General features: G+C 38.5%; 10 protein-coding genes and 2 long non-coding RNA genes across 22 annotated transcripts in view; 4 read left to right on the forward strand and 8 right to left on the reverse strand.

Moving 5' to 3' along the window:
• Positions 1–26,589: 26,589 nt before the first annotated feature.
• svep1 (sushi, von Willebrand factor type A, EGF and pentraxin domain containing 1) lies at positions 26,590–117,523 on the forward strand. Of its 3 annotated transcripts, XM_023948970.1 has the most exons (49): positions 26,591–27,608; positions 54,750–55,005; positions 58,515–58,691; positions 73,254–73,412; positions 73,846–74,025; positions 76,213–76,392; positions 78,899–79,093; positions 82,275–82,393; positions 82,514–82,643; positions 83,562–83,669; positions 87,023–87,154; positions 87,313–87,504; positions 87,647–87,768; positions 87,850–87,955; positions 88,060–88,275; positions 89,482–89,715; positions 89,904–90,065; positions 90,184–90,345; positions 91,075–91,236; positions 91,792–91,880; positions 93,853–93,949; positions 94,099–94,212; positions 94,393–94,506; positions 94,590–94,791; positions 94,943–95,100; positions 95,351–95,549; positions 95,629–95,804; positions 95,967–96,091; positions 96,348–96,477; positions 97,238–97,408; positions 97,846–98,019; positions 98,121–98,240; positions 98,356–98,532; positions 100,298–100,382; positions 100,487–100,678; positions 100,883–101,050; positions 101,540–102,212; positions 102,311–105,015; positions 105,751–105,985; positions 106,102–106,257; positions 106,950–107,013; positions 107,382–107,564; positions 107,645–107,821; positions 108,893–109,078; positions 111,798–111,968; positions 113,807–113,902; positions 114,326–114,421; positions 116,296–116,389; positions 117,117–117,523. In XM_023948970.1, the coding sequence occupies exons 1-49, from the start codon at positions 27,078–27,080 to the stop codon at positions 117,145–117,147; spliced, it is 10,881 nt and encodes a 3,626-aa protein (XP_023804738.1). In that variant the 5' UTR covers positions 26,591–27,077; the 3' UTR covers positions 117,148–117,523. The 3 variants fall into 3 exon arrangements, with proteins under 3 accessions (XP_023804739.1, XP_023804738.1, XP_023804740.1); XM_023948971.1 differs by lacking the exon at positions 111,798–111,968 and having other exon boundaries at positions 26,590–27,608; XM_023948972.1 differs by lacking the exon at positions 78,899–79,093.
• On the reverse strand, positions 117,438–120,880 carry txn (thioredoxin). The gene is made up of 5 exons (XM_004079841.3): positions 120,660–120,880; positions 119,357–119,461; positions 118,621–118,686; positions 118,353–118,418; positions 117,438–117,801 (listed from the first exon to the last, which is right to left on the reverse strand). The coding sequence occupies exons 1-5, from the start codon at positions 120,681–120,683 to the stop codon at positions 117,739–117,741; spliced, it is 324 nt and encodes a 107-aa protein (XP_004079889.1). The 5' UTR covers positions 120,684–120,880; the 3' UTR covers positions 117,438–117,738.
• A 1,275-nt stretch (positions 120,881–122,155) lies between these two features.
• On the reverse strand, positions 122,156–123,025 carry LOC105356431. The gene is made up of 2 exons (XR_910585.3): positions 122,379–123,025; positions 122,156–122,298 (listed from the first exon to the last, which is right to left on the reverse strand). It is a non-coding gene; the product is annotated as an uncharacterized LOC105356431 (long non-coding RNA).
• A 16,501-nt stretch (positions 123,026–139,526) lies between these two features.
• On the forward strand, positions 139,527–149,677 carry LOC101171947 (prostaglandin reductase 1). Its single transcript, XM_023948865.1, has 9 exons — positions 139,527–139,675; positions 140,150–140,280; positions 140,357–140,402; positions 140,487–140,546; positions 144,016–144,183; positions 145,599–145,872; positions 146,921–147,026; positions 149,336–149,454; positions 149,535–149,677. The coding sequence occupies exons 2-9, from the start codon at positions 140,175–140,177 to the stop codon at positions 149,643–149,645; spliced, it is 990 nt and encodes a 329-aa protein (XP_023804633.1). The 5' UTR covers positions 139,527–139,675; positions 140,150–140,174; the 3' UTR covers positions 149,646–149,677.
• A 12,731-nt stretch (positions 149,678–162,408) lies between these two features.
• Positions 162,409–164,642, reverse strand: LOC111949317. The gene is made up of 3 exons (XM_023966375.1): positions 163,923–164,642; positions 163,609–163,726; positions 162,409–163,337 (listed from the first exon to the last, which is right to left on the reverse strand). The coding sequence occupies exons 1-3, from the start codon at positions 164,147–164,149 to the stop codon at positions 162,576–162,578; spliced, it is 1,107 nt and encodes a 368-aa protein (XP_023822143.1). The 5' UTR covers positions 164,150–164,642; the 3' UTR covers positions 162,409–162,575.
• Positions 164,643–166,647: 2,005 nt separating this feature from the next.
• LOC101172198 lies at positions 166,648–170,538 on the reverse strand. The gene is made up of 3 exons (XM_020711701.2): positions 170,303–170,538; positions 168,754–169,709; positions 166,648–167,361 (listed from the first exon to the last, which is right to left on the reverse strand). Exons 1-3 carry the CDS (start codon positions 170,421–170,423, stop codon positions 166,798–166,800), a joined length of 1,641 nt encoding a protein of 546 aa, XP_020567360.1. The 5' UTR covers positions 170,424–170,538; the 3' UTR covers positions 166,648–166,797.
• A 1,323-nt stretch (positions 170,539–171,861) lies between these two features.
• Positions 171,862–178,727, forward strand: haus3 (HAUS augmin like complex subunit 3). 3 transcript variants are annotated; one of them, XM_004079918.4, is made up of 6 exons: positions 171,862–171,973; positions 172,956–173,971; positions 174,082–174,291; positions 175,651–175,883; positions 176,112–176,397; positions 177,773–178,727. In XM_004079918.4, exons 2-6 carry the CDS (start codon positions 172,973–172,975, stop codon positions 178,022–178,024), a joined length of 1,980 nt encoding a protein of 659 aa, XP_004079966.1. In that variant the 5' UTR covers positions 171,862–171,973; positions 172,956–172,972; the 3' UTR covers positions 178,025–178,727. The 3 variants fall into 3 exon arrangements, with proteins under 3 accessions (XP_004079966.1, XP_020567358.1, XP_011485879.1); XM_020711699.2 differs by having other exon boundaries at positions 176,112–176,346; XM_011487577.3 differs by having other exon boundaries at positions 171,874–172,113.
• A 2,853-nt stretch (positions 178,728–181,580) lies between these two features.
• LOC111946321 (prostaglandin reductase 1-like) lies at positions 181,581–183,897 on the reverse strand. 2 transcript variants are annotated; one of them, XM_023948894.1, is made up of 9 exons: positions 183,802–183,897; positions 183,286–183,399; positions 183,155–183,200; positions 183,004–183,063; positions 182,711–182,878; positions 182,315–182,588; positions 182,141–182,246; positions 181,870–181,988; positions 181,581–181,790 (listed from the first exon to the last, which is right to left on the reverse strand). In XM_023948894.1, the coding sequence occupies exons 2-9, from the start codon at positions 183,389–183,391 to the stop codon at positions 181,680–181,682; spliced, it is 990 nt and encodes a 329-aa protein (XP_023804662.1). In that variant the 5' UTR covers positions 183,392–183,399; positions 183,802–183,897; the 3' UTR covers positions 181,581–181,679. The 2 variants fall into 2 exon arrangements, with proteins under 2 accessions (XP_023804662.1, XP_023804661.1); XM_023948893.1 differs by having other exon boundaries at positions 183,760–183,857.
• A 2,828-nt stretch (positions 183,898–186,725) lies between these two features.
• Positions 186,726–190,193, reverse strand: LOC101158478 (prostaglandin reductase 1). Of its 2 annotated transcripts, none has more exons than XM_020710484.2 (9): positions 190,101–190,193; positions 189,129–189,295; positions 188,982–189,027; positions 188,833–188,892; positions 188,523–188,690; positions 188,150–188,423; positions 187,427–187,532; positions 187,153–187,271; positions 186,726–187,073 (listed from the first exon to the last, which is right to left on the reverse strand). In XM_020710484.2, exons 2-9 carry the CDS (start codon positions 189,232–189,234, stop codon positions 186,963–186,965), a joined length of 990 nt encoding a protein of 329 aa, XP_020566143.1. In that variant the 5' UTR covers positions 189,235–189,295; positions 190,101–190,193; the 3' UTR covers positions 186,726–186,962. The 2 variants fall into 2 exon arrangements, with proteins under 2 accessions (XP_020566143.1, XP_023804660.1); XM_023948892.1 differs by having other exon boundaries at positions 189,129–189,249; positions 190,101–190,192.
• Positions 190,194–193,564: 3,371 nt separating this feature from the next.
• poln (DNA polymerase nu) lies at positions 193,565–272,668 on the forward strand. Of its 5 annotated transcripts, XM_023965834.1 has the most exons (29): positions 193,624–193,768; positions 194,488–194,682; positions 204,631–204,706; positions 206,055–206,402; positions 206,535–206,569; positions 206,645–207,160; positions 208,359–208,477; positions 211,491–212,267; positions 213,095–213,264; positions 213,407–213,516; positions 213,996–214,132; positions 216,808–216,876; positions 216,954–217,014; positions 218,017–218,081; positions 221,263–221,346; positions 221,548–221,640; positions 221,730–221,786; positions 222,002–222,058; positions 223,264–223,329; positions 233,387–233,444; positions 240,926–241,003; positions 251,746–251,857; positions 260,905–260,987; positions 264,024–264,155; positions 268,901–269,011; positions 270,235–270,313; positions 270,619–270,686; positions 270,850–270,911; positions 271,606–272,668. In XM_023965834.1, the coding sequence occupies exons 2-29, from the start codon at positions 194,541–194,543 to the stop codon at positions 271,690–271,692; spliced, it is 3,852 nt and encodes a 1,283-aa protein (XP_023821602.1). In that variant the 5' UTR covers positions 193,624–193,768; positions 194,488–194,540; the 3' UTR covers positions 271,693–272,668. The 5 variants fall into 5 exon arrangements, 3 of the variants coding, with proteins under 3 accessions (XP_023821603.1, XP_023821602.1, XP_023821601.1); XM_023965833.1 differs by having other exon boundaries at positions 206,535–207,160; XR_002875244.1 differs by lacking the exon at positions 251,746–251,857 and having other exon boundaries at positions 193,565–193,768; positions 206,535–207,160.
• LOC111949225 lies at positions 238,617–240,210 on the reverse strand. The gene is made up of 3 exons (XR_002875245.1): positions 239,946–240,210; positions 239,163–239,265; positions 238,617–238,806 (listed from the first exon to the last, which is right to left on the reverse strand). It is a non-coding gene; the product is annotated as an uncharacterized LOC111949225 (long non-coding RNA).
• Positions 272,669–273,268: 600 nt separating the features above from the next.
• nat8l (N-acetyltransferase 8 like) overlaps positions 273,269–288,358 on the reverse strand; it is an 18,805-nt gene continuing 3,715 nt past the window's right edge. Inside the window, exon 3 of the mRNA XM_004079842.4 lies at positions 273,269–279,944. Within this exon, the coding sequence (XP_004079890.1) occupies positions 279,577–279,944 (368 nt within the window). The 3' untranslated portion in view covers positions 273,269–279,576. The remainder of the gene's footprint in view (positions 279,945–288,358) is intronic.

The raw sequence follows: 288,358 nt of genomic DNA on the forward strand, positions 1-288,358 counted from the left end.
AAATTTTAAAACGATTGTATTGGTGTCATAGAAAATATACTGGGTGGGGCAACAGCTTTCTGCTCCTCACCATTCTGATGCGTCCACTTGAAGACAACTAGATCCATGTACGTATTTGTTTTCTTCGTCTGAGCTGGAATCTGGCTCAAAACTTTACAGCCGGATAGCTTTGGTATTGCTCACCATTTTTGTTGCACCCCTAATGTTAGGTTGGGGGTGAGAAGGGCTGTAAGATAGCAGGGGAGCATGTAAACAGATGGATTATGGGAAGTGGATGGGATTACTCTGCACCAACAGTCCCACCAACTACTGAATTTCAGAAATTCAGTGGTGAAGTTCATTAGAAATTCACTTCATTTCTAATGAACTGTTGCTACTTTGCAGAAACTATGAAAACGACAGGTTATTGATTTGACCTCAGGCAAGACCCTTAACGCTACCGCCTCCCGAGCGCGGTTCGGCTGCAGCTCACCGCTCCCCCAGGGGATGGGTCAAATGTGGAGAAGAATTTCCCCATTGTGGGATCAATAAAGTATCAATTCTTTAAAACAGCTTAATCATAATTTAAAGAACACTGGGAACAAATTTACAATAAATCAAAAGATGATCAGAGATGGACTTTAATAGGAATGCTTTGATGTCCCTATTGTTTCTTTATGTTAAGTGTTGAAATTGTGCACAAACTGAGGCCTAGATCCTAGATTGACAGGAGACTTATAGGGTTGGGTCTTACCAAATTTGCCAATAACTCCTTTTTTGGGTTATGTTTGTTCCAGTTTTCCAGTGTAGTGATGGCTTAAAAGCTAATAAACTGTCTTCAACTAGGCTCAATCTAAACCAATGATTGTGTCTAAGATGGAGGAACTTCATTCTTGTTTTATAAAGTTTTTGTCTCTTTGTGAACAGTTGCACAGAGAGTTCCTGGTAAAGTTTTTTTTTTTTTTTAGAAAAACACCAACCTTTTACAAACACTGTCTCCTGCACATTTTCTGACAAGTTATTTGTTTTACAAAATCAAATCAAACTCATTTAGAACCCTTGTCCCTATTTCTTTTTAGGAGGTTTTTATGCAAAAAGTGCCAGTGAAGCAGGAAGGTGTACGAGTTGTGCTGACTCTGCTCAGTCACAGTAAATGCTTGAGGAAGCTGGTCACTCTGTGTTGACGTTTTGTTGGCAGTGTCCCTGAGTACCCTTACGAGGTCAAAAAGAACATCCATGTTTGGCTCATGTGGCAGATTTGAGGGGGGGAGTTCCTGAAAAATGTGTGGTCTTCACTGCCAACTTGTAAAAATGACATAACTGCAGCAGCTGTCCTTCCAGCTACTCCCTTCAGAGGTCAACACAGTGATGCTCCTCACAATTTGCACATTTAGATCCAAAAAAATGACATAAAAAATAAATAGAAATTTCCCTGAATTTGGCAGCAACAACAGCAAAAAACAGAAATTAACCTTAAATGTAGTGTTACCTTAGTTTTGAAATGGAGTTGTTTCAGTTCTTTCATTCAAACTAGTGTGAAAAGAATACTCTCAAATAAATCTCCAAATTATGACTAATTTCTATATTTTTCTTGGTCTTAGGACACACATTTTTACACTCAAACACAAACAAACAAAAGGTACTAAGGTATCAATGCATTCCTGTTTGTGTAAACAACACCGTTTTGAATGCAAATATCAATATATGACAAAAATAAAATGGAAAACTTGTGACAAAAAACAACAAAAAAGATATGCATCAATAGGATAGCAACTTCCATAAGGTAAAATGTCAAGGTGAAATACAGATGTGAAAAATAACTGCATGTCAAAGGCATAGAAATTGCAAAAATACTACTAACAATATCAGAAAACCTATGGATCATGAAATCGCATAAACCAAACAGATGAATGAAAGTTGAAGCAAAAAAACACCACACAAAGTATTTTCTGCTTTTGTTTTTTAAATCACATTCAGACAGGTTTCTGCTGTTTTCTATGTTCATCTGGGCACCTTTTAGTCTTCTGTCTGATCAAATTGACCCATACAATGACTCTTGCTGTATGTGTCAAAGACAACCCTGATTATCTTTTTTACTCCTTGATTAATCTGCTCCAACTAATCTTGATAAACCATCGATAAAGCAGTTTGAGTTAATGGGTTGGGAACTGTCAGGTGATTAGATGAGGAAAACAAAGATTTAGGAGAAACTGAAGTAAGTCCATGTTTTTCATATGTACTTTAAACATTCAGCATCAATACAGTACATATCTAATTATTAATGTAATCATTTTAAAGTCATTTAAAGATGTTTAATGCCAAATTAAAATGTTTGTTAATTTTGAAACGACAAAAACAAATGAGGATTTTGCTAAATTTCTGTTAAATCTTCTTGTCTTTTAATCTACCCCCTTTAAATTCAACTTATTTACTTGCTGTGCTGACTTTGACCGTGGTGCAGTGGTTAGCGTTCTTGCCTCATAGTGAAAATGCCCTGCTTCAAAACCCTGCTGGTATATATATGATTGGTGTGTATGTGGGAGTACATGTGTGTGCCGCAACATACCAGTGACCTGTCCAGGCCAATACAGGCTCCTGTGACCCTGAAAAAAAAATGGATTTATGTTTTTAAATAAAAAGAAAACTGTCTGCTTTCACATGGCATACACTCACATGGTCATGACTCAGAGCTTTTGTAGTCATTAACATTCCTATCAGGGAATAGCTTATGTGGGGTTTAAATGTGTGTGCCTTTTTGATTAGCTTACTGAACCATTTGAGCAAAAAGATAAGGGTAAAAAGAGCCATCTGTTGCAACATGATGGACAGAAGAGGGGGGGGGGACAGAAGAAGAGTACCAAAAGACAAAACATGAATCATGTTGGGGTCCAGTGTTTGCAATTTTAGAGCTCAGACAGCAGGTTTTCTTTCTGTTCTTCTATTGTGTGAAGGAAAGCGCTGAAACAGCCCATTGGTTTATGGATGCAGACCAAGCAAATAAAAAAAATGATCGTCTTTTCTAACCAAAAAGTCTTTTTTGTTCACTTTTTGTAAATTACATTTCCAAGAACTGATTATAATACATGGAGGGCAAAATAAATTGTTTTTAGCAACTTTTGGAGTCTGCAAGGTCACATCACGATACACAAAAACAGTTTCCTAATAAAATCCATGTTTTCTCAGTTTTTAGTTTTTTTCATTTCAAAAGGTTGCAAAAATGTTACACATTTTGATTCTACTGAAACAAACCAAACCTTATCTAATAGGAAATTTGTTGAAGAAACACACCCACATATTTTGGGGGATATAAAGTCAACATGCCTAATATAAGTTATGATGGTGGTCAAAAGCTTCAGGGTTTGAACTTTAGCAGCACGACCTGAGTCAGCTGCAAGTGGGGGTTTATCATAAAGCTGACAGTGGGCCTTTTTCAGATTGCATCAGTCATTTCTGCACAGCCCCAAGAAGAACATGCACAAATAAGAAAACACGTTTTCTCTTTACTATAAACTAAAATAGTTGCTGGTTTCAGTTTTTCTGAACAAATGAGAAAATCTGATTTTTAAAGCTTGTTATTGAGGCTGATTCTATCACAACAATCCCTGTCATCATCGATCTCCAAGGCCCTTAATCGTCATCCACACTCAGTCTGCCTTTTCCTGTGCTGCAAAGACTGACACAACAATGTGTGACACATCAAAGCATCCCTTTATGAGGACACACTCAGCCTCAGGGTCTGACAGGTAACAACAGATCACGCACCCGAATAAAGCAGAGATTCTCCAGCTTTCAATGATTAATCCCACCGTTTCTGGTTATTTGCTGCTCAGTAGCTGGAAAACGGGAACAAAAACACACACATGGGGATAATGGTCATGGTGAAGAGCAGAGCCAGGACCCAGAGATGTTGATTTGATCCCAAGACAGAAAAAAGCAGAGGTTTAGTAGCTTCAAGACCCCAAAAGCTTAATTAAATATAACATACAGATATTTAAGAAATATAATAAATATAAAGAAGATCCTAGAGTCAACTGTTTGGATTCAATCCCCAAACGTTTCTAAAGTAGTCAATAATACCTGAAAGCACTTTATTGAATAAAAGTTTCAGATGTAACTTGGAAGTTTGCCAGCAGATCTCAAATTTACTTTTTGCAATGTGATCATGAGAACTGAGGTCAAGTGAGAAACATTTAAGCATAACTGAATTGTCAGAATCTCACTCAAATCAGGTGTAGAAAAAGCCAATTATCAGAAAGATGAAAGGAGCTGGATTATGGCAGGTTAATTTAAAAAAATGACATCCCTGGATATATTCAGAGGAAGCTTCAAGGAAAAATCACATTGGATTTTTCAACTTGTTGAGCTGGGTTAGATCATGGATTTACACCAGAGGTTTGAAGCTTAATTGGATTAATGCTTGAATTATAGCTGAGCTCTTTTGATTTTTGGTTAATTTTCATGTTTGGATGTTGAATGCCTCTTTATGCACCACCAGCACTTTGCAAATTACCTCCAAACTGCAATACATTTCAGATTACTTATGTCATGTATAAATAATCTCAGAATTGTAATTCTTGATATAATGCTGAAAATTCATTCTTAAGGCCATACACCACACTGTTACAGCAAAAACTGGCATGTTATTATAATGTATTCCTTCTGCAATGGATTGCTGCCAACGCTGTAATCTCAGACAGCCTCTAAGATGTGAAGGTGGGAATCATTGCATTAAAAAAATCACACATGAAAAAATACACACACACTCACACACACACATATATATTATATATATATTTGAAAGAATAGTAATAATGGCCAAGGTAACAACTAGAAGTGGTTGTTTTTTATTTAAATTTTGTACATATATTTCATGTATTTTGACATCCCAAGTCAGAATGTGATATCACCATGAATAGTTAAAATTTAAAGGAACAACTTGTATCTAAAAAAGGTAATTAAATGAAAAACAAACCATCAATTAAACATAAAACCACAGAATTTGTGAGAATTGCGCACTTCAGGTTGGTTTTGATCATGTTCTGTTTTGAGTTGTGCCAGTGTTACAAGCACACCTGGTTCTAGTTGATAATCCCCCACAGCTGTTTTCAGGTAATTACCTTCAGTGTATTTGAGTGTTTGCTTTTCTGCCCGTCATTGTCACATCAAAACTTAAAACAGTTTACGTTTTTGTTTTGTATAACTCAATCATTATTGATTAATTTAGAAGAATTAAATTCTGAATGAAAGAAAAAGCAGAAGTCAACAAACACACAGAACATTTTTATTAGAATTAGCTGCTGACTGAAATGACCTGCACATAAAACCACAGAATTTGTGAGGGTTGCGCACTTCACAGGGGTAGCCAGAAAGCATGTTTAAACTACGCTGACTTTAACCCTGAACTCTGGCTGAAGTCCGCCTGAAGTTGCTTACTCTGGGTATGTCGGTTCCAAAAGACCGGATATGAGTTAGCGTAATTACGCTCGACTTTGTAACCCTGGCTTAATGCACGTGCACAGCAAGTACATAAAGACATTCTCAATGGATCGCCGATTTCCGGAGTCACCATGGAAACGCGTGGAGAACAAAATAGAGCTTTATACTCCAGTAAGAAGGAGTCAGAGATTTTAATGACGGCGTATGAAGATTATACGTGTCATGGTGCCTCTGGCAATCTCTTCCCCCCTCCCCTCTCTGCTCTGCTTCCTGATGGGTACCAGCTATGAACACTCACCTCATCAACTACCAGCCCTTCTTAAGGAGATCCAGCTCCAGCATTCATCGCCAGTTCGTTGCCCCTGATAGTCTGGTCACTAGTTTTACCTTCTTGGCCATGTATCCGTGCTCCACGCTAATTCTGCTCTTACACCTCATCAACAGGAATTCTTACCACGAGTGATTAACCTGAGTTACTTCTCCAGAGCAGCCCCATCCTCGCCGACCAACCTGAGACTCCTAGCCCCGCCAAAACCTCCAGTCAAGCCACGACTCCGAGCCAAGACTCCCGTTTACCACGTCGCCAGAGCTCCGCCTCCATACTCACCATCGGATCTCCATACAGGAAAATAAACTCTTTAACTTACCTGATCACTCTCCTGTGTTTCCTTTCGGGTTCCAGCGTCTGGGTCTGTTTCGCTTAGTGATCATGACAATACACCCATCAAAAAAGTAATACGGCTGCATCAGCAAAAGAGTTTATGCTTGGAGAAAAAGAATGGACAAAGTAAACAGTTTCTATCTCATTTCCAATTACATTACTCTCTCTCTCTATATATATAAATATATATATATATATATATATATATATATATATATATATATATACACACACATACACACAACTTATAAAACTTTAATGAATTGATTCAATTGGTAACAAGTAATTGAGTTAAATTTATTCAACCTAATTTCTTATGTCTATCCAACTCAATAATTTTTTATACAACTCAAATTTAAATATTTCTCTAACTAAATGTTATTTTACTCCAATTAAATGTTTTTCCATCTTAATTTATTGTATGTCTTGAACTCTTTATGTCTAAGTTTGAGGCCGCAGATGAACTCATTTTTATATCGTTAAAATGATTGACAAGGTGTGGATTTGCCATATATAACATGTAGTTGGTTATCATGACTCTGATTCTGACTTCAGTTCTTGTGGCACAAGGGGTGCTAAATAAATGTATCACCCTCTCCTTCCTTCTCACTCATTGTGCAGAAAGAATTAAACAAATCCGTCCAGACAGGCAAAAGGAATGTTATCCCACAATTCCTTGCGCTGCCAATCTAACAGCAGCACCAAAGTTACACCTAGTTAATTGAATTAATTTGAATGAAAGTAAAATAACTGTCTGATAACTATGTGTTATTTTTAGGTTGAATAAACTAAAAAAAAAAAATTATCTTAACTGAAGCAAATAATTAAGTTAGATCAATGTAAAAAGGTTTATCTTTCCAATATCCACACGTGGTCTTATCACCCTCTCATGGTGAAAAAAGTATTATCTGAGCTTCTTCATCCACTAAATCATCTTCAAATCGACACACCATGCTCCTTCACCTCTCTGAAAACTAACCTTTAACTAAACTTGCTCCAGGTTATGTTCAGAGCATGAGTTGCTATGGCAACTTAACATTACCCTGAAACATACCTCCATTTTTGGAACTGAAAGCTGAGGTCATCCACTTCCTCAGCCTCAAACTTACCGTGGTAACTAGCATAACCTGCTTTTTGTAACACCCCCAGGAGTCAAGGGGGTTAAATCATAAATAAACAAAGTTTAAATGCAAAATTTTGCATTTCCAGATATTTTAATACAATTTTGGTTAAACGAATCAGAAGGAGATTTCTGTTTGGTCACTTTGTAATCACAAAATAAAAATCATCACTAAGCAACTCTTGCTGTGCAATGGGATCTTCAAACCGTTTTATCATCAGGGACCAGCATGAGCATCATGAAATAGTTGGAGCTTTTGGTAGATTATGATGCTTTTAAGGAAATTGGATTATTAAACTGGGTCAGTCTGCTGCATCCTGCATGTTTGCATGTTCTGTTGTTTACTGACTCTGGTTTCCCCAGAAATTTTTAACTTTCCAACTGCACCGTTCTTCTTGAATTTGCATAACACGTTGCAGAACAATAATCGCGTACACTTTTAGGTGATAGCAGGTCATCGAAGGCATTGAGGCTTTTGTGATGGCATCATCAGCCAGAGGCAGAAGTAAGAACTGCCTCCACTAAAGGGTAGAACAAGAAAGATGAGTACGGGGGGGGAGGGGGCAAATACTATTCACAGTCTAGGAACAGAATGTAATGCTGTTGATAAGACCCAACATCACAACAGCTGGCTGTAAAAACCCCTAAGAACTTAGCAAAACAGACAAAAAAGTCTCTAATTCAACTCTTTGTGCCACTGCTAAACTTAAAACTATACACAAAATAACTGCTTTGGACCTGTTCTCCATTTCATTCGAGGTCAGCAGTGGAGCAGATTGATTGACTGGCTTCGCTGTCTGTTTTCTAAGAAACCACCTGGTGTTCCAGCCCTGGCGGAGACTGAGCACATGCTGGTTTAGAAACACGTGCTGTAGTCATGTGACATAGGACTTCTTCTCAGCCACGCCCCCACAAATGTATATGACAAAATGTCAGATGGATTTACTTATCACATGGCAGTGAAAGGTTGAGAAATACATGAAGGTGTATTTGAGGAGGAGGTCAGGATGAGGTAAACATGCTTCGAAAGCAGAGACGCTTGGTGGTTTCTGCACGAAGAAGAGGAATGTGTGAGCGTTCAGCCAAAGTAAAGGAAAGAAGGAGGAGTAAGGAGGTGGGGTAGGAGGTGTGTGAACATGGGAGTGGAAGATGGTAATTTGAGCCGTGTGTTTACCATATCCACAGAAACACATGAGTTACTGGGACAGCGTGTTCGAAAAGCACATCGAGAGCTGACAATACAAAGAGATTCACTTTGGTGTCTGGTTTCCTTCTGAGAAGAGAAGACGTAAACATGGAAAAGTGGATGTTATTCTTTGTCATATTTTTCAGTTTAAAATTAATCTAGGAAGTGAGATTACATTAATGTGAAAGCTTCTTGCTTGGAGTTTTGGTCTTTTTTTTACTTTTTTAATTTGACAGCTAAACAGCAGAAAAGAGACACTCCATATATATTTTTTCAAATTCATAATAATGTGATCCATTTGCATCCATACAAAAATGCACCATGACAAAAAAAATATAGCTTTATTTATCTAAGTCAGTTTTCACACAATTTAACCCCTTTTTCATAACCCTAAGCCTAAAAAAGTTCTAAACTTGAAAGAAATTCTTTTACTTTTTTTTGCAGAGGTATTAGGATTTTTGTCACATGGGACAACACGTTTCCTTGGACTGTGAAAATTCAAGGTCTAGTTAGAAGGAAGAACACTCCAGTTTAAAATTATTTGAAACATTTGTAAACAGTGTCTGCAAATTTCTGAGAAATTGTTGTGTTATTCCATTCTTTCTCTGAATTTAATACAAGGCATCTTTATTTTTGTGCTACCTGCCATGCAAGAAAAGTAAACCTGTTGTAGGAATACAAAAACCTTTTGCAGCCTTAAAAAAACAAAAAAAAACAAAAAACAGGAAAACACAGAGCAGCATTTTTGAAAGGGGACCAGTAAAGAGAAATGTTTCATTTTGGACTTTATATGGAAAGATCTGAGCTTGTCAGAAAGCTGCTTCCATCTGTGAGCAGTAAAACAGCTGAGAGCAGCTTCACCTTTTTTGGTTCTGGTCTCGTTTTATCAGCTGATTGCTTCCTGCAGATCTCAGAGCTCAGCTGGTGTTTGAACCACACACACACTACAAACTTGAATGAAGAGTTGTAGAGAGAATACAAAGTCAAGATTACCTGTGATGTTCAAACCAAACATCCTGCTTTGGGCAGGATTGAAAAACTGTTTCTGAAGAACTTTTTTACTAAGTACCCATGAACACACAATGTACACAATCCTTAGTAATTCCAATGAGAAAAAGACCTAACTTTAGAGCCAAAACTATCATGCTCACAGCCTGGTTCAAAGACTGTTTTACTTCTATGGTTAGAAAAGAAAAACATTTGACATTGATAACAATCATTCAGGGTTGGTATTTTTGCACCTTACCATTTTATTTTAATATTTGAGATTGCAGTTGGGCTCAAACTGGTTAAAAATAGCCTCACTTTTCTAAAATGACGACGGCATTGCCAGACCAGATGCCAACAACCACAGATCTGACAAACTGGTTTCAAGGTGAAAGGCTTCCACTTCTGGGAATAAAAACATTGCCTATTAGAAATTATTACACATTACACATGCAGCTGTACACTCCCAGCAAGTCCCTGAGGTCATGTGACCAGGGTCTGCTGGTTGTTAAGAGAACCCGGTTAAAGACGAAAGGTGACAGAACCTTTGCAGCAGTGGCTCCATCCCTTTGGAACTCCCTTCCACTCAGCCTCAGATCAGAAGACTCAGTGTTTTCTTTTAAAAAGCAGCTAAAAACCTATTTTTCTTAATTCTTTTTTATATTCTGTGTTTTACTGTGTTTTACTGTGAAGCACTTTGTGATTTTTATCTCAAAAGGTGCTATACAAATAAAGTTTATTATTATTATTATGCAGGGTATTCGCTTGCACCTCTGGTGAAGGGACGGTGAAATGCTTTCACAGTATTTTTGTTTTAATCAAATTCAGGTCCAACCATGAAGTACTAGGGCAATGATTCACCAGAACAGCAGAAAATGAAGAAATGTATGCAAATTGCTGGAAACAATCCCAAAAGCCTTTTTTCCTCCACTTTAATTCCTTCTTGGAGATTATTTGATCTTATTCTTGAACAATTTCAGAAGCGTTGATGCTTTGCTAAGCGCAGTGGGGCAAAAATCAATTTGTCGCTCACAGATTCTGAAGTTTGTCCACCTAAAATGATAAGAAGTCTGAAATGTTGATTATAGATAAACTTCTAGACAGCATGTGAAAAATGAATCCATTGTAATCGCATTGTATGAGAATTTATATAGTGCAACTTGCTGAGTCAGATATTTCTGTTATTTTTGTTTGTAAGCAAATTACACAATTTGAATGCAACAAATCTGGGTTAATACATGTGAACTGAAATATATATTTGCATATTCTGTGTTTGAAAAACTACGCAATTTAGAGATAAAAAAACAAGAATTGAAAAAGTTTAAAAAGGACATCAGCAATACAAATTCAATGTTCACTTTGTAAGGATTACAAATCACAGGTATAAAAAGAGTTTTGCTTCTTCAATGTCACACAAAAAATGTGACTAATATCCAGAAAATATGAACTTCAAATGTTCAAAGAACTTGAACTTGTTTAGTTTCTCTTTACGTAAATTAGCAAACCCTGGGATGTTGTGAGCTTAGAGTATTTATCACTGATTCAAACTGACGCTTTCATGACACACACACACACACACACGCAGGCACACCCACACACACACACACACCCACGCACACACGCACACATACACACACACAAAATGCTATACTATTTTTACGAGATATAAATATTATCAATTATGTTATGTTTGGTGGTTGGGTTAGTTTTTGCTCTTGTATATATAAAATGCAAAAATACTGACATGAGCATTCAGGAAAATGAACCTTATTTATCTACTGTCTCAAATTTGATCCACACATTTTTAACATGGTGTGTTTTGTAATTAATTGATTATTAACACATTTCACATTCCTTCAATACAGCAAGTAGTCATTTATAAAAAAGAATAAAAATAGATTAGTTATTTCTTAACAGAAAGTTTTGAAAATTAGCAAAACTTTTCCCAACAAAAGTATTTTTGCCATTTCATGGAAGCAGGGAAAGCTGTTCTCCTCCCTGGTGGAATGATGATGAACTACAGGGCAGAAAACATGGACCATGGATTTTTGTATAAAACACACACAAGGGCTTTTAAGGACTTTTTTTGATATTGCTAATGAGATTTGGGTCTTAGAAATGCATGCATCAATGTTATACATCTTAGCAACTCTTACCATCATGATAGATTCAGTTTCTACATTCAAAGTTAGACTTAAAACATTCCTCTTTGGACAGGCTTATTGTCAGACTAGTTAGTATTCAGATATTATTTATCTTAATGTTAATTTGTTTAAATTAAACTTAATAATAACTATTTCTTTTAAAAGGCTGCTAGAAGTTGAAGCTGGGGTAACTATGGTGCACTGGGGTTCTGTCCTCTGTCCTCTTTCCTTTTTTACTTCTACCCTTCCTCTCCTCTATTTTTAATCATCATTTATCATTTAGTTCTCCATGCCTCTGTTTGGTGCAGTGCGATTCATGTATTGTCCCTCTTTTCCTCTCCCCTCCTGGGGAGTGGGAGTGCTTCCAGACTCCAGTTGGCTCATCCGTGCTCCAGTTCCTGACCGTTTACCTCGCCTTTGCTCGCGCTCCTACACCTGACTGTGGATCCTGCCTCTGGCTCGTCTCTGGATCGTCTCTGCTCTGTACCTGACCGAGTACCTCGTCTCTGCTCCTGCTCCTACACCTGGCTGTGGTTCCTGTCTCCGGCTCGACTCGCGCCTTTTACTGTCCCCACAACCACGGCTGGATGAAGCTCGTCTGCTGGACTTTTATATATGTAGTTGTAGATTTAGATAAGTTAATTCTTCTCTAAGATTTCTGGTAAATCGCCTGTCCGTCCTGGGGGAGGATCCCTCCTTTATGTGGGCACCCCTGAGGTTTCTTCTTTTTTTCCGGAATCCGGTTTTTTGGGAGTTTTTCCTTACCGCGAAGGGGGGTCTAAGGGCAGGGATGCCAGTATAGCTTAGTCAGTTTGTTAGTTCATTTTAGTATTTTTCTATTGAACTCTTTGTATTCGTGATCCTTTTGATTTCATGTTTTACTTCGAAGCCCATCGAGACGACTGTTGTTGTGATTTTGGGCTATACAAATAAAATTGAATTGAATTGAAATTGAATAGAGTCCTACCTCTTCAAAAAATTCTAACAGCTTCACCTGCATGTGTTTTAAGCAGATCCTGTGATAGATTTGTGGAGTAATGTGTAATAAACAAGGCACAGATTTCCAAAACAACAGCAGAAATGTACAGGGGTTCTGAACAATTGATTCAGCAGCTGGGTCTACAGAACAAACTGTTTCATTCATGCAGATTATGTGAAATAATTTTCTGGAAACAACTTCCTGTTTCAGAGTGTGGGTCAGAGAGTGACTTACAGAGATTAAAAAAACTTGAATTGGGTTGTTTTTCTCTGGAGGAGTATCTTCTTCTTCGGTTTCCGTCTATGTGCTCATATTAATTTCCCCGCAGCCCCTCCCAGATAGTCAGCACTGCCTGCACGAGGCTGTTTTTATGGAAGTCTGGCTGGATCCAGTTTAGTCTGCCTCAAAACTCAACCCCTTTCCTCACTTCTCTAACCAGCTTATACATTCTTTTTTTTTCCTCTCAGATGTTTCTGCTCCTGACCTTCCTACTTTTTATTCCAAAACAAATTTGAAAAAAGTTAAAAGCTAAAATTGTGATGTTTGCAAAAATCTGCCAAAAGTAACTTACATTCCCAAAAAATTTTTGTAATGTAAAACGCTAAAACCTAATCAATGTACTCCACCCTGATGCTGGATCTTCATAATTTGCTACATATAAAATTAAAGACATTGTGACGGGGAAAAAACTTGAAATCTTTAACATTCACTTTTTTTGGAAATTGTATTTTTTTTTTTTAGAACAAATAACTTCAAATGCCAATGATAACATAAGTCACTAAGAAGGAAGAACTATATAAAGGGCAGAAGCACATGGGATCTTAGAACAAAGTATACACTTTTAAGACCCATTCTGATGAGAATAGTATTTTTAACATGTAATTGTGGTATTTTTCTCATGATAAAGGACGTATATAAAGAAAATTAAGCTTAAATGAGCATTTCTGAGTATTTCTTTATTCAAATCCTTGGGAATCAGTAGCAGTGAAAAAAAAGATGTATAAAAAAACAGTAAATGGTGAACAACTTATCTAGCACTTTTCTACCTTCCTTGAAGGCCCAAAGCGCTTTATGGTCAGTATATAACCCATTCACATACCCAATCACACACAGATGGCAGCTCGCAGCCAAACACTGGCGCCAACCTTCCACCAGAGGCAAGGTGGGGTGCAGTGTCTTGCCCAAGGACACTTTGACACATGAGCAGGTAAGGCAGGAATTGAACCTGCAATCTTCTGATCAGAGATCGGCCGCTTTATCACTGTACCACGGATGCCCAAAAAAGTAAAGTCGTATTTGTGACCCAGAAGACATGCCAAGCAGGCCATAAGCCCCCTGCTCTGCCTCAATCCACAAGTAGATGACGAGATCCGTGTATGTCATTGTTTTCCTTGTCCAAACAGGAATCTCGCTCAAAACTGTCCTACTGGATGGCTCCACTATTTCTTGCCATTTTTGTTGCACCACTAATGTTAGGTTGGGGGTGTGACGGGGTGTTAGCAAGTACAAAAGCATGTAATCTTGGGTGACGAGGGGTGGGGGGGCTCCGTGCCAACAGTATCGCCTACAAACTCAGAGGTCAAATTCTGATGAACTACTATTGCAGAGAAATTATTTTTTTTTTTTTAAATTATGGCTAAAAGCAGGATAATCATAATTAAAAGACCACTTTGAACACCTAAAATAGATTAAAAATGAAAATATTCAAACATTTCTTTAGTAGCTGTGTGTATTATATTATATATTATGTATTATATTAGGGAAGGTCAAAGACCCAAAACATCTGCCAAATTATATTTAGGTCGCATAAAACCCCCCACAGAATATACGCAAAAATAACATGATGATGAGACAAAAGAGAAGTTTATTGTTTGAAATGTTTCAACTATTGAAACAATAAAATCTGCCATCCATCCATCCATCCATCCATCCATCCATCCATCCATCCATCCATCCATCCATCCATCCATCCATCCATCCATTTTTTAGCAATGGTAACTGGGACACAACTGTGAAGTACTGAGCCCGTGTCCTGACATTAAGATATAAAAATATATCTTGTTCTTGTCAGGAGCCGGAGCCAGGGCGGGTTTGGTGGGTGTTTTCTCACTTCCGGGCTTTTATTTTGTTACTTCCGTTCAGCGCCCATTTGTTTCACTAGGTAACTTCACCAGTCATCACCGGCACCTGTCTGCTCACCTGTTTGTCATTTCCTTTTGTGTATTTAAACCCTAGTCTGTTTGTTTCTTGTCACTGGGTCGTTCTGTAAGTTCGCTTCAGTAATTACGAGTACTAATAGTGATTAAACCTTGTTTGCTTTTGAAGTTCTTTTGCTGTCCTGCATTTGTGTCCCGTCTCAACCTTGACAGTTCCCACAGATTAATATCTTGTTCCCACAGATTATTATGTCGTTCACACGAAATACTATTCCGTTCCCACAAGATACTATTGCGTTCCCACAAGATACTATTGCGTTCCCTCAAAATACTATCCCGTTCCCTCGAAATGATTAACTCGTGCGAACGCAATAATTATGTCGTTCGAGAGCAATAATTCATCCGTTTGAACGCAATAATTATTCACGTCATAAGTCATTCACGCGGATATGCTCTCTGTACGCCGGCAAAAGCCGCTTTCAGCGGTAACTTCCGTGTCTCTGTGACCCATATTCGTTCAAAAAAGGAACATGAAAAACAAAAATGATCACTTTATTACTGTCTCAATGAATATAAGAAAAATATCAAAAGATTTATGATAACTAGGCTGCTTTGTCATACGATAGCTCCTGCTAGGCTACTACTAGCTCCGCCGCAGATCTGTTTGATGTATGCCGGCATTTGGGCAACTGGCTGGTCGGTTGACAGACAGCTGATATTGTAGTTTAGGGTCGAATAGGAATAATAATATTCAGGACTTGTCTTTTATTAACTTTAGCAGTCAGTCGCTTTACATTCGAAGGCTATTAGGCTACATGCTAACTGACTAGCCGATCATTTATCCTGTTATTAATTTACGTCATAGATTTACAGCAGATACCTTCACATTTCTGTCTGTGTGTGTCTCATTACATTGCATTGAAGGCACGAAGGATGTTTAGAGAACAGATTTATTTATTTTAAAAAGCACAAAAGCATCCATCGTATTCACGTTCATTCACATCATCATCTGGTACGCCCTCAGTCATCTTGCTGCAACGTTTCCCAGCATGTCACGTTTCCCAGCATGCTTTGCTGCCAATCATTGGTCTTGTTGTTGCAAAGCATGCTGGGAAACGTGACGTACTGCTTTTGTTGTTATGCTACGAGCTAAAGCTAAGTGCTTTAGGCGAAGCAGCCAGCTTAATATGATATTTTTCAGATTTTCATCGAGACAATAACAGATCGACCATTCTTGCTTTTATTTTTTACCCCTATTGAATGCTCACAGAGACACGGAAGTAGCGGCAGGCAGCGGCTTTTGCAGCAAGATGACTGAGGGCGTACCAGATCATCATCATGTGAATGAACGTGAATACGATGGATGCTTTTGTGCTTTTTAAAATAAATAAATCTGTTCTCTAAACAGCCTCCGTGTCTTCAATGCAATGTAATGAGACACACAGACAGAAATGTGAAGGTATCTGCTGTAAATCTATGACGTAAATTAATAACAGGAAATGATCGGATAGTCAGTTAGCATGTAGCCTAATATTTAATAGCCTTCGAATGTAAAGCAACTGACTGCTAAAGTTAATAAAAGGCAATTCCTGAATATTATTATTCCTATTCGACCCTAAACTACAATATCAGCTGTCTGTCAACCGACCAGCCAGTTGCCCAAATGCCGGCATACATCAAAGAGCTCTGCGGGGGAGCTAGTAGTAGCCTAGCAAGAGCTATCGTATGACAACGCAGCCTAGTTATCATAAATCTTTCGATATTTTTCTTATATTCATTGAGACAGTAATAAAGTGATCATTTTTGTTTTTCATGTTCCTTTTTTGAACGAATATGGGTCACAGAGACACGGAAGTTACCGCTGAAAGCGACTTTTGCCGGCGTACAGAGAGCATATCCGCGTGAATGACTTATGACGTGAATAATTATTGCGTTCAAACGGATGAATTATTGCTTTCGAACGACATAATTATTGCGTTCGCACGAGTTAATCATTTCGAGGGAACGGGATAGTATTTTGAGGGAACGCAATAATATCTTGTGGTAACGGAATAGTATTTCGTGGGAACGGAATAGTATTTTGAGGGAACGCAATAATATCTTGTGGTAACGGAATAGTATTTCGTGGGAACGGAATAGTATTTTGAGGGAACGCAATAATATCTTGTGGTAACGGAATAGTATTTCGTGGGAACGGAATAGTATTTTGAGGGAACGCAATAATATCTTGTGGGAACGGAATAGTATTTCGTGCGAACGACATATTAACCTGTTGGAACAAGATATTAATCTGTGGGAACAAGATATATTTTTATATCTTAATGTCAGGACACGGGCTCCGTAGTGAAGCCCTGCTGCAAGCCAGTGTTTCTGTTTGTTTTTTTTACATTGTGCTGAATGATTTTAGATTCTAGGACAATTTTATAGTAAGTAAGCCAACAATTCTTCTTTCATCATAGGAATCAGCAAGAAATATTTTCAGTCACAATTTTTTTGGTCATAAGATTGGTTCTGCAAGAAAGCAGTGAAATGTTAATAGGCTTTTTATCCTCAGAAAAATATTCATAATTGTTTGATAAGGAATTATTAAAGACTGACAAAATATACAAAAAAATGTGGAAAAAGAAATTGAGAAAGGATGTCCAGAGTTTATTGAAATCCTAGAAACAGCTCAAGAAGATCTCGGTTTTGCCAGTGTTGTATGTCTGCATCCTTGTGTCAGTGTGTGTACAGACTTTATGATCTATTGCTCTGGTGAAGGTGTAGAATCTAACACTTTGTGTTTGTGGATCTTTCCCACGAAGTAGATGCCATTTCTTCTTTTTTTAAATTCTGCTCCATGATTTTTTTTGTGGTTTTAGCATAGATCACCCTCTCTGATGGGAGGCTAAGAGTGAATAGTTGCATTTTTTTATGCTCTCTTGTTTCTTTGAAAAAGTGTTTCTGTTTGAAATTGAAATTTTACTGGTTTGTTTGGGGGGTTTGCATATTGTTTGTCTGGTTGAAACAGGAATAAGATTCAGCCAGAGTAATGGTAATGACTAGTTTTTAAAAATGTCCTAACATGTTTAGAGTTTCAGCCTTGACTTTAAATGAAAGCAATATCTTGCAAGAGTTTCATATGAAGTCTACGTTTTTTGCGATTGTTATTATCACAACTTCTTTTTCTTTCTCTGATGTTGTTGATGGTTGACATCATGACTTATGGTTTACATTTATACTATAAATCCTTTAGAGTGCACAGTCTAGGTAAAACACATGCACTAAAAAGGTTTTTCTAAGTTCTCTGTTGCAATATTTGTTTCTTGTGTGTTTTTTCCTGTTCAAAAATCTTATGAAATGAATATATTTTCAATTTAGAAATCTCCCCAAAATGCCCCTTGGCATGCGGGACAAAATCCTAAATAAATGTAAAATGCAAGAAATAGTTGAAAGGACACAAAAGCAACAGCGCAGAATAACAAGAAAACATCAGGCAAGAGAATGAAAACAAAAACTGTAGGAAACGTTGCAGCAGAACAAGGACTAGTGTCCAAAAGACAGTTTTGAACATTTGTAAATACTGCACGGTTTATACCTCACTCCAAATGTCCTCTGAGGATATATTCAGCAACAGTCAACGTACATCAGAACAACTGAAAGCCCATTTGAATCGATTAGTTCAAAAGGGGCCCAAGTCCAAAAGTTTTTTTTTCCCAGGAAAGGAGTTTATAATTGTATAGCTTAAAGGGAGGCTACACCAAATGATTAATACTTTACCCAGATTTAGCACCAGTTCATAGCTTACAAATGCAATAATATGAAACACCTCACTTTTATAATTTCAGAGGACTAGCAAACTGAAGTCTCTGGACTTGAGCACTTAAACAGGGGCGCTGCCATATTGGATAACTAGTGCTTTCATCTATGGGATAAAGCAAAACCCATGCAAGAGAGGCCCAAGTCCAGGAATTTTGCACTTAATGCATTTTAAATGTCAAGCATAGTCAATACATTACAACGGGCTTGGGACTTTTTTGCACATAATCAGATAGCTTTTCCCTTGAAGACCATGGAACATATAATTTCTCTATTTTGAAAAATTGTGGACTTGGGCCCCTTTTGAGCTAACCAATTCAAATGAGAATCGGTTAGGCCGCACACAGCACAGAAATATTTGCAGAAAACGTATCATTTGACTTAAAAATCACAATGACCTTTTTAATTCTACCTCTTAATTTTCTGATTGATTGCAAATGATTTGATGTTTTTCAAAGCCAAAGTGTTTTGTGATTTTTGCAAATTATTCAGCAGATGTCGATAAAAAACAAAAACAAATGGTTGCTCTTGGTTGAAAAGTGAGGCAGTATCTTTGAAGTTTACTTTTGATATATTATTTATAAATTGTAAGATTAAAACATTCTAATTTAGTCTGAAGAAGTATTCAATTAGTATACTTCCTACGCTGCACATATATAGTATAGTACTTTTATACTGAGACATACTGAAAAAAAAAAACTTCAAGTGTACTAATTTTTTGCTGTGCGTCTCATAAACATGTAAGAATGTAACTATGGTTATAAATAAGCACCACTAGATAGCAAGTGTCAGTGCGACAAACATGCTCCACATCTTTCTATCAGACCCAGAGAGTTGCACCTTTACCTCCGCATTCTAATCACACAGATATATTGATTTTAACGATCGCAGATTTAAGTCATTCAGGATGCAGGAACATGAGGGATAATGAAGGATACATTTAAAATGATTGCACATGGTAGTGAAAACTTGTCTTTTTTCTTATCGTTTTTGCTTTCCCAATCAAATGTGATTGAAGTGATCCTATTGCATTCTTAATGGAAACTGTCCTCCTTTTCAGCCAGTCTTTTTCTTTATTAATTCCAATAGGAAACTGAGGAAATTATGAATCTACTGATAAATTTACATTTGAGCTCCATGTTTTTTCTTCCATATAATCAATATTTTCAGCCTTCAGCCAAAGATCTCCTGTAAGTTCTCCTATTTTTTATGATCACAAAGTTACCCAAAACCAGGTGGACGATTGTAATCCAAGTGTTTTCTTTAAGATATTGTACTCTATTCTTAGCCTCACCATAATGACTTCCTCTCTCCTGTTACACCTCTTTTCACTATTTCGTTCAGTCTTAAGGTAAAGGTAGATATCAGCCTTCAGCTTCACCCAATTAAAATGGTCCAGCAGTCCCGTGACCCTGAAAGGGATATAGCGGTTTGACAAAAATGGATGGAACCCATATCTTTTGGAATACACCAACCCCTCTGTTTAGGACTTTAAGTGAGTGAAGTGATATTATTGATCCTTGACCCTTTTAGTCAAGTTTCATTTTAAGAGGATTTGTGCCTATCCTCAATTTGAAATCATGTGTATTACAGATGTGGGATACCTGACTAAACAGCACAGTTTGCTTTTTTAAGTCTTCATTGAAAGTCAAACATTTATAAATTGTGAAATTGAATTTACAAGTTTAAGGTTATGTAACAAACTGTGAAGGCAGATCTACGGTATGTTTGTGTTATTAGTTGAGGTCTAAATAGCTCATGTTTTCCATTTGTATGTTCTCTTAATCAAATAATACTACCAAACGGCTCCCTCTAGCGGCAAAAGGCGGACACTACATTCTCTGTCCTGCACTGCGCTCCAGCCACCAGCAGGAGGCAGTGTCACACAAGTTTATCTCGATCTACCGTAGGCTTTCAGTCAACTGCAGGTACTTCAACATTTTTAATTTTACCAAAACCTTGTTTACACATGTTCAAGAGCAAAAACACAGTGAGTTTTCATATAAAACTAGTTATACGTGTCAGACAGCGTGAAAACGGTGGGGGCTTACATCAGGCAACAGCAGCTAATTAGCTAATTAGCGGTATAGAAGGAGCTAATTTTCTAAAATTAGCTCGTTTTATTGTCAAGGTTTTAGCTGTAAAGAGTCTGCGATGGTTCCTTTTGGTTGTTTGAACAAGTTTTATAGCGTTCCTAATAGATGACATTAGGCTCAAATAGTTCAAAAAGCATTTCCCTCTTGACAACATTAAAGGGTTCAAAAGCTGCTAAAGTTTTACGAGCGCGCGCGGGCTCCAAGAGTTACAGCAAAGCAGCTAATATAAACACATAGGCCCAGTGTTGTTGTGCCAGCATTTGTACTCATCAGTCACAGCGACTACTTCTGTTTTAATGTCATTTCATTAGTAAAAGTGGAAAAATTGGGACTTTATTGATTTTTAAAATCAATTAATTAAACACAGTGGAGAAAAGGAAAAATACTTTGAACACAGAAGGACTGGTGTTTATAGAAGTTTCATTTACCGGTATTTACAAAATATGCTTAAATACATACAAAGTTAGAATGTTTCATTCTAATTAAACATAGTTTATTGATAAACTATTGGTTTAAAATGTTTCAATCCACTTTACACTTGGAGTTATATAAAGAAAGATCATTCCCCCTTTGTGGGATCAATAAAATTCTATTCTATTCTGTTCTACAAGAGTTCTAGTACGCAGTGCAATCAAAGTGATACAGCTGTATTATACTGCATGAAATGAAAACAGGAAGAGAACTCTAACCTTAGGAAGAAAATCACAAGAGAGTAGTAGACTGATCTGTCCATGCAGCAAGTCATTTTGACTTAACCAGAAATCTTTCAAGATATCAAAATCTAGAAAGCAGTTCAACGCCAGCATTTAAAAAGGGAAAAATAATCTAAAAAGAGCTACCTGTCACTTAAAATTACTTTAAATTGAACATTATACAGCCCAATACATATTTTGTGCTAGTTCTAAGCAAATGGTTTGTATTTTTAGAGTTTTTTTTTTAGTTCATTATGATTACAATGACAAAAAACCAATGAAAAGAGTGGAAATGACTCACTTTAGAACAAAATGCTGTCTTGACTACGTCTTGCCACTGGACCCAGATGGATACGGACGAGAGAGTGAGGTCGACGACGCGCAACTCTTCCTCACTTAAATCAAACTCTTCGCGCAATGTCATCTGATCATCCCCTGACCCAGATGATCTTAGATGGTCCTCATCGATTACGATGGACGAACAAAAGAACAAAATGAGAAATTAATAAGTAAATGAATACATAAAACGAGAACACAATTTTAGTAAAAGTTTTAACAAAAGCTTAAATTAGCACTTGTTCGTGGTAAAGAATCTAGATTTTACTTTCCAGTGATTGCCAGTCTAACTTGTCAACATTTATTGAACTTTTTAACATCCTTTACATTGAACTAAGACTTTTAGTGAAATTAGTGAGCTTTTTGAGTCTTAAATCAAGTTTTATATTGTTCAGAATACTTGAACAACAGGATTTTGACTTATTTAATAACAGTTTCCTTATTTCTTAATGAGAAAAATAAAAATAAAAAACCTTGACTGCTGATTGGAAAGATGTAGAGAAGGCATCTTAAAAACATCCTAATAATAATGCTTGTAAATGTGTTAACTAAGTAATTTAATTAACCCTAGAAGACTTATTGTACTAATAAATGTCTTACTAACACCCTAAGAATTCTATTATAATGCTTGTTAATGCGTTAACAAAGCTTGTTAAGGAATCTTAATGTAAAGTTTTAACAAATGTTTTTTCCCCCAGAAAGATTATTTATTTTCTTGATTTATTTATGGTGTATACATATAAAATTCACAGTAATTTAGGTAAAAATGTATTTAGATGTTTCTTTGGTTTATGAGAAGAAATTAAAAGTATCCCATGGCAACCAACATTCTATAAAATAGTTCATTGGTTGGCCCTCACACATTTTCACCTCACCAAATCTGGTTCTCTTTGCAAAACGTTTGGACACCTTTGATGTTAAAGAGAAGGTAAAATAACATGAAACCTGGTAAAGTACCTTGAATGTCTAAAGTAAAGGTTGTGTTTCTTTCTTGGCATACAAAAGTTTCCGAGCTGCTTTTAGTGAAACCAAACTGAGGAGCGAAGAAGTGATCTGGTAAAGAAGCATTCCTGCATAGGTTTGTGCTTCATCCTGCAGCTAAAAAACAAACAAAATCTATATGAGCTCCAGGGATGCGTGCTGACCTAGCTGCTGAATCTGACGCTTCATGGAGCTCGGGGACATGGCCAACAGTCTGAAGGAAAAAGATCTTTTTTTTTGGTAAAGAAAATGTTGGACTAAGCATTTAAAAAAAGTCCCTTTAGCAGTCTTACTTTAGTTTTGTTTGACTTATAAGGATATTATGCCACGTTTTCTGCCACTATGTGTATTTTTATCCTAGTGTGCATGTGTTTGTGTGACTGAGGGCAGCCTCAGTATCCTGTAGCGCTCACCACGAGAAAAACTGCTCCGGTTCTGTTATCTCGCTTCTTTTTGTAAACACGTGCAATGCTGCACTCATCTCGTCTTCACATGCCTGCCACATATATACTCAAAAAGTCTTCAGTTCTGTTTTTGCCAGCCGGAGCCCAAAAATAGTTCCTAGATGGTCTGAAATTTCAACTAGGGGTAAACTTAAAATGGGATGTGTGGTGAAGGAAATGATCATGCCAGTTTGTTGTTTGGTATTTTTGTTAAATTTACTCCTGAGAAAGAAGATTTTCTAAATTTAACTCAGAAAACCCCCCAAAAAACAACATTCCAATTCTTTGAAACTTTGCTAGAATAACTGAAAAAACATGATATCTTTACGTAGGACTAAATAGAAAACTGATTAATTTGTTTGAATTAGAAATGGACCATCAACTCATCAAATCCAAAAATGTATTGTCCCTTTGAAAACAGACTATAAACGTCTTTTGATCAATCCTAAAAGCTTTCCCAGTGGTCTTTAATTAGGATCAGGACATTTATAGCCAAAATCCTAAAGCCTGTTGTTTTCTAGGACATAGTTTCTGCAGAGCGGCAGAAATTCATTAGAAATTTGCCTCTGAGTTGTAGACGGGACTGTTGGTGCAGAGTAACCCCCCCCCATTCCCATTACCCATCGGTTTATACCCTCATACCCCCAACCTAACTTTACTGGTGCAACAAAACGGTGAGCAATATTGGAGCAATTTATGAGCCAGATCCCAGCTCAGACGAGGAAAACAAACCAAAAAAAATATATAATGGGTCTCTTTTTCTACAAGTGGATGCATCAGAATAAGTGAAAACAGGGAGCTTGAGGCCCCACCAGAGTATTTTGTACCTCACAAATACAATCTTTTTTTTTTTTGTTTAAACTACATTTGTACATTAAATAAAGAAATACTCAGAAATTCTATTTTAAGCTTAATTTCCTTTACATGTTAAAAAAAAGCAAAAACACGATTTTCATCAGGGTGGACCTCTGAGGAAATTTCGTACACTTTCTGAGTAAAAAAATTGAGTTAATTTTCAGTGTTAGATTCCGAATTTTATGTGTGAAAGTTTCACTTTTGCTTGGTTTAATTTAGTGGATATTAAAAAACAGTTTTTATATCTACACAATGCTACACAATGAAATTTGAGAAGTACATAGACACTTGTTTGAATTTGAGATCTATATATTCCTAAGTATGTCCAAATAAAGCCCCCCCCCCCCCCCCCCTACTCTTAGATATTTTCTCCTTCATTCACCCCCCCCCCCCCCCCCCCCCCGACTCTCTCCTGGGACCCTCACTAGAGTCTGAAGGGTCTCCAGTGCCAAAACGCAGGAAATCACAGCTGCAGTCTTCCCCCTTTCAGCATGTTTGGGACTAAGTGTGTGTGCTAGTGTCTGTCTCCGCATGTGTGTGTGTGGATTTAGGTCAGGGTGTGTGCTTTCGTCTCTGTATGTTTGTGTCTCCGTCTCTTTACCATCCACTTTATCTGGCGGGATGACGCTACTTTCTATTCCCACTTCTTTAAAGCAGGAGTTTCCAGTGCAGTTAAAGTCTGGCTTCTACAGCCTTATAAACACCCTGTAGGCTTGAACTGTGTGTCATTGTGGTTAATACTACAGGACTGACTCCACATAACTGCTCTGGTGGAGCCACACATTCTGAGTGCACTTTTTTTTTTCTTTCTTGTCTTCATTGCTTTTTTAAAAACTTATTCTTTTCATTTATCTGTTGTTTTTTTTTATTGTTGGGGTTGCTGTAGGTTCTTGTGTTTTTAACTTAATTAGGACATGTTGTGAATAAAATATTACACAGAATAACCACTAATACAAAAGACTTTTGGTTTTTTTGGTAAGTTTAAATAACCAGTCTGATGAAAATGCTTTTGGTGTTTTTAACATGGTCTCGTGGCATTTTTCTGATGATGGCATACACATATATATATGTATATATATATATATATATATATATATATATATATATATATATATATATATATATATATATATATATATATATATATATATATATATATATATATATAATTATTTATTTTTATGTGAATTTCATGGGTATACAGCAGTATTTGTATTAATCTAGGTTGTTCATCAGATTTTTTTTTTTAATATTTCTTTTATCATTACTGATATTTAAATAACCATCTGTTTAAGCGCCATCTTCCAGAAGACACGGCTGCAGATTACCGTAGTACCTGGGGAAAGGTAGTTGTTAATTGTCCCTCTTAATCAGAAAGTGTCTCTTAGGGGTTAGGGTTAGGGGTTAGGGTTAGGGTGAGGGTGTGAGGGGCTTCCAGCTAGCGGGAGAGAGTGTAAACAGTTCACAGTTATGGGTGATGGGAAAGGGAGCAGGGTTGCTCTGCACAAACAATCCCACCAACAGCACGTAGGCAAATTTCCAATGACCTCCGGCCGCTCTGAAGAAATTAAGTCCTAGAAAACAACCCAGGTTTGTTGGTTTTGGCTAAAAACAGCATAAAAATCATAGTTAAAAGACCACTGGGAATGCTTTTACAATAGATCAAAAGATGATCAGAGTGGGAATTTAAATGTCTGCAAAGACAGCTGGACCAAAAAACAATTTACTAGTTCATCTAAAATATTTATAGATAACTGTAAATATTCTCTTATCAACTCGACATTAAAGGATTAGATCTCTGCTCTCAGACTTCTTTCAAATTTATAGAAATGCTCTGAAAGGAGAAAATTCTTCAAATCCCACAGACATTTGATCTAAATCGTGATCTTTTTTCTCTTTATCTTAAAGCCCTCTGAGTCCACTTTCGCTGCCTTTATTCTTTGTCGTGTCCAGCCTCCACCCGGCATCTTTCCTCCACACGAGCTCCATGTGTAGGCAGCTCTCTGCTCCAAGTCTAAAGCTTTTGCTTTAATAGGCGCAGTGCGCCTCTGTAACACCGGCTGCCTTTGTTTTGGTTACAGATAAAATCGCTAAAGGAAAACACAACAGTGGAACGAAGGAGAGAGGGGGAGAGCTTAAAAAGATGTAGAAACCCTTGTGGCTTTGGTAAAAAAAAATCACAAGTTCATAAAGGTTTTTGCTAGTTTTAGTTACATATCCTGAACAAGAAAGATAAAGGAACTAATAAGTAATTTGATGAGCTAGATCTCAGTTTATTATTTTCTCAAGTAGGTAATTTTGTTGTATGGATGGTTATTGTTAAAAATGTATTGATAGTTAGTTTTTATTCCCAATTCTGGGTCCGTTTGTTTTCATTTATTTAATCTTACACGCTTAACTTTATTTTGATGTGACTTTGCTTGAGCTCCGTTGTCATGTGGAGATGAGCGTTCCTGGGGAAGACCAGACTGGCTTGGAGCTCCACGTCTGGATGAGAGAGATGGTCAATGAGAGGAGATATAGGTGGAGGGGGCTGGGAAGAAAAAGATAGGGATGGGGGGGGGGGTGAGAAAAAAGAGGAGGAGAGCTAAAGGGGAGAAAAAAAATGACTTCACGCCATGACTGGACTGCCCCCTTTTTTCCCTCAACCTCTCTCTGTCTCTCAACTTTTTTCCTCCCTCCTCCTCCTCCTCCTCCTCCTCTGGATGTGTTTTTTAATGATTTGGGGAGAAGAAGGGAAGAAGCATTTGGAGCTTGGCTGTCGGCAAAGGCAGGAGTGTAGCAGCCTTGTGGGCTTCACATTGGGACTGAAGAGGACTGAAGAGGACTGAAAAGGCGTTGTGGATGTGATACTCAGACTGAATGACTGGGGAGATACCGAGCTTTACATTACAGACTCCTCAAAAGCGTACCATAGCAGGCTACAGAGAACTGGAAAAGTTTATTTTTGTTGTTAAAGTCTGGCAGGGAAGCAACATTTGCTGAGTTTTTTTAGTTGAAATAATTATGCAATGATTTTTCCATTGAACAGAACAGTTTTGAATGGATTCTTCCCCCTCAGTTAGCAATGCTTTTGAGGAACTCTGCACTGAGTTACTATAAGGACAGTGATGAAAGCTTAGAGAACATTAGTTTTTGCTAAAATTCTTGCGAAAAAAGGATCTACATTTTACTTTTAGCTCTAAATATTGAAGTTATTCAGCAGAGGTGCTTTTCTTGACTGTCACTATGTTTTCTTGGCACTATTTAATAGCATCATGGGCTAATTTTCTTCTAACCCTGTGCATTGTGGCTGCATGGACCTCAGCTTTGCCAGCAGGCCAACAGTCCCAGCTGAAGCCTCAAAGGTTCAGGCAGATGTCACCTTTGTCATCAGCTGGCAACTTGTCAGAAAGTGCTGAGAGGAAAGTGGAACGCCTCGGCCTGGCGTTCAAGCGGAACGTACGGGAGCTGCGTGAGAAAAGCCTCTGTCTGGACCTTGTCTTCCTGGTGGACGAGTCATCCAGCGTCGGGGCCAACAACTTCCAGAGTGAGCTGAGGTTTATCCGCAAGATGCTGTCTGACTTCCCCGTCGCACCGGAGAACACGCGAGTGGCACTGGTGACTTTCTCATCCAAGACCAATGTGGTGACAAGGGTGGACCACATCTCAGCGCCCAAGCCGCGCCAGCACAAGTGCTCGCTGTTCAACCAGGAGATCCCGGCCATTAACTACAGAGGAGGAGGAACTTTCACCAGAGGAGCTTTCCAGAGGGCAGCGGTGAGTAAGACTTTTGGATTTAATGTAAATATCAGAGAGAAATAAATCACATTTTGTCTGCTTGAAGTATAAGTTAATATTTAGATTACTCACTGAGTATTTTGTGCTTTAAATGCTTGAAATATTGGCTCCACGTCTAGTCGGCTTGTGTGTGTGTGTTGTTCCTTCGCCAGCTGTGTGAGTGTGCGCAGGGAGTCGTTGTGGCTCAGAGAGGTTGATGTTAATGAGGCCTTGCAAGGCTCTGCTGTTGCTGCTTCCTCCAAATTACACAGCAGCAGACAGTGAGGGGAAGCTGCTTGCTGTGTAATTGTTCAGCGATGAAAATTCCAGAAAGAGCGAGCCGGAGCATGTGCCGAGATGCACACAGACGCGCTCCAACTTTCAGAAACGGGAAAATATTGAATGTGAGCAATGTAGTTTGGGTTCCACGTCTGACTTTTTGGATCTTTCTCACAAAGTCAGTCAAGTCTGCATGGCTGAATCTGTCCAAGATTTAAGTGTTCAGGGTTATCTGGGGTAAGAGAGGGTCAAAATGTTAGCTTGTTTATAGTGTGTTGATTGGAGCTGCCTGACACTCAGAAGCACACATGAATGCTTGTGCGAGCTGGACAGATGGCACAGTTCATTTGTCAAGTCCAAACAGCCCAGCTGTAAAAGCTGTGCTGGTGGTATAGGGGCCGGTCCTGTAAAAACACACACTAAACACATCTGCTCATGCATTAGATCTTACTCCATTCAGACAACTCCTTTTTTTACTAAGAGGACACATGTGGATTTGGAGTTCAGAATAAATCCAGAAAACACACTAGTTTTTTTTTTTTAAAGTCACTGCAATTTATGAGAAAAACGTCTTAAACAGACTGACTCAAATATCTTAACACAATAAAAAAAAATGTAACTATGACCTTATAAAACCTGAAAGGATTCTTGATTTTATTCCATTTGTTTCAACCAAAGTTGAAGTTAGCATTGTTCTTTTAAAAACTTTACAGCCTGGAACCAAATCCCTCAGCTTTCTAAAGCTTGGCCCTCAGGCCAAAGTTTCATTGAAATGTAATTTGTTAAGTGCTGATAAGCAGACTACTGGTCTTATGTCAGCTACTTAAAGTCTTCATTAGAAAAACTCCTTTAAGTTAGCTTTAGCTTTTTAAAATCGTTCAAAAACCCTCACAATGTTTTTATTGATTTGTTTAATGCAGTAGAGTGTGGCATATTCTCCACTGGCACCTGGGTCTCTTGTGTACAAAAGAACTGAAATGTTTTCATTATTGACTAATTTATGACGTTGAGGATCTCTGCACTGCGGTGCCTAAGCTGACTGTCTGAATGTGAATAACAGGATAGCTCCATACTTCCTACACAGAGCAGAGGTATTTATTTCTAGTAGCAGATGGACCAAGCAGACCTGCGTGTCTCAAATCCACCAGTAGTCCTCAGTCCTTCCATCAACAAATTTGACGTTAACTGCATGATTTTAAGTGATTAAGCTTTTTTTGTGTGGAAAAAAAAACTACTGATTGTTTAATTGAGTTACTGTGCTACTTGTTCATGTATTCTGAGGATTTTGACTACAAAAAAAACCAACAATTTTTTCCTTTTCCGCAAGCTGACCTACGAGGCTAATCAACAAAGAGCATATCTGCTTGTCATTATGTAACCACTAAGCTGAAGTGCAGCAGTAAAAACATTGCTGAATTGGAAATTTGGAATTAGGAAATTGCCGGATTGACCAAACATGCTTTCATCTGACTACCGTGTATCCATTTCATGGAAAATTTGCTTGTATAAATCAATGGAACATTGTGTAAAAACAATGTTAAAATATGAGTGCAAAGATAGTTGATAATTGCACTATAATAAGAAGAATAATACCATATTTTATTCCCTTGGCTCATCTCATAAGTGCTGCAGAAAGCTGGGATCCATTAGGACACATTTTTCCACAAGCCATGCATGTAGAGACAGAGCCTTCCTCCAGCACTCTTCATTACTGTCTGTCTCTCTACAGACTGTCTATTGCACTCTATCAAATTTGTAGGAAAAAGACAGTTAAAAAAAATCAATGCAGCAAAAAAACCTTTGAGACTTTCAAAAGTTCTAAACAGTCATTGTTAGGCCTGCACAATAAATCGCACATTTATCGTTATCACGATATCAAGCTGTGCAAAAGTCAGCGAAAATTACGATAAATGGTATAAATGTGCTAAAACAATCTTATGGCAGCTTGAAGTATCTAATGAATCCAACAAATTAGTTTACATCATTGACCAATCGGATGGAACCCTTTTATGCAAGATGCCTGCCTCCTTTGTAGACGCGAGGTGTTCCCAGGCCAGCCGAGAGACGTAGTCTCTCCAGCGTGTCCCGGGTCTCCCCCAGGGCCTCCGCCCAGTGGGACATACCCAGAACACCTCTCCAGGGAGGCGTCCAGGAGGCATCCGGACTAGATGCCCGAGCCACCTCAGCTGGCTCCTTTCGATGTGGAGAAGAAGCGCTTCTACTTCGAGCTCTCCGCGGGTGACCGAGCTTCTCACCCTATCTCTAAGGGAGCGCCCAGCCACCCTGCGGAGGAAACTCATAAGTGATCATTTGTATCGCAAATAACAAGTTTTCCTCATATCGTGCAGCCCTAGTCATTGTTGATTTTGGCCTCTAATGTTTAGTTTTCATCTAACATTAAATAATGTCAAAAATATAAAAACATACTTCTTCATTCATATTTAGAATATTAACACTTTTCTGTAAGACGAACACTTAAAAGATCTATTTGAAGTGGTGACTTGAACCATGACTGAGAGTTAAAATGCAGACATTTACAAATCCTTGTGCATTTATTTCTCACTGAACAAAAAACAAACATATCCAGAAATTAGGTTTCAAAACTTTTTCAAACAATTCAATCATGGAGGTAGAGTGAACCAACAATGTTTGACATCAGCTTTAGGTTTCTAATGAAAATTTTTTTCACTTGCTTTATGAACATGGATCTTCTATGCAGACCTGATTCCTTCTCGTTATCACTGAAACTTCTCTTGATCAGATCTCACATGAAGCTTCTGAAAGGGGGAAACTACAGTTATTTAGGTTGTTTTTTTTCATTTACAGATAATCTAACTGCTCACCTTTTCAGAGGGCTACTCGATTATGATCTGGGGATCAATTATTGGTTTAAATTTAAGTAAGATGTAATGGTGTGACAGTGTCTCAGTCTGGTTAAAAACTGAAGTTGGATCTCAATATTTACCACTTACTAAAAATATCTGTGTTTACACAACAGTTTGGTTTAAAGATAGAAATCTTAGTGAGATAGAATTTCTGTTTTTTCCTCATTAAAGTTCTATGAACCCTAAGTGTGTCCATAAAGACACGAGTTCATGCTCACTGTTTACCCACAAAATTAGATTGGCGGAGGAGTTGACGGGGGAGCTGCATGTCTTGATACGGTTGTCATTGTGCATTAATCAAATAAATTATGAGGTGGACTGTACCTTCAGTGTCCATTCAGTCAAAGGCACTAATCTGGTGTTCGACCTCGACAGTCTAGTTTTTAAAACTAGCTGTGGTGACACAGAATGTCCTAGAACTTTTGGAAGAGTGTGGGTTCATTTTGAAGTTTCATGTATGTGATCCCTGTGATGCATGGCTCAGGTTCTAAATGCAGTCTACAGATGGAGGGACCAATGTTTACTCTATTCTGTAATCTACCCGAATAAAAGGCGGTAATTCTATGAACATTTAGTTTAGCTTCAAGATCATTTAGGAGTCACACAGTGTACAGTGGGGCGAAATAGTATTTAGTCAGCCACCACTTGTGTAAGTTCACCCAATTAAAAAGATGAGAGAGGCCTGTAATATTCATCATAGGTATACCTCAACTAGGAGAGATAAAATGAGAAAAAAATCCAGAAAATCACATTGTCTGTTTATTAAAGGATTTTTGTAAATTATGGTGAAAAATGAATCGTTGGTCAACAACAAAAGTTCAGCTCAATACTTTGTTATATATGTTTCTTTTATTAGATGAGTAGAACTGAAAAACAAAACAAAAAAGATTAAGAAAGGGACTTTTAAACACATAGGCTAATTTGATGCCTGATAAAGGGCTCAACTGAATTTCAAAAGTTCAGAAACCTTGATACTCTGATATCTTCAAACTGTTAAGAATAGAGAAGGACATGTGTTACGAACCCTGGTAGTTGTCTGCTTGTCTTGTGTGTGCGTGTGTGTATGCATATGTGTTCTCAGCTCCTGTGGAAGTCCAGCTCCTGCACAGCTGCTGACTCCGCCCCTCTGCAGAGTTGATTGAGGCTGCTACCTATCGCCTGGTTGGGAGGGAAGCTTAAAAGCTACGAGGATCCTCTGCTCCAGTGGCGGCAGCATTCCTGAGTGGGAATGCGTTCTTCAGCCTGCCCCTGCTGTCTGCCTGGCCTTAGCTTGTGAAAGCTTCTGGTTTCCCCCTTAGCTTTGATTCTGGTTTTGTCTTTTTGTTACATTTACTCTTGTAGTCTTTTTGTTTGCATTTTGAGTAATTCAGTGCCTTGCTATAAAGCCTGAGAATTTAAGTTATCCCATTATTTGTTGCACCTTTGGTGTTGAGTTGGTTATTTCTCTTTTAGTCCCCTATGAGTGTTATTTGTCACCGAATTAACGGCTGCGTGGCCAACTTTAACCCCGCCCGGTTATCATAATTTTCTCTATGTTACACATTTCTCCCTCCTCTCTGAAGAGGGACGTAACAACATGGAAGAAAATGGTATATGCTCGTGTCAACAAGTGGAGGGCAGGGAAAACACTGCATAGGTGCTGGTGAAGCACACTTGAGGGTTGAGGAGAGTCACCCTGAATTCCTTAAGTTCCTGGAAGTTGTTGGACTGTCATCAATGTCATTCCTGTGGATCACACTTGTCAGAGTGGCTTCAAAGATACACTGAGAGGTCTGTTCTGGAAAAGAACACTGCCAACTTTCAAGCATCATCAAAAAATAAGCAACTTTTATCCTGGTTTTGGAACATTGGACTTGTTCGTTGTATTATAAGATCTCCCAACCAGGTTTATATGATTTAGAAGTTGTTATGACTACCTGTTATTATGCGATTGTTCTCGAAAAAGGATTACAAGGTTTTTAACTGTTTAATACTATTTATCTAGTCCTATTATAAACAATATTGATGAGAGGTCGTCATTTGCAAAGTTTTTTCATGAGAAGCACTTACATCAGTGGAGGCAGCTTAAAATCATCAGTTAATTTAAGTTCTGAACTGTTAGATGATGTGAACATTTAAAACGCAAATTTACATAACTGTGTTTCAATTTTTATATAAGTTGAACGACATGCCAAATATGAACCTTTCGTACAAACTTTTATCAAATGGGTGATAAACATGTTTCACTGCACACTTTGCAGAGCAAGCTGGTAGCCCATTGGTTGTTCCTGACGATAATAGTTCATGTTGCTTTTGGATTGGGGCTGCAGATCTACCGTAGGTGGTGCTGTTAAAGAAAGGAGGCCGCTACTTTGGACCAGCGCTGTTGACTTTAATTTTGAACCAGTTTAATAAAAGCAATACAAAAAATTGCAATACATAATCAGTGAAATTAATTGACTTTTGTAGCATTATCTGGAGGTAATAGGAGATAATGAGGCCCCTCCAGCAGTTTTCTATTGGTTGCTGCTGAAAACTGCTTTACAAAAAGGGGTGATTCTGTTGTATCACATGATTGAGACGAATGTCTTGTGATTTATCTATGCGATGCACAGACTAATATGCAGGCATACTCTTTTCTGAAAAAAATAATCATTTAGACCCTTAGATTATTAAATAACATTGTTTTATTCAGTTTTTCTGTGTTGGTTTGTTGATTCTAAGACTAGCACAGTTTGAGTCAACTGCTGTAGACCACCCTTGCTGACTAATAGTCATTCATGAAAAAATGAGCCTTCATTAACATTAAGCGGGTGCCAGAATAAAACTTTTTCAGGTTTGGGTAAACAAACTTGTTCCGTGTTTCCTTTTGTGCCTCAGGTACTGACAGGTTTACTAATCTGCTTTTTTATGTCTTTGAATGATCCAATCCTTTCTCACATGGTTAACAAAGCGTGACTTAAACCAACAACACTCAGATTTGCCATATTTTTTGAACCATTACAGCTACTGTACTCAGCCTGGCAAAGATATATGTACTGTGATTCAACATAATGGACTGAAGAAGTGAGTATATTGTTTGGTATTTTATGTGTTACAACTAAATAATGTTAAGAATTTTTGTAAATACATTTAGACTTGTGTCTCATGTTGTACTCTCTGCAAAAGCTGCTTAATGCAGATAAAAAAGACAAATAGGGCTGGGCGATTAATTGATTTTATCAATTAATTCAAATGTGTTGTTTTAGATTATTTATTTTTGGGGAAATCAAGATTTTAGAGTACCCCCCACCCTTGTAACCTTTTCTAATTGTCCCTGTGTAGCCTTTAGTTTGGACTGATGAAGCAGAGGAACATGTGATGATTTTAAACAGGATCCAGAAAGAACTGGAGGACACACATGTTGGACTGACAGCAGCCGCAGAAATGTTTAATAAAAAGTCTTGATTTAGAGACTACTATGCTATGATGCTAAATGCCATGCTAACGAGCTGTATTTTATAAACATAATAACAGACACGAATTCAATTTGTATAAAACTTTATTAGTAATGCCTTTGTAGCATGACAGAGCTGGTGTTGAGCTGAAAAAAGTCACCCATTGTGAGAGCGCTGCATCTTTACTGTCAATGAAATCACGGGAAGAATCCAAAACATTATAAGGTTTTTTGGCTGTTTGTTATGATTTTATATAAAAATGACTAATCTGGAGGCAGAATTAGGAAACATTTGTTTTTTCTGTCAATCTGTTGCCCTTTAGTAAATCTGTCCTTGTTTTCTCAGCTGGTTTGAATTTGACTTTACAGTTGGTTCAGACTACAGGTAACTGAATGAAACGCCTCTCATGGCAAGAAAACAGAAACAACTCATTTGTGATTGAAAATAAAACATTTCATAGACAGTTTGAAAAAGCCAAAAGCAGAGTGCAAAGATTGATTGGAAATCAAAACAGAAGTTACTTAAAAAAAAATGTTATTATCTGATGTTTTCATTATGTTGGGACTTCCTCTCTATTTGCATTCAATATCAAATCATTTTTTAAAGTAACACCTATGTTGTTGTTGCTTTTTTTTTTTTGCAAAGTAATAGGATAATTTGGTCTGTAGATTTTTTTATCAACCAGCCAACCTGACTGGTGAGTCAAACATTAGATTTTGATCACTGGGGTTGTGACTTTAAACGAGAAGCATCAAACCACACGCAGCAGAATCTGTTTTAAGGCTTTGGCTGCCAAAAATGCTCTTCTAAGAGCGTGTAGTAGTTCTCTCTATGAGAGCTCAAGCTGGAGGTAGCTAACAAAACATCTGCTACATTGTTCTACAAAAATTTGTACAGCTGGATTTTAGTTGCACTTTGAGTTTGGGAACATTTCCAAAGGAGATTTTAAAATAAAATAGTTTTTGTCAACTATATATGCCATCAGTTGTAATTTTTGTTAAAGAAAGTGAAAGTAGTGAGAAAAATTACAATAGAAAACTGAATTTGGATTGAATTTTATGAGATTTTATTTTTTGGCCATATCACCCAGCTCTAAATACAAACAGGAAAAACAACGCAGTTCACTAAAAAAACTTCCCATTGATCCTTCTGACCAATCAGTTTCTCCCTCTAAGCCCCTTTTGGGCTTCTGGGTAGTGTAGTCTACCACATGATTTGACTGTTTTGTTTTGCTTAATGTCTTAATGCCTTATGTATAAAAAAAGGACCATTCTCAATTTATTGATATTGCATTTTATAATTCGATTCACCATATGGTACTTCGGTTCTTCTCAGCTGCTGTTTAACTTCATTCATTTCACTTTTCCATTTTTACGTTGTGTTCCAGCAACTTACTCTCACAATTGATGGAGACATAACCTACTTTCCAGAAGAAAAAAACACACTCTGACATGTTACAGCAAGTCAATTCATCTACAGATCTTTGATAAACTTAGTTTTATTACACTATCATTAATGCAGTTAATGATATTAATTTTATCGCCCCGTCCTAAAAAAACGTTTTGTTTTTATGATAAAAACCATTGGCCATTCAACCCGCATGTAAAACTTTGCTCCATCAGATAACAGGATAACATTTTGGGCTTGAATTGTGAAGCTTTCATTTCTTACTAATTAATTGTTCAATATATTTGATTTCTATGTCTCTTTTTATTTTCTTCTTTTTAATGCAGCACATTTTGCAGAGGAATTCATAACAATTAGCTTGGAATCATTACAGGAGAATATAAAGTAATTTTTCTCAAGCTTTGTTTAGTAGCCTATCTGTGCAAGATGCTAATATTTGGCTAGTATAGATGATGTTTGGGGTTTTCTTAATCCCAGCAGACTCAGAAGCACACAAACACTAGTAAGCACACTCACACACTTGGTGGAAATCTATAAAGAGCTTTTTTTTTTTTCATTTTCACTATATATTAGATGGAGCGTGCAACAAATTGATATGGGAAATGAAGATCATCCATCATCTCAAGCCTGGAAAAAAAAGGTCACATAATGGATGAGCTCTGGGGAAATTTTCATTTCTAAGGAAACATATTTGCTCATTGAAGCACAAAATGATGTATTTCTCTTGTCTAAGAAACAAAACTACAAATGTTAAGCTATTCAGTGAATTCCAATCTTTTCAAATAAATCACAAATGAATTTATCCAGGAGAACAGAGAAAAAAAGTCTTAAAGCAAAGCATAGCATTTAGCATAGCATTTTAAACAGGGCTGATGCAACAATAGAAGAACCCAGTGCAACAAATGAAAGCAAGGTGCACCTCTTTGATCCGGTTCCCCGGACTGAACCCAACCATGATAACATGATAAGAAAAGAGGTTTTCCTGTCTATGGAACCACCATTTCCCGCCATCACTCTCTTAACCATTTCCTCCCACTCAGTCTGTCGCCTTCTTTTTATCCTTTCTGTGAGTCTTTAGTGGGTCTTTGGAAAGATGAATGTGACAAAAAGTTCCTGTGAGGCAGAAAATCCCTGACAGACAAAGGCCAGAAAAGAACGTGTTTAGTTCTTGATTTATAATCTACAGTCTGCTCAGGTATGTGGACACGTTACACAGCACCTCCCAAGTAATTAATTAGAACCCTAATGTGTTTATTTAACATGGTTTCATTCTTTTTTTGACATTTGAAGCAGTAGAAATGTCACGCGCATTTAAATTTTTTTACATATTACATATTTTACATATTTCAACAGAATGGGACAGGTTAGAATATATTTACATCACACTAATTTCCTTTTGTTTTGTTCAGCTCTGTGCTACAACAAAGGTTTCATCTTAAAAACATCTTAAAGTCAATGACTTTAGGCCAGGAGCATTGACTATAAAAACCAATGGTGAACAATTTTGAATGTATTTTTTTAAATAAACAATCAACTTTTATCTTCAGAACTCGGTGGATTCATAAAATGTTGTATTAATTAGATTTTCACTTCGTGAAATCGGTGATGTCATATTTCCCATTTTAGTAGTTAGGTTGTGTCCAAATTCCTTCACTACTCTCTACATAGTGCACTATATTGTGCGTTCGCCACTTCGTAGTGCTGTCTAAATCTACAATTCAAAAATCGAGTGCCCTAAAAATCTCCCAGAAGTTTCTGCGAAAAACCAGTGTGCATCGATACTCACTAGATTGCGTTGCGTTTCATTTTCATCTTCAGAATACAGTAGATTCATAAATATTTGGTGCAAAACCACCTGAATGTTACTTATTATTCAGTATTAAAAAGAGCTAACCGTAAACTTCAAAATTGAAAGCATATAAACAGAAAAATAACAAATAGTTACCCTATTTAGAATTACAAAACACTGTGGTCTTGATCACAGGAACGAATAAACTTTATTCCTCTGTTTGGCCTTTAAAACTCTGAAGGTCTATTGGCACAAGTTGTTGCCACGGGTTTATAACTGCTTAAAATCTAGCCAGTCACAATGTAGAAATTGCAGTTTTTAAAAAGAGGTGGGGGCTCCAAATGAATTATTCTATGACAAGAATCTGCGGGCCAGTGGAAATTTGATCGAGGGCCGCACTGAGACATGCCTGGTTTAAATGGTAAATGGTGTATACTTGTATAGTGCTTTTCTACCTTCCTTGAAGGCCCAACGTGCTTCATCTTTCTGTTAGCACCACAGTCGCCCCGTGCTTTAGATGCTTGAATCCAATTTTCTTTGTCTTCTCCTTGTCTATATTGTTACAAACTGACAGTGTTATAAACAAAATTGCTGTATTAACATCATGACCTAGTAAAGATGCTCTGAGATAAAGTGTAAAAAAGACATTGGAGGCTTTATCTTAGGTAAAAAAAAAAGTCAAATTATTAAATGCTGACATGACGTCAGATAATCTGTATTTCACATTATATATTCAAATTTACCAGATCGTGTAAGCAATCTGGTTAAACTTCTACTCTTAATAAGGGGAGATCTTTAAAAAAAGAAATTCCTGTGTAGATCCCTTGATTCTGTACCAATGATAATTTTGTCTATTTTCTATTATCTTGTTATACGCTATTATTTTACCAAGATGTAACACCAGCTCTGATCAGACTTAGTGGCAGGTATCCAAGTGTTTTTTTTAATTTTTTGTTACTTGAACTTAACCTATACACCTTTTAAGATTTACTAGGGGGAAATGCATACATTTGTAGGATATCTGAAAGGAACCATTTCATCATGTTTAAATACTATTTTCCTGGCGTTGTTTGGTTGTAAACAAGTTCTGATAAGGGCGATTTTTGCTGAAAAAATAGCGAGTAATAAGAACTATATGCTGACAACTTAATGAGACTTAACATGCATGTGGGTGGGAAATTGATTAAATGTATGTTAAAAGACGAGTAATTCTGGCGTGACTGGACTCAAAAGACTTTTTTCTTGCCAATTTAAGTATCTTAGCAGTGTCGTTTGGGGAAAAAAAACCTTCCTTATGGGCTTTCTTTGACCCTGTAAATGACATGTTTTGATCAGGGAATTTTGAGCTTGACCAGGTCTAATGATGGTCACGCGAAGTGGCAATGAAAATCACTTTTTTGCCTGCATGAGTTCAGGAATTAACTCTTGTGGAGGGATTTGATGCAGTTATGGATTGTACCTTATGAGTGAGACAATTTGTTGATATTTTAGTCTTCTTGGTCAAAACTTAGTAACCCAGTATTTGTTTTCACTTTTGATTTACATATGTTTGTAAACAGCCTAGCTGTTCATAGGCTGCTGTGTTCACAGCTCTGATTACTGTTGTTGGCTGTCCTGTGTAGTAAAACGCAGTAGATCTCAAAACTCAACAGACCTATCATTATTTAATTAAAACAAATCATAGATTTTTTTTTAAATCGATGTAATTGCAGGTATTTTTTGTGCTGTAAATAAACTACTGTTTTTATAGTTCCACTGCACTGAAGAACTGCAGAGAGAGAAAAACGGTTTCATAGAAACTATTGTTATGAGTCACAGTAGTCCCATTGGCTGAGAAGTGGTGCCTGTGTTCACTTCTTTCCTCAAGACCCAGCCCAAAAGTGCCAGTTTATACATAATCTATACTGACAAACAAGGAGTAAGATCTGTTTTCACATCAACATATTTAGTAAATAAAAAAAAAAAAATGTAGAGAAAAATCTTTAGGATTTTAAATATTTTGGGAACAACCACTGCAAACGCAAAAGACAACATCATGGATGAGAAGCCATTAATTTTGTAGGTTGGAGAAGGGCTCCATTTTATAGGGGCATTTGCTTCCTTTTATAGCAAGGAATAATTCAAATTTGTAGGTAAACCATGTGTATGAAATATTGTTTTATAGTTATACAAATTATTCACCTAGTATAAAAGAACAGAGTAGCACAATGCTAATCGTTGAGTTTTTCCCAAATGCCACAGAGGTTCTGCACTTCCTAAATATTTAATAATCCCTTTAGACACAGATTTTCCCGCAGGATTGGTGACTATCTCAAAAGTGGGACAAGCTGTTGTGAAAGCAGCTCCAACTAATATGAAGCATACACAGTGGTACCCACAAAGTAATGTTTTAACAGTGATACCTCGACTTAACCTCGAAGGCGAGCCTTGGGGTGAAATCTCTAGTTGAGGTTCTTTTAATTGAGCTGATTGCGCACATTAAATAAAAGTTGGTACCACCCTTGTCTTAAATCCTTTAAGGCGCACTGCAAGATTTTGAGACCATAACATCACCAAGCCCACTGACATGACGACGCTGATGTTGGCTTCGTTTCATAGCTTCGGATTCGCGAGGGCACTAAAGAAACATTCCATTGCATTTTTCACACTTAGATCATCTAGAACCCTGTTCAAAAACCACAGGGCCTGGACTGCTCAAACCTGGATTAAATTATAATTTAGATAGTAAAGTATACATTAATACATTTCTGTTTTGTGAAACCTTTCTCTGATTTGTGAAAATGTTAAATAGAATGATTTTGATCGGATTTTATGCGCTGAGTCCACCTCAGACCACGTCCTATTGAAAAACCACACAACCTGGACTGCTCAAACCTAGTTTATATTATGCATTAGTTACTAAAGAATACATTAAACAAATCCTTTTTCACATTTTCACAAATCAGAAAAAGGTTTCACGAATGGGAAACTGTGTTTAATGTATTTACTATCTAAATCATAATTTAATCCAGGTTTAAGCAGTCCAGGCCCAGTCGTTTTTGAACAGGACCTGGTTCTAGGTGATCTGCAGCAGAATGTTCCTTTAGTGCCCTTGCGAATCGGAAGCTGTGAATCGGAAGCCAACTACAGCGTCTTACTGACATGTGTGCTGGATTGTGGTTTGAGGTGGAGGTGTTGGTGGTCCAATCTCAGCTGTTGAACACATCTTATGAGCCATAATGTAGAATGTTGTTTCAGTGGTGGTGACAGTGGCCGTTCTACCCTCCCCAGCCCCCCCCCCCCCCCCCCCCCCCCCCAGGGTCACTTTATTCACAGTATTTATTCACACATTTCCAGCAGGAGCGCGTGCAGCTGCAGCGAGGGGCGCCAATTCACTACACGAAGGCCCAGTCACAGTTTTTATTCTTATTTTTTCATCAAGCACTGAGCCGTCGCCCCCCTTGAAGATGATCCAGCCAGGTTTTGCGCATGTCCAATCGCGGCGGTGATCCGTGCACCCTTCACCCCGCCCCCCCTCCCTTTCTCCTTGTTCATACACATTTGCGTCTTTTTCTCAAAAACAGGAGAGCGCGCAGCGGCGGGGCGGGGGCACCGCCAGGTTTCAGGCTGTTACAAACTCTGTGACATAAGTAAAGCAATAGTGGATATATTTTTCTGCGGCGCCGCCCTACTTCATTTTCCGCCCTGGGCCATTGCCCGTATTGCCCATGCCTAAAAGCATTACTGGGTGATGAAGGGCCCAGGCTCATGCAGGAGGTTAAAAGACACCAGACACCAGGGTTCAGTGTTTCAAATGTCATTTGAAAAAGCTTGTTGTTGTTAAGTATAAACTACAAATAACAGGCTACAAGCGCCCTGCTCCGTTCCACTCCGACGCATCCACTTGCAGAGAAATAGATCAATGTACATCTTCATTATGCTCATCTGAGCTGCTATCTGGCTCAAAACTGTACAACCTGAGAGCTCCAATATTGGTTGTCATTTTTGTTGCACCGTTAATGTTAGTTTGGGGTTGTGAGGGGCTGTAAGCAAACAGGAGAAAGTGTAAACAAAGGGATGATAGGAAATTACTCCATGCCAACAGATCTGCCCACAATTTAGCAGTGAAATTTTGATGAACTCTTGCCACCCTGCAGAAACTGTGACGACACAGGTTTTTTGATTTTGACTAAAAACGGCATTGCCATAATTAAAAGACCACTGGGAATGCTTTTACAAAAGATGATTGGAGTGGGACTTTTGGTTTGAAATTGCTCCAAACTTTATCAAAGTCCCCAATTGGCATTTGTTTTATTTTTATAAAAGCCTTCCCAGTGGTGTTTTAATTATGATTATAAAGTTTTCACCCAAATCCCACAACCTAAATATCTTCATAAGCCATATTTCATGTTTATCTGAAGCCTCTGTTTCCAATATCTCCTCTATCTCCCTTTCTGCAAGCTGTCTCTTGCATGAGTGAAAATCTGGGGAGAGGGGGGGCACAGACTGACGGTCTCTATTTCAAAACTTTATTTTAACGAAAAAGAAACGGTGAAAAGTGACATATTTTTGTTCCAAATCGTCACTTTTTGAACAATGTGTGGAATGACAAAACGAATGTGTGTCCCAGCCCCTGACATTTAATAAAGTTACACATAAAAAAGAACTTTTATAAACCCATGAAATATGCTTTGAATTACATTGGAGTTTAGGCTACATTGCCACATCAAGCAGCACTGGCTGTGGCTCATATATGATTTGATGCTAGTACATGCAGGTTGTTGAATTCACTTGCACAGCAAATAAAATGAAATACCATAAAGAAAATGACTATTTGCACATAATTTTCCAGTGCTGAACTTTATTCTTGGGTGCACGAACCCAAAGGAAGGCTTAAGTTTAGGATTATGGGTTTGGGTTAAACTGCATTTACACCAAATGCAATTAGCGCGGCAGAGGCGGCCAGATTTAATGTTACGTCAATGGTACAGACGCTTTTTGAGCGTCGGGTGCAAAGGTCTGGCATATAAACCAAATCGGCCAACAGTACCCGTCCTGGCTACTGCTGAGTGAAGGCTAGTTCACCCTGGACAGTCTGACGCAGGACCCATGGCGGCCAGACAGAAACCCGCTGCGGGATGGGGAGCCAGCCTCCTCGGGCCTCCTGAACAATTTCTCTTATTCATTCATATATTATTTCTTAATAATAAAAAAGGTCCCCTGAATTGATTCTTGCCCCCCCCATGGTTAATGCAAGACAGCAAGCTTTCAAAATTAGTCAGAGAGAGAACCCAACCGTGGAAAACACATGTGCGTGACAGCTAATGGGACTTTAACTTTAATTTTAAATGATAACAACAATAATAATAACAACAAAATCCAGCCTTGGATGCGCTTAAAATGTGTGCGGGGACTGCAGTAATGTGTCGCAAATGAGCTGATATGCGCGCTGGAGGGGGCAGATCAGGGAGCTTGTGTAATGCACATGCAATACTGGGCCATTTGTTGTTACATATGTTCTCTTTCATTGAAAAAATGTCAACAACTCAAACTCAAAACGTGTCGAAAACTCAAAAAACATGATTTTCATCGGAGGGGGACTATTTTTTTTAATCTTAGGCACCAAACTAAGTTACGATTGTTCATTTCTATCAAGCCTTTTCTCAGATTACTACGCACTTAAGTTTAATTCAAAAAACACTTTAAAAGAAAACAATGCTTATGTAGTTTTGCAAAGGATTAAAACGCACAAAAGCACATTTTTGATTCAAACAAGCAAATACGGATAATTAAATTATTACTTTAGAAGTTGTGTGACATGTAAAGTTTTTAGGAAAAATTGTTTGGCTCTAGACAAAAAAGTCCATCCCTGGTCTACAAATATCACATGGAAGTTAGAATTATTTTGTTTACAGAACAGAACCTTTTTCTTGAGTTCGACATGTTGTCATGTCCTTACTCCCCTTGAAAAAGGCCTACAATCAAGATTTGTTCTGTTTGACTGAATTGATCAATATCCTTTTAGTCTTGTCCTTAAATAATAAGTAAGAGAGCATGGTTTTATTACTGGAAATAAATGTACTTTGCCAGCAATTCTGCCCTTAAGTACGTTTTGACAGAAACCGAAACACGAGGATGTAAAGTTCACAGAATTTTTACCTTAACCAGAATTGTTTTTTTTGGTGATGATGATGAAGTTAGGTAAGACTCAGGAAAAGTTGTATCTTGTAGCTGGTTTGAGAACAGCATTTTTGATACATTTCTTGCTGAGTTTTTGGACATCTGTTGTTCTCTTTCCACATATCAAGCTTTCATCTTTGATGTGATTTTTGTGTTGTTTTTTCTGTCTGCCATGGTTATGTGTATAAGTATCATCAAAATTCTTCAAGCACAGGGATTTACTTTGGCATCTTGACATTTCAAACCCATGGAAAGCATCATAAATTGGCACCTGAAAAAACCAAAACTATTTCAGACACCCAGTAGTGGCAAACTAAATAAGGTTTTTATGAGCTAAGGCGTTTAGGTCTATTAGTAAACCACTTGCTATGTTGAGGTTGGAGTTTGAAAGTGCCAGATTCCATTTGGTTGTTTTTTTTGGGTGAACAAGCATGTGTTTGTGTGTCTGTCTGTCTGTGTTTATGTGAAAACTGGGAGTAAACCCTTGGTTTATTTGCAACAACTCATCCAAACTCCACTCCAATAAGTTTTTTTTCCACAAATTTAGTGAAAGTTTAGGGACTTCAGCACATACAGAAATGGTTAGTTAGTTTCAGTTCTATCCAGTTCATAGTCTATAGTGTGTGTGCCAGGAAATTTGACATAGTAATCAGAGTTAATTTCTCAGGCACTATAAAACCACATTTTTTTCAGCAGCCTAGTAAGTGTTTCCATTGTACAAATCCCTGTCAACTTATCGTAAAATTTATACGATACCATTGCAGGAACACCCACACAAAGTTTACCTACCCAACAGACCTTCCAGCCTGTGCTTACTTGTTAATGTATGTGCCAGAGTGTAATTTATTGCACCAGCAAGAGCTGGGTCCAGAACAAACAAGAGAATCAATAATTCGAAACCCCTCCATAAACAGGCGCTTCATCCAGTCTTGTCTAAACTTTGCTTACAATTAAGAAGAAATCCCCAACTACTGTCCATGCCAAGATAAATACTCCCAGCAGCACCAAACACACACATAAGGGAAAAAAAGGAATTAAAGTAGAAAATAATATGAGGAATAAAGCAGCTATAAACCATGGTCAACATAAGACAGGCAAGTGCTGCATATGTCTGCACCATGTGGTCTGAGCTAACTAGGAATTTAGACATATTTCATGGATGCTTCGAGCCAGTAACTGTCCATCAAATTATTCCTTCTACATAAGCACTTTCACTATGCCAGACTGGAGTTGAGAAGAGCGTCATGCTTCACCACATTTCTGCTTTGGTTTACTTCAAAATCAAACTTTTGTCTTAGTGATGATGTGGTATCTGTACTCAAGTAGTGAAGCACTGATCTCATGCTTTCAATTGATGTAACTCGGGTTTTTTCCCACTCATAAAGTTGTATTTGCTAAAATGGTGTCAAGAAAATATAGTTTACCCTAACGTAATGGGGTTTCCCAAGTTGTTTAAAGGCATAGTGATCTTAGCAGATGTAAACTTTTGACTTTGATAAAAGTAATAAAAAAATAGTCTAAAAAAACCCTTGCCCCTATATTCTGACATTTAGCAAGTAAAAATCATTTTTTTTCATTGTAATTGACCTAAAACAAGAAAAGTTCCATTTTAATTCATGTCTGACATTGAGAAAAAAAGCAGATGTGTGTTTTTATGTGGTGTATGTAAACTTCTGGTTTCAACTGTAGGTGAAACGGTGACGAGATGTAGAAACTCTTCAAAATAATATAAAAATCAACAGAATGAAAATAATATCAACAAAGACGATAAAAACAAACATCTAATGCATATTTTCGTCTATCCTGATGAAATAACATTAATATGAATAAAAACAAAACAAAAACCTAAACGTACTATAAAGCACTGATTCATTAGGTAAGTTAAACTGTTAATTTATTCACTTCTTCCACTTTTAGCTGTCAAACGGCTAACTGCTTTCATGACTTTTGTCCTTATCCAATTCCCCACATGGGTAAGTGTGAGAAGTTCACAGTCACAGCTTTATCTGAGCACCTCTGTTTGCCACTAAAGGGATGGGATACTCACAAGAGAATTGAATAAGCTTCTCATTTGCCAGCTAAGATAGCCTTTAGCCTTGGCATCACATAGTGGAATTTGCTTATCTCTTTCTCTTTGTGTTTCTGCCTGTCTTGCTGCTCCTTGTTGAGTTGTTGAATGTGATTAATAGTGTTGTGACAGAAGCAGTCAAGGTGTAACACACACAGCTGTCCAGCCCTGTTTTTGCAGCTAATTGGCTGTCTACACTCTATGCTCCTAAGCGTTGTAGAGGATTTAGCTTTATGGTTTTTATTAAAAACATATTGCACAAGTGAATCTTGGAAAACTTTATTAACCTTTTGGGCAGCAGTTGGTATTTTATAGGTTTCCAAATTGGAAAGCTACTTCATTGGCTTATTTTTTTCTAAAAAGAGTTTTCTATTACCAATATTGGACCAAACACCACAGGCAGATTAACTTGTTGCTTTAATGACTTCAGTGTAATCTCCTGTGGTTTGGGGAATCTTCATTTTAGGCAAGATGATTGATGAGCAACAATTTCTTAAGCTAACTTGATATTAACTATTTTTTGGTGCTCCAAAAGTTTTTTTTGTACATCCCATGACGTATGTTCTTTTATTGTTGTTATTTTTTAAACTAATTCCAAACTGCCTGAAGGTGTAGTTTGGACACAAAGTAGAAAACCATTTGACTGTAAATCAGTCAATTTTTTATTAATCGTTGTTTCTCAGAAACAGATCTGAAAAAAATTTGCGGAGGTGTTTTTGGATCAAATCAATAGCAAATGCATTCAGAACTGCGTAGGTACCAAACTTTTATTATTAGTTTTCTACTACAGTAAGTATTATCTATTTTATAGCACACAAGCCATTTTTGATTCATCAAAAAGTAATGGACATTTACTCCATGTACATTATGAACAGCCAATTTTCTGTTTACCCTCAAAAACAAGAAAATATTGAAAATAAGTTTTTTTTCCACATGCCTATAATAAATAAGTAAATTGAAAAATCATAAATGGGTGATTTATTTTTAAACCCCATAACAAAAACAACAAAACTGATTTACGCCTTTTCACAGCTTCTATTGATTTTTCAGAACCCTCTGAATCCCTATTTGGATCATGGGGCTGCTGGAGTCAACCCAGCTATTGGCAGTCCCATGAGTTTACAGTAGCAGCTCGTAGGAGCACTCGATGAGGGCCGTTGACATTAGCCAGGGCCCGGTGATGACCAGACGTCAATCTGGTGATCTTGGCCACCATGGCTCCTGCATATATATGGGGAGACGGCATTGCTGCAGCATTGATGCTCTTCATTCGATAAAGACTCCTGGTGTGGTTGGACCGCTTTGACCTTTGTTTTCATTGGCGCTGAGACTTTGCCCTTGCTGGGTTTCTTGGCTGGCAAGTTGTCTTAAAATGTGTAAATTTTTAAATTGACAAGATTATAATCGGTGTTTAAAATCTGAGTTGCGAATGACCAGTGGTGCAGAATGGCCTTCTTTTTATATACTCCCCGGATACCGGCTGGTGGCACTTGATATGGATGGCCGCTGCCCAGAGAAATTTACACCTCGTCAAGTCAGAGCTGCTGCCGGCGACGATCTTGCTGCCACTGCCCTGTAGTCTCCCAGCTGTTGACCTAACTCGTAATAGTGTCATCCCCGCTTGACTGACTGATGCCTGGCGACTGCCATCTACCTCCGTGTCCACGGCATTGATTTTCAAAATAATCTGCCGGTGACATGAAATCTTATAGATTTTGCTGATGCCTTTCTGTTGCGTGGTGGCAGTTGCATTTGTGACTGTAGCATAAGTGAACTGCTGGACCAATGATATTTAAGAGCAACTTTTTACTCCTACACATTTTTTTTAATTGGTTAACACAAAGAATTGATGTCTAGACCTTGTGAAAGAGCCTATAAATGTGTGTGGTGAAGAGTAAATCTAAATTCAAGATAGAAATGGAAACATTTTAAGTCACCTGCATGACTTCTACCAGCAGGGAGGCCTTCAATGTGGAAACTAACCTGCCTACCAACACTATGTTAGTCCCATACATGCTGAACAAAGTAAGAGCATGGGAAGTTTTTTTGGATCACGCAGGTAATTCACTTAAATTTACTCAGTGTGATTGAACTGATATGGCAAGGGAGCAGGATGCAAAGAAACACAATATAGGGCTCAAAGCATAACTTTCACTCTTACAATTTATAAAAGGTAAATGCATGCACTTTTAATGCTTCATTTGTCAAAAAAGATAGTTAAAAGTGGAGTGTTTTTGCTCTAAAGCCTCATATCAGATCTAAAAAAATTGGTGTGTTTGAGTCGAGCGTGAAAAAAAAGTAAAGAACTTTTTCTTGGAATGAAATGTGGCAAGTCATCCAGGAAGCAAATGACCCTTGAAAGAGACCGTGATTATCTTAAATATTTAAAGAATGTGTCCCCAAAACTTTGCTCAATACCACAAAAGCTTAGTCATGTGTCCACAGCGTGTGTGTATGTGTGTGTTCTGCTGGGCCCCTACAGAATTGTTGTTTTTTTTACCACCCAAGCCAAGAGCAGATAGCCTGTCAAAACAAGCGGTCGAACTTCCGACCGATGGGGACTGAGCTTTCCAAACGGATGCAGTTGGATTGCTTTTTTTTTTATTCCTGTGGAATGCCTGTAAATAAAGCTTTTGTTTTTGCTAAGTGGATATCAAAGAGCTAAAAGGACGTTCACGAGTATAAAACACAGACTTGATTTTCCACAGAACGTCTGTTTTAGACACCAGAAGATGCAGTTTAAACAGGTTTGGAGACAAATCTTAATTTACAGATGGGCTTTTTTCTATTTCTTTATTATTGGAGTTTTGTAGATAAAAACATAAACATATCATAGACAAGATTTTTTCAAAGACATATGGAGTTTTGCTGAGATCAAAGTTACAGGAACAGCTGATAGGACTTCAGATGATGTGTGGTCCACACTCAGCCTGCAGGATAGTTGCCATGCATGGAGAAACATTTGATTAACAGCTGGAACACCTGGTGTAATTATGAGCTCATCAAGGTGTGTGGAAAGAATCTACTTTCTTTTGCCAAACTCAATGAGATGCAGTCTTTTCAAGTTCTTATGATACAAACATCTGTTTGGAGTTGGTCCTAGGAAGGAGCCGACTTTTTTTATTAGACTTTATGCACTGGATTCTAACAAACACAGATGAAACAGTATCCACTGATATAAAAACAAACATTAGAATACTGCACTGATACATTTACCATATATAACTCTGTTTTGTTTAAATTTAGGAAGATTGACTTTGACTTTTAAACTATATCCAGACTATTGATTAGCTCTTTTATAAATAAATTATAAAATACCTTTGAAAGCTGTTAAGAAATTAAATGCACCTCTCTGACAGAAAGGGCCTGTATGATGCTATTCTCAGGCCTTTTATAGTCAACAACATCTGTGTATTAGGCCTGCACAATATAGCGCAAATTTATCGTTATCGCAACATCAAGCTGTGCAATATCCATACCGCAAAAGATGACAAAAATAGCAATAAATGGTTACCTTAAACGTGCTAAAACAAACTCATGGCAGCTTGAAATCTTGAACAAATGAAATAAATCCCTTTGTGCATTTAACCAATCGGAAGGACCCGTTTACGTTGTTGATCAATCAGATGAGCCCTTTTATGTTTGATGTTTGCCTCCTACGTCGACAAGGGTCATTTGGAATATAATTTTTAAACTGTTACAGTGAAATGGAAATGATGTTTTTGGTTGTTTTGCTATTTGTTTATTTACCGCAAATTATATTGTTATTGCAATATTAATCACCAATATCGCATTTCGCGAGTTTTCCTCATATCGTGCAGCCCTACTGTGTATGTTATAATATATTTCCTTTGGCACACAAAAGAAGGATTTTTTTATTAAATATGAGTCCTTTTCGCGACCTATAGTCCTACTTGGAAGTAAGACGACTCGATCTCTGAGCCACCGGCTTTTGCTCCTTGTGGGTGCCGCTCATTTCGAGTTGGTATCGGCAGCGTGTTTGCATGTTGCCCAAAAAAACAAAAAATTTCCAAGATTTTGGACAGATGGATATTCATATTGTGCATATAAAAAAACAGCATTTTTGCTGATCAACGCTAGCTCCGTGGAGAAAGTGTGTGTGTGTTTTAGCCCTGGGGCTGGCAGCACTGACTGCCAGCACTGTTCTCACTTGTCCACATCACAATGTGAAAACCCGCTTGTTTTCGTGGATTGAGGGTCTGGTTCTCAGAGAGCAGTTTTTTAGAGGAATAATCATAAATGCGTGAATGGATCAAAATACAACTTTGAGATTTCTTTTTGTGAGGAATGAACATCATATAATACACTTAAAAGCTCAAAAAAGCTGATTGATTTTGTATTGTATAGGCCCTTTAATATAGCACACTAAAGCCTTGTTTCCACTGAGCGGCATGGTACGGTCCAGTCTGGTTTGATTTAGAATGCTCCATGCAATTACAACTCAAAGTTGAACCGTTATGGCTCGTGTGGACTGAAGCTAACAACAATGGAGGTCTTCCAGCAGCAAGTTTTTTTCCGCTTGGCTTTTTGTACTTCACATAAACAATCCATTAAATGTTGTTTGAGAGTTGAATGTGGGTGGCAAAGAGGAATACAGCAGCTTTCTTGGCACTTTCTTTCGTCGTATTGACCTTCAGCCAATCAAGGGGTTTCAACATTAGCTCTGCCCTAAGTGGTCTGTTCCATTTTTCTATGGACCTACAGCCAATAGGGGCCTAACAATGGTACGGTTTGGTCTGGCTTAATGGGTCCATTTTATAATGGAAACATTCAAAACACTGGACCGGACCATGTCACAAAGTCTACATTCCCAATCTTTGTCAGAACTCAAGTGGACATCAGCCTTTAAGTGGCAGGAACTCCCCAGACTTAGAGTTGATCTGTCTGTCAAACCCAAAAAAAAAAAAAACAGACAAAATAATAAACAAACAAACAAGCTTTACCAGAGGTAATTGTTGTACTCTGAATTTTATTCAAACTTTAAGTTCCTGAAGATTTACCTTTTAAAAAAATCATTTTGTCAAACTTACTCCGTCAATGAAGGTCGGTTCTTGGAAAAACAAAAATGTCCTTTAAAACTGATAGCAAAAGACCTTTTTCGAAAGTGCAGAACATCTTAAGTAAGGGCTTATGGACGACTATATGCATTATCACTGATTAACGCACGCCGTGGAAGCCTAAACCGTTCGACGTTGCTTCCACGAAGTGCGTTAAAAAGTGATAATGCATCCTTCGAAGGCCATTAACCCGCTATTACCATGGTCACTTTCAAAAGAAATAAATATTAACTAGATTGTAGTCCTTAATTCTTATTTTTTTTTTTTTTTTGGATCGATTTTTTCATAAAACTATTTGACACTAATTGATATGTGATGCGGCACCTTGTAATGGTAACTTGACAAGGTGCTGCAGTCAAGATTTGTCGATATAAAGCGATATATAAATGCTTATCGTCCCGATGGGTTGAATAAAGCAACAAATCAGAGAGAAAGTTCACCTCTTACCACTTATTTTTGTCCAGATGATGAAGCTAAAGGTTGTTTTAAAGAAGCCGGTGCAGTGATACAGAAGATTTAAGATACGTGACCAGAACTTCTTTTTGGGGCATACGGTTATCACTGTGCGTTATCACTTTTTAATGCACACCCAGCAGCCAATCAGAATCGAGTATTCACCCGGACCATGGTATAACAAAAGATTACGAAAGCTAAATTTTACAACCCTGTCTAGAGGATTGTAAAAGGCTGTAACATAAAGGTAAAAGGAAAAATTAAATACACCAACGACTCAAAAACTCTCACGAACACCCTGGCTGAAATTAAGCTGTGAATTTATTTACAGGGAAAAAACTCAAAACTACCCGAAAAGCACCAAAATACAAGGATCAAAGTCTCTAACAGTAACAATCAAAGTAAGCTCTGCTGCTGCCAGGTGTGTGTGGGGGGTGGGTGGGGTTCTATAGATATTGTGGCAGTATTTAAACCCGTGCACAAACAAATCAGGTGCTCCAGACACTTTGGGATCCAATCTGCACTCAACTATAGGAGGGGAAGAAAAAAAAAAGACAGAACCTGACACTGCAACAGAAACCAAAGGAAAACAGATGCACAAAAACACTTTAAACCTGTCTTCTGTAGTCATTGAATATTTTACTGATTTGTGTTCTATATTGCTAATCTTTGTATGCAAACCCCTTTATTCTAAAGAGAAATTATATATAAATTGTTTCACAAAGGTTTAAAAAAACATACCACCACTATTTCATGTAAACTTGAATTTACTTTATTTCCGGTTTTTTTATTGATTATATCATATTTAATAAAATACAAGACTTCATGTCTTGAGTGTTGTCTGATCTCTTTTGACCTACACTTGTTTACTTACCCTTACCTGTATCAAACCCTCAAGATGAGCTGTCAGACTTTGTCTCAGTTATTGTCTTTGAAAAAATTATCTAACCCATTGTTTTACTATAGTTCAAGAGGTAACACCATGAATTTTTCTGTTGTCGTAGGATTTACAATTTTCTCAATAAATCATTGGCGATTGCTTTTCTATTTGGTCTTTCTATTTTCTTTTTATTAAGTCAAAACCTAATTGGCTTGTTGTTCTTCAGATCAGAAACACCTGGAGGTACGATTGTTTTTAAAAGTGCATAACCAACTTCAGCTTTATTTCCTCTGCTGCAGTTTTCTCTCCTGAGATCATGTTGGTTCCTTTTGTGTGCCATCAGTGTTAATTAGCATGCTGGAAGTTACTCTAAGAGGGCAATGCCTTCCCACACACTGGCTCCAGTGGTTCCCTTTATGTTAATACAGTGACCTAAAATATGAGAGGGCTATTCAGGAAGCTGTTATTAGTGGGTATGCATGCACATGCTTCGTTTGAAGCCATCCTTGCCATGTCCATCGACTCAAGACTAACAAAAACTGTGCCCCAGCATCATTATGCAAATTCTTAACTAAATATATAGTTCTATATATCAGTAAATGAAGGGGAAAAAAACAGGACAAGCGAGTTTTACCCTCAATGTGTAACGCACACAGATAACCATTTGAACAGCTGGTATTTAGATTTAAAAAGGAGGACCGGGGAGGAAAGCAGCCTGACTGGTGTTCTGTCAGCTGGGAGTGGGTGTAGCCAGCCTCCCCAAACGGAAAACCTCAACAGCAGGCACCCTAAAACCCGAATATATAAAACTTTTCTCTATCCATCTTTCTTTTCTTATCTCTCTTCTTTTCTTTATTAGTTTTGTAGTCAAATGTTTTTTTTTTTTACAAGCTTTAGATGTTGAGCCAATTAAACAATAAAGCCCAGAGCCTTTGTGTTTGTCTCCCTTTTTCAGTCACACCCTTGCATGTCTCCTTACTCTTCTGAAAGATTTGAGCTACGATGATCTACTTGGACTAGGATTTAAAGAAAGGCTCCAAATAAAAAGCAATACCTCTGTTTCTACTTTATTCTTTATGATGCATTATAACGTTTTGGTCTCGCAGACGAAATCGTAGCCACTTGTTGATCTGTCTTTCATTTTGTTTTTTGTCAGCTCCATCTACTTCTAAACGTTTCTTCAAAATGTCATCCTATCAAAAAATATTGTTACAGCAAACTTTTTCAACTTGGCTTTTGCTTTCCAGCTAGCAAATTTTTCTTTTGAGGGCTTTTTTTAAAACTAAAAAACAGTAAAGTTATGATTTTCTGACTTATTTTGTCTTTGAGAATTGCAATACTTAGTTTAGCTGAAGATGGTCTGAAGGAGACACAGCAGCTCGGTCTGGGTGCCTCGTGTTCTTTGGATTTAGGTCACTTGCAAGCAGCTGCATAGTCTGACAAAAAATAATTATAAATTGTAAAAATGTTTGCCTTTCTTGTCCATTTTTTCGAACTATTCTGTCTTGCTCATGTGAAGTTTTGAGGAACCCTAAAACAGAGGGTTATTTGTAGTGGTTCTGCATAATCTTCTCTGTCATTTCTTTTACTCTTGAGAATAGAAATGTAATATGTTTGTAATGCAGACCAGAGTTTATTATCAAAATACTTTAAGAAATATACATAGTGGCAGAAAAATGTCAAAAATTAAAGCAGAAGTTTGGTATTCTGTTAAATTTAATTTTGCTAGTTCTTTGCAGTTTCAATATTCGTTATCTCTCTTTGTAAAGACAGTTTTATTTAATGTCCCACTCCGATCATCTTTTGATCAATTTTCAAAGGTTTTCCATTATGATTTGTGGGGGGGGGGGGGGGGGACTGTTGGCATGGAGTAAACCTGCCCCTATTTGCCATCATCCATCTGTTTACATGTTCTTCTGCTACCTTACGGCCCCTTACAACCCTAACATAACATTACGGCTGTAACAAAAATAGCAAACAGTATTGGAGCTATCCAGTCATAAAGTACTGAGCCAGATACCAGCTCAGGTGAAGAAAACAAAGACGCACATGGATCTGTTTGACTATAAGTGGATGCATCAGAATGGAGCAGAGCAGGGACCTTTAGGCCTGCCGATTGTAGCGCTTACGTCACAGCTACAAGATTTTTTAACTGACATTTTTTCCTCCCAGAACTTAGAACACAAAAAGAAAGAAACATCCCAAAAATAATTTTAGAGAGTATCACGATGAGTATCACTCCACTGCTAAAGAACTTCCACTACGTTGCGGCTAAACAGCGTTGAGGGCTGCCGTGGGCTAAGCTTCAGCTTCTTTGTCAGACGCGCGTTCCAATACAAGTCCAAACTTCTGCCTCGCTGCGAAGTATTTATTTTTACTTCTTCTGCAGGTTTTCAATCCATGCTGTCCAAAAGATTGATAAATTAAATACTCCAGCAGTGACAGACTTCCAAACGCGGTCAACAAATTATATGATCACCGCGGGCTCACCCCACTTCTCATCCATTCCTTGTGCGTCACCAGTGAGTCAGTGAGCACCTTTCAAAATTTGTGCCACACACGCCCACAGTGACACACCCACAACCTGGCTGATGACGCAGCACTTCACCATTATGGCTCCTACACACTACTATGAAGAAAAGTGACAAAAGCTCAATTTACTGATATTTCTGATGTAATAAATCTAAACTTAGACTGAGTACAATAAATGCTCTGTTTCTCTAACAGCAAATTCTTCGTCACTCCCGTCGGAATGCCACCAAGGCGATTTTCCTCATCACAGACGGTTACTCTAATGGAGGAGACCCACGGCCGGTGGCAGCTGCTCTGAGAGAACGAGGTGTGGAGATCTTCACTTTGGGCATCTGGCAGGGAAACATTAAAGAGCTTCATGACATGGCTTCACAACCCAAGGACCAGCATTGCTACCTGGTGCACAACTTTGCTGAGTTTGAAGCCCTGGCTCGTCACGCTCTGCATGAAGGTGAGAATAAAAAAAATCCCTTAATTAGTTGTTTTGTTTCTACATATAGTATTTGTGTATTGTAACTTCTAAAATCAGAATTTTAGCCATCCATGATGATAAAAAGTCTCCACAGGAGACTTTTGGATGACCTGTATCTGCCATCAAAGCAAAGTAATTGGGAAAGAGTCCCAGAACTTCCAAAATAACCTTAAGCTTTGACGTAATAAATCTGTGAGTACCCTTCTGTTTTTCAGCGTCTCCAAGCAACCTAATTCTGCCTTTCCTGTCACAGTCATATCTAGATTAATGAGTTAAGAAACAAGATATATCCTATGATGCTGAAACAGGAAAATTTAGTAGTCAGCAGTCATAAAACTTAGCAGCATTTAGTAGTCAACAAAACTAAACTGTGAATAATTTAAAAAAGAAAAAGAATGACAGATATTTTGTAAGAGGAATGTGTTTTTAAGCACAAGAAAAGCAGCCACACTTCAGTAAAATGCTGAATTTGGAGACATTCTGGCAGCCCTTTAATCCACTTCTGTCTAAAAATTAGACTGTCATGGTGTAAGGCTAAGTCCTTACTGAGCTATGACACCCTGCCAAAGGGCAAATAGACAAAAAATTCTAATTTTGGATCAAGTCATGATAAAAACTGGGGTTACTGATATAGATAATTACACATATTATGTATTTTTGAACAGAATGTCTGATTTTGTTTCCAGAGCTTTGATTTTTTCATAGTACCCAATTTTTCCAGAGTTCCAGAGACCAAGTCAGAACAGAACCTCACGTGTTATCATTCTCACTTTGATGTGTCTTGAAACTGATTTTAGAATGGTGTTAAATTCCCACGAGTTGTGCCTTTCACCAAGGGTCTCTTTATTCTGTGACCAAAACAAACATGATCCGTCTCCTTCTGTCACTGTTCTGTGTGACACAGGGGATTGATTCCAGGATGCGGTCACATCAATGACAGAAGAGACCGACTAAAGCATGTTCTTGTCTTCTGGAAACATATTCCTAGCAGCTAAAAAAGGTACACAACTAATTTAAGGAGAATAATAAATATTAAACCTCTTCTTCAATCTGAAATGAATAAATGAAATAAATAAAAGTAAACTTATCATCACAATGAAAAAGGAAATGAATAAGGAAGATACGGAACATGAAATCTCTGCAGAATTGAGTCGTGATAACTGTTTTGATGTTTACTTAAAAAAATAGAGAGAATCACTGAAGAATGTATGGATTCTTCAGTGTATGTTCACACACTTGAACTATTGGTTAGGTTTTTACATTTCTCTGTTTGGATAGCAGAGCTTTTTTACACCACTGTTACCTCACAATATTATAGCATTCTGGATGATGGAATTGGACTGTAGAGAGCCCTACATTATAGCAATCTCTTAAAATAATCTATTTTTGGAACCAATAACAAGATAGTCATAAAGAAATACAAGAACAAGGCACCATCACTGACAAAAAGAAACGTTTAATGTCAACAAACAATACATTGAAAAAAGGTCTTTCTAATTCGTAAATGTGTTTGAGACTTGGCATTCGAGTAAATTCACAATCACAATACTGCTCTAACAACATCGGGTCTCTTTCACAAATGTTTTCTTAAGAAACTATTTACATTTGTTTCTAACAAACTGATTAAAAATAAAAAAAATCAATTGAAGACTTCCTCATAAGAAGCAGAAGTGATGTTTTCTAGGTACAAAAGTGTTCGCTTGTTTCTTAATTAGTGTGAGTCCACGGCACTTACTCTTATAGGGGATGGGATCCCCTTTACAAAAAACGACATCAAGCTGCCATGTGACCCTGTAAAGATAGGAACTAATCAATAATACTATATGCTTAATTTCAGACTTTAAAGGTCTATAAAATTTGAAAAATCACAAAAAGAGTTATGTAAAATTTTGAAAAATACATTAGTTTTTGTACAGAATCTAATAAAACATTTTTGTGGATTCGCCAAAATGATGAAAATAGAATTTTTAGAGTGTTAAGCAAGTCATTAAACTACACCCAAAATCCCTTAGAACTGGTTAAAATTATGAGTACATTAGGAGTGACAAACACTGCACTTGCCCATCTGGGATACTTTAGCAGTACCCTGAAGGCATTAAAAGTAACCTGCAGCCTTTTCTTTCTAGACCTGGTGTAGCTGATCCAAAGAGGAGCAGTGTAGAGTAAAGCTCAGTAATAAAGGAGTTTTTTTTTCTCATCCACTGTGCACATATAATTACATACCAGCATATTTGACGTGGTCATACAGTTTAAAACATTAGGGCTGGGTGTTGTCATAATCACTCAGGTCATCTTTTAAAATGTGGCTCAATTATTAAAGTTGCCAACCACGATAAGCCTCTGTAGACAAACAGCCATCTACCTTTGTTTTTACAATCATAATAACACTTGTTTTTAAATTGAATTTGATTATTAAATGGCAAAATGACAAAATCACATCCTGATCCACATGTAAAACATAATTTGACTAATTTGATCCACTTTTGGGACCAAAAAAACAAATTAGAATTGCCTATAATTTCAAAAAAATTTTTGTTAAATATAATAAATAATTTTAAATGTAATAAAACATTTTCACAGGTCAAACACATGGAACTACAGTCATTTCACATCTGTTTTAAAAAGTAGTCTTTAAAAAGTATATGGGAGAATTTCTAAAACTAAATTTTAGAGGGTATAAGTTTTTCTTTAAAACACTCCTTTGCTGTTTTTTGACAGATTTTTTGTACATGTTTTGAACAAGACTATTGATTCTATTACCTTCTAAATTATTGTTGACTGCTCCTCACACAGCTTTCCAATTCAAGGAAAATTAAAATAAAACTCTGCTTTTTTAAAAAAAACCTTTAGATTCTTCACAAATCCAAATTCACATTTTGTATGATTGATCTAGGTTGAAATTAAAAAAAAAAAAGGGAACGTTAGCCTTTTTCTGTCTTTAAAGTAACTTTGGTCCCATTGATCTACAACAATATCTCATAAATTCTCAGCCATTTTAATCCTGTTACAATCCAGTTGTTGCTTAAATAGAAGCAGATCATTTTTCCCCTTTGAAGTTGAAAACGCACATGTAAAATGCTGTTTTTGTAGAAACAATAGCTATAATTTACAACTGTGCAAAAACATCCTTTTCCACGGTAGAAACGGTAGAAATCATGCAGCACTGAAAGGACAAAGCTGTTGAGGTAAAAGAAAGTTTACACCCCCATACTATCAGCTTACCATCTGTCAGTGCTCTGAAGCAGATGTTCATGTTTAAAACATGAACTATAATGACTAATGACACTTTGCCCTTAACTTGATCGTTGTTACAGGTTTTTTTTTTCCTCTTTTCTCACTGAATGATGCTGTCAGTCACAGGTGTTTTTGAACCTTGGAATATGTGCTGAGAACACTAAAGCGGTGCCATGTACGAGCAACATCAAACTGTAATATCTGAACTGGCCTTACCTGCCCCTTGTATAACTGTGTCTGTCTCCTGTGTTTAGATCTGCCAACAGGTAGTTACATCCAGGATGAAAAGTCACGCTGCTCCTCCCTTTGTGAGGCGGGTAAGGACTGCTGCGATGTGATGGCGAGCTGTAAGTGCGGCACACACACCGGACAGTATGACTGCATCTGTGAGAAAGGATACTACGGCAAAGGTCTGCAGCATGAATGTACAGGTAATGCCTATCCCTAGCATGAATGCCTATCCTCCATTCATAACATTAGCAAAGTGACTTTCCCTGAATCAATTTGTTTTTCAAAATTGCCTGTCGTCAGAATTACACTCAGATCATTTGAAAATAGGGTTTATCATAATCAATGTTCAAAAAGGAGGTTTTAAACTGCTTTAAAGTCTGTTGCAAACTGATGATCCCTAATACCTTATTTTGTCAGAGTTTGCCATGATTCAGCTTTCTTTTGAAAACTGGACAGCAGCTTATTAGCTTCCACCTGCAGACTTGCTTCACTGAAACATGAACATCTCCATTTTTTCCACTTTTCCAGGTGCTCCACTTTACAGTCTGCAGCTTTTCTATTTGCTACTCTAATCTCACTAAAGGCATGAGTTAAATTAGCATTGTGTTTATTTATATCACTTTCAAATGATCACACAACAGCTCTATGTTAAGAAATGTAATAAAAAAGAGGAGAAGAGAGTCCCTGATACAGTGCGAAAGTATTCGGAACCTATTTGTAACCTTTTGCCACATTTCAGGCTGCAAACATAAAGACATAAAACTGGAATTTTTTGTGAACAATCAACAACAAGTGGGACACAATCATGAAGTGGAACAAAATTGAATGGATATTTCAAACTTTTTTAACAAATAAAAAACGGAAAATTGGTTATGCAATACAATTTACTCCCAATTTTAAAATCCTGACTCCCAGTAGGATAGACTGCACTCCCTCTGCCTTTAAATGATGTATTACACAAGTGTACCCCCTGTCCCAAACTTAACCTAGTGTGTAAAAGGTGTAAGAATTTAAGTTAAAAAAACAAAAACTTTTCAAATCAAATCAATCTTTATATAGCGCTTTTCCAACATATGTCACTCAAAGTGCTTTGCATAGAACATAATCAAAATTTAAAAACAAAATGACAAATCAAACAATGCCGACACCCCCCCCCCCCCCACACACACACGATACATACACCATGATAAAAAGAGTGATAAAATGATTCTTCATTTAAGAATCTATGACATCAAATTTGTTGGTTCTTTCACAATAACTCTTGCAGTCTAAAAAGAAGTTAATTTTCTATTCTTCTAAAAACAAGTTTCTTTATTAAGGAGGTGTAGTCTGGTATCATGTACACTTTAGACCAATAACCTTGCTTTCTTATCTGATCTTACAGTTGAATAGCTGGGATAAATGGAGTTGTTTTTATTTTGTTTTGCTGGAGTTTATTATTTACATCCAATCCAAAACTGTCAAATTAATTGTGAAACTGTCTTCTGATAGAATGCCTTTTGAAAAAGCTTGTAGTTGTGATGTAGGCGCTACAATTGACAGGCCACAAGCTCCCTGCTCCACTCCATTCTGATGCATCCATGTACGTCTTCATTTTCCTCGTCTCAGCTGGTATCTGACTCAAAACTCTACGGCTGGATAGCTCTAATAGTGCTCACCATTTTTTTTGCACCCATAATGTTAGGGTGGCGGTGTGAGGGGTTGTAAGCTAGCAGAAGAATATGTAAACAGATGGATGATGGGAAGGGGGCGGGCTTACTCCATGCCAACAGTACTGACCACAACTCAGAGGGGAATTTCTAATGAACTCCTGCCTTTCTGCTGACACTATGTCCTAAAAAACGAGACAGTTTTTTTTTTTTATTTTAGCCAAAAACAGCATCATTATGATTAAATGACCACTGGTAACGCTTTTACAATAGATCAAAAGATGACCAGATAGGGACTTTGAGGCACTGCTCTGAGCTCTTCTCTGAGCCTTCAGAATCGAATAGAAATAATCAAAAAATGGGGCAAAGGACATATTTTACACATGTGTTGAATAATAAACACTGGATTAAAGTTAATAACCAGAGCAACAAGTGAAAGTGACTCTCCAAGTGCAAGCCAAAGGAAAGGTCATTAGGGTCGTTATGCCAAAACACACAGCTCTCTAATCTTCATCAGATGCTGTCGAGACTGGAGCCCTGCTTTCCTTATTAGTCTTCTTCAATTGTTTAATTAATAGCAGAGAATTGGCTCAACTAGAATAAGGACGGAAAGACACAGTGAAGGGCTATAACCACATCTCAGCAATGCTTCCCTTCTCTCTCTTATTTATTAGAAGGGATTTGGGTTGTTTTTGTTGTTCATACTTGATTTTCTAAAACTAATTGTCTCATCTAGTTGTGTTAAATACCAATAAACACCCACATGTATTTTCAAACCTGTCTATAAATGTTATAATAAGGCTGCACTTTAAAACACATGACATTTTCAAAGAGGAGGAGTATGTATGTGATTAGGTCTAAACTGAGGCAATTGTCAGAAAAATCCAAATGTCTCTGTTTAATTTTTGTTGCTTTAACCCTAATAGAACCTAATAGAATTGGCTCAGCGTAAGGTGTTGCATGACTTATGGTTACACCATCTGCATCAGTCATGCCAAGTCTCTTGTGTGGTAGACACAACGAAAAACCACAGATTTTCTGCTGGAGTTTGACATTTCTGTGGCTTTTTTTCCTGGTTAGTGTGGCCTCAGGTGGGTTTGGTGTCTAGACAATATTTGCAGGAGCTTAGAGCTTTGCTTTTGCTCTTTTAGTGCAACACATCTGAAAATAAAACAAAAATGTAGGGCTTGTCAGTGCATCCTTATTATCTTTGGCTGAAGAACTCTATTGGAAACACGATCTAAGTCCCTAGAGAGCAAAGCCGGGCTGTTTATGAATCTGTCGACATCCAAGGGAAACAGCCTCTTCCACAAAAGTCTGACAGGAATCCCAGCAGATAGAGGTGGAGGATGACCCCAGTTCCTGCATAGTTTGGCTTATTTTAGCCACCCCAACTGGACATTGTTTTATCTGTCTGATTAGGCCTCAGTATCTGTATCACAGGGGATCAGCGTAGGAATTCAGAAAAGAAAAAAAACTATTAGAGGGGGTGCAGAAGGGTAACATGTTTTCTTCCTGTCACACATTCTAGCTTATCAGCCTCTGCTGCAGCTTAAAGAATGACAGGAGCTCTGGTTTATGTTAGTGTGGTGTCAGCAGAGGCTTTGCGCGCTCTGGACAACCCTGCTGTTGATGAACTGAGGAGATGGAGAATAGAGAAGGGGAAGGAGATGAAAGTGTGACATAATTAAGGGAACAAAGCAAAGACTTAAAGGAAAGAAGACCATATTTCTTCCAGGCTCAATGTGCTTTTTTTTTTTTTAAAGAAAATACCAATGTTTGGATATTAAAGTCAAATATCACCATAGCTGTGGTTCTGTTTATTACTGTCGGGAACTAACTTATCACAATGAAAAGCAGCTTTGAATGCTTACAAGAGAGGGTAATATACCACTTAATGCACAAAAAAGAAGCTATGATGTTATTAATGTGTCTAAACCAGCAGCTTCTGTTCCAGAAGCTTCATCAATAGAAGGTGAGGGCTTGCAGTAATGACCTAAAGTCAACTGTAGCATAGATGTTTAGCCTTTCCATACAACTAGCACCCCACAAATAACGCCTTGAAAAAGCAAAATATAGGATTAATTTTTGTTTAATCTATTATTTTTTAAACTATTGACCTTTATTGTCTTTAATGTTAGTGTGTTTTATGATTGTCGGCAGATGGCCATCTATCTGTCTATCTGTCTGTCTGTCTGTCTTAACTGTGTGGGTTCTACTTTAAAAAAAGGCAAGTTTACTCTAGGTCATTTGGAAAATGTTAACCTTAAATAAACCTTTGCTATTTTGGTTTGGCGATCTGATTCAACATGTGCTTATGTATAAAGTTGATGTTTCTTTATATATATTGATATTGTGTTATTGTCAATACATTTGCAAAAGCTGCTTAGTTTAGGCATGGTTAATCCCACTGAAATGTTATATATTTAGGTTTAAAAACATAGCTGGTAATTTATCATCATCCAGGATTGCCCACTTAAAATGGGCCACAAATTCCTATTACCCTTTGACCATCCAACCAAGTTAAAAATCACAAAAAAATCTGCTTGCCTTGGGGAGCTAATACAAACAATCAATTTTTTTAACATGAATTTTGAATGTGCTCTACCACTTGGTTGAGCGGGCAGGTAAAGGGCTAACTACCCACTACGATGAAAATTATGTTATTTGTTTTTTTTTAAGTGTTCTTGTGGAATTCTTCTAATGTTGGAGGACATTTATTATGAAAATTAAGCTTAAAATTGCATCTCTGAGTATGTCTTTGTTCAAATCACTGGGAATCAGGAGCAGACGGAAAAACGCCATTTGAAAAAACTTGTAGTTGTGACGTAGGTGCTACAATTGGCACGCCACGAGCTCTATTCTATTTTGGTTGCCTTTTTTGTTGCACCGATAATGATAAGTTGGGTTGTGAGGGGCTGTAAGCTAGCTGAAGAGCATGTAAGCAGATGGATGATATGAAGGGGGCGTGCTTACTCCATGCCAACAATCCTGCCCACAACTCAGGTTTCTAATGAAATGTAATAAATTTCTAATGAACCAATATGTCCTAGAAAACGAGACAGATTTATTTATTTATTTTAATTTTGGCTAAAAAAAGCATGATCATGATTAAAGGACCACTAGATTCCGCTACAGAGGGAATCCTGGTTAGTTTTTTTTCCTCCGCTTAGTAACATGCTTCAATTCAGCGGGTCATCCTCCAAAAAAAAAAAAAAAAAGATTGGTGGACCTGCCAGAAAACGTGGAAATAGTCTACCATTGACTTTGAATAGACTACAAAATCAGATGAAATGTTTATTGAGAGTAAACTCACTCAGATCTTCTTAAATTGTTTTCTATAAATTCTACTTTATTAGCTGACAGTAATAATTTACTTGTGAAAAGTCATATTCTTGTTCTTCCAGCTCTGTTTGTGCAAATGTAGGACACCAGTGAGCCAGCATCTCGCCCTTTCCAAATATGGCGTCTAAATTTGGGTACGCAACAAGTTAGCATAGCATCTCCAGCTTATAAAACAATTACCTTCAGGGTCATTTAAAAAAAAGGTAGGTTTAACTTTTATTGCCATATTTGTTTTCTCAATGCATGTCATCAAAGGCACTAAAATTCACTTTTGTTTCTGTTAGACACTTTAAAAAAAGAGAGTAGGACACTTTTACATCTTTTGTGCAACATGTTTCTGTCACTTGCACATTATCTAAAAGGAAGCAAAGTTTTCCCAGTGGAATCAGTGGTTACATGATTGTATGCTTTATGGCCTTTCTTCTTTTTCAAGTCCAGCATGTTGGTTGGTGGTGATCCCTGGTTTTGTTTATCAACCCTCTTTAGTGCTCTTTTGGTTTTCAAGTACTTTCTTGCACTGCATGATGTACATGCAGATGTTTCTGCCTTTTATGTTGACTCAGTTCAGAGGATGTGATGAAGAGGAACCCACGCAAAATCAAGGATTAAAGGCTGATGATGGAGGATGTCAGCTGCCGGAAGCTTTGTGAAAAATACTATCTATCTCATTCGTTCTTATGTAATAACACCCTTTGTAGATTCATAAAATCTCTCTAAACATCTGTTGTGGAACAAGATTTTAAACACAGTCCCAATACTCTGCAGGTTTTCTTCCATCAATGTTTCTTTCATAGAACGTGTCTTTTAGCATTTATTGTCAGCAAGCACAGTAAAAAAACAACCAAAAAAGATAAAATAGTTGATTCTCTGCTCTTTAGTCACAGCATGTTTCTGAACACTGGCATATATAACGCACCCCAGACCAGGGAACAGCCTGTGTTTTTACAGTTGTTCAGCGGTTTTGCTTTTTTCTTGCCATAAAACCGAGTGCTCCTACAGCCTGTAATAAGCAAGCTGGGACAGTCCTGCTGACCCTGGGAACCAGTAAGATATGTTTTAGCAATTGCTGTGTAATCACTATCCTGTAAGAACATTTTTGAGTCCCTGACATGCTTCTAAACTATTGCAGTTAAGACTTTACATCTACACGGACCGTTTTTTCTTTAATTCTCTGATTTGTGAAGAAAAAATTACTTGGGTTGCAAATCAGACTTCTATGAGTCTCCATTTATTTTCTTGTGAAATTTACCTGAATGAGAATCTCACATCTGTTTTGATCGCAACATCTACAGTTTACATTCAAGTTAAAAAACGTTATGGTTTGCATATTATAAATACATAATCCTGGTTTTTGTCATTTTCCCACATTATAATAGTCCATCTCCTGTTAGAGCAAAATCTTGAAATAACAAGCATTCTCTGTTTAGGAGAACCTTTCTTATTTTTTGTATGCATTACTTAAAGACAGCTTTTTTATTTGAATTTATTTTTTAGAGCTGAGGGGCTTTAGTATAACTAGAAACACAGTAGCAGCACTTTTTACCTCATAGTTTTCATGTTGTTTCACTTTTATTGATGTTTAGTTTATTAAATTATGTCACAAGAGAACTTTCTAGATCCATTTTTGCTCTCTGTAATGAATGTTGAAATTGAGGCTACAATAGGGCAGTAATAATGCCTGTATGGTCTTTGATTTTTACTGTTGCTCGTCAACATTTTTTAAACTATAAGCTTTTATCTTAGTTGTATCATAATCAGTATCTGCACATGTTGATCTCCACATGTAAAGCTTCACTTGGTTTATTTGAACGTAATGTTCTGAACCAATGTTTAGACAGACTGTTTATTTGAAGTGTCACCTTTCCAAATCCTTCATATGCCTGCCAGTGTTCTGTGAAGGAAAATCTTTTATTGAGTACTATACATGTTCTACCTTTACTTTCATTTTAGTTGTTAAACTCTCAAATACAATTGAGAACTTTGTTTGCATGAAAACTTAACTTTTGTTTATTTCGAGTGAGAAAGATGTCTAATTTAATTTCCACACGAACTTTTCTCAAGTGAGAATGTGCCAACATTTTGATTCTATGAATAAATATAATTTATGTCAGTGGTCCACAACCCCCCCCCCCGCTATTGAAAAAAACACCCTTAATTTTTTCTGCTGTATCCAAACACTGATGGTGAAGGAAGTTTTATCATTAATAACGACAGGATTTTTCCCTCCACATCCGACTTGTTCTTGACGTACACTGTATGTCAAGTCACTTGGTAACCTGTCAAAGTGACATCTTCTACTTTCTTACAACAGCTTCACCAACCACAAAATTGAAACCCCCATCCCAGCAAAGTAAATTACAAAATGCAAATGTATTTTGCTAAAAGTAGCCAGTGAGGAAACAGAAGAGGAGCCTTCGACTTCAAAATAAAGGACCACATTTAACAGTCAAAAACCCAAACTCAAAATCGGGATTTATTGCGACAGCTGTTCCCACACACCGTCATAATAATGCATAATATTCAGCAACCGGCTGTCTAATATTATGAGGTTGCTGCTAATTAAGTTGCTCAAACTGTAGATTTGCGTTTATGATTGTACATTTATCAGTTGAAATACCAATTTTAGTGACCGTCTACAGAAGATGAAAATAAACTTTACCCTCAAAAGTTAAGTGAACTGAAAGTTCAATAAATAAATTGGACGCCCACTTCGCCAGCCTTCGGACAGGCTGGTCCGTTAATATTGTCATGTTAATATTGTCAACATTAAAGCGGCCCGTGGCCTGAAAAAGGTTGAGGACAGTTGTTGTTTGTTAAAACATGTACAGTACAATAAATATCTTGATGGGGTTGTTTATGGTGGGCTTTCATTAAAATGCATTTAATGTCAGCTACTTTGCTTTATACCAGTTAGATTTTCTTTACAAATGTACGTGAAGAAGTGCCTCGAAAACAGAAAATGTGTTGGTAAAAGTCATTGTTCTGTTTTTATTTTTTAAAGCAGCCATAATAAAGTCAGCTTAATCAAAATCCTTGTTGTTGCCTTGTCGACAAGATATAAAGATTCTCATACAAATACAAGTGAGATATTTTAATTTTTTATAGAAGTTTCAAGTTCATCATGTTTTGCCTTTAAACTTATAGGACAGTTTTGTTCTGAATCTAATAAAACGGGAATGTTTTTCCCAAAACACTTTTTGGATTAAATCTTTTAGTTTAAAGGTTTAGTCTAACACAGGGGTCGGGAACCTTTTTGGCCAAGAGAGCCATAAATGCCACATATTTTGAAATGTAATTTCGAAAGAGCCATACAATAATGTAGTGCAGTAGCGGTTCTAGGCACGGGCCGTCCGGGCGGTGGCCTGGGGCGGAAAACTGAAGGGGGGCGGCACCGGCGGCTCAGCCCTTGTAAAATATTATATGCACCACTATTGGTTTACTTATGTCACAGTTTGTGAGTTTGTAACAGCCTGAACCTGGCCGCGCCGCCGCCCTCGCCCCGCAGCTGCGCTCTCCTGTCTTTGAGAAGTAGACACAAATGTGTGTGAAGAAGAAGGGAGGGGGCGCGGGGGGAGCACGGAGCACCACCGCGTTTGCGCATGCGCAAAACCTGGCGGGCTCATCTTTCAGGGGAGGCGACGGTCGCGGGCTTGATGAAAAAAATAAAAGTAAAAACTGCGACTGCGCCGTCATGTAGCGAATCAGCGCCCCTGGCTATAGCTGCACGCGCTCCTGCTGGAAATGTGTGAAGAAAGGGGGGGGGGGGGGGGGGGGGGGCTGCGGGGAATCAGTTCAATTGTGGGACGCTTCCAAATTAAGTGGCTAGGTGGGGACAAGGGCGGGGGTTTGAATCTACTTCATAAAACCTTTTTATAAGTCAGTCATAAGGTGACATTCTATAACCTACACTTTAATAAAGGTATAGAAAATATATTCTGCTTTTTTTGGGTTAATTTTGTGTTAAATGCCCAAATGAAAAAATGGCAACACAAAACAATGCTGTCACTAAGGTGACAGTTGGTTCAGTCGACGGACTTGATGTCTTCTTCGTGACGTGAGGACATTTATGCCAAACAAACGCCAAAAACATCTAAAATATGGAGAAAAAAAGGTCAAAGCCATCTGGTGCCCAATTTAGAAAGAAAAGAAAAGAAGAAGAGGAGAAAAGAGATAAAGAAAAGGGGAAGTCCTCACAGCTTGATGCATGTTCTTTCTAAATTCTAATGCTACCTGCCCTACAACAACGTTGCCGATGAAAACTTTATTTTGGTCGATGACCAACACTGAAGTAGGCCCAAATGTTGCAAATAGCGTCTTTTTTTTTTTTTTTTTTTGGATTTTATTCTTAAAAATTTGCTCTGCCTTAACTTGTAACATTAGTTATGATTCGTGTGTCTGTCTGCTCTGCTGTAACACAAAGGTTTTGTTGGGTTTTGCTGTTGTATACTAGTTCATAATGTTAAAAAAGCTGTGATGGTTACACAGTATGCTGCTGCTGCCATAAGATGCTAATGGGGCAAATAATTTGAGATTGGTCTTAAATTTAATAATCGTTTGTGGCAGCCTAAACGTTTTCCCAATGTTTTTTTGACATTTAACTGGGGATTTAGGGGTTAATTTTGAGCCTGCATATGAAGTTTATTTTTTATTTGTTTTACAAATGTGGGGTTATATTTTTAGCCAATAGAATTTCCATAAATCTGTAGGTAGTTTTAAAAATGAATATTTACAATTTACTGCAAATCTATGGGGACAAAACATAATTCAACAGGTCATAACTGAAAATTTTCAAATCAAAGGATTGAAGACGGAAAACATGAGCTAATTTTTCTTCTCTGAAGTAGAGATCGATATAGAACATGACAATTTAAATTTCCAATTCATAAATGTTTTTAAAATATTTATTTTATATTATTTATTTAATATTGATTTAATATTTCTTAGCTAACTGTATTTTTGCCATGCTTATGGTCTTTTATTTTTTGTGTTCTGATAACTATTATAATGCTGTTCAGAATTCTGACATCTTTTGTATCCACTTCTTAATTTCAATGACAATATAACATGTCAGTTGACAAAGACAAACAAAGTTCTGTTGTGACTATGGGGGGGGGGGGGGGGGGGGGGGGGGGGCGCCTGGGGAGGGTCTCGCCCGGGGAGTAATTCAGGGTAGAACCGCCACTGATGTAGTGTCCCTTCCCCACACTGAGGCACGGAGACTTAACCTCTTTTAAAGTTCTTTATTCCGATTACTGCAGACCGCAACAAACGCCGTTCAATTAATTCAGCAACTCCTGAATCTCTCCCGCTGAGACGAGAGCGCTTCTCCCAACTTTATATTCCCCTGCTCCCGCTGCAGCCCTCCCATTTCCCTTATTCGGCCCATAGCTGCACCCCATTGGTCCAAACTACCTAACAACAGGCTGAGCGACAGAACTGAGGGCCAATCAGATCTCTGCTTGACGCGTTCAATGAACTCCAGAACTTTTAACGCGGCCCAACAGCCATCCAACTCAGTCCGCGACAATTTGTTTAAAACTAAATATACAAATGAATGTGTGCATTTGATTTAATTTCCACATTTTTAAAGTACAATAAGTCTGTGGATTCTTTTTTAATAACATTGTTATTCTGTTGCTAATAAATGATGAGTATTTCTCGTGGTAGTTTTGCTGATGGTCTAGTCTGATTGATACGTGGTGAGTTTCTGCTTCATGCAGGCGTTGAGACTTTAAACGTGATCGTAGGTCTGAATGTTCTTTAGATGTGAGGCAGACTGCTCACATGCAGACGGGGAGTCAAACACACACTCACACGCTGCAGTGAGTGACGGGAAGCGGGTTTTACGTTTTTACAATCCCTGCGCGATTCACCTGCTGCCTGTCCCCACAACACCTCAGCCCCCCCCCCTGCTTTCTCCCTCACACATCCCGTCCCCGCATCTGCGCGCTCTTTCTCAGAGACGGGAGCGCGTAGTTTTAGGCACGTCAATTCACAGGTTTCCAGCTGGTACAAACTCTGTGAAATAATAGATAATAGTAACTGATAGCGCTGGCGCAGATTTCTCTCTCTAAGCACCGCTACTACTGCGCGCCTCTGGCATCGCATCGCGCCCGAGAAGGACTGGTCTAATGAAAAAAAAAACTATAATTAAAGATTTGTCTGCGAGCCACATGTGACCATCAAAAGAGCCATATATGGCTCGCGAGCCATAGGTTCCCGACCCCTGGTCTAACACATCAAAACTGTGTCAGGAGTTAGGATATTTCAATCAACACCACAAAGTTTGTGGGAAACACAAAGGTTGAAAAAGTCACAAGTTAAACACTTTCAGATTCAGATTCAGATTGTAAAAAAACAGTCTGAATTGTCAGATTTTTAAGTTATCTCTCTGTACTATAAAACATCAATGATTTATGTTGGAAATAGCATGTGGGAAGTGGTGAGTGTGTTCATACTGTATGTGTGTTTCCAAACACATGTTTGTGGATTTGGTCAGACTAAGCAGAATGTGTGCTGCTCTCCCCTCTCTTCCTGCCTGTTTATGGCAGAGGAGGCAGATGTTTTTGCTCTCCCTCTGGATCTCCTTTCATCGTTTCCGTCCCGGTCTGTTTTTAGGCCCGGCTAATCGAACCCAGTCTGCCCCCCCCTCCAAAAAAACACAAGAAATTCTCGTGTGATAGTAACTTTGGCCCTTAAATCCGACATGTCTGCCAGTTCCAAGAGTTGCTTAATATTTGTGAAGGAAAAAAAGGGAGTTTAACAGAGAAACTGACCTGTGCTTGGTTCTGTCTTTTTTCTTTCTTTTTACTGTCATGTTGTCCATATTTTTTCCTGTTACAAATATTAGTGATTAAGCAAGACAGCTAATCCTCACACGAGCCGTTAGTCTTAGTGTTCAGAGTTAAGGTTGGTAATCAATTCAGCTTGAGTAATGAGGGTTAGAAGAGCAGTGATCCATAAAGGAAACATATGTCTGTGATGCGACTCAGGGAGGCTCTTTTCTCACATTATTATACTTTTGATGCTCTATTGAAGTTTGAAGGCTCAAACTTATTTAAATTATTTTCACAGTAATAAATTTAGGTAGGCAAAGACAACATATCACAAATTGCCAGTACTTTATATTTTGAAAATAATTTTTCTTCATTCTCACTTTTTTAATTAAATGTGATTCCTTTTTATTAGAGTAATAATTTTACCACAATGAAGACTGCTTTTTAACTTTTAAAACAGACATAAAAAAGCAGCCGAAGCATAAATTATATTACCTTAAATATAAATATTGAATGATTTTATTCATATTTAAGCTTATCATTCACTTATGTGGCTTTTTATGTGTTTTTTTTGTATAAACGGTGTTTCCCTTCCCTCCATTGTGCAGAGTCTGCTCCTCCTGCATATGGCTTCAGTCAGTCCAAACACAGCAGGATCCCTCTGTTTTATGGTCACCTTGCTGTTGATGGTTCACTTCCTCTTTAAATGAACGATACAGTCCAAAAGTGTGGATGTCAAAGCCATAGGCAACAATCAGATCCAAAATGAGACGTTTGGCCGCAGCTTAATTTAAAGCAAACACAGGCAAGGATGAAGAAAAGGACTGATGAAACTTCAGTTTTTTTATTGTTGTTTTCTTCAATAGCTGCGATAACCCCAGTCCCATGATTATTTCAATTCTGATTAGAGGTCAGATCATCCCCTTTATTTTCATTGTGTGTGTTTGTTTTTGTCTGTACATTCATATCTCCCTGCACAAAGCTGCCAGACACTTTTATGTATTTCGGATTCAATATTTGAAATGTTTGTCTGAGTTATTACTCACATTAAAAATGAAAACGATTCCTTAAATAAAGCTGTAAAAAAAAAAGAACATCTCAAAGGGAAGAACGTTCCGTTCTTCTGCCTTATGTAAGATTCCTCTTCCTGTGAGTTCATAGGATGTAGAATTTGCAACATGTGCTTTCAACATAAGTAGAAACGGCAGATCTAGACACAAACTGCACCAAACCAGGTAGTCGACACAGTTCTTTTTTCCCCTTTTTTCTTAGCATTTGATGTGGGTTACTGGGTCCATTTCACTGCCGGCAGCCACTGCCTACTTTAGAGTGAATTAATACCTCCTGGCTGTTTTCTGCTGCTGAGGGAGGAGACTGGCCAAGCTGGCAGGGCTCAGCAGGGGAAATTCACACCTGGCTTATGTCTTAAAGAACATTAAATGAGTTGTAAAGAATATTAGTACTGTTAATTCTCTGTTGCTCATTTGTTGCAGCTTAAATGTGAAGCCTGAATGTGTGTGATGCCGTCATTTGAGGTTATTTTGACCTCAAATGGCTCTAAGCCACATAGTTGCTGCAGTGCTTTTTGCTGACTCTTCTAAAAATATGTTTTTTAGATTTCTGTGTATAATAAAAATAATTAATTTGCAGTTGATCAAGACTTTTGATTTTATTTTGTTTTAAATGCACCTTTTCCAATTAAATTGTATAAAAGGTGATTTTGTCATAATCCTGTTTCATTTGTAAAAAACAGTAGTAATTAGTTTTGCTTTTTTTGTAAAGTGGACATCTTCTTTATATTATTAAATTCATTTTCGTTTTTTCTCCCAAATCTCTTTGAAGCTCAAATCTCCAGCAGCTGTGACATCTGAAATAAGTCAAACATTAGGAAGAGATTAAGCTTAAGTCAGAAAAGCTTGTGACAACATGTAGAAATAGTGCGAAAATTATAACTATTAATCATAATTACTGTTAAATAAGTTATAACCACCATTAAAAAAGCTGTTCTGAAGTGATGCCTCCAAGTTTTCAGTATCATGATTGATGATGTTATGCTTAAATAATTTGCGTGAGTCATGCAAATTTAGAAAATAAGCTTAGTTATAGTCATAAATCTGATGGATTCAGTCTCCATGTGTTTGTTTTCCACACCAACCTCAGGGTAATGGGGTGGCTGAGGGCTAGACTCACAAGTGCGTTGTTTGGAGACAACAAACAAACAAGACAAAAACAAAAAATAGAAAAATGGAGTTTGAGAGAACAAAAAAAAGTTTATTTTCAGTAAGTAGCGTGAAATAATATACGTTTATAGTTAAATAAACTCATTATCTCTTTTTCTTTTTAGCTATTTGATGATACATTTAATTTGATTTTGTAGATGGTCTAGACTGGATGTCTTAAAGATCTTTAAATCTCAGCTAACAAGAGGCAAATGACGCCACTGAAAAGATTACAGTGAATGACATCACTTATCAGGCTATCTGTAAACTATGAATAAACTCATGTGAAAGCGATATTTTAGCCTTGATAAGACCTTTTCCATCAAGACGTTGTCATCATAACCTTGGGGCCTATTTTGCATGTGTGACTCAGGTGATTTATTAGTTGACTGTATTAACTCAAAGAAGTGTGAGGCAAAAAAAGGCAGTTTTAGATTTTCTTTAACACTAAACTTATGGCTTCTAGGCCTTCCAAAAGCATTGGGAGCTCTTGGATTAATTAAGATGTTTTTACACAGGGCAGTGAGGTCATGTTGCCACATTTTCCCCACAGGCATGTCCAGACATGGACATAATCAAAGTCTGCCTATAAATGTGTAAAGATGTATGTCATTTTACAGCTCTGTGTGCTCATTCTCCCTTTGGCTACATTTACTTTACACATCCTTCTGTTTGTCAGCTAATTTCTCATTTATAACTCTATAAACAGAAATGTCATTTTCTAGAATTTTTTTACGACCACGGTTTCTCCTCTTTGCTTTCTGATTACCCAGCATGTCCACAGGGCACATACAAACCAGAAGGAAAGCCTGGAGGTCTGAGCACGTGTCTGCCATGTCCTGACGCACAGCACACGTCTCAGCCTGGCAGCACGTCTGTCCAGGACTGCGTCTGTAAGCCGGGCTATCAGTCAGTGGGCATGACCTGCCAGGGTGAGAAAATCATTGTGCATGGCGTTTGAAAAACACTGATAACTTCTTCAGAATACATTTTATAGATTTTTCTATTTTACCCACTGAAAATCTAATATATAGTGTTCAGTACTCAAGGGTATATATGTTTTTTCTTTATATTATTATATTTCAAATGTCAATTAACAATAAACACATTGCATTCTGAGTTATTGGGCTGCTAGTTCAGATTTTTCATTGTAGTTTGCGAGCCAGTTGTGTCCACTTTAACATTTGTTGAACCTCAGACAGCATGAAATTATGTCTTAACTTTCACATCATTCACATCCTGCAATTGTTTTTTTCCACTTTTGAAGAAAACTGTTAAACTTGCATTCAAGTCTGGCATGCAGGCAAAGAGACATTTTTTCATCAACATTCCAGTCACTATTTGTGTCTCTTTTTCTCCTCACAGTGGTTTACTGTCCAGCATTATCGCCGCCAGAAAACGGCTTTTTTGTCCAGAACGTGTGTAATAACCATTTTGACGCCGCCTGTGGTGTTCGATGCCAGCCGGGTTTTGAGCTTCAAGGAACTGGCATAAGACTGTGTCAGGCTGATGGCACCTGGTCAGGGACGCCTGCCAGCTGCAGAGGTGAGGAGCACATCCTGTTTCTGAAAGAATTCTACTCTATTTGGATCATTCTTATGCAGTTTTTAGCCATATAAAGAAAAAAGACCCTTAGTTTTTTTTTTTTTTTATCTCTCACCTGTTCTTTTACTGTTTAAACAATTTCATGTGCAGATAAAATAAAGAAAATATGACTACTTGTTTAACCAAATTAAATCCAAAACTTTATTTTTTATTTTGTGTTCTGTTCAAGAAGAAGGTTCTGGTTAAAACTGAAGGCCATGACTTTTGGTGAACACTCTTTAAAAGGGTGTTAGCAAAAATTCTCTAAACGTTTTTTCACTGATAACCTTAAAGCTAATTCAATGCTAAATAAAAGGCCCTTTTATGTGGTTAAGTCTGTAAAGGACGTAACGTTTCTAAAAAAGGGAAGCAGATTGGTGGACCTGAAAAACAATGAAACTAAATTTCCAATATAAAAATGACCACATTGTCGAGCTTTTTCATGTTCTCTGTAATGTAAGGTAAAATAATGCTTGCATTTTTGAAAGAGAGAAGTTCTTTCTCACCACAATCTTTATAGAACTTCATTAACACGACCTCCTTTATAAACTTGTTATTTGTTATTACAATGTCAGCAAACAGCCTATGCATCGCTAAAGCCTTAGACACATGCAGGTTTTTGGATTGTTCGGGCCTCTGGAGGGTCGTAGACAGGAGCAGCTGCATCTTAGGTCGAGAGCTGGTGTGTCTTGCAGTTCCCTTAAAGCTCATGTGACCACCTTAAATGACGTCATGACAATGGAACGTACCATTGTGGTGCGTGTGGTAATTGTTTCATGAAGTATTTCTAAGGATAATGGAAGTTCCACACACTTATGACGTACAGGTGATGCTGTTGTTTGGTGTCCTTACGTCATACTCCAGTCATTAATAAGGTGCGTTTATAGGTTTCTTACTGACCTTGTGCAAATGCTGCACACACGGTGTGTGCAGGTGATACCCAAGTGTTTGTAGAATGCCCACACAAACTACGCTCTGTTTATCTACCGTAATCTTTTTATTTCTAACAGCCAAGATGCACAAAAAATGTGCATAATCATTTTTGGCTCACCAAGCAGTCTAAAGCCATGTTTTTTGCCCGCAGACAGCCCGTTTCCACCCTTAAGGCCTGTTGTGAATAAGGCTTGACTTGTTAACATAAAGAAAAAGAATCGATCTGCTAATTTGCTGAAAGTTTCCCTCAAGTCTAAATGTGTGGGGGCCAGAATCTGCCAACGGTTCTTGTAATTGATTAGTGAGTAGGAAGGTGAAATGTACTCATGTGGAGACTTTTGCTTTCAGACAAGCCAGATGTTGAGAGGAGGAAAGGTTGAGAGGATTTAGTTAAGTAGATAAAGGGTTCAGAGTGAAGAGATCAACATGAGGGGGGGGGGGGGTAGGATTGTGGGAAGGGCATCACAAAGTAAAGAAAGCTACATGGAAAAAGAAAAGAACTGGGAGCTGAAGAGGTCAAGAAATTAATGAGGAAAATGCTCGTTTTAGCAGAAAAAGAGCAGCAATGTGACTCAGAAATACCAGGACACTGAATATTTAAGGGTCTGTTGAAGATTTATAGTATGTGGCTTTGAGTATATATTTCCTAAGTGTTTGTGCACATGTATGCTTGTATGTATTACTCTAGTCTTTGCCACATACTGTAGGACCTCCCAGTTAGTTAGGCCCTGAGGGAGGGGGTCTCCTCTGAACTGCCTGTCTGTCTCCGGCTGGTGATGAGAAATAGCACAACACACACCCTTGCCTAGACCTCAACATAACTCAGAGCAGACGCAAAGACACAAATGCACACACAAGATTTTTTATTTTGTTTAATAAGGACTTTCACCCAAGGATAAATGATGTGTTAGAGTTAGGTGTGATTCATTGCTGTTCTGCTACGGCTAATTATTGTTTTCTCATCTTTGAAGTACAATACCTTGGAGTAGAGGTAACCTTTTTGTAAAGCACTGAGTTTGTCATGAAATTTAATTCCTGAAGCTATTTTGAAATCCTCCATAGTTGTATTTCAAATGCTTTTTCACTCTTGGTCTGAATTAAAAATAGTTAACAAAAGGAAATAAACAAGGAAATGGATCCAGTTAGGTATAACAATAAATATAACAGCTGTTGTAGGTTTGGATTCTTGAGTTTATTGTCTTATGTCTGTTTCAGTGCGCTCCTGCCCTCCTCTGTCTCGGCCGCACCACGGTTTCCTGAAGTGCGGCGATGGAGGCACTGCTTATGGGGCCGAGTGCCAGGTGGGCTGTGCGCGAGGCTACAGATTAGAGGGAAACTCTACCCTTACCTGTCAGGCCAACTCTGAGTGGAGTGAGCCCCAACCTCGGTGTGTGGGTAAGCCAACCCTTCGGCATTAAGCAACCGTTATGTTTTCCGCATCTCTTATCAATCAGTAAACAGCCTTTCTTAGCTCAGGTCTAAGGGCAAAAGTGCTTACAGAAACATGTTAGTTGAAAAAAAATAATCTTCTAGCCCTTTTCTATATGGCTTAGGGTCAAAATTATTTAAGCATTTGTTTGGAAAATTATTATTATTAAATTATTTCACAGTGCAATAAGTAGCTTTGTACATTACATAAATGCTATCCAATTTAGAATAATACTGTTTTGAATCTATATAAACCCAATCAGATAACAAATGAGGGAAATGACTGCAGTTTCTCAGAGAATAACATTTTAAATCTGAAACCTTTTAAACCTGATTTTTTTTAAAGGGTCAAGTATACCAGGAAGTTCAGGGCATCACGCAAACAAACGGCTACAGTTGTGCTACGCTCACACCGCCCTCAGCAACGTGCATTCAAGCGGGGACTTTCAATGAAAATTCAATGTAATTGTGTGTAATGGTGCTTCTGCATTCAAAACTCTCACATTTACGCATAACAATGTGCATTTTTAAGACAGTTTTTGGGCTCTATGTTCAAAACGCGCGGCCATAGAATGTTAAACCAGGTCAAACTTTGATCAGTCAGGGACTTGGATTTGGTGTTGACATTTAGAAAGCGTCCCTTAAGTCACAGAAGTGCCAGCTGTTTGAAAATTGATTGTGGAAGAGAAATTGATCATTGGAGTTTGTGCCCCGCCGGAAATATATGACACCAAGTCTTTCATATATCTGAATAGAACTGGACAAAGATTCATGAGATTTGCACCACTTCAACAAGGCCTCTTCAAACTTTAGGTGGCGGATATGCGCTAGTAGTGCAGTAGGAGAAGTAAAATAAGAAGAAAAAGACAATGTTGTAAAAACTAGTGCATGTGAAGAAGCAACCAAACATGGGGATGGCAGCATCTTTCTGCAGGTTTGGATCGAGATTTATTCACAGTTTTAAAAATATTTAAATATGTTAAAAAAAAGTGGACTGATCTTCCCCGCAGGTTTAAAAAAATACTCCAAAAGAGTGTAAAAATACCAAATAGCTCAACATATCAACATTACTATATAAGAAAGGGTTACCATGAATACTTTGCTAATGAATGAGCTATTATATCTTTATTTACTTGATTTGAATTTAGCTGTCAAGTGTTCATACGATTCAGATTTTATTCTTTTGTCTTACACTTAAGGAACCATACTTTATCTCCTGTTTTAAAATAGTTTTGCTTTTGTGCTCTTGTGTATTTTAAGGGAATTTAGATTATATTTTCACTTTAATTTTTAACAGCTCTTACTTGTCAGTGTGCTATTTCATGTTAGTTTTTTTTTTTTAACTCCTTGAGAAAGTAAAAGCTTACAAAAATCTATCAAACAGACAACTGAAATAACATAAACAGTGTGTTTGTGCTATAATCCTGTGGTTTTTCACACATATGTAAACACACATGCCCGGTGGTTTCACAAACGGTGGATATTTGTACTGCCATCCAGTGAAAGATGCATCCACTGTCTTAAAGCACTCTCTTGACACTGTGCCTTTTTAATGTAGTGGGTCTGTGTACCGGTACTCCTTTTTACTGATTGGACCATGATTCTCGAAAAAATTACATCTATCTAAAGCAAATTTTTAAACAACCACACACGCAAATACACAGCCACACAGCTCAGACACACACAATGACTCACGCTTTTCAGAACTGATGGTGAAGTTAAAATAGTTGTGCATACTTATGCCCACCACTAAAGTATTCAAGTCATGAACACGCACACAGGCTAAGAGTGTGTAACGGTGGATAGCCACAAGCCTCCAGCCTCATTGCTCTGGCCTGCACTTACTCACTGCCAACCGACTGCCTTGACGTGCTATTTTAAAAAGCTAAAGCTGACTGTTCCCGGAAAACTCTCCTCTTATCTCTGTATACCATCTCGGCTTCTCTGCACCAGCTGAACTGGAGCTTGCTTGTTTGGCCATCTATCATTACTTCTTTAACAGATTAAGTTGACTTTGTGGGGCTCTGGTTGCCGCTGAATGCTTTGTTTTTTTGCGTTTTGTTTGCACTGCGGTGAAGCAGAAACTCCTCATTTACCCTCGGAGATGTTGCGACATTTTCATCTCATTGAAGTCTTAACTTAAAAGCGACAGAAAAAGCCTTGTGTTTAAATTCTCTGGCCACAGCTGCTTTAGGTAGGTTTGGGACTGGCTGTTTGTTGAACCACTGAAGCTGATGAAAAACCTGAGTTTGTCGCAAAGCCACCACAAAGCATGATTTTATCCCACGGGAAGCATGTCTGCTATCTGACAAGCAGCTTTTCTGCTCTTTTTCTTCCATGTTCATCTACATTTCAGCCGCTTCATCCTTCTAAGCTGAGATGTTTCTCACTTCTTTTTACAAAGTGGTGGGGACACTTGTAATCTGCAAAGTTATTTTATCAGTTACCTCTGTCTCTCGTTCTTTCTCCTCAGAGGTGCGTTGTTCGCCCATCGTGAACCAAAAGAACTTCTTGCTGTCGCCCCCTGCCTGCGGGAAAAAGGCAGTGTTGGCAGGCTTTACTTGCATTCTCTCGTGTCGAAAAGGTTACACTCTCCACGGAAACAGAAAGGCGGTTTGCCAGAGCTCTGGAAACTGGACTGCTAATGTCCATAAAGCTGTGTGTGCAGGTAATGCACTGTGCCCTAAGAAGGAAACTGAGCCTTTCCCTACTGGTGTGCTAAGGTCGGAGGTCATCACTGTTTGAGTTGTAAACGGGTTGTTCCAATGAAGGGGAAGGTGCTGAGGCCAAGCAGGTAGAAGTTTTATACTGAAGTTTCTGAAAAAATAATAACATTTAAAGCCCATTTTTTGTTATTATTTCAATAGGTTTCAGAACATTTCCTTTAAGCAATATTTCACATGTCAGAAACTTGATTGGAAATTCTTGTTATTGGCCTTAGGAACCCAAGATATGTGGACTTTCTTTATCCAGTTTACAGACCAGATGTTGGGTTTTACAGAGTTAGTATGAGTGACCCTCCTAATAACGTGGATTTATTGAAGAGGAGGTTAAAAGAAAAAGAAATGGAACAGTTGAAGAAAGGGGTAGATATAGAAAGCAAACAGCAGGAATCTTGGAGGAATCCATTTTTCTGTGTACATTTTCTTTCCTCTGCATTCTTCTTTGCTTTGTGAATGGTGGTTTTTTTCCCCCCGTTTAAAGGCAGTCCTCAGGTCCCTAACTCAAACCACACCATGTCCAAGCCCCAACTGGGCTCTCGAGATCATTATAATGGATGACTGTGCTGCAGACTCCAGATGCCTCGCAGGTGAAACAGGTGGTGCGGAGCAGCTCTGCCTGCATCCTTGTAAATGTCCCCAGTCTTCTTATTTCCTCCTGGAGCATTGCTAATGAAGGAACTGCAGTTATTAGGCAGAGGGAGAGGTGCCATAAATGTGAAAACGAACAGGAGAATTTGGCACACTTAGAAGGTGAGAAAGTTGGATGAGTCACCTGTAGATTTTTTTTAATAGGCAGAGAAGAAAAGTGGTTTCTGATCCTTACAAACAAAAATCAGGTAAAACGAGTAAAAGGAAAAATAAAAATAAAGTTAAATAAAAAGAAAATGTTTAGCAAATCAGTTAGGAACCTTAATGAAGGCACAAATGGAGCATGGAGTCAAATTAAAGATAAGAAACCAACAACATTCTCTAAGGTTTTGGTGCTTTCTTCCCTTCTGTAAATAGCTGAGAGCCAAAGTTGATTGAACTTTTCCTGTAACAACACACAGAGCCTGTTAGATGTGTGTGCAATGACGGGCAGAGATGGATGCTTTAGAACAAGGGTCATTTGATCCATATGGGGGCTGTTCTCTAACTAAGCTCCAACTTTTCCTGGTCACTCCTAGATTTGGGTTATTTGACTTAATCAACCCTTTGAACTTTTAACATTGTTTATTTGCATTTTAATTAAAGAAAATATGTGTCATGTAATTACTAATAAAGGCAAAAAATAAAATAAAATAAAAGAAGCTAAGAAATCAAAGAGTGGTAACCGAAACCTCAGTGATCTGCTCCTTTTTTGACATCAACAGCCATCTAGGTGAAGTTGGAGGTCCATAAACCTTATTTCTTTCAGATGACTAGTGACTCCATTACTATGGATAAACTACCACTGCATAGTCTATATATATTCATTGTCCAGTGTGACTCTTTTTTGGAAATCTTTGCTTCTTTCACCCCATTGACTGTATATGAGAACTGGAGTGTGATGTCACACATTAAAAATTGCTACTTCAAGCTCCGAGCTAATTCAGTCGCCATGTTGGAGCCAGACGACATCAGTAAGCAGTGATTTGTCTGAATCAGCATTTCTATGGCAATCACTCTCACCAATCAGGAGGGAGCTTGTTGGAGGGACACACCCCTTCTACTGAAAGCAGACCTAGGAGAATCTGTTAATCAAACATTTCGGACGTTTGAAATTTGGATTAACAAGACCATGTTTTAAAAATGTACCATGGTAAGAATGCTTATTCTGACAAATAGAATGACTCAGTAATAGCTGTTTATTTCTCAAAAGCAGTCTATGGGATTTTTGCTTCTTGGAGCCAGTGTGTACTTTCTTCTTGGAACACTGGAGGGGAGGGGTCACTCAGTCCAGCTCTCTTATACAATGTTTCATACTGCAGACAAATGTTTACAATTTTTCTGCACCAGTCTTTACATCAAAACAGACACATATTCATTTCATTTGAGTAATTTTAAAAAATAAGATCTAGGTCGTTTTTATAAATCATAGATAGAACCCACTTTTTTGCAGTATTACTTCATTCTCCTCATTCTCTATTGCAGCTTTGTTTTGTGTTGGTGAATGAAACACAAAATGGTCATAAGTGGTGACAGGTAGCCAAAACTTACATCCTTTAAAGTAATGCTGAGTCTATTGAGTAAGCACATCTGCCTGAGCTTCGTATTTCTATTATCTGATCAAAAATTAGTATTTATTTTTCCAGAAATATTTCTGAAGTTGTCCTCTAAAGAGCCTGGTTTAAAACAAAGTGGTGAGGTTCCAAATTAAGCTAAGTTCAAGCTTTAAACTTGTGTGATGGTCTTGAATAAAAACTGCTTTTTAGGACAACTTGAGCAGTCAGCTAATGATGTTTCTTAACAGTCCTGTTATTTTAGGCAGAAAGAAGCATAAAAGCTGCATCTTTAATATTTTAATGTTTAAAATCTTTCTCCACATCTGATTTGATCTTTAAAATAGATAATCAAAGAATGAATTAGCAAGAATCTTTACCTAATTTCAGTACTAATAGAACACATTTTTGTGTTCTATTAGGTATAAATACATTTTTGCTACGGGATACATTTTTACTAAAAAGAAACACTGCAAATTAGGGAATTCATGAACCACGTGGTACCAAAAAGTATTCAAAAACCTTGAATATTTAAAACCTAATTGTAATGTTTTTGAATGACTTTTGAAAATGATTGCTATTTGAGAAAGTTAATAACGTTTATTTAAAGATCAGCTAGAAGTTGTTTTCTTTATTTTGATGGTTACATACAACTTTGTCTTGCACATTTTTCCTTCAATTATTTGTTTTACTGTTGCGACTTAATGTTGAGCACCATTCTACAAAAACAGGATCAGAGCTTTGCAGTGAGTGTGAACCGAAATAGTTTTTGCGTATAGGTGAGGGTGTTAGTCAGATGAGATTACGCAGCCTCTTCCAGGGTGAAAACAAGGGTCAAGCTTGTTCATTGTGTGTTGGATGTGATGGTGTGAACTTCTGTAAACACTGGATCTGGTGTCAAGAATTTTTTTTACTGAAGTCTAACCACTTTTCATTTTGTTATTAGATACAGAGCCACCATGGCTCCAGTGTCCTGCAGATATTGTTGCAGAAACAGACGAGCGAAGAGTTACCTCTAATGTCAGCTGGAACATCCCTGTTGCTACGGACAACTCAAGAGAAGAGGTTGGCAAAAATACAAAAAAAGATTATTTCAAAACTTTTGAAAAATATATTTTGTTTTATTCATAATTATATTCTATTGCTCTATTTTTTTAACAACTCCCCCCATTTCCCCCCTTGTAGGTGGTGGTTCAGGTGAAGCCAGTCTACAGTCCTCCTCAGTTAATCCCCATTGGAAAAGAAACCATCACCTACATTGCAACAGATCGCTCCGGAAACCAGGCCAACTGCTCTTTTACTGTTACTGTCATTGGTGAGACCCTGCAGACTGCATCCATGTGTCAATGAGACGATGGGACATTTCTCAGTGACAGTCTCCATGAACAAATCTATTAACTCTTCATTAACTATTCATGTCAGGGTTTTTTTGGGGGGGTTTATTATTTAATTTTTCTAACACTGAAAACTTACAATAATATTGGCATTTACAAAAGTCCATGTCATTGATTTGGGAAAAGAAGTGAACAAAACCAAAAGTTATTTAAACTGAGCAATTTTCATTTACACAATTAAATTCCATTTGTCTCAATTCTTTATCTTTAAAAAATTACATCCAGCTTTTTATCTTTTTCTCCTAAAATGTTTTTAGATATGTGTTTTATAGATAAACCAGTAAAATGTTGTTTTAGACCCGTTGTGCATTTTTATTCCACAAATTCACTGTACAAACTAAAAGAAAGAGTTTTTATTTTTTGCCTGTAAATACCTATTTCAGTTGTGAGGTGCAAAGCCAGCAGTGAATTTCTTCAGTAACAGGTGTTACCTTTTACATTTTTACAGCAAAAGACAAACAAAAAAAACACTAAACAGTAAAGAAGAGTATCAGAAAGTGTGTTAAAGAAGAGCATCTGCTTACACCTACAGGTGTAAAGTTGCCGCTGCAGAGACAGAGAATCACAGAGATTTGTTTCAGCAGCTCAGTCTCAGCTGAAGTTTGGGTAAAAAGCCCTCAGGCATGGTAGTCATAAACATTTCCATGTGCTACTATAGCAGTGAAGTTTTTTTTTAAATTAAAAACATGTGTTTTAGTTCTGCCCCTTGATTTGAGAAAGTCAGGTCACACTTACAAATGTGGCTACTGACTTTTGTTTTTTTCTGCAAATTTTACAAAATAAATTCTTATTTTTTCAAAAACAAAGAGTCCATTTTTTTATTTGCCCTTATTTTGCAGATACGGCACCTCCAGTCATTGATAGGTGCAGATCGCCTCCGCCACTCCAGGCCACAAACACGGAGACAGCCGTCGTTTGGGAAGTACCACAGTTTTCCGACAACTCAGGTATGTCTGGCTGTCGACTACAGATGCTTTATTCTTTGGCGGCTCAGCCCTGCCCTGCTCCACCCTCCGTCTGTAGCGACGTCGGTCAAATAGGATCATTTCCCTCTAATGTTTGGAAAAATGGGATTTAAGTGGAGTGTGTTTCTGAGTGTGAGAGGGAGACAATGCACATTTGTGTGTTCATGAGAAAGAAGGAAAAAGAAAAGAGCCAGAGGACAGAAGAAGCTGTATGGCATCTGTAAATGTCATTAATGTTAAAACAGACAGAGACACAGGTGTTATTGCTATGAAAATGTTCCTTTGTGGGAAACTGCACTCATTCCATCCATATTTCCCAAAAGTCATTTGTATTAGAATGTGAGCATACACTGGACTCTGCATACTCAGTTCAAAGTGCTTTTGACACACTTCTTGAATGTTTGCTTTCTTAATCTATTTTTCAGTGAAAAAGACCATTTATCAATGTCTGAGAGAAGCTGACTTATTCCTGTGAAAAATAAGTTATTTTACAGTACGGGACGGTTAAATGAGAAAATGTAGATATTGAATTTAATCACACTGCCAACAGCACTGAGTGCAAAATGTCATTTGAAAGTTATACAAAAGTTGACATTGTTAAAGAGACAAAAAATGTGAGTTGCAGAAGTGTATTCTAGTTTTTAAAACCCATTACAAACTTACTGATCACCCCTAAATAAGTTGGGTTCAAAAGATTTTTTTCTTCAGAGTGACGGGCGGCCGTGGTGCAGCGGTAGGGCGGTCGACCCATGATCGTAATATTGCAGGTTCGATTCCCGCCTTGCACGCCCATGAGTCAAAGTGTCCTTGGGCAAGACACTGAACCCCACCTTGCCTCTGGTGGTAGGCAGGCGCCTGTGTTTGGCAGCGGAGCCGCCACCAGTGTGTGAATGTGTGTGTGACTGGGTGAATGGGTCTGTGACTGTAAAGCGCTTTGTCCTTGTAGGAAGAAAGGCGCTATATAAGTTAGCCATTTACCATTTACATAAATAAACAGACCCTCTCCAAAAAATTAAAAATCATGGGAAAGTGTATTAATTTCCATAATTTCGTTCTAAAAATTAAACTTTCATAGAAGATAGATTAAAGTTCAGAGTTTTATGTATCTATTTATTTGTTTTTACATAAATTGGAGTTCCAATTAATAAAATTCCCAATAACAGAGGCAACACCCTTCCCCTCTCCTTTGCTGAGAGTTCTATATTTTACAATTTCTCCCACTAGCCTACAGCCCCTAGCAGTTAAACAAAAATGGCGAGCAATATTGGAGCCATCCAACTGTCCAGTTTTGAGCCAGATGCCAGTGCAGGCGAGGAAAACAAAAACGTACATCAGGGGTATCCAAGTCCAGGCCTCAAGGGCCGGCAACCCGCTGGTTTTCCAGAAACCATGCCTCATCTGCTGCTGATTACCTGCATCAGGTGTGTTTAGCCAATAAGGAGCTTCAACGCCAGGTTGATTGGAAAACATATAGGACACCAGCCATTGAGGCCTGGAATTGGACACCCCTGATTTACATGGATCTATTTGTCTGCAAGTGGATGCATCAGAATGGAACAGAGCAGGAAGCTTGTGGCATGTCCGTATATTTTCTACATCACAAATATGATCTTTTGCAAACAGCAATCTGATTCACATTGATTTGAATAAATAATTGCTAAGAATTTTGGCCCTTATTGTCTTGTATGTCTTCCATCCTCAGAAAAAGGTCACAAGAACATGTTAAACACACCAAAACACAATTTTTATTGGAGTGGTTCTTTAAGTATTCTTATGAGTGAACCAGATAAGGTTTGATACCTAAAACATCAAGCAAACTCAATGTCTCCTTTTTTCCTAATAAAATATGGGGACATTAGAAACAATCCATTGTTTGGATGATTTGCACTGAAATGTGCAGTTTTTAACTTGCACAATTGTAGAAACAAAGAATCTGCACACTAAATCTGTTTGGATCCTGTTTACGGTGCTATGGACCTTTTTACCTGTTACCTTTCCTGTTGCTGCCAAATCATGATGCACTTTTTTTAAAATTGTTTTTACTTTTATGATCCCATAGCATTGAATAAAGGTCTCTGGTTTCATGATTAAAAAGATTTACTTTGGGTTTTTCTGCAATGGTTGTGTTTATTAGAGGAAATGTCTCTTTGAAGCCAAAACATCTGTGATACAGTTAGAGATGTATTAAGCTTAAGCTAAAGTTGTTTTTACAATAATACAGACTAAAAGAATAGGCTACTTTTTTTTCCCCACAATTCATAAATCTAAACAGATTATACGCATCTGGATCTTGAAGGTAAAAGATCATTTTTGTAGAGCTGCAATAAATCAAATACTTCTTTCTTTGTTGTGGAAATACAGCAGTAAAAGTGGTTTTAGAAATGTTCTCCACACATCTGTACTGCATTATTTTAGGAGAAACAGTTAGATGAAAATTCATCATCTACTTTAAATAATTAAAATAACACTAACAGTGCTACCTAACTGTATGAAATTAAACAGTCAGGCATGGGCCCCAAACTTTGTTTCTCACCTGCTTTTCGAGCAGCCCCGCCATCAAAGGCAGTATACCCACGCTCACACAAACCCATGCACTGTAATAACAGGCTGCCGTGGCCACTTCAGGCCCACATGACGTCAGGCCAGCAAAGCTTCAGCGTCAGTGTTTTGTTTTTCCAGGTCCACACCCTGATGCCAGCTCTAAATTTAGTCGAGACTTGTTAGGGTCACACATACAATCACTAACTCTTAGACTAAATTTAAAAACTGGACCACATCGCGGCCAGACGTGTGTCAGGTCTTTTGGGGAAAAATTACTCCTGGTAATTTAGGATGTAGATTGGAGTTTGACATCAAAATTCAATTCACACTTTAATTTCTTTTGAATTCTATATAAAAGTTGACGTCAAGGCAAAACCCAGAGAATCTGTCACACTACCAAACACACTCTTTTCTTCACTGGCGCCTGCTCCTTTTCTGTTTTAATCAATTTAACATTTTTTTTAACAGTGTTGAGTTAAATGTTACTTTGTTTTGTTTTTTCAAAAATACTTTTCACATAAGGGAATTAGTTTTGTGGCAAAGTAAGGTCAAAAGTGCCTTCTACAGGAATATCATTGTGTTACTTTTAATTTTGAAGATTTAAGAAGTTTTTTATTTTCATGTATTAATTTAGGGATTGTCAGTGGAACAAATAAACATGTATTTAGCTCTTGATTATCACATAATTTAGTTTCATTTTTTGTTGACATTTTTTCCCACTAAATGTTTATTTGACATTTATATCTGATGTTGATAAATGAAAGAAAAAAACGTTTTTCTTGTTCTCCCTGAAGGAGGCCGGCTCACAGTAACCAGCACCCACACTCCAGGATCACTATTCCCAGTGGGAGAGACTCTGGTCCAGTACACTGCAACAGATGCTGCAGGGAACAGCCGCACATGCAACCTCACAGTTACAGTGCAAGGTAACTGATACAAATTGACTAAATGGTGATTTGATTTTTTTACAGGTAAATATCAGAGTGGATACTGTCTGGTTGTGTAATGACATCCCTTTATTGTGTTGTCATGAGACAGGTATAATAAATGTTACTTTTAAAATGCTTTCTTGTTTGTTGCACAGGGACAACTTGTGACCAACCATACGTCCCTGTGAATGGAGAATTCATCTGTTCTGAGGAAGAGGAGGGAGTTAACTGCACCCTTCACTGTAAAGAGGGCTACAGTTTTACCCAGAATGCCGTGCACAGCTACTTCTGCCGCTTCAATGGTGTCTGGGATCCACCCTACTCTCCTGACAGACCTGACTGCTCAGGTCAGTACAACACCTATTACCCCATTCTAGAAATAAAAACCTGTTTTTGTGTTCTTTGGCATGTTTTTTATTAGTTTAAGACTGCATAAACTTAATTTATGTTAAAGTACTAAATGGTGAATTCCTCTGTTTTTTTTCTTAGTTAATCGTGTTGCTAATAATGGATTTAAGCCCTTTGAGATGCTGTTTAAAGCATCTCGATGTGAGGATACCGACATGCTCAAATCATTTGCTGGAGATTTCAACGCCAAACTGGGAGGCATGGTGGGCCATCTGTCTTTTAACAAATTTCTTGTTCATCAGGAGAAAAGCTCAACCATTTCCTCCTCTGTTCTTCCCCTGCAGCTCCCAAATATTTGTAGCAGCGATGACGTCACCTGTAAACTCGAGGTGATGTCTCAGGGTCACTGTCTGGAGTACAACTATGACTATGACAACGGATTCTCTATTAGTAGGATTTGTTCATGCTGAAAACTATCTTTCACTACAATATTAAATAAAAAGTAATCATCTTTTGTTTATTATTGTCACCTGTATTTGCCCAACACTCTTCAGCTCCAGGCGGTTGGAGCAACAACTGGGATTCTCAAGGTGCGCAGGACTACGCCTACTTTGAGTCAGGATATGCCACGGGCTCCCGGCAGCTTCCCAATCAACAGCAAGGAAGCAGCGTACCAGCTCGGCATCGCACCAAGAGGCGAGCTAAGAGGCACCGAAAAATCAAAGGCCCCACCAGAGACCAGAAGATCCAGATCTATTTTAATATCACAGGTAGAAAGAAACTGAATTTTTAAAAAGCGATGAGGGTGCATGATGGTGTCAGATAAGTTCATTTTATTTAAGTCTTAACATAAAAAGATCAACATTTTACCAAAGAGCTCGCCTCACAGTGAGAAGGTCGTGGTTCAAATCCCAGCTGAGACATTTTTGTGTCCCAAAACATGCTTCATTGGTTCATTGATGACTCTAAATAGTCCCTAGGTGTGGATGTGTGTGTGAGAGTGTAGCTCTGCAACATGCTGGCGACCCGCCCACAGTGAGCCCCACCTTCCCCCAACAGTACCTGGGATAGACTCCAGTAACCCCGTGACCCCAAAAGAGATTAAAAGGGTTTAGAAGATGGATAGATGGGTAGATGGATTTTTTTACTGAAAACACAGCTGTAATGGTATATTAGTGCTTCAATGCACTAATTTTTCAAAAGCATACACTCGTCTACTTATACACTCATTTAAACTCATTAAAAGTCCATAGGGTTTCATTTAAAGTCCGGTAATCTTTTGTAGCTATAACAGCTTCAACTGTTTTAAAAGCATTTTATGGGAATGTTTGATTATTCTTTCGGAAGCACATTTGGGAGGTCAGAAACTGATGTTGCACAAAAGACCGGGTCAGTTTTCCCCTGAACTTTAAAAGTAGACCAGTTCTTCTCTTCCATGAAAACCCATTCCACAAAGCTGTCTACACTCAGTTGAACCGGTCCTAATCTGAGGCCACATAAAGTTTGAAAGGTCAGTAGTGATTGATAGTAGTGACTGGTGACTAATATGTCAGTTTATTTGAATGGCCACTCTGTGTCTGAGTTGTGACTGTTTCAAAGCATTTCTACTTTGCCATAATATCCCTAAAAGGTGACTCTCTAACGTTTAGCAGTGTGAGATCTTTACATCTAAACTTGTTGCAGAGGATCGTCATCCTGTCACAGCTCCACACTGAAACTCACTGACCTCCTGAGCAGTCTTTAATTTACTGATGTTATTAAAAAAAAATCTGCATGTTTAGGAGCTGGTTTTTGAACACCTGTGGAGATGGATTTGTTTCATTCAATTATTTGTATAGCTTAATAATTAATTGTTGTAATATAGTTTATATTTACCTGTATGTTTCCCAAAAATTCTAAGTGTTGTTTTTTCACTTTTTGCAACTATTTTATGTTCTGATGTTCTTCCGTCTTTTAAACTTTTGCGGTTCTTCCAGCAAGCATCCCTCTGCCTATGTCGAGGAACGACTCAATAGAAGTGCTCAACCAGAAGAGGCTTTTGAGAACCCTAGAGCAGCTGACCAATCGTCTGAAAAGAACGCTGGCCAAGCAGCCGCTGTCCAGTTTCCACGTTTCCTCAGAGATGATCGTTGCTGATCCACGATCTCTGGAGAGCAGGAAGGCCTCTCTGTACTGCAGACCAGGCTCGGTGCTCAAAGGCAGAATGTGTGGTACGTTTTAGGAGGTTGAAGTAGAAATTACGCATAAAAACACATAATTCACTCTTTACATGAATGTAATGACATTTTTTCCTTTTGATTCCTAGAGCAAAAAACGAATCTATTTTATGTATTCATTTAGATTTTTTTAAAGGTTTAATTCCTTTTCTATAAGAACACTTTGTCATGTGACCTTGCAGTGCTGTGTCCAGTGGGAACATATTATTCCCTGGAACATAATGAGTGTGAGAGCTGTTGGCTGGGTTCCTACCAAGACCAGGAAGGTCAGCTGGAGTGTAAGTCCTGCCCAGAGGGAACCTCCACAGCCTACCTGCACTCCCGCAGCATCAATGAGTGTAAAGGTGTGCACATACACCCTTCTGTCTCTGCTTCTTCATAATAAACATGTCACTCTAGGACTGTGTTTTGTAAATGTTTACTTTGCTGTGTAATGCTTCTGCCATTGCTGGGTGTTTGCAGGACAGTGTAAACCTGGTAGTCATTCTCTGAACGGGTTGGAGATTTGTGAATCGTGCCCTGTGGGTCACTTCCAGCCTTCTTTTGGGGCCAGAGAGTGTCTGGTTTGCCCTGATGAGACCTCCACAGTCACCAGAGGAGCCGTGGACCAGAAGGAGTGTGGAGGTGAAACAACATTAACATCAGAGTAAAAGAGGAAAACTGATCACATTGAACTAGAATACAGATGAAATACTTCACTAAACTTTGAGGGAGTTGGTTGTCACTCCAGCAATAGTTTTGTTGTTTTCAAATTCTTACACAAATTTGATTCATGTGTGAGAGTTAAACCTGGTGCCCATTCCTTCACTATCCACACATACAAAAAGACTCATAACAGGCATGATATCAGATTAAAACAATTTGGCCCTTAATCCAGGTAATACAAATCTCTGCCCTAGTTTATTGATCTTCCGACACCTGGAATGTTTCTTTTTTGCTTTTCTCAGCATGAAACAAGTCCTTCTCCTGATCATGTTTTGTAGTTAAATGAAAACAACTTTGGCATAGAAGGAATATATTTTTGTGAAAGAAAAACAGTGAGTTAAGTAGTTGGTAACTAAACTATATGGAAACGTTTACTTTGCTGGTTCAAAATGTTGTACATTCCCTTCTACTTTTCTGTGTATTAGGCAGGTTTGGCTTTTGCATTTTGTTCTTTTTTTTAGTTTTTTACATTCTTAACTCTGAACTGCAAAATATTTTAAAAAAAACTTTGCAGAAAGCCTTGCAATGTAACTTTTTAATAACTAGCAAAGTAAATCCATCTTAAATGCTTGCTTATTATTATTTTCCATTAAAATCCCTTCATCTGTTGCTTTGCTCTTTTCTTTTCCTTTGGTCTGTCCTGTGCAGTTCCCTGCACAGCAGGTCATTTTTCCCGCACCGGTTTGGTCCCTTGTTACCCGTGTCCCAGAGATTACTACCAACCCGATCATGGACGATCTTACTGCCTCGCATGTCCGTTTTATGGAACCACGACTGTGACCGGGGCAACAACTATACAGCTCTGCTCAAGTAGGTGTTTATCACACAAGAAACTTTACAACTCTATAAGGAAGTTTTAGTTAAATACTTTTTTAGCATTAGAGTTTTATGATGATCTAAAAGTAAAATTCAATTTTTTTTTCAGGCCTGAGCTAAATTGGTTGGTGAATGAAGGGAAATGTCTCTAATTCATTAACATGCATTCAAAAGCAGCAAGCACAGTTATGCTTTGTGACAATCCATGCACTGTCTGTGTAAAAAATGTCATCCCACTTGTTAATTCCCTCGTCTACATTTTAAGATCTCACTACAATTGGAAGCAGTACTTCTGACTTGGGGGTGACATGGAAGTAATATTGTTTTTTATGGCACTGAAATAAAATAGGAATAAAAAGTCCAGTGCGCCTGCAGTGTAGATTTGAGCCAAGGCAAGAACTCATGCCCAGTTTTATATAAGAAACGCAGGCTTTCCTACAGCTGGATTTCATTTGTCTGCCAGTCTGACAGAAAAAGGCAGTGATCCTTGTTTATTTCCAAACTGTCTCTGCTTACATAGTCTGTATTTTCTCTGGGTGTCACTTTCAGGTTTTGGCTCCAGCTTTCTTCCAAAGGAGGAAAGTGTAACATCTGCTCCAGAGGTGGAGGTCAGTGAGGACTACCAAGCCAGCAGTCAGGTAAGCCTTTGTAACTTCAAAACTTAAATTACATGTATTTCCTCAGAATTGAAAAATTGACATATTGAAATGGACGGAAACATTGCAGTCATTCTGACATTTGCATTAACTCTAGTTTATTGGAAAAAGGTACAGATGGGAAGATTTGAAGTTTTCTCTTTAACTCCATTGAATATTAACTTATGTTAACCTGTACAAGTTGGGACATTAAAAGCAAAGATGATCAGATAATCTCTGAACAGACAAAACACAAAATACTTTGATTTTACTATATTTTGCTTTAAAATACAAAATAAAGTAAATAAGAACAATTTTTGTTGATATACCTTAAAGACCTACCCCAATTAAATTTTGTTTTTGGTTTTTTAACATCTTCTTGTTGCATTTAAGGACAAACATAGGGAAAATTGAGCTTAAAATTACATTTCTAAGTATTTTTTCTTCAAATAGTTGTGAATCAGGAGCAGACAAAAATACCATTGAAAGAGGCAAGTAGATGTCTGTGATGTAGAAGTTACTAGGCAAGCTGCTCTGCTCCATTTTGATCCATCCACTTGTGGATAAAAGATCTATGTACGTCTTTGTTTTTCCTCGTCTGAGCTGGTATTTGACTCAAAACTCTACGGCTGGATACAGTAGCGGTTTTAGGCACAGGCCATACAGGCAATTGCCCAGGGCGCATATTTAAAAGAGGCGGCGGCTCAGTGCTATCGTTTTTTTTATGATCTGTTATATCACAGAGTTTATAACGGCCTGAAACCTGCGAATTGGCACCCCCTGCAGCAGCAAGCGCTCCTGTCTTTGGGAAGGTGCCACAAATGTGTGTGATGGAAGAGGGGAGGGGGGAGGGAGCAGGCAGGGAGGTGACCACAAAGCGCAGCCTCAATTACACAATACCTGGATTATTGCGTGCCTTTAGATTACTTAGCTCATGCTAATAAATCCATTCTTTATCAATTATTGTAGACATTTTTATCACATATCTTTCCATATAAAATGTAGTTTTTACCTATGCCTGTTGTTTAGTTGGTGTTAGTAACATATTTGACAGCAGGTAATACAGGCAATAGAACAGCTGTGCTTTTTGAGATCATAAACAAACAATAGATCATTTGTTTATGAATGTTTTGAGGTATTTTGGAGGATTTTTACTGTTGGTGTTGCACAAAATTAGGAAAATGCCAAATATTTTTGGAGTAATCCAACTGATGAGTTGTATGATTAATTTTTTTTTATGTTTAATAAGGCCTAAAAAATATATTCACAATAACAGGCATTTAAAAAGAAATATTAAAAAATATTTTACGTTATTTTCAGTTTAAGTTGATTTATCCTGGATTAATATTTTTGTCTGTTTTTGTTCATTTTTATGTTAAAAAAGTTACGTTTTAAAGGTTTAAAAGTTTTATCTTGTTCGACCTGCAAGATTTATGCCACCTATGCAACTGAGTTTGACACCGCTGTAATACGAGTTTATAAAATTCATGCATTTTTTGTGTAAAATGGCTAAAGAAAGATAGGGAACACAAAAGGATGTTGTCAAATTATGTGTGTGTGGGGGGGGGTACCATAGTAACTCGCCCAGGGAGTAAGTTGGTGTAGAACCGCCACTGGCTGGATAGCTTCAATATTGCTATCGATGATGGGAATGCGGGCGGGGTTTGCTTCTTACCAATGGTCCCGCCCACAACTCAGAGGTGAATTTTTATGAGCTCCTGCTGCTCTGCAGAAAAATAGATCCTAGAAAACGACACTGTTTTTTATTTTGGCTAACAACGGCATAATCATAATTAAAAGACCACTGGGAACACTTTGAAAAAAGATCAAAAGGTGATCGGAGTGGGACTTTAACAACTTCAAAGTTTAAAGTGTATAATCACATTTTTTTTAATTTAATACATTTTTCAAAGGGCACATAAACATTTGTCTTTATTTAAATGTGATAGTATTTTTTTATTTGCTATCCCTAAAGGTTTTCCATGAGTGTTTCCTGAATCCGTGTCAGAATAAAGGAACATGTGAAGAGGTTGGAGCAGGATATGTCTGTAGCTGCATGCCCGGGTTCACAGGTAAAACCCAGTTCAGTTATTAACAGTTACAGAGAAGAAACGTTTGCTTTTCATGTACAGCTGTCAGGAAAAAATACGATTTAGTTTTTTTGTGCCTTTTCCTTTTGATGGCGTGACTTTGAGTTGTATTGGGGTTCTTTTTTACTCAGGTGCAAAGTGTGAGATTGACATAAATGAGTGTGACTCTGCTCCGTGTCAGAATGGGGGTCTGTGCAAAGACGGCATAGAAGAATTCAGATGTGAGTGCAAACCTGGATTCTTAGGTAAGAGAACCATAAAGAATTAAACATTTAAGACGTTTTTTCAAGTTTTGTGTGATTTCAAATTTGCCCATTTCCATTAAAAAATGTTGTCAGTTTTGTAAAAAACAAAACGAAATGGATACACAGTTATTGATAATACCAGCCTATGGTAATGCTATTTTTTCTGTCTGCTTGATTCAGGTTCTTTGTGTGAGGCTGAGGTAAATGAATGCATCTCCTCCCCATGTTTGAATGAGGGCGTATGCATGGATGAAGTCAACAAATTCACCTGCAGTTGTTCTGACGGCTTTACAGGTTAAACCCAACTTACCAGAAACTAGAGCAAATATTTTAACAAATAAACAAATATCTGTGACCTCACTGTCATGTTTCTGCAGGGCCTCGATGTGAACTGGAAATCAACGAGTGTCTGTCCAACCCCTGCTTGAATGGAGGAGTGTGTGAAGACTTGACGGGTGGCTTCAGCTGCAGCTGCTCTGTTGGATTTTCAGGGGATCGCTGTGAGATCAACATTAATGAATGTTACAGCTCTCCCTGTCTAAATGGAGGCTCATGCCTGGATGCTGTTAACAGTTTCAGGTAAAACTTGCACAATCTCAAACATAAATTAGTTTGTACTGTTGTCTCTGAGCAGTAATTTTGCCATGCAGGTGCAGTTTACTTGTTCATGTGTTTAGATTGCACCGGACAAAATCTATTCCAAACATCCTTCTGATCTTCTTCTGCACAGATGTCAGTGTGTGGAGGGCTACAGAGGTTGGCTGTGTGAAGTGGACGTAGACGAGTGTGATCCAAATCCCTGTGTGAACGGCGCCAGCTGCTTGGATGGTCTCGGGTCCTACACCTGCCGTTGCCTCCCTGGGTTCAACGGAACCAGGTGTGAGACAGGTACTACTGTAAAGAATAAAAAACATGTCACCATAGAAACTTTAGAGAAATACAACAGATGATTAAGGGAAGGCTTTTGTATCAGTCAAATGCATTTGTGGCTGTAAAAAATTACAATAAAAACAAATAAACAGTAAACAGTTTTTTTGGGGGGGATAGTAAATCTGAAAAAATAAAGAGATTACAAACTAACCGACTTTTACTGGGATTAGCAGTTTTGTCAAATAATTCTCCTGAATTTTTTTCTTAGAGATGTCATCTGCTTTTAACCTGGACTTTGAAGTATCTGGTATCCACGGTTATGTGATAATGGACGGAATGATGCCGGCACTCACAGAAATTACCTGCACCTTCTGGATGAGGTCTTCGGACACCAATAACTACGGCACACCTGTCTCCTATGCTGTGGAGGGCAGCGACAACGCCTTCCTTCTCATAGACTACAATGGGTCAGTGACATAACAATAAACCTCCAATCCCTGTTTAATTTCTACCAAATTATTTTCTCTTTGTCTTTCCTACCTACAGGTGGGTTTTGTATGTGAACGGTAAGCAACGGATCACTGACTGCCCTGCAGTGAACACGGGTCAGTGGTACCACATTGGTGTATCGTGGAGAAGCTGGGATGGAGACTGGAGGATCTACATTAATGGCAAACCGTCAGACGGAGGGAAAGGCCTGTCAGTTGGTACCACTATCCCAGGTGTAGTGCTATCCTCAGCCTCGTCTCAATTTATAAAGAAAACTTACTTCCTATAAAACTGATAATTAAAAGTGATTGGAAAAGTTCTCTTTTGGGTTTACAGAAACTGAGTTGTGTTGTCTTCCTGAGAGGTAGCTTACCTCAATGCTACATGTACTGCAGGTGGAGGAGCTTTAGTTTTAGGTCAGGACCAGGATCAGAAGGGCGAGGGCTTCAACCCTGTTGAATCTTTTGTCGGTTCCATCAGCCAACTGAATATATGGGACCGGGTCCTCACACCGCAGCAGGTAAACAGGAAAAGATTTATTTTAAGGATCACGTTTTGTGTTGCGGATTTGGGGAACTTTCAATGGCTCAAAATTAAAGAAGCATTTTGTCAATAAAGTAACCTATCTCTTTGACTTGGGAGTACTTTTAAATTTTAGATATAATGAAAAGCTGTGAACTTTTTTCACTGCTATTTCTACAAGTGTTAATGTGAATATATAATTTTGTCCTCTGTATTAACCCAAATGAGTCCAACTGTTTCTGGTCCTAATGTAGATTAAGGTCCTGGCTAGCAGCTGTCCAGCCTTTCATGTGACTCACAGAGGAAACGTCCTCGCCTGGCCTGACTTTCTAAATGGCATAGTGGGTCGAGTCAAAGTAAACCTGAACAGTATTTTCTGTGCTGGTAAGACAATATGTATATGACACTTGATTTGACTATTTAACAAATAAGCTCAACCTATTAAAGTCCCACTCCCATCATATTTTGTTCTATTTTAAAATGTTCCCTAATGGACTGTCAATTATGATGATGCCGTTTTTAGCCAAAATCGAAAAGCCTGCGTTGTTTTCTCGGACATACTTTCTGCCAAGAGGCAGAAGTTAATTAGAAATTCACCTCTGAGTTGTGGACGGGACCGTTAGCACACAGTAACTCTGACCCCCTTCCCGTCACCCATAACTGGGAGCTATTCGTTTATATGATTTTCCACTACCTTACAGTCCCCCACACCCCCAAGCTAATATTACCGGTGCAAAAAATTAGCTTGCAATTTTGGAGATATCCAGCCGCACAGTTTTGAGCCAGATACCAGCTCAGATGAGTAAAACAAAGACATACATGGATGTAGTTGTCTACTGGTGAATGCATCAGAAAGGAGCAAAGCAGGAAGCTTGTGGCCCGTCCTGCATATTTTTTTCAAATGTCCTTTTTTTTGGTCTGCTCCTGATTCACGACGATTTGATCAAAAAAATACTCAAAAATGCAATTTAAGCCTAATTTTAGTAATATATGTCCTCCATCAGAAAAATGCCACAAAGGCATGTTAAAAACACCCAAAACATGATTTATATTGGAGTGGGTCTTTAAGTACTACTAGAATTTTTTATTTTGAAATGCTTTATTGTGGATATGTCACTGCAGCTCGTTATCTTTTTTTCCTCAGACTGCCCTAAGCTTGAGAACGCTGTGCCTCACTTGCATGCCTCCACAGTGGAGGTAAGCCCAGGCGCACAGGTCCACCTTTCCTGTGATCCCGGTTTTTACCTGGTGGGGGAGCCAGTGTTGCAATGTCAAAACAAGGGGGAGTGGAATCATCCTCTGCCCAGCTGTGAACGTAAGGCCCAGACACAAATATTTGCATTACAAAAGACTTGAGGCTATAAAGCAGCAACCTTTATGCAAATAATTTTCCACTCATTTGTTTTAGAACCCTCCAGAGAATCTAAAGTAAACCTTCATGTCATAAATGGACACGGAAAAACGTCCTTTAAAAGGCTTTCCAAATTCTCCATATATTACCTACATAGGTTCAGCACAAAACATACCTACCTAACCCTAAACCAATTTATGTTGAGGTTTGATCATCAAGACATCGGCAGCCCTTTATTAACATCTGCAGCAGAATAGACTAAACATTTATATTTATAAGATCCATTTTAATTTAGGTGCATATGTGTAATTTCATAAAATATATATTTTTAAATGTTTTTTCCTTTTAAATGCCCATAGTAAAAGCGATAATGTATTACTCACCTCCTGTTGATGTTACAGGAGTGTCCTGCGGACGTCCTCATCCCCTGGAGAACGGCTTGTTTCAGGGCGCAGACTTCCATGCAGGCAGCTCTGTGGTTTATCAGTGTAATGCTGGCTTCTACCTGCTAGGAGATGCCAGGGTGTATTGCAGTAACAACGGCAAATGGGGAGGACATCCACCCGCCTGTCTGGGTAGATAAATTTCAAGAAAACATGGCGCATCTCATATGACAATAATATTTTGGCTGTAAGGCTTGAAAATTCCCAGAAATCAGCATTGTATTTGTGTTCAGATGTGGATGAGTGTGCTCTGGGTTCCGACTGCGATACACACGCCAGCTGCAAGAACACCGACGGCTCCTACATCTGCACCTGCATTCACCCGTATACAGGAGATGGTAAAAACTGCACAGGTATAAAGTCCACACGGAGAATTCTTTGAGCTAAACTTGCTTTAATCTGCAAAATATTTCTTTTGTGGATTGTAATTACATTTAAGGTCTTTCTTCTTTGTGGTTCTGTCTTTAGAACCAGTGAAATGCCAGAACCCTGGGTCTCCAGAATTTGGTCACAGAGTTGGTAGCAACTTTCTGATGGGCAGTCAGGTTGTGTTTAGCTGTGATGAAGGTTATAAGCTCTATGGTTCATCAAAACTTCGTTGCCTGGAGTCAGGAGTTTGGGACGACCCAGTTCCGTATTGCAGAGGTAAATCTTCAAGTCTTCCAACCTGGCATTCACTACAAGCACTCTAAATCTTCAAAATATGTTTTCCAGATCAGTGTGTCAGTTAAACTTTGTGTGTTTTTTTCCCTCATGAAATATTTTCAGTTGTTAGGTTACACAGTAGTCCCTCGTTTATAGCGGGAGTTACTAAATAACCTGCGATGAGTAGTCATCTTTATTTGTTCAAGTTATTATAGATGTTTTAGAGCTGTAAACCCCCTCACTACACACCTTCTACCCTTTAGACAAGCATGAACATTTTCACAGTTTTATGTTTAAACCTTCAAAGTTTAAACCTTCACAGAAAATAAGTGCAGTATTATAAAATGAAAACAAAGATCTGCAAATAATCAAAGATTGATATACATTTGTCAAAATAAACTCATTCTGTACAGGAGATACAGCACAGAGGATGTTCTACAGCCAATCAGAATACAGAACATGATGTGCTGTTTAAAAAAAAAAGAAGAAAAGAAAAAAGCAGGAACTACACTCTAAAAAACGTTGCAAGATCGCTGGAGGTGAACTGTGATAAAGCGAGGGAACAAAAACAAAAAATCCCCTTGAAAAAAAGAGTTGTTGCTTATCCATAATTTTTTGACTGCATCCTTCTGTTCTTAGTGAGCACATCTAGTAACTGCAAAACTACCACTACATTAATCAAAAATTCTCATATACAGTTTTGTTTCTTCTTAAAACCTCTCAATTAACTGCCAATTGTTAAAAACAAAAGATGTGGAGGACAATACTTATTCTCTTTACTACGAAGTCTGGAAGGTTATCATTTTACATGTTTAAATTTCTTGCTTTCTTTTTTTCCTGCTTTGCAAAAATATTCAAGAATGCCTAGCCCTTCACATTTTTGGTTTCACCCAAGGCCACAGAATAGAGGATGCATTTCAACATAACGTTTTAAGTCTTTGACATCAGAGTTTGTCAATTATTTAGGTTTCGTTCGTGACACCCAGAAATGTTGCTCAAATTTGAATCATTAAACGTAAAGACTTTTTCTTCACAATTACAACAGATCTAGTTTTCATTACTTCGATGTATCTCCAAACTAGTTCTGTAACAGGCATGAAACATGAGCTGTTAGTCTTTTTGTTTTCTTCTCTGCAGTGAGTTAAAATGTCTGACTGTGGAGCCTCGATCTAGGCTTGAAGCCACATTCTTCCTCACAGAGGAAGTGCAGCTGACTGACTCAGCAAGTGTCCACTTTAGCTGTGTGTTTCATTTAACTTGCCATGGAAAATGGGATGATTTATAGCTAATGAAAAAACTCTTAGTGAAATACACAATATATTTTGGAACTTACAAGTGATTTCTTTCAAAAACAGGATTGATGAAAATTACTCTGATGAAAATCCTGTTTTTTTTTGGTTTTAATTTGTTCCTAATGCAGGACAAATACACAAAATATTAAGCTTAAATTTGTATTTCTGAGTATTTCTTTATTCAACTTATTGGGGTTGTGAGGGGCTGTAAACTTGCGGGAAGGCGTGTAGACTGAAAACTCTCAATTATGGGTTACGGAAAGGAGGGGCGGGGTTTCTCCACACCAACAGTCCTGCCCACAACTCAGAGGCAAATTTCTAATGAACTCCTGGCACTCTGAAGAAACTTATACTTAAATAAAAAGGTTTCCTCTAGAGATATTTGGCTCTGCAGGCTTTTCATTTGTGCATCGAAGTAAAGTGTTAAGTGACATCAAAGAAATGTGTTTCATCTTGTTTTTGTTGAACCTCAGCGCTCTCCTGCCCAACACCGGATGTTCCAGAGAACTCCATCATGGAGGGAAGCAACTTCACCTATGGAAGCAAGGTGACTTTCAGGTATCCCTCACTGTGATCAAATGGATGTAACAAAATACAGTAAAAGTTTAAATAATGAGTGTACACGTGTAAGATAGCTGTTCATAATTTTTTTGGACCCTTAGATGCAAGAAAGGCTTCCTGCCTCAGATTCCCTACGGGTTTCACTGTCTTGTTAGCCTGAGATGGAGTGGAAAACCACCTGTATGTTATCCTGTTACCTGTGGGAGACCGCCTGCTGTGGAACATGCAGACGCCATCTTTACCACCAACACCTTCCTGTCTGTTGTCACATATAATTGTTCTAATGGATACAGGTATAAACCATCATCTGTTTTGAAGGAATTATGCCAATTTTTCCATACTGTGAATTAGATAGATTCACTATTTGCAAGATTTTTTTTTTGCTCTGCAACAAAAGTTATTTTTTAAGTGTTGTAAAATTTGGCTTTTTCCTTTTTTCTGTGTTGATGCAATTGTTGTAATGACAGTTGTCACTAAAGAATTGTGTTGTTGCAAAGACCACAGGGCTCAATGAAAGTAGTTTGTGAAGAGAATGGGGAATGGAGCCGGCCTGTTCCTCGGTGTGTGAGCATCAAATGCAGCCAACCACCAGCCCTTAAAGATGCCATAACTGTTGGAGAGAACTTTGAAATGGGAAACAAGGTGCACTACGTCTGCAAAGAAGGGTAAAAGAATGTTCATTTAACTTTCTTTACCTCTTTACACCAGAGGAGCTTTAGCTCAAGTGTTGACATTTTATCGACTATCGTAACTCTTCGACCAGTAACTTAATTCCAGCTAATTTTGAAGCTGAGAGAAGCAGCTTTGTGCTGATATGTTTCTGATATTACGTTAGTAATGTGTTGCATAGTCGATATGAAACACAGCTTTTCTCCATGACTGAAGCTATTTCGCCTTGATTGTGTGAATGAAGAGTGTGTAATTTAGACGTTGCCAGCAAAGTCTCTTGCGTTAAATGGGTAATTCAGTTTTTATGTATCTTTGATTTAAAAAACAAAAAAAATACTAAAAAATGTATGCATTGATTCTGATGGTCATTAGGCAAACTGTACAATTCTGCCTTCTCTAAATATGTGGCTTGTATGGATTTTAAATATTACATCTGCTCGCAGTAATTAACATACTTTTCTGCATTTGGTTCTCGTTACATGCAGCTACACTCTGATTGGCCCAGAGAGCAGAGAGTGTCTTTTAACTGGCCAGTGGAGTGAAAGTTCCGCTCAGTGTGTCCCTCGCTCCTGTGGCCCACCTCCTGCCATTGACCATGCCGAGCCCTATGAGAGCCACCAGTTATATGGAGACACTGCCAACTATTACTGTATTGACGGGTACACTGCCAGCAACAACTCCAAAATGGTGTGTAATGCTCAGGGTGTGTGGGCTCCTCCTGATGGCTTGGAGGTCCCTCGTTGCATTGCAAATTTCTGCCCCCGCCCACTCGATCTGCCTCATGCAATTTTGGATGCTGTCAGTAAACCTAAATATCCTACCAACACTGAAGTAATCTACAAATGTGAGGAGGGGTTCATGCCCAACACAACAGCCTCGCTCAGATGCCTGATGGGAGGAATATGGGAGCCATCACCATTTGAAATTAGTTGTATTCCAGTGAGGTGCTCCAAGCCTGAAAGTATTGAGCACGGCTACGTAGCAGAAACCAACTACAGTTTTGGGGCTGTGGTGGCGTACAGCTGTGACCCTGGCTTCATGATCCGAGGGGAGAAGCGAAGGACCTGCCAAGCTAATGGAGAGTGGGGAGGAGCTCTGCCAGTCTGTATGCCAGTGACCTGTTCTAGTCCTCCATTGCTCCGGAATGGATACATCAAGGTCAGCAGTTGAAAGAAAATGTACACTATAATATTATAATTTATAATTTAATTTATATTAAATCATATTAAATGCACATATTTTTAATCATTTTCTAGACCAGAAGTGGACTCACTTTCAAAAGCAAGGTGACTTATGCCTGCAGAGAAGGCTACAGGCTGGATGGTCGACCAGAACGAGTTTGTCAAGCCAACCGAAAGTGGTCCAGTCAGGAAACCCCAACCTGCGTTCTCTTGACCTGCAAACCTCCCCCCATCATCCCTCATGGAGTCTACAAGGGCTCTGATTTTCAAGTGGGTCACAAAGTACAATATGTCTGCAATGAAGGCTATGAGCTATCAGGAGATGCCATCTGGACCTGTGACAAGAACGGAACATGGGATAAAATGAAGCCCCCACGCTGCTCTCCAGTCAAGTGCCCAGAGCCTTTGCTTGAGGAGAACCATATGGTCCTGAAAAGACTTGATTATGAATCTGGAATAGTGGAGTTATCTTGTGAGATTGGCTATGTTCTGGAGGGGGCTCAGATTATCCGCTGTACCCCATCTCAGGAGTGGAATGATACTTTTCCTGTATGTAAGCAAGTGTTTTGCGGACCCCCACCCGAAATATCATTTGGTGCTCCTTCGTCTTCTCCCCCATTCTCCTTTAGCTCTGTGGTGACATACACATGTATGGATGGCTTTAGTTTTAAAAAAGAAGACTTTGTATCCTGTCTGGTTAGTGGGCAGTGGAGTACTCCTTACCCAGAATGCATCCCAGTTGAATGTCCTCAGCCTGTGGAGATTTCCAATGGAATTGTTGATGTCCAGGGTCTGATGTACCTCAGCAAAGCACTTTATACCTGTAAGAGTGGATATAATTTAGTGGGAAATTCCACAGTCCTCTGTGGAGAAAGGGGTATCTGGATTGGAGGGGTGCCATCTTGCCGTCCGATTGAATGCCCCATCCCGAAGCAGGTGGCCAATGGGAAAGTGGCTTACAGAAAACTTCAGTTTGGTCATAGTGCCACCTACTCCTGTCACCGTGGCTTTCGCCTCGAAGGCCCTGAAATGGTGAAGTGCTTAGCCAATGGGAATTGGGACTTAGAACCACCCAATTGTGTTCAAATTTCTTGCACCCCACCTAAGGCAATTGAAAATGGTTTTGTTGAAGGCCAAGATCACAGTTTTGGTGTAACTATTTTTTACAGCTGCTTTCCAGGCTTCCAGCTTGTAGGTCAAGACCATCTAACCTGTGAGGAAGTTGGCTGGTCCAGTTCGGTCCCTGTATGTGTGCCCTCAGATTGTGGTCTGCCTCCTCACATTGACTTTGGAGACTATGTCAGGGTAACAGACTCTACCTCCATTGACGCTTTAACAGCTGCCCCACTAGATTTGAACTTCCTTCATGGGACACTGATTGAGTACCGTTGTCACAAGGGCTACGAAATCACCTTTCACACAAGGCTGATGTGTCAGGAGAATGGGGGTTGGAACGGGACAGCCCCGTCGTGTATCCCAGCTGAGTGTGAAACACCACCTAATCCAGAACATGGCTGGGTGAATGTGACGGATGCCTCGGTTGGCAGCATCGTCACATACTCTTGTGAGAGAGGATATGAGCTGAAGGGGGAGTCTGTGAGGCAGTGCATATCAGGCCATCTTTGGACAAGCGATGCCCCAACATGTCACCCCATTTCCTGTGACAATCCAGGGCCTATTGATAATGGGACAACTCATGGGGTTGATTTTGTTTATCTTGAAGTTATGCATTTTGAGTGTGATCCAGGGTTTGTCCTTAGAGGCAGTGACACTATAGCGTGCCTGGCTGATGGAAAGTGGAATGGACAGAAACCACTCTGTGAGCCGGTCTTATGCGGTCCTCCAATTGTCCCCAGTGATGTTACAGTTGAAGGCAAAGAATACACATATAACAGCAGGATTGAACTGAGCTGTCCACCTGGTTTTGTTTTAAAAGGGATGTCTGTACACGTTTGCCAAGCTGATGGTACCTGGAGCCACGAGTCTCCTACCTGCATACCAGCCCGCTGCAGCAAACCTTCCCCAATACCTCATGGGCATTACATGGGCTCAGAGTTTGGCTACAACAGCAAGGTGAAGTATGAATGTGATCGGGGATATAAGCTCAGTGGGGATCCGACACTTGTTTGTAAATCAGATGGACTTTGGGACAAACCAGTGCCACGGTGTGACATAATTAGCTGCGACCCCCCTGAGGACATCAGTCATGGTTTCCTGAACGGCTCCAGCTTTAACTACAACGATGTGGTGGAGTACGTCTGCTTCGATGGATATGAGATAGTTGGAGACCCGGTCTTGCGATGTTCCTATGAAGGCCTTTGGTTGGGTTCAGTGCCGGAGTGCCAGCCCTGTGTCTGTGCTCTACCTGGAGTAAAATTTGGCAAAGTTCTCAGCAGTGGCCATGCCTGTGGGGATCGTCTGCAGTTTCAGTGCGACAAGGGCTACAAACTGCTGGGTCCTTCTCAAGCAACATGTGAAAAAGGAGGGGTTTGGAGCCCTGGGGTGCCAATGTGCAGTCGTGGGAGGTGCAGCTCCCCACCACCTGTGGTTCCTAATGCTGTTTTGCAAGGTGACACTGTCACCTTGTTAGACACTGCCATATATAAGTGTCGGCCTGGGTACCAGCGAAAAGGGCCCCTCTTTGTCTCCTGTGGAAGGGATGGCCAGTGGGGGGAACCCAGAATCCGCTGTGAGGCAGTGAACTGTGGAAAGCCACCAGCAATTCTCCATGCCCAAGTGTTGGAGGACAATTTCACCTTTCCAAACAAGATCACTTACAGGTAAATTTTATGTTTGTATGTCAAAAAGATCAATGAAAGTACTGTATTTTTTGGACTATAAGTTGCACTGGAGTATAAGTCGCAGCAGCCAAAAAAGGCATAACAAAAAAGAAAAAAAATCATATATAGGTCGCACTATGGTGTAAGTTGCCCTTTTGGGAGAAATTTAGAAACCAAAGTACGGGAACATGAACAGAGGTTTTATCTTGAAAGGCAAATTATAATAACGAAATAGATAACAATAATAGACTGAATATCTGCACAGTTCACTACCATAATGCAATGAGGCTTGTTTACCTTCAGGATACATTGGAGTGTATTAGTGGAACATGAACAACTTTTCAGATAAGCATAGCATAAAGAACATGCTAACAAGTTGACCAAACTCTTTATATCACTTTAAGTCACTTAATCTGTTGAATTCTTCATCCTCTGTGTCGCTTTGGAACAGTTCTGCCAAGACTGGTGTAAGACGAAACAGCACTTCTTTTGCATTGGTGTCGGCAGCAAATAATGACACACTTACATACACTGCCCTCTAGTGGTTGTTGCTATTTATTCATTCTTAAATTCACATTTAAGTCGCACCCCTGCCAAACTTAGCAAAAAAAAGAGACTTATTCTCTGAGAAATACGGTATTTCTGTTAACATTTAATAAATGTGTACTTTTCTGACTCAGTTTGAATTTTTGGTATGTCAACCTGAGGATGCCTTAAGTCTCTCCTGTTTTTCAGGTGTGATGATGGTTACGAACTAGCCACACTGGCAGCTTCTCTCTCCTGCCAGAGTGATGGCACCTGGTCCAAGCGCAACATCAAGTGCCACCCTACCCCATGTTTGCTACCCAGCAACCTTTCTGATCCCCATCTGGTAGTCAGTGGGAGGAAGCTCACTCCAGTCGGAGACACCATCACTTTCTCTTGCCCACCTGGATTTTACTTGCAGGGTTCAGCTCTGGCAGAGTGTCAGGTAGGAAACAAATATCTGTCTTTTCACTTCTCTAATGGGTACCTGTATACCTGAGTATGTCACTTCAGTCAAATGAAAAACAGCTAAATATCTTGATATTATTCACATTTAATTAGGTGGGCGGAATCTGGGCTCCAAGCATCTCAACAGTTTTCTGCAAGATGGTTGTGTGTGAGAAACCTCCTCCTCTACTTCACGGTGTCATTAAGGGCGACAGCTACAACTATGGAGACCTGGTTCTGTACTCCTGCTTACCTGGGTTTGACATGAAGGTACGTTTCTAGGTTGAATATTTTGGAACTGGGCACAAAGAATAAAGTTAGCTAAAATAAATAAAATATAAATAAAAAAAAAATATATATATATATATATATATATATATATATATATATATATATATATATATATATATATATATATATATATATATATATATATATATATTCATAAAGAATACAAGCCTTTTTTTAAAAGAACATTTATCAAGATTACATTTTGTACTTATTACGGTTTAAAAAGGTTTTTTACAAAGATCCTATCCTGACTTCTAACAATTCACTAACTCACTTGGCAAATAGTTGTGATCCGGTTACAGAAAGTCATGTGATTCCACCTCAGCAACAATAGCATATGAAGTACTAGCATGACGGGAAGTGCTGAGTCACTCTGTTCCTGATGTGCTGATCCCCACAAAGCTTGCACTGTTGGAATATTCACTACAATGAACCCTTTCAGTGCTTTGAGAACAAAGAAAGATCAAGGTGTGAACTGTGGACCTTAGCAACACTAAGAATGCTTTGCTGGAAGAAAAACTACTTAAAATAACATCATAGCTTAATCAATATTATTCACTTTATAGCTTCCTGTTTCATGCTGCAGTGCAGATCAATAAAGTATGTGGGTGTGTTACAATGCTTAGCTCATCAGATGTTCTCTTTGCACCCTGGTCTGCGTTTCTTTTCAGGGAGAGGCTGTCCAGACATGTCAAGCAGACAGAAAATGGAACGGCACACAGCCTGTGTGTGTTGGTAAGTTTCTGTACAAGGAAGTTTCTTTCCAAACTGATAAAAGGATAAATAAAAAGCCCTCACAGAAGATAGGAAAATGATAAGGTGTTATAAGGGATTCAGCAATCTGTGACTTTAAATCAATATAGCTCCGACTTTCATGCTCCACAGCTAACATGTAGCTGCAGCTTCAAGTCAGGAATTTCTTTTGTTTTGAATGTAGTAGACAGGTGTGGCCCTCAGTCAAGGTCTCAGCTCTGTATTGTTACTTTTTTTTTGTTCTATTTAGAAAAAAAAGTAGTTATGAAGAACAGTTTCCAGAATGTTGAGATTCCTTGTAGCAGCGACTGTTTACATGAAAATTTTTTGCCATGTTTATGTGTCTGAAGCCTCTTCAGAGTATGCCTGCGGGCCGCCTCCTACTGTCAGCCATGCCCAATTCAGGATAACAGCAGAGAGTCACTTGCTTAATGTTAGCTACCTGTGTAATGCTGGAATGCAGCTTGTGGGGCCAGAAACCCTCACCTGTCTGGCTGATGGCACCTGGAGCCTACCGGCACCTACATGTGAAGGTACAGAGGCAGGACTGAGAATGTCGTCATGGTTCTACCTCTCCACTGTTTGTCCTTCTAATAAAATCTATTGTTTTTAGTGGCCAGAGGCTGTGACGGTCCCGTACAGCTGGTGCATGGTCGAGTGCAGGATCACATCCTGAACAGTGAACGGGCTCTGGAGTTCCAGTGTGATAAAGGTTTCTCCCTGGTGGGAGACCATCTCGTGGTGTGTTTAGGAGGCAACACGTGGAGTTCTGCTTTTCCTACATGCCAACGTGAGATATTTTTGGATCTCACTTTTTTTTACTTCGTTCTGTCTCATTTGCTTGTCTTTAAAGCTGGCAAGACAAAGGCAACAGTTGTCTTGCAAATTCTTTAGATTTCCATCACATATCTACAACAAGCAGGAAAACACATCCATTTGATATATTTTTATGAGTGGTTATGCTTTATTGTGTGCTAAGATCTTCTCTCATCCTAAGATTATAGTATGAGTAAATAAAGAATGAGTATTATGTAAAAAATTATCAAAATACAATACAGGAAAAAGGTGGAACTCATTCTACTGGATAATTTTCTATTCAATTCTAGAACAAATGATTTGAAAAATGATTTGATATTTTATATAGAAATACATCAACACATAAATCCAAACCTCAAGTTTCTAACTGTTAAAAAAAAGTTGTTCTGTGTTTAATAACAAAAGAATCTGGAAAGATCAATAAAAATTGTAATTGTTTTTACAAAAATGCTGTAAAGAAGAAATAATATTCTCAGCCTCATACATGAATTAATGCACAGATCAAGAGTTGTGTCTTCTGTTTGAAGGTGAAGCTTGGGGGGAACCAAATATCCTTTTCATGTTATTGTAATGGGTTGTATACATTTTAATTCGACTATTTTAATTTTTAAAATGATGCTATGTGTTGACAAGGGCACCCACATACACATGCCCCACTTTCTGAGTCAATATGAAAATTATTGACAAAGATTTAGAAATCATCAACACAAGCATCTTTAAACAGTGCAAGAATAACCAAAGCAACAGCACCCTTTTAAAGCCTCCCCATATTTAACCCTTGTGCTATCGTAGGCACTTTGAGATTGGGAGTTGGGTCATCTGGACCCCACTAGACAGTACGCTGAACTTTTTTCTTTAATGATTTGTGATCTTCACTGGTTTCCATGGTTTACATGAAATCCTCTCCACCTTTATCCACCACCATCATGGTAGGGAGAACACGTCAATGGTCATCTTGATGCCATAGGATAGCACAAGGGATAATGTTTCAGCTGTGCCGCTGTGTTGTATAGAATAAATAAATTCTGGGGCTTTTTTCTCACAGCAAAGTCATGTCCACCTCCTCCGGGCTGGAGGGGAAACAGCAGCAGGAGCGTTGGATCACATCAGGAGTTTTATGTTGGACAGTCTGTTCCTGTTTCCTGCCCCAAAGGTCAGAAAGTGAAAGGCAGTGGCTCCATCACTTGCAGGCCAGACCAGACCTGGACCTCTGTGAGTTCAGTGTGTGAAAGTGAGTCCAAGTTTGTTTTTTTAATCAACTCATGTATCTAGTGTTTTCAGTAAAATTGAAATGTTTAGCATTTGAATTAGAGTTTTAAGTAAAAGTTGAATAAAAAATGCAATGAGAAAATTTTGACAAATAAAGCTAACAACCGAAGAGAACAGTTATGGACAGTAACTGTTTAAACCCCTAACCCACAGGACTTAAAATTAGAACTGGAAAAAAATAGGATGCTATAATAAATATGTTAAAAAATATTTTTAACTTTTCGATTCATTGGGATCCTATAAAGGGATAACTGCTGTGTTGTTATTTATATATATATTTTATCTTTGTTGTCTTGTACAAACGGAAAATGTAAATAAACTGCAAATTTTAAATAGTTATATTTATCTTAACAAAACAATCTTTCAAGTCAAATAGAAGTGTTTTAAAAAAAAGATTCTACTGTAAATTTTAAATTTTAAGTATGCCAAATGAACGTAGCCATGAGGGGGCTCGAGCCAGGGTCTCATCGTGCCGGTCCCAAGCCTGGATAAATACAGAGGGTTGTGTCAGGACGGACAACCGCCATAAAATCTTTGCCAAGCCAAATATGCGAATCAGACCTATGATATCCACACTGGATCAGTTAAAGCGTCCGCCGACCGCCGTCGGTGGTGTTCACCGACAGGGTGCCATTGGAAATTGGACTACTGTTGGTCGGAAAAGGAGGAGAGGAAGATAGTCATGAGTTTTGGACTGACAGTAGGGACAGGAAAAGGTAAAGTTAGTTGACATGACGCAGAGGAGAAAGGTAGACATACTATGTGTCAAGAGTAATGGAGAGTGTGGTAAAGAAGGGAAGAAGCAAGTGTAGGCAGGTTGGAATGAGTGGATAAAAGAGTTTCAGCTCAAATAAAAGGAAAGGTGTAGAAAATTGTGGTGAGACAAACCGTGTTGTTCGGCCTAGAAAGTGGTACTGATGAAAAGACATGAAGCAGAGCTGGAGGTAGCAGAGGATGAAGATACTGAGGTTCTATTTGGGAGTGACTGGATCACAAATGAGTGCATCAGAGGGACAGCAAATATTAGGTTTTGGAGATGAAGTCAGAGAGGCCTGACTGATGGTTCCAGAGGAAAGACAGTGGATATATTGGTAGAAGGATGCTGAGTCTAGAGCTGCCAGGCAAGATGTCTAGAGGAAGACCAAAGATTGATGCAGTGAACAAAGACATGAAGGTAGCTGGGGTTAGAAAAGAGGATGCAGAAGACAGGGTTAGATGGAGGAAGGTAATTCTCAAGGTGACTCCTGAAGGGAAAAGCCAAAAGGAAACAAAAATAGTATGTCAAATTAGGATACTTCGTTATGTAAAAATAGTTTAGTGTAGAAATTCAGTAGAATTTATTCTTTTCTGTACATTTGGCTCAACCAAAAATCAATTTTTATTCCTTGTAAACATGATTTGATTTATGCAAGTTTGTTCTAATGTTGGTTTTGGGTTTACAATAAAGAATTCCTTGATATCAAATCAAATCTTACTTAGAAAATGGAATATGGATTCATTAAATATGATTTTTTTCCCTTGAAGTCATATATTTTACTTTTTCAGTCAAAAAAACACTGTTAGTTAGCTATTATTATAAAAATTCAGGATTTTTAATAAGAAATTTGCCACTTTTGTTTGCTTCTTATATAAAACAGAGTTTTTTATAACCAAACAAAACTGGTTGAACCTGTACAATCCCATGGTGACATCAGTGCAAAGAAAATCGGTCTGGGTTCATATGGACTAAATGAAAATGTTAAAAATAAATTGATATTAAATCAAATCATAAGCATGGGAATAAATTAATTTGGTAGTTTGGCAGTAATACTCATCCATATGTGTTTTTTTTAATTGCTTGTAAGAACCAAGTTCTTAAAGGCAACTGTTTACGTCATTTCTGTCGTAACCTTTCACCTGTTGGTTAACTCTTCTCCTTTCAAAGGTTGTGAAAATAGAATAACCTATGCGAGCTCTTTCCTCTCATGGCCGGTTGCTTCACACTCTTGCACAGCTCTCGGTCTGCCTCTTAATCTGCCTGTTTGCTCAATCACTGTTTTTTTTTCTTCTCTCGACTGTCTGCAGTCTTTAATCCCGACAAATGAAGCTACATCAAACACAGTGTGTGTCTCCTGCATGATGTGCTAATACTGGGCATCTCTGCAGCTTCTATGGCAACCTTTGTTTAATACACTTTTATCTGTTTCAGGTGCAGCAGCGCTAAACATGAAACACCACGACTCACTGCCTAGATTTACATGATGTTACATGCATGTTAATAAGTTTCCTGCAGCTTCATATCAATCTTTGACATGGATATGTTGAATGAAAAATCACAGTTCTCTAGGAAAATGCTATATAAAGAAAAATACCCTTTCATTAAAAGAATGTTTTTTTCATCACTGTATAACTGATTTTTAATCAGATTGAGTCTTGAGCAATAGTTAGCAATAGCAATAGCTGAATTGATAAAAAAAATTAAAGAATAACTAATGACTCCCAAAAGCACAGAAAAATTGAAAGAGTTTGACAAAATAAAGAAACATCTCTTAAAACAAAATCCATAAATACTTAACTTGAATTGCATGTATTTAAATCATGGCGTCAGACTTTCTAGATATTTCACAGGTTAATTTCAATAAGGACAAAATATGACTCGGTGAGTAACTTTTGGGTCGTTCCATCTGGGCTGTTGCATATAGGGGTGCCCTGCGGCCCCCCTCTCCATGTGGCCAATGGGGTTGTGCGAGGGGCTGTGTTCCAGTTCGGGGATGTGGCGGTGTATTCGTGTTATGCCGGCTACACCATGGAGGGTGTTGGAAGGAGCAGGTGTCAGGAAAACGGCACCTGGACGCCGCCCCCCACGTGCAGAGGTAGACAGAACAGAGAAGAGACTCCTGCCTGTCTGTGGACTCTTCCTGCTTTTGCTGACCGTCTCTGCATCAACAACGGCATGCAGCCTTTTAACTCTCAACTCCTTTTTCCTATATCTAGCGCTTAATTTCTGCCCTGCTTTAAAGTCCCACTCTGATCATCTTTTGATCTATTGTAAAAGCGTGGCCATTGGTCTTTTAATGATGACTATGCTGTGTTAAGCCCAATTCTAAAAACCTGTCTTTTTCTATGACATGCGGTGCCTTGCGAAAGTATTCTGCCCCATTGAACTTTTCAATCTTTTGCCACCTTTCAGGCTTCCAACATAAATATATACAATATTAATTCTTTGTGAAGAATCAACAACAAGTGGGACACAATCATAAAGTGGAACGAAAATATATTGGATATTTGAAACTTGTTTAACAAATAAAAACCTGAAATATTGGCGTGCAAAATTTTTCAGCCCCTTTACTTTCAGTGCAGCAAACTCTAAATAGAATTCACCTGTATGTAATCAAGTCTCCCGTTGGCCTCGAGTAAGCCTGCCTCCATTTCCCATCAACCATTTTTTTACTCTCTGTACCACTAGCTTACAGCCCCTAATTTATTTTTTAATGTTCTCCATTATCATAAAATGCCACAAGAACATGTGATATACACTATTTTCATCGGGGTGGGTCTCTAAGACCCAAAGCGTTTTACATTCACAGTTCAATTCATCCATGCGCAGAAACATTCACTCCAAACTCTGCTGCCTAAAACTGGCTCTTACCTGTAACCATCAGGAGTAATGTGGGGTTCAGTGTCTTACCCAGGGACACTTTAACACACAGAGCCAAACCTGCGATTTTCCTATCAGAGGTCGACCGCTCTACCTCTACACCATGGCCATTCATGTTGGAAATTTCTCATTGGTTTTCTCCAGATTCCCTTACTACTACTTAGTGCACTTTATAGTGTTTTGGGGGTTTCTGAATCTATAATTTCGAAATCGAGTCCAATAGAAATTTTCCAGAAGTCTCGGTAAAAAAAACACTGTTCATTAATTCTCACTAGATTGGTGATTATAGACCAAGATGCATTGTGTTTGAATGATATTTCATGTGAAAAAATGTATTTAAATTATTTTTTATAGTTAGTTTCCATCATTGGAACTCAGTGGATTCATATTGTCTTCTTAAAATGGTCATATATATTAGATTTTTACTTTAGGAAATCTGTGACATAATATTTGCCACTAAAAAAAGTAGTGACCAAGGTGTCCTAATTGCATATGAAATCCAGGACACTAGATAGTCCCACACTTTATAGTTTTTTTAGTAGTTAGGGAGTAGGGACAGAATTCAGACAAAGCCAATAAAAAGCATTTGTAGATTTCATTTAAACAATAATATATTAAAACGTCTTTTTAGCAAAAATGTATCTCCTTGATCTAAAAAAAGACACTAAATTAGAGATGTTTAATGTGTGTTTAATGATCATTATCTTTTTTTATTGGACAGTCCTGGACCGCAAAGCACAGAAACTGCTTTGTGGTTATGAAAAGGATGCATTAGTCTGTCACAAAGAAAAGGGAAATCCAAACACCCAGTTGTGAATTATTCATGTCAGAATAAGGCTGGGTCAAAGTGAGTCTGCTTAACATTTGGTGGGGAGTGTTCTTTCTCTTTAAAGCTCTGTTATTAACTGAAGAAAATGATGCTGCATGTTTGTTCTGCTTTTGTTTGGTTGAGAGTCCAGATGTAACCAATTTCAGCCATCTTTCTGTAAATACTGAATGTAGAGTCAGTAGAGTATAACCCCATCCCTGCCGTTTTATTTCCCCCTCCCACAGCCGTGTGCTGGATGCCATGTCAGAACGGAGGGGTCTGCCAGCGACCCAACGCCTGCGCCTGCCAAGAGGGCTGGATGGGTCGGCTATGTGAGGAGCGTAAGTGTTTCTCAAAGACGCAGCAGATTGAGTGGATGGTGCAGATGCCGGCCAGAGACAGAGCGAATGAACAAAAACTGCTGCTGTATGCTGTGCATGCATAATTGATGTTTTATAAACTATGACATAGAAGTAAGAGCATTTGTTTCAAATGCTGAATAGTGGGTTTATTGGAGAAATCCAGATTCATATAAATTCTGTCTCTTTGGACCTTTTTATGGGTTGAGTTTAGTTCTAAACCTAAAACAGCAAGTCAGAGTGTTTTAAGACTATATGATGCATTGTGTTTTGATAATGGCTCAAAATTTGCTGTATTTTCTCCTGGAATGTGGTCTTGACTATACTGACTTTCAGATGTATTGGCTAGAAAGGTGTTAATCTATAGAAGTTTTGGTTAAACACCTCCTGTCTGTTCTCTAACAGCTATCTGCATCTTGCCTTGCCTGAACGGAGGCCGCTGTGTGGCTCCATACAAGTGTGAGTGTCCAGCTGGGTGGACGGGCACACGCTGTCAAACAGGTAAGTTTCTGTGACAGTTTTTGTGTACACAAGATTGTTGTTTTTAAAGTTCAACTCTAATCTAATCTTTTGATCTATTGTAGTAGCGCTTACCAGTGGTCTTTTAATCATGATTATGCTGTTTTTTTAAAACTTGTGTCATTTTCTAGGATATAGTTTCTGCAGAGCCGCAGTGGGTCATTAGAAATTCATCTCTGAGTTGTGGCCGGGACTGTGCAATATAAGCCTGCCCCCACTTCCCATCATCCATCTGTTTACACTCTCTGCCATTAGCTTATAGTCCCTCTCACAGCTCAGACAAGGAAAACGACATACGTGAATCTAGACGTCTACAAGTGAATGCACCATATTGGAGCGGAGCATCAAAATTGTGTCCCGCCAATGTAGCTTCTACATCACAACTACAATTTTTTCAAACTGCATTATTTATCTGCTCCAGATTCACAACAATTTGAAGAAATACTCTAAAATTCAAATTGAGCTTACTTTTCCTCCATCATGAGAAACATGTGACAAAAACATATTAAAAACACCAAAAACTGGATTTTCATCTGAGATAGTTTTTAATGTTCCCCACTTCAGCTGCACGGTTGCAATCTTAACTGAGTGGCGATCTTGCGCGCTCGCTTGGTTTGCGCGCAGTGTTAAGTGGATGTTTTTGTCACTTGGGGGCGGTAACCTTTCTGGTTGATCTGATTGGTCAAAATGTGCATGCCAAATCCGGCGAGGCATCGGAGCGGGACTTTAATTTTTTTAGAGGCTTTAAAAGAAAAAAATGGTGGATGGAACAAGGATTAAAACATTAACAAATACACGAATTCAGTGATTTTCACATGAGAAAAACTTACAGCTAAAAAAAACCTTTTAATCCACGTTCCATCCGGCGTTTTTCTGCTATTAAAGCCTCTAAAGTAGGGGTGGCAAAAAAAGTTTGACACAAAGACCAGAAACTTTGACTCTGATAGTCAAAGAACCACACCGCGAACTAACCTGCCTAGAAACACAGTCAAACACACAATTAAAGCCATATCATTTCCAATAACACACTCCTCTCCTTACGATACAACAGCACAGGATTAAAGAGAATCTTGTTCTACATTACGCACATACCTGCACGTTTTTCCTCTTTGGAGGGGGGGGGGGGGGTCTCCTTTCATTTCCTCACTTCCCTCCTTACCGTGCATGCTGTCCTCTTCTACGTCGTCTTTACCGAAGTCACACAACACATTAGGGCCACGCCATAGGGCGCATCCTGCATTTTGGAGAAGATGTACGACTTTTAAGTGCGCCTTATGGTCGTGAAAGTATGTTACATAGAAAATATGAAAAAAGGCTAAGTTAAATGGTAAACAAAAATGGTAAATGGCGTATACTTATATAGCGCTTACACTATTGCAACCGTGCTGTAAAATGTGGTGTCGCTCAGTTAGCATGGCGCTTGTGCAAATGTGAGGTTTGCTCACTCAGTTCTTGAATACACTCGCTCAGTTGTCTTTAGGCTCGCTCAATGAATGGGAGCCATGAAACGCCATTTTGGAGCATGATGATTTTTTTTATTACGACAGCACCTATTGCTGTGCCCAGATTATTCCTTACTATTAACCCTTGTGCTATCCTAGGCACTTTGACATTGGGAGTTGGGTCATCTAGACCCACTAGACAGTGCGCTGAACCTTTTTTCTTCAATGATTTGTGATCTCCACTGTTATTGGATTACATGAAATCTTTTCACCTTTGTCATGGTAGGGAGAACACGTCAGTGTAATGGTGGGGTCATCTAAGATAGCACAAGGGTTAAATGTGTTGTCTGCAGTTTGTCATGATGACGCCATCAGTTCATCAGTACTGCAGGGTTGTCGTCTTTGTGTTCACAGCTGTGTGTTCATCACCGTGTCTGAATGGAGGCAGGTGTGTCCGGCCCAACAGGTGCAGCTGCAGTCCAGGCTGGATTGGGCATGACTGCTCCAGGTGCTCAAGACACACCTAAACACCAGGAAACAGGAAGTCTTCCAACTCTCTGAATCATGTTGTCTATAACTCAGCTGCAGGCATCAGAGCTCTTGTTAGCTCCTCAGGATCAAATCAAGTCTAACTTCATTTGTAAAGCACTTTTTACACAAGTATAAAATGAAGTCCTTTACATTGTAAATTTCAATTTAAAATGCAAAACAACGACCATCACACAAAAAATATCAAAATTAGTAGAAAAGTATGGATGAATAAAACAATATAAATATTTAATAAGTGTTTCCCTACATTTCAACTAAAAGCCAGAATAAAAAGCTAGGTCTTGAACCTTCCTTTATAAGGCACATTTGTGATCCTGAGGTTCTCTGGGAAGCTGTTCCACAGGCGAGGTCCATAAAAACTAACTCGCCGTATGTTTTGGTTCCAACTCTGGGAATCTAGAGGCCCGTGCCAGAGGACCTAAAGGGTCCTGAGGGCTTTTCATGTAAAAACCCCTTTTCTGAGTTCGTTTTTGTACTTAAAAGTTCAAACATTGAAAGTATTTTTTTAAAAACGTGCTTTAATACCTTCAGTGGCACCTTAAGATTCACAATTAAGTAAAATAATATTTGCATTTATTCCATAGGAAAAAAAAAAATCACTTTTTATTCAAACTTTTTCAAATTCTGCTTGAACGCAGATGTTAAGCTATTTGTGCTAAAACCTTTTTTTTTCTTCTTCCCTGCAGGAAGAGGAAATCTGTTTACTACCATTTCTAAAGGTTCCAGTCACCTCCATGTGAATCATCTAATGAAGGGATTTCCTGTATAGTTTCTGGACTCTTGCCAACTTTTCATTTCTCTTCAAAGTCAAAAAAAGAACCAGTTTGTAAATTTAAAGCTGTATTTTTTCATATAAAGACTTAACAGTATTAAACATGCGCTGCTATATATACTTGTATGATGTGTAAAAAAAGATTGATGTGACCGTTCCAGTGTTTATGTGTAAACTATTGTCACATTTCTATTAAAGCATTAAATGCTATTAGAAGCTCTTTGTAGTCGGGCAGTTTAGGGTTTGATTCATTTATTAAATCCATACAGAGGTAACATGGATTACTCAAACTTCATAAATGGTTAGAGTAGAAAAAAAAAATAAAAAAATAAAACCTGGACTGAAGTAAATGCAGTACACAAACTGTTCAACTCAGGATAGATGACAAGTTAGTGCCAACATTGGGGAAAAAAACAAAACTTGATAGCAGTTAAACATGACGCTTAGCTGCAATTCTTTCTTTGGGTGTGTTATGAGGTGAAGACTTTATCAGTTATGCGTTTTATTTTCTGCTCTGGTCAGTCTGACTTCTACTCCTATCTCAGTGCTTTCAGCTTTTCCTCCAGGGTTGCAACGTTGGCACCAGAGAACTCATCCACCTGGAAAAATAAAAACATAAAAAAATGACAGAAGTTGAAAAGGTGAGATCTAATATTTGCAAACAAAAACTAGCCGTTTCTGCTACTGCAGGATGGACATTAGGGCTTCCAGGCTGGTTTAATTGTTTAAGTCAAGCTTACACAGGGCTTAAACAGGGATCACTTAAACCAGGGCACACATGGCTCTCTGGTTAAAGAAAGACAAAGAGGTTTTCCTTTTAAATAGCAAAAAAGACAAAGTAAACTTAAACTTCATTCAACTCATTCCACAACATTTGACAGACGGGACGCATCACAAGTCAAACTAAAACATTTTGGCAGATTTTTGGGCCCCATGTACCAAAGGAAATCAATTTGAGGGCAGTAAGTACACTCAATTTATAAATAGTATTTTACAAATACAAGGATTTTAAGATAACCTTATGGTTTGAAAAATACAGTAAGACTCTCTTAATGATCCCATGTGACACAGGGTCTCTTTTTTTAAAGGAAGTCATCAGAACCTCTGTAAAAAGTTATAAACTTTTCAACTACTGCACTCAGTTACTTACCTTTTTGCCCCCCTTGTAGAAGTGGAATGTAGGCATGCATTTAATTTCACAGAAACTGCTGATATCCTGAAAGAGAAAAAGCAACAGTTTTTTTTTATGAATCAAAATTAAAAAAAATAAAAATACAATTATTAAGTAATTATTGTTGCTGGCCCCCAATTGCAACCTAACGCTTTCATAAAGTAGAGAGACTAAAAACAAAAGCTGGTTTTGCCCATTAAAACAAAGCTAGTTTGTACTGGCCAAGGAGGAGAACGTGCACACTCACATCAGCCTCGTCCACATCCACCTTCAGGAAAACCACATTCTTGTTGTCATCGCTTTCCGACATTTGCTGCAAGACAACAAGTACATACAACAACAGTACATTAGACTCAACTCTACAGAAACAGAGCACTTTTACTGAAAAATCATACTGGGTGTGTGTTGGACCATTTCCTGTGAACAAGCACTTCCTCTCCTTGAAGTGGGGAGGTAAACCTTATAGGGTTGCCATAGTAACAATGCATCTACATTTAAACACCGTTTTCAATTGGTCCCCCTGTTTCTATTCGCTGGTTGGGACGGTTGACAGAGAGGGGTTGTAACTTCCGAGCTCTCCGACTAGCTTAAAGCCCATCAAACCCCCAACCTAACACTACAGGTGAAACAAAAATGGTGAGCAATATCGGAGCTATCAGGCATACAGTTTTGAGCCGGATGACAGCTCAGACGAGGAAAACAAAGACGTACATGGATCCATTTGTCTGCAAGTAGAGGCATCAGTATGGAGTGGAGCAGGGAGCTTGTGGCCTGCAGATTGTAGCTTCTACATTACAACTACAAGCTCTGTCAAAACTGTCCTTTCTTGCCTGTGACTGATTCACAATAAGAAAAAGAAGTACTCAGAAATGCATTTTTAAGCTTAAATTTCTTTATACATGTTCTCCTTTATCAGAAAATGGGCACAAAAACATGTTAAAAACATTTTCATCGGATCAAGTCTTTAAGCTCCAGTTATCTACCTTGTACAAGGGGGCAATCTGTTTGCAGGGCCCACACCATGATGCAGTAAAGTCCACAACCACCAGCTTGTCTCCAGCGTCTTCCAGAATTTTCTTGAATTCTGCCTACAAAAAAAGCATGTTTCCATCATTTATTTTAAATAAGCATAAAGGTAAAGAATTCGTTTAAATAAATTACTTCATTTTGTCAGCAGGCTTTCCCATAGTGTAACGATAAGTGGTTATCAAAGGTTTGGCTAATGATTAGCAGAACAGCCCCAGATCAAAAGCAGTCGCTGTATCTGAATTCCCACCCTAACCCCCAACTTCTAAAAAAAACTATAGAGTGCACCGACTTAAAAGCAATTTGGACACCATGCCCACTACTTTTTTTTTTAATTTACGGCGGATATGACGTCATCGATTTCACGAAGTTAAAATCTAATTGATAGGAGCATTTTGCGAGGATCATTTATCAGTCTTCTGAAGATAAAAACACTTGACAGGTTGTTCAGAAAGTACATTTAAATACATTTTTAAGCAAAAATAGATTTGATGCCATGCATTGTGATCTATATTCACAGATCTAGTGAGCATTGATGCACACTGTTTTTTTGCGGAGATTTCTGGGAAATTTGCAGGGCACTCGATTTTGGAATTGTAGAATCGGACAGCACTACAAAATGGCGAACGCACAGTGCACTTTGTAGTGATTAGTGAAGGAATTCGGACGCAACCAGTGACACCCAGAAGTCTGAATGATTTCAGCAGTTTTGACATCCAGGCATGTGTACACACGGACAGAGGCGGCCCGAGGCCTAGCGGAATGGTCCAAGTGTCGCAAATAGGAGTTGACTTTTACTCAAACTAGTACTTTATTGTAGCTTTCTGCTCATCTGAGCCATGATAGGAACGTTTTTTTGGTGTATTACTAAAAGATTTTTTATCTAGTTAACGGTAAAACCTTTCCGAAAACTTGTAACCCTGGCAACGTGTTCGCGCGGCAACAAGATAGCAAAGTCCGCCCTCGTGCATCATGGGTAGAAAATGGAAAAAAAGAAAAAACAACTAAACATTAGCAATACAGCCTCCAGAGTTATTCTGTCGGAGTAATTTATTCCATCAACGACAATAAACATGCTAACTCTAAGCGAATAAATGCTTTAACAGGGTTTTTTTTTCTTGCAAAAAAGGTAAGTAGATAGAAGCTTGCTGAGAAAATAACCGCGCGGCTACCTAACGTCAACTGTGCTGTCCTGAATGTATGTAGTAGTACAGCGAAATAAATAAAGACATGATTAATTGTATTTATAGAACTACTTACAAGATCAGCCACTTCACGGACCATGTTTGCTGTTTTGAAAAGGCAAACTCTCGCTGAATCTAAAAGACAGCGGCTTCGCAAAGACCACACTTTCAGTCAAAGAGGATGACCTGCCCTATTTATAACGGCGTCAGACTAACACGTCGCAGCGGAAGAGCTGATGGGTTGACTAACAAAATAAAAGCCAGTCTTTTATGTTTAAGCGAATCATTTATATTAAAAGAACGCCGTGTGTATACGTCATTGCCACTATGATTGTGCATGAAATGTGTTGTAACCGTACTTGATTTCATGTTGTATCAGCAGTTGTGTTATTACTGGTAAAGCTTCACGAAAAATACTTTTATTTTGAAAGTTATAAACAGAATGGTTTCCTTTCCTGGATTCTTGCAAATATTTTAGCTCTTTACTGAGAATAAAAACTACAGAATCGGTGATGTCAGGCTATATATATCTGAGGCCCGTTAGTGCTTCGTTGTTGTTTCGTTGCGGCTTAAAATAACTTGCAAAACTAATCTACTAACAATAACGCGTCCTTTTAGAGAATTATATCGATAGTAAGTTGAAATACTTTTTTTGTTTTTAATTCCGTCAACGCTTGATCAGACAGTCGAATCACAATGACTTGGCAAATTTCTGTACTACCGTAAACATGGTCACTGCAGACCATATTTCCTTGTACAAACTCTGGTCAACGCCCATGAGGCCACACCCCTGCACTAGTCTTATTACGTAATAGCTTAAAAAGACTTTATTTGTTTATTCTTTTACAACTAAAGTAAGGGGTAAACAATAAACAGAAAAGTCCATACTATAACAAAAAATTGCAATATTTAGACAAATTATTGCAGTTTGATCATGGTTGGAATAAGTTTAGGGAAGTGATTTAATCAGAAGATTAATTCTAAAAGATGGTACACAAAGACTTGTTTTTCCATTTACATATTTGAATAAAGAATTTGAGTATTTAGACTACATATGTGAATGTTCCAACAGGTTCTATCGTAAAAATAAGGAAACTTCATTTGAAGCCTAAGAATTGCCTAATTTAGACCTTAAAACATTTTTTAAAAGTATCTTTGCATAATTCCATTCTTTAAAATATGATGCAAGTTCAAATCAGTTAGGCAATGCATGCAATACCAGCATACATCAATAAAGACCAAAAACAACCTTTATTATAGAATAAACAACAATATCTGGTTACAGTTTTATCTATGTCGCTGTAAAACAAGCAAATGTCACTTTTGGATTTTTTTCCCCGTTCAGGTAGAAGCCGTGTCACAGCTGTAAGAAAACAATCTTTTTATTTACGTTTGTCCGGGAAAAAAAGAGAAAAATACTAAACAATTTAAATAAAACTACATTCTATTGAGAAATACAGACATATCTCACACATATGTATTTTAAAAATAAAATTAATTCACTAAACACTGAAAAGACAATACATATCTTGTAGTTATTTTTCAGTGCAGTATATGTAAAATCCTCCTTCATTAATTGTGTAAAGACCTTTATTGGTCATCCATCAGACAGCAACAACGGCTTTGCCAGTGTTGTCTCCTTTCAGCATCCCCTTAAAAGCAGCTGGCATGTTTTCAAAGCCTTTGGTGACGTGCTCCCGACATTGCAGTTTTCCCTGCAGAGGCGTCATGTGTGTATACAATTAATAGCAGTGACACAGAAATCTTTTCATTCCTGATTGATGCTCCACATTACCTGTTTGAACCACGCCATCAGCCTCTTGAGGCTTTCAGGATGCTTGTGTGTCCACCATCTTCAGTTGGTACAGCCCTAACAAAACACAAATACAATAGTCAGAAGAAGTACAGTCTCTGGCTCATCTGCAATGCAATAGGGCTCTCTAGTGGGATCGAAGGTTATTGCAAAATAAGTACACAGTTTATAACATTTCTGAAACAGGAAGAGTACATAAAATGCTGAATCAGAGTTTTTTTTTTTTTTTTTAAAGAACTTTATCGAACACAAACCAAAAACATCCCAAAATATGGTGGATACTAGTAGAAAGAATATAGCAATTGAAAAGGAAGCACAAACAAAATAAAATAGAGTACTTATCAATATGCATACATATACGTGCAAATACACAAGACACAAGAAAACAACAATTTCAGAGTTTAATAGTGACACCAAATGCTGGTTGGTACAACAATGACTAAATAAACCGTCTCAGATAGTATCGCTCAGAATATCATAAACTGTTATGCTTTTGGTAAATTGATTAATCTTAGGGGTTTTAAGTATAAATTGACTTCTGCATTAAAGAAGGTAATGTTGGGGTGACATTTCTGTAATTGTTTTTGTGTATAAAAAACTTGACTATTCATAAAATGGTATTGATACATAAATAAATACATTTTTGTGTAGTGATATGCCGAAAATTATGACTTCTTTTTAAAAAAAGGTTCACAATGAATGGGAATTTATTTTTCAACTATTTGTAAACATCTAACCAAAAAATGTGTACAATGCTACACAGGAAAAATATGTGGTCGGTGTCTTCAACAGCAGTTTGGCAGAAGGAACAGCTGTTGTCATCAATGTTGAAACGTAATCTAAGTAATTCTTTGGAGGGATGAATATTATTCATAATTTTGAAGTGTGTTTCTTTAACTTTTGGGAGAATAGGAAGTTTCATGAATTTGGTTCTGAATTTAGAAACAACATTTTGTTCACATTTCTGTAATATATTATTTTTGTTCTATCGTCCAGGAAATAATCTTTCAATTAACCAATTTCTGATAAAAGAGTTATTACATTTTTTTCCATAAGAGGGCATGCTTCAGTTGATAATGTGGCTAATTGTGGTTTTATCATTACATGTGTCATTGTGTTCCTTGTTAGAAATACTAATTCTCGAGAAAGAGCATTACGTACTTTTAAGAATCCTGAGATAGGAGGATTGAAGTTATGTCTTAAACACAATTGCTCATAATCTAAAAAATTGCCCTTCGTGTATATCAGATCAGTCACCGACCAAACACTTTGCCCAAACCATTCAGCACAAAACAAGGACTTGTTTCTATGGAGCATGTATTCATTGTTCCAAATAGTACTTAAGTTTGGTGATGCACATACAATATTTTCCAGTATAGCAGAATTTGTTCATGGAATTCTGATAATGCTATAGGGAGCTTATTAACATCAAAATCACTAATAAGCACACACTTTAAGCTGCCTGATTTGTTAAATAAATAATTTGGGACAAAAAACCAGAAGGATTGGTTGTGTTTGATCCACGATTTTATCTATAGGATTCCGTTACGGCAGTCAAAATTCATAACTTTGAGACCACCATCTTTAAATTCTTTGACCATATAGTTATTTTTCATGTGATGATGCTTGTTTCTCCAAATAAAGTTTAAAGTCATTTGGCAGATGGATTTTATCATTTTGTTTGGGATGGCATTAGAGTAAGATGGGTGAATACATCTTGACAAACACTCCATCTTTGTCAGATAGATCCGGCCCTGCATCGATAGGTCTCTTTGGAGCCACATATTCAACCTCATCTTACATTCATCAAGTTTTTCCCCCACATTGCTTGATTAGCTTATTTTTTGGTCTTTGTTGATGTAGATGCACAGGTATTTAATTTCTGATTTAATGGACATATGATTGATTTCTTTTACAGGTGTGTCATGAATAGCCAATACTGTAGTTCACAGTTCTTTAAGTTTAAGTTTAACCCTGATGCTTTGGAAAAGTGTTTTATTTTTTCAATAGCTGCTGTAATTTGATGCTCCTCTTTGAAAAACAGTGTTGTGTCATCTGCTAGCTGGCTAATAATGATCTCTGTGCCCAAGACATTTGACTTTTTTATCTCATTACAATTACATCAATATAAATGGCCAACATCTCAGTAGCTAATAAGAACAGATATGGGGAGATGGGACAAACTTGAGGGATTCCTACATCAACTTTGAAACTTGGGGTGGTGCCATTAGGAAGGATAACACAACTATTGATATTCTGATATGTACCATAGACAAGGTTATTAAATTTAGTGCCAAAACCAAAATTCTCCAGTACTGCCTTTATGAACGGATGTTCCACCTAGTCAAAGGCCTTGTAAAAATCCAAAAATAAAATAAAACCATTGTCTTCTATAAGATGTCAGTATTCAATAATGTCCATAACCAGTCTTTTATTATTATGAGTTGAATGGCTCTTTAAAAAGCCAGATTGTGATTCAGCAATAAGTCCTGAGAGTTCCATCTGGAGGCGAGAGGGAAAGATGTATGTTAATAATTTGTAGTCTGAATTTCTTAAGGTGATGATGGGTCTTCTGTTTTCTATAAGTCTAGGATCTTTGTTAGGTTTTGGGATGGAAACTATAATCCGATGTTTCATTGTTGTTGGGAGTGTGCGCTGTGCAGGTCTCAAAAACTTCCAGGAGAATTTGATACAGTAAATTTCTGATATCCTCCCAAAACTGTCAAGAGAAGTCCCATGTGAGCCCATCAGGAGATTTATTAAGAGAGATTCGACTAATCGTAGCATCAAGCTCAGAGATTAAAAGTTTCTTATTGCTTGTTTGTTTAAAATTGTCGTCTATTTTAAGGATGTGTTGTGCAATCTATTTTATAAGATTGTCACCGTCTGTTCGTGACACTTTAGAGCTTTAGAGTTGGCTATAAAATCTAAACATTTCTGAGGACATGGCTTTTTTGTCTGTAATTTCTATATCATTAACAAGAAGAGACTTTAGGCTGTTCCTTTTTTGTCGTCTCTTTTCCAGGCTGCAAAGATATGCTTAATTTTTCCCCCCACCTCTTCTATCCATCTCCCTCTGGATCTGATATATGCTCCTCGGTCTCTCTCAGTATAAAGCTCATCTAATTTTGATTGTATGTTCAATATCTATTGGCTATCACTCTCAGACAGGTTAGGTTTACCAGAGTAATTATTCAGCTGTTTTAATGTGTCCAGCTCATTTTTTTACAGATTTGATTTTAACTTTTTACTAAATGAGATCAAGAGTTTATGAATTCTGTACTTAAGGTATTCCCATTTTCTGGCTGGGGAATCAAATTTCTCAGATGTCTCCATTTCTGAAATCAATTATTTAATTTCTGTTTGTTTACTAAATGGGACACAATTTTCCCTTGGAATTTTTTATTAACATGTTCTTACTAATCCTATTTTTTGTTTCATGATGTTTTTGCTGTTGCACAAGTAATAAACTGACTGATCAGATGCTTCAATAAAAGTGGGCGGCCTTAATTGACAGATTCTCTTGAACCGCCTTTCAGTTGAAGAGGTGTGGCCTTCTAACACTCTCACTCCTGATTGGAGAGAGTGGTTGCCATAGAAATGTGGACGGACCAATCATGGCTGAGGACAACTAGTTCCAACATGGAGATGGACATATTATGGAAAAATGGCGATTGAATTGACTTTGGTTGGTTGGAACCAGAAGCCATAGGTGACATCAAAGGTGATATCAAATGGTATTTGTTCATTTATATAGTATACAGTAAATGGTGCATCGATGGTCACTAGACTGACGAATGTAGACCAAAATGCATTGCGTTTGAACAATTTTAGCCAAAAAGTGTTTAAATGTATTTTTTAAATTAACAATCAAAATTTTCGTCTTCGGGACACAGTGAATTTACAAATAGCCATAGTAAAATGCTTGTTTTTATTAGACATGACATGAGATCATCAGAGGAGAGACAGGTTGATCAAAATCCAGGCAAGGGTCGGGGAAGGCAGAAGTCAGAATGAATTTGTGTTACCAGTCGTGTCCAGACAAAATAAAGGCTGATCTTATTCCCACATATTTACATGCAGCCGAGATGCACATTGCGGCATTAAACGCATGGATTTTAAGTGCATCCAAAGCTAAATGCTGTTATCACTTATTAGCCTGATCATAACCCTAACTATGGGTCCGTGAGGCCAAGAATAAAGCACTGGCCGCACAGATTAAAAAAATTATGAGCGACCAGGCACTTAGTAATAATCATAACAATAATAAAGGCACATTTAGATCACCTTCTGCTGTTTCCCTATGCATGCTGATCATGCAGTTGAGGGGGAGGCTACTTGTCCTGGACTTTCTCTTTCAGATAAGAGGGACCATATGCCACTGCTGTTCATCCACCATAGGGTGTTCATGCGCTGCAGGTTACTTTGTCCCACTATGATGCTTCTTCTCCTCAGGTTTCTGGTACAGGTGCCAGACTTAAGGTAGGGCTACTTGACTCCAGTTGAAAGCAGAAGAGAAGGAGAAGGTGAGGAAAGCAGAGTATGAACTCAGAGTATGATTCCAGGTGAAGAAATTTTAGATCCCGAAAGAAGGCAAAAAATAAATTAGGCTTCGACAGATTGAACTTGAAGCCATGAAACTTTCTTCCAGGTATAGTCAACCCTCAGCATCTAAAAAAAAACAGGTGTTGTTTTTCCAAAGTAGGATTTGGACGTTAGTAAAAGTATCGCTCTAGTACAAGTATTTAGAAAGTCTGAAGTTGACTAATCTTTCAATGCATTCAAACAAATTGCTGGCACACTTGACTGGCCAACAGACATGTGACCTGTTCTGCTCCACTGCAAATTGGTGGGAAAGGCCCAAGACGTTGTTCATCCTTTCTTTGCAGGAAAGTTTAGATTACAGTGTCCTTAAAGGAGCCAAATTATGTGCATATGAAATGGTACTAGAGGTATAGATACAACAAAGTCCAGTTAATAGACTTTTGTTGGGTTTGTTCAGACTGGTCAGGTGTGTGACAACTAATGGGGCCGACATTTTATTTAAACAGCAGGTCTAAGTTTTGGCACAAAAAATTCAAATGGCTCTAAAGAGCACTCCCTATGACGGGTTAACTTTAGTTGTGGTTACTTTTTGTGATGTCATACAATGGTGCCACTTTCAAGGGGCCAGACGTCAAGCAAACCATTTCTGCTTATTGAAGTTGCTTGCAAAAAAGTCTGTATCAGTTTTGATGACTCTTGTTAGGCCTGCACAAAATACCGCAAATTTATCGTTATCGCGAAATCAAGCTGTGCAATATGCATACCGCAAAAGACGGCAAAAATCGCAATAAATGATTACCTTAAATGTGCTAAAACAAACTCATGGCAGCTTGAAATATTGAACAAATGAAATAAATCCCTTTATGCATTTAACCAATTAGAAGGAGCCGTTTACGTTTTTGATCAATCAGATGAGCCCTTTTATGTTTGATGTTTGCCTCCTACGTCGACAAGGGTCATTTGGAGTATAATTTTTAAACTGTTGCAGTGAAATGGAAATGATGTTTTTGTTTTTTTTGCTATTTGTTTATATACCGCAATTTATATCGTTATCGCAATATTAATTACCAATATCGCATATCGCGAGTTTTCCTCATATCGTGCTGCCCTAACTCTTGTAAACATCTAGTTAGTTGTTTTTTGCAGTTAAAAAAACTTAGCAATTTGAAAGTTTGGAGCCAAAAAGCAACCAATCCATGGGTCAAACTTCATCGCTATGTTTATCTTTTCTACACCAAGTCTTTTTATTGGTATTTCAAATTTAAACAGAGGGTACAAGGATTCAAGTTTAAAAAAGTATACAAAACTGATTACATATCCCCACACACCCTCCCTCTCCTTACTGCACCACTCTTTCAAACTGCAAATATTTTGTAAAATATACATTTTTAAAAGAAAATAATCATCTCAATTGCACATTTCCAAAATAAAGAGTTAATCATTAAATATTCTAACAGCAGTGTCATCTAAGTTCTTCATATAATTTAAGAATTCCAAGTGGTATAAAAATCTTGTGTATAACCTCTAGCAGAGAAGTGAATTTTCTCCAAAACCAAATAATGTAAGAGATCATTTATCAACATCTTTAAAGTTGGGGGAAATTGATCCTTCCATTTAAGAAGAATAAGTGTCCTAGCAATCAAAGTCCCAAAGATAATTGTGCTTTGTGCTTGAGATTAAGATCCTGGATTACACCAAATATTGCAGAGATTACAGAAGGTTTTATAGGCCTTTGTAAAACATCTGAAAATACTCTAAATATTGAAGCAACTTAATTTTACACAGGACCAAACATAAGTGAGGTAGTGGCCATTGATTGTTTACATTGATCACAAATTGGATTAATATCTGGAATGAACTTGGTAAATTTTGGACAGGGGAAAAAAAAGATTAGCTTCTAGATTTGCGGTTTAAGAATTGCAATGTGTCAACAACGCCATTTGTACTAAAAAAAAAATTCCCCGTCTCTCTTTATCTGTTTTGATCCAAGTTTAATTACAGGACTAAACTGTGCAGAATTGGAAAAGTTTTAACGGATCCAGTTTGTTTTTTCTAGAATCTAATGACAGTTTGTTTCTACTAGTGTACAAAAAAAGAAACTGAATAAACAAGCAGAGCACTAGAGGTATAATTACATGTTCCAACAGGAAGACACTACACTCTCTGTCACTTACAGTCTTTGAAGAACTGGAATTTGAGGGCAGCAGTTATTTCCATAACGAAATCAAGTCATGACTGCAATCTGAACGGCTGAAATACTGACATCCTTAGCATCCTTAGATTAAAAGCAAAGTTGCTGCTTTTACCATAAAATGCACAATTTGTTGGAAATATCAAGCTAACCGACTCTGCCAGTGCAGGTTGGCATCTATTGAAAGTCAACGTGCGCTCAAATGCCAAAATCTTCTCTAGCATACGCAGGGGCGTGCATCATCACTAAATACTTGATTTTGGATGCAAACAAGGCATACTAGAGACATACTAGAGGAGAATCTGCTGGGGCATGTTGACTGCTCACCATCCAGTGGTCCAAACCATCAGCTGAGAAGACAAAGCAACAGAAGTATAAACTAACTTTCTGCTTTTTCTTGGTATTGTATGTGGTTTTGTTTTATTTAAGACCACTGTCATTTTATATTTATGTTGAGATGCATGTTAAATTAGTTTTTATCTTTTTAGCCCAATTTTGGTGAGTCTGTGTGAATTGTAGCCCCAGTTTCCCGTTCTTAGCTGAAAGGAGTGACACCTGGTGTGGTCTTCTGTTGCTATAGCCCATCTGCTTCAAGGCTGGACGTGTTGTGTGTTCAGAAATGCTCTTCTACAGACCTTGGTTGTAACCAGTGGTTCTTTGATTTACTGTTGCCTTTCTATCAGCTGGAGCAGTCTGGCCATTCTCCTTTGACCTCTGGCATCAACAAGACATTTCTGCTCATAGAACCACCACTCACAGGATATTAAATCCTTAAATCCCCTTTTTCCCCCATTCTGATGCTCGGTTTGAACTACAGCAGATCATTTTGACCATTTCTACATGCCTAAATGTACTGAGTTGCTGCCATATGAAGGCTGAATAAATATTTGTGTTAATGAGCAGTTGGACAGGTGTACCTAATAAAGTGGCCATTGAGCGTATGAGTATGTGTTTGTAAAGATACACAAACGAAAGTTACACTTTGTGGAATGCACCAGGTCTTACCTGTCCACAAACTTCCCACACACTCCACACCCAAAAAACGTTGTACTGCCCACAAGCAACAACAGAAAGTTGTGTTACGATGAGACGGAATGCCTTCCAAATGAGTCTTCAGGAGCATGTGATCCAGGTGGCAGTTAATGCTGGCCGATATTATCAGCTTGTCAGGGCTTGTGACAAAGCAGCGTGGCAGGTTGCAGGACAGGTCTGAACACCTGCCTGAATTTTCTTTCCCCTTTATGTCTCAGTCCATCAGCAGTCTCTATATGCAAGCACGCTTGCACACCTGTGGGGATGTGTCTTGCAATATCAAAACGTTGGCACATACATCAAGCTCATGAAGCAAAACCCCATGTCTGTGCATGAATCAATTTGAGAAAGTCACATGACCAATACAGGACCAGTTTCCAATTGACGCTTAGATGTGCATCTGTCAACCGAACAAATCTGACAAAAGATTTTTGGATCTTTTGCGATTCGTTAACAATAAATAATGTGAAAATCTAATTAAATGTGGTGTTAATGGGGATGCTTGTAGACTTGGATTTTATTTTTTCAATTTTTCTACTCAAAAAGATAAGTTTATCCAACATTTTGATATTCAGTCTATCGTGTTTTTTTGATTAATAGTTTCAATCTGTTAAAAACACCCACTCACACAGAATAGATGAGACTGAAGTAGAAAAAAATGTAAGAACAATTTTTGGTTGTTTCCCTGTTTTGTGAAAGTATCTGGGACTTCATTATGATGCCTGGCCCTATAATTCCTCAGCATTGAGGAGGTGGAATTAAAAATGCATCCCATAATAAATATAGAAGTGTCACGGTGCCTCGGTTGGTTACCTCCCCCCTCCCAACTCTGCTCATTGGAACCAGCTGCCTCACATCATCTCATCACCTGCTGTCCTTAATAAGGAGATCCATCCCAGCATTCGACGCCAGTCCGTTATACATTCTCCGGTCCTCTTCACCACGGGTGCAGCTGATATCCTGTTCTCTCCTCGTCTCCTCCGCTCAGGCCACGAAGTCCTTCTCCAAGACGTTCACGACGTCTCACGACGCTCTGGTTTCCACGCCACATACTCACCTCTGGTTCACGCTATTCTCCTGAACTCTGGGATTGTAAATCCATTAAACCTTTTCGATTGATCTCCTAGCCTGAGTTTACTTCCGGGTTCCAGCATCTGGGTCTGCCTCGTCATCGCCGTCATGACAGAATGACCATGGTATGAACAGACAATACAATACAACACCTATATAAAAAAAGAGAACAACGTTATTCTATCTCTGCTTCTCTTTTTCTCCAAGCCAATCCAGTGAAGAGGTGAACAGTTGAAAAGCTTCAGCTGATCCCCCACTAGTTTGTTCAATTGTGTGCAGTCAAGTGGACATCCTATGTGGGTCTGCCTTGAATACAAAGAACATCTGGCGTCACATAGACATTACTGAAAAAACAAAACATCAAATGTCCATAAAGAATACATGATCCAGTGAAGGTAGACAGACAGCATCCTCATGCATATTTTGGGGGGTGTAGTTTCTGCAAAAAAAAAAAAAAAAAAAAAGACCAACACTGTGTGAGTTTAGGAAATAAAGAAATTGTTCAAACAAGTGGCATCTCTTCCGCCCTTACTCTTTATCTGCTTTGATCTAAACTGAATTACAGAACTAAACTTTGCAGAACTGGAACATTTTTAAGGATCCAATGTGTTTTTTCTAGAATCAAATGAAGGTTACTTGCAATTATTGTAAAAAATAAAGTTTTTCTCAACTGCAAGAGCAAGCAGAGCACTACAGGTCTGGTTGACGTCCAGTAGGAAAACACTTTAACATGTCACTCACCTTCTAATCCCCACTTGTTGAAGTGGAACATGAGGAAGCAATTCATTCCTAAAAGCTCCAAAGAAATAAGGGGAAAAAAAGTAAAAGTTTGCATTAATGAAATTGTTGTACTTTTCAACTCACTTCTTTTCCTAATATGTTTGATCAAAGTTAACCCTGGGTGCAATCTTCATAGCAGAAATACCAATATTTTCTCTCAGTTGACCCAAAAGCCAACAGTCTATTACGTTACTTTCAGATGACAAAAACACCCTTTCACACTGCACAGTACAAATAAATTGGAGTACAAATAAATTCTATTGGAAGGTTGGGTAGACGGTCTTTTGTTTCTACCAGTATTTCATGGGAACCTGGGACTTGGCAACATTGCGCTCTGCCAGGTATCTCTGTACCTCCTGGATGGCATCAGCTGTGCCACTTTTTTTTCTGCCTGCCCACTTTGATATAAAGTTGTTGCCACAGATTATCATAAAAAAAAGGATTTTAGTAAACGATTTCCAAACAACGATTAGAAAAAAAAACGTTTTGGGTCAGCTTGGCAATAAAGAAATTATTTGTACAAGTGGCAGCTCTTTATTTTCCTCGTCTCTCTTTATCTGTTTTGATCCAAGTTGAATTACAGAACTAAACTTTGCACTGGAATTGTTGAACTTTTTACTCACTTTTTTCCCCAACATGTTTGACCAAAGTTAACCCTGGCTACAATCTTCATAGCAGAAATACCCACATTTTCTCTCAGTTATCACAAAAGCCAGCTGCAGAAGGAAGATTCTGTTGAATAAGTATTTCACATTCTTCAGCAACCTGCAGCTCTGCTCCTCTACAATAACAAAGTTCATGGATGTCCAGAGGAAAAGTACTGACACTCTCTTGTAAGAAGTGAACATTTGAGCACCAAAAAGCTCACCTTTCCTGTATTGGAACAGGCAGAGCAGCTTCCGAAGATACATTTTATGGTACACAGTATGTGACGGCTTATTTTTAACTGTACACAGCTCCTCAGGGGAACCCACAGTACTGCACATGCTGGAGGCGGTTTTGGGAAGTTGACTTTGTTGTGGATGCCATCATGCAAATACAAGTGGAGACGGTTAGGTTTGTCTTTCAGACAAATTGTGCATTTTATGTCGCGAGCATTAAATTTGCCAAGATTGTAGGGATCCCCTCTCTTAAAAGAAAGCACGTTTACCACAAGGAAATGACATTTCAATGCCATTTTTCAAGATGGCAGCGATAGTCTAAATTCTTTTGACCCAGTCTCAACAGTATGGGGTATTAATGCACACAATGCAGTCTGTTGACTTTAGGGATCCTGTTGCGTCAAGAAAAATTAAGGTTTACAATGTAAATCCTTGATGTAAAATTACAGTGAAATTTCAACAATATTAACAGTATTGTAATGTGTTCTTTTTGCATATTGTATGGTGCCATACTGTTAATTACACACAATGGGGATAGCAAAAAAGGAAAAATCCTGTGATTTACAGGAACTTACTGTAAACAACTGAGCACTTTGGGAAAAATAAAGAAATGCAAAATTTTATTTAAAAATCAGCTACTGGAGAACATTGTGGAAATGTGTTCATTGTCTCCCAGCTAGTTTACGTCAGTTTGGCAGCTACTAACTATTTTGTAAAAAAATTTCCTGGAAATAGTAGAATGAATTTTGGGAGTTAAAGTGTGAATTTGTTGATGTTTGTTGCACCATAAGTTAGTTGTTTATGTCTAGGCATGGCATAACTATGCCTTTTCAAGGTTTCTTCATTTTGACCAATGATCTTCTAAACTCCTGGTCAACTTTTTCCATCTTTATGCTGACAATACAATAATTTATTTATTTGAAACAGTATTAAGTGCCTTTTAGTTCACATCATAACTTACACCATTAGAAACAGGTATTCTTCTTTATTCTGAGACATAAAAAACAATCCGGGAAAATGGCTTTTTGTGCTAAAGCTATTTCTGACTGCAACAACCTTCCTTTATCTTTACATTCCATTTCATCTTTGTCACCCCCCTCCCCCCATGCATGTTTCCTATATGTGTTTTCTAATGAGGTCAGTTTTGTTCTATTGTTTGGTCTGTAAAGTTAGCTAAGTTTAAGTAATTACCTGAGTTGATTGTGTTTTTGTTAACCTCTTTCAATTCTTGTTCTTCACACGAAGACTCAAGCCTCTCCTCCACTGGTATGGAGTAATGGAGTCTTGATTTGGGAAGTATTTGTATAAAAGATGAAATTACAGTTGGTTTGTAGATCACTGTGCAGACACGTCTCACTTGTTGGCAGTGACGTCCAAGAGTCCCACCATCACCACCAAGGGACCCTAATGTATAATGTCTGAAGAAAGGGGGGGCAGAGCTAATCAGCAACAAGGAGGGAGGGGCCAATATATACTTGTATGATGTGGAAAAGAAACTATTGATGTGACCATTTTAGTGTTTGTTTGTAGACTATTCTTCTATTAAAGCACTAAGTGTTATTGGAATTGCTTCGGTTAAAAAAAGACTTTTGCATCCAGGCAGATTGGGGTTTGATTCATTTGTTAAATCCATACAGAGGTAACATAGGTTACCGTACATATAATATAAGGTTTCTTCTCTGGTCAGTCTGACTTCTATTTATATTAATTCTTCAATTGTCTTCCAAAGCACTGTCCTTAAATCGTTAGTTTCCCCAAAAACCTCATCCACCTGAAAGACAAAAAACGTTTTTAAAAGTAAGAGTTGAAAATATGAGATTTGATGTTAGCAAACCAAAAACTTGCAGTCTGTTACTGCAGGATGGATGTTAGGGCTTCTAGACGGATTTAAATATTTGAGTTAAGCTCAAGACAAAGGAATATTATTCAAACTAATCAGAGTAAAAACCACCCATAACTGAAACTGCGCCCTATAACTCAGTACGCCCTATGGTCGTGAAAATACGGTTAGGGTATATATAATGTCCACATAAAGAAAACAGTAACTTTAAAAAATCCTACACAATTAGTTTTATACTATGGCCTTTTTTGATAGATGCCATGTCTCCGCTTTCGTTGTGTTTCTGGATTTGGTCATTTGTAGTGGGATTGCTTTTTGTGATTCGGTATTTGGGAATTTGCACATAGATTTGCTGTTGTGTTTTGTTATTTAAAGTTGTGTTTCTTGACTGTAATTTTTTCCGTGATTTGCTGTTGAGTCTCAGTATTTGTTCATTTGTACTGGGATTTGATGTTGTATCTTAAATGTAAACATATCTTGCGCCTCTCGGCCACTGTAATGTATAAACCAATATCAAATCTCCCTTTTATTTCAAAAATCTTATAAAGAGTTACAGTTAAGCAGCTTTACCGCCACCTACAGGAAAATAGCCACTGTGGGTTCAGACAACACCATAGTACTGAAACTGCACTGGTTAGAGTCTCTAATGACTTGTTATTGGCCTCAGAAAAGGGACAACTGTCTATTCTGGTCCTGTTAGACCTCAGTGCATACAGTCAGGAGCGCGAGTCGAGCCGGAGACAGGATCCATAGCCAGGTATAGGAGCAGTAGTAGAGACGAGGTACACGGCCAGGTACAGAGCAGAGACGAGCCAGAGGCAGGATCCACAGCCAGGTGTAGGAGCAGTAGTAGAGACGAGCCAGAGAATCTAGTAGCACTCCCACTCCCACTTACCCGGAGGGGAGTGGGAAAAGAAGGACAGTACATGAATCGCACTCCACCAAACAGAGGGAACTAAATGATGAATCTAATAGGTACCAGTTTGTTAATGTACTGTAAATGGAGAGACCTTTCATTTAGTTAGCAACTAAATGTCTCACAGGTCTCATTTCTAGGACCAATCCTGTTTGTGCTTTACATGCTGCCCTTAGGAAACATAATCAAGAAACACAGCAATAATTTTCGCTGTTATGTGGATGATACACAGTTTTATTTATCCCTTAAACCTGACCAGAATCACCATATAGAGATACTAAATCCCTGCATCAGAGACATCAAGACCTGGATGTCAATTAATTACCTCCTCCTAAACCCAGAAAAAAACGTAGGCCATTATATCAGGTCCTAAAATTCTGAGAAATGCTCTGTCTGATCAGATAGTCTCCCTGGATGGCGTAAAAATAGCCTCCAATTCCACAGTTAGAAACTTAGGGGTTTTATTTTACCAGGATTTATCATTTAAGGCTCAAATATCACAGGCTTGTAAAACTGCACTTTTTTCAGCTACGCAATATAGCTAAGATCAGAAATATATTATCTAAGAGTGATGCGCGAAAAACTCATCCATTCATTTGTTACAAATTGGCTGGATTACTGTAACTCTTTGATAGCAGCGTGCCCTAAAAGGTTTTTTTTATTTTTTATTCTTCAGTTTATTCAAAATGCTGCAGCAAGATTGTTAGCTGGACCTGGCAGAAGAGAACACATCACTCCTGTGTTTGCTTCACTGGCTCCCAGTTGAATCAAGAATCAAGTTCAAAATCCCCTTTCTAACCTATAAGGCTCTAAATGGTATGACCCCATCCTATTTTAAAGATCTCCTCCAGCTTAAGGGTTATTTTTTTACTTTTTCTTGCTGTTAAACGAATAATTATTGCTCTGGGCCTGGAATAACCACTGTGTTTCTGTCCAACACGGTGTGGTAACACAATTTTTTTCCATTCAGCAATATTTTCTATCTGATTTAGGGACTCCGTTAAGCTTCAAGCTCCATCTCCAACTGTAGCATTCAATCTCCCTCACATGGCTCAGACACATGGCGATGTTTTTTTCATTAATGAGGACACTTCTCTCCATGCAGCCCATTGATATCCACAATTTATTTTTAAACATCTTGCACCTTTTTCTCCAGTGCAACGTGTGTTAATCATATCAACAAGCATTGTAGACTAGTCATCGGACAATTAAGGAATTTTGGCGCCAGAAGTTAGAAAGAAACTGTTTTTTAGCTATCTGAGGCTTGGAAGGAGTGACCGGGAGTGATGGGAATTCCTCTTCATCCTCTACCTGGAGGTTATCGACCGCCATTCCGTCATAGTCAATGCTAGCTGATTAGCATCCCAGATCACTGCCAGTATTTGATCTTTTGTGTGCTGCTTTTGCCATTAAGTAGCACAAAGGGGACCAAAATCTTTTAAGAAAAACTTCACAGCTGTTTTTCCTTCTTTTCTGCTCTAAAAAACATTTAAAACTGTTCGGAAAAAATAATGGGAACACACCTTACGTCCTACTCTTGGACCGCCACCTCTACACCATCTCCTCTGCCGCTAAATAGTGTACCGTTGTATTAACACTTTTTCCTGCACCTCAAAAAAGAATGACTTTCATTTTGGATTAGACCAACTTCCACTTCTGGCATGGTCTGTAGCTACATCTACTATTTTCTTTGCTGCTGGGTGCCCTCTGTTGTTTGTTTAACAATAATATATAGTGTTATTTTTTAATCATATCAATGACTTTTATAAGTAACATAATCTGCATATATTTTGGATAAATGATCTTCATTTGCCATGTTGATTTCTAAAAAGTTATTCTTTTTTACAAAATCATTTAAGTAATTCATCTTTGTCATGTGCTTTATTGATATTTCAGGATTCTTAATTCTGTCTGATAACAGCTAGGAACCGGATAATGATAAATCATGTAATAAAATGGTTATGGTAGAACACGGGTGGGATTATATAAATTCGATTCATTCCACTCCCTTTCAAGCAATTTTTATTAATATGTCTAATAATCCTAAATTTGATTAGTTGTTGTATGAATGTATAACTGATGATTGTATTGTTTTTGTGTGTCATTCCTATTTCATTGCTTGAAATAAACCAATTCAAATCAAAATAAAAAAAAACTATAATCCTAACACAAGATCATAACACAACTTTGAGAAAAGTAAACACTGAGTCTGCAGATCTGAGCTGAGTGGAAGGGAGTTCCAGAGCGATGGAGCCACGACTGCAAAGGCTCTGTCACCTTTAGTCTTCAACCAGGTTCTCTTAACAACCAGCGGACCCTGGTCACATGATCTCAGGGACCTGCTGGGAGTGTACAGCTGTGCAAAGGGTCTTTTATATAGACTGGTGCTTGGTTTTTAAGAGATCTGTACATTAAAACCAGGATTTTACAATAGAACGGATGGGGAGCCAGTGCAGCTGGATTAACAATGGGGTGACGTGTGAAAACTTGGATGAATTAGCTAAAAGCCTTGCAGCAGCGTTCTGGACAACCTGGAGCCGTTCTAAAGATTTTTTGCTTACACATGTGAAGATGGAGTTGCAGTAATCAAGACGAGAAGATATAAAAGCGTGGATGAGCATCTCCATCTCAGAACGCGACACATTAGGATTCAGTTTTGCAATGTTTTTAAGATGATAAAAACAAGAACGAACAAGTGACCCGACATGAGAGTCAAAGGTTAAAACCGGGTCGAGAGTCACCCCAAAGTTTCTGACAAAGGGCTTGATAGAGGAAGCAAGTGGACCTATGGGGTGCCAATTGTAAAGCTATACAGTCAAATATTAACAGCAATATATTTGTGTATTTAGCCTGTTACAAGAGTAAAAAAAATCAGGTTACGTTTGTCAAATGTACATTTTTACCTTTTAATCCACGTATATATGAATGTTACATTTAATAAGTAAATATTTAGTTAGCAAACTAAATATTTATGTTAAAGTTAAATATTTGGCTTTTTAACTCAATTTAGTTAGAGCAAAATATTTAACTCTAATCTTAATATCTGTTTGGAAAGAAATATATATATAGGTCAGATCTAAATAGATAATTTGCAAACTAAATGTTTATTTTTTACAAAACTAAATATTTATTGATAAATAAATATAATTTTTGCTAAAAAAAACTATTATATTAACTTATTATTTATAAATACATGAAATAAAATGTGAAAATATGCATTTGAAAAATGAAACTTGTTTTTTCTCCTAAAAAAGGCTAAACAAAAAACAAAAATCTGCTAATATTTGACCATGTAACTTAAAAATGGGACCCCATTTTTCTTTTCTGTGTAAAAGGTCACATTAAGACACAATAATTGATTCACAAAACTTTTAGAAGTCAGAAGTAGTGAGGTCAGAACATCAGTGCCAAACAAACGTATGTGGGGAAAAAAGGCTGTTAAATACTGAGTAGAAAGGAACTGTAAAATAAAACAAAACAACACAAAGCAATTAATAATTTACAACATCTTTATAATTGTCCCTATTGTTAATATCCCGCCGTATCGTGTGAGCGCACATTTTAACCATTCTCCTCAGTTCACATCAGAAACATAAGATTGATGCCTGAGTTGTGGCAGAGACTCACAACAATGCAGCATATGAATGAAAAAACACAAAACTGTCAGGTTTCTGTTACCACGCTGTCTTTTCGAAACAGACGCGGTGTTGAAACGACAGACAACAGACTTCTGAGCATTTTCCTTTAAAGCAGTCTCATATATAGAACCACGTTATTCGCTTCTGGTTTACATTCGCCAAATCTAGTGAGCATCGACGGACAGTGGGGTTTAAAGACCGCAAGTGTGCTCCAAACTGAGCATGCGCACATGCAACCGTCAAGCATCCGTGTTGAACTTTCGACCAATCATACACGACCCGAGCCCTCCTCCCGCCCTCTTCTCCTGAGGTTCTTTCATTAGTCGCACTTTGAATTTCGTCACGTTGCTTCGAACCTATCTTTCTGAAAGCACAAACAACTCTGGTAAGACAAATACAAAACATTAGCTTCCGTGGAAACTGGCTAACCGTTTGTTTATAGTTTTAAATATGATTTTAGACCATTTTAACAGTCATTGTTTGGTTCATGCTTCTTTTTTCTTTGTTCACATTCACAATATTTGACATTTTGGATTCATTTAAAACTTTGTTTTCACACACGGTGGAAGACAATATAGTAAACACAGAAAATAGAGTAACATGGTTTTATATATGAGACTGTAGAACTCAGATGTTGAGCTTCCTTTTTCAATTCAATTTTTTCAGCTTCCACAACTATGATGAAGTTACCCAGAAACTAGCTTAAGGATTTATATGACTCCCTCAAAAAGAAAGAAAGGGGACATTTGAAAGGGGCTTTCCCAGAATTGAGATCTTAACTATTATATGAAATGTTTATGTGTCCAAAATCAATGTTTTTACCATCGACATGGTTTTATAAATATATTTATTTCCTCAGAGGCCCGACTGCCCATCACTGAAACATGGTCCAGGCTAAATCATGGATCCTGCTAAAACACTTTGACGGTTTCCCAAAAGACAGCGACTTTGAGGTGAAAGTAGAGGAGCTGCCGGAGCCCAGAGATGGAGGCAAGTCTGTTTAACTTTATTCAGACACGGAATCCAAACAGTTTTTCCCTCGTTAATTTTCTGTTTTTCCCTCCAGAGGTCCTCCTGGAAGCAGTTTTTCTCAGTGTGGATCCATACCTGAGGTACCGTTAATTGAGTGATGTGGAACAAACACATTCTTTTGAGTGCTTATTGAGTGATCGCTTATCTCTTGTTAATCTCTTCAGGCCGTTCAGCAGATTTCGGATGAAGGAAGGTGACGCGATTATTGGATCTCAAGTGGCAAAGTAAGGAACCAACACAGCTCCCTCAAAACAGAAACACTGCCCACACATCTGCCTTCACTTTCCAAAGCCTTTGATTCCCAGTCAACGAGAAGCAAAAGTGGATATGTTGACATTCTGGGCTGACTCTTCACATGCAAGTCTGTTTTGTATTGCGCAGTTGATAAATAGGAGCAATAAATTCCAAGGGAAAACACAGCTCTCAGAGAGCTTCCAAATGTTGGGCTTGAAGTCCATAAATGGAGTTTACTGGAAACTGTGTGAGGAGATATCTGTGCTCTGCTGAAGCACAAGGATCTGGGGTTCCTTAAGAAGGGCTCCAGAGATATTTGCTAAGTGCTTTATGGATAACTTGCTTGCAATGCGTTTATCCTTCATTAAAGTTTTTTTTCTTTTTGGAAAAAAAACATTTTTTTTTGAATAAAAATAACTTTCTCATCTATTTGGGTAATTTTAAATTATAACTAGAAGGAGCTGCATTTCCAGAAGAAAATGCAGGGATGAATGCTATATTACTGAATGAAAATGAATGATAATGGTAATAATGAAGGGTAATAATTGGCAAAAAAAAAAAGAAATGATCAAAGTTGACCATAAATGAAGTGAAAACGGCACAATAACAAAAATATATTTTTGTGAAAAATGCCAGCACCGGGTCTCGAGCCAGCGAGCTTCTGCATCAAGGATTCCTCATGTATTTCAATGGACGCAAAATCCTGGAATATCTTGAAAAGTTCAAGGATTTTAAGGACCAAACGTCATAACTGGAAAAAGCTGAAAGAGCTGAACATTTTTGAAAGTTGAATGGTTAAAATAGCTGAAAAATTGTTGAAGGAGTTAAGCACCAAAAAATGGCAGAAGATACTATTATAAAGAAATAAATAAGTAAATATAACAGGAAAACAATGGGTTGAATGCTTTATAGCATTCAACCAAATACTGGTTATGTCCAAATTCCTTCCCTACTCACAACATAGTGCACTGTATATTGCGTTCGCCATTTTGTAGATCTGTCCAAATCTACAATTCCAAAATTGAGTGCCCTAGAAATTTTAAAATAAGTATTTGCAAAATAAAACACTGTCCATCGATGCTCAGTAGATTGGCGAATACAAACCAAAATGCATTGCATTTGAGCAATTTAAGTGAAAATAAAGTATTTTAACTTTTTTCTCTAATCTGTCCACATTTTCATTATCAGAACACAGTGGATTCATAATTAGTCTTTGTAAAATGCTCATATTTATTAGGTTTATACTTTGTGAAATCAGTGACATCATATTTGCCATTAAAAATAAATTAGTTGTGAGTCCGACTTGTTTTTAAAATCTGGGGACTAGATCGTGCTGCACAATAGTTTTTTTAGTAACTAGGGAGTGAGGAGGGAATTTGGGCATAGCCAATGTCTCTTTATTTTTCTATTTTTCTGGAAGTAGAGACTGCCTGAAGCTCAAAACAAGAATGCTTAGCCACAGCAGAAAAAAAGCCTAAAATCAAATCAAATAAAAAAATGTCTGCTTTGTTATAGTTTCAAATGTGCCAACCCCCCCACAAATCAAATAGTTCTTTGGCTATGTTCATGCCCTTATTTCAAATATTCTCTAGAAACTGCTGTTTATTTATTTGTTGCAGACATTTTTAATAACTATGACGACTTTAATGCTTGACCAGACACCGGAGACTCCAATGCAGATCCATTGTTTGTAACGTGCAAAAGTAAACAAAATACTTTTTGTCCAACAAAATGCTTTTGTTTATTATTGAGCATAAAACATGTTTTGTTTTTGTTTTTTGAAAAAAGCTAATTTTCAAGGTTTTCAAAATTATTTAATGGAACCTGGTAAATGAAGCAGTTGAAAAACCCGGACCTGGCCACCCTCCCTATACACAAACCACCACAAAAGACCCAACCTGCAGCTAAACAGGTGCACTAAATCATGGGATGTAGATGGATGACTTTATTAATCCCACAATGGGGAAATTTCATTTATCTGTGGCAGCAACACGACATTCAGAAATAATCTATATAATATAACATCAATAAAGGACATCACAAATTACATTTATATTAGATAATTAAAAATATTACTAAAATTATTATGAAAAATTATTATCAAAAATGAGATTCTTATTAAATAAAGAAATAAATATTAAATAAATACAGCTGCAAAAGTGTAAAAAACATGCGGTCTGCAAAACATGTAAACTGTAAAAAAACATTAAAAAAATTTTCAAAATACAGAAATAACTAATGAAGTTCACACCAAGAACAAAAACAAACAACTGTTCAGGAACAAAAAACAATTTAAAAAACAATTTAAGATTGAAAAACAACAACTACAACAAAAGTAAATGAATCAATGACTAAACAGAAAAACACCCCTGGGACCGTGGAGTGTCACTTTGACATGGTGTTGTACAAGAACTGTACAACACCTGTACAACTGTACAACACTGTACAACAAATGTAGAAGAAGAAGAAGCCCTTATTGTTATTGTACATAATACAACGAAAGTGTAGCAGCCTTGGAGTGGTGATACTATAAATTGAAATCAAAATATGTACAAGTAACCAATAAAAATACAGGTATAAAAATAGAATACAATAAAGTGCACTATGAATAAATATTGTGTGTGGAAGTAGATGAAGTTGTCAATTGGAGCAGAGTGGGAAGTTCTGCTGCATACTGCAGTATGTAGAGTGTGTGTAAACAGTCAGAGTGGGGTGTAGTTTGTGGAGGTAAATGTGTTCATTATGGTAACTGCCTGACTGTGGAAAGAATCTGTTCCTGAGTCTGTTTGTCCTGGTTCTGATGGACCAGTACCTCCTGCCAGAGGGCAGCAGGTCAAACAGAGGGAAAGCAGTTGGGTGGAGTCAGTGATGATGCTAGTCACTGTGCTAAGGCAGTTTAAATGGTAGATGTCATTCAGTGAGGGGAGAGGGCAGCCGATGATCCTCTGCGCTGTCTTTACCACTCTCTGGATATCGTGGCTACAATGGCGGCTGCAGTAACTTCTATTAACTTTTGACCGTAGACTAATGTAGCATAAATCCTAAACATCCTTGGCAGGAATTCTTAAAATCTCAAGATTTTTGGGAATCATTTCAGCTGTAATGTCTTGACAAGCTTCCCTCAGGGGTGGGAAGTCGTGTTTCTATATTAGTTTTGTTCTATGCCATGATGCAAATAACATTTATTAATAAAAAAATGTCATTTCTTGGTTTATCAAAAACTAGTTGGGACAAACCAACAGGAATTTATTATTTGTAAAAAAAAATAATAAAAAAGGTTTGTTTGGTTGATTTGACCATGAGGTAAAATAGTCTGAATAAACGTAATTTGCTTGTGAGACTTTTCTGAATGATCCTACCTTATTATCTATCATTTACTATATTGCTACACAATTAAATGTCAACTAAAACCTATTGAAACAATATTTAATGATGGTTTTGTTTTTTACTATAATCTAGGGTGATCCAAAGTAAAAACTCCGCCTTTCCTGTGGGAAGCCATGTGGTGAGTTCTTGTGGTTGGACGACCCACTCCATCTCAGATGGGAAGGACCTCACTCCTGTCATGGCTGACTGGCCTAAAGATGTCTCTCTGTCACTGGCACTGGGAGCCATCGGCATGCCAGGGTAAGACGAGTACAGCTGAATGTCTGCAAAGTGGTTTGTTTGATGTAAAAGTGTCTCTTTACAGTGATGAAAGTCTTCCGGGAATTCCCGGAAATCCGGGTTTTTGAGCAAACCGAACGTACTTTCCGGGAAATAAAGACCTGATCTCTACGGACAAATCGCTTTCCGGATTAGAAAATGGTCTGAAATCAGCTAATTTTAGCTTTATTTTCTATATTTCTCCGCAGATCGCTTCCTCTATGGTCGTGGCCATCTTTCGTCTTCCCGGCCTAATTGACCAATGACGGGACGTTTTAGTTGCTTTCGGATGCGTCGACGGGTCTGATTGGCTCTGTCTGCACCACGTGGTCAGCGTGACTTGCTTCCCTAGAGACCAAAACTGGCGGACCCACGCTAAACTTTCACAAACACATCTGAAGAGTTTGCGATCAAATTTGTGTTAAAATAATGGCAGGCATCGTCATTATTGAGCGTGGTCACGACCTCAGTTGTGAGAAGACGATAAAAAACAAATTGAAGTGGTCTTGGCTGGAAAAAAAAAAAAGATTTTTAAGGTAGTGTAGGTCAAATACTTTTTTGTGTAAAATAATCTCAAAACCACATTTTGAAATAATTTCAATTTTAGTTTTGAGTTTCAGTTTTTATTTTGAATACATTTCTCTATCTAATTTATTTGTATTTCCTAATTACCATGATTTAGTTCAGTATAGTTAACATTAATTATAAGTATTTGATGGTTTGGACCCGCACTCCCTTAAAAAATAATGTTTACAATGTTTAGTTTAGTTTGTATGTTTGTTTTGATATTTCCCAGATTACTTAGTATTGGTGTTAAAGAATTGATGTATTATGTTATAGAATTATAGTTTAAAGCAGATCCCATATTTTGATGTAGTTATAGTTTGAGAAAACAGTGCAAGTGGATGTTGTACATCAGTCATTTCTAAAGCAGAAATAATGTATAAATAACTGAGGTATTTTCATAGAATATCATAGTTACTGGTGTTCTTTTTGCCATTTGGGGCTTTGATGTTACTATATTTTAGCAATTGTATGTTTTGCAGCTTTAAGGAAAAGCGTAGATTGTAGGATTGTGTTACTTTGAGCAATTTTCCAAATTCTTTTTTAGGACCAGCAAGTCCTTAATGGAGAGTCAAACTAGGGGTTTGAATGACAAATCATGATGCTCCAATTAGTCTTAGTTTCTTGATAAAGAAGTGAATAACTAGCTGCCAGAATGCACCAGAATGCATCTAAGACCACGTATTTTTCCAAAATTTCGCTCTGTGCCCGCCATATCGCTCAAAGAAAAGTTCAGGGATTTTTTCCTTGCCTGACTTTCATCACTGCTTTAAGGATGTCTTGAACAGAACTCTTCCACAAAAAGGTGAGTCTCTCATTTTTGGTGTCTGCAGCCTGACTGCTCTGTATGGGGTAGAAGAAGTTTTGGACCTGAAGGAAGGGGAAACTCTGCTGGTGAATGCTGCAGCAGGAGCCGTGGGCTCTGTGGTGGGACAGATTGCCAAAATCAAGGGCTGTAAGGTGGTGGGTTCAGCAGGATCGGAGGCAAAAGTGGCGTTTCTGAAGGAGTTGGGGTTTGATGAAGCCTTCAACTACAAAACTGTCTCTTCCCTGGAGGAGGCTCTGAGGAAGGCTTCTCCTGATGGATACGACTGCTTCTTTGAAAATGTAAGTAGTGCTGGTCATCTTTAAGCCTTTTCTCAGTTTTGCACGGTGGCCCTGAAGTGCAAATCACATCAACAAATCACTCAACCCGACAAATAGTAACGATCACAACGACAATTAACAAAGCAAACAAAAGAATAAAAAAACAACATTACATTTTAGAAATCAAAACAAAATTCCAGAAACCAAAACACAATTTCTTAAAAAAAGTTTCTGTAAAAAAAAAAAAAAAAGTTTCAGAATTCTAAAGTCATTTTCAGAAATCAAATATATTAAAAAACGAAACACAATAGGAAACTGGAGAAGCAAAACTATGCGACATCACTGATTGAATGATGACGTTTGTCCATCCTTTCAACTGAGAGTTATTTGGAATAGAGTGATACTGAGTTATGCTCTGTGCTAATAAAAAAAACTAAGCATTGAAGAGGCATTTAAAAAAACTCAATCATCAAAAATTAAATGTCATCATCCAATCGTTGAATTATCCATTATCCATCAACCTCAATTTCTTATTGTTTCTTTTTTTTTACTTTTCACTTGGTTTCTGAAAATTACTCTTGTTTTCCAAAACATATCATTTTTATATTCATTTTTTGGAATTGTGTTTTTTTTTTCTGGAATTTTGTTTTGACTCCTAAAATGTAATGTTTTTATGAATTATTTATTTGTTTTGATTTTCAATTGTCGTGATCTTTTAATGTTTTTGCAATAAGTTATTTGTGTAATTTATACTTCAGGGCCACCGTAGTTTCACACTAACGAACTAAATAAATGATTGCACGTTTTCTAAGCTTTTATAAAACATTAAAAAAATTGACCATTTTAAATATTGTATGTCATCACTGCAGTTTGAGTTTATTAGGTTAAAGCCCTCATCAGAGAACATATGCAGTGATACGGTGACAATTTCATTACAAACTGCTGCTTTCAACAAATTTTATTTTGCAGGAAAACACATTTTTTGTTATTTGTAGTGTAGATTAATTCCGCTGTAGTGATACAGTTTGTTTGAACTTAGTTGAAGAATTGTCTTTGTTTTTTATTTTAGGTCGGAGGCCATTTTTCAACTGCAGCAATACAACAAATGAAAAACTTTGGGAGAATAGCTGTTTGTGGAAGCATCTCTTTGTACAACGACACCACACCTCAGACAGGTCTGCAATTCCTTCAGTCTTCCTGATTTAGACATTTTCCGGTCAAATGTCTGTGATCGGATCATAGATCGTATAAGAATTGCACTGTGTACATGGTCCCAGAAAAACTTCATCCGATTATAACGTTTACAAATGCCACACTTTCGATCGGAATAAATTATTTTGACCTGTGCAGAACTGTCTAAAATACCGGAAACTGCCGTAGAAGAAGAAATGGGGAGTTCCGCCGTAAACAGACAAAGCTGCGGAATAGAGCAAGATGATCTTCTAAACGTGCTTTTATTATTGTTATGATTATTTATTCATTTATTTTATTAAGTGCCTGTTCGCTCATAATTTTTCTAAATGTTATTATTGTTGGCCGCATGGACCCGGAAGAAGAGTTAGGATTAGGCTAATACGAGCCAACAACTTTAAACTTTGGATGCGCTTAAAATCTGTGAGGTCAATGCTGCAGTCTGCATCTTGGCTGCACGTAAATATGAAGGAATTACATCAGCCTTTATTTTGTCTGGGCACGACTGGTAACACAAATTCACGTGATTGTTTACACAGTTTCTCAGGACTGTTCGGAGCGGCATTTCTGCATTCAAAAGCCGCCCCGCCAGCTCACACACCGTCCCAAAGCCGCTCCACTGCAACCAGCAGCTCGCTCACGCAGAGCAGCTAGACCACATTATTGAAACTCTGGCCCGTAGGCCAAATTTGGCCCACAGTGTAATTATAATTGGCATATAGTAATCATATCAAATCTGCATTAGAGCTGGCCCGTGGTACATACTGTACTGCTAATACACGGACAAACAGGCGGTTTCCAGAGAGGTGGGAGGCAGATTATCTGTTCACAAATAGAAAGGACAGACCTGTTTGTCTTGTGTGCCGAGCTAATGTGGCTGTAACAAAAGAATATCACATAAGAAATCACTATATGAAAAGGTTAAACATAACGTATCAGTTGCAGTTAATTTTTCAATAAATATTAAGTTTGGCCCGCGACATTACTTCACTGCTTCATTTTGGCCCACTGTGAATTTGAGTTTGACACCCCTGAGCTAGACGCTTTGCGGTCCGAAGCCTCCTCTGGAGCGCACCCTTCCCTCGCCACGCCCCTATTATCATGTCAACTTGCTGCTATGATGACCGTATTTTGTTTTCTCTGTGGACTGGAGGAGTGCGCGGGGGGGGTTATGCGCGGGGGAATACTATGGAGCCCCAAATTGTTCATGATTTTTAAAAAAAAGTAATATATCCTTATGCAACCTTTCAATCAACCAATATATCTCTCACAAATATATAAAAAGATCATGAAATTGTGAGAAATCTGCACGCAGATTTGAAAATATATTTTTATTTCATTATATTATTACCGGTAAATATATTTCATTTTGCTTTAAAAACCTGTTCATTATTTTAAAACAGCATTCTAAAATTTTCATGTTTAAAGATGTTGACTATTATTATAATTCTTTGGCTTTTCTTTTTTTGGAACTCGGATTTCAAAATCAATATTTTCCAAAGTAGCTTTGTTTTTATTTCACATTGCTGTTTTTCAGGCTGACTTATTTATTTCATAATGAGCTTTTTCAGCAGAACGAGTCTGTCTGTCAATCAAACCAAACAAGGCGGAGACACTTAGAGAGATTGGCTACTCCTTTAATCTGACATAAGGAGCAGCACCCTAACTACATCGATTGAAGATGCTTCAGCGAACGTGCACTACCCCTTAACACTAGGTGGGAGTATGCACCTCAACACATCGACAGTCTTGCCAGATTGGTTCTAAATTTGTGGGTAAAATGGCTTTGGGTGGGTATGGATAATTTGGGCGGTTTTAGGGTCGGTTCGGCAGGTTTTTTTCTCTCATGAAAGTATAGTAGCGGACTAAGTTAGGCTTGGTGGCTGTTGGAGTTCCGATAATCTTCTATGTACTGGAGCTCCATGAACGCACAAGGCATTTTTTTTTGTTCAGTTTTATGTGACAATTAAGCACAAAAAACAGAAGAATCTTTCCTATAACTATACAAGTATGTTTTACTTGTGATTAATAATAAAGTAAAATAAATATTTTGTTTTGCCAGGGTGACAAATGAGCCAGGACCGCCCCTGAAGACAGTACATGTTGAATGAGTTTGAATAACGAGTGAAACTTTAAAAATGAGTGAAATTATGCCGTTCACTGGAAACACTGGGTTTTTCAAAGGGTGTTGCGGCTCCCTGTGTTTTCATTTCTGTGTGAAACTGATCCAAATGGCTCTTTAAGTGGTAAAGGTTGCAGACCCCTGGACTAGAGTGTGTTTGTGTTTTGTTAGGGCCGTACCAACACCTGACCATGATCACTAAGCAGCTGAAGATGGAGGGCTTCATGCAAAGCAGGTGGACACACAAGCATCCTGAAAGCCTCAAGAGGCTGATGGCGTGGTTCAAACAGGTAATGTGGAGCATCAATCAGGAATGAAAAGATTTCTGTGTCACTGCTATTAATTGTAAACACACATAACACCTCTGCAGGGAAAACTGCAATGTCGGGAACACGTCACCAAAGGCTTTGAAAACATGCCAGCTGCTTTTATGGGGATGCTGAAAGGAGACAACACTGGCAAAGCCATTGTTGCTGTCTGATGGATGACCAATAAAGGTCTTTACACAATTAATGAAGGAGGATTTTACATATACTGCACTGGAAAATTACTACAATAGATGTATTGTCTTTTCAGTGTTTATTAACACTGAATTTAACTAAATTACCGTAAATTCCGGGTTATAAAGCGCACCCGATTACAAGCCGCACACACCTATTTTAACGTGCTTTAATATTTTTGTACATACACAAGCCGCATCAGTATACAAGCCGCTGCCTCGACAAAGCGCGTCCTGACTACCAGAGTGTGCATGGCTCATCACCACACTGTGGGCTGGTACTGGCCTTGTGTTAAGCTCATGTATCTAATTACACCCACATCTGAAACAGCATGGACCTCTATTCTGTTCACAAGTTCCTCAGTTATGGGTTTTTTTATTTGATTTTTTTTTATTTTTTTTAACTTATTGACAAACTAGGTATCATACATAAAATTACTAACAGTAACCATATAATCAACATTACATCCCTCAGTTATGATGAGGAAATTTACATCCGCGATCCCCCATTTCCCATGAGTCTTAGGGGCTAAAGGCGGGGCCAACGCCCGGCTCGCCACACTGTTGTTCGTGTTTAAGAATGAGCAAGGAGCAGCAGTGCATGGAGGGGTGAAAAGGAACAGCTCTCCTTCCACTTGTGTCGCGGCAGCATTATGGTACTAACGGGGCTGGTTAAAAAACATCAGTAAAATAGCGCGCGCCTCAGCGCGATACGCGCGCCTCAGCGCGGCGCGTTCGTCAGAAGCTTCCTTTCACAACAAACACTTGTTGCTCCCCGGACGCCTCTGCGCTCCGCGCTCGCCAAGCGGGCTCCTTGTCTCCCCTTCCTATCCGAAAAGCTCACATGGTGGCTGTGAGCTTTTCAATGCAAAATTCCGCTCAGTCAGAAACCGTAAAAACGACCAAATGGATTTGTGTTTCCAGTCGTGTCCCGACAAAATAAAGGCTGATGTTATTCACACATATTTACGTGCAGCCAGCCGAGTCACTATGACTCAGAGGTAAATACACTTCTGAGCATGCGCTGTTCTCTCCGTCACGCAGCTGACCGGCATTTCCATTTACTGATGGGGGATTTTTTCACGCTGCTTTTAACGATTGCTTTTAACTTGAAAGCTTTATCATATTGTAGCGGCGATCAAGTGCACGTTGGGTCTAATGGCACCAAAGGATTCTGGGATGCGGCCGGGCATGCGTGTTTCTTTTTGTTGAACCATGACTGAAGTGTCTAAGACCTGAAGTGACCTCCATGCTGTTTGGCTGCTCAGAGGTGTGTTAAAAAAAATGACTTGTGCTTGGTGGTGGATGGCGCATACAAAACCATTCACCGAGCCCGAATGTTCGTTCATGGCGGCCGCCAATCAAATCCATAAATTAGCCGCGTCGCAGAATAAGCCGCAGGGCTGTGAGCGCAGGAAAAAAGTAGCGGCTTGTAGTCCGGAAATTACGGTAATAAGTTTGAGAAATGTCTGTATTTTTTCAATAGAATTTAGTTTTGTTAAAACATTTTTGTAGTTTTCAAAGGCTTTTCTTTTTCCTGTTTTTTCCATGAAAGAAGCAAAGAAAAAAACGGACACGGCTTCTACCTGAATGAATAAAATCCATCTGTTACAATTGCTTGTTTTAAAACTGCATAGTTAAAACTGTAAGCAGATCTTTCTTATTTACTTTATAATAAAAGTTTTCTTTGATCTTTCTTGGTGTTTACTGGTCTTGTATGTATTGTAAAACTAATTTAAATTTGTATCTTAATTTGATGATTGACTGATGATTTGTTGTAAATATACAACTTTAAATCTCGTTACATTACTTTTTTTTTTTTTTGGTGGCCCTAAAAGTCCTTCGTAAATATGAACTTGTTTATTTCCTGAAATTAGTCTGAAGCAATCTGTGTGCTGCCTCCTAGAGATTGAAACGAGGTAGTAAAGTTGAATTTCCCGATTCATCAGCCGCTGTTAGTCCCAAGATATTTAATAAGTTTCACGTCTATCTTTGCAGTTAAAGAACTTGATAAATGCAGAAAATGCACCTCCTTCTTTCCGCTTTTCTTCCTCTTTTACTAACATGTACATCTGCATCCTCACTTGCAATCTTCCTCCTGAACAATCTTCCTTGCATTGTTCTTCTTTTTGCTGCATGTTTCACTTGTACCAGTGACGTGCAGTCAGGAGAGGCAGGTGCCTCACCTGTCATTATGGGAAGAAAAGAGAAAAAATAAATTAAATTATTATATTTAATCAGTAATTTCTGCTTTGCTGTCATTTTCCATTTAAATGTACCATTTTTGGGTGTTTTGTCTTTTCAAAATCGCTGAATTTCCGCATTTGCCATTCAGATACTAAGAAGTGACGTGCGATGAGGCACCAGCCCGCTGAGCCTCACCTTGGATTGCGCAATACCTATGCAGTCAGACGGTACTGCTGTCTCTCTGTATATCGGTTCAATCACTTGTACTATATGAGCTGAATTTAGATAATTTAGCAGATGTATATGATGTACAGTGTTTTTTTTTATAAATAACTGAATGTGAGGGACGTGTTTCTTGTGCTGAGCGCTAAACGCCGGCGAAAAAGCCGCTGGGTGAGGCCAGCAGTTCTCGTGCCTCATGTTAGGGGGCGCCGGTGAGCCTTGAGATTATGACGCTTAAAAAATACTAGAAGTGATAGCAAGCGGCAAGTCATTTTCTTTAGAAGGAGCGGCGTATGGACTTTATTTACAAGTAAAGGTAAGACGATAATAAGGTTTGTGCTTTTTTCTATGCTGCAGTTTGTATATGAAAAAAACATGTTGAAATGATATTTTAAACAAAACACGTTAACTGTTGTCAATCAAATGGGGAATAAGTTACTCAGTATGGTTCATATGTTTGTAAATCTGACTGATGACGTCAGTGCCTCACCAGCCATTAACCTCACTGCACGTCACTGACTTGTACCATTTTATTTGTTTTTATTTCAAATCACAATAGGGTTCAGAAAATGGTATTGTTTTTTTTTCACGTTGCAAACAAACCAATTTCCATAAAAATATGCCTACTTGACTGCGAATATTAAGTGACCCTGGACAACAAATCAAACGTGTATGCTATGTATATGTATTTGCTGTTATAAAGATAAAATGTTCAACATATATAATAAAAATACAAACCAACTATATTACAATTCAGCTTTTAACCCTTGTGCTATCTTAGATGACCCCACCCTTACATTGGCGTGTCAAGTCCCTCTCAGAGCGCTGTCACTTTCATTAAATTACAAGAATCTGCCTGACATCCGAAGGTTTGTGGTTGAGTACACTTTACGAAGCTAGGACATTTCCCCACCTTTGCAGTCCCTGGTGAGGCTCTGTTCCTTCTCCGGGAAGTTTCTTGGACCTAACAACGAGAATGACTTTAAAACATGGTGTACACATGTGGAGCTGCTTCACAATAGTGTGTCTCCCCTGCAAATATCCAGAAAAAGCCTTGAGAACTTGATTCTACTGGCAGCTGATGTAGTAAAAGTCCCCCACCAGAGGCTTACTTGCAGCTGCTGGACTCAGCTTTTGGTATTGTGGACGATGGGGAAGAATTATTTGCCCAATTAAAAAAAAAAAAACTTCAGAATCCAGGTGAGAAATCATCCACTTACCTTTAGAAGCTCCAGTTAGGTTTAAATAAAGCCACAGAAGGGGGTGGGGGGGGGGGGTGGGGGGGGGGGGGGGCAAGAATAGATACACAGACACCTTCTCAAACAGTTCTGCAGGAGGTGCTGGGACAACAACCTACTCAGTGCTCCTCAACTTGAACAAAGGAAAACCAACCCACCCCGATTCTCAGACCTCTTGTTATGTTTCGTTCTGAAGAAGGTTGACAGCAAGCAAAACGTAGTTGTATGAAAAAACACATTGGCACCATAAAGCAAAGAAGTTCATGGTGCATATGCTTGTGAACCAGAAGAAAAAATGTCAGAAGTCAAAGCTCTGTCTCCTCTGGTCAACGGCGGGAGCAGTCTCCAGAGTACTGAAGGCACTTCATCTCCCAGCAACCCCAGCGCTCACTTCCTGGATGCCGCACACCTGACTCATTCACTCACTCAACCACAGCGTATTTAAGCACTGCATTGAGCTGAGCTCAGTATTATTTGTGCCAATCTGCCTTTATTACAGTGTGTTGTATTTGGACCTGATCTCCTAACTCTGTTTGCCTGCTGCCTGCCCTGACTCTCGCCTGGATTTTGACTACCCCTGTCTCTCCTTTGAGGATCTCATGCCTGTCATTGGCCCCTGCCTTTCTGACCCTTATTTAGATTTGCTGACCTTTTGCTGAGCTAATAAACCGGCTGCATTTGGATCCAGCCAACTGCCTGTTCTTGTGACAAAAACATGAGAGCAGTATCAGTGCGATGGAGAATCTGAGAAAACGGGTCCCTAGTTTGCAGAGCCACTACTAACCACACTCCAGACACAAAAAAAAGTCAAAAGAAGGCAGTATTAAAGAATTTGCAGGAAAGACTCAGAACAGACTGCAAAAACAAAACAGCTCCCACGGTGGCACAGATCTCCCTGTCCTGGCCCAATTTCTGCCTTCCTGTCTCGCGCTGGTGCTCTTCCTCTTCTTCTGTTTTTGTCCTGGTCTCTTATAAAAGCCGATCTGTGCCGGATGCTCACCTGTTGCCTGTCCTGCAATTACATCATTAAGGAGTTCAAGACCTTCGGACCGCTCATGGCGTCACAGTCAAAATCAAGGAGCCCAGAATTAACAAAATAAAAACTTACCCTCTCTCAATTAGGAAAGCTTATTGAGTTTTATGTAACATTGCAGCTTTGCTTATCCAGCAACACCAAAAAAAGAAGAAAAAAACATGTACAATTTTCGTTTTGGAGAACACCAACTTCTGCTTTTAGCATGGAGTGGAACTCCATCTGCCATTTTTTCTGCAGCGAGGGAGTCTTGAAATATTTAGCTCCAAACTAAATCTTTTATTTGAAAAAATAAAAAATAAAGCTAAACATTTAACTTTAATCTAAATATTTAATTTGGACAAAACAAGCTCTTATTTTTTGGCCTAGTCTGATCTCAGTAAATATTTTTTATTTATTTATTTTATTTGTTCCTTTCATGAAAAGTAATGTCCAAATGTTTACATGTTTGTCTCACATATTGAACATTTTCATGATTAAAAGGCAGCAGAATTGAAGAATACAATTCTTATAATTATCTGCTCCCTTTTAAACATTGCATCCTTTTGACATTTCTCACACCATCACCTGTGCTCAGATTTCACAATATACAGTTCGAATACACAGTAAATACATTCCATTCATTTAATACATACATTCCAAACATTCCATTCAACAGTCAAGTTTGTACAAACTAATTTGTTTAACTTTATACATCCGTTTAAATTGAATATTTCGACAACTTTTTAACTGATTCTCCTGGGAATTCCACATTTTTACCCCTGCTATAGACAAACACTTTTGCTTTAATGTTGTTCAAGCAATCTGTTGTTTGAAATCAAAATTTCTCCTTTGATTTTCATCTCCTGTGGTGAAAATAAAAAGCTTTTGTAAGTCTTCTGGTAAAACTCTGTTTCTGGCTTTAAACATAACTAATAAGCTCTGCAATTCAATTACATTTTTAAGTTTTAATAAACCTGACTTAATGAAAAGTTCATTTGTGTGATTTCTAAAATTTGCTTTATGAATAATTCGAATAGCTCTCTTCTGTAATAGAATTAAGGGCCTTCCCACACTTCAATACAATATGTAAAATAAGGTAAAACCAAAGAGCAATATAACATGTGCATAATATGACATGGTAAAACATATTTAGATTTGTTCAGAACAAAAAGGCTCTTGGCTGCTTTATTTTTTACATAAAATACATGAGATTTCCATGTTAGTAGATATCGTATTGATTGTTTCGGGGGAATGCAGCAGAACAAATGATATAGCATTTCCTCTCTCTGGAGAAATCTAGCAAACATGATACATGGTAGAATGTTAACCAGGCACATTGTTTAACTCTGTCATGGAGCATTACTTCATGCAACCATTTTCACCCCAACATAATTCTGGTAAAAATTCGGCCCCCACTCTGTTTATGTACAGCTGATTTTTTTCTGATGGGAGAAGACTCATATCTTCATTACTGTGCTGGAGGCCTTGTCAATGAAGCTTTTTATTTTGTTTTATGTGTCGAATGGAATGGTGGCAAGGTGGACTGGCGGTCGTCACAAAATGATGGCACCGCCTCTGTTACTGTACAAAATGCTGGCTCCATCATTTTGCTTTTATTTTGAAAGGGTAAATAATGTTTTTTTTTTTGACACGAAAATGTATCATCTGTAATTTGTCTCTGTCACACAGAGGAAGCTCCGCCCCTGTCGCACAGTGTGAGAATGTGTTTAGAATTTTACAGATCACTGTGTTTAATGTTTTGTGTATCCCTAGTGCTATCTTAGATGACCCCACCCTTACATTGACGTGTTCTCCCTACCATGACAAAGGTGGATAAAGGTGGATAGATTTCATGTAATCCATGGACACCAGTGAAGATCACAAATCATTGAAGAAAAAAGGTTCAGCGCACTGTCTAGTGGGTCTAGATGACCCAACTCCTAATGTTAAAGTGCCTAAGATTGCACAAGGGATAAAGGGCGAAGCTGACAATGTGTTCAATGTTGGGCAAATCTACGGAGATGTTTTCTCATTGAAGCAGAAATATGCAAATCGTGTGGAAATTTTTATTTTAGAGGGAAAACGGTGGTAAAAAAAACTGTCAATGTGACAGAACGATGTGAAGTTACAAACACGACCTTAAGAGGGCAGCAAGTCACAGGTAACTTGATGAATGTCAGGTCTGCGCAAAAATGTTACACTTTTCATATATCTAAAGTAAAGATTCGATTCAATAATCTCACAATTCTGTAGTTTTCATTTAAATATTTAAAAAATTTGGAAAGAGAGCAATCTTGAAATTGTAGTATCTGTGAAACAGCATCATATGTAGTAACAAATATGTCTACAAGAGGGCAGCAAGTCGCCTGTAACTTGTTGGATTTCAGGTCTGAGAAAAATATATTAGACTTGTAACACTTGTAAATTAAAAGATTAAATATTGAACTAACACATGAGACTAATTTTGATATAAATATAAATAATTAACTTTTTCATTAGGCTATCTAATAATAAATGCATTGTAACAATTTCTGAAGAATGTTCACAAGACAGCAGCAAGTTCTTTGTGACATTTTCTTTTTTGGCTTTCAGGCTTTGATCATAAAATACCTATTACGCTCATATTTTTATTTTAAAGGTTAATAATCAACAATCAAACAACCTGAATTTACAATGCACCTATCAAACACTAGAACTATTTATTATTCCAGCTTCACATGTTAAACATAGGTTGAAGGTTTCAAAAAGGTGTTTCAAATTGTGCTAAACTCATTTTTAATTCAAAGGTCCAATGTTTTATTTCATTCCAAAAGCAAAAAGCAAGTTTCTGGTGATCTCTCATCTTGTATTAAATGTCTGAAAAACAAATGATACAAAAAATCAAACTGAACACAAAAGACACAAATATTGTAACCCACTGGTGTTTTTTCTTGTTCTTTAGAGTGTTGGTTTTAGTGAATTACATATTAGGTATATTTGTACCATGATTGCAATGAGAACAAAAGCCACAGTTTTGAAATAAAAAATGCCCAAATTGCAAACAAAATGTTCAGTTTTAAAAAGAAAACTTTCTGAGTTGCAAATGAAAGTATTAAATTTTTGCTTTCAAAATATTTTCATTTTAGAATACATTTTTGCGTTTGTGACACAAATGTTTTCAGACGTGTCGTCTCAAATATCACTTTCTCCCCATCGCGTCATCTCTAATGCAGCACAACAGCAATGACCAGCGGCTAAAGCTCATCTCTCTCCCTAAACACTTCATGCTCTAGAACAGGGGTGTCAAACTCATTTTCACTGAGGGCCACATCAGCATAGTAGCTGTCCTCAAAGGGCCAGATGTAACTTATACATGTAACTAAATGTAATGAAAAGCAAACGTAACTACTCCCTAATGTTAAATAACTCATTTATTTATTTATTAGGTAACGCTTTCTTTTGCATAGAAAACATATGTTTGCTTGTTACTCTAGCATAAATCCTTTTAAGTTTGATTTTGTCAGGTTAGGTTATATGGACAGTGTTTAAGTTCTAATATATAGTTGCCCAATCCGATATTTCAAGTCCAATCCTCCCTAGATATGAGTAAATACACACCAATTTTTATTTTTTTTATTTCAAGAAATGAAAAACATTTATGCTCTTGCGGGCCACATAAAATGACATGGCGGGCCACATTTGGCCCACGGGCCTTGAGTTTGACACATGTGCTCTAGAACTAAGTTATTTGCAGTATTCAAAGTGTCAGTGCCCTCAAAATACATCCTCCCTTTAGCTTTCTGTTGGTCTGGCAGATTAACCCTTGTGCTATCCTAGGCACTTTAACATTGGGAGTTGGGTCATCTAGACCCCACAAAACAGTGCGCTGAACCTTTTTTCTTCAATGATTTGTGATCTTCACTGGTGTCCATGGATTACATGAAATCTTTCCACCTTTATCCACCTTTGTCATGGTAGGGAGAACACGTCAATTTAAGGCTGGGGTCAAGGGTTAAAATGTTAAGACATTATGTCACTGAGGCACATCACCACAAAAATGCTGATCCCTCATGTAGAGCTGACAGAATATAAAAGTATATCAAGCTGAAAGCAAAACTAAAAACAAAAAAACCACATAATGCACTCACACTGGCAAGGAGATTGTTGCAGTTCTTGATTTTTACTCCATGTCTCTACTCAAAAGCAAATGTCTCAGATAAAAAAGAAAGTAAGGTCAACCTGAACAGTCAAGATATTGTATATAAAACTCAAAAGCACAGAAAATGTTTTGGTAAATGAAGGTAACACTGGGTGAATCCCTCTACTTTCTTGTACCTCTTCCTGCTGCTGCCTGTCTGGCCACAGAGTCTCGACAGCATCACACCAGCTATCCTCCTATTCTTCAACGAGCATGTATTTGGCCAGACACCTCCATGTTAAAAAATGATGCTGCATATTATCAGTCTTTTGTGTTTACACTGCTTTACGCATTCAGGCTCATACAAAGCACCTGTTATCTCTGCACCTAAAGAGAGTGATTGGTTATCTAGGATTTGTGACTAGCTTCCTTATTAGTCAGGATCTAGTTTACCTGAGATTCAATGGCAGCAATGATAGAAATGCAGCTAATGTTGTCTGACATTTGATTTATCAACAGTCATGTTTTCTTATTCATGGTTTGGTGTTCATGACACACTTGGAAAATTGAGTAAATGGTTTTAACTGGCCCGACGAAAACATAAAGATAACGCTGACTTATTTTGGAGGCTGGAACTATCGGACTTAGAAATGACAGTCATCTTAGAGAAGTGACTTCTGCTTTTAAAGAATTGTTTAAATTGTTTGATTATGTAGTTAATGGTTTGCGGACAAACACTAAAGCATTTGAAGTTGCATGAATTGTATAAAAAAACGTTGAATCTGTTGTGAACTAAAGGAAAAATATCCAGGTGGTTTCGAGAATGTAGTTTCTGTTTCAAGAAATGAACCAAAACAATGGGGGGAAAAAACTGTAATGGACAAAAATCAGGAGTTTTTCCTGCTTTTTGAATCAGCTAAAACAGAATCGGTAATAAATTTGTGGATGTTCTTCCAGAATTTGTAAAAATTCACATGACCAAAATAAATTAGAGCACGTTTCTGGTTGCTTCTACAAGTACAACTGGTGTTTATATCATCTTTAAATTTAGATAAATACAGGATACATTTGTGTATTAGTTTGAATGAAATCTCTTTGACCTTGTTTGTTAAAAAGAATGTTTGTGGTAGAGACCAGACTTTTTTTCCATTCAATGTTTGGTACAAAATTGACCCAATAAAAAGTAGTAGATAGAACAGAAACAAGATCATCCTGGAGCAAAGCTCCTATCTTTGGGTTTGTTTGTTTAGAAGAAGAGAAGCAGAAACTACCAAGAGGAGATTGTGACACATTGGTGGGACTGAGGAGGAGCGCTGATAAGATAAGATAAAGATACTTTATTGATCCCAGCTTGGGAAATTGGGTTGTTGCAGCGTCGGCGTTAGGCTCAAGATACAAACATACACACAATAGACGACAACAGAGAACTACAACAATCAATCGGAAAGAAACATCAGTGAATAAGAACAGTTGTATTGAGTGACACATCAGGAGAGAAAAACAGACAGACCATAAATGACTATCTATTGCACATGGATGACAAGTTATAGAGTCCAGTGGAGTAAGGTATGAAAGATCTCCTGAAGCGGTTGGTGTGAAGCGGTTGGTGTGCGGTTGGTGTGTGGTTGGTGTGTTGGTGTGTGCGAAGCTAACTTAGCCTGTTGGAGAAGGAGCTCTGCTGACCATCCAGTACAGGATGGAGAGGATGCTCAGGATTATCCATGATGGATACAAGCTTATTTAAAGTCCTCCTCTCCATCACAGATTCAAATGTGTCCATTTTACAACCGTTTACGGAGCCAGCTCTTCGGATCAGTTTGTTAAGTCTATTACTGTCCCTAGCAGATATGCTTCCCACCCCCCCAGCAGACCACCGAGAAGAACAGAGTGCTGGCCACAACAGACTGGTAAAAGATCTCAAGCATCTTGCTGCACACGTTGAAGGACCTTAGCCTCCTCAGGAAATGGAGTCTGCTGCTGGCCATCTTATACACAGCAGTGTTGTTGCTCGTCCAGCACAGTCTGTTGTCGATGGTTACTCCCAAGTACTTGTACTCCTCTACCTCTGCCACATCTCTGCCAAAGATGCTGAGAGGCTGGGTAGGTGGTGGTTTCTTCCTGAAGTCCATCACCATCTCTCTGGTCTTTTCCACATTCAGCAGGTGGTTTGCTCCAGACCATCTCACGAATTTATCTACAAGATCCCCGTACTCCTCCTCCCGCCCACCCTTAATGCAGCCAACAACAGCAGACTCATCAGAGAACTTCTGAAGATGGCAAGACTCTGAGTTGTACTGGAAGTTACTGGTGTATAAAGTGAACAGGAAGGGAGAGAGCACATTTCCCTGTGGGGCCCCCACACTGCTTGTCACCACGTCAGACAGGACACCGCCCAATAGGCTATATGCACACTCACTTCCGCATTCCAAGTCTGCCAGCCAGGTTACATCCGGCGTCGACGGAGCACATAGCGTCAATAACAACTATGGCATTTTTCACTCGGTCCCTTCAAGATGTCCCAAAGGTAACGGTCAACGACGTGAGTCGAATCATACAAAAGTTATGTCACACTTCGACAACCAAGAAAGAGAAGGGCTTCAAATTGTATGTGTCAAGCTACATCCACAATTTTGAAGGTAAGATCTGGACGTGTTCTGTGTTTACATGCCCATAGCATGCATGCTATCTAGTGCTAGCGCAGCAGGTGCAGCGTAGGCTATGTTTACTATTATGTGTCAATCACAGCCAATTTTCCTAACGCCTTTGTCAATGTCAGTTTCAAACAAGGATTCAAGCACAGGAGAGGTAACGATTAGGGCTGAGTGCTACAGATCTATGAGGAAAAGCCAAAAGCCTCACAGCTTAAGCGTAAGAGAAAGTTATACTGCAGGTTCAGCGCAGATTGGTTCATGGTTCATGAGACAGGTTACGTTTGGCAGATCAAAGTTTCTGTGAATCATTGCATCTAATAATGCTAAAGGTTATTTTAAAGACAAATTTCATTTACCATACCATAAATAACACTGGTGTGTTGGAATATTTATCGATATTTAAATATGTACGCTAATCACTGGGATTCACAGAAACTGAGTTCCGTTTTGTCACTGCATTGACACACGTTCTGTGTCCACTGTTGGGGATGATGAGTAAAGTGAGATAAATAATAATATAAATAATATTGTGGCTACAATTTTAGCTCATACAAATTGTTTAGTAGTTATTAATTGTTTTAGTAGTTAATAATTATATGTCGATGGTTCAAATTTGTTTGTTTTGTTAAACATTCTCACTGTACTCATGTATTCTCTTTTTAAAAAACTGCACTTTTATTCTATTATAACAGATTTGTGTATTTTCAGATTGTGCTTGGGGATGCCCGTCCTGTGCAGCTACTTTTGGCAAATCCAGGGCCAGATGTTGATTTCTGGTTTAGACTGGTGTGACTTTGTTGTCTACACACAGGAGGACATGTTTATTCAGAGGATTCCCAGAGACAATGAAATCACCAAAACAATGAAAGTAAAAATTGATTTATTTTTATTTTTATTGTTACCTCTTTGCTTTCCTAAATAATTAGATTCTGATTGCCTGTCACACTTCTTTATAGAGTGCTGTTAATTTCTCTTTTCTCCATTTCTCTTACTGGCAGTAACTCTTATTAGTTCAATCCATTTCAAAATATTTGTACATATATATTGATTCAAGTTTTTATATTTTTTCTTAATTGTATTACTATGTTTCTTGTTGTATTAATACTAATCTATTATTAAATTACATGTTACATGTTCTTCCGATTAATTTTTTTGATAATTGGTTACCTAAAAATAGTATTTTATAACTGTTGTTTGTAAATTGGGAGCCCTAAATAAATGTTATTCAGTAAATAATTCACTGTGCATGAAAGTATTATTCTTATATTACAGATGGCTTAAAAGCATTGGTGAGGTAAAGTACATATAACATGCAAATAATTCAGTAGTTCTTTATTCAAAGAGTATGTGCAATGTACAGCAGTGCATACATAACATTAATTATAAAATTCAATTTATACAAAGTAATTTACAAAGGTACATTCAAAGAAAGTAGTTATACAAATGGTCATAGGTTATTAATTTTTTTTTTTTCTACTGCTGCTACTCTGGCTTCTTTGCCCAAGCCTTTACAAGAGGCCCGTTTTCATAGTTCGTCAGAAGACATGCAACAGTATACAGCTGATTAATGTTGCCAAAAAGCCGAAGTGGAATCTCTGTGTCAAAGAACTTGTGTTCCTTAACACGCCGTATGAGGCGCTCAACATGCACCCTGAGGCGTGCAATTGCTTGGGTCTCCCTGACCTCACAGGCAGACATCTGGGATCTTCCAGAGAGAAATGCTGGCCTATAAATCTTGCAAGGTACAAGGTCATCAACCAGAAAACCTCGGTCGACCATGATGGCCATTCCAGGTCTCAAAAGGGAGAGAATTCTAGACTCACGCGTGATCTGTTTGTCACTGATGGAACCAGCGTACAGTTGAGAAATAAATGTGACCGCCCCATGAGGAGCCACTCCAAGCAGCCCTTTGAGAGTACAGTGGGACTTGTATGCTGAGAACATTTCACTTTGGAGAAGAGGTGATGAAGGGCACTGGCACCTTAGCTCTGTGCAGTCCAGGATGACTGTAGTGTCTGCATAGTCCTTAAACTCAGCTGGCAGATGTGCCCTTATTTTCTCCTCTGGTATCCAGATCCTCACAGACCCTAGCACAGTGTACAGAAAGTTGCTCCATGTTGTAATGATCCGACTGACTGTGGACTGGTGGACTCCATACCGGTCAGCAAGATCACGCTGTTTTGAACCCAGTGCCAGGTAATTGAGAAACATGAACATCTCATCAATGGGCTGCAGGAAACGAGTCTGTTCAAAAGAAAAACAATTTGCGTTATGTTTCTCTCAACCTCTATTAGCCCTGATCTTTGTTAAAGGGATAGTTCACTTCAAAATGAAAATCATATACTCAGTGAATTTCTTTCTTTCTTCAAAATATATTCCTTTGTGTTCAGCAGAAGAAAGAAATTCATACAGGTTTGAAACAACTTGAGGGTGAGTATATGATGACAGAATTTTAATTTTGAAGTGAACTATCCCTTTAAGTTTTATTGTATGGGCCATGTAAATAACTACTTACTACAGTGGAACTTGGCTCTGTAAAGGTGCCTCTCTGTGCTTGTGTCACACTGACCATATTTGGCAGTGATGGCTCTATTAAGGCCCAGAATCTCATCAGCAGGTCATAGGATGCAAATCTAAATAAATACAATTCAGATATAATCATTTAAATATTATATCAGTGTATACTATGATATTACTTGGAAGCATTTCAAATATACAACTCTGTTAGCCTTCCTCTCTCCCTCTCTCTCTCTCTCTCACACACACACACACACAACTATATCTGTTGTTGCAAAAGTAACGTTACTACAGAACAATCTGATATCTTACCTTGTGAAAAAACGTATGTCCTTGTCTGAGGCAGCAAAACGATGGATTCCAAAGCGCTGATTCATTGTCAGCTTCTCGACGTGTTCCCTCAGCTTGAGAATCTCATCTCTGAGAGAGATTTTGTCATCAAGGGCTAAATCAACAACTGCAGGATCTGAAGCCGAAGCGTAGTCGTGGTCCATAGGGATATCAGCTTTCTCGCCTGCGTCGCCGTCATCCTCCGTCATCGGAGGCGGACGCTCTCTCCTCTCCCACACCCCCGGTCGTGAAGTGGGAAGGGTGAAATTGTTCCACTCAAACAGTGCTGGGACAGCTCCCTTGTTTTATAGCCGCCTCCCGTCTCTGATAAGGGCTCACGAACATCATCCTTGTTAAAATGTCGGCTACATACTCTGGTATGGGGAGTAACTGTGAATTTGTCCCTCCGGATAGCTACAAGCCATTTTCGCCTGATTTCCGCGTCAGATGGAAATGTATGAAAACTAAGTAAACTGTTGTACTTGCTCGAAGCTTGACACAGAGGCACACAGCAATGCTCGGCTGTACTATAGATGGTTCGCTGAAATTTGAACGTTTTCTTACTAGTCATATTGTAGTTGCTGTTATATCGCTTTGTAAACAATCGCCTCAGCGCGAGCGGAAATGGCTTAGCAGGCTGAGATTTTAGCGGAAGTACGTCATCACCTCCGTGTGCATATAGCCTATTGGACAAACTGCGGCCTTTCTGACAAGTAGTCAATGATCCAGGAGACCAAGGCACCGTCCACACCCATCTGCTGCAGCTTCTCACCCGGTAACAAAGCCCAGACGGTATAGCATCAAACACTATTGTAAATTCTTTTGGGGAAAGTTATATCGCATAATAACTTCCCAGTAATTGTATAACAACCCGGCTTCTCTTATTGACTGACCAAAATAATGCTGTTATTAAACCAGTTATTTGAAAAACATCTGTTTGTTTTTTAAAACAATATTACAGTTATTCCAGATAAATCAACTGTGTGGGGAGAAGTTGTGTTTGTATGAAAACCCAAACTAAGAGAACCTGTTAATAGAAGTTTGACAGTTTCAAAGGGATTTTTGGAATACTGTAATTGCAGCACAGCAGAAAGTTATGGCCACCTACATTTCAAAATACAAAATATGGAATCAAGTTTCGATTAGATGTGGGGTTATTTAAAGATTTCTTAATCCAAATGACCCATTGTTAAGCATGCAGAAATCAACAAAATGTCAGCCACCTTTATCAGAGGAATTTAAAGAAACCTATTCCCGCAGGTAGTGGGTTTGATTTCTCCATAAAAAAGTTGTGTAATATCTTCTTAATTGCATCGCAAACTGCATTGTCCACATGTGAAGACTGAGGATTATAGGTCAAACGAGACTTCCCTTCTTCCCTTCTACCCATAAACCTCTTTAATCAGCCATTGCTCAAGGGTTTGACTTCTGAAAAGGTCTCTATCAGCAACAACCAGACCCTTTGATGGGCTAAGTTTGACATGTGAATTGAGAAGTGATGGATTATTGAACACTAGAACGTCCGTAGAGCAGCCATTTGGCTTTTCTACCTACAATGTCCAAGGGACAGCCAAGTGGCTGGATTAGTTCAAATTTGCATGCCGAAAGAACAGCCCTCTACATAGTTTGCACATGAAGAGCACAGCCATTAGGCTATTCTTTTGGCATGCAAAAAGGACAAGCCAAGTGGCTGGGCAAGTTTTTCATTATTTCTCCTCATTTCTATCACTTTTAGTAAGAGGTCAACACTAGCTGCGGTTACATGGGCAGAATATATTGATCGGATCAATGGTCGGGTTAAAATTCACCCGTGCACATGGGATCAGAAAACCTTTTTCCGATTAGAAGAAACGTTCACATGGCTCACATTTTCAGTCGGAATAAATCATTTGGGCATGCGCAGTAGTGTAGAAAATACCGGAAGGAAAATGTGTCCCGTTGTAAACAAACCTTTGCTTTGCTGTATTTATGCAGCAGCTCGGTAAAAGAGGCGATCTTCCAAACGGGCTTTTATTAATGTTATGGATATTATGAAGTGCCTGTTCACTCATCATTTTATATTTAATCCGTGTGGTCAGTACTTTTTTTGTGGAAGAACTGAGCTGGAAGAAGAACCCAGTAGGACAGGCTAACACGCGCTAACAACATTAGCCTTTTGATGGACACAAAATCCAAGACCATGCGGGAAACGCTGCAATCAGCCTTTATTTTGTCGGGGCACAACTTTCAACGTAACAAAGCACCCTCCCCTCAAACACATTAATAAATCCGGCTGCTCTGCTCAGAGAGGTTCACTCGGTCCACTGGCACCGGAGCACGAACGCAGAGCTCGGGTGCCGGGTCCAGACGTCACTGGACACGTTTCCCCCCCGCATCTCCCTCGTGAGGAGTGAAAGAGAGGGGAGAGCCAGCGGGGCGAGAGCGGAGCGGCGCTTTTCACAGGGCCTCGCAGAGCAGCTGGTCGGTCCTGTATGAGCTCCAAAGCTTTCTCTCAGCGAAACACCATCTATGCATGACGTAAACCAGAGCAGTAGTGACACACGATCGGAATGACCGTTTACATGCTCCACGATCGGATAAACGATCGGTATAACCCACTTATCTCGATCGGAAAGAAATTTTGATCCGAACGAGTCTGACCGGGGCAGAGTATTCCAGATGGCGCGTTTACACGACGCATTTTCTTTCCGATCAGCGTTCTTTCCGATTACCTTTGCCCATGTAAACGCGGCTACAGTTTCGTTTTTCTTTTTTGGCTGAGATTTATTTTTCATGCACAAAAGACAGTTATTTACAGACACAATTCTGACATGTACTAGCAAACAAATCCGTGCCTCATGTGGTCAAAGTGATATATTCAACCCACTACATTGTCTGCACATACTTGGCATTGCCACGGAATCTCCATTCTACATTTGCCACAGGTGTACTTGTAGCAATCAACACATCGCACTGTGGCATGATTATTCTTGCAACGACAGTTCACCTGGCACATTGCCCTTTTCCCTTTGCCAGGCGTGGGAGGTTGTAGCCGAAGATGGTTGTCCTTTTTCGACTTCTCCGCTCCCACATGTGCCTGTGCGAGCTCGCTTGCAAGCTCCACCAGGAAGTCCACTCGCCTCTCCTTTACCCCAGTGCATGCCTGATACAGCACATACGCATTCAGTGCTGCAATGTCAATCATATTGTAAAACACACCGACTGGCCATCGCCGTGTTCCTGAGCGTACACTGTACTCTCGCACCATCTGGTCCATTACATCCACACCACATTTCATACTGTTGTAGTCGGTGACTGTGTTTGGCTTTTTTTTCTTGGTATCCTCAGTCTCAACTACACTGTGCATGCTACTGAGAATGCATACAGTCTTCTTCCGTTTGGGCGCATAAACCGTCAGTGTGGCTCCAGAGGTTGAAAACACCTGATGAATAGTGAGATAAAAAGGTATTATGATTACACTTTAGTGTTTAACACACAGTGATGAAAGTCAGGTAAGGAAAAAATCCCTGAACTTTTCTTTGAGCGATATGGCGGGCACAGAGCGAAATTTTGGAAAAATACGTGGTCTTAGATGCATTCTGGTGCATTCTGGCAACTAGTTATTCACTTCTTTATCAAGAAACTAAGACTAATTGGAGCATCATGATTTGTCATTCAAACCCCTAGTTTGACTCTCCATTAAGGACTTGCTGGTCCCAAAAAAGAATTTGGAAAATTGCTCAAAGTAACACAATCCTACAATCTACGCTTTTCCTTAAAGCTGCAAAACATACAATTGCTAAAATATAGTAACATCAAAGCCCCAAATGGCAAAAAGAACACCAGTAACTATGATATTCTATGAAAATACCTCGGTTATTTATACATTATTTCTGCTTTAGAAATGACTGATGTACAACATCCACTTGCACTGTTTTCTCAAACTATAATTACATCAAAATATGGGATCTGCTTTAAACTATAATTCTATAACATAATACATCAATTCTTTAACACCAATACTAAGTAATCTGGGAAATATCAAAACAAACATACAAACTAAGCTAAACATTGTAAACATTATTTTTTAAGGGAGTGCGGGTCCAAACCATCAAATACTTATAATTAATGTCAACTATACTGAACTAAATCATGGTAATTAGGAAATACAAATAAATTAGATAAAGAAATGTATTCAAAATAAAAACTGAAACTCAAAACTAAAATTGAAATTATTTCAAAATGTGGTTTTGAGATTATTTTACACAAAAAAGTATTTGACCTACACTACCTTAAAAATCTTTTTTTTCCAGCCAAGACCACTTCAATTTGTTTTTTATCGTCTTCTCACAACTGAGGTCGTGACCACGCTCAATAATGACGATGCCTGCCATTATTTTAACACAAATTTGATCGCAAACTCTTCAGATGTGTTTGTGAAAGTTTAGCGTGGGTCCGCCAGTTTTGGTGTCTAGGGAAGCAAGTCACGCTGACCACGTGGTGCAGACAGAGCCAATCAGACCCATCGACGCATCCGAAAGCAACTAAAACGTCCCGTCATTGGTCAATTAGGCCGGGAAGACGAGAGATGGCCACGACCATAGAGGAAGCGATCTGCGGAGAAATATAGAAAATAAAGCTAAAATTAGCTGATTTCAGACCATTTTTTAATCCGGAAAGCGATTTGTCCGTAGAGATCAGGTCTTTATTTCCCGGAAAGTACGTTCGGTTTGCTCAAAAACCCGGATTTCCGGGAATTCCCGGAAGACTTTCATCACTGAACACAAAAAAAGCTAAATATCTAAGCACAACATAAAACCCACATGCATCTTACCTGGGTACTGAATTCATTGCGGTCCAAAGGCTTTTTGACTGATTCTGGAAGATCCCGACGAATCTTGTTCACTGTGCCAAGGAGGGTGGTCTTGCGGCTGAGCAGTTGCCGTGCAAGTGACACAGAGGTAAAGAAGTTGTCTGTGGTAACACTTCTACCTTTGTCCAAAAACGGTTCCATGAGTTTCATCACCACATTTTCTGATAGTCTTTCCCCCATCGGACGACTGGGGTCTTTGCCAAGATATGGAATAATATTGCACACATACTTTGATTTCAAGTCGCATGCCACCCAGAACTTGATACCAAACTTGTCGGGTTTTGTTGCAATGTACTGAAGGAAACAGCAGCGAGTCTTTGTTGGAAAAAGCTGCTTGTCAATGGTGATATACCTGCCTGGGTTGAATGATTTGATGCAGTTCGCAACAAAAGACCCCCAAACATTTGAGATTGCAGCAAACTTGTCAGTCCCAACTTGTTCCATGCGCGTGCCCTTGTAATCAAAGCGTAAATGTCGCATGATATCTTTGAAGCGGTTTCTGGCCATAATTTTGGAGATCAGTGGATTTCCCATTTTCGCTGACCATGCATCGTGCATTGATGGAAGTTTGATCACCCCCCGCACAAGGAGGATGGCAATAAATCCCATTAGTTCAGGGAGGGCCATGAACCAGCTGTCATCTTCTGTCTGATGTCCATGCTGAACAGTACAGTCCCGAATAGTCCGTAGCATGTCCAGAGTGAGGAAACAAAGGAAACTCTGTAAGCGAGTCGAAACCGTACTTTGGACTGAAGCAGTTGGCTCTCCCTCAGTAGTGTAACCTTCAACTGGGCTGTGATGGAGAGGCCTCCCAACCTGTTCCTTATGCCATATTGTGCCATCTTTTGCTATCTCTGTAGGCGCAGTGTGTGTCTCCAGTCGTCCTCTCTTTTCTGGTGGCGGTGAAATCTCCTCATCTGTGATCAGATTTGAGATGTGAGCAATGAAAACCTTGAGCAATGTAAAGCTATAAGTTGTTTCACCTGTTTATTTTCAAATTGTATTCTTTTTAGTTGAAATATAGTTGAAACTTCAAATTCTAAAACATGTCAAATATGCCCCCTTTGCCTCCCTTTTCAAAAACACAACTGCCATAGGCAGCACGGTGTTTTGGTGGTCAGCACAATTGTCTCACAGCCGGAAAGTTCTTAGTTCTCTGCAGGAGCCTTTCTGTGTGAAGTTGGCACGTCCTGTGCGTGTTTGCGTGTGTTCTCTTCATGTGCTCCGGCTTCCTCCCCCAGTCCAAGATACGTGTGGTTAAATTAAATGATGACTCTAAAATTGTCCTAGGTGTGTATGTGAGTCTGCCTGGTTGGTTGTTTGTCTATCTATGTGGCCCTGCAATGGACTGGTGACCCATCCAGGGTGCACCCCTGCCCAATTGCGTGTGACTAGCTGGGATGTGCCACAACCCCTGTGATCCTGGCCAGGATAAGCAGACACAGAAGATAAATGGATAGACAAATGCTATAATCAGCTAATTTAAAACACGATATTTATGAAATCTTACCAGAAGATGTATCAGAGTCTGAGTCCAGCTGAAGGACTATCTCTTCTCCTTCAGAGTCGCATGGGTTGACTTGCTCCAGGATCATTTTCAATGTCTGCTCAGTGTTATAAAATTTAGGCATCTTTGTTTTTCAGTTGACAAACTGTTAGTCAAAGTTTCTCAGAGCTTGGAGGCTGTTTTGAAGCAGAAAACCTCCCCCACCCTGATCTGAGCAAAGAATGTGGTTAGCTAGGACTTTGGCTACGTTCACACTGCAGGCTGAAACGACCCAATTCCGAATTTTTTGCCCCTAAGCGGCCCAATTCCGATCTTTTCATGACAGTCTGAATGACACAGATCCGATCTTTTCAAATGCGACCCAGGCCCCGTGGGTTTGCCGGCCTGATTCCGAATTGTAGCCGATCTTTTCAATTGCGACCGCCGTCTGACCGGCCAGGCGACTTGATTCCGAACTGTACGTCATCGACACGCAACAAACGTCATCATTTTGCGTTGAAGTAGGCGGGAACGAGAACGTAAACATCAACCATGGTGGACGATGCTGCTGAGATCAGTCAGTAGAAGGGAAGAGAGGTCACCGATTGGATTAATATTTGGGCTGATCGCTCTTTTCAGGCCAAACTCCAGGGCTCTGATCGCAACTGGGCGGTTTTTGAAAAAAATTCCAGATAAATGGCAGAGCGTGGTGTTGAACCTTTACCGCGATAACTTTTTTTTCTTTCTCCCCTTTGACCGTGGTCAGAAGCGCGGGGGACCCAGGCAATCCCCCTCCTCCTCCTCCCTGTTCTGATCCTTAGATTCTCCAGAACGGGTTAATAAAGAGTCCATAGCATTTATTTTGGGGGAAACCTTCTTTTATTACCGTCCTCCGTAACACACAACATGAATGCGCGCCCACACTGCCCCCCCCTATTCTCTATCGCGGCACGCGCTTGCACACACGCGGGCGCGCGGCCCCAGCACATACACATTCCTCTTCCACTACAGTGGGTACAGACGATCCCGACTCCAATGCCTTCTTAAAATGAGAAGATTGTAATTGTGCTGCTCCTTTGTGAAAATAAATTTAATATTACAAAAAGAGCTCCGCTTTTGACAACACTGTTGTTGACATCCATTGTTAACGTTGGCTCCGCAAACGAGTGACGTCGTTCACCGTTGAGTATTCTTCTGGCTTCTGCGCATGCGGGTCTCGTTTGGGTCGTGTCACGGTCACACTGGAGATCACAAAAGTTCGGATTTACTTGGAAATGTGAACGGTCTAGCAAACAATTCGGATTTTTTCAAAAAATCCGAATTGAGCATTAAGCCCTGCAGTGTGAACGTAGCCTTTGTAATGTCTTCATCCAGATGATCAGGTAGTTAGTGCTGCATTTACAAATGAATGGTGGCTAATTGTAGGCTGTTGTATTAGTCATTTTGAGCCACCCAGCCATTTGGCTTTGCTCTGGACGCCGCAGGGGGAGTGAAAAATCCTGGACATCCTACCTAGCGTTAAACAAGAGCGGAACGACGGAGCAAAACTGTTGTGACGTAAAACGTAACGTCTGACAACGTGGTTTGCGTAATGACGTAGCCTCTGTTTGGAAGTTTGGCGCGGACAGCTGAGCTACCCGGCAGAATCACTGTGGAGGAGAATGCGAATACGGTTTTCTTTCTTTAAATATCAACGTGAGTTTTTGTTTGTTAAAAACAGTAACTGTCGCAGAATTGACACCTTATTACCAACCGAATTAGAAATGCTTTAAAGCCAGCAACGCCGTCGTGTATATCTGCTCTCTTTAGCTAGGAAGCTAGCTGCTGTGTGTCAGGTTAGTTTTCATGCTGGGTGTTTACGTGGCTAACAGTTAGCCTGCTTTAAGGCTAACAGGCTGTTTCCACTTAAACCTGATTAACTAAGTTGTTTTTGCATTCAAAAACCGACACTGTAAATATTTTTTTTTCTCCCGGGGACGGCCAACCTTGATACGATTGAGAAATGCGGCGAGATCATTGGCGATCAAGACTATTGTTGTTGTGTACCTATGTGTACTGCCCTCATGAACCTAACATTTTTACTTTGCATTTGGAGATATTTAAAGTTGAGTTGTTCAAAAGATCAACTCCAGTGAAAACCGTGTTTTGTTCTTTAAACATGATTGGAAATGGTTTATTTCAAGCAATTAAAATAAAAAATAAAATAAAAGAAGACGAAGAAAAATTAGCAACACCATTCTATACACAAATACCGAACTTTGCATAGTAAGGTATGACAATAATTTATTACCAATTGTAAATATTTCAATTGTTACTCTTAATCCTAAACAGACATGTTAACTCAAATGCATGCAGAATATGAAACAGTGAGATTATTAAATGTTTGTCGAAAAGGAGTTTATTTGATTGTTTGAAGGAAGTGGGAGGAAGCGAACTTACATTATCCCACCCCTGTTTGGCTTTACTTACCTTTTTATTTTCTTAACATAAATTATAATTATCCGGGTTTTAACTTCTAATCAGTTATTTATACTTTACCAACAGAGATTCAGGGCGATAAAAAATCCATCACTAGCAATAAATCACATTTTCTGTGAAGCATTTGAGCTACTGGATAACAAAAGTGTACGTTTCTTCATCTGATTCTGTGTTCTACATTGCATTGCTTCCTGTGCAGCTTAGTACCACACAAACATGCTGAATGGTGCCCAGTTTGTGGAGGCCCTTGGCCGTCTTGGTTACCCTAAAACCTCATCACTAAAGGCTGCAGAGTTCGACTGGCTGTTTGACCGTTCACCAGAGAACCTCCACTTCCTGCGCTTTGTGTGTCGCACCCTCAACCGAAGCAACGTTCTCTCCCCAGAAGAGGTCGCTGCGTTTCAAGAGCTACAGAAGTCAGGCAAACCTATTTTAGATGAAGCTGCTTTAGGAGAAGTTCTGAAGATTGCTGGACCTTCAGGTGGGAGCAGTGCAAACATCATTGGTCCCCTTTCTTCTGTGGTTTCACCGTTTACCCGGGAAAAGGATTTAGCTGTTGAGGACTTGGAAGCAGAACTACAGGAGCTGTGTAGAGAAAAAGGGCTGAAACAGCGACGTTACAACAAGTTGCAGATTTTAGCCGCATCCCAAGCAGATGTTGAGCTTAAACTCACCAGAGAGCTGGATAGCAGAACCTGTAAACTGAATGAAGCCGGTGCTTCTATTAGAGCGGAGAACGCAGAAACCAACACACTGTTACAAAAGCTAACAGATGAGGTGAGCAAGCTTGCATCGTATCTCCCACCACCCTCAGTCAAACATGAAGGAGACCCCCTTTCTCAGTTGAACGTCTCAAGCCCCAGGACCCCCACCTCTCTGCTCTCTCAGCTGTCATTGGATCCATATCTGCATCAAGAGGAACGTAACACCAAAAATCTAGCAGCCCTCACTCAGAAACACTTTTTCTCGGGTATTTCAAACATCGTTGAGACTTCTTGCTCCGAGCACTTTCAGGTTCTTGATCTTAGCTCTTGTGAAGATGGTGAAGTTAAGGAGGGCAACCAAGATAAAGTGATTGAGAACAGGAGAACAGAAATGGCAAGGCTTCAGTGGTCACATATTGTGGCTCAGCATCAGTTGATGCTGGCAGTTGCTGAGGAGAAGAGCATTCTAGCAGGGCTGGAATGGCTGTCCGAAAAGAACTGCCAAAGTAAGGTAAACTGAAGCTGTCCCTTGTTTTTATTTTAGAACATCATCTATCTTCTGGTGTGTTTTTTTCAACTTCTGACTTATTTTTATGTTTTCTCCCATCTCATGATTCTTAGAGCTTTTCCAGCTCCTCTTCGCTGCATGTACGAGAAGTGATGTCCAGACAAGAGCTGCAAGCGGTGGAGGCTGAGCTGGACGCTCTGCTTCATGGACCTGTACCTGCTGTTCTCAGGGAGTCGGCCAGACTGCTGAATGTTCCGGTGGTGAGAGGAGACCTGGCTCTGCAGCTGGCCAGACAGGACTACTACACCTCTAGACAGAACCAGGTTAGCAAATAAAAAGCGAAGTAAAATATAGTATTTGTTTGAATGTAATAAGAATTTTATAGTAACTATTATGAATAAAGTTAAATGTCATACTGTAAAGCAGTGGTCTCTAACCTTTCTTAGGCCGCGGACCGGTTTAATGTCAGACAATATTTTCCTGGATCGGTCTTAATAACATTTCCTTTTTTCAACTTTTTTTTATTGTTCAGCTTCCGGTTTCTGAAAAACTCATTTTTCAAATTAAAATGCTACCAAAAGAAATTTAGTCAAAAAAATCCGAAACATTATTAGATTTTTAATTTTGTAGAAGTTGTTTCTGATTTGTAAATAATTCAATAAAAGCGACATTACAGTTTCTTTCATAGCAAACCATTATAACACAGAGAACTCAACCTAGCCTCTGATCATCTTTCAGTGCAAAAAGATTGATCTTCTTTTGTTTTTGCAGAAATCCTGATTCGTTTTGTATTTCTTTAACACAGGAACTGAAGGTTCTTAACAGATGTCTGCCTAATTCACCCTTACTGTAGGAAAATTCATAAATGTCCCTTTTAAAAGTTTTCATAAATCAGAAAAAAAATTCATTTGATTGAATCTTGAGTCTCTGTAAAATGTTTCCAGCTGGTTTAAACTTAGACTTTGTGATGAAGATTTTCCCTTAAAGGTCAAAGTAGACGCTAACTTTAGCCACGTCTGACTTTTAACGATGGATAAATAAAACAAAATAAAATGACACAATCGTCGTAAAACTAATACATTTTCAAATATAATTATGAACATGAATCCACTGTGTCTGTAACTTCATTATCTGTGTGTGTAAAACATTCAAAAGTCAGTCGCCACAAGCGGCAGAGCGAGCCGCTTCTGGTATGTGGGAACGACCGTCTCAATAAATCTGTATTTGGAGAAAAACTCCTGGTTTTGTCTGTAAACAGCAGATTCTTTTTCTGTAAAGTTGAAGGCTCTTCTGCGGTTTCCTCACTGACTCTTTTCTCCCCAAAGAAACTTTTCAAATACATTTGATTGGTTAGTTTTTATTAGCTTTTAGCGTTGAGCTACTAACGGCCCGAGCAGCTGCTCAAAGTCACGTGACGCATCAAGACAGACACCATTGTGGTGAACAGAATCCAGCAGTTTTCCAAAAATAAAACTTCAGTCTGTATCAGAAAATAAACAAAACGGAAACGATCAAAGTTAGCGTATGGATATTTTTCTGTCTGACTTTACAGCAGTAAAGCCAACTTCTGCTCATCTCGAAAGAGGAAAAATAAATAAGTAAAGCAGACAAATTTATGTCAGCATGTTGCAAAAGGAATAAGCTATAAAATGCTTAACTAAGCCTTCTTTTTGTCCAAATAGGTGCGTGACTACTTACTCCGCCAGAAAGCCTCCTTTGACTTGCTGCTTTTGGCTCAGGAGGTGGAGCTGAGGAGGTGGAGGATATGTCAAAACCAGCTGAGCGAAGTCAAAGGCCGACTGACGAAGGAAAGCAAAGAAGCAGCTCTGAGAATGGAGATTCTGATTCACCCAGACTTGGGCATCAATCCAAAGCCCAGCCCTATAATCAGCTGCAACGATGCTTCATTCAGCAGGTAAATGCACAAAGGTTTTGAACTGAATACATTGCTGTCTGATGGGACAACCCCATGAGATGGATTGCCTGAATTCAGGGATGCCCACACTTAGATATGAATTGATTGATGATTATGTTTAAAGTATCCAAGATTTCTATTCATGCTCATTTACGGCCATGTCGCCCAATTCCTTTAGAAAAAAATCACAAAGTCTTTCTTTTTTTGGATATCCCTCCCCTCCTGCAGACTGCTCCAGATCCTTGACCACGATTCAGGCAGCAGTAAACTGGAGCCATTCCAGACATATGAAGCTTTAGACCAGGCTGCCCGTGATCTGACGCACAACCTGCAGCTCACTCGAGATTCAGTGGCCAGTGCTTGCCATGAGCAGAACTACACAGCAGCTCGCCTTTATAGCAACTGCGAGATACTTCACAGGGCCACGTACACAGCGCTCCAGCAGCTGATCTTAAGCCCGCAGGTACGTCCTACGGCCAATACTGACCAGGAGCTCCTTTGTCCCAACGCACAGGTGGGTGTATTTCTTTTTCGTTTTTTCTAACCATTGCCGAGTGCAACTAACCTCTAATGTAAGTCAGATAAATCTTCCAGTCCTGGGTGCTGGTGGTGAGGGGAGTTGGTGGCACGTGTTACTATGCTGTCTATGGGTTCAGGATTAAACAGATTAAAGGTCTGCTTTTGGGCTCCACTCTAGTCCAGAACGTCACCTGTTTTGCCTCTCTCCTGAAATAATTCCATGTTTGTGGTGTCACTGCCAGTTACTGGTGCATTGTGGACTGCAGCAGTTTACAGTCATGCAGACCTCACCTGTCTGCTGCATTAAAACCTACGGTACTAAATATGCTGTTCAGATAGTCCAACAGGTTGAAAGTGGGATTCTGCTTTGTGTTTCATCATATCGAGAAAAAAAAAAATACCTGAGGAAAAAAATGGTAAATGGCGTGTACTCGCAGAGCACTTTTCTACTTTATTCGGAAGCCCAAAGTCACAGTCCCATTCACCCATTCACACACACATTCACACGCTGATGGCGACTCCGCTGCCGAACACTGATGCCAACCTTCCACCAGAGGCAAGGTGGGGTTCAGTATCATGCCCAAGGACACTTCGACACGTGGGAGGGCAAAGAGTAATTTTAGAGTTGGCCGCCCACTCTTGCTAACAAGTGATGGGTATCATGAGCTGGGAGTGTCCTTCCCTTAAAGTCACACTCTGATATATTTTCCATGCGTTCCCAATGATCCTTTAATTATGATTATTCCGTTTTTAGCCAAAAAAAAACCCAAAAAACTGTCATTTCTATGACATAGTTTCTGTAGAGTTACAGGAGTTCATTAGAAATTCACCTCCGAGTTGTGGGCGTGACTGTTGGTCCCAATGCTGAGAGCTCTCTGTTTGCACGCTCTATGCTAGCCCACAGCCCTTTAAACTCCCAACCTAACATTAACAGTCAAGCAAAAATGGCGAGAGACATCAGAGCGTTCCAGCCGTACAGTTTTGAGCCACATGTCAGCTTAGACCAGGAAAACAAAGACGTCCATGGATGCATCAGAATGGAGTGGAGCAGAGCAGGGAGCTTGTGGCCCACCCAGCGTATTTTCTACATCCCAAATACGACCTTTTCCCAACAGCATTTTTTCATCCGCTCCTGATTCACAACAATTTCCTCCATCATCAGAAAAATTCCACAAGAAAATGTTACAAACACGAATAACACAATTTTCACCAGAGTTGGTCCTTAATGCCATCTTCCCGACCGCTCAAAAAAGCTTTTTGTCTGAGTTTATTTGAAACCCAAAAGGCTTGAATCCAGCAAAACTTGGCATGTTGATGATAAAGTCCCTTCAATGTCAGATTAGAGGTCAACGTGGATTTTTCTCTTACAGGAGCTGTCAGTGAAACTTGTGGAAGCAGAGTCTCAGCTGCAGGATCTGCAGCGAGTACTGCAAGAAATTCTGGGTGACCTGAAAGGCAAGCGTTCGCTGCTGGAGCGTAGCGCCCCTCTCAGGCAGGAGAGGGAGCTGTACGTCTATTTTCATTTGGATGCCCGCTTGCTGCAGAAAATAGTCGAAGATGTGGAGGTCAAAGCCGGTAGAAAAAAGAACGCGATGAAGCCGGAATCTTTATTGAATTTCTGATGACAACTCTAGTCCATCTTTAGCAATGAGCTATTGTATTTTTTTTCTTTCAAACTAAATTTAGATAGTAACTGTTATAATGTTAAAGATCAAAGACAGCTGGTTTAATTTGTAAATAAATAGAAATATAATGATTTTTAGTTGTTATTATTTTTTTTTTATCTTTTAGAATGCAATTTTGACCATTTCTGTCAGTGACTAAGATGAAAATGTCTATTTTTCAGGTCTTTTTTTTTTTAATAATAAAAGGTACAGAAGCAGAATGTCTGCCTTCTGTCATCACAGGCAATTTCTGACTCATGAAAGAGTTATAAAAACTATAAAAAGTAAAAAAGCTATAAAAAGTTTTGTTTTAAATGTAAAATGTCTAAATAACATTTCCTTTTTCCAACTTTCAATCCAGCTACTCTGGGTTAAGTGTTGTATAAATGCGTTTTTGAACTGTTGTTTTTGGAATTTCCGTAATAGATTTTTAAAAGAGCAACAAATGGCTCAACACAGCATTTTCTTTGTCTGGGTTTATTTACATCGACCATGTATTGCTTTAAATGTTTAATAGGAAAGTACAGAGAAAGTAACAAGCTCAGTTCCATTGTTGTGAAACCTATCCTGTGCTGCTCCTAAAAGGTTTCTGTGATTTTTACCAGTCTGCATATTGTTTTTAAAGCCTGGATTAATTTAATAAAATGAAGAAAATCACTAACCAATCTCTCTTGTTTCCTTTTTAACTCTTAAGTACTTTATATACAGAACACTTGGCAGGCAGGTTTCATCCAGTAATCCAGAAAACTGCCTCCTCTAAATCAAAGTGTCCTGTGTGGCCAAACGGACAATGACATTATATTTATATGAAACAGAGAAACAGGAGTTTCCTGCTGTTAATATCCTCAATGTTAAATTAAAGCCATGGGTGGCATTGTATGGCCACGGTTAGAAAAAAATGTTTGATCGTTTGATATAGTAAAAGATTTGAAAAACTTATAAAAGATGTACCTTCTGTAACTGCTATGTTGCTGAAGACTGAGTCATTCGGCAGCCAATAAGCTACTGGACGTCGGGGATGTTCCTCCTCCCCTCCGCTTGATTGACATGTCGCTGATTTTACATGTCCAGGTTTAAGAATCGCAACTGCAAGAAATAAAAGCGCAACTCAAAAAGACGATTTCAGAATGGCGAGAAAAACAAATTAGCACCTGAGAAATATGATTGTGCTTTGGGTATTATCCTTTGGTTGCAGAATATGGGTTTTGGTTCTCAATTTATGCATTTTGATTCACAGATTTGGGGTTTTGATTTGCGGTTTTACATATTTGATGCACAATACATTAGGCGCTGATTTGACACCATAATAGCCAATTTCTGACAATGGACACTTGTATTATATACATTTAGGGATTTAATGTCATTTTTTACATGAAAAGTTTTTGACTTTCATGATTTTTAGTGTGTGAATTCACTTATTAATGGATTAAGGTAAAGGTGCGAACAAAAACCAATGTTCAGCGCGTTCTTGAATGCACCACACATGGTCAGGAAACTTTTCACGCTCTCTCAGTGCCTTCAGGCTACTGAGCAGCATCCTGCATCTGTAGGAGTGTGATTTAACGAGGTAGAGGGCAGTTCTGCTCCAGTCCAAATGTGCTATTTGACCTTTTTTAATCTCTTACCTTTTCAACTAATGTAGCACTTTAACCCTTTTGCTATCCTAGGCACTTTAACATTGGGAGTTGGGTCATCTAGACCCACTAGACAGTGCTCTGAACCTTTTTTCTTCAATGATTTGTGATCTTCACTGGTGTCCATGGATTACATGAAATCTTTCCACCATTATCCACCTTTGTCATGGTAGGGAGAACATGTCAATGTAAGGTTGGGGTCATCAAAGATAGCTCAAGGGTTAAAGTTTTTGAATAAAAACTGCGAAAAAGAGAGAATCAAGCTCTTAAAGATTTTGTGGGTGGCTCTCAAAACAGCCGTTCTGGGTCAGTCCTTGGAGGAGAGAGAACAGGATTCTGGAGCTGCCACGGGTCTGTTCCCTCTGCAGGACAGTGGATCATAAAGGAGTCTCTTAGCTGGAGAGCCTCTCTGTTGGCAGCAACCTGAGTGCATCGGGTTTCTCTGCAGTGGGAAGGCCTCATCTGCCACCAAAACACAGCAAACGAGTTCTTTGTTTTTTCTCTGGGGATTGGGGACTCATTGGAGACAGACGATTGAGAGATCCCATGCGAAGCTTCTAACCAAAGGTGGATAAAGCCAGTGTCCCACTGTCACTCGTCCTGCCCCAACATCTATCACAAACAAGCAACCAAAGCACCGTGAGGAACTACAGAAAAAGTTCCTTTTCTTTGGGGGGACTTCAGGACAACATGCTTGCTGTCCACTGCCCCAGAGCAATTAAAAGCCACCAGACAATAACTAAATAGTCTGGGTCCAGGGTGGGGCACTGGTAACTCTTATTGGGAGTAAGTGGTTCTAGTAATGAAAAGGTTTTTGTTTGAATCGCCCTTAGTCTGGCCCGTCTCCCAGGACCAGTTTGAGGTGGAACACCACCCGGCTCCTGGCATCATTCAGGCACGCAAACCCCTCCACCACAATAAGGTGGCGATTCAGGGAGGGGACTTTTATCACTAGCCTATGGTGTCAAATCAGCGCCCAACACATATAAACGGCGAATCAAAACCCCAGATCTGCAAATCAAAATGCATAAATTGAGAACCAAAACCCATATTTTACATCAAAAAGATAAAACCCAAAGCACAGTCATACTTCTCAGGTGGCGATTTGTTTTCTCGCCATTCTGAAATGGTCTTTTTGAGTTGCGCTTTTATTTTTTGCGGTTGTAATACTAAAACTTGCACATGTAAATTCAGCAACATGTAAGGGGAGGTGGGACATCCCTGACATCCAGTAGCTCATTGGCTGCCAAATTACTCACAGTCTTACGTCAACATACTAGTTACAGAAGGTACATCTTTCATAAGTTTTTCAAATCTTTTACTAAATGAAACTATCAAACGTTTACTCTATGTAACCAGAAGACGCGAGCATAGTCAGGTGAGCTCCACCAGTAACTGCTAGTGAAAAAAGATTTTAAAAAGTAAGATGTTGCATGACAAACCATTCATTATAAACAGTGTTCTCCAGTGCTAGCCATGCTACCTCAATGCTAGCTGTGTTTCTGACTCATTTCATGACTTGTATGGATTAAACAAAGTCGATTTCTACGACAGTGTCAGGATCGGTCATGTCAAACCTAGGAATAATTGCCTGTGAATTGTCACTACGAGTAATCAAATATTTTTTTCAAGAAGTACATTACTGTATAACCTAAATAAGGTTTCTAAACATTTCTATTAGGGATTACAGGGACCTAGTCATTCATGATGCAGGTTTTGCTTTCCTTGCCATGTGACCTCAAAAAAGGAAGAGACATTGGAAATGGTACTCCCAGTTCCTGGGACAGATACATTATTTTTGCAAGATAAATACATTTCAATTCAGTGTATTTTATCCCTTAAAATACTATCTTTTGTTGAAGAAATAAGACACACGGATGTGTTTTTTTAGATTTATTTATTTATTTATTGTTTTTTGCTTGATGAATTTGACCTGTAATATCCTAAATTATCTGTTAAAAAATAAATTAAAACAATCCTCAGACAGCAACAATGGCTTTGCCAATGTTGTCTCCATCCAGCATCCCCATAAAAGCAGCTGGCATGTTTTCAAAGCCCTTGGTGATGTGCTCCCGACATTGCAGTTTTCCCTGTAGAAGCAAAGTGCATCTCTGAAAATAAAACTCAAACAAAATCTCCTGATGACATTGCATATCAGGACATTCTCACCTGTTTGCACCACGCCATTAGTCTCTTCAGGCTTTCAGCATCTTTGTGTTTCCATCTGGTGTCCTGGAAACCTTCAATCTTCAGTTGTTTGTGGTTTATAGTCATATGTGGGAATATTCCTTTGAAAAGGTCAAAATACAGTGAAACAATGACAAAAAAACACAAACATTATGCAGCAAAAACCACAGTGTCTCTTTTTTTAAGGCATGAGTTTATATTTAATAATATCCGCAAGATTATAACATAGAAAAGAGTGGATCCAGGTACTAACCTATCTGTGGTGTTGAATCATTGTATATGGAGATGCTACCACACACAGCTACTCTTCCAAAGTTCTTCATTTGTTGAAAAGCCACATTTGAAAAATGTCCTCCAACCTAAAAGTGAAATCTGGAGTGTACAGACCATTAAGAGGCAAAAAGGTTTCATTTTACTGACTACTTACATTTTCAAAGAAGCAGTCGTATCCATCAGGAGAAGCCTTCCTCAGAGCCTCCTCCAGGGAAGAGACAGTTTTGTAGTTGAAGGTTTCATCAAACCCCAACTCCTTCAGAAACGCCACTTTTGCCTCCGATCCTGCTGAACCCACCACCTTACAGCCCTTGATTTTGGCAATCTGTCCCACCACAGAGCCCACGGCTCCTGCTGCAGCATTCACCAGCAGAGTTTCCCCTGCCTTCGGGTCCAAAACTTCTTCTACCCCATACAGAGCAGTCAGGCTGCAGACACCAAAAATGAGAGACTCACCTTTTTGTGGAAGAGTTCTGTTCAGAACATCCTTAAAGAGACACTTTTACATCAAACAAACCACTTTGCAGACATTCAGCTGTACTCGTCTTACCCTGGCATGCCGATAGCTCCCAGTGCCAGTGACAGAGAGACATCTTTAGGCCAGTCAGCCATGACAGGAGTGAGGTCCTTCCCATCTGAGATGGAGTGGGTTGTCCAACCACAAGAACTCACCACATGGCTTCCCACGGGAAAGGCGGAGTTTTTACTTTGGATCACCCTTTTGAAAATTGTAAACCCGTTCAGTCTTGTGTCTCTTTTTTCAAGTCTCATGTTGCACACATATTCATTAAACATGACATTGCATCAAGTCTTAACACTTGTGTAAAATGTACTTTTTCTTACTTTGCCACTTGAGTTCCAATCATGACATCTCCTTCTTTCATGTACATCTTACTGAACAGCCTAGCGAGATAATCAGCAGGTGTTTTGTTAAATGACTGAGTCCATTTTTAAGCCATGTTTTATTACCGGTACTCTTTTCTTCTCAACCCACCTTATGTATGGATCCACACTAAGAAATACTGCCTCCAGCAGGACCTCTGAAACAAAACCAAGTAACCTATTTAACATTTGCCACAAAAAACAAAGTTCTTAATATATATGGCATTTAAAATATTGTCTCGCCTCCATCTTTGGGCTCAGGAAGCTCCTCCACTTTGACACCAAAGTCGCTAGCCTTTGGGAAGCCATCGAAGTGCTTCATCAGAACCCATGACTTAGCCTGGGCCATTATTTTTTCTGTGAGTTAATTATGCAAAATGTATCCAGAAAGAGAAAAAAACAGTGTCACATTTAGCCAATAAAATGCATAAACACTAGTACGTTTGTTTGATATTAAAAAGCAACTGAGTGATAAATTATCTAGTTTTTGTAAATCAAAATAAATTCAGAGAATTTTCTAAAAAATATGCGTAAAATTATACATATAAATCAGGAGGAAAATGTTTTGGATACCAAGTTATCAGAGTTGAAATTCCATTAATAATGCTAATAATAAATAACTCAAACATGCTCAGAGAAGCAACACAGTTTTTTTTTCTTGGAAAAAAAGTCCAAAGCAGGAAGTGTGAGAAATGTATTAATCCATCAGTTTCTCACCTTCAGTTTATCTTGAAAAACGGTGAGAAACAGTTTATTTACCTGACCTGCAGTTTGTTTCTGGAAAGAAACAAGGAAGGATGAGCAAAGAACCTGAAGACTGAACGTGATCCAGGATTTTCAGGTTTTATGTGAGAGCTCTGAGAAAAGTGGGTGGAGAAAAAGATCTGACTAATCCCGAGTGGATGCAGGTTTTACGTGGCGCTGACGCAAGACTGAATAAAATCGCTGAGTGTTGATTTGTGTGCTTACTAATAGTAAGTTTGTAAAACAAGAAGGCAGTTTGACCGCCATAAAGCTGAACAAATAAAGGCTGTGCCACTTCTTTATAACAATGGTGACAGATCTGAACAGGCAAAAACAAGGTGACAGGCTAAAATAAATGAAGCAATTTTCACACGATAACATGAGACAAGAGGTCCAAGTCCAGGCAGTTTCTAAGAAGTGATAATATTTACAAGGTTTGTAGGAATGGAAGCAGCTAGAAAACAAAAAAGCAGAAATTTTAAGAAGTAATCAGAGGTTTCTTATGTTTCTTTGGAGCATGTGGGTTTGTTTTTTAAGACAGAGCTAAAAGACAAAAGATGGTAAATGATTACTGGACAAGTAGAAATTGGATTTTCTGCAGATGAACAAAACATTCCTGAGGGAAGAACATTCAGCAAAGCCAGTGTTCTCACAGTAGTTTACCCCACGATCAGGCTCCAAATTCAAAAGTTACAGATGGTACTGCTGCTGTCAAAAACAGGAAAAACTCATTGAGTGGTTTTCTTTAGGGTCAGTCTTGAGAAAACAATTTATATCTAAAAGAAACGTGGAAAAAGAATTGAGGTTCACAAAAACTTATTTTAACTTTTGGAACAATCCAATTGTCTCTAGTTGTGAATATGCGTGTGTGTGTGTGTGCATGTTTAATTGTGTGGTCCTACAACAGACTGGCAACTTGTCAACATTGTGTCACTGTACAAATCCAGACTGCTTACTTTTTAATAATGACATTGAAATCCAGATAATGTGTCTGCTAGTTTAAAGCTCATACACTGAAAATCTGATGTGGTTTAATATTAAGTTGATGCAATCAAAGTTGCAGAACATTTGACTTTACTTTTTGACTGCTTTTACTGTCTGGGAGGTGTTTCTTTTGGACAGATAAGTGTAAAAAAAGGCTGTTTTTTTTTTCATTTCTGAGATACAAAGCCCTTTAGACTCCATCCACATATACAAAATGACCTTAAAACTTCATATACTTTAGGATTTGTCTGTATGACTTTTCACTTTTGAAGATATGCATTAATCAAAGAAAAACATTATTAACTCTCCCTGGCTACAAAAATTTCAACTCATACCAGTGAAGGGGATCATATCATTGGGCTTTTATTAACTTATTGTGACTTGTCCTTAGCGACTGTCATAATTCTTTAATTTGAAATTATATTGTTTATTAATAAAAAGCTTAATTGGCCAAAAGTTGCTGTATTGTGGTCACAAGTCTTTTTTTTATTACAAAGATTCTGCAATTGTAAAGAGATCAAAGAACTTGTGCAATGCGACCTTTTTTTTTAATTCAGCTCAATCAAAATGGGCCGATTCACCAAGGATGGTATAAGGTGGAATGGTGTGGAGAGAAATGTTTTCTAAAAACATATCTTTAAAGTATTTGATTTCAAAATTGTTTGAATTCAGTTCATTTTAGTTTTTCCTTAAAAATGCATTTGGCAAGACAAATATTTTAGGTTCTACCTCCATATCCTTTTAAATTACTATTTCAAGAGATATAAATTTAAAGCATATTCACTTGTTCTTCAAAATATAAATATCTCCAGCCACATATCCAATGTAAAATTGCACTAAGAGCTTGCAATGTCCTTTCTTATCAATTTTTTTGACCTTTTGTAATTTGTTGGGAAAAGTGCAAATACTGTTCTTTTCTTTATGCTTATTTACTGAAGTAATATTTATTTCATTTGCATTGGCAAACATTTGAAGAACCTTAATCCAGTAAACTAAAGTCATCCTTCCATAAGAGAGGTACCGGTGGGATTTGCTACCACAATGGAGTCACATCTGGCACCAAACCTTAACCCCTTGACCTTTGAAGAACCATACAAAGAATCAAAAGCTTTTTACAGGGAAGAAACACTTTACTTGTTTCTTAATAGAAACTAGAGGGGCCCTGCGACAGACTGGCGACCTGTCCAGGGTGTCCTCTGCCTTCGCCCACAAGTGGCCGGGAAAAGCTCCGGCACCCCTGTGACCCGCAAAGGAACAAAATGGGTTTAGAAAATGAATGAATGAAACTGGAAGTAACAAATGTAATACTCCCATGTTCAAAAGGTAGAGTAAAGTGCTGGAACACAAATGTCAGATGAGTTATTGATTCAAGCTAATCTAACAAGTCTTGACAAGACTCATTTACTGCCTATTTTCATGATCTTTATCTTCAATAGTTCTGAGACTAAGTCATATCAAAAGTGTTGTGTTGCAGCAACACGTTACTTTTTGCTACAATAAAATAGTGTGAAGAATACTGATGAATTTTGAGGAATATTTTACTCCTTACTTGACTAGTAACTTGTTTTCAACAACAGACTCACTGCCCAAAAAGAAGCAAAGGCCATGAGGCAGCAAAATCTTTTTTTTTTGCTTTTAGTTGGTCACTACAAGTTGTTTTATTTTTAATTTAAACAAACTTAAATCACTGAGCTAAATTTACTGTTAGCCTTAATCAACTCAAACACTCTCATCACATATAAACAGGCCTCAGGATCCCTTCCCTCTGTCTTTTCTTCCTTCGTTACTGCTTGCTTCCTTCCTTCCTTCCTTCTTTCTTTCCTTCCTTCCTCCCTTACTGCCTGCTTCCTGCCTGCATCATGTTGGATCTTCTCTTCTCTATAAACTGTATTTCCCCACTTTTGCTCTCTCCAACCTGCTCCTTTCAACAAATGTATGAATAACTACAGTCCACATAATGAAAAATCACAACTTTATTAGCAAAGTAAATGTTTACAGTAAAAATAAATCACAATCAAATTTGTGCAGAAATTTTGTTGCTGTCAAAATGAGGAGCCAGAGCTTCTATTTGTATTACTGTCCATTAGAATATAAAGGTACCACATTGCTAATGAAAGATTTTTGGTAAAGGAGTGTGTATTTCTTAAATACATTCATTTATTTGCTGTCCTAAATTATTTTTTAAAAACACATTATACAGCAATGATGGCTTTGCCGGTGTTGTCTCCTTTCAGCATCCCCATAAAGGCAGCTGGCATGTTTTCAAAGCCTTTGGTGATGTGCTCTCGACATTGCAGTTTTCCCTGTAGAGACAGGAAGCTCTCAGAAAGATCACAACACAAATACGTGCATAAATTCCTTTTAAGGATGAAAAAATATTACCTCTCTGTACCACCCCATCAGTCTCCTCAAGCTTTCTGGATGTCTATCTTTCCATCTGCTCTGCATGAAGCCCTCTACTTTCAGCTCTTTCCACATTATGGCCAAGTGAGGGAACGGCCCTGAAAGAAACATGTGGGTTCTAAATCCGTTCAAAAATATTAATCACCATGCAAAGTTTGTAGGAAACTTTTGTTGAAACACATTTTTATTGTTGTCAATTTAACAATAGTGTCTGCAGGACGGCAATGAAAAAATAATTAATTTAGGTACTAACCTATCTGTGGAGTGGCATCATTGTACATAGAGATGCTTCCACACACAGCTACTCTTCCAAAGTACTTCATTTGCTGGAAAGCAACATATGAAAAATCCCCTCCAACCTAAAGGCAAAACGTTGATTTTAGTTAGTTTTGTCTTATTCATCCCATTTATTTATAACAAGAAAGAAAAATATATTTTTAAGCAAAAAAGCTTTTGAAATTTTAAAGAGCAATAGTAATAGTCATAGCATATAATATTAGAAAGAAAGTTCTTCATCATTTTATCTTATTAAAATAAGACTAGAAAAAGCTGACACGGTGGTCAAAAAACAATTTCTGTTTAAAGTGTTCTCAACTGTTTAACCACACACACACACACACACACACACACACCCACACACACGCACACACACACACAAAACCAAAACAGAAAGGGAATTTGAAAAACTAAATGGAAAAAAACATTTTAAAATTCATGCACACAAAACGAAATGCCATGTTATACAGTAGTTATTCACACAAGTTGCCTTCAAAAATTGTGTATTTTTTGGATTCCTGCACACATGTCAAGATTTATTTGAATATATTTCTTTTATATCTTTACGTAAATGTTCAAAAAAATGGACTCCCCTAACTGAGATTATTTGTTTCTTTGATGCAATTTATTTTTACAGAATATTGTTAGAGAATTGTTACAGAACAATACATTTAAAAAGGAAATAGGTAAAGCAGCTTACATTTTCAAAGAAGCAGTCGTATCCATCAGGAGAAGCCTTCCTCAGAGCCTCCTCAAGGGAAGAGACAGTTTTGTAGTTGAAGGCTTCATCAAACCCCAACTCCTTCAGAAACGCCACTTTTGCCTCCGATCCTGCTGAACCCACCACCTTACAGCCCTTGATTTTGGCAATCTGTCCCACCACAGAGCCCACGGCTCCTGCTGCAGCATTCACCAGAAGGGTTTCACCTTCTTTCAGACCCAGAACATCTTCCAACCCATGCAAGGCAGTGAGTCTGCAGACAAGGAAACCAGTAAAATATCAAATTTTTATTCTTATAATTTGTTTTAATACTTGTACATTACGTTCACACATTCAGCTGTACTCGTCTTACCCTGGCATGCCGATGGCTCCCAGTGCCAGTGACAGAGAGACATCTTTAGGCCAGTCAGAGATGACAGGAGTGAGGTCCTTCCCATCTGAGATAGAGTGGGTCGTCCAACCACAAGAACTCACCACATGGCTTCCCACAGGAAAGGCAGAGTTTTTACTTTGGATCACTCTGCAAAAAATATTGAAATATATTTGGTTTTGTGTCTTTTCTATTGTCAAATGCAATACATACATATTGAGTAAAACAGGAGAAATGTTTAGTTTGTTATGAAAGGAACCTCTGCGCCTCTGTAAGCAGTCATTCTTCTTACTTTGCCACTTGAGTTCCAATCATGACGTCTCCTTCCTTCATGTAGAGCTTGCTGAACGGCCTGGTCACACCAAGAAAGATGTTAAGTTTAATTCCTGCTTTTGTGTTTTCACATCATCACTGTGTTGCATAGTAACACTTGGCATTTACCTCATGTAAGGATCCACACTGAGAAAAACGGCCTCCAAAACGACCTCTGAAAACAAAAAACATCTGTATTCAATCACTTCAAATGTGTGAAGTGTATGCTTTGAGGGAAAAACAACTGTGGGTGCAGCTGAAATAAATATGCCCTACCTCCATTTTTGGGCTCAGGGAGCTCCTCCACCTTAAGGTTAAAGTCACTTTTCTTTGGGAAGCCATCAAAGTGCTTGGCCAGAATCCATGACTTAGCCTGGACCATGGTTCTTTATGTGGGCTACAGTGATACAGCAAGAACACTTCTCAGATGTTCCACTCAGTTGCTAAAAACATATTACCAAAATGAACTGTCATATCAACAGGAGTTTTAAATGAAGCTACACACATTACAAGAACATACATGTATTCATTTAAAAAAAAAAGTGTCGCCAGCAGGTGTTTGCAGTAGAGGTATTACAATTCATTTTTAATTTAATTCATATCAGAATGAATGGTAAACCCATTTTAGTTTACCAAAGTTCAGCCAATTGTCTTCCCACATCATAACAATCCAAATGTAACATAATTAGAATAATATACCACAATGCAAGCTCACATGTTGTAATATTCAGTGTTTCCACACGTTAGACTGTAATGATGGCTTAATCATTTTTTGCTGCCATCACTTGTGTTGTCCTCTGTGATGATACTTGCTCATTTTCACATATAGTAAAATAAACCTACCATGTCTCAATCCAAACAGTATTTTCCAATATTGATACAATCAATTGATTTGATTTTCAAAATGATTTCACAATGGTTGATTTGATTGACAACTTGCTTCAGACAGACCGATCTGGTTGGATCTTATGAATATAAATCAATTTGATTAACAGTTACGCCCTTAATTTGCAAATATAACGATAATCACAATCTTCCTCAGTTTCTTTCTAAAACATCTCTATGAGTGCAGCTCACTGAGATGTTTTTTGAGGAATGCAAACATTTACTCAAAAAGACATTGTTGTTGCACAGGAAGACACAAAGAAAAGGTTTCAAATAAAAAGAATGGTAAAGAATAAACTCCTCATTTCAAACTTCCATAAGTTTGCCTCTTAAACAAAAAAAAAAAAGAAATGATTTATTTACCTGATCAGCTATTTCTTTCTGCAGTGCTGGAATTTGAGAGAAGGACCTGAAGACTTAATGTGAAGCAGGTTGTTGCAGGGCTATGTTTAAGTATTAAAAGATGGTGGGCGGGACAGGAAGGCTTGCTGCTCAATATGACTGGCTGACAGTTCTGTGTGTAGTTGCTAATGCATAACACAAAGACGTGTTGACCTTTGTTCTGCTCTTACACATGCACAAGTTTGTAGTTTGTTCGACAAACATTGAATATGGAGGAAGGGGGGGCTTTATGTGTTTCTATCTCCAGAAATAAATAGAAGAAAGGCAAAGGTTAAAAGAAAGAGCTCAAAGGAAAATGAGGCTGAACAGGAAATTTGGCAACACACTTTTTTGCAATGGGGACTGGTACTATGATAGGCAAACCAGGGATTCAAGAGAAAGAGAGAGGTTTTTGTGCTGGACATGGAATAGTGAATAATGTTAAATGTTTGCAGAAATTATGACAGTTTAACATAAAAAATACTGTAATACTTTTTGACAACACCTCTTGAATCTGGATTGAGCAACTACAATTTCTGTTGTTGAAAAATGTAAAAAATTGAGGAAACTGTTATGTTTTGTTTTTAAAGTCCAGCAATAGGAGAATATTTTTTATCAATCCTGACAATTTAAGGTCATTATGGCTCCACAAACTTTGAGAGAAAAAAGAAAACATTTCACATATCCATCCATCCATCAAATCTGCTAAATGCCTTTTAGGGTCACAGGTTGCTATAACCAACCCAGCTACTGTTGGTTGAAGGTTGGGAACACCCTGAACGGGTCACCAATCTGTTGCAGGGCCACACACTCACACCCAAGGGCAATTTAGAGACACCAATCAATCTACAAAACATGTTTTTGGACTGTGGGAGGATGCTGGAGAGCCTGGGAAAAACCTACACATGCACAGAGAGAACATGTAAACAGATAGGTCCCAGCTGAGATTTGAACCAGGAGCTTCATGCTGTGAAGAGAGAGTGCCAACCACTACACCACTGTGCAGCCTAGTTCTCCACCAGTTAATAAATGGGTTCTATTTGCTTTAAGAATCTGAACAAAGAAAAACATCAATGCTTTGGATGGACAATTTAGTGTTCGGCTTTATTTAAAAAATGTACAAAATACAATTTCACAACAGGATTGTGGTCCTCTGCCTCTACCATGGCTACACCGCCTTTTCACCATGTAAAACAGTGTTTTTTACAACCTTTTTTAAGCAAAGGAACACTTTTTTTCTTGCAAAATTTCACAAGCCACACCATCAACAGAAGATGTAAAAAAGTAACTGTAGTTTGTATTAATATACGGTGATTCTTATCCAAGTGTCTTGAATAAGAATCAAATAAACACAAAGTCTTTTATGACTTTTCATATTTCTACCAACTCAGGGAGAAACCTGGCCCTTTTAGGAGGAACACAGAGCTGGTGTCCTGGAAATGATAAATGTTCTTTAGTTCAGTTAAGCTCAATAAGTGAAATTGAATAATTTCCCATGGTACACCTGGCCATCTCTGATGCCACACTAGTTGAAAAATACAGATTTAAGAGACCAACAGATCACATTAAAGGGTTTTCTGCTGAGGTGCACAGAGCAAGCAGAAAGCAACATTTGAGAAGAAAACACACTGCAAATGGAAGAATAAGAAGAAATGTCCAGCAAAATCAGAATCTGTATAGGTGACCATCTGCTGGGAGTGGTTAATGTCTGACAAAGTCGAAAAATAGTTGCTGGTTTATTTTGTCAAGCACTAAATAGTGAGACTTGAGAAACTAAATCAGCATGGAAATTTAGAAACTATTTTTTGGGTTGGTTGTTATAGCTGGCATGTTGTGCCTGTTTATTCACCTGGCCTTTTTTTTAAAACATTTTTTATGATCCACCAATTTGCAGTGTGCTTTATCATTATGATTCACATTATTTCAGCTTTTCGTACAGTTTGCATCATGATGCATATGAATTCTGTTAGTGTGCCAATAAAATGCACTTATAGTGGGGGTATTAAAGAACAGAAAAATACATTTGTGTCCACTTTAGCCTAGAATACAACATATAAAGAAGAGAAAGCACATATTGTGAAATACAAGCTTAAACTTGACATCAATAGATGAAGTCCTGATAATACATTGCTTTATGGTGATTATTGAGGCCAGGCCCTTTATTGTAGCATAGGATGAAAGGGATCCTTGTTTCACTTCTGCTACACCAAGCCCTTTTTTACAACAGTTACATAACCTACCATGTAAGTAGGTCTGTGTTTAAGGAGTTTATGACTTTGGGAGTATGACTAATCACTTGTGTCAGCATGTTTTACTAAATTGCAGCTTGGTTGAATTTTGCCTTGTCACAGCCTCCTCCTCTACACGCCACCTTCTTAAAGTAGAAGTCATGGTAGCCATGGCATAAACAAAAGGGCAATATTTTGGTGCTGAAAGTCACACAAGTACTGATTACATTTTGTGAGCTCTAAACCAAAGTTTAATCTAAAGATATGCAGATTTTAAATGAGAGGAATATATCAAGTCTTTTGGACGAAAAAGGCCTTTATGGAATCACTGTAAAAACTTGCAAACAGGGTTTTGATGACAGCTCAAATTACTATTAAGTGTGACTGAAAAGGACATAACAAAGACTAGGAATAGCAAAATTGAGAATTTCTTTTCCATCTCATTTTTTAAAACCATTTTTCAAAATAATTTGTTATTCTGTCCTCACCTTTTCTTCTAGTCAATGTAGGAAAGGAATGAGTCTATTATATTTTAATTTTATTTAATTATTTTTTATATTTTCTATTTTTATTCTTGTGTCTTTTTATTATTTTGTTTTTTGCATGTTTGCATCAGGGTCTGAGAGGACAGTGGAGTTTTGTAACACATTGCACATTTGACAATAAATAGAGCTTCAATCTCTGAATTAAAAGAGAACTCTATAAAACTCAAACTTATAGCTGTCCACATGCAAGTTTAGTCTAAATGGAACTAAAATTATCAGGAGTTTTTCTTTAAAATGTGTATTTTTGGGGGGGAAACTTGATCCTAGTTTTGATAATGTAGTTATCATACATCTATACTGTTGTTCTTAATTTACTTGAAAATACTGCTTTGGGTTTGAGGTTTTTTGGTTAAATATTCTCAAGCAAAATAGTTTTATCTTGTACAATCATTTTACATTAGAGGCCATGTATAGGACGGGGAGATCTTCCTGTTGTCTGATGTGATTGGCTAAATCAACATGTCTAACAATTATTGTCTATCTTTATCTGAAGACAAATTATGAAAAGTGTTCATTCAACATAACAATGGAAACATTTTTTAATCTACTTTAAGCAGGGGTCCTAAACAACCAGCTCCCCACCTCTGCTTTAAAGGTTTCTTCAATTAAAGAAAAGAAGTGGTCCTTTTGAAATGAAATTAGAAAATAAAAGAGAGAAAAAACATCCTAATTGTGAGGATCACTTCCAAGGAACAATTTAATATCAAGTGAAGACAAATGTATACAATTTTGAATACTTCAACAGTAATGTTGCTCCTCATTAGGAAAACACCTGCAGGCCAGGAGCGGCCTCGAGCTCACTGACCCCAGACTTTAGCTAAGCACCGGTCAAACCGGGCTCTCTGGGGGTATAAAGCCAACACGTCCGCCTGAAAAGGTATGTAAATGTGGATAACGTTGTAGGTTTTTACGTGTATATTTTTTATTTTTCTGACAAGTAAAAATAAATACAAGAATAAGTAAAAACTCTGGATAATATAATGATGTACTAGCTTTCTGCCGAGCGCTAGCTTCCGGGACTTTTTGTCTTCTTCTTTTACATTTAAACGTGCAACAATAATGACGGGAGACCTTAAAAATAACTTAAAATTTAATTTTGTTACATATAACTATGTTAGAAACAACTTTATAATAAACGTTTGTGGAAACATTCCTCCGTGAAATTAAAGTAAATCAAATATTAATGCTTCATTCATGCTAAAGTAAAGGTTGCCATTAACAAACACATGTCCTTATAGATTAGTTTCAGAGAATTACTTAGTTATAAAAATAAAAATCTAATTTATTATTTGGTGTTTTTGTTGTCTTAACAAGGATTTAGACTCGTTTCTGAATCAATTCCATGTACAAAGTATTAGCATCAGTGTTTAATTTCATATGTTCTTCTTATAATTGTTTGTTGCTTTTAATCTATTGTGTTTAAAACATTGTATGGTATTACCTTATGTTTATTTATACGTATTTTCTGTCTACTACTTTGTGTTCTAGAGCATGTTGATGACAGGTATTCTTCAAATAAACTGATTGATTGATTGATACTTAAGTATAAAACTGGTTGGTGTATTTCTGAAACCAGCTCTTCTTTGTTTTTTCTAGATCCTAACTAAAAAATAAATCCAAGATTCAGGTACAAAACCAGCCTGTTTATCATGGAAGATGGGGCTGGTTCAGAAGACAGGCTGTACTCTGGCCCTCTGTCCCAGGCAGCCAAAAAGATCCTGGCAGTTCTGCGGACCAACAGTCTCGTCCAGCCCAAATGCAAACAACCCTTTACTAGTCAACGAAGTGAAAGTAAGTCAAAGTATAAATCCAGAAAACTCCTTCTTTAAAGACCAAGTCTGATAAAAATTCAGTTTTTGGTGTTTTTAACATGTTCTTGTGGCATTTTCTTATGATGGAGGACATGCATAAAGAAAATGAAGCTCAAAATTGCATTTCTGAATATTTCACAAATTCTTGTGAATCAGGAGCAGACCTAAAAATGCAGTTGGGAAAAGCTTGCAGCTGTAATATAGAACCTACAACAGCTGGTGTAGGTATCAAAAGAATTTGGCCTGCAATAACTGTTCGGGGTCTGGTTCATGCTCCTGCGACTAATGATGACGTCACACTACGGTAACACCGCTTGGACAAACTACATAGCTACGTAGCGACGACATCTGCTTGGGCTCTATATTTTCATTTCACGTGTCATTTTGCAACCTCAAGTTCTTTTCCTCATAAGTAATAATGCCATTTTGAATTTGAAGGAGTGCCTGACATAATTGTTTTTTTTACACCAAATGTATAATAGGGAGACACATTGGCAATAAAAACTTATTTTTCCAATGCAAGTGAACCTATATGAGAAACAATATTTATTTATGGTGTGCAGTCTGGTTTAAAAGGCCCAAATATCAGTTACAAGTCATCCATGTTTCTCAGGAAGAACGGTGTTAGCGTGTAAACTTGTAGACCAATCAGTATCTTAAACATCATCAGACCAACGTATAGCCAATCACATAATGTAGAATAGAATAGAATAAAATAGAATAGGTCTTTAATAATCCCTAAGGAAATTTAAAATCGGCCATCTGCTCACACTCATAAAACACACACACACATTAAAAATAGTAAAATAGCAATAGATTAAAAAGATTAATAGATTCAAAGAATAAATAGATTAATCATTTAAAAATCACTGGGTAAAAAAAAACAAAAATAAAAAAATGATAAGAAATTACTTTTAGGATGCCCTGCCAGTAAGTTGGATTGCCTCCACAAGATCCAGCTTGTGAGCTCGCCCTCTTGATGATCCTGTTGAGCCTGCAGATGTTCTTCCTGCTGGTATTGCACCAGCACACAGCAGCATAGAGGAGAGCACTTTCCACCACCGACTGATAAAACCTGTGATGTGACGTCATCATTAGTCGCAGGACCCCGAACAGTTATTGCAGGCCGAATACTTTTGGTACCTAGACCGGCTCCCTGCTCCGTTCAATTCTGATGCATCCACTGGCAGACAGATTACTGACCTGTAATCTGGATCAAAAGTGGATGGCTGGATAGCTCGGATATTGTTCGCCATTTTGTTCAACCAATAGTTAGATTGGGGTTGTGAAGGGCTGCAAGATAGCGGGAGAGAGTGTAAACAGATGAATGATGGGAAATGGGGACAGGCTTACTCCACACCAACAGTCCCACCCACAACTCGGAGACGATATTCTAGAGAGCAACTACTGCTCTGCAGTCGCCATGTTCTAAAAATGTCACAAATTTTGGGATTATGTTTAAAAACGGCATCATTATAACCACTGGTGATGTTATTACAATAAATCAAAAGATGATTTTTCTTTAAATCATTCTTATACTGTATGTAAACATGGTCAGTCTAAATGAAATTAAGTTAATTAAGTTTCTATTTTTCAACAATTTGAATAAAGAAATAATCAAAATGCAATTTTATGATACATTTTCTTTATATGTCCTCCATCATCGGAAAAATGCCACAAGAACTCAAAGCTTAAGAACAGCATGATATATGTAACAGGTTCAGTTCGGTCGCCGATGCACAATGAGGAGGGGGAGACTCAAATCTGGTCACTGCGTCTTTAATTCTTTAAAACAGCGCAAAAGAAAATAGCATCAGTGGACATCACAACTGCAGCTCCCAGCTCAGACCGCTCACTCCAACTGGTTGTTTACATTCATCCAAAAAGTTCAATAAATGTACAATTTTCAGAATAAAATATACTCAGACACAATGCCATACAATAATAAAACAAAAAGAAAACACACATTTGGTAAATACAGCATTTAAAATAAAACATTGTTAAACAGAATAAGACAAAATGGCGGAGACCAACCTTTAAAACAGCGCAAAAGAAAATAGCATCAGTGGACATCACAACTGCAGCTCCCTGATCAAAGGAAAAAGAGCGCGATCAAAACCGGCACCAAAAACCACATAAAAATATAGTTAAAAGTAAATGTAAATTATTCGAGAGCAGTTTCTTGTCAACTGCATCCATTTTTAAACATATTTAAGAAACTTATACCCGTTTATTTTAACAGCTAACTAAAAATATTGGGAGACTGCAGAAAACGCGACTCACCAGCTCAGACCGCTCACTCCAACTGGTAAGGGAGGGGCAGCGGCCGCATGGTGAAGGCAGGGTGTGTCCCACTAATTGCCTTCCCTGCGCAACAGGTAACCATGTGGAACACATTTTTCTTGTGAAATAATGAGATTAACCAAATATTTATATAACGTGCTAACTCAAAATAAAATAATTTCAAAATTAAATAATCACTGAAGGTTTGAGAATGTTCATTAAAAAAATCAATTTGCTACATACTCCCCTCTGAACTTCTCAAAACCGTTGCATATTCATCAAACTGGACAATAAGTAAGATTTTTTGCCAACAGAAATAATGACTCCTTATACTACTGCGACATATATGTCTTCCTCTATAAAAGAAAAGCAACACTGTAAAGCTGGCCAAACTTCACAATGTACACTTGCAACAAAGTAGTGCCGTAAACACAACTCCACAAAAGGTAAATCAGTGGCTGTTACTTTCCCAAAATACGTAATCAAATTTACAATATGCAGTATCTACAGTGACTCAGACCTTTTCATTTACCTTACAAAAATAAACTTCTTACAAATCCAGAGAACACTTCTCGTGCTTGTGTATCTTTTTTCTGTGTCATGTTTTGTATCAGTCTGTTAACTGGTTTGACAATCCTGCCAGCCCTGGTTCTGATGCGGTTTACTGTATCATTTTGGAGCCTATCATCCTGTCTTGTAGCAACTGCTTCTCCATTGGTTTCCAACTGTCCATGTGGGAACTCTGAACCTGGGCATTTGGAGCAGTTTTTATTGCTCTCCACAAGACTCTCAACACTAATCCCATCTGATTGACAGTCCATGCCACAGCTCTCAACTTCACGATGGTCTGCAGGATCCAAAGGCCCAGTATTTGCCACCCAGTCGGCTGTCCGGTCCAACTCATCACATTCTGAGTTCACAACTGAAACATCCTGATCAGCACTGTTTATATCACTCAAATCTGGAGTGGTACTGAATGAAGACACCGACCCTTGCTCTTGATCCAACTCAATTGGCAGGAAGTTCACCAATAGCAGCAAGTTACGGTGGACAACTTTCTCCTGTCCAGTGGCTGTGTTCCTGATCCGGTAAATATGACACTTGGAGTCTCTGGACACAACGGTATAAATGGTGGAGCACCACTTATCGGCTAGCTTCCTTTTGCCACGCACACACTTGTTTGCCAAGAGAACATGGTCTCCCTCATCAATGTCTGTGCCTTTGGTTCTCATGTTGTATAGACGGGCCTGACGTTGCTGACTGGTGTCGGTGTTAGCCTGGGCCACGGCAAGAGCTTCTCTAAGGTTCTCCCTGATTCTTTCAACGTAGTTGTTATAATCCGTTATCTCGTCATTTCTTTCCACATGGTGAAACATGACGTCCACTGGGAGCCTGGGAATCCGACCAAACATGAGATAGAAGGGTGCGTAACCGGTTGACTCATGGACAGTGCAGTTGTAGGCAAACGTCAGTGTTTGCAACATCTGAGGCCACTTGCTTTTGTCTCGGGGTGGTAAGGCTCTGATCATACTGCCTAAGGTTCTATTAAACCTTTCGGTTTGGCCATTACCCATGGGATGATATGGTGTGGTCCTTGATTTCTTGACTCCTGCTACCTGCAACAACTCCTGAATCAACTCACTCTCGAAGTTTGCACCCTGGTCTGAATGGATTCTTTGTGGGAAGCCATAGACACAAAAGTACCTGTCCCACAACTGCCGGGCCACCTGCTTTGCTGACTGATTGGAACACTGAAAGGCGTGGGCCATTTTGGTAAAATGATCGGTTACCACTAAGATGTCTACACACCGACCCTTCGGATCTTCTGCGGACCAAAAGTCGAGGCACACCAGTTCTAAGGGACTTGTGGTCTTTATGCTTTCAAGGGGAGCTCGCCCCTCAGGCTCAGGAGTCTTGCTCACCACACAACGCTTGCAGCATTTTACATACTCGCGCACACCTTGCTCCATGCCGAGCCAAAAGAATCGCTGTCTAGCTAAGTGTAATGTCCGACTTTGGCCTTGGTGTCCTGCTTTGTCGTGCACACCCTGAAGCACTCGACCAACCAGAGACACAGGTGTTACATACTGGTGTCGTTTTCTTCCAGTTGTCAAGTCCTTACATACCCTGTACAGGATGTTATCGAGTATTTTGAGTTTGTCCCACTGTTTCAGGAGTTTCAGGGCTCTAGGAGATAAACTGCACTTTTCTCTCCGTGATGGACGTCTACCTCGCATGACAAACGTGACAACAGCAGCTATTGTGGTGTCATTTTGCTGCGCCTCCTGAAGGTCTTTGAAGGAAAACACAGGTAAGGGAACTTGACCACTTGGCACAAGTTGCTCCAGGTCTTGAACGAGCCAGGTGATTACTCTTTGCTCAGGACCATGTTCCCATTCTACATGCCCTGACAGGACAGCAGATACATCATCTTCACTCATTGACATGTTCTCTGAATGTTGGGAAGACTGAAAGTACTCGACCTCTTGATGGTTGGCGCTGGCCCTAAAAAGCTCCTGAACTGTGTCCTCCTGTACTTGCTGAGACTCCTCCAACAGGGCTTCATAGGGCTCCATTGTCAGCCTGTGAGAGACACGGCCTTTGATGAAAGGCTGCCGGCTCAAGGCGTCAGCGACTACGTTCTTACTGCCTGGTATGTACTTGATGTTGAAGCTGTAAGGTGACAACTTTGCTACCCATCTTTGCTCACAGGCATCAAGTTTGGGTTTGGTGAGGATATATGTTAGGGGGTTATTATCTGTCCATACTGTAAATGGATTCCCTCTCAGCCAGTGGCTAAATTTATCGCAAACTGACCACTTGAGTGCCAAAAACTCCAAACGGTGGGCTGGGTATTTGCTTTGAGCACGGGTAAGAGCTTTACTGGCAAAAGCCACTGGTCGTGCTTTTGTCTCACCTTCTTGAACTTGTGACAGCACAGCACCCAGTCCATCAGTTGAGGCATCTGTTGAAAGGATGAATGGGCGATTGAAGTCAGGGTGAGCAAGGATGACAGATTCCAGAAGTGCTGACTTAAGGCGCTCAAACGAGTCACTGTGTTCTTGTTTCCAGTCATTGGCATGTAACTTTCTGAAAGCAGCAACGCCACGTGAATTTCCTTTCCGTCCCTTTGGAGCAGCTGTGAGTGCAAAAAGGGGTCTGGCTATGCTGGAACAGCCTTGAATGAACTGCTGATAGTACATGACCATGCCTAAGAATGACTTGATTTTCTTTTGGGAAGGTGTTATTCCGTCCTCCATCATGAGGTCCATCACAGTCATCGCCGTTATGGCTTTGACCTTGTCGGGGTCTGTTGAAACTCCCTTGCTGTCCACAACATGTCCGAGAAATTTAACACTCCTTCTTAGCAGCTGACATTTTTTAGGGGCCAACTTCAATCCATGGGCTCTTAATCTGCCAAAGACCATTTCCAGTCTTCTCAGGGCCTCTCCCTCATTAGGTGCGTAGACCAGCACATCATCCAGATAGCAGAGGAGTGTCAGGAAGTTCTGGTCACCAAATATGTTCATCATGAGGCGCATAAAACTTGCTGGGCTATTGCACAGTCCTTGTGGTAGTCTGTTGAACTCATAAAGCCCCATAGGCGTTGTAAAGGCCGTTAGCTTCTTGTCCTCTTCAGCCATGGCAATATTGTAGAAGCCGGAAGTAAGGTCCATGGCACAGAATATGGCGTTTCCTCCCAAAGCTGCAAGACAGTCTGCTTGGTGTGGTAGAGGATGAGCATCTTTTATTGTGCGAGCATTCAACCAGCGGTAATCCACGCAAATCCTGAGATCTCCATTCTTCTTCCAGACAAGGACCAGTGGCGACGCCCACTCACTTTTTGACTTACGGATGATCTCAAGTTCTTCCATCTCCGTTAGCACTTGCCTTAGTTTATGGTATTGCCCTGGTGGAACGCGGCGGTATGGCAGCCTGAAGGGTCTGGAGTCAGACAGGTGAATCCTATGAACTATGTCCTTAGCTGACCCACAGTCAAGCTTGGTCTTTGAGAAGACATCTTCATACTTCTGAAGCAGCTGCAGGAGCTGACCTTTCCAGTAGTGGGACACCTCACAGGAATCAATGTCCAAGCTTCCGAGTCCAAGCTTGTTTAAGGCCTCTTGGTAATCTGTTGGGGCAGGGCCTTGGGCATGGTCTGCAGGTTCACTGTGCATGATCTGATTTTGCACCTTAATTGCATTTAAGTTGGGGGCCTCATCCAAATCTTCTACAGCAATGCAGGCTGACACCTTTGCCAACTTCGTATTGCGCCGGAGGGTGACTGCTTTGCTGGACGTGTTTAGCACCCTGACTGGGATCCATCTCTCACCATTCATGGTTGCTACAGACCTACAAACGATCACATCATTTTTATGGCCCAATCCTTTTGACGTTTCAACCAGAACAGCACTGCCTTCAGAAATGGCTGAGGTGGCTGGCAACTTGCTCCACACGAGATGTTCCTGCTTTGGTAGTAAAGTCACAGATTGGGTCAACCTAGCTGTCCCAATAACATCAGGGATGGTTTCACCTCTCCACCGGTTAATGCCAGACAACATGTTGAGGAATTGTATTATCTCAGGCACATCTGTTGACTCTGGCTTATTCAAGACCTGCCAAAACTGTGGACTCTGTTTAAAGTGTTTAAGGAGGTGTTTAATGACATTCGTCCCCAAGATCATCTGGTCTCGCTGTCCAGGGACGACTAGGGTTGGGACCTGAAAGGTACAGCCGTACACTTCCATCTTTAAGTCATAAATGCATTTGGGCTTGACTTTGACTCCACCACAGCCAACAAGCACAACATCAGGGCAGATGTCATGGGATGTGGGCACTGAGCCAGCACTGCTTAACAGTCGTTCGGCCTCTTCACTCATAGTACATGACATTGAGCCTGTGTCAAGCAGAGCTTCGAGGGAAACCACATCCTCCACCTGTACATTTGTGTAGAATAAGCTGTCAGCTTTCCCGAGCCTGGCAATGTTTTGGAACAGTACAGTTGTGTTAGGTGGTGAGGTCTGAACACACTCAGAATAAATAGATTGTGCATCATCATCGAGTTTGAGGGCTTCATCATTAACACTCACACTGTCCCCTCCAAGGTGTGAGTACATTAGTTTCCCTGACACTGAGTATTGCTCAACTGGGCTGTGGGAAGCTTTGAACAGTCTTTTCTTTGGTGCCCAACTTCTAAGCAGCCCAAGCACCTTTTCTCCCTCATACAGTGAGTACGTGTCGAATGGGAGCTGTGTCCACAAACTCGGCAGGGGGCATCGCGGGTAAATGGGGCAGGTTGCAGCCTAGCAGTAGAGGGGGTGGGCTGACTTGTCCGTTCCAGCACTCTTTCCAACATGGTAAGAACTCTCTCCAGTGCACTTGACTCTGAAACAGCTTCATTTGACTTTGTGGGATTAGATAACTTGGCTGTGTTAACACTAGTGTACTCTGCGTTACATTCAAGGGTCTCGCTGGCTGTTACAGCAGTAGCTACGTTGAGGGCATGTGCTTTGGGCAAAGTTGTGACTGACCTTTTAGCTTGGTACTCCCTCTGGTGTTCATCAATTGCCTCTTGCACTTCAGTAAGAGACCATTTACTTATGGGCTTACACTTGAACACACAAGCGAGGTTGGGATCTGGACAATTTCTGATAAACATCATGGCAATTTCTGAGTCCATGTTATCCATCCTACCACCTTGGCATTTTAGGTGTCTGTCGGCCACTTCAGCAGCTGTGTTCAGCCTGACCCAGTAGTCCACTGGTGTTTCTTTAACTGTTGGCTGAGTGGCATAAAAATCAGCCAATGGTAGACAAGAACCTGGAGTCTCACTGAAGTAGCGTCTCAAAATTATGTATATTGTCTCTGGTGTCACTGGGGTGCTGCTAGCGGTGCTACTTTTCAACCCCACTTTAACAATGCTCTTTGCTCTACCAAGAAGATGGCTTAAAACCTCCTCTGCTTGTTCACTCTGGGGGAGATTTCTTTTGTGCATGTATGCTTCCACAATTTCAATCCACTCCTGAATGGAGTGCTTGTCTGTGCCGTCACCACGATACATGGGAGGATCTTTGACATCAGGTTTAACAATCAGACTCACTTTTGAGAGGTCAGCGGTTGCATTAAGCATCTCAGTTCTAGATGGCTTGGTGTGAGGGGACTGTGAGCTGAAAGATGGCTGATTGGCCATAAGGCGGCCAGCAATGGACTCGCCTATTTGATTTCCTAATTCACCAATAAGTTCACGTAACTGATTTGTGGTACTCTCACTGGAATCAGTGGGTGTAGAATACATTGGTTTGTGTTTCTCATGAACATCATCTAGTCCAAACAGGTTTTTCGTTATAGCCCCTGGAGTGTCACTGACAGAGGTTTTCCCAAGACTAAATAAACCTCTTCCCCTTCCAACAGTAGGTGAAAACACAAACTTTTCCTGGCTGTCGTCTGCCATAACTTAAAGACCAAAACTAAATATAAAATGTATAATGCAATATGATGAACAGAAACAAAATTCACAAATCACAAATATGTCTTTTCTTAATACTATTCACAAAAGGTTATGTAGTTCAAACTTTGTCTACTCAAAATGACTTGCTAAAATGGCGACCACGACTGAAGTCCACAGACCCACTTGTCAACCAACTTGAACTCCGGGTGTCACGAGCACACAGCAGAACCTCGGCGATCGGCGGCGGCTGATCAAGGGATCCGGGTCACGGCACCAGTTTTATGTAACAGGTTCAGTTCGGTCGCCGATGCACAATGAGGAGGGGGAGACTCAAATCTGGTCACTGCGTCTTTAATTCTTTAAAACAGCGCAAAAGAAAATAGCATCAGTGGACATCACAACTGCAGCTCCCAGCTCAGACCGCTCACTCCAACTGGTTGTTTACATTCATCCAAAAAGTTCAATAAATGTACAATTTTCAGAATAAAATATACTCAGACACAATGCCATACAATAATAAAACAAAAAGAAAACACACATTTGGTAAATACAGCATTTAAAATAAAACATTGTTAAACAGAATAAGACAAAATGGCGGAGACCAACCTTTAAAACAGCGCAAAAGAAAATAGCATCAGTGGACATCACAACTGCAGCTCCCTGATCAAAGGAAAAAGAGCGCGATCAAAACCGGCACCAAAAACCACATAAAAATATAGTTAAAAGTAAATGTAAATTATTCGAGAGCAGTTTCTTGTCAACTGCATCCATTTTTAAACATATTTAAGAAACTTATACCCGTTTATTTTAACAGCTAACTAAAAATATTGGGAGACTGCAGAAAACGCGACTCACCAGCTCAGACCGCTCACTCCAACTGGTAAGGGAGGGGCAGCGGCCGCATGGTGAAGGCAGGGTGTGTCCCACTAATTGCCTTCCCTGCGCAACAGGTAACCATGTGGAACACATTTTTCTTGTGAAATAATGAGATTAACCAAATATTTATATAACGTGCTAACTCAAAATAAAATAATTTCAAAATTAAATAATCACTGAAGGTTTGAGAATGTTCATTAAAAAAATCAATTTGCTACATATAGTTCCCTTAAAGATCAGCACATGACTGACTGTATTATGAGGATGTTTTTTTTGTAATCCAATGAGTTATGTATGCAGTGGTTCATATTTTATGTACAGCCAAGTGCAGCCAAAGTGGGTCTTGGGCTCTGAACTGCACCAGTCAGGAGAAAGAGAAAGATGAGTTCCCCTATCAGTAAGTCCAATTTGGCAGATTTATGCACACAGATGAAAACATATATTCTTGGAAAATTAAAATTCACAATGTTATCATGGGATTAACATGTAGAATTTCACTTGGACTGATTGTATTTCCAGATTATGGTTTATTTTGAATAATAAATGGTGATATATTTATCGAATTCTTTTTTTTATTTTTTATTTTTTTTTTTAATGGAAAATATGAAGGGGCAATGAACAAAAACACCTTTTAGCAAATATCCGAGCAGGATGAGGATCAGCAAATGGTTCTTGTGTTGAAGAATCTGCAGACTGGACAGTGAAGTGATTCTATGGCATTTCCCTATGATTGTACATAAATCTAGAAACGACATTAACATTTGCATCGCGGCGGCAGTGACTCAGGTGGTTGAGCAGGTCAGCCAACGATCGGAGGATTGGCAGCTCAAACCCCACTCCCACCCATTCAACTGTCGTCGTGTCCTTGGGCAAGACACACTCCAGTGTGGCTCCACTGGACTGTGTCTGTGTATTAATGTCCCGGTGATGGTCAGAGGGGCTGTAGGCACGAACTGGCAGCCACGCCTTTGTCAGTCTGACCCAGGGCAGCTCTGGCTGCATCAGTAGTTACCATCACCAAGTATGAATGAGGAGTGAATAATGGACACATTGTAAACGCTTTGAGCCTCTGGAAAAGTGCAGATAAATCCAATCCATTATTATTATGATTATTGTTATTATTATTATTTTCATTCAAAGACATCAGTACAGAAAGGAGGATTTCAAATTGCTCTAGATTTTTATTTTTTGATTTACCGGTAATAGCTTTTTAAACTATATTTGGAACTGCTTAGTTAAAAAAAAACTGCTTAACTTTTGTATTTAAATAATTTCAAAAATGGAATTGTTTTTTTCCTCACCACAGTGAAAAAATATTTCTAAACTAAGCCTGACTAAGCGTTTCGCCAGCAGGTGACCTGACGGTAACCCAGTTGTGACTCAGCAGATCTTGGCTGCTGCTGATAGGAACATGATGTCAGATTTTGTTAGATAACTGTCACAAAAGGACCTAGATAAGCTTCAGCCAGGACTGTTGACTAGGATAACTAAAGATTGGGAAAATGCAGAGTCATGACATGTGTCTTTGCATTGCTGCCATGACCTTGAATCAAGTTTAGATTAATCTAATTAATCAGAGGAAAACAATAATATGGGTTATAGTAATTTTGGGGATATAGTTTTATGTAAGTGCACCAAAGCAATGAGCTGAAGATTTCTTTAGTTTTATGAGTGCTTTGTGAGTCCTAAATGTAAGCATATTCTTAATATGTAAATGGGACATTCTAATAAATCTTGTGGCTCAGGCCCCAGGTCCTCTGCCTTTCCACTCCCGAGATGATCTCTCAGACCTCTTCCTCCTGTCAAAGACCAGACAGCTCCTTACCATCCCAGACCTCCCCCTGTTTGTCCATCTGTCTGGGTTCCTCCCTCCAAAGGCAGACTCCTCAAACAGTGACGTATTATCAGCTCTCACAGACATTTTCCATCAGAAATCCATCAGAGTCTTCTTCATACTTGTCCAGCAGGGCCCCTCTGTTTTCTCAGCATAGGGCTCTGGAGTCAGAGGCATCCATCTGTGGAAAAGAGAGCTCTCCTTTCTCAAATCAAGAAGGAGATGGAACTTCTAAACCCCAAACTATACCCTCCAGAAAGTAAGAAACTAAACAAAACTGACCTCTAACTTAAAAAAAAATAGATTTCAGTAGGATTTAGACACCATGCAAATGTTTATGAAAATAATCTTGAATTCTTTTGTTCATCCTCATTTTCTGTCTTTTTTAAAGTCCTCATAGAAGAACAGAGCCATCTTTCACTTTTGGTAAATCATCAGATGAGGAGATCTTCAGTAAAATGTTGTCTACTACACCAAAACATCTGCCAATATGTCCTGAAGTCTTTCAAGAGTCAGATAAACCGTCAGATGAAGGGAACCACTCTGTAAAGGAAATGGACATCTCTGGTGCTTCATTCAGTCCAGGAAAGTGGAAACAGTCTAACCTTGTTGAAGAAACTGCCTCTGGAACGGAAATACACTTTCAGATGTCAGAGTCTAAGGCATTTGAACCAGAACATGTACTAACTTTTGCAAACGTGCCTGAAGCTGAGGAGAGGAACCACACAGAGTTGGAGTTTGGATCTTTACATGTTCAGCTGGAAGACACCGGTACCTGTTATCCAAAAAGACAAACAGTGGGAGGTGAAAGTGACCACAGAGCAGTGGAACAGACTGAGTTACGCTCTAAGCTGATGATGGAGAGAGGACAGCTCCAATGTTCTGACATCCAGCTGCAAAAGAAAGAGTGTGAGAGAAACTGTGAAGAGTCACATCCAACAGACGCGGAGACAGGGAAGACGAGACAGGGCAGACATGTTCAACTTTTCTGTCATGATCAGAGGAGTCCCTCAGCTGGTAAGCAGATGCATGAAGTGTTTTGGTAATCCACTTTATAGGAGAAATTGGGTTTAGAATTAATATATATTTAAAAAAAGAAAATGTTTGATTTTTTTTTTAGTTCAAAACTGGGACTTTTGTTCTCATTTATTTTTAGTGCCAATTGCACCAAAAGGTTAATGTCCCCCAGGGACAAACTTAGAGAAATGCTGCGTTCGTGTGGTGTTAGAATGATCGCTAAAATTACTGTCCAACTCAGAAAACACACATGATTGTCAGAAAAACTACACAGTCTTGCAACACCACATTAATGCAGAATAACTTAAACGCAGGATTTTTGTTTTTGTAGTGCAATATCTAAGGGTAGACACTAGAATTACAGGGAAAATAAAACATTATCAAGGATTATCAATTTCAGTTATTCCAGTTTGGCGCTCCATATTAAATAGTTTAACTGGTTGCATATGGCTCTGGGGCCGTAGTCTGCCCACCCCTGCCTTGAATTTTCCCTAATTGTTATTATGTGGGCCTGAAACGTACTGTCTACCTGTCTACCTGTCTACCTTTACCCAACAGTAGCTGGGTTGTCTCCAGGAGCCCTGTGGTCCTGAAAAGGATTCAGCGGTTTCTGAAAAAGGATGGATGGATGGATGGATGGAAGATTTGATCTTTTTAAGTAAATCTATGTGGTTTAAATATCTGTTTTATTTTTATTTGAACTTAAAAAGGATATTTGCACTTCTAATCTATATTGGTTGTTCGCACAAATGCTCATTTAGTTGAGACTGTTTTAATGAGATGCTTCAATGTTTTTGGGATGGATTTTCTCTTTTTGTACAACAACTGCAGGGGGCGCTAAAGCATGTCAAATGTAGTCAAACTGCAACCTTCTTTTTCTGCTGAGTGGCAGTGATTACATGGCACAAATGAAGAGACCTGGTCTAAATTAAGCTGTGCCGGCTCACTTTGGCAGATACATGAAGATAACGCTGAGTCAGCTTAAGCCTAAAAACATCCACAGAGACACTCTCAACTTTTATTTTATTGCGTCAGATTGATCTTCTCCAGGATTTACAGAGTTAGCCAGGCTTACTCAGTCACATACTGCTGACTTTACGGAGTGCATGTTCCTCAAACTTGCTCACATTAGAGCAGAACTTTATTGATTTTCGGATGGCAACAATGACCAAAAGTGCTGTTAATCCTCCTCTTTTAGAGGTTTCAGATGGAGAGTGGTGTCTCGTGCCAACATTGTCCCAGGTGTGTGGGACACAACCATCAGTGTTCAGAGCTCCATGTCTCCTTGACAACCAACAGCACGGTGCCAATGAACATGTGAGTTTCTATGGAGAAGAAGGTGCATCACTTTAGAGTGTCAGCAATCTAGAAATTAATGATTTATTTACTAATGTCATTGGATTTCAATAAAGACAAGAATTAAATTTGTAAAGTTACACATTTCAAATCTACTTTGAAGCTTTTTTTATAAAAATATTCTTGCTTCTGTCTGGACATATCCTGACATATACTGTATATTTGTCATGTAATCTCCTTAGTTAGTACTGTTTTGAATCTGAAATAGCTTTTTTCTAAACTTTTTTTTTTACATCTCACCTTATATCTTAAGATTTATGCTTAATTGTAACTTTTTATTTATTTATATTTTGTCCAAACTACCAAATATTGCTATTGATGTCTTTGATCTGTATGTATCAGTGGAGGAGAACTGTGACCTTCTAGGAAAGAAAGGCAGATGAGGGAGATCGATGTAAAGAATGAATTGTTAGTGAGAAAGCAAAACACCAAAGGATGCAGCAGGACATCTAAGGAGCATAAAAACGGCTGAGGATCGAAGAGAAAAGACCGAAACAGTGCCAGGCTTCACCCTATTGCTGGAATCAGCATTAAAAATCCCTCCTTGTTTTCTTTCTCACACTTTAACATGTCCAGCACTGGGCTGCAGGCCATGGCCTGCCTTGGCTCTCTATCTATATCTGTAGCACAGCACCCTGGAGACTTTAGTGATTTGTTAGCAAGAAGATGAGTTGCTTTTGCTGGAAACTCGAGATTGCTCTGCTCAAGAGGATAATCCACAAAAGTTGAACTCAATGTAACTAAGCAGCCATTATATTTTTTAAATTCTCACCCTTTTTTAACTCAAAGTCAGTCCATCTATTCAGAATAAAGCCTAATGGGATTTTATATTGAGTGTAGGAATAGTATCAAGGAGCTAAAATTTGAAATGCCAGACTAATTTCTGGTAAAGTTACCTATTATTGCTCTTGATAAAGACACAATTGATTATCAAGTAATGCTACATTAGGATTGGACTGATTTTCATTTTTAAACAATATATCTTAAACATAACATATTTGTTCCCTTTGTTGACTATTACAAGTAAACACTACTCATATTTAGATTTCTTTTCAATTTACAAGTCAATTTATAGGAGGGAAATTTCATCTGTTAATGCCTTAGTCAGACCTGCACCTACGGGTGGTCTCCGTCTGAGGGCACACAAGGGAAATTTTAAGACAGCACTGTGAACCCGTAGAGAGAATATGTTCATGCATATTTTTTCTATGGGCATGCTGCGGGTGACAGGTCATAGTGAACACTTGTAAGGGTGAGTAAAGGAGAAGTTGGTGAGACGCAGGGACGTTGTATGGATGTTTCGATCAGAAACCAGAAAAGTGCATGCTCTGTGTATTACAGGAAAATAGAAAATTAGACCATCAAAGAGCATTTTGTATGGGCATCCTATTGGAGTCTGACGGGCACTTATGTATCACCTGCACCCCTCCTGGGTGCAGAATTTGTCTACAGTTAGTAAGGTGCCAGTTCTCACACTTTACTAAAGACTTAAGTTCGGCAATAAGGCGCCATACAGCAGCATCGCCCCTATGTTATTAGTGCATACAACTTGCATTATTCTAATAAATACTTCACGGTACACTTGCCACACGTACAACAACCGCTTTCATGACATCCATTAAGCCTCAAGGAAACTGCAAGATGCAGCTGCTCCTCTTTACAACCCTCCACCGCCCCGAACAACCCAAAAGGCTTTTGGTGACTACGGCTTTTGCTATTGGATCTTTTAGAAACTCAAATAAATTTATTCCACTAAAAAGTGAACAAATAAACTTAGATGTGTTTTTTTTTTCTTTTGCAGTGAAATCATTGTAATTTATTTACAGTTTCATGACCGTTTACATTGGCTAGTGAGATTTGCCTAAAGAAACATTTAGCTAAAGTTTCATAAGTTATCTGGACATCATTGGTGATCTATCTACCTTTATTGAATATATATTTGTGAATATTAAGCGTCATACCAGATCATGCCATATCATGCCATATCATGCTTGAAAACGAAAATGGTCATTTTTCAGAGAAGAGAGGGAAAAGTTTCAGCTGCTGAAGACATACATTTAAGAATATGCACAAACATTATTTGCAAATATCTTTTTATTTCTGCAACAAAAATAAACATGTAAATTCGAATTTAATTATATCTATAATATACTTGGATCTCTAATTATGCTGTGAATGTAGAGCTGTTTGATCTCAGGATTTAAGGAGCTCTTTCTGTTCTCTGGTGTTTTTTTCTGTGGGAAAACCTGCATAAAATCAAACATCTCAGATCGCATTACAGCCAAACCTGCCGCACCAGATCCTTTTTTTTTTTTTTTTTTTTTTTTACAAGAAAAGCAACGATTCAAAAGAGAGACTTATTCACAACTATATGATGAAAATGGAAAATCTCCTTTTAATAGAAATTGAATTATACCCACACACAAAACAACAGATAATATTTTTTGTTTAGCTATTTATGTTTTATTTGTATAAAATTATGCAGTGTTTTTTGTGAGTTGTTGTTTTGGATTAGTCTCTTTCTATGTCCCTGTGTGACCCCTTTCCAGCTTCAGGCCGACTTGTCAGACAGTCGACTGTCTGTGTTTTTGGCTGGGACAAAGTGCTGAGGGCTGACTTTCTGACAGAACCTCTTACTGTCTGTCTGCTGCCCTTTAAGTTTTTTTTCTCCAGTGCACACCTGATTCCTGTAAATCTACCATCTCAGATTTAAAACAGATGAAACAAATGAAAATATGTATTGTTTTGAACTAGATTCCATATTAAGTTATACCTTTTTTCTTAAAGAAAAATAGGAACTTTTTTTTAATTTCACCACACACTGAAGCTCTAATTGCATACTTTGTATTGATATTTTGTCTAATAATAGCGTCCCAGGACTATTTCCAAGTGCTTTCTTGTGTTTCATAGTGAGTTATTCTATGCCAGCGCTTACTTTTCTGTCTGTCTTTCCTGTGTCTTGTCTCTGATGTAGAGCTCTAATGGAAGCAGCAGAGAGAGCACATCAAGCTTGATGCTAAACTCATCAGACACTATTGCTGCTGGACCTAACCTCTCCTCAGTGCATGAAGTTACTTTAGCTGCTTCTGTGCCAACTAAAGAACTGGAAGACCACAGCCTACATAGTTACCAGAGCCAGTCATATCATCTTTCTCTTCCTTCATCCCTTTTCTTAAAGAGGAAGTGTGATGTTTCTCAACAACAGTATGGAGTCCCTCCTTTGAAAATGTACCGACCAAGATTTCCTCCAAACTGGGATTCTTTTTTTCCACACAAGAGAATGGCAGAAGGAAGAACGAGTGTGCCGATGAGCGCAGAGTTTGTTCCTCAAACAACGCCTTCAGTCCAGACTAAAAACAGTCATTTTACAGAACACAGACAGCTTCTCGTTCCAACACAAACTCAACACTATTTTGAAACATTTCAAGGTCAGTACAGGGAAACTGAGAAGGATGCTTGTAAGCAGACCCTATCGTACAAATCGCGCAAGAGCATGTCGCACAAATGTAGCATTGACCCGCCTGCAAGTGGTGTGAAAACTTTACCTGAGGCTGTTAGTAATATTGATCTACAGAGCCAGTTTAAAAAGGGCTGCCTGCCTTCAACGCTGATGTCTGACTCAAGAGTCACCGATCTTGGGAAGCTTAACTCTGAAGAAAGGATACACATTCTTCAGAAAGCCAAACAATCTGAAGTGCTGGTGCTGACTATGTGGTACCAAGATGGAACAACTCAGTTGGACCCTGAAGGGGTGAGCAAGACATAAAACACAGAGAAAACACAAATGTGTTTGTCACAAAGTTTGATAAAAATCATTGTCTTCTTTCTCAAAAGTTAAATGTTTGCTTGCCTGACTTTGGTTAGAAGCTTATGTACAAAAATATAATTAATTCCTAAAACCTGTCAATCTAGTGTTACGTACACACCGAGCACGTGTGGTGCATTTAAGAAAGCACTGAGCGTGGGTTCTCACACCACTAGTGTTCACCAGTGGTTTGAGCACCACTGCTGTTCACACTGGACTGTCGCTACCCAATAGTAGAGCACGTTGGAAGGGGCTTGGTGCAAAATGTTGAAGTGGTGCAAATCATAAGAATCTTGATCCAGGTTTTTTCTTTTACATCTGTATTCCGATATACTAAAGACTTTGTTTCATATAATTCTGACTGGTCACGAACTAGGATTATTAAATTCTCTCTAATGATCAATTTTCAAATGGTGCTAGCGCTACTCATGCACTACTCATGCGTCACAACCAATGAATGGTCAAAGTTCGACCTGGTTTCACTTTCAGCACGCGTTCAGTTGCCCCGTGTTTTGAACATAGTCTGCAAATGGTCTTAAAAACCTGCATAGCAACGCACAAACATAAGAGTTTTGAACATGAAAGCAACTCGCATATGCATGCATTTACATAGACTTCTTATTTGGTGGTTGCTGGAATGTGCATTTCTGAGCCCAGCTTTAGGATTAAAGCCAAATCTGTAACTTTCTGCTGTCAGAAGAGGTGTGTTCCCCGTCTTTCATAAACAGATCTTTGCCCACCTCAGTTGCCCTCTCTTGCCTCTTTTGATGTAGAAGCTGGCTTCACAAGTATGCGGCCTCCTCATACTGATGAAGAGCGAGTCTTGCTGCAGCACACCTGAGGACTCACTTGGATTGAAAGACAGCCTGGTCTACTTAACACTCAAGCACATTCACGTTTGGGTGCAAGATCAAAGGGACCACGATGAGGAGCAATTTACAAGGTCTAGACGAATTTTGTTTATATGAGAGGTGCTTAATCATAGTCATGTTTAGCATATGCAGCTTTAGCCTTTTAATCTTTAAAAAGGGCAAAAATCATGACACACTGAGGCTTTTGGCCTGCTTTTGGGGTATTTTCTGCAGAGATTTACTTCTACAAGTTATATCAAGATCTCCGCTGGCGGTGTGCTATAAGGCAAAGGATTTGCTTCGTACTGTTCTTCAGTTTTACAAGGAAGACAGCTGGAAACAGGGCAAGTTTGATTTATCAATTCACTTTTAGTCTTTAGTAGAAACTGGAGTACCTAATCTGGTTTTAAAATTTGTCTCTATAATACTGAATGAATAATTGTTTTAATCTGGTAAACTACAAAATGACATTAAAATAAATGTTTGACTTTAACAAATAGGTTGGATGTTGTGCTCAGCCGATCTCACAATGTTGGGTGAATTTTTCATTAACTTCTTGGTAGCTGATGCTCATCACAGCCAATTTAACAGCTGGAGGTTTAAAGAACAAATGGTTTTCTCTTGGGACTGACTGGTGTAAATGAAGTCAATTATACAGGGCTGTTTGTTGAGATTACTTTCTCACACATACAGTACAGACCAAAAGTTTGGACACACCTTCTCATTCAAAAGAATGGGAAGACCAAACTTTTTGTCTGTACTGTATTTATATTTAACCTCTCGTTGTGTCTTTAAATTGTTCTTTCGGTTTTACTTTACTCAGTTTCAGGTTGTCAAATCCAGGATCCACAGGTGTCAGGGTGGCTATTGGATCCTGCAGATCAGGCAGCTTGTTACCAGGATCTCCTTTATAAACACTGCAAAAAGGCCCGCAGCACACACAGTCTAGGGCCCAAAAAGGTTAGAGTAAAATGCATTTATTGCCTTTTAATAAAAAGTTGTCTTCTTCACAACACACAGGTCAATAGGATGTCTCAGTTGTCTGCTAAATAAAGTCCAGAGGAATGTGTTTCCTTTATGCCTTAGTTACAGCTGTCTTTATCGGTGGACACTGGCTGTCTGGTTTGGTCACCAGTTATGTTGGTGGCTGGTGATTCGAGGTGGAGGTACGGTGAACTAGTCTACAGCCAAGAGCGGTAATCCGAGGCTGAGCGAGTGAGCAGGCGGACAGGCAGGAGGAGGCCTGCACAGAGAAGAGGTGGGTGAGGCAGGCAGACCAATGTGGGTGAGGCAGGCAGACCAATGTGGGTGAGGCAGGCCAATGTGGTTGAGGCAGGCCAATGTGGGTGAGGCAGGCAGACCAATGTGGGTGAGGCAGGCAGACCAATGTGGGTGAGGCAGGCAGACCAATGTGGGTGAGGCAGGCCAATGTGGGTGAGGCAGGCAGACCAATGTGGGTGAGGCAGGCAGACCAATGTGGGTGAGGCAGGCCAATGTGGGTGAGGCAGGCAGACCAATGTGGGTGAGGCAGGCAGACCAATGTGGGTGAGGCAGGCCAATGTGGGTGAGGCAGGCCAATGTGGGTGAGGCAGGCCAATGTGGGTGAGGCAGGCAGACGTGGGTGAGGCAGGCAGACGTTGGTGAGGCAGGCCAATGTGGGTGAGGCAGGCAGACGTGGGTGAGGCAGGCCAATGTGGGTGAGGCAGGCCGATGTGGGTGAGGCAGGCCAATGTGGGTGAGGCAGGCAGACGTGGGTGAGGCAGGCAGACGTGGGTGAGGTAAGCAGACGTGGGAGAGTCAGGCAGACATGGGTGAGGCAGGCAGACGTGGGTGAGGCAGGCCAATGTGGGTGAGGCAGGCCAATGTGGGTGAGGACGCGGCTGAGGCAGGCAGGCGCGGGTGAGGCAGGCAGACGCGGGTGAGGCAGGCCAATGTGGGTGAGGCAGGCCAATGTGGGTGAGGCAGGCAGACGTGGGTGAGGCAAGCAGACGTGGGAGAGTCAGGCAGACGCCGGTGAGGCAGGCAGACGCCGGTGAGGCAGGCAGACGCGGGTGAGGCAGGCAGACGCCGGTGAGGCAGGCCAATGTGGGTGAGGCAGGCAGACGCGGGAGAAGCAGGCAGACGTGGGAGAGTCAGGCAGATGTGGGTGAGGCAGGCCAATGTGGGTGAGGCAGGCAGACGTGGAAGAGTCAGGCAGACGTGAGCGATGCAGAAGTAATATGTTGAGGCTTGGTTGAGCTAGGAAGAAACAGAGATGACTTCCTGGCGAGGTGATCTGGAGATGGCACTGAATAAATACTGTATGGAATAGGTGAGATGAATGAGGCTGATTGCCAGGCAGGAAAAACCTCCACAATGATGCACTTCCCACACGCATGACAATGGTCCATTTTTATGTGGTCCCTTAAGGTCAACATGCAAGCCTCAAAGGAACTGCAAGTCACACCTGTGCTCCTATTTTAAGACCCTGTACAGGTGCATGTGACTTAAGGCCTTAAATTGTGCTACATGCATTGTCTATGGCAGGGTTCGGCAACCTTTACCACTCAAAGAGCCAACTGGATCAGTTTCCCACAGAAATAAAAGCACAGGGAGTCGCAAATTTAGGGGTGTTAGAAAATATTGTTTTGCCGATATATCGCTATAGTTCATTTGGTGATACTTGTATTGATTCAAAATGCTGTCAGGATAATTATTTACTACTTATTTTAATTATTTATTAGTTTGATGTTTCTTTTGTCCATTTTCCACAACCTTGAATAGACTTCTGTCTTTGTTGTGGGGTCTAAGCCCCTCCCCTGCCTTTCTACCTGTTCACACCTCTGCAACCCCCCCTCCAGCGTGTTCTACACAGACAGCGCAACATACGGTCATCATAGCAGCAAGCTGACAGGATAGTAGGGGCGCCCTAATGCAAATGTAATCAATTTTATGCGGGAAATGGGTCTAGGAAAAAAAAACCTTTTTTTGGGTGCTCATATGCCCCCTATGAGATCGGCACTGACTGTCTTTTTAAAAGAACTTTTCATCCCATAACAGACTTTGGACGGTGCTCACACTGCTCTTTTCCTCCTGCCCACTCGCACTACCCGACGTTGTAAAAGGCACCACGCCAATCTTAGAACATGATAGTTATTTTACAAAACCACCAAGAGCCACTGCACAGGCATGAAAGAGCCGCATGCAGCTCTGGAGCCGCAGGTTGCCGACCCCTGGTCTATGGGGTAAGGAATCAGTCAATAACAACAGTAGTCATGGTGACAAAGTCGAGCACAACTACATCATTTGTGCACAACTTTGCAAAAATATGAATACCACATTTATTTTTACGTTTGACATGTCTGTTGTGAATACGATATGTCTTTATTTTGAATAAGACTTTTCTTTGTCTTGAATATAAAATTTTGCCTGTTATCTCACTTTCAAAAATGCGTCACAGGGTCACAGGCATATACATCGAGTCACAAAACATAGAGTGTTCAAATTTGCGTATGCGCATCAAAGCTTTTTATTAAACTAAATGTTATTGATCTCATAACGGGTTACCATATGATACTTGTTACCATGGTTAGAATAACTCTGTTAAAAATAATTTGACTGTTTTTGAAAGTATTTGACTGTCTCTCTCTCACCAGGTTTCTCAGATCCTTTCAGATCTCTGTTGGCTTCACAAGCTTCACATGATCTTATGTTCTAAACTGCAGGTTTGTACACCAATACACACAAACATCCATCCACCTCTATGTAACATAAGTGACAAATAGCTTGACTGTGTGTTCAGAGCCGGGGGTTGTGGAAGCTCTACACAGATGTTGAGTTGAAAATGATCCCAGTTCTAGCAGGTAAGCACAGTCAGAACAACCTTTGTTTTACTGACGTTTTTGTGGCACAAAGACATTTGAGAAACAGCCAACCTAAAAATAAGTCTGAAATTCATAAAATTAGATACATTTTCTTTTTTTTTGCTAATGAAGTAAGAAAAGTGTCTTCTCAAGAATTCCTATTTTAAGAAAAAATTATATTTGCTATTGAAAAACTCTTGAAAAGATTATTTTTCCTGCAAGACAGAAAATATAATGTGTTTTCCTGAACCAAGGGTTTTTGTATTTTTTTGAAGGGCCCATATCATGCAAAATAGCTTTTAGGTGTAATATAATGTTCATTCCTCACGAACCCTCCCCCCTGCCCAATAGCAGTATTTTCCTCCATTCATGCATCTATGAGCATTCCACTCTAACCCTGCTCTCTGAGCACCAGCCCCCCCCCCCCCCCCCCCCCCCCCCCTCCCCCCCAATCTCAGAAAAGAAGAGGGTCCCCACTTCCCTACGCATGAACGTGGGAGAACAGCTCCTTCCAGGAAGAGTCTCTGCTGCACTGACCCCGGGCCAACAAACACCCACTTTCTCCACAGAACTAGCGGTGATCAGCTGGGCCAATAGTGTAAGGATCCACAATATGCACATCTATCTTTGCAAAAGTTCGGATGTTGTTCGTTTTCGTGAGCGAAACGCAGACAGGCTGCAGAGGCCGGCTCTAGATTGCTGCCATGACAAAAGTGGGACCCACAAGAAGCGAAAGGTGGTGCCTCTGAGATTGATTTGTCTTACTAAAAGGAACTGCGAAAATAACCTATATTCCATTAAAAACTTGTTTCTTGGTGTGCCGAAGGTAAGATATTATCACAAATATAGATACAGTTTACTCTGAAAGGCTTAAGAAAAGCATGATATAGGCCCTTAAGATTCAGTTTTTGCACTGCAGTTTTCTTTTTCTTGTGATCTTTGTACATGTTAGCTATGGTTGGCCAGTTAACTGTATGAAGTCTTGTGTTTCTGTCATCTCAGCCATGGAGAGTCACTGTATCTATGTGGACAAAGAGACTTTGAAGAAAATGTCTGACTTGCTTGGGGTAAGATAACTTAAGGTTAGAGAAAGAAGACTGTATTGCTAAAAAAAATTAAAGTCTAACCCTAAACTTACAATAGATTAGATTTGCTTTATTGTCATTGTCCGTTGTACAATGAGATTGAAGCATTGCCATCAGTGTAAGAATAGCAAGGAAGGAATATTGTAATACAATATCAAACAAACAGTATATACAAGTGTGCAAATATAAACTGTAATGAAGAGTGCCGAAATTAGTGTGCAAAATTGCGTACGTAAATTACGTGTAAACATGTCAGAAGTGCAAGAGGTAGCAATGAGGTAGAGTGTTGACACTGTGGACAGAGGAAGTGGACAGGAATATGGATTTTATCTGTGCATTTTGGAATTGAGGATGGTTATTGCCTTTGGAAAGAAGCTGTTCTTGAGTCTGTTCGTTTAGCTTCTGATGCCTCTGGGGTTGGGTCCGCGCCATGTTTCCTGAAGTCGACGATGATCTCCCTGGTTTTGCTGTTGTTCAGGGTGAGGTTGTTCTCTGAGGACGAGGTTGTCAGCATCAGGCCCTCCTCTCTGTAGGCAGTCGTCGGCAAACTTGATGATGTAGTTGTTAATACTTATTATTTACTTTATTAATACTTCAATAAGTTAAATAAAACACCTCTTAATATAAATAAATAAATTAATCTATATAAATAAAATTGAATTGACACACACATCTCTACAGTCTTGTTTTTGGCAGCCATAGAAGCAAGGCCAAACCCTGAAACTCCCTTATAACTTTTGGAAGCGCCAGCAGGGGTGTTTTGGAGCCCATTACTATAAATAGAATAGATGGTCTGTTCTCTCTTAAGAAGCTTTTGCCTCTGTTCCACAGTTTTATGTGCCGTGTTTTCTTTTTGACGATACATGTTACACAGAATGCAGCGTTTGTAAAAAACATGTTTGTAAGACCAAACTGTTGGAATTCCCCTTCAAATAAGATATTGCCTACATTTTATTGCAAAAGTTTTAAAATTCCCTTACAAAGAGATACAAAGTAATCTGTAAACCCTTAAATCTCTGATAAACACTCTACAATCAGGCTGACATCTAATATTAATGCGCCTGTATGGAACATGCTCTGGGCAATAAATGAAAAAACAAGGAAAGTCCTCTTTTTAGAGTCTTTGTCTTTGTGCATGTCCTCCACATAACCCCAGCTTTTGTCTTTCTTTATTCTCTTTGTCTCATCTTTACTTCTTTATCCAAGTCCTTCTATTGTTCTTTTCTGCATTGTTCTTCTCTTTTTACTTTTCTGCTTCACTTTGTCTTTAGGGCGGCAGTTCTGTTTCAGAAGTCTGTTTTTTTTTTTCTTTCTATATTTTCCCCTCAGGAGGATGTAGTCCCCACTCTGGCTTTTTCAACTCTTTTTATTTCTTTCTTTTTTTTTGTCTGTCTTCTTGGTTAGTGGATGCACGCAAGTTGATGTCTGTCAACATAATCACAAATAATCCAAAAATTAGTTTTGAATATTTGTGATTATGTTGGACCCCATATTCAGAGAGTTTATTTCAGTGGTGTCAGAATAAAGGCCTTGAGAGCCGGTGTCCGACATATGTTCAACATCCTTTGAAGCTCCTTATTGACTAAACACACCATATTCAGGTAATCAGCTGCAGATAAGGCAGGATTTCTGGAAAACCAGCAGGAGGCTTGGAGTTTGACACCTCTGGTTTCACCTCTAATTTCCTATGACTCTTACCAGTTTCTTAGCGTTTTCACTTATTACATTTTCCTGAAGTTTGTTCTTAATGATGGTTGGATATCTGCAGCTGTCATTATTTACATGTACTTTTTGTCTTTAAAGGTTTGCTATATTTAGGTCAACATATTTTTTTCTTAAGTAAACTGTTTAAGACTTTTAAAACCTGATCATTCTCCTGGATCCCCATTGATAAACCTGTGCATGGATTCCAGGGTATTCCACATTATAAGCCACAGTCCAAAAATGTGACAGAGCAACAAACATTTTAGGAGTTAAAAATCTGTGTGGCTTATGCTTTTACCCAATCTTCCATCACACACTTTTCAGATGTGCATAAATGCATACCATTCTCCTCCCAAAACACACTTTCCTGTCTTGGAGTCAAATGATCAGGAAACTGATAATGGAGATGCCAGTTTAAAAAAAAGCCAGTTTGCAAAATACAAACTGCTGCTTATTGAAGTAAAAAAATGGAAAATAATTTGTTCAAAAAAAGTAGAATTATAGAACACAACATGAGAAGTAGTTTGCTGCAGCAGCAAACAACAACTAATTTTCAGTAGAAGAACAGTTGTAATAGTAAACATACTTATCAGTACACATTTAACACTTAAGGTTTTTCCTCAATAGCTTTAATTTGATTTACCATTCAGAATTGAAACATTTTAATACCATTGTTTCTGAATATTCAAATAATAATATGGTACTGTATGGTAATTGTTATGTATATACAGTGGTCCCTTCTTTATCGTGGGAGTGACATTCAAAAAATAAACCGTTATAGACAAAATCCATATAGTAATCAGCTTTATTTTATGCAATTATTGTAGATTTTTAAAGCTGTAAAACTCCATACTACACACTTTGTACAATTTTCTCAGACATACAAGATGGACAGTTTTGTGGTTAATTTTTTTTCTTTGGTTTATTTTCTCAAAGGTCAAATCCTCATAAATAAAGTCAAGTTTTATAAAATGAAAACAAAGATCATTTTCACAAGCTGGATGCATTATGTACTGTACAGGATTCACAGCCAGAACAGATTGATTGACAATGGTCCACGATCAATTAGGACACAGAACACAATGCACTATAAAACAAAACAAAAAAAACTTGCAAATTACTTAAAAATAAATCTAGACAGTGTAAGGTAACCAGCATTATAGCGAGGGACCACTGTATAGAAATGTAATACATTAGGTTCAAATAAGTGCAATACAGTTCATAGTGTCTAATTATTTACTGACTTCTTGGTTCTTTTGTTATCAGACACGGGTTGTGTTTTCACATACCTGACATGTTTCGATGTCCATCGAAACATGTCAGGTATGTGAAAACACAACTCGTGTCTGATAACAAAAGAACCAAGAAGTCAATTATGTTCAAATATTGTAATTGAAAAAAATCTTTTTTTCTTTTTTAACCTCTGTTCTCATGCTAATTGTGATCATATCTGTGAAAGACTAAACTCAAACAGCTGGAGCAGGAGGCCCACCAAGCAGCTGGGCAAAGATTCCTGGTGACAAGCAGCAGTCAGTTAAGAACAGTAGGTTCCTGATATGTTTCCTCTGTAATTTAGAGTTCCTTATTTTTCTTTCTTTCTTTTATTCATGTCATATGTTATTTAAGAGAATATGTGAATTTTGAACTTGCAGGGTTTAAATGTTAGTGTAGTTGCAAGCTGTTTCTTTTTTGAATGTCGTGTGTGTTTCTGAGCTAAGAAACTAAGGATTGATATTGTTCAAAGGTTTTATTTGAGAAATTGCGCCTCCATGAATATTGTGAGAACAAGAAGCTTCCCAAGACCATCAACAAGCAACAGTCAACATCAGAGGCTGCAGTATGTAACACAAACACACGTAATAGTTTTGTTCCACGTCTAAGTTCACCATTAAAGCTTTAAAGATTCTTTGTTTACCATAACTGTAGCTGCTGCAGCTCCAGGACCTGCACCCATTGCCAAAAATCATCCTGGAGTACAGACAGGTCAGTTTTCAACTGCTTCAAACAAGTTAACCCAAAGCAGCATCATTATTATCAATAAAGTCATTGTCAAGTTTAGGGTTAGTACAGGTTATAAGTACCGTAGTGCTTTAATGGCAATCAGTCAGTTTTAAGTTTTTCTGGTTGATGGGGTTTTAATATGTTACTATTTAAATATTCTTCATTTTAAATCACAAATAATTGCATTTTGTCAATAGGTTCACAAAATCAAGTCCACTTTCATAGATGGGATTCTAACCTGCATGAAGAGCAAGGTGAGCCTGCAAAATCTAATCTGGATGCTGAAGTTTGTGTATTTTATTTTTAGTCTTTAGTTCACTTCCAAAATACTGAATTGATTTAATTTTCATTTACAAGTTAACTTTGGATAAAAACAAAATTTGAGTTTGTAGATTTTTATCTGTCAGATTTTCTTGCAAAACTGTTTTGGGGTTAATAATGACTGTTTTCACCGAACTGGTGATTTAAATTGAACGAAGGTAGAAATTGTATAAATGAAATTCTCACTCTTTTTTTCCTTCCTTTATTCATTCATCCAAGATTCTTTTCACTTTGATGCTTTTTTAAATGCTCTTTTTTCTGCCACAGCCAGATTAATGCAGTGAAGAAGACATCTTTTCCTGCCTGTCCTTTTCTTTCCTCTTGTGGGCTTTGTACTTTTTAGTTTGTGAGTGTGTGCATGTTCATTTCTGCTGAGCCAATCCAAATTCTAAAGATTTTGGTTTCTTATAGCAGGGATTCATAAGGTAATCTCCCGGCTACTGGGGACATTAATCCTTGTAAAAGAGGGTTGTTTAGGACCAGAAAATATCTTTTTACAAAATATTTATGTTAACTGTCTTAATCAAGAAACCGTCTTGTAAATGTTTTTTGTGTAAATTGCTGTAGTCATCTAAGGTATGGCAAATAAAAAATGTAATTTAGCCCAACAAAATAGTTTGATAGTAATGAACACCTTCAGTTTTGTGCTTTTTCTTTTCTACATATTCAGATATTTACCACAAGGCAGCATATAGGGAGCACATATGTGCCTATAATTCACAATGTGAAGCTAATAAAATTACATTTGGTGAAACAAATGTTATTGTTTATTCTGCTTCTACAAACACAAACCATTATGTGACAGCTTTCAGTGCTGTAAATTCTATAATATCAGGCTTGTAAATTTAAGCGTAGCCTGCATCCCCTAACAACAGCTTTAGGAACAAAATGCTTTCTATTTGTGGTTCAATGGTATCACTGGAAGGACACTCTGCTAACAGCTTGCTAGGATTGGGTCCAACACTGTTGGTGGTTGTCTGTCCAAAAACATAATCAGGGATGCGGACAATAGAGATCCCAGCTGTTGTTTTCATCTTGTCTGGAGAAATTACACAAGGTTGTTGAATAGAGTGTCAGTATAGAACATGATTTGTTTTGTCGGATTTATTGATGTCCATCTTTTTGTATTTGAGCACAGAACTACATTTCCTCGACATGGTGCCAAACAAGTGCTGTTACAGGGAGGATTTCTGCTAAACACCCTGTGAGTATGTCTTACATGTCTGTTCTACAGGGTAAGATATCCTCAATAAGAATTGTATTCATAAAGACAAAGCTGTGCACAACTTTGCAAAAATATCTGAATACAACATTTAGTTTTACGTTTGACATGTCTGTTTTGAATTTGACTTTTCTTTGTTTTAAATACAACTGTCTTGAATAAGAAATCTGTCCTGTTATCTCACTGTCAAAAATTCGTCACAGTCACAAGTATAGTCCTGAAACGGTGATAGTTCAAATTTACACATGTGTATTGAAGTTTATTTATTAAAATAAAATAAAACGTTTTAGAATCTCATTAATCCCATATTGGGGAAATTATCTTGCTAGCCACAGTTCTGTTGAAAAGAAGTAACAGATATACCAATCCGTTCATTAGTTGTAAAAGAAAAAAGGTGCATGTCTGTCAAAATGTATTGATAATAAGAAGATACCAAAACAAAAACAGCTAAGCCAACTCTGAGCTAAAGTAGGCTAACTTTTCTTTTTTAATTAAATCAAATTTTCAGTAAATTAAAAAAGAAAAAAAAAGTCAGTAGGATCAAAAAATCCCAACTTCTTCCTTATTTTTCTGAATTTTTTCTTTCTCTGGAACTACGGCTACGGTCGGCTGCAAGTTAGCATATCTTTAGCTCAGATTTAGCTTTCTGATATATTTTTTTTCCCCATCCACGTTTTTAACCCACTATATCCCTTTCGGGGTCATGGTGCTGCCTGAGCCTGTCCCGGCTACTGTTGGGCTAAGGCGGGGTACATCCAGACATGTCCAGGAGCTGCAGCGAGCACACCCACCCCGCCTGTCCCAGAAATAAACCGGCCGGTGAAGCGGGGATCGTCCCGCTTCCATACAGCCTGGCCGCAAACAGATGACAGCGCCTGCTCGGCCGTTTTTGTTATTTTGTTTCATCATTCTCTTATTATCATATCTTTTTATGACAAACATGACGTTTTTTTACACCAAATGTATGGGATGTGTGCTGCTCTTTTTTCCCCACCACTTCCGAGTCAGGTGCATTGTGTATACGATCAGCTGTTTTCGCCTGACAACGCATGGCTATTAATAAGTTTTTTTAATTTAGCAGAGCTATGATACCTTGATAATTTTCCTGCCAGGGGATCAATAACATTCTAAAAATTTTAATTCTGCCGAAGTTTAATAAATGAGGGTCAATGCGCACGCTCACTCAGTTGAATCAATGTTTCGGGACTTGATGTGTGCCTGTGACACAGTGATGAATTTTTGACAGTTTGATAACAAGGGAAATTTCATATTCAAGACTTGCAAGAGTCGCATTCAAAACAAAGACAAATTGTATTCAAGACAAATATGTCAAATGTGAAACTAAATGTTGTATACATATTTTTGTCTTTATGAATATGTTTCTTATTGACAGATTCCTTAACCCCTAACGTTCACATCCCTGTTCCATTGAAACGCTGCAACCTGCACGTAATGGAACTGTCCATGGTTCTGAACCACAATAAGATCTGTGCCTTTTCTTTTTGGTAAATGGGTGGCAATTTGCTGTTATATTTTTCAGGTTGTTACAGTGCAAAGAGGGTATTATATAAACGAACGTTTAGATAAACATGATTAAGAATTAAAAAAAAGACTGGAGATTTTTTAGGAATGGCAGGAATCTGTCAAAAAGCAAGACAGAAAATTTGGGATTTTTTTGTTTAAAATTTTAAATCAAAATGTTTAAAGACTCAACATTTGAAGGTCTCTTTAAAGGGCCAATATCCTGTAAAATCAACTCTTTTGAGCTTTTTATTGTAATCTAATGTTAATTCCTCACTATAAACACCTCCAAAATGGTATTTTGGTACATGCACACATGGCGTATGGTAAGTGGTGTATCCTTAAGTATACTTTACAGTCCCATTCACCTATGCACACACACACATTCACACACCCTGCCACACACTGGCGCTAACCTCCCACCAGAGGCAAGGTGGGGTTCAGTGTCTTGCCTAATGACACTTAGAGACATGGGCGTGCAAGGCAGGAATCGAACCTACAATTTTACTGTCATGGGTCGACCGCCCTGTAGCTGCACCACGACCGCTCCAAAGGTCTCTGAAAGGCTTAAGAAAAAGCATGATAAAGGTCCTTTAAAAATTTTAAGCGCATTTTGGATTCACAAAGTATAACAACTCAAACCTTCTCAAGCAGTGAACTGTGGACAGATAAGAACACAGTGAATCACTTGTATACAATTTTATGGTCAGGAATTACTATGCTTAGTTTTATTTTTATTAAATATAAAGTTAAGGGGGAAGCTTCAGAAAGTTATTTCTAGTGTTAGACTAGTTAGTAAATTGTTCCCTTAACAAACCTAGTGGTTGAAGTTGCTCTTTAATTTATTATTTTTGTTTCTTTTGTGTTGTGAAAATCTTAACAGTGTTGTGGAAAATACATTTCGATAAAAGTTTGGGGATAAAGTCAACTCTAAGTTTGATGGTCGATGGTTCATTTTAAAAAAAATACACACTGGTTTCTGCTTCTGTTTTTTTCTGTCACCATGGCCTTCGCCTTTTTAACATACCGGAATAAATATATTTAGTAACCCTAAAGGCACTGATTTGACAGTGTTTAGGAATTCAAAAGGGATGTTTGCTGCAGGCTGACTAGATTTTAACACAAAGACAAATCTGGGCATCGACTGAGAATCCCACGAGAGTTGTATGCTTGTGTATGGTTCTTTGTAGATTGTTGCATTGATTTGTGTGTGATAGATTGATCTTGAATGTGTTTTTGTCTGTTTGTTTCCTAAAACCTAAAGGACAGCTACTGTTCTATGTTTTGGAGATAAAGCCAGAAAACACAGATTGTTTAGACATTTTCAGAGCAAAAAGATGCTGAGGATGTAATTTCGCTGCAGCAGTTATTGAGAAAGATCACAGAGGAGGTTTATGGATGTCTGTGAAAGAGGCCTTTTAAGTTTGCTGCTGAAGAAGAAAAGAATGCAGATGAAAGGTTTAAGTTGAGGCAGATTCTTCGCTGTTTTAGTGTTCCTGAAGGAAGCAGCTGCAAGAAAAGAGGATTTTATTTTTCCTGAGATAATGTATTTCAATGATTCAAAATATGTGTCATGGTTTTCAACTTTCATCCATGTTTTCTCTTTAGCTATGCTAATATATAGATTACCTTCACATATTTGATCCTGTTGAAATCATAATGTGCCATTCTCAATCAAGGTTGTCCAAATGTGTTACATAAAATGCAGAAAACATCAGAATGACCTTTTCTTATTATTACAATCATTTCTAATCCACTTCTTTCCAAATCTTTTTTGCTTTATAATCTGCAAAGTGCTTGCTTTCTGATGGAAAGAAGTGAAAATGTTTTGTAAAAAGCAGGTTATTGATAATTTATTTGCTTTTACATTTAAATAGTAGCCTCTGGAACATTTTGACGATTAAATCAGTGTACTTTAAGTTTTAGTGAGTAATGTTTTTTACTCTTTTAAACCCATGTTAAGGATAATTTAAGCCAACAGGAAAGTGTTTTTTAGTTTCCAGGCACTTGTAGCTTGTTAAAAAAGTCATTTGTGTTGCTTCATCATAAAGGAAGACTGCCATTATGCTCAAAGGGACACTTTTCCTAGTAACTCAACAAAATAATTCTAAAATATTCTGTGATGTTTGCATACTTGTTGTTGGAGTCTGTTTTTTATTTTTACATGTCGTAACAAATTTTGCGAAAGACATTAGCGACTGCAAAGTTATTGCTGGGGAAAGTGCATTCAGACAGCATAGCATCATGGTGTGAGGATGACTAGTGGTGAGGAAGATGAAGAGAACAAGGGCAGAGCAGAGGATCAAGTGGTGGAAGTTGAAAAAGGAAGATAGCTGTGTGGGTTTAAGGGAGGAGTTGAAACAGACTTTAAGAGATCAGGAGATTCTCCTTGATGACTGGACAGCTACAGACAAAGTCATCAGGGAGACTGGGAGGAAGGTATTTGGTGTTTCATCTGGAATGTGGAAAGTAGATGAGGAGACTCGGTGATGGAATGAAGAAGTTCAGGAGTTTGTTAGGAGGAAAAGGCTAGCAAAGAAAAGGTGAAACGCTGACTGTCTAGTACCCTGGACTTTAAATGCATTTATTCTACTTTTATTATATAAAATCAAATATCAAATATGACGCCACCGATTTCTCAGAATAAAAACCTAAAAAATATAAACATTTTACGAAGACTATTTATGAATACACTGTTCTGTTAAAGAAAACTCAGATGGTTCATAAAAAATAAATGTAAATACATTTTTTCAAATCATAAACTGTTCAAATGCAATCTATTGTGGTATATTTTTGCCAATCTAGTGAGCATCTATGCCCACTGTTTTTCTGCAGAGACTTCTGGGAACTTTCCAGGGCACTGGATTTTGAAATTGTAGTTTCAGAAAAATCAAAAATATGGTGGATCTACTATCAAGTGCATTATGTAGTGAGTAGTGAAGGAATTTGAACACAACCTTCATCACATGGACCTGTACAGGGGTTGACCCGTGTGTGTGCTGTGGGTTTTTGGGTTGTCTGGACCAGTGGAGGGTCTCAGAGAGGAGCGGCCACATCTTTCGAGGAGTGCAGGTGTGTCATGCATTTCCCTTGAGGCTTGTATTGCCATCTAAAGAGATGTCACAAAAATGATATGTACAATTGTAGCGCGTGTGGTAAGTGTATTGTGAGGAATTTCAAAGGCAAATGTATTTATGACGTACCGGCATAACTTTAGGCATTGAAGAGGTTGAAGAGCAGAAAGGCAGTTGGACCTGACAACAAACAGATGCTAATATGAAAATGTTTAGGAGAGATGCAGCACAGTTTCTGCTTGGGCTTCTTATTAATATCTTGGAGAAAGACCTAAAAGGGGAGTTCTTTTTTTTCACCTGTCTTTGATTTTGAGTTTACCTTATTCTTTATGCAATCAAGAGTTTTTTTCTCTTTCAAAGTTTTGCATTCATCCTGTCTCTCCATAGCTTTGTTGATATTTTAGCTCTAGTTGGCAGTTTATTTCTGTAGGTGTTGCTGTGTTGGACACCTTGTTTTTCAACCTTTTTTGAGCCAAGGCGCACTTTATCCTTGACAAAACTCCTGCGGCACACCAGCATCCAAAAATTAAAAAAGGAGAAACTCTATAGTCTGTATTGATCTACAGTCCCTCCACTATCTCACGAGCATTTTTGTGATAATTATGGCAGAAAAAGCTGGAAGTTGCAGCTGTTTTTTCGAAAAGATATAATAAAAATAAAAAATAAGTTGGTTTTAGTAATAATTTTCAACTAAATTTTTTGAAATTTTACCCTGGTAGTTGTTTTACCCTTCAGTTTATTAACATGCAATTTTATGTTACCTCACAAAAACAAATGTATTCTTTCTAAATAGTGATTTATTTTTTACAAAATATTTTCAGTGTTTGTGCAAAAGCGACTGTAATTTTTAAACAATATGATCACAATATGTTTGATTAACTTTACACACAAAAAACTAACATTATATTTATGTTTTCTGTGGCTACACAAAAAGTGAACATGTTGAAGTTTTATTAGTTTTTCATTTGTCTTAATCAAAGATGAAGTCTTTGAAAACTTTAACAAAAATGTTTTATTTCTTTTTAGATGATTACATAGTTTCAATTTAGTTTAATTGTGTATTTTGTCCACTTCACCTTAATCCTGTTTCTTAAATGTTATTACTTCTACTTAATCTTAACTTTTCATTTTTCAAAAGTGACTGAAGTCTAAAAGCCAATTTGTCTTTCAATCCAGACGTTATTAGAAAAGTGTTTCAGTCAGAAAGATGACTTGGACCAAACTCTGGGATGTTTGGCTGTTAAAAAACACAAACCTTGAAGGAGAACTAAACTGTTGACCTCTGTCGTTGTGGTTTCAAGACGTTTAACGTTTAACATATTAAAGTGAGACGCTTGTCTCACTTTAAGCCAAAGCATCATGGGAGATGTAGAGCCAAAACTGCCGCCGAATGCAGACAGACTCGCTTCTCTGAGCTTCATTGTTTTGTTCACTTTTTCCACGGTCTGACACCGGATTCTGTGGAAAGCTACACCGCTAAAGATGAGCTTTAGCTGTTATTTTTGTCAGAACTGAGAGACTTTACGAGCAGAATCGGAACAAGGAGTAAAGAATTTATACACTTCTGATTGGTCAGGCTGATGACGTATGATTAAGCTTCCAAGAATGATTGGTGGAGACTGTTCAAGGGGCGGGACTTTTCAGAAAACGGCTGAAGCTGCGGCTAATTCGCGGTAGCGTCATTCTTATCAAAATCTCTTTAATAGAATCAAAGAAACACAAAGAAAAAAGTATTTTGTTTAACAATGTTTTGTATTGAATTGTTACATTCAATAAAGTTTGAAAAAAAAAGCCGCTCGGCGGAATTTATATCCTTCCGTTTTTCAAACCCTACTGCGCATGTGCGAATGATTTATTACGACGGAAAGTGTGACCTTAGTGAACGTTTTTATATTCTGAAAACATTTTTCTGGGCCCATGTACACGGTTGGATTCTAATCCGACCATTGATCCCATCAAGATATTTTGTACATGTAACCACGGCTTATGGTGTCAACGCGCAACGTGGCGGGGGCGTGGCATCACGATGGTGTCTCTCCATCGGGATGTCAGTCACCCATCACGATGGACGATGATATTGTTCATCGGCACAACCCTACACTGGTCTAGTCTTTCATCTCCTTATTTTTTTTTAATCCTGTTTTTTCTGTTGTTCTACTTCTTAAAGTGAAATTTGAAAATGGTAATTTTGGTGTTTTTAACATGTTCTAGTAGCATTTTTCTCATAATGGAGGGCATATATAAAGAAAATTGAGAATACACCGCATTTCTGAGTATTTCTTTATTCAAATCGTTGTGAATCAGGACCAGACGAAAAAATGGTGTTTGAAAAAACTTGAAATTATACATCGGCAGGCCACAAGCTCCCTGCTCTGCTCCACTCTAAAGCATCCACTTGCAGACAAATAGAACCATGTACGTCTTTGTTTTCCTCGTCTGAGCTGGTATCTGACTATAAACTGCACGGCTGGATAGCTCCAATACTGTTTGCCATTTTTGTTGCATCTGTTAGGCTGGGGGTGGGGCCTGTGGGGGACTTTAAGATAGTGGGTGGGCATGTAAACAGAGAGCTTTTTGGGAGGGGAAGGGGGGAGGTTGCCCTGTGCCAACAGTCCCACCCACAACACAGAGGTGAATTTCTGATGAACTACTGCTGCTCTGCAGAAACTATGTCCTAGAAAACAACAGCAGTTTTCTTTTTTATTTATTTGTAATAAGAGTTCATATCCATTTTGGATAGAAATGTCTGGGAGGTGTTGTCCAAGCAGTTATTTACTGAGTGTGCACCATCTGGTATGTGTGTGCATTTGTACTTATTTACACTGTTGAGCAGCAACATCAGCATAACAAAATACTTCACCGTGAGATGGCTGAGCATTCAGTTCTGACATAATGAATGCCATGTCAGACCACGAGGTTACACAGCCACACAGCTGACACTCATATTTGTGGTCTATTTAATCCTTTTTTATTCATGCTGCCACAAACGCACACTCTGACTGAACATGAAGACCTTCAGCACCTTTGGCTGCATGCTTCCTCTGCACTTGTGACTAGTGCTTTATCTCTCTGCTGTCTTCACCTCGACGCTGCAGTCTCACCACACACACACACACTTCCCTTTGCCTTTCTGCTTTTCTCTCTACCTCTTGTAAATAATGAATTAGTAGCAGAAGCAAGGAGATATTTCTCTCTGTGAATCACTAAGGCTATAGAGTCTCAACATAAAGGCAAATGTTTCATGTGTGACCTCATGCTGTGACGTAAAAACACATCTTAGCTTTTATCTTTTTATCTATGTTGATAACCCTTCTTTGCTTTTGATCTTCGCTAAAATGCCTCTCTGTGTTTGAATCTAATTAGTGTATCTTTGTGTGTTTTGTGTTCTCATAGATTTAAACTTGAAGAGTCTCCTTGAAATTACTTTTATCATGGCTCCTATGCACACATTGTGTGTTTTTTTGTGTCTTTTTGCATGTGGGTGTTTGAAGGGATGAATATAGCGGGATTATCGAGGATTAAAATGGAACTGCTGAGTCTGAATTTGACTTTTTCTTCCTTCCTTCAAACTATGGGTTTGTGAAAGCAAGTGCATATTTGGTAAGGGGAGTTTAGTACTTTGGTTTTTTTTTAGAAAAAAGGCGATTATATGTCTGTGTATATATGTGTCTTTTTTTAAATGAGCAAACAATCTTAAAAACCCTTCTTACAAAATATTATTTAAGGGGAATAGTGGATCTTAAAAAGTTCAAGAGACTCGAGCTGTGTTGTCAAAGCCTCACTCAAAGGTTGAAACTGGACTGGATAGACAACTTGTTTTGTTTTATTGACTACAGATCACTGAAGTGTAAAAATAAGAGAGAAATAAACGACCACGAAAAAGAATTTAAAGCAGTGATTTTCCTCTCCACTCTGGTATAGACTGGTGAACTTTCCAGGTGGTACCTTGACTTCACCCTGCAGTTGCTGGGAAACACAGCAGCCGCGCTCATGACCCTGCGCAGGACAGAGGGAATATAAGATTGATGAATAGTTATATCAACTGCTTTTTACTTAAAAGACCAAAATAGCAACAAATAAAGATTCAGCTTGAATTAATTATTACAAAGAGCTTCTAATCTGTTCAGTGCAACATTTTCTCAGGACTCCAGAATGAACTGTGTGTTGTGCAGCAAAAGAAACTAAAACAGGCTAGCCTGAAAACTAGGAGGCTTCTCTGATTGTCTTTTTGTACTGCTTCCTTTTTCCAGCTTCATCACATGTATATTTTAACCTCAAGGGAACTGCAAGCACCTGTGCTCTCCCTAAAGTCCCTCTCCGATCATCTTTTGATCCATTGTAAATTCCATTCCCAGTTCTTTTTTAAGTATGATGATGCTGTTTTTAGCCAAAATAAAAATAAAGTGTTGTCTTCTAGAACATAGTTTCTGCAGAGCAGCAGGAGTTTGCCTCTGAGTTGTGGTTGAGATTGTTGACATGGGCTAAGCCTGTCTCCATTTCCCATCCTCCCTTTGTTTACCCTCTCCCACTAGCTAACAGCCCTTTACAACCCCAACCTAACATTACCAGTGCAACAAAAATGGCGAGCAAAATTGCTGCTGTCAAACTATACAGTGTTGAGTCAGATGCCAGTTCAGCAGAGGAGATGGCGTACATGGATTTAGTCATTTATAAGTGGATTCATCAGAATGAAGCGGAGTAGGAAGCTTGTGGCCCACCTACTGTAGCACCTACATCACAGCTACAAGCTTTTTCCAACTGCATTTTTTCGTCTGCTCCTGATTCACAACAATTCAAATAAAGAAATACTTAAATACTTAATGCAATTTTAAGCCTAATTTTCCTTATGTGCATCGTCATGGGGAAAAAATGATACAAAAACATGTTAAAATCACCAAAAACACAATTTCCATTGGAGTGGGTCTTGAAGGCCTTAGATAGATGTCTGGGCCCGTAGAGGGTCGTTGAGAGGTGTGGCTGCATCTTGAAGCGGTGCAGGTGTCTTTTAGTTCCCCTGCGACTCGTATGGTCATATGGTAATTGACAAAATAAAAATGGAACCCATGATTTCTGTGCTTGTGGTAAGTGTATTGTAAAGTATTTGTAATGCCAATTTAATTAAATGCTTCTATGATGTATAGGCGAGGCTGTGGTACAGCATCCTTACGCCACATTCTAGTCACAAGCGAGGTATGCGTCCTGGTCTACTTTGTACACACAAACTGTGTAGATTGGTCATGCAATATTTTGCATCACAACCAAATTTTAGAAAGAACCCGTTCCTCAAATTACAACATTACGTAATTTGTTAACCATAACTTTCATTTAGCCTTCTATATAATTCTGCATGTTCTTGTGAAAACAGAAACAAACACTTCCATGGAGTAATGAGACGTGGCTAAGCAGATATTTAACTTGGAAAATCTCTGTTCCTTTTACACTAGAACTTCCAGGCTTTACCGAAGCAGCCACTTCAAATCACCAAGAAGCTCTTCGTCCATGGTAAGACAATCACATTCTGATTAAATCGCATCTAAACACAGACATCAGTACCAGGTTGAGAAAAAAAGATTGTGATGAATGCAAATGTGCAGGTAAGAGAGTTCTCCTGGGGCTTACAAAAACTGATGAGCTGGCAGCTAGTAAAGAGAGTTTATGGGGAGGAGAAAGGTCACAGCAGCAAAAGGCTGCTTACAAAAAAGTGTCAAATTTGTTTTTGTGTCTTCAGCAGCTGTGTGTCTCGAATTTTCATACCTTCAGTATCTTTAAGATTTCAGGCTAAAATACTGCATACAGTTAAATAAAGGAACAGTGAGGCAAATGCATTTGTCAGTCACTGATTCCGTAACTTAAAAAGATGAGAGAGGTCTGTAATGCGCATCATGACTACACTCCAACTTTTGAGAAACAGAATGTAAAGAAAGAATCAAGAAAATCATTCTTTGATTTTTCATGAGTTTATTTGTATATTGGTGCTGAAAATCCAAATTTATTTCCTACAAACAAGCAAGATTTCTGTCCCTCTTAGACCTGTTTTTTATTTAAGGAGTTCTTCTGTCCTCCACTTATTACCTGTATTAATGTCACTTGTTTGAACTGGTTATCTGTATACCATACAATACCAACGTTATTTATAAAGCACTTTAGAACAACTACAGCTGAAACCAAAGTGCTGTACATCTTTAAAAACTACAAACAAACAGACATCAATATGAGAAAATATAGTTTAAAAACACAAAGAATTAAGACAGAAACTAAGTTTTGCTGGGGTTAAAAGCCTGAGAATAAAAATGGGTTTTAAGAGGGGTTTTAAAAGTGGTCAGTGAGGGGGCAACTCAAACGTTCAGAGGGAGGTAGTTCAACAGTCGAGGAGCAGCAACATAGAAGGCCCTGTCCCCTCTGAGCCTCCTCCTGGACCTCGGTACCTGCAGGAGCAGCAGGTCGGCTGGCCTGAGGGTTCAATAAAGGTGAAGAAGCTCAGAGAGGTACGGAGGGGCAAGACCATGTAAACTTAAAAACATGCAAAAGAATTCTAAATTGAGCTCTATAAAACACAGGCAGCCAGTGGAGTGAAGCGAGGACCGGGGTGATGTGCTCTCTTTTACAATTACCAGTTAAAAGTCAAGAATCAGTGTTTTGAACCAGCTGCAGGCGGGAGAGCAAGGACTGACTCACTCCATAGTAAAGTCCATTGCAATAGTCTAGACGGGACAAGATGACCATGTGTATCAAAGTTTCTACATGCTGCCTAGAAAGAAACAATTTCACCTTTGCCAGTTGTCCTAAGTGGTAAAAAACAGGGTTACTAATCTAATCAGGCCCTTCAACTTAAAATCACTGTCAATCGTAAAACCAAGGTTGGTAGTTTTGGGTTTAAGAGATGTTTCCATTGGACCCAGGTCAGCAAAAGTGGACTCACATGGGCCACTTGGTCCAAACATGATAACCTCTGTATAAGACACACGTGTCCACGGTCAAACTGTTACCTCTCCACCAAGATGAAAGGGTTGTCTAAGGCAGTGTTTTTCAACCTTTTCTGAGCCACAGCACACTTTAACCTTAAAAAAAATCCCGCGGCACACCATCATCCAAAAATTAAAAAAAAGAAGGAGAAACTCATAGTCTGTATTGATCCACAGCCCCTCTACAATCTCACATGTATTTTTGAGATAATTGTTGCAGAAAAAGCGGGAAACTGCAGCTGTTTTTTTCTAAAAGATGCCATAAAAGTTAAGTTAGAAGATTTAAAAACAGTTTGAAGTGTGTTCGTTGGTTTCAAGACGTTTAACAACAGATCTCCTTGTGCGCTGTCACTCTCACAACCCAATGCATCATGGGACATGTAGTGCATAAATCGGCCGGAGATCGGTTTTCGGAGCTTCATTGTTTTGTTCACTTGTTCCACGGTCTGATACCGGATTCTGTGGGAAGCTACACAGCTAAAGACGAGCTTTAGCTGGTATTTTTGCTGGAACTGAGAGACTTTACGAGCTAAATCGGGACAAGGAAGTGAAGACTTTAACCACTTCTGATTGGTCAGACTGATGACATGTGATTAAGCCCCCCAAGAATGATTGGTGGAGACAGTTAAAGGGACGGGACTTTTCCAAAATACAGCTGAAGGTGCAGCTGAATCGCGGTACGGTCATTCTTATCAAAATGTCTTTAATAAAATAAAATAAACGCAAAGAAAAAATATTTTACGATCTTTTATATTCCTAACTCCTCAGTGTTTTATCAGGGCCTGTTTGGATGAACACAGAGCTGAAATCCTGGAGATGGGAAATGTTTTTAGATCAGTTAATGAGGGCAATTTTCCACGGCACACTTGACCATCTCCCACGGCACACTAGTGTGCCGCGGCACACTGGTTGAAAAACACTGGTCTAAGGAAACCAGGAACAATTTAACAGTTATATTTTTAAAGAGCATCCAGTGTTTCTTCAGTATCTATGATTTATTTATCGATGATCTTCATTGATAGAAGTTTTTTGTAAACTTCCAGTTTAATTCTCCACTATTTACTTTTTACTAAAATACTTGATAAAAACCTACAGTTTTTGTGGATAACGTTAGTTATAGTTATAGAAATGCTTTTGGTGAAAAGATTTGTTCCTTTTTTTAAAATAAAAAAACCTTTGTCGTTTTTTAGGACATAATTTCTGCAGAGCAGCAGTAGTTTGTTAGAAATGGAGTAAGCTGTGCCTCACTTCCCGTCATCCATCTTTTTACACTCTCTCCTGCTAGCTTACTGCCCCTCACACCTCCAGCCTAACATTAGCGGTGCCACAAAAATGGTGAACAATATCTGAGCTGTACAGTGGTACAGCTTTAAACCAAATGCCAGCTTGTACTAGGAAAATGAAGACGTACATGGAGTTAGTCTTTACAAGTGAATGCCTTAAAAATGGAGCAGAGCAGGGAGCTTGTGGCCCATCCAGCGTATTTTCTACATCACAAATACGATCTTTTTTAAATAGTATTTTTTCGTCTGTTCCTCATTCACAACAATTGGAATAAAGAAATACTCAAAAATGTAATTTAGAGCTTGTTGTTTTTAATGTATGTCCACCATCATGAGAAATGCCACATGAACATGTTGAAAACAACAAAAACACCATTTACATCTGAGTAGGTCTTAAAGTCAGAATATTTTTTACTTCCTGTCTATTTAACAATCTATATATAATATAGGCTAAATTTCACTAATTGTGGAGTAAAAAACAACGTTAAGACACGTTCGTCCGTCCACTGACATATTGATTCTGCAGGACTGTTAGTGGCGCATCGCTCAGCTTTTTGTTGATGCCCTGTTCTATACTCAGCATTTGCTTTTTAGCTTTCTTCCTGAGGGATTCTTACTTGCCAACATCAGCATCTCTTCTTTACACAAAGACTGACTTTGTCACCAGATCCTTCCCAGTCCCTGCTTCATTTCCTGACTCCTGCCTGCTTCCTTCATCCATGCCGCGTACCTGCTTTAGTTATCACTGTGTTTTGAGGTGGGAGGCGGCTACACTAATTAAAACTGGTTGCATTGTCCCACTTTGCAAGATTGTCTCTGGGGGATTATACATGTGTGCATGACAATATTTGCAGCATCGGCAGCTATGTGTTTGCGTGTGTGTGGTGCTTCAAGAGCATTTGCATCATGCTGACGTGATGTTTCAGCGACAGCTCCTATCATTTCTCCTGCACTGAGGTCAGCACTCTGGAGAAGAAGATGCGATGATCTCAATCGGATTCAGACTCCCTTCTAAAATGGATAATGTTGTTTCACAGCTTTCCTTCATTAAAATAAAAAAAATGTGTTTGTGCATGTCTTGTCCTCATTTGAGTTCTCAGCTGCTGATTGTTTGTTCCTGTTTGCCGTTGAAGCTGAAATACGAGATATTAGATTTCACTGTGTGGAAAACTTTTTTTTAAATATCTAAAGACAGACTTTTTATGTTACTTATGTGACATATAAAATGCCAATGATTGTCTTATTTTAATCAAAGATTAATGTAATTGAACGTTTGTCTATCGGCTCTTCTAATAGGACTAAATCTTACGCAGTGTTAAAGACATTCAGAAGTACGGTGGCCCAGAAGGGTCATAACACAACACATTAACTTTACACACAACACATTAACTTTACACACAACACATTAACTTTACACACAACACATTAACTTTACACACAACACATTAACTTTACACACAACACATTAACTTTACACACAACACATTAACTCGCAACACAACACATTAACTTTACACACAACACATTAACTTTACACACAACACATTAACTCGCAACACAACACATTAACTCGCAACACAACACATTAACTCGCAACACAACACATTAACTCGCAACACAACACATTAACTCACAACACAACACATTAACTCACAACGGAAGTAAAGCTGCAGGGGAAGTGATTTTATTCTGAAATTTCCACCGGAAGTTAAGCTGAAAAGGAAGTGCTTTTATTCTGAAATTTCCACCGGAAGTTAAGCTAAAATGGATGTGGTTTTATTCTGACACTTTCACCGGAAGTAAAGCTTACGGTGGCCCAGAAGGGTCACAACACAACACATTAACTTTACACACAACACATTAACTTTACACACAACACATTAACTTTACACACAACACATTAACTTTACACACAACACATTAACTTTACACACAACACATTAACTCGCAACACAACACATTAACTCGCAACACAACACATTAACTTTACACACAACACATTAACTTTACACACAACACATTAACTTTACACACAACACATTAACTCGCAACACAACACATTAACTCGCAACACAACACATTAACTTTACACACAACACATTAACTCGCAACACAACACATTAACTCGCAACACAACACATTAACTCGCAACACAACACATTAACTCGCAACACAACACATTAACTCGCAACACAACACATTAACTCGCAACACAACACATTAACTCGCAACACAACACATTAACTCGCAACACAACACATTAACTCACAACACAACACATTAACTCACAACACAACACATTAACTCACAACACAACACATTAACTCACAACACAACACATTAACTCACAACGGAAGTAAAGCTGCAGGGGAAGTGCTTTTATTCTGAAATTTCCACCGGAAGTTAAGCTGAAAAGGAAGTGCTTTTATTCTGAAATTTCCACCGGAAGTTAAGCTAAAATGGATGTGGTTTTATTCTGACACTGTCTTCTTTTTACTGTGCTGAGGCTAGTTGAAATGTTGTGTTTGGTTGCTAGTAAATCCACTATTATATCAGAGGTATGACCATCTGTGAAATATTTGTAGATGAGTTCATCCATGGTAGTTTCTTCAGGACCTGCTGGATTAAAAAATAAAAGTTGTTAGAAAAAACTACATACATTATCTACACATATGGTTATTTAAGCAATGACTAATGAAGTACAAAACTGAAAATTTCACAATTATTTTGATTAATATGTTTTAGGATACCCCTCACTTGTTCTTAACCATAAAAATGTTACACTATATTTTGAGGATGCCTCCATTTAAATATATATGTATGTATATATGTATATATGTGTGTGAAGTTTTATTGTTCAGGATTGTATTATGTTAAAAAGTAAATGTTTTGGTTGTCCTAATACTTTTTATTAAAGAAAAATTTAGAACACAACACAAAAAAATACAATACTTTATATAATTACTTAAGTATACCTTCGGATTGAAGACTTCTTAAACACTGGATATTTCTGCCACAAGAGCCGCAGTAGGAGAGGACCCTCTCAAGGTTTATCCCACAATATGGACAAAACATTATCTGATAAAAACAGAAACGGAGCAGAATAGGTGATTATATTTTGGTTGCAATTTTTGGATTTCACTAAGGAAACTTGAGAACACGCGCGCACGCACGCACCCCCCCCCCACACACACACACCCACCCACCCACCCACCCACACACACACACACGCACACTTGACCGCATCATTGACGGCAACCACGGCTATGTTGTTGGCACGTTTCCTTCTCCCAAGAATAAAGCACTGGTCGCATCGATAGATTAAGAAATGTATGAGCAAAAAGGACCTTAATAATATTCATAACAATAATCAAACCACATTTAGAAGACTATCTCGCTCTTTTTGCCGTAGCTTTCTTTGTTTACATTCATGATGGAACTGAATTTCTTAGAGGTCGTTTACGGTATTTTAGAAAGTTCAGCGCGTATCAAAATGATTTATTTAGACCGAAAGTGTGCCGTGTGTACACGTTTGTTATCTGATAAGGTTATTTTTCCCTTTGATCTGATCAAAGATATGCACATGTAACTGCGTAGAGTCTCAGGCTGCGGCAGCCATCGCGGGGTCCACGGTGATAAGACTACAAACCTCGAATGTGCAAAATCTCTTTAAGAACAACTCACAGTTAAAAACATTTCTAATAGCCCATATCAGTAGTTAATACATTATCGTAATAATAAATGATTGTTTTACTTACTTCTGAAGAGTTTAACAATCCTCACCGCTGCTAGCTTCTCTCTTGGATGAAACGTGCTCCCTCCGAGGCTGACTGTGAAGTTACTTTCTGCTAGGCAGTTAGCTGCTAGGGCCGGTGGAAATTTCCGAATAAAAGCACTTCCATTGCAGCTTTACTTCCGGTGAAAGTGTCAGAATAAAACCACATCCATTTTAGCTTAACTTCCGGTGGAAATTTCAGAATAAAAGCACTTCCTTTTCAGCTTAACTTCCGGTGGAAATTTCAGAATAAAAGCACTTCCCCTGCAGCTTTACTTCCGTTGTGAGTTAATGTGTTGTGTTGTGAGTTAATGTGTTGTGTTGTGAGTTAATGTGTTGTGTTGTGAGTTAATGTGTTGTGTTGTGAGTTAATGTGTTGTGTTGCGAGTTAATGTGTTGTGTTGCGAGTTAATGTGTTGTGTTGCGAGTTAATGTGTTGTGTTGCGAGTTAATGTGTTGTGTTGCGAGTTAATGTGTTGTGTGTAAAGTTAATGTGTTGTGTGTAAATTTAATGTGTTGTGTGTAAAGTTAATGTGTTGTGTGTAAAGTTAATGTGTTGTGTGTAAAGTTAATGTGTTGTGTGTAAAGTTAATGTGTTGTGTTGTGACCCTTCTGGGCCACCGTACAGAAGTCTTTTTACCTTCTAATATAAACTTTTGGTGAAAAAATCATTTTTTAATGTTTAATAACTTGACTTGTAGTTTTTAAACTTGTAGTTTAAAGAACGCCACAATCATTTCAAACTGAATATATTCAATGTTGATTTTTTTAACTTGTTAAAATGTTTAATTTATTAAAAAATGTACACTTCTGTTTTAGGAAAATGAGCATTAGCTAATTTTTATATAAAGCTTTTTTAAAATATAACCTTGAAAAAGGTTGTGCACATATTTAAATAAGCTTTTATTTTACCATAACTTGAGATGGAATAAGTTGTTGACCATGCATCTTTGGTCCTAACAGGAGGCGCGGAGGAGGTGGTGACTGTTCATCCCAGGGCCATGTTTGTTCCTCACAAGGGATGGACTTTTCTTGCTGCAGGTAATAAAATATGAGGTCTTAAAGTATATTAGTTTTAGTGTTACTCTTTCTCACACCTCTGCTTTATACAAACCAGTACTACTAAAAAGGAAATGCTTAAAAAAAACTTAAGTGGTTTTTGTTTTAGTGGTTCTTGTATTTTTATTTGGTTGACTTTGCCGAATTGACTGGAATACAGACACACTTAAGTTGGTCCAGGGAAGTCGCATTTATTAATGTTTACAGTTGATTTAGTCAATATAGGTGGGTTTATTTATTCAGAATTCAGTCAAATATCATTTTTTAAGAAAATTGTTGTACTTATCTATACGTGTAACTACTTATGGGTTTTGACATGTTGAAAAAAATTCAACAAAATTATATTTAGCTGCATTGAAACACTTTAAAAATCACCATGTCATTTGGTTGAAACTAGAGCAACTTATGCTGCAGGAGAGCTTTTTTTACCAAAGAAAATACAGTTTGAGCTGTAAAAATACTTTATGTAACATTTATATTGATTTTTTAACAAGGATAATAAAGTCTTCATAAAAACAATAGTTAAACCAGTCAATGTAATTACAAGTCTGTTAACGCATTTAATGTGTTTGATCACACAACAGGAAAAATTCAGTCTAATTCATTGTTAAAATTTGTTTTTCTCTTCATAGCAAGCTCAGTTTCATGTCTCTAAGCTTTGGATGTCAATATTAAATATTATATAATATTATATATAATATTCTAGACTTCAGGCAGACTGTATGTGTATATTGGGTAAGGCTAGGTATCACTGCCAATATACTGAATCAATTCTGTTTCAATTTACATTTTTATAATTCAATTTGATTTGTGATTTTGTTCTGTATCATTTTATTATTTCACATTTACATTAAAAATCGATTTTATTTTGTGACAATATCTTTTTTTCATGGAGCTACAGATTTAAACTGAACAAAAAATAAACTTTAATTGCAACAGATTATTTTTGTATGACAATCAAATCCATCTATCAGTCAATCAAGCAAGCAAGCAATCTTAAAGAAAATGTTCCATCTTACATCCGTCATCAGTGCAAACTTTGTATTCAACAATTCCATGCCAAGTCCAGCCTTTTCTCTAAAAAAAAAGCTTGTATTTTGTAATGACAGAAAAGCTCCGGATAAATGTTGCCTCAGCTGATATCAGATGGTGCTTTCATCAGCACTGCCTTTCTGTGCTGAACAGCCAAAGGGAGCAAGGGTGGGACACTGTTCGTCTGGTAGGGCTTTGTGGGAAATGGAGTGTCTGCAGGCTGTGACACAGTTGCAAGCTTATATAAGTAGACAGATAAGCTAGGGTTTGCAACAATGCCACAGCAGGATAAGGGCGAGGAATCTGCATGCAAGCTGGGCCAGTAAAGCACTCACACCATCAGGCACACGCATACTTACACAATTTACCCACAAGTGCTCACACACTCACTAAATGAGACTAGGTTGTCATGGAAACAACCCCTGCTGTAGACCCCTTACAGAGTTATTTCTGTGTCCTCATATGTCCTTCCATAATTGTAATTAACCACTGTGAAAGTTTGCATGTGTGATTGAGAGTGATGCTAATGCTTCATGCAAATGTTTGAGTTGTCTATAAGAGATAGTCGAGGAAGACTTTCTGGGATTTTGCTGTTTAACTTAGACCTTAGCTTCAATGAGATTAGTCAATTAGTGAAACAAAATTGACATTGAGCACTGTAAAAACCCACTTTTTCAAAGATAAGACACATGATTGTATTAATTTTGAACAGATGTTTCACAGAGCAGGATATGTAGGTTTAGTGTGCCTTTCCTTGTCAGTTTAGTTTTTGCATTATCTGTAGATGTGACAAAGAGGAATTCAGTTCAAAGGAAAGAAGAACTATGAAAAGTGAGATTAAATACCAAATATATCCTCTTATACTTTCCAAACAAGACAGCTTTAGATGAGTCAAGGGATGAGTAGGAACATTTTTGAACTAATTAGCATAAACAAAGAAAAAAATATTATGTAGCAATAGTTGGTTTTTAATTCTAACATTTAATAGTGTAATCTACTTGAAAATCATATTCCTCTTCACATAATTTAACCAAGGTAAAGGGCGATGTGAGGTAAAGTTGAAGGTAAATTAAAATTCTAACAGCAGTTACATAATAAACTCAGCTGTTGTTACAGTTTTAGTAATAATAAAGGACACTGCATTTTCTGAAGTTTGTTTTTATGTAGCAGATATAAGTCAAAAAGCACTTCAGATCAAAATGAAGAATCTGTTCACCTGAGAGGGAAAATTAGAAACTGAGGATAAATAATGACCAGTACATGGTAAATGGCATTTACTTCTATAGCGCTTTACTAGCTTCTCAGAAGGCCCAAAGTACTTTTTAGACACAGCTCCATTCATCTTTGCACACACACATTCACACACAAGCTGATGCCGATAAAGACTGGCGCCAACCTATATCCACCAGGACTAATGTAGGGTTCACTGTCTTGCCCAAAGACACTTCAACCATCTACACATGGGTGAGCAATGTGGGAACAAAACCTGTGATCTTCTGATTAGAGGTTGACCGCTCTACCTCTGTACCACAGCTGCTTATGGCAGGCCTTATTAACATCAAATGGATATCCTTGATATCAGGCTGTTTTAAGCCAAACTAGAAATGCCAAAAGTACAACTAATTATCTAGTGACAGCCAAAAATGTGAACAAGTTAACTAGTAATGATTAAAAATGTGCACTAGTTTACTAGTGGCCACTATTTATGCTTACTTGTTAACTAGTGACAATCTAAAAAGGCCACTAGTAAACTAGTAATATGCAAATTTTTACAGAAGTTCACTAGTAAGGCTCCTGTAAAGCTAATTAATAAACTAGTGTGACCAAAATCTCATACTAGTTTGCTAGTGACATGCAAAATTTTAACTAGTGAGAGTAAAATGGCACTAGTTAACTGGTAAGCACATTATTTTCTTACTAGTTCACTAGTGCGTCCTTATAAAAGTCACTAAGAAACTGGTGAAGAACTAATTGTCAGCTAGTTACAGTGCCTTGTGAAAGTATTCAGCCCACTTGAACTTTTCAACCTTTTGCCACAATTCAGGCTTCGAACATAAAGATATACTGTAAATTTTTGTGAAGAATCAACAACAAGTGGGACACAATCATGGAGTGGAACGAAATTTATTGAGCATTTCAAGGCAAGTAAGTAAAGCTTTATTTATATAGCACTTTTCTCAGAGAGCGACTCACAAAGTGCTTAACAGTGTTAAAAACATATAAAATCAGTGGTGAGACCCAAATAAACACACACAGGCAAATAAGTAAACAACCAAACACACAGAAGTGAACACAAGTAAAAGTCAGCTAAAAGCTCTCCTAAAAAAAAGGTCTTAACTTGAGCTTTAAATCACTCGACTGAGTCGATCTGGCGCAGAGACAGGGGGAGGTCATTCCATAGTCGAGGAGCGACTGCCTGAAAGGCGAGGTCTCCCCTAGTTTTAAAACGAGTTTTTGGAACACAAAAGATTTTTATCAGTGGACCTCAAGGAACGTGCAGGAGTGTAGGGAGTTAAAAGGTCAGAAAAATAGTCCGGGGTTTGTACGTGCAAGGCTCTAAAAACTAAAATTAAAATCTTAAAATCTATTCTAAATTAAACAGGATTCAGGACAGGACAACACCTGGATGAACGAGAACCTTCATTGACAGTTTGAGTGTTTTGCATCCTCCTGTGTTGGCTATGTTTTGCCACAAAGAACCACAAAGTACAGAATATGAAAAATGATCTTTATAACTTTAAGCAGGCCACAAACATATAACAGCTCTTCGTGATGTGTTGAAGAGTTATTGTACCGATCCATCTAGTGATTTTAGGTATTACAACTACGAATACCTCAGTAAAGTTCTGGAAATCTCCGGTGTCTCACATCTTTTGCTAAAAGATGCAAAGGCGTCTGTTTTTATATCATGTAAACTATTCATTCCTGCATTTTTATTAAGAACCACTGTTTACATCTCATGAATATTTGTAAGTCATGGACTTCATCATGCTCCTTGTTCCTTTTGACGTCATTCATAGAAAGTGGTTTACTTCTGGCTAGGGTTGTGCCGATGGACGATATCATCGTCCATCGTGATGGGTGACTGACATCCCGATGGAGAGACCACCATCGTGATGCCACGCCCCCGCCACGTTGCGCGTCGACACCATAAGCCGCGGTTACATGTACAAAATATCTTGATGGGATCAACGGTCGGATTAGAATCCAACCGTGTAGATGGGCCCAGAAAAATGTTTTCAGAATATAAAAACGTTCACTAAGGTCACACTTTCCGTCGGAATAAATCATTCGCACATGCGCAGTAGGGTTTGAAAAACGGAAGGATATAAACTCCGCCGAGCGGCTTTTTTTTTTTTCAAACTTTATTGAATGTAACTATTCAATACAAAACATTGTTAAACAGCGTCGAGCGGCTATATACATTGACATGTCATCTCGGTAAAATACGAGATGATCTTCTAAATGTGCCTTTAATAATGTTACGGTTATTATGAAACACCTGTTCGCTCATCATTTGAATTTTAATCCGTGTGGTCAGTGCTTTTTCTGAACGAAGCCAGAATTAGCAGTTTGCTAACACGGGCTAACAACATTAGCTTTGGGTGGTGCTGCTTGCTGGCTGCACGTAAACATGTAAGAATAACATCAGCCTTTATTTAGTCGGGACACGACTGGAAACACAAATCCGCGTGATTGTTTGAATGTTTAAAGGACTGAGCGACATTTCTGCTTTGAAGCTCAAACCGCTGTGTGTGCTGACGATCCGAGCTGTGCTCAGACACACACTTTAGACCCGGTTCTGAGTTCGGTTGCATGTACCCCTAGAGCTGCGGGACGGATCGCAGTCTTAAATCTCCCACACATACCGCTCATGTACCCCCCCCTTCCCATCAAACACAAAGCTGTAAATCCGCACTCCCCCGGAAGTGCGGGAGCGGACTACTTCTTTTCTATTTTGTTTGTTACTTTTTTTGTTAAAGTCACTTCCGTCAGTTTATACTGGATCATCGCGGATTAGTCATTAGTTGGGAAATAAAATGAAAAAAGCAAAAAAACGAATAGCAGTTATATAAGAACGAAAAATGTACAAATACCCCCCCCCCCCGACGATGTCATCGTCCATCCCGATGGTTGACAGCAAACATCGTCAATGGCCAATTTAAGGGACATCGCCCAACCCTACTTTCTGGCTGCATGTTTTTGTGATATGGGCGCTGCCATGTTGGAGCCAGTAATTAATCATTGTTTTCAATTTATACATATAAAAGACTTTATTTTTCAGCGGATCAATTTTTCTTAGAAACCCATACATCTTCCGCTCACAAGAGCCATTTGTCTAGTCAGATTGCATGATGCTGCTAAGCACTGAATCTTTTCTATCAGCTTCATTCTGTGTTGTATTGCATGGCATCAACATTTCTTCATAGATTATGGTGTTAAAGATCCAATCTGATCATCTTTTAAACTATTTCAAAATCGTTTCCAGGGGTCTTTTAATTATGATTATGTCATTTTTGATCCCAAATCAAAAAACTGTTGTTTTCTAGTATGGAGCTCTTGCACAGCAGGAGTAGTTAATTTAAAATTTGCCTCTGAGTTGTGGCGGGGACTGTTGGTGCAGAGCAAGCCTGCCCCACTTCCCGTCCTCGTTGCAAACCTCTTTGTTTACATGGATCTAGTTGTCTACAGGTGCATCAAAATGGAGAGAAGCAGGAAGCTTGTGGCCCAAAAACACCCTTTTTCAATTTGCAGTTTTTAGTCTGCTCCTGATTCACAACAATTTGAATAAAGAAATACTCAGAAATGCAAATTTTGGCTTCATTTCTTTAAATAATAAATTTTCATTTTATTTAGATACCTCCTTCGTCATGAGAAACATTCCACAACAGTGGGTTTATTCTAATTCTAAACCTGGCTTTACACCATATGTTTTGAAGCTAGCTCATAAGCTAGCCTGCTCATTCCTAGTCTTCGAGTCGAGAACTTACAGTCGCGTCCACTCTGACTGTTTTCTAGATCTTCAAGCCCTGCTAGTTGCTGATTAGTTCAATGTGATGTCTCCACATTCTGATTGAATGAACACACCTGATCCGGGTAATCAGCAGCAAGCAGTGCAGGGAGAGCTTAAGAAACAGGCAGGGGGGTAGATTTCGAGGACTAGGAATGAGCAGGCTTTGTTCTAAGCAAACTTTAAGCGAAATAATATTTCTGTTTTCCTGCAGTCTTTTTTTGCTGTACACCAAGATACACCTCACATCTCTCCTTTTTTTAAATTAGAGCTGCAAAGTATAATTTTACCACAACCACATTTGATACTTTTTAACAACAAAAACTAATTTGTTTAGCATATTCAACAATCTAAAATGTTATTGTCATTCCATATTATTTATATTTTTGGTATTTATAAGATCAAATTAAAGGATCCGTGTGCTGATATGTTTATTGTTGATCTCTTATTTTTGCATTGATCAGTTAACTATTTCCGCACCCATGATCATTTTACATTCCATAAAAGTGGGCCTTGTTAAAACATTTAATACAAAAATATCATCAAAAAAGCACATCTACAGTGTGTATTTAACATGTCTGTGTAGTATATTTATATTTCTCTCTTAATAATTGTTTGCCTATTTTATTTTAAAATCTGCCCCAACGTACTTCCTATCCTCTTTAGCTTTTACATGCATATCTTGATCAGCAATATCTTCCTGCTGCTGCCAGCTTTACTTGGAGGACGTGTGATGCAGCTCATAAAATATTTATGCGACAATATCTTTAGAAACTCCCTCGCTCATCTCAGCAAAGCTTAAACCATCTGTATCTTTGCCTCCATCTTTCACCTCACCACCGCTTAAATTTCGTCTCTTTTTGTTTAACACACAGATTAGTTTAATATTTTAAATGCTGTTCCTCTGAGATTATTATCCTGCAGGTTTTTTATGGAATTTTACACAAACGCCTAATTCAGCTTATCTGCAAACTCTTGAGGGACCTGATAATGGGAACCATTTGAACAAAGTGGGATAGAGCAGAGAAATATGGAAAACAGCAGGACAGGTGCTTGTGTACAATTTGAGAGTTCAGATCTTCCAATGTCAAAAGAGATTTGTAAACCTGTCAGTAAATGTAGTCTGTGGGTAGAATTTTTGTCTGGATGAATCTGTGTTGACTGACATGTTGGTCTGTTTCCATGTGTAAAAACAGAGTATCAGGATCTGTCATTTTCTCATGATGGACGTATATAAAGAAAATTCTGTGCCCCTCATCAGCATGTGATCCTGTCACATTTCTGTTTGGGTTATTTACATTCTTTAGTTGTCTGTTTTGCTTTCATCTGGGGCGTGGACAGTGACAAAGTAGTCTCAGCTGCATTTATACTCAACACTTCTGAACTTAATGAACTTGATTGTATTTCCTCCATGTATTTTTGATCGTTATTTGTTGGTGCTTTGTGACTTCAGGTTATTTCTTCCAGAACATTTTTACCAGTGTTATCTACCGTAATTTCTGGACTAAGAGTGCACCTCGTTATAAGCCGCACCCATTACATTTTAAAGGAAACAATAATAATTAATTAATTATAATTTAAATTCTTCTCCACATTTTGACCCATCCCCTGGGGGGAGCGGTGAGCTGCAGACTAGCCGCGCTTGGGTGGGGGGTGGGGGTGGGGGGCCACAGCTGGCTGGGGAGAGCGAGGATGGATCCCCCAACCCGTCGCTTGTTGGATGACCTGCTCTACCGCCTGAGCTAAAACTTTTTGTACATACCGTACATAAGCTGCACCTGTCTAAATGCCGCATGTGCCCACATTGAAATGTGTTGTAGAATGAGGATGTACTGAAACCACGCGTCGCATGTGTGAGAAAGAGGGGAGAGCTCGTGCAGCGCAGGAGGGAGCCTCTCACTCACTGCTCAGCTCCTTCCTCCTACACACAAAGCGTGCTGACACACATACAAATACTCATTCTACAATACCTATATTGTTAGTTCATTAGTCAGTAGCTAGTAGTCAATTGTTACTGTTACTTGTTAATAAAGAATAGTGCGTTGTAATTATTACTTGTACTGGTATTCATTTGCAATGCGGCCACCGGGGGATTTTGTGTTGGGGGGGGGCGGGGTAAACCGCGACACCGCAACTCTTGCTGCTTCATCACGTCATATGCATTTCTTCTTGCATTTTCCTTGATGAGGTTCTGTTTGTGCTATTCATTGACAAACCAGGAACTTACATTAAACTTGCGTCTTCCTCGACACATAGACTGTATTCCAGCTGTCTCACTATTACCCTTTCTGCTCGAGCGGCCCTAGTGGCCATTAGAAAAAATGCATTAAAAAAAAAAGCATAAATTAGCCGCATCATTGAATAAGCCGCAGGGTTGAAAGCATGTGACAAAAGTAGCGGTTTATAATCCTGAAATTACGGTAACCCATTAAACATTAGAAATCTGATGTACTTAGCACCGGCTGAAATGCTATTGGCAAAGTGGGCCAAAGTTCGGCAGAACCTCCCAGCTATAGATTCTAGTTTAGCGACCTGATAGATCAGAGTGATGTTTACAACGCTCTAAAAAAAGGCCAACATCATGGCAATGACCGTTAATAGTTAACTTAAGCAAAATTGAAAATAAACAGCACTTTATTTCCCCAATCATACTTTTAAAACCTTATTAAGACTCATTCATTCCTTTTTTTTTCTTATACTGAAATATATTTTGTGGTGGAAATCAGACAATGTTGATTGTACTCTTTCTATATTTTAAGTTACCAAAATAAAAGCACTAAAAATTTGCCTGAGTAAAAGCAACTTTAATATGAGATACAGTTGCATTTCTTAATATTGAGATCATTAAATAAACTGAATATGACAATTTTATTACAATGGAAGACGTATTGAAATTTAGGTAAAGTCATATTTAAAAAAGAAAATATGAAAATGTGTTCCGGTACAATATCGTGGTACGTATCGTATCGTCAGACTCTTGCCAATACACACCCCTAATTGTAACATGATGTGTTTTGAATGAGTTTAAAAACTGCGCCATGGGGGATGTGTTGGAGTGTGGTCACTGTGTAATCTTTCTTATTAACACAGATCTGATTTTTAAATCCTCTGGTGTGTTTGATTATCTTTGACCTCCCCCTATATACTGGCAAATGTCTGTCTCAATTGGGCGGCAATCTTCTCCCATCCAGGTGCACTGTTGGTGACCCTAAGGATGTCTAGAAGGAATCTAAATTTGACTTCACAACAACCATCTAAACATCAGTTAGCATTTACACAGAGCTCCTGTGGACACTAGACGTTCAGTAAGAGTCAGGTAAAAGGAGAAAACACTCTGGGGTGGGGACTGACATGTGGAATCCAACACGACCTAAAAAATAAGTTTTTGGTTTCCTAGATCAGTTCCATTGACTAACATTTCTGTTGTATTCATAACTTCATAAACAGTATATCTGAAAAACTAAAACACATTTTTTACAGTTTAACAGGTGCTGCTTGATGTTTGTATCCGAAACATAAAAAAAAATATGATGAACGAGTTTCATAAGCATGATTGGTGGTAAATTTCTGCTTCATTCTGCTGTTTTCATGAGATTTTGTATAGAATCCCGTTCTATACCTTCTAGCATTTGAAATATTCACACAACACACCGGGCATCTTTTTCTGCCATGTTGTTAAAAATTAGACAAAGTTTAGTTGCTTTAATTGTTGTACGATGCAAAGTTGTTGGTTTTGAGACAAATCTCTTCTAGTGGATGGATCAGAAATGGTTTATTTCAAGCAATCAAAGTGAAGAAAAACGTAATAAATACTTACATTTTACAAAGACTTTTTACAAATCCACTGTGTTCTGATGATAAAAACTTGAATGATTTATATAAAGTACTCTTCAATAAATTTTTTCAAACGACTAATCGTGTAAACACAACAAACTGTTGTTTATATTCACGAATAAAATGAACATTGGTGCACAATAGTTTTTCACAGAGACTTCTGGGAAATTTTCATGGCACTGGATTTTAGAATTGTAGATTTGGACACCCCAACAAAATTTCAAACGCCCTATATAGTGCACAAACTGAGGAGTAGTCAGGGAATTTGAACACAACCAAAATCCAGATTTCTAGTTTTTTTTTAAATTGGCAGCAGTTAAAATCCAACTTTTTTCTTTACACCAAAAATAATGGTTTGGAAAAGGGGAGGAAAAAGCCTGAAAGGCTGGAGTTTTTATAATCTTCTTAAACACAATATTCCACCACAGTACTCATCAACTAACTGTTTCTGCACAGGTTCTGTAATTATTCAAACTAACCCCTGACTGAGGCAAAGCCGTGTCTTATTATGAAGAGTATTCTCCTAAGAGTACTGTGCAAAAGTGACACTTTCCCTCCTATTGTTCTCTGATTGCAAATTGTTCAGTCTGCAGAGTGATTTATTATTCCTTCATAAAATGTAAGCATTGATTTTGGAAGAAGTTGACATGTTAAGGGCTCTTTAATTTACTGCATGGGTCATTAATGTCCCCATGCAGTTTTTCCTTATTTACAAAATGTAATTATGATTGAGATGCCAAATAAAAAATCAGTATGCGTTTTACCTTTTTTAACGGAGACTAAGATTTGGAGATTATGTCAATTTGTTGTCTCTGGCAGTGACAATTTTAATTTATGTCTGTGACAGACTTCTGCCAGGTGGAGCTGCGTCTGCTTGCTCACTTCTCATCTGACCCTGACCTGCTCCACCTTTTTACCATCCCACAGGCTGACGTCTTCACCATGCTAGCAGCTCAGTGGTGGGTCCATAACATCTGAACTACACACAGACTCTTTCCTGATTTCTTTTCTTTGCCAAGGTGGATTTTGATACTCTGCACAGTTTCTCCTTTTCCTATTCTCCTTTGAATTTTAATTCTTTTTTCTAAAAAATTTAAATTTATGCTTAATTTAAGTTAAAGAAACATACATGCTAATAGTGACATAGTATACAAAGAAAACAAAACATTAAATTATTCAAGTGTTTACTTAAAAAAACAAGCTCAAGTGCAGGGAGGGGGAACAAGCCTAGAGGCCAGGGGTGTCAAACTACTTTTGGTTCGGGGGCCACATTCAACCTGTCTGATCTCACGTGAGCCGGACCAGTAACATAAAAGCAAAATAACCTATGGTCGGCTTGTTATCTGTAGCTTTGTTTTAGATTTTCTCAGTTGGAAAAAATGCCTCACTCAACATAGTAGCCTAATCACTTATTAGTCATTCATTCACAGAGGCCAATGGATCTCAAATAAAATGCTTTTCACTTTATTAAAAAAAACTGGTTTATTCAATTTTATACAGACTGAATATTTTACATCTGACACTGAAGCAATCCTGATAATAAACTCAAGAGGGGCTATGGGAAAACGAATGAAACATCCTGCCTAAAATGTAAATGTGAAAATCAATGAAAAAGTACACTAAATTAAACTTGCAAACATTTGTGAACATAAGGATTTGGAGTTAACCTCCCTTTCTCTCCTAAAACTTCACCCGGCCATTAATATCAGGATTTAAATCCTGTACAGCAACACATTTTAATCATTCAAGTGTGCAAAACTACGGAGCCCGTGTCCTGACATTAAGATATAAAAATATATCTTGTTCCCACAGATTAATATCTTGTTCCCACAGGTTATTATGTCGTTCGCACGAAATACTATTCCGTTCCCACAAGATACTAATGCGTTCCCTCAAGATACTATTGGGTTCCCTCAAAATACTATTCCGTTCCCTCGAAAGGATTAACTCTTGCGAACGCAATAATTATGTTGTTCGAACGCAATAATTATGTCGTTCGAACGCAATAATTAATCCGTTCGAACGCAATAATTATTCACGTCATAAGTCATACACGCGGATATGCTCTCTGTACGCCGGCAAAACTAAAGCGCTTTCAGCGGTAACTTCCGTGTCTCTGTGACCCATATTCATTCAAAAAAGGAACATGAAAAACAAAAATGATCACTTTATTACCGTCTCAATGAATATAAGAAAAATATCAAAAGATTTATGATAACTAGGCTGCTTTGTCATACGATAGCTCCTGCTAAGCTACTACTAGCTCCGCCGCAGAGCTGATGTATGCCGGCATTTGGGCAACTGGCTGGTCTGTTGACAGACAGCCGATATTGTAGTTTAGGGTCGAATAGGAATAATAATATTCAGGACTTGTCTTTTATTAACTTTAGCAGTCAGTCGCTTTACATTCGAAGGCTATTAAATATTAGGCTACATGCTAACTGACTAGCCGATCATTTCCTGTTATTAATTTACGTCATAGATTTACAGCAGATACCTTCACATTTCTGTCTGTGTGTGTCTCATTACATTGCATTGAAGACACGGAGGATGTTTAAAGAACAGATTTATTTATTTCAAAAAGCACAAAAGCATCCATCGCATTCACGTTCATTCACATGATGATGATGATCTGGTACCCCCTCCGGTCATCTTGCTGCAAAAGCCGCTTCCTGCCGCTACTTCCGTGTCTCTGTGAGCATTCAATAGGGGTAAAAATAAAAGCAAGAATGGTCGATCTGTTATTGTCTCGATGAAAATCTGAAAAATATCATATTAAGCTGGCTGCTTCGCCTAAAGCACTTACCTTTAGCTCGTAGCATAACAACAATAGTAGTACGTCACGTTTCCCAGCATGCTTTGCTGCAAATCATTGGCTAATCACCGTGTCCCTGTGACCAAGGTCTAACAACAAGACCAATGATTGGCCAATTATTCGCAGCAAAGCATGCTGGGAAACGTGACGTACTGCTGTTGTTGTTATGCTACGAGCTAAAGGTAAGTGCTGTAGGCGAAGCAGCCAGCTTAATATGATATTTTTCAGATTTTCATCGAGAAAATAACAGATCGACCATTCTTGCTTTTATTTTTACCCCTATTGAATGCTCACAGAGACACGGAAGTAGCGGCAGGCAGCGGCTTTTGCAGCAAGATGACTGAGGGCGTACCAGATCATCATCATGTGAATGAACGTGAATGCGATGGATGCTTTTGTGCTTTTTGAAATAAATAAATCTGTTCTCTAAACATCCTCCGTGTCTTCAATGCAATGTAATGAGACACACACAGACAGAAATGTGAAGGTATCTGCTGTAAATCTATGACGTAAATTAATAACAGGAAATGATCGGCTAGTCAGTTAGCATGTAGCCTAATATTTAATAGCCTTCGAATGTAAAGCGACTGACTGCTAAAGTTAATAAAAGACAAGTCCTGAATATTATTATTCCTATTCGACCCTAAACTACAATATCGGCTGTCTGTCAACAGACCAGCCAGTTGCCCAAATGCCGGCATACATCAGCTCTGCGGCGGAGCTAGTAGTAGCTTAGCAGGAGCTATCGTATGACAAAGCAGCCTAGTTATCATAAATCTTTTGATATTTTTCTTATATTCATTGAGACGGTAATAAAGTGATCATTTTTGTTTTTCATGTTCCCTTTTTGAATGAATATGGGTCACAGAGACACGGAAGTTACCGCTGAAAGTGAAAGCGGCTTAGTTTTGCCGGCGTACAGAGAGCATATCCGCGTGAATGACTTATGACGTGAATAATTATTGCGTTCGAACGGATTAATTATTGCGTTCGAACGACATAATTATTGCGTTCGCACAAGTTAATCATTTCGAGGGAACGGAATAGTATTTTGAGGGAACGCAATAGTATCTTGTGGGAACGGAATAGTATCTTGTGGGAACGGAATAGTATTTCGTGCGAACGACATAATAACCTGTGGGAACAAGATATTAATCTGTGGGAACAAGATATATTTTTATATCTTAATGTCAGGACACAGGCTCCGTACAAAACAATGAAATGACCAGGAATCTTCTCCTGCATTTTGTGGCAATACCTGCCTTCTTCCTGACCTTTGATGGGGCGCCATCAGTGACCAGACTGACATCACGTGACCTGTTTACCCCAACATTGTCCAGCGCAGTAACTAGAGAGCTGACTATGTCATCAGCTGTTGTTGTGTCCATCAACTCAAGAAGCTCTACTGTGACGATCTCTTCAACACCTCTTAACAAATATGCACAGCTGTATATATCTGTGATGTCGGTGCTTTCATCAAAAGCAACTGAAATTGCAATAAATGACTAGATTCCTTCATTTGGCTGCCCAAGTCTCCTCAGAAATGTTGCATCTGCAATAGTAATCCTTGACAGACTTATGCTGGCAAAGGTAGACTGCTTTTTGGGGCACAAGACTCCTGCAGCCTTCAGCATTTTTTCACAAGTTCACCATCTAAAAAAGCCAGTTGGGAATTTGCACCAACTTGTTTGCAATAAGATAGCTGTCACTGCTCCATCACTGACGTCACTGCTGCAGTTTTTCACTCCAGTAAATAGTTGGTAAATCTTCTTTTTTCTTAACTGCCCCAGCAAATGATGAAACTTTTCTTAACGGTGAGTTTCATAGTGAAGAAATAGCTCCTATGGATTTAGTTATTTTCTTTCAAGCATGTTCGATGTGTTCCTTCTGTTAACTTCCTGTTGTTGCTTCCTGCGAGACTCTGTTCTATTGTGAGCTCTCTGCGTTTTTGATTTTGTGGTGGACACTTCCCTGTTGGAAGTTGAATGAGTGGGAGCAGGAAAAAAAAGAGCAAAGGAAGCAAACATCGTGTTTTTTGGAGTTTGTCATGGTAACAGAGGATGGTTACCAACTATATAATACCGCCAAAGTTGGACGAAACAAGATCAAACGAGGGCTGGAAAAATTAAGTCTGCGTGTGGAGACTTGTTACGGACTTGGATAAAAAGAAGCAGGCGCTTGCTGTGGCGCTGGAGCCTCAAGAACGAGCCAAAGAAACTGCTTTGGAGGATCTGAACAAAGATAATGGTATGGACACGTTGCTAGCTAAACTAGACACAATATTTTTTAGAGAAGAAAAAAACTGACTTTATGAAGCATACAGCCATTTTGATTAAATATCTAAAGAAAGTGCAAGTCCATGGCGGATTACATAATTGAGTTTGAACAAAGATACGTTTGTATGAAAAAGTATGACTCCGTGACACAGCCTGTCTTGATGGGAACAGCAGGGAACTTGGTTTCACAACGTGCAGAGAGTTAACATTTGCATATATGAAATCTGCATTCAAGCAGATTTCTGGAGAAAAAAAACACAAAAACAAGTAAAAGCAGTGATACTCAAGAAAGAGTTTTTTTTTCACAAATCAAAGACCAGCAGGCAAATTTAAAGGGTGGAGTGGCTCATCACAGACCAGAAGCGGCAACTGCAGCAAGGCAGAAATCCACTTAAAGAGCATAGAAGACCTAGATGTGCCATCTGCCAGAGTACCTATCATTGGGCTAAAGTTTGTCCTCATTGGAGAAATGAAGTAAAATTGATAGAAGATGAAGGTGTGGAAGAATTAAACATTACATTTTTCACTGAAGCAACTATGACAATCAGAGATTTTTTTTAACAGAATCACAAGGATCAGTCATCATTGACACTGCATGCATATGTACTGTTTGTGGTGAAAAATTGTTGGAGAGTTACATGAAAGACTGAACCAAAGTCAAATATTCAAATATTCATTCAAATTGTTCAAACAGAATATACAAGTTGCAGGCCTTTTAGGTTTGGAGATGGTCAAGTGGTGTAGTCAAACATCCACCTTTGTGGCTTATTAAAATTTATTTAAAGAGAGCAAGAACTGTTTTGGACATGGAAAATAACAGTGTTGTCAGGTTCAAGGAACAAATTCCTCTTGAGCTCACTAGTCTAGGACATTATTGTGTGAATATCAGAGATAAGACTGCAGAAGTGAGCTGTAATGAAAGGGAAGTTCTTGTTGTTACAGCAGAGATGTCTCCAAAAGAGAAGCAGAAAATACTTCAGAAACTTCGCAGTTTGGCCATGTCTCTGCAGATAGGCTGCAGAGACTCGATCAAAGCTCTGGAAATAATGACAAAGATTGTCTGGCAGGACCATGTAGAGACCTTTGGAAGGGCAGGTGCTGAAATTTAAAAAGGGCCATGTGGGGCACAAATTTAACACTTTATGCTGACAACTTTTAGGATAGCAGCCTGTATTATAGCAACCCATGTTTATATATATCTTGGTAGTGCTTCTCCAAGGTTGCCAAAGCATGGTTGCTTGTGGCTGCTGTGGATCTGCATGAGCTGGAACTTGGTGTTTGGTATCTCCATGTCATTGATCACTTCACACGCTTCAGTGCAGGGAACATCATGAAAACCAAGAAACCTTCATCCATCCATCTATTCATCCATCTTGTTCCGCTTTAATGGGACCAGGTCCCGGGGACAGCTGTCTAAGCAGAGATGCCCAGACTTTTTCTCGCCCCAGCTACTTCCTCCATCTCCTCTGCGGGGACCCCGAGGCGTTCCCAGGCCAGCCGAGAGAAGTAGTCTCTCCAGCGTGTCCTGGGTCTCCCCCGGGGCGTCCGCCCAGTGGGACATGCCAGGAACACCTCTCCAGGGAGGCGTCCAGGAGGCATCCGGACTAGATGCCCGAGCCACCTCAACTGGCTCCTTTTGATGTGGAAGAGAAGCGGTTCTACTCCGAGCTCTCCGCGGGTGACCGAGCTTCTCACCCTATCTGTAAGGGAGCGCCCAGCCACCCTGCGGAGGAAGCTCATTTCAGCCGCTTGTATTCGGGACCTCGTTCTTTCGGTCATGACCCATAGCTCATGACCATAGGTGAGTGTTGGAACGAAGATCGACCGGTAAATTGAGAGCTTTGCTTTTTGGCTCAGCTCTCTCTTCACCACAACGGACCGATACAGTGAAGAAACCTTCAGATATAATTCATTCATTCATTCATTCACGCTCGCACGCACCCTCCCTCCCTCCCTCGCTCACTCGCTCACTCATTCATTCGCTCACTCACTCATCTTTTAAACCCGTTTTGCCCTTTTCGGGGTCAAGAGGCTGCTGTAGCCTATCCCGGCCACTTGTAGGTGAAGGCATGGGACATCCTGGACAGGTTGCCAGTCTGCCGCAGGGCCACAAATCACACGTCCATGCACTCTCACATTCACTCCTAGGGACAATTTGGAGAAATTAATTAACCTATGAAGCATCTTTTTGGACTGTGGGAGGAAGCCGGAGACCCTGGGTAAAATCAACGCATGCACGGAGAGAACATGCAAACTCCACACAGAACGGTTCCCCATTGGTTTTCTGCTTCAGGTCCCCCAGCCGGGACTTGAACTGGGGGCAATTTCATCTCTCTGTCCTGTCTCTTTCATTGCTGGGTCGAGTTCTTTTGTTCTTTGTCGAACCAATTCAGAATAGTCCTCATTTACATAAAGATTTGTTCAGTTGAGAAGCATTTCCTTTCCTTTCCATTCTTTTTGTCTGAGATGATTTTTCTAATTTTAGCCTCCTATTCAGACCACTTTTATGAATGGACTCTGGTATCCCATCAAAAATTGTTTCTACGTGATTGGTTTTCATTGTAATACATTTTTTCAACCACATTTTTGAATGAGGAGCCAAAATCATTAATATCTTTGTTAATCTCCTTAGACTTGCATGATGAATCATCAGTTTAAAATATTATTTGCTCAATGACTCCTTCACCCCAAAAAACATAGCAAACCTCACACATAGCTGCCATTACAGTAGATTCATTCTGTCTTTCTAGATTTAGGATACCCAGGTGGGGTAGTAATCCTGCTATATTGAAAAATAAATATTGTTAAAGTATTTTTCCTGAGCTTGTGCCTGTTTTTATATCTCTTTCTTTGCTACCAATGAGCTTCCAGTTCTATTTCTGTAAATCCTGTTTGTTTTACACCTAAACAGTAGATCTATGTTAATCTATGTCCAGTGTTCAGTAGGACTTGAACAGCTAAGCCGATTATCTAATTTGTAACACATTTTATGTATGGTAGTCTGTCTTTCTCATGATATTCCTTTCAGCTTTAAACTAATTAGCTGGTGTCACTGCAGCTCTAATGGGATTACTTCATCCTACCCTTTTACCTTCACCCGTTCTTCTTTTCCTGCCTCCTTTTGTCCATTCATTTACTTGTACGTAGGTTGTTTCTGAAGTTTGCTTTCACTAATTTCTCACACATTTTCCATCAAATAATGTGAATATTGTTTATCCTAAAAGATTACTTCCAGAATAAAACTAAGTTTATGAAATCATTACACTGGTTAAGTCCAAATGAATCAATTGCTTTTCAAATATATTAAAGTATAATTCCAAGTCTGTTAACTGAGATGTCCTTTTGCACATCTCATTGGGTTTTTCCCCATCTCCTCTAACTTCTTTACATGAAACCATACCACTGATAACTCTATAATCTGGAGATGAGTCCAACACCCAGACATAAAAAACCATCATTATGAACGGGAAGCCTGATGTTTACCAAAATATGTGCATTCTGAAATATACTAGCAATACAAAGTGTGGAGTATATTACAGTAAATGAAAATAATGTTTATAATAATTGTTATAGCATGTTACACATCAAAAAGGGGTAGCCTAAAAATAGAAAATTGACTCTAATCTTGAGAAGAAAATCACAATAAAATAATAAACTGATATGAACCATTAAAACCCAATAATAATAATAATATTTTGCTAGTTCTAAGCAAAGGGTTTGTATCTTTTGAGCTTTTATGTAAAAATTTTGAGTACAGTTACAAAAAAACTAGTGTGATAAGTGACAATGACTCATTTTAGAACAAAACTTGAACACTACTTACAAGATCTTAGTACAAGATTGTTGACCCATTTTAATAAATCCCCATAAAATCTAACACTAGCACCTATTTTTAGAACATAAATCTAATTTTTTGTTTTCAAAATAATGACCATGAATGCCAACATATTGAGCAGTAAAAGCAGTAAAAACTTATCTCCAGTTTTCACCTTAACACCCCAAACTCACAGAATAAAAAAATATGTCTGTGGGAAATAGACACCAACTGAGATTTTACAAGTTACATAATCCCAAAAGTTGTGATGCCACTAAAACGGTGGGAATCATCAGACACAATTTGTCACGTTGGGGTTTTTGTTTGTGGCATCGGTCAGCAGTGGCAGCTTCTCACATGTCCCATCAGAAATGCCACTTGATGAGGTGACGTGCCACCTGGTCTGATCTGCAGCTCGTCTTCCTACAAGTTACATTACATATATTTCTGTGTCAGTCTGTCTTTTACTCTTCTTTTTATCCATACACTTTATTTCTCTGTATCTTGTAATATTTTAGCTACTACACTGTTTACTATTTATATACTTTTTTTTATTTTAATTTGTAATAGTTTTATTTTCTCCTTGTTCCCTGCTTATTCTTGCTTCCCTTTTATAACATAGATATTTCCTTGAGTCAAACAGCCATTAGGTTAAATCATACCTTCAGTTGAACTTTGGAGGGTTTTGTAACTATTTTTAGTTCACAGCCCAGTGGAAGAGTGTCTGCCCTGAAACTAAGAGTTTGTTGGTAAAAAATCCACAGTTGGGTGATACCAATGACAAAAAATGGGAAGTCATACCTCCCTCAACACTCACCATTGAATTTGAGAGCTAATCTGAATGTGCAGCTGTGACTGTAGCTCTGCCTCCCTCAAGTAATAAATCAAATGTTGTTCCCTCAGGTGTGACGAGTGGTGGTTCTTTATTTTAAAGCAAATATCATCATCATTAGTCATGTACTTTATTAGTTTTTTTGTCAATAAACAAATGTTTTAATTGACCTACTATAAGATCTATAACTGTTAAAGCACAAAAAATGATTTCCATTTTTTTTTTTTTTTGGGTAAGGAAAATATTTATTTTATCCTTTTTTCTTTCAGGAAAGGGTTAAACATGGAAGATGTGAGTTCTGAGGACAGGGAACATGCTAAACGCATCATTTACTCTGTTATTTATGGAGCAGGTTAGTACACCCAAGCTATAATCATGCTAAGATTTTATTCATGAGACAAAACGCTTATTTTATCTGTCATTACATTCATTATTTAAAAAAAAACTGTCCCATACTGACTGATTGAAAACAAATGCATATCCTCAAAAATAGTTCTCTACAAAGAGAATTAAATTGATAACTTGGAGGAACTGCAGCTAAATGAAATGAAAAGTAAAATAACTCTTGAGGTTTGAACCTGATTTTTTTGGGGGCACAGTTTTATGTTTGTGCAAAAAATACCAGAAATGGCAGAGGACATGATCAAACATATAAAATATTGAGTAAGATGGGTTTGAACAAGCCTGCATGACCTTTTAAAACCAAATTTTGGTAATAAATGATTGATTACTGATTCAGGATATCCTAGGGAGAACACTTCATAACATGTTTTAGAATGGTATATGACACACACAAAAGAACTTGTGTTTGAGATGAACAGAGTTCTAGTTTAATTTTTAATTGTGTATTCAGACTGGACGCATTTGGTCCGCTTTATGTGAACCAGAGTTTTTCCCAGATAATCCGTAACAAATTTTCAGTCTGATTACACCCAAGCTCACCCTTGTCCGGGAACTGCTCTTAAGACCCCTTTTGAAGTGGTCTCGGTTCGTTTCCAATGGGACTGAGCTCCGGTTTACTCTAAGTTTCCTCATTCTGCTCCAAGCCGAACAACTAGATCAAACAGTCATTGTAGCTGGCATTACGGGATGGAAGCAGAGTGGAAAACAACATTTAACGTGTAAACACAATTCTTCTCACACTGTTTTCCGAATAACCTTTGTGTCATAAACACTTATCAGCCTTAGCGGTCGTCTCCTCATTAACGGCCTTGCAGAGTGCCTCCGCCGTACCAAAGCAGCAAAAGTAAGTGTTGTACCTGATGTTGATACAGCTGTTCAAAATGAGTTTGCAACATATAAAGTCTGAATAAGTGAACTATGCCGACAAGGATTGCAAAGGGTTGGACTTCCATTATTCTTTCTCTCGTTGCTTTGCACCGCTGTCGTGATTCCTGACCAATGACCGAAGAAATCATTAGTCACATGGTTTTGATTACAAGCTCTGGTTCGAAGCATAAAAGTCAGCTTGACAGCAGTCTGAATACAGGCTAAATGCAAGGTTCAGGACTCCATCCGGACCAAATCAAGCGGACCCGGACCGGACCAACTGATTTTTCCAGGCTAAATCCACGCTAAGAGATTTTAAAACTTGTGCCCAAGTGTCATAAAAAACAAAAATTATCTTCCCATTTCTGATTTTTTTTTTTAGTACAAAATGGAACACAAATGACAAAAAATAAAAATGTTTTTAGCTTTGATATAATTTCCTTCAGAAAAGCACATTATATTGTCCTAATACCACAGCTGTGGAGTCTGTTCTAGCTGTGACCTCAGATTCACTGTGTAACTAGACTATCTGCCCTGTCTGTTTTCTGTTTCCTTCCGTTTAGCCTGTCATTATCAGCTCTTATTTTGAAATGTCTTTTTAGATATACCAAGGATTTGGGAAACAAGTTTTTTGCTTAAAATTATAGTATTTTCATCATAGAATACGTTTTTTTCTTACAGTAACACATTTTAACAGTAAACTGTGTTTGCCTGTAACTGTAACAGAAGCAGTGGAAGGTGAAGTGAGGAACCCAGCTGCAGTACTGCCTAGGCAAACAGATGTACAACGGTGTATTTACTTAGATGAAAGGACATAAACAATGACAGGAAGCCACTGAAATAAACAAACCATACAGACGCTTAGTACAGTGAGGAACAGAACTAACAAAAAGGGTTTTTTCAGGAATATACAGACAATAGTAGGTATGAGGAGGGATGAAGAAAAAAATAAGTCTGACAAACGGAATGAGACTAAAGATATAGGACCAAAATAGACTTTTATTCTAAGAAATACTACGTCCAAAATAAAACTACCTTAAATAAAAGCAGAAAATATCCAGTTAGCATTCAAAAGAATAATGCTATTTCTCAAATGAAAAGAAAAATGTTATTTATTTGTATTTATATTGAATTATTTTGATTTACTTTAAAGAAAATTGTTTTATTTTTCTCTTGCAAGAAAATAATTTTATCAAGAAGGTTTTTTGAAAGCAAAATAATCTTAGTTTGAGAAAACATCTTTGTGACCAGAATTTATTTCTTAAAGTAAAAATTCTTGGTTGGGTCATTTTTCTTACCTATTAAGACAAATACCTATTTAAAGAAATCTTCCAATGGTGTAAGAATTTTTGACTTTTCTCTAAAGGACCTGTTTTTACAGTGTATAGTTTTTGCTTTTTTTTCTCAAGAGGTCATCAACCCTAAAGCAAAAACGTGTATCCTGTTCTTTTTTGTGGGAATGAAACTGTCTTTTTTTTAAATTAAAAATGTAAAAATTTCTACTCTGATCAGTACAAAAAATGCAGCAATATTCTTTATCTCCTTGTTTGAGCATTGTTTGGACATGAGTTAAAGGCCCTCTTTGTGAGGTTCAGGGGCCAGGGTGGGTTAGTTTGTTTTGCATTCTAGATTGGTTGTGGGGTTTCCGGGTTCTTTGGGCCTTTATTTTGGTTACTTCCGGGTTCTCCCGTTTGTGTTGTCTCCACCTTTACTTCTGTTTATGAATTGCACCTGTTCGCACACCTGTTGTTCATCATTGCTGTGTATTTAAGTTCCTCTACCCAGTGTCTGTCACGGGATCGTTTTGCATTCTCTGTACTTCGAGTGTCTGCTTCGAGATTAAAGGGAAGATAGAAAAACTTTGATTCAACGTACCTCTGTGTTCCTGCTTTTGCATCCACGCGTCGAGCCTGACACTCTTAAAGCCCTTGATCATAATAAATTCTTCCTATTGCATATGCAGCCATTGCTCTAACTTTCTTAAATAGAGCAGATCAGAGTGTGCGGTATGTCTTAAAAATACAAGGAGTTGTTTTTTACTGAACGCTTTTAGCATGACAATATTTTAAAAAGTCAGGGTAAATTTTTCTCCTAACTGTCTTTATGTATTTCCTTGTAGGTCGTGAGCGTCTGTCAGGAATATTGGGGGTCAGTGCTGAGCAGGCTAGCCAGTTCCAACACCGTTTCCTCCAAACCTACAGAGATGTCCAGACCTTTATCCAGAAAACCATCCAGCAGAGCCACAAACAGGGTCTGGGTTTATATTATGTTCTTCTTTCTTTAAAGCCACTAAAACTATATTGAGAAAACACAGAAAAAATATGTTTAACTATAAGAATGGATTAGAATTATCTGTGCTTTTCCAGTCACTCAAAGTGCTTACAATGTGTTCATTATTCATTCACTCCTCATTCATACTTAGTGATGGTAAACTACTGATGCACCCACATGGGCAGGCTGACAAAGGCGTGGCTGCCAGTGTGCGGCTACAGCTCTCTGACCTTCAACAGGACATTCATATGCATTCACACACCAGTGGAGCCACACTGGAGGCAGGGAGGATGAAGTGTCTTGCCCAAGGACACAATGACAAATTGACTGGGGGGGAGTGGGAATCGAACCGCCGACCCTTCAATCATTGGACGACTTGCTCAACCGCCTGAGCCACTGCTGACAGTATTGCAGTTGAAACTATGGTCAGTGTTAGTATATATCTCCTGGACACACACAAAAGGAGACCATAATGATCTCAAACCATTGGCAGGATTGGCCAAAACTTTAAAGCTACATTCACACCACGGGCTCGGAAACGCATGTTCAAGCGACCACTTTCATTAAAAAGTCCATGTAAACACACGTATATGCGCGTTCACGTGTAGCTACGCACATTTTTAAGACCGTATTTGGGTTCAATTTACAAAAATGCGGCCATTGAATGCAAGTTAAACCAGGTTAAACTTTGACCAATCAGGGACTCGGATTTGGTAGTGATGAATGGATGAGGTGCCAACAAAACGGTCAAACCAGAGAAAGCATTACAGAGAGGGTAAGTATAAAATAAACATTAACAACTGTGACATGGATGTGTAAAACAAGTCATACAGTAAATGATCAAGATTATACAAATGCTAAAACTAATGAATCTAAGTCCATAAAACTAACTTACAGATATCCTCACGGTAATGAAATAATTTCATGAGCTATTTACAAATAGTGTAGAACACCAACACACAAGTGTTAGTGTGTCTGTGTATAAGTCAGACTTTGATGCTGAGGTTTAACTCACACATTTGATTTGTTTTCTTACAAACGCCCACGTAGATTTGTGTGCTGCTGTGTAGATGGAGATGATGTGCTTGCATTGGCAGAATTGAAACAAACTGTCATGGGTCAATACTTGGAAGAGGGGATTGGATGAGAGGAGTCTGATGGTTCAGATGGGACACTATTTATAATCTGACTGCCAAGACATCTGATCAAAGACTTGAATCAGTCCCGCACAGAATATTTAAAAGTCTGCACTTTAACCCTCATTGTAACATAAAATAAACTGTGGGCAGGCACAAAGCTAAAACCTGAATAACCTTAAAAAAAATCAAATCAAACACACAGCTTGATTAAACTATAGTCTGTATTGATCTTGGCCTATCTACATGCTAGTATTGTCATTATTTTAACCCACTACATACTTTTTTGTTTGTGTAGTTCTGGAAAAACACCATCTTACATTGCAGAAATGATTTTTTTATATTATTCTTAACACCGTGCAAACTGCTCAGCATAGGCTGGTTTAAATCTGACAAACAAAAATCAAAAGGGATGTAATCCTCTCTACTCTTAACACCTCTTCAGTTTTTCCAGCTAACTTTCTGAAAGTGAATGAAAGTGTTAAGGAGCTCTGATGTTCTGTCCCCAAAATTAAAACCAATCTGGAAGTATTGCAGTTCCACAAACCACCACCAAATTAAAAAGGTAATTTCCCACCAACTAAATGTTTGCACCGTGGTTTAAAAATCTTCTTGTTTATTGCCTTAATTTTTATTCATTGAAGCAATAAGGTATGAGTGGGTAAATCTTTTTTTTTTTTTCAAATCAACTGTTAGGATTTTCAAGTTCAAATTTGTACATTCAAACTAATAAAAGTAAGTAAAAGAGATATTTTTCATTATAAAAAAATACCAATCTTCTTTCAAACATTAAATTCTTTGTCTATATGAAGTACCAAAAGCTAAGCAGAAAAAAATTAGCTGCTAGATGACCTCCATTGATTTTGCTATTAGCTTCACCCCACATGCGCTGTGACGGTCCAAGTTGAAGTAGAAACGCTCACCTAAATTGGCTGGACCATTTTAAACCGTACCAGACCAGATCGGACCTTACTGCTCAGTGGGAACAGGACTTTAGGTTCCTCTCTCACTAGGAGGGTTCAGTGGACTCTAGTTGGTTTTCTTTCATAACAGTGTTCTCAGCAAAGAATGTATAAATCAGGTAATATATTAATACTCATGTGAAGCATATCAGAGTGGCTAATAAATAAATTGAGCCTCTTTGTTCTGAAGCAGACCATCATTCACTTTTTGATCCACACCGGATTTCATGTTGCCTTTTACACAACTTTTATAAAACTTTTGCGCAAAACTAATCTTAGCAGACTATCAAAGAAATGAACCCTCTTCTGATTCATTAACCCTCTTCCTATACAACCATTGTGGATTTTCTCTTACATATTGTGCGTGTAACAGTCCCAAATATTGATGTATTTAATTTGTTGTTAAACTTTGTATTTTACTTTACACTATCTCGTGGTCAAAGCATCCGGACCAAAGCTTAATAATAGTTCCACCCAAACTGATTTAACTGCGCACACTGCTATCGCTGCACTACGTCAAAGCCGTACGAAAAAGCAATCAGCGAAGCAAACCGATCACCCGTGTTTTATTTCATCTTTTTTTATTTGAATGCAGTACGCTTCCATACGTTACTCCAATTTCCTCCACACCAACACCAACGTTGATACAGTGGCTGCAAATTTTAACAGCAAGGCAGACAAACTTGGATGTTTCAATATGTGTCTTTAGCGGCACTGACTACAATAGTCTGACAAAAATGTTTTTATTTGTAGTTTTGGAAAAGTTATGGAAAACATTGGTAAAAAAATATACAAACCCTGACATCAATGTTTTACCAACAAAGATTTCAGGATTAAGACACCCTCCAATTGGTTCTTCAGAATATATCATTTTTCTTGATGTGCCTACTTGGATAAGTGTGTATAATAAGTGTGTTATTGGTGCGTGTGTCGTCTTATGTTCGATTGATTGATCTTTTTTTTATCTTTTCAAAGAGATATCAGGCATTGTAGTTAATTATAACAAAGTCAGTTCTTTCCAGTTAGTCCAAGAAAGCTCCACTTTATTGATATTCGTCTGATCCAGGCACCTGACTGAAAGACATACTCTTACAAAAAATAGAGATGAAACAAATTGTGTGTTACTGCAGGACAAAGGTCTTCTTAACCTGAGGCTTCCTGCTTCTGAAGGTGTAAGATTAAAAACTAATATCAAACAATATCATGTAAACTTGAAACCTGGTTTCTGTAACTAGCTTAGAAAATTGGTCAAACCTGGTTTGCCTCAATAGATTTTCTTAGCAAAAATAATCTTTCTCCAGAAATATATTTGCATGACAAGATATGAAGGAGTCATTTTTCAAACAAACGAAGCACCTGGAGAGAAGAAGTGGTGATTTTTCTGTGAGGAAGTTAAAATGTTGTAACCAGGTTATTGCTGTTGTTATTGTGTATACCTGTAAGCTGATTTCTGTGGTAACCAGGTTCTCCCTTGAGGACAGGTGGTGTAAACCTTACTGATAAAGATAAAAAACAAAAAGAGCTTGGCAGGTGTTAAATAACACATTCCAGTATGATTCACTGGCATACCACAGCTGGATACTGTTTGTGTGTTATTTCTGACACAATGTCCACGCCGTGACCTTGTGGCTGGGCTTTAAAAGAAAGTCCACATTCCTGATGAAAAGTCACATGTACAGGTCAAAGGTCAATTTACAAAACATACAGAGTTTGTGTTGCCATCAATTGATGCTCAATTCCTATGCATTGATGCTTGTAGTGTTCATGTTCCTGGAAGCGGGTCATTCAGGTTAGATGCCCTGATTGGCTTAGCTTATAGAGGGATTTAGCTGTAAAGCCTGCTCCATTGTCCAGTTAGTGGAATGTACTGGTCAACCATGTGTGAATGTTTGTGTGCTGCATACCTTCACATCCTGATGTGAGTTTTTGTAATGAGGTCACATCACATGCACTAGCACTTCAGTCAAACGTTGGCTTCTTGTGTTTGGTTTTAGAACTCTTTGAGAAATAAACGGCTATTACTCAGTCAATATATTCGCTCGATTAATCATTCTTGCTCTGATACCTTTTTTAACTTGTTCTTGTTAATGCTACGTTTTTTTTTCGTGATATGTTTTCTTTTTGCATATTTTTCCAAACCAAGTGCCATTTTTGTTATTACATTTTATTTTATTTTTATTTTTTTTGCTTGAGCCTTTTGCCCGATCTGTCCTGCATCTGAGTTACCCTCCATTACCTTGACTTTGACTGAAGTTTACTTTGTCGAACTCAACAACTTTCCAAAATTAAGCAACTGGCAAAGTAAAAATACAGTTTTGTTGTGTCAATCCATAAAGATAAATTAAAATACATCTAAGTAACCACTGCCCCCAATATAATTCCATAGTTCTCATGAATAGAAAAAAAAAAACAATAAACTTAGAAAAAGTCAATCATTTAAATTTCAGGGTGTAAAATGTAACTTTTTGAAACCAGCCCCCAGTGGTGATTTGAGGAACTGGAACACTTTCAGTCTGAATCTGTATTCAGGAGTAAAAGGTGGGGGCTTGATTTGTGTATTTTGCAAAATAAGTGTGAAACCATCTCAAATCATTTAAAACATATTTTATTCTTCTTTTTTTTTTCAGGATACGTGCTTTCCATTATGGGTCGCCGTAGAAACCTTCCCGACATTAACTCCCCAGACTGGGGGGTACGCATGCAGTCTGAGAGACAGGCTGTCAACTTTGTTGTGCAGGGTAAAATCATTTACACAAACAATGCTGGTCAGAGTTGTCATGACTGACCTACAGAAATATAAAAATATCCAGTGATTTAGATGCAGATGTGAGGCAGGTTTACTTCTATAGCAGAGTTCGGACACAGTGTTTCATTTGTCAGAAAAATGACAAATCGGAAACACCGTAAACTTTACAGAAACAGTAAACTGTGAATTTCAACAGTAAAATTATACTTTAAAGACAGAAATTAATGTAACATTTTGTATTTTTTTACCCAGAATATCCTATCACTTTTTTATATTATGTATAAGCTGAGTTACCTTTTAGAATCTGTATCACGGATCAAATTATTTTTAAAAATGTAAAGTTAGGAAAAATTCTTTACAGGGTTATATATATTTCTCTATATAGTTCTCTGTTTTGCTTTGTAGACTACTTTGTTTTTATGTGTAAAGTTCAACTTCCGTTTTGTAATGCTATATGATAATTTTTTCCTCTTTACTGTTTATTTGCAATTTAGTTTCCAGCTCCTCTTTGATACTTTCATGCAGGTAGAAGCCTTTTTTATTTTAAAAAGAAAAAAAGCTTCCTCCGTGTTTTACTATTCATATAATGCAGTTTCTCTCAGAATCTTGGTTTCTGATTTTTAAAGGGAAACTGACTTTTTTCACATAAGCAGCTTTGACTTCTGGACTTTCTTTTTGGTACTTTTGATGTTAATTTTAAAGTTTTTGTCCTTCAGCTCTGAAGCCCTCTCCTCTCAGTAATCTGGTTGTTTCCAGACCTGGAAGTTCAGCCTTTAGTTTCTGGTCTTTCGGTAGCTTCAGCATTTCGGATTCATCCTCAGTTTATTCAGCCAAAGTTCTATATTATTGTGTAGAACTTTTAGATAAGATTGGAATCTTTTTAAAGATGAATTCAGTGATTTAGATTTGTACACTTTTGGCAATGACTCCATTGTATTTTTAAATATGTTTCCTTGATTCTTATGATTTCAGATATTTCGTATTTTTAGTATTATTAATATGTGGTAACCAGTATTATATAACTGAAACAAAAAAGTCTGGTCCCTCTTTATTTAACAAAGCAGTCGTTCACTGCATTACCTGAGATACATCCTAAAGATCCCATTGTTTAATGTTTTTACTAGCTTGACATTTTAATGAAGCAGATGTGAAAAACTACATTTCTTAGAATGTGATGAAAGCGCTTGATTGCTTTTCTGTGTCTGCTTGTTGCAGGTTCAGCTGCTGATCTCTGTAAGATGGCCATGATCAGAATTTTTAACCTGGTTTCCACTTCCAGCTCACTCACTGCCAGGTGCCAGCTTTGACTCTTTTTGTCTCGTTGAACCGCTCCCTTGGCACTAAAGGCAAAGTGAGGTTTTATTTTTTTTATCAGAAGAGGCTGACAAAGTCTCTGTAACCAATCTTCATGAGCAATTATCAGTTATCCACAAGCAAACTAAAATGTAACCAGGAGGTTAAGTAAACACCTGGAAATAAAAGATTTCAACAGAATAATGTAAAACAAGATTCCATTGTGGCATCTGCATTTATTAGTTGATTGTCACCAACAGCTGATCAGTTTTGTTTTTTTGTTTCTGATTGTGCATATCACTGCAGGCTTGTAGCCCAGCTCCACGATGAGCTTCTCTATGAAGTAGAAGACTCCCAGCTGGAACCGTTTGCAAGTAAATCCCTGACATCCACCATAGACACATACTTTGATTTTTAATGCAAATGTCCTTTTGTATTAAATCTGCTTTTGTTGACTCTAGAATGTTCAAAAAAGGCTTAACAGTAAATTATTGTACCTTTTATCATGGTTAAATTTTCTGATGTATTTGTGTGCAGCTCTGGTGAAAAGCACAATGGAGTCCCTTCAGCACATTGATCATCTAGGGGTCCATCTTAAAGTAAGTTAAAGAAAATCCTAACTGAAGTCATTCTCAACCTAAATAACATAATTTTTTTAATATTCTGAAAACTTATTACAATCTGCAAGACAATCAGAATACTTCATAAATATTATTGAGCTTTTCTTTAATCACTTTAATCATAGCAGCCGCTTTTAATTGCCACTTAGCTTATTTCTCTGAGTACTTTGCAGTTTACTCTTTGCTTGTACATTTAACAAATTTAACAAAAGTTGAACATTCTTCCAAAAAAAAGCATAAAATGTTTTTCCCTGTGGTGGTCATGAAATAAAGTGATCTTATTTCCTGCATGCATTCCTTTCTTGCAGACCTTTTGGTGTCCCGTCGCATTTCTCAGCTCAGTATTTTGTCCACAGACCCTTCTTAGTCTCCTCAAATGTGCCGGTTGAGCTCGTGTTTTTAGATAGGCCAGGTTTCTGGACCTTAACTGTAAGATTAGACCGTCTCACAAGGACTGTTACAGAGTTGCAACCCAAACTCTTCTACCAGGGTAGAATCCCCAAATTAATCCAGTTTCTTTCCCAGATCTCAGATTGTCATTGCTCTGTCAGCCACAGAGAAAATCTGATTAAAAACTGACAAATAAATCCAATTCTATAATAAAATGTAGTGTAATATATGCCCTGCTGCCACACCAACACCTCCTTTATTCTTTATTTTGTGTTTTTACCAGGTCCCCCTGAAGGTGGCAGTCTCCAGCGGAAAGACTTGGGGATCCATGTCTGAATTTAACATCCCTCTAATGCCCCCCTCCTCTTAAATTACCCTCTCTTCAATCACCTCCACCACCACAGCCATTTATCAAATCTATCTTTTGTCATATTCATAATCATACTCCCTTTTTGTCCCCATCCCTCCACCATCTCTCGGCCCCTCGTTCCATTTCTCCTTTCCTCTCAACATGCCCTGCATCCCTGTCACTATGGAAACCAGGCAGCAGCAGCAGCTTACAGTTTTTTCTTTCACTCCATCCGTATCCGGGGGCAACAGAGTAGCCAGAAACTGGATTACACCGGTTCTTTTTTTTTTCCTGTCTTCACATCCTCTCCATCCTTACTTTCCTCTCCTCCTCTATTTTCACACCATTACAACATGAACAAAAATCTGTCTTTGTTTCAAGTTTTGTGTTTGAGAAAACATTTGTTCATTAGTTTAGAAAAGTGGTTGATGCTAATTCATTTAAGCACTGTATTTATTCTTCCTAGTTAATCTAAATAATACTTACTACAAGTTTCTTAAATTCATTTATGGATCTTATTAGTTTTTCATGTGCTAATGATCTATTCCTAGATGTTTGCAACAATAGAAGCAGCACAATTACCTTCAACTCTTGACACTCTCAATGATCAGTTAAGCGGAGCTTAATCAAAGGAACATTTTTCTTTTCTTATCTTTGGCTCAGCTTTTCACTCTCTGGCTAATCTTTCATCAGCTCTTCAGCTCCAGCCCACTCATTCGTTTTGCATTGTGGATGCCTGCTCTCACACCTAGCAAATGCTCTCCATCATCAGAGGCATCCAGGCATATCACATTCACCAGCTTCCAGACACACTGACCGACTTTACTTGGGTTTTATATCTACATCTAATATTCTTTTTGCCTCTCTTATTGTTAAAATCTTTACACAAACACTTTGAGACATTTCATGCAGTCTAAATGAATACCACCTCATGTTGGTTTATAATTGTTGTATTTGTAACTTTAAAATTAAAGCAGATTTTTTCCTTGGATTTATACTCTTGGAGTTTCCTTTACAGTTAAAAATTCTTATTTTCTGTTGCTAAACACTCTCTGTTTGCTGTTCATCGGGTGGCTTTGAGCAGTTTAGAGCTCTCTCATAAATACAGTCTATGTTTCAGACTCAGAAGAGGACAGTGTTATGGAAATCTGCCCCTCCATTCTTTCTTTGTTCACCAAACTCACCCCCACCACACACTTTATTTGGAAGGCGAGCATGAGTCTGGTATGTGCAATTTCAACAGGCCACTTGCCTTTTTGGAGAAGATGGGTTTGAAACTGGATGGAGGTAAATCAGTTGCTAATAAACCACCTTTAATTGTCATAAACCTGTTTTAATAGTCGATGAGCAGCGTGCTACTATTGCACTTTTACTTTAATTGTATTTTCTAAAAAAAAACTAAAACAGTTTTATGGTAGCAAATGTTTTTAGAGGAGGTTGATAAGCTTCAGTTTGAAAGAACCTTTGTAGTCTTGGTTGTCATGGGCAACAGCGTGCTGCTTTCCTAAATAAGCAGCTATCTGTCCTAAAGTGATTGTTATATGTTTTGTCTTCTTATAGACTGTTGGGGGGGGGGACACATTTTACTGTTGAAAAGTAAAAGTTTAAAGCGTTGTTTTTTTTTAATTAATACAGTATATGTACATCCATGTCTCGGTCATTTCATAATTCAAGATATCCCATCTTTACATCTATACAATTTCAGTCTTGTCAGTATAAAAGAAAGAGTTAATAGATACAATAATAATAGTACTAGTCCCGATGTTGTAATACAGCAGTTTTCAAAAAGAATAGCATAAAAAAACTAAAAGCAGATAGATTGAATGAAGAAAGTCAGGTTGCCGCTGCAGTTTCAGTGACTTCAGAGTAGAATGAATGAACCGGCTTTTCCTTTGCCCCCATCTGCCTTCAGATCTGGTTAACATTTGAATCGAATGCCACCGTCTAGGGGTGAAACTTCATTCTTTCTGCTGATTCTGCCACGAAGCTAACCCAAACTTTGGGGTCAGCGTTCCAAACTCAAGTTCAAAGTTCCCCCTTATTGGCGGCCAGACTCCTTTGTCCAAACCCTAAAAGGTCCATCCATCTGACTCCGTGGCTGCATATCAGCCCCATGCTGTGCTTTGTGTTTCTTGGTTTCCTGGCAACAAAAAAATCTGCCATGACTGGTGCTGCTCTGCATCAGCTTGCTGCGGCTGGAGAGTGGCTGTATGATATTCATGAGCTGGTGTGTGCTATTAGTTAAGAGAGCTGCTGCTCCTGAGAGTTCAAGCAGACAGGCAGGACAAGGAAAGGCTGCATCTGAACCATTACTGAGAAACAAAGACGCTGAGCACTTCCCTTCTGAAAAAGCTGGTAAAGATTATTCCGCCTGCACAACCAAGGAGTATTTTAAAAAAATATTTCTATACATTTTACAGTGTTGGTTATAAAAGCAAAAGAAAATAATCTAGAGGTACTACAAATAGTAAAGTGAATGTTGAATATTTGAAAATGGATTTGAATATTACTTGTAGAAGATGCTGATAAATTTTAAAGACATCTGCAGCAAATCAGCTCTTCTTTATAGTTTTTAGAAGTGTGGTTGAATTCATTACAAGGATTTGCAGCTTATAACGCTTTCAGAGCGCCTGTGTCTTTTCCTTCCCTGTCTGCTTGAGCTTCTCATTCTTTTGCATCTATTGTACTTATTTTCTTCATAGGTGTCAAATGTGCACTCGACTTAAAAAGCAACTCTTTGACACTTTTGAGTGAAAAACCCTAAAAAACTGGAAATTGTTAAAACTTTCCTTTAGATTTTGGTGTGAGTTTCCATCTTACTGTAATGGCATCACCGCTGCACACAGGTACTACAGAAAGGAAATGAATGCAGCATTTTTTAGGTTTCAGGTAAAACATTTTTGTACTTATTGCTCGATAAGGTGGCACATGCACAGTCTGTTTTTCAAATCCGACCGATCAGGTTTGGGTTCAACAAAATATAAATGTATGAGGGGCTATAAAAGCAGCAGGTACTTTCATTCTTGGCAAGTCTACACATCTAAAGTACGGATGCCATGCAGCATGGATTTTACATTACATTGTCATTTCCTGTATGCACATTCATCACACAGGAGATTCTTTATCCATAGCCTTGGTAAGAAAACAAAACCAAGCAAATCAAAACTCTCAGCACAACATGATACACTTATGCTACAAGTGCTTCTGTGTATTTGGCACTTGTGGCCTCAGTCCAGAGTCTTTGTTTTTGTCACAAAATCAACAGCGGAGGTAGAGAGAGAGGGATTCTATGCTGTGGAGCTGTGTGGCTGCAGACCTCCTCTGCCCCACGCACCCCCTCTTTAGACTGCCAGTGTAGCACATTCCTCCCTTCGCCTCCTCTTTAGGTGGAACATTCCAGCCAGCAACCTTTATCCGAGACAAGCTTCGTCCAACCAGCAAATATGACAGGTGGTAAAAAAGAAAACATTGACAGTCAGTAGACATACAGCTATTTACACCAGCTCTGGGGGTAGTTATTGCATCACAGACAGTTCTTTTTTCCACTTTTCTTTACATACATAAAGTAAAAAGCAACCAAGACAAATTTTTAAAGGAAACATCGGCAGTTTAAGTTCATGCCTTTGGCGGATCGTTCCTTAAAGACTCATTCCAATGAAAATTGTGACTTTGAAGTTTTTTTAACATGTTCTTTTGGCGTTTTTCTAAAGAAAATTAAGCTTAATTTGTGGGTATTTCTTAATTCAAATTGTTGTGAATCAGGAGCAGAGGAAACATGCCATTTGATAAATTTGTGATGTAGAAAAAGCGCTGGGTGGGCCACAAGCTTCCTTCTCCGAGCTCTCAAAACCAGAGATGTGGCAAGGGGGGGGGCAGAGTTGTTCAACACTAACAACTCAGTGGAGAATTTCTAATGAACTACTGCCGCTCTGCAGAAACTATGTCCTAGAAAACAACAGATTTTCTGATTTGGGCTAAAAACAGCATATTCATAATTATGAGACCACTGGGAACACTTTTAAAAAGGATCAAAAGATGATTGGAGTGGGACTTTAAACTTATGGAGCAGGGACACCATCAGAGTAACCCAACAGGGTCTGTACATTTGTGAAATTTTGACTAAAATACTGCTTTTTCGTTAACAAACTAAAGAAAAGTTTTTTTTTTCAAAAGTGACAGTTTTACTATTAAATTTCAAAAATGCTGGAGATTAGTTTTTGCTTCTATAAATTAGTTTTTGCCCCTTTTATTTATTTATTTAATCATTTTTATAATCTTTTCAAAGTTTGAAAGCACCAAAATAGTTTTTGTTGAACAAAGGCAACGATACAGCAGACTGTCTTGAAACTCCTCCAAAGGTCACTTGCATTCCCAACAAAAACAATCCAGACAAAAGACGCAAGATTAATTCTGGATTGTACATCAGCAGAACATTTAAGCATAGAATTGGAAACATTCCTACTGGAGGAATCCAAGGTCAATGCATAAAGATATCAGTACTTCAGTGAATATAGAAGAAAATCCTAGGCTAAAATTGGGTCAGTGTGGTGTTTGAAATCCAGCGATGGGTTGCAGTGCAAAGGGCCTCTAAAAAGTCTTTTCCTCGTATACATGAAGGAGTTTGTAACAGATTAACATAAAAGGAACTTCTTTGATTCGAAACAGTTTTCTTGTATCTGTCATGGAACAGACTGTGCTCTGATGTTTTTGCATAAATTATAGCCAAACTTTCTGCTCTCACATTAATGTTTGATTCTGTGAGGCCTAAAAGTTGACCATGTGTATGACTTCTTTTATATTTGCCTCTGATATAGCCCAATCATATTCCTTATTTAATAGATGGTAGAGCCGTAGATTAATCAAATCTGAAGCATAAAGCAGATCAATAATAATTGCGATATAAAGGATGTGAGGCATCTTCCTCATGTCAGCTCAGTGAAATGATCCAAAAGGGCTTCTGCATATTTTTCAAAAGTATGAATTCACAAAATAGAAATGACTTTAGTTACCAGGGTTCATGTTATTTCTATGTTAAGAATGAGTGAAAGAAGAAGCCCCAGCCTATCCCATGAGTCCATTTTTAACGACGTATAACGTGGTCCAATTTGAAGTTTGAACAACACAAACATGTATATTTTTAGACGTTTGATGGCATTGAACAGGAAGCACAGCAAATGACCTGGATCACCCTGCGGATTTATGTTTGTAACAAGCTGAGGGATTTTACACCGTGGGCTAGTGCCATGAGGTTAAATACCCACTTTAAAAATGTTGTCATAAACTGATGAATAAAAGATATGACGATTCCATGCATGGAACCTCCGTCTGAGGTTAAAGAGGGAAACTAAAGCTACATGGCTGATTTCAAATACTGCAAGGGTTTTTAGGATAGCTGCTAAACGATGCTTGGCTGCCTCGAAAGAATGTTTAAGATCTTGTTTTTGTGGCTGGTATTACATTTAACACTTCAGTCGTAATGAGAAAGGAATGAATGCAAGTTAAAGTAATATAAAGCCTCTAAAAACTACAACTTTTAATTGTATGTCATGTAGAGTTTCTCCCTTTACAGATACAGTGGCATTCAAAAACACGATTCATGCAAAGGTTCTTTGTTTTTTTCTTTTAGATCAGAAAAACACATTTGTTTTACATGTTACTCTTAAAAAAGAGGCTTGCCATTTTCATGTTTGTTTGTGTGTATACATAAACACACACACACATACATATATTTATATATATATATATATTAGTATAGTACATATATGTTGTTGTTATTCTGCGCTTCTCCAAGGCAGGCACCGTTCACACGCTGGGCACAGAGACATGCCACACTTGCATTGTTTTTTGCATTCTACAGTTGGTTGGTTGGCAGGCATAACGTCATCCAGGCAGTGCTGCAGCTGGCGAGCCTATTGTCTGCTGCAACACACACATTCTCTGTCAGTCCCCCATTGCTTTGCATCACAGCACATGCACGCACAACTGCACTTGATGTGCAACGTCCTCCCACCAGCCTGTCCTGTTGCAGAGGGGGCGTCACACTGCCTAGACGACAGGAGAACGGGGACGGGCTCTAGAGCTGGTCCAACAAGCTTCAAACTAAAGCAGTGCAGCAAGACTTCAGGGCACATGCAGAGGTGGAGCGGGAATGGATGAGGTTCTGAATGGAGGAGATGTGGGCTTTTATGTAGAAGGGGTTGGTCTCACCCAGGGTTGCAGACAGATTCATGAAAAGGGAAGAGTCTTAAGGGTTTGTAAGAATGGATGGTTGGTGAGAACATTGGGACAAAAACTTTGTAATACTTTCTCTCTTTTTGACATTTGTGTGCTTATTTTGTTTCACTTTGTACCAACGGTTTGATGGGAGTTTTAAGAGCTGATTTTGTTTGTCAGGAACATTGAAGACAAGACCCTTGTGTGAAACATTAACGTTTGCTACATAAGTGTTAACCTACATGTACCCTACAAATGTGAAGAAGGGAAAATATCAGTCTAGATTATGATCTTTTTTATCTTTGTGCTCAGTCATGAACTGCAGGTTTGCAAGTATTGCTGTGTCGTATCCAACTAGTTTTCTCACCTGAATTAAGCTAGAAATTGTAGTTTTGATAACATTTGCATATTTAGATGTGGCAAGTTTTTGTTTTTTATTATAAAATCTGAAATGATTGGTTTAATTGGCAACAAATAAAAAAATGTTAGATTGTATCCTAATTCAATCAGTAAACAGTTTATAGGTACGTAAAAAGTAGTACTGTTAAGTTAGGGAAACCTTTTTATATCTAAGCTAAATAAAAAGTTCAGCACGTACTGTAGAGGCTTGTTTGTGTCAAGCCTCATCTATAGACACACACACACATTCAGTGACATGCTACGCAGCAGTCATACATGCATTCACACACACACACACACAAGCTCTGAGCTTCAGCTTTATTGTGGCTTGAGAACTTTAGCAGAGAAAGCTCCACCCTTCTTTCACCTCAACCAATCAGAGGCCCTCTCTTCATCTCCAGTGTGGAATAAAAGGAGTGATGAAATGACAAAAACAGCAGAAAAGATCATTAAACAGAAAATGAGGAGAGCTGAGAGGGGTGCGTGCGAGGAAGATGCACGGCGTTGATTCCAATTACTGGCAGGAGACGCAGCACATGTTCCGCTCACCATCCTGTCAGGGCTCTATCTCGCTTCAGGGCTCAGAAACACGCTCCTGCTGCGGTTCAAGATGGTGTCTTGAGGGAATGGCTGACAGCCAAAATGACTTGTGTTTGAGGCCACATGATACACATGCAAAGTGTAACAAGGCTGTAAGGAACGTGTGCTTTAGCCAAACACTTTGGATGTGTGTCTTTTCTCTTAAAGACTTCCACCCTATCCCCAAAAATCAGGCAAATGTCATGCTGCTCTCGTCTGGGGCTAAACCAATCAGGCTAAGGGGGTTCTGTGGGAACATTTAGGGAAGTTTGAAGGGAGGGGTTAGTAGTAAAATGGTGGGACAACATTTGATGATGATAAAGGACTTAGGTCTGAACAATGCAATCTTGAGGCTATAGGAGCTTAAAAGGTTTCTTAGTTAGATGCCGTCTGAAAAGGTCAGTTTCTTCCACAATGGAAATGGAGGGGTAAATAAAAATAGAAAAATAGTGTAAAGAAACAAACTTGTATTCAAAATATGAAAATATATTATAAAAACAGCAAAAGAAGCAGGAACGTAACCAAAACGTTAGTGACTTTACGGTGTAACAGCAGAGTTGTTGCTTAGCGATATAGTGACAGAAAATAAATAAAAGCTGTCAGAGAGGATGCAGCCGGGGCCCTCAGGTGAAGGAGGGATGTTGCTCTCTCTGTCCCTCTTCTCCGCCTCCACCGTCTCCCCCTCTCCATCTCCCTCTCTCCTCCGATCACCTCTCACTCCTCACGGAGCTGCAGGCGGTACTGGCTGTGGCGGATCTGGAAGAAGAGCCTCTCCAGTGGAGAGCGGCTCATTCCGGGTAGCCTGTGGTTTTCGCTCTGGCCCGTTCTGCAGAAACCCAGTGACTCGTACAGCTTGTGGGCAGCCAGCTTGACGGCCGTTGTGCCGAGGACCACGGCAGCGTAGTTGTTGCGCACAGCGTACTCCAGGACACGGCGGCCCAGGGCCTTTGCAATCCCCTTGCCGCGGTAGCGGGAGTCCACCGACATGCGCCGCAGCTCCACGGCGTTATCCTCTTCGTGACCCCGAGCCGCCACAATGCCCACTATGTGCCCCTCCAGGATCGCCACCCAGAAACAGGAGCCTGACAGAACAAAACAAAGGATCACACATTTAAAACATCACAGCAAACTTCTTAGAAGAACATCAGAATAGTTTCACTGGAAAAGTCAAACTGGAGCTTTGAGATCACCCGTAAAAACAGTCTTTATTTTGGTCTTTGTTGCTCAAACACCGATAGTATGAATGGATTGTTCTGGACGAGACAAAAATTGTTTTAGAAAACAGACTTTGTCAAAAAAGATGCAAGAAGGTTGTTGGACGAGGTCGCCTGTGCCAATAGCAGCAGCATTGTGTTCTTCTGTTCTAAAGGAAATTGAGGACAGGAGGAAGGAAGTTGATGAATGAGCTGGGCAGAGAGCAGAGGCTCGCAGAGCCTAATGGTATTAGCCACTGCGAAGGCTCTGTTGATTAAAAGCTCCGGCGTAATGGAGCGGTCACTCACAGATAAGATGAGCAAAGAGTGCAGATACATGACAGAGGAGCATTTAAGACTCTTCTCTGCATTAGAAAGACCAAAAGAAAACACTTCTCTTCATTGTTACAGGAATTTCACTCCAGTTTCCTTTTTAAAGCAGCCTAAATAGAATATTTATCCACCGACCTGTTCTGTTTTACATGTTTAGAGTAAGTTTAGTTAGCTAAACTCTTAAAGAACATGAGTCAAATGTTCGCTGACAATGCACCCCCACAGTAGGATTGAAAAGGTACGACCTCCAAATTCCAACTACTTGTTTTGAAACAATTTGTTCTGAATGTAAAGTAAATATAAGCTACAAACATTCACCATTTACATCACAACTATTTACCTATATTTTAGATGACATGTTTGGTAAGCATTCTTCCTTGTTAAAGTCAATTATTTTGTGGTTTTCAAAGCATCAGTGTTGCTAGAGATGGCATTGGATTAAGCTTCTGTAACAATTATAATCTTTGAAGGTGATAAACATCCTCTGTTGTTGTTGCATTTAGATTTCCATTTTCACTACAACACAATGTGCCGACAGCAGGTTTTTTTTTCCAGCCTGAGCAGTCCTTCTACAGATAAACCTAAATCGTGCACGAGTGCCAGGATCTGACCTGCAGACCTGCTGTCCTCAGGCCTCAGATCTCTGTTCTGTCACTCTGACTTGATGCTCTTTCACACCTCTCCCCATGACCCCATTTGTTTCAGTTCAATCTCACAAACAGGTGGTCAAAATGACATGGAGCTGAAGGCTCTTGATGCCCCTGCCAGCCTGCTTTGAACAGAGCCAGTCGTTAATATGACTGAATCAAAAACAGTGGCGTGCCAGTTGGAGGGCATGGAGTCAAATAATATGTAACCAGCTCGCTAAACTGTTAAACTACGTTTACACCGCCTTCTGCAACGCTCGTTCAAGCTGCCACTTTCAATGAAAAGTCTATGTAACCACACATAAATGCCCGTTTCGGGCTTCCGGGTTTAAAACTCGTGAGTTTATGCGTTGCTACACACATTTTTAAAACCGTTTTTTAGTTCTACGTACAAAACGCGTGGCCATTGAATGCAGATTGAAAGTGAAATCATGTCAAACTTTGACCAATCAGGGGCTAAGATTTAACTGTGACGTATAGATGGTGTCCTTTTTAATTCATGGAATTGCCATCCAATTGAAAGTTAATAATAAAGGTGAATTTAATGATTGCGGTTTGACACCAAGTTTTTCATGTACCGTAATAGACCTGAGATTTGCACCATGTTGACATTTCACACAATTGTAGGTGGTGACATGAGCTGGCAAACAGAAGAAAAGGAAGAAGAAGAAGCCCCTCCCTGCTTGTACAGTGTGAACATCACGTTCAAGAATCCGCATTTAGCGCAAACACAAATGCCCTTCACATGCCCTGTAGCTTTAGAGAGGCTCATAATCTACATTGAGGGGGTTGAGACGTTCTGAAATGCTGTTAACTAGAAACTTTAAAAATGCTCTATAAAAAAGCAAAATGAAGCATCCTGCAGTCTGTTGTCAGAAATTAAATATTATTGCTGTTGAGCCTTTACAAAAAAAGAACTTGAAAAAACATTTATGAATTGGAGCAGTGTCAAAAAGTTAAGAGCATTTCTTGAATTCTCTTGCGCTGTTTACTATTTTTAATGGATAATAAATGCAGGGTCACCTCCATCATTATGCTTGCTGTGCTTGAGTGACCATCTGTCTGAGCTGAGCCAGTACCAGGAATGAGGACATGCTCAGAGAGGGCTGTCCTGCCTCCCCGCTCCACAGTCTGCTGATCACATTACTCAACTGGGTATCAGAAATATTTCTGAGATCATAGAGGACACCGATTACAAAAAAAAGTCTTCTTTTCCCTCCCTCCTACCCCTCTTTTCTAATGAAAGCTAAGAAGGGTGTATCGAGTGCTAATCCCTCTAACATCACTGCCCAGGGGTCCAAGGATTAAAGGCTATGTTTTTTCTCTATTAAAGGGGACGATTAAGTGCTTCATATGAGTGTTATCTGTAGATTAATCCAAAAATAAAATGTGCTTTAAAAGGCACACTAACATTTTCTCAACAGGGACTTTTTTTAAATCTGGGTTTTCTGAACCACATGTTGTCATTTCAGGTTTTTAATTATATTCAATTTAATTTTAGACTTAATTAAACTGAAAAAAATTTTTTAATATATATATTTTTTTACCATTTTTCTTAATTTTGTAAAGCCCACTTAATCAAAGAGTTGACAGGAAAAAAAATCATTTTTTTAATTGAAATGTTTTTAAATCCTTTGATGAAATCCACAAAATAAATTGCCATATGAGCGATAAATCATCAATTATGAATTATCGGGTGATTTGGTTGAGTTTTTGCTGTAAAAAATGTTAGTTTGAGATGTAAAACATTGACTTGAGTGTTCAGGAAAAAAGCCCCCCACCTACTGTCTCAAATCTGATCCAAACATTTGTAACATGGTGTAACTGGCTTATAAAGAATTAATTATCAACAAATTTGGTATTTTTCAATACAGCAAGTAGTCATTTGAATAAATAAATAGCAATACATGAGTTATTCCAGCATAAAACTTTGAAAATCAGCAAAACTTTTTTTCGCCAAACGTTTTATGGAAGCAGTCGTTTTGAAATGAGCAGGAAAAGCTCTTCTACTGCCTCTAGTGGAATGATAATAAACTACAGGGCAGAAAACGCAGACCAAGTTTTAAGCCATGGATTATTAAGGAAAGTTTAGATCATATTAATGAGGCTCTCAGAAATGCAGGTTTTAAATATGACATCAATATAGGGTTCAACTGTAGCTTCTATGTTACGACTGATGTTTAAAAGTCTTATAGGAGGATTGGAGGTGCTTTACTTTGAAAGGCAATAGATGCTCTATTCCAGGTACTTTTCAAAATAAAAGGGATACTAGAATGCAATAAAAGTTAATCTGATGCTTTATATTTTCTATACTATAGTATAGTAAAAAAGGGAGAGGCTGCATTGGTATGAGGCCACCAAAAGACATCCTGGAGAAATAAAAGTGACACCTCTTTTGAGCATTCAGCTCCCTGTTGCTGCAGTTCAGCAGCTGCATTAACTACAGTGTCAATACAGTGCACAGCCATAGTTTTGGTATCTGTGTGCAAGCGGACTGAATGAGCTTACTCACTCAGAAAATGGACATGGAAGAAGAGAGACAAAGACGACAAACTCATTCATCTCTGTCTGAAAGAAGGATTGAGCTAAGGAGGAAAACAGTGGGGCATCTGTGTTAACAGTAGTAAGGGTGGGCCTGAAAAGACCCATTATTGAAGCTACAGCATCCAAATACAAAGGAGGGCGAGAGGAAAGATGGGGAATCTGCCATTATTAATGAGGGGGAGGGGATCTGACAGAAAATAGATGACGTCTACAAAGAAAACACATCAGGCAGGCAGTAAAGACACGACGACTTCTGGAAATCATTTCCAATGATCCTTAAATGCAAACAAATATCTGATTACTGCACAATTAGTGCCAGACATTTCTCAGACTGATTTTTCATTGTAACAATATCTCTCTATATGAGTGGGCGTGCATCATGCCTAATAATTATGTGATCTGAACCCCATAAAACCATAAACAAAGAGTAAACATACACTGACACCCACAAGAGTGTGTGCAGCAATGGCTTTTACAGAGTCTAACAGGATTAATCTCCTTTGCTTCAGATGAAGCCTAGAGGGGTAATCCAGTTGATAAGCATTTAGTCTAGACCAGTCTTTCCTAAGAATCCGGTATCAGACCGTGGAACAAGTGAACAAAACCATGAAGCTCAGAGACGCTAGTCTGTTTGCGTTCGGCGGCTGTTTGCACTACATCTCCCATGATGCATTGGGTTAAAGTGACAGCATCTCAGCGTACAATGAGTCTTCCTTTGACGTTTTGAAACCACAACGAAAACACATCAAACAGTTTTTAAATCTTCTTATTTAACTTTTATTACATCTTTTAGAAAAAACAGCTGTGACTTCTAGACTTTTCTGCCACAAGTATCACAAAAATGCATGTGAGATTGCAGAGGGGCTGTAGATCAATACAAACTGTTTCTCGTTTTCTTTTTTGGGATGCTGGTGTGCCGCGGGATTTTTGTCAAGGTTAAAGTGTGCCTTGGCTCAAAAAAGGTTGAAAAACACTGGTCTAGACGCTCCCTCGCTCTGTGCTACGGTTCCCTTCCCCAAACAAGTGCTGTTTTAGCTCTCTGTGGATGTCAGCAGCATGAGCTTGTGGGGTTTTGTTCATTTTTCATGATTCCCACTGCCCCTATTTACAGAAAGTGTGTTGTGTTTCCAATGAACATTAAGTCCATGTGTACACCACTAAAATGTGAGCCATAAAATGACATTACTAATGGCACTCTTTAAAAATTTTAAGTCAGGTATGCATGCAGGTATGAATGTTATCTTCTAAAACATTTTTATTTTTAAATCAAGAATATAAATGTATAGATTTAAACATTGGTTCAGATGTTCCTCAAGGCTCTATTTAAGGGATACACGTCTTTTTCTATGGCACCACCTAAATTGATCTGCAAGGATTTAAAAAGTATACGTCTTTTTGTGACACTTTTACTATAGGCAGATCATTTTTTTTTAATTCCATAGATGTTAGCAACATATGAATAGCACAAAGTGTTTCATCTTTTATAACTGTTCAACCGTTGAAACGATCAGTGTAAGTCAGCTGATTCTGTTGCGGAGAAAGCTGCTTTTCTCTGCCACAGAATCAGCTGATTAAAGTTGGACTGGGTTCTAATTTAGGGAGGGCAATCAATTTCTAATGTAGCATTGGAAAAAGAGAAATCTTACACGATGCTGGATGCATCCTAATGCAAGACGCACCCTGCTTCTCAGGTCAGAGTTCATGTTGCAGAATACATTTAGCGGTCACTCAGAATGCACACATCAGCAGTTTCTGGCTCCATCACGTGCAAATAAAACCTGATGGAAGAGCCTGTCAGGCACAGGACACGCGTACCAAATATAAACACAGTGACAGTAAACAGGAGATTTATGCCGAATTGAAGTCTTTTCCACCACTGTGACCTCTATCTAAAAATCCCTGCCGAACTGATAGGTTTATTGTCACTCTGAGCAACATGCAAACACAACTGAACACCTCCATTGGAGAACAACTACTTTTGCTGCTTGTTATCAGGGTGTCACTGTCTGTTTGTTTGTAAGCTTTACAGGTGTAAGTTTTAAAACATGCTCATTATGGGGTTGTTTCACATGGCTGCTCTTTCTGCAACCTACACTCCATGTGCCCCCTCACACAAGAGGTCAACGAGCTTTATGGTGGTCTAGATACACAGATGCTCTACGTAACTTCTAATTTTCACCTTTAAATGCTGATAGTTTATAAGCTGATTCATCTAAACTGATTTTTCTTAAACATATTTTTACTAGTTTAATTATTGAATTAAAAAAGGGGGAGGTCATTATAAAATGTTGTCTTTTGAGCAAATTACACTATTTCTGCTCCTTTTACTCATCTAGGAATGTTTATCTGGAATAAAATTGCACTTTATCTCTAGAGCATCAAGAAAGTGAGGGAAAAAAAGCTTTGTGACAGTTAAAGAAGTGGGTCAGCACATCTCTTTTGTATAGTGTGTGCTTTAGTATTGATTGAAATGGAATGCAAAAACACAAGCTTAGAAAGATGACGATCCATTATTAATGACGGGAGAAACACTGGATAGACAAGAAACTCAAACCAGAAGAAAACTTAAAGTGATGGACTAGTCTGTCTCTGAGTCTAATAACTTGTGCTAACATTAAATAATACAAAATAAATATCAATGACAATAGACACCAACTCATTTAGTTGGTCAAATGTTATGTTCACATCAGCCTTGGCAGCGTAACCACTTCCAATGAAAGGTCTATGTAAAAACATGTTTGAGGCTTCCACTGTCACAAGAACGGGTAGATGGCTGGTTCCAAATGCAGCAGGTTTATTAGCTCAGCTAAAAGTCCACAAAGCTAAATCAAGGTCATACAGGCAGGGGTCAATAACAAGCATGAGAGCATCAGAGAAGAAACAGGAGTAGTAAGGACCTAGGTGAGATTTGGGGCAGGCGGTAGGAAAACGCAGTCAGAGACAAAACAGGATCAAAAGATCAGGTCCAGATATATCGCTCTGTAATGTGGGCAGAGTGGCACAAACAGTACTTCGCACTGAGTGAGGCTCAGTGCAGTGCTTAAGTATACTGTCAGGGATTACAAATGAGAGTCAGGTGTGTGGCATCCAGGATCTGTGCGCTGGGGGTTGCTGGGAGATGTAGTCCATTCAGTCCTCTGGAGATGGTGACCAGAGGAGGAGACAGAACTCTGACATCTGACATCTACGTTCAAAACTCCACATTCAGGCATAGCTATGCAAGTTTTTTTTTTTCTACTTACAAAACGCATGGCCACTGAATGCAGTTGAAAGTTAAACCAGGTTGAACTTTGACCAATCAGGGACTCTGATTTAGTTGCGACGTATGATTTGTTTATGATGATTTGACCACTTCAACCTTTCGTACCAAACCTCTTCCAACTGTAGGTGCACAAGCTAGTGCAGAAGTATTTTCTTTTTTATTTTAGTTTACATTGACTCTTTACTTTTAGGTGCACAAGTAAAGAGTAGCAGAAAGGAAAACCTAAAGATGCTGCAGCCTGTTTGTCCAGTGGGAACACCATCTGCTGAGGTTGTGTATTTAGCATGTACTTAAACACATCCCAAGCCTGGTGTGATCATAGCATGGGTGGTTTTCTAGAAACTTGTGTTTATACATGCCAAAGTTTCTGCCAAAGTTTCCGTTTTTGTTCAAAGAAAATCTACTCACTTTGATTTTTCATGATAGGAGGGGTTGTTTTGTTGGCTAGGTCAGTTTTCTGCCTCCTCCACACCTTCAGTGCAGGTAAAATACTGAGAGTAAAGAGAGGGAGCGAAGGAGGTCATCATAGAGACTGGATGACTGATATTCTCAGATGCTGCAGCTGACAGGTTGGAAATATCCCAAGTTTGTCTTGCTGCAGACCAGAAAACACTCTATCTTTTTTTTCTTCACTCATACAAAATACAAACGCCCCTCCCGTATGTGCTCCCGTTTTATGCCTCACCTTCTTCCTGCCCATGTTTTAACTCTTTCTGTCGTTCAGAGCTAAAATAAGCACCGCAGGTACCTGCCGAAGAAGCTGCTCTCTCCTCTGGAACAACTCTTCTTTATATATTTAATGCTACAATGTGTATTTACTCATGTGGGCACAAAACAAATCAAAAACCCTCCTCCTGTGAGTTAGGAACTTCTTTAGAGGAACCGTTAAGGGCACTGAAGACTTCCTGGTTTGAGAGTTTAATACATTTGTTTGGACTCAATAGAATTGCTCCTTCCTTAAGTCAATGTAAACTAAAATAAAAAGAAAATACTTCTGCACTTGTCCAAAACATATTGTTTCTTTTTGCATTTTGTATTATTATTAGGAATGGACAACAAAATGTTAAATTATACAACTTCAGCAATGATAAACTGCATTAACATAAGTCCTTCACGTTTGTTTAAAATGGGACTAGAATTCACAAATGAGATTTTATGTATTATCCAGTGACTCATTTAAGAAAGAAAGGAAAAAAAACGGGAAAGAAATTTAACAGAGGGGTTATCAATGCTGTCTTTATACAAAACAAATGAGTTACAAGAACAAAAAAATGCTACTTATATCAAATGAACCCTGCTCTCATAATAAATAATATTCATTTGGTGCTAAATTAGGACATGTTTGTTCGTTTTTCTCATTCTTAATTAATACGTATAATTTCTAATTTCAATTCCACACAAATCATCCAAAGTGGGCTGAACCTGCCTCAGACATATTGTAATTGTTTTTTACATGGCCACAACAGTAGCTGTAATAATGCATCTCAATCTTAAATTCTATAAACAGAACAAAATCC

This window comes from Oryzias latipes, chromosome 18 (assembly GCF_002234675.1).
Source record: "Oryzias latipes chromosome 18, ASM223467v1".
Classification (NCBI taxonomy): domain Eukaryota; kingdom Metazoa; phylum Chordata; class Actinopteri; order Beloniformes; family Adrianichthyidae; genus Oryzias; species Oryzias latipes.

Bases quoted from the DNA above. Each gene is read 5' to 3' on its own strand.
- svep1 (XM_023948970.1), top strand. From the start codon at position 27,078: ATGTTTTCTTGGCACTATTTAATAGCATCATGGGCTAATTTTCTTCTA. The intron at 96,478-97,237 runs GTAAGACAATAT...TTTTTTCCTCAG, and splicing joins GAACAGTATTTTCTGTGCTG to ACTGCCCTAAGCTTGAGAAC. The intron at 98,533-100,297 runs GTAAATCTTCAA...GTTGAACCTCAG, and splicing joins CCCAGTTCCGTATTGCAGAG to CGCTCTCCTGCCCAACACCG.
- txn (XM_004079841.3), bottom strand. From the start codon at position 120,683: ATGGTCCGTGAAGTGGCTGATCTT. The intron at 118,687-119,356 runs GTAGATAACTGG...GTTGTCTTGCAG, and splicing joins AGATTGCCCCCTTGTACAAG to CAAATGTCGGAAAGCGATGA. The intron at 117,802-118,352 runs GTAAGTAACTGA...TTATTTTTCCAG, and splicing joins TCTACAAGGGGGGCAAAAAG to GTGGATGAGTTCTCTGGTGC.
- LOC101171947 (XM_023948865.1), top strand. From the start codon at position 140,175: ATGGTCCAGGCTAAATCATGGATCCTGCTAAAACACTTTGACGGTTTC. The intron at 144,184-145,598 runs GTAAGACGAGTA...TGGTGTCTGCAG, and splicing joins GGAGCCATCGGCATGCCAGG to CCTGACTGCTCTGTATGGGG. The intron at 145,873-146,920 runs GTAAGTAGTGCT...TTTTTATTTTAG, and splicing joins ACGACTGCTTCTTTGAAAAT to GTCGGAGGCCATTTTTCAAC.
- LOC111949317 (XM_023966375.1), bottom strand. From the start codon at position 164,149: ATGACGGAGGATGACGGCGACGCAGGCGAGAAAGCTGATATCCCTATG. The intron at 163,727-163,922 runs GTAAGATATCAG...GTATTTATTTAG, and splicing joins GACATACGTTTTTTCACAAG to ATTTGCATCCTATGACCTGC. The intron at 163,338-163,608 runs GTAAGTAGTTAT...TCTTTTGAACAG, and splicing joins CAGAGCCAAGTTCCACTGTA to ACTCGTTTCCTGCAGCCCAT.
- LOC101172198 (XM_020711701.2), bottom strand. From the start codon at position 170,423: ATGCCTAAATTTTATAACACTGAGCAGACATTGAAAATGATCCTGGAG. The intron at 169,710-170,302 runs GTAAGATTTCAT...ATCTGATCACAG, and splicing joins AGACTCTGATACATCTTCTG to ATGAGGAGATTTCACCGCCA. The intron at 167,362-168,753 runs GTAAGATGCATG...ACTATTCATCAG, and splicing joins GCAATGAATTCAGTACCCAG to GTGTTTTCAACCTCTGGAGC.
- haus3 (XM_004079918.4), top strand. From the start codon at position 172,973: ATGCTGAATGGTGCCCAGTTTGTGGAGGCCCTTGGCCGTCTTGGTTAC. The intron at 174,292-175,650 runs GTTAGCAAATAA...TTGTCCAAATAG, and splicing joins ACACCTCTAGACAGAACCAG to GTGCGTGACTACTTACTCCG. The intron at 176,398-177,772 runs GTGGGTGTATTT...TTTCTCTTACAG, and splicing joins TCCTTTGTCCCAACGCACAG to GAGCTGTCAGTGAAACTTGT.
- LOC111946321 (XM_023948894.1), bottom strand. From the start codon at position 183,391: ATGGCCCAGGCTAAGTCATGGGTTCTGATGAAGCACTTCGATGGCTTC. The intron at 183,064-183,154 runs GTGGGTTGAGAA...TTATCTCGCTAG, and splicing joins AGTGTGGATCCATACATAAG to GCTGTTCAGTAAGATGTACA. The intron at 182,589-182,710 runs GTAAGACGAGTA...TGGTGTCTGCAG, and splicing joins GGAGCTATCGGCATGCCAGG to CCTGACTGCTCTGTATGGGG.
- LOC101158478 (XM_020710484.2), bottom strand. From the start codon at position 189,234: ATGGTCCAGGCTAAGTCATGGATTCTGGCCAAGCACTTTGATGGCTTC. The intron at 189,028-189,128 runs GTAGGGCATATT...TTTTGTTTTCAG, and splicing joins CCCTGAGCCCAAAAATGGAG to AGGTCGTTTTGGAGGCCGTT. The intron at 187,074-187,152 runs GTAATATTTTTT...CTGTCTCTACAG, and splicing joins TGATGGGGTGGTACAGAGAG to GGAAAACTGCAATGTCGAGA.
- poln (XM_023965833.1), top strand. From the start codon at position 194,541: ATGGAAGATGGGGCTGGTTCAGAAGACAGGCTGTACTCTGGCCCTCTG. The intron at 221,787-222,001 runs GTCAGTTTTCAA...TTTTGTCAATAG, and splicing joins TCATCCTGGAGTACAGACAG to GTTCACAAAATCAAGTCCAC. The intron at 260,988-264,023 runs GTTAGTACACCC...ATTTCCTTGTAG, and splicing joins CTCTGTTATTTATGGAGCAG to GTCGTGAGCGTCTGTCAGGA.